The following is a 288,358-nucleotide window of genomic DNA, read 5'->3' on the forward strand; positions in this document are numbered from 1 at the left end:
ATTAAGGCAAATGGCGTTTGTGCCACCACCAGCAGGAAGAGTGACCCGCCATTGGGAAAATTGCAATGGGATTTTATGTCAGTGGGTTTCTGACTTTTTTGGCTCCCACCAGACTCACTGCATCCCATCCAGCCACCCCGCCAGCCAGCCAGCAAACACTGGTGGGGTGGGAGAATTCCACATCGTTTCCACTGTAAGTTAGTAAGTTGAGGGCACAGGAGTCAGATGAGAGATAATTATTTATACACAGCACGTCACAATGATCTGGAATGTGCTGCCAGAAAGGGAGAATGGAAGCAGGTGCAATAGTAACTTTCAAAAGGGAATTGGATGCATCTTCAAAAAAGATAAATCTGCAGTGCCATGAGGAATGAGCAAGAAGGTGGGACTAATTCAACAGTCCCTTCAAAGTGCCAGCACAGACACGAAAGGGTTGAATGGTCTCCTTCCATGGCTTCTGATTGTAAGGCATTGACTGAATTCATAACTTAAAAAAACTTGGAAGACTTTTCATTGCCCCGAACGACTGAACACAAATTAAGCTGACAACGTTACTGATAATTATCCAGTAAGTTGCTGGAGGTGGAAGACTGCCTGCAGAAAGTCTCCGTCCTGAGTGGAAGTGGCTCACAGTGATGAACCCAATTATCCTAAAGTTATAGACCTGCGTAAATCAAGAGCGGTTTCACAGCTTTTATTGGATTATTTTATTGGTTTATTTAAATGGCTTTACATTTCAGTGATTTGGCAAGAGCTCGAGTAGCGGACAGATATAACTCTGGGACAAACCTCATTACAAAGCACATGATTTGATACCTAGCATGTTAAAAATTGAAGGATGAACACAGCTACAAATGCTGCCACGTAGCACGTCCGGATTCAAGTTAAACAGATGTATTTCATTATTCATTTCATGTTAAAACAAATTGAGTGTGAAAAACGTGTAGAGCAAGATATAAAATAAATCTTTTTATTGAATGAACTTAATTTAGCGTAATGAATACTTAATGTGACACAGTATAAGTGAAGTTAGCAGAGGAAGGTCATTATAAAGCAATTTTTACAATGATTGGTTTAACCAAATTTGGCCCACAATTTTAATGTTATTCACATCTTCTCTGAGCTGCTTTTTCCATTTTAATGCATTTTTCTCCATAATTTTCAATCAATAGCATTGTTTTGCTTCTTTTCATAAAATAAATCAGCTCCAGACATAGCTCTAATTCCATTAGTGCTCAGGAACCAAGAGCAATTCAAATGATTTCACACATTCAATCAGCCATGTAGAATGGATAGTCCACACCTTGCCCAATCTCACCTTCTCAGGCTTGTAATTGCTGTCTTTGTCATAGATGATGTACTGCGTACAGAACGATTGATCGGAGCCAGGCAATGCATGATAAGCCACGGTGTTGATGCTCTGAGTCACGTCGCTGTCCGGCTTGGGCTGCCGGGCAAGGACCTGGCCCCCACCGGCCTTGACCAAGCGAACAAGCTCTTCCTTCTTGCAACTTTTGAATGGCCCCATGAAATAGAAGTGGCAGCCATCAAACAGCTTTGGCAGCTAACGGTCAGCAAAAAAAAACACAGTAAAGAGGCGATTAGAAGCATGTGATGGCATGGGACAATGATGCGTTACGATGCATTTCAACTCGTGCTAGGCGCATGCACTGGGCAACACGGTGGCACAGCGGTAAGCACTGCTGCCTCACAGCGCCAGGGACCCAGGCTTAATTCCCAGCTTGGGTCACTGTGTGCACAAAGTCTGCACATTCTCTCCGGGTGAACAAAGAAAATTACAGCATGGGACAGGCCCTTCTCCGAGCCTGCACCGACCATGTTGCCCGACTTAACTAAAACCCCCTACCCTTCCAGGGACCATATCCCTCTATTCCCATCCTATTCATGTACTTATCCAGATGTCCCTTAAAACTCACTATTGTATCTGCTTCCACTACCTCCCCCGGCAATGAGTTCCAGGCACCCACTACTCTCTGTGTGAAAAATCTGTCTCGTACATCTCTTTTAAAACTTGCCCCTCTCACCTTAAACCTATTCCCCCTAGTAATTGACTCTTCCACCCTTGGAAAAAACTTCTGACTATCCACTCTGTCCAGGCCTCTTATACTCTTGTAGACTTCTATCAGGTCACTTCCCCAACCTCTGTTGTTCCAGTGAGAACAAACCAAGTTTCTCCAACCTCTCCTCATAGCTAATGCCCTCCATAACAGGCAACATCCTGGTAAATCTTTTCTGTACGCTCTCCAAAGCCTCCACATTCTTCTGGCAGTGTGGCAACCAGAACTGAACACTAGATTCCAAGTGCAGCCTAACTAAGGTTCTAAAACTCAATACCCCGGCCGATAAAGGCAAACATGCCCTATGCTTTCCTGACTACTTTCCCCACCTGCATTGCCACCTGTACACCCAGATACCTTTGCCAATCAATACTCTTAAGGGTTCTGCCATTTACTGTATATTTCCTATCTATATTAGACCTTCCAAAATGCATTATCTCACATTTGTCCAGACTAAACTCCATCTGCCACCTCTCCGTCCAAGTCTCCAACTGATCTATATCCTGCTGTACCCTCTGATGATCCTATCTGCAAATCCATCAAACTTTGTGTTGTCCACAAACTTACCAATCAATCCAGTTACATTTTCCTCCAAATCATTCATTTATATTACAAACAGCAAAGGTCACAGCACTGATCCCTGAGGAACATCACTTGTCACAGCCCTCCATTCAGAAACATACCCTTCCACTGCTACCCTCTGTCTTCTTCGGCCGAGCCAGTTTTGTATCCACCTCTGATCCCATGCAACTTCACCTTCTACACCAGTCTGCCTTACTGAAGTCCATGTAGACAAAATCCACTGCCCTACCCTCATCAATCATCTTTGTCACTTCTGTGAAAAACTCAATCAAGTTGGAGCCACACGACCTCCCCTTCACAAAACCATGTCGTCTCTCACTAATACATCCACTTATTTCCAAGTGGAAGTAAACCCTGTCTCGAAGAATCCTCTCCAATAATTTCTCTATCACTGATGTAAGGCTCACTGGCCTGTAATTACCTGGATTATTCTTGCTACCCTTCTTAAACAAAGGAACAGTATTGGCTATTCTCCAATCCTCTGGGACCTCCCCTGTAGGCAGTGAGGATACAGGAATTTCTCTGAAGGCCCCAACTATTTCCGCTCTTGCCTCTCTCAATATTCTGGGATATATCCCACCAGGCCCTGGGGACTTGTCTACCTTAATGTTCTTCAAGAACCTCAATACCTCCTCCATTTTCATCTCAACATGACTCAAACTATCTATACACCCTATCCCAGACTCATCATCCACCAAGGTCTTCTCTTTGGTGAATACTGACCCAAAGTAGTCATTTAATACCTCACCCATTTTCTCTGGCTCCACGCATAAATTCTCTCCCTCGTCCTTGAGTGGGCCCTCTCCCTGGCTATGAAAACCTTGGGATTTTTCTTAATCCTGCTGGCCAATGCTTTTCCGTGACCCCTTTTAGCCCTCCTTACTTCTTAAGTTTCTTTCTACTTTCCTTGTATTCCATACTTGCTTCGTGTGTTCCCAGCTTCCTATCTTTGACAAACGCTTCCTTTTCCTCTTTGACTAGGCTCACAATATCTCTCGTTATCCAAGGTTCACAAGACTTGCCATATTTATCCTTCATCCTTACAGGAATGTGCTGGTCCCGAATCCCTATCAGCTTACACTTGAAAGCCTCCCACATGCCAGATGCTCTGGTTTCCTCCCCCAGTCCAAAGACATGGTGGTTAGGTGGATTGCCCATGCTAAATTCTCCCTTCGTGTACCCAAACAGGCACTGGAGTGTAATGACTAGGGGATTTTCACAGTAACTTCACTGCATTATGAATGTAAATCTACTTGTGGCACTGGTAAATAAACTTTGTACACAGTGAGGATCTGCAGCAGGTATGACCACTCTCTCAGAAATAACCTGTTAGATTATGGAATAATATCGGATACATTTACTGAAATAACACCAACATTTCCCATATTCATCATCATAGAACTACCTAACAAATCAGGAGTAAGGGGATCAGCTGTAATAATTGTAATTTCAATAAAATACTGATCCATGCAGGAGGACATAAACAATGCACACACAAAAGAATAGATTGATATTAGTTCCATGTTACTGACACAATGAGGAGGATGACAGAGGCGGGGCAGCTTTCTAGCTGACATCATATTTCAGGATTGAAGATTGAGCGAATGTGAATTTACAACACAGAAACAGCTATTCAGCCTGCACTGTGGTTACATCACTTACAAGCCTCCTCCTGCCAACTCCAACATGCCCATCTATTCCTTTCCCCCTAAAATATTTATCCAGCTTCACGCATCCCTTAAATGCATTCATGCAATTCCTGATGATAGCAAATTCCAAATTCTAACCACTCTCTGGAGGAAGATGTTTCTCCAGAATTCCTCTCTAATGACCATTTTACTGGTCTCACTCACACATGGAGCATATTCTCTGTGGAATCTTCAAGGCTTCCATCAGGCCAAGCCTAAAACATGCTCAGATCAATTTTGTCAATCTCTCTTCTGAAGAATTAGGTTTTTTCTTCTTCAATCATGGGACATGGGCGTCACTGGCTGGCCAGCATTTATTGCCCACCCCTAGTTGCCTTTGAGGTGGTGGTGGTGAGCTGCCTTCTTGAATCGCTGCAGTCCAGGTTCTGTGGGTTGATCCACAATGCCATTAGGGAGGCAATTCCAGGATTTTGACCCAGCGATTGTAAAGGAATGGCGACGTATTTCCAAGTCAGGATGGTGAGCATCTTGGAGGGGAACTTGCAAGTGGTGGTCTTCCTATGCATTTGTTGCCTTTGTTCTTCCAGATGGAAGTGGTCATGGGTTTGGAAGGCGCTGTCTAAGGGATCTTGGTGAATTGCTGCAGAGCGTCTTATAGATGATGCACACTGCTGCTACTCAGCCTTGGTGATGGGGGGGAGTGGATGTTTGTGGATGTGGTGCCAATCAAGCAGGACTGCTTTGCCCTGGATGGTGTCAAGCTTCTTGAGCATTGCTGGAGCTTCACTCATCCAGGCAAGTGGGGAGTATTCCATCACACTCCTGACTTGTGTCTTGTCGATGTAGGACAGACTTTGGGGAGTCAAGAGTTGAGATACTCGCTGCAGTTATTTACCTACCAGCTTTTAAAAAAAAAATGCATTTACTGTAACAACTATTGCTGCTCCAGGTGTACACTCAAACCAAATCAACTCGATTAAAGAAGATACTCTTCACTCTGTAATTATTCCAGTATCAATACCGTACAAGATTTCAAAATACAAAATGCTAGCCCATCCCCAGTCATCGGCCTGGTGTCAGGTTTCTGCAGATCGCTTAATTATACCCTTCTTGTTTGAGCATTTTAATTATCCACATAATTATATTCAATATCCTTACTGATTAAAACGAATGAACAGAATGGAAATTTGAGGACCAACACGCAAGTGACCGTACTGGTCATATTTGCCCAATGCGCATTACAATTTTTAAACTTGGCCTCAATTTCCATTATCCAGCAATTTATTCCACAAGCAACAATTTCCTTCTTCATCCTATTTGGTTTCCAGCTTAGCATGAATTTGCCTGTGCCAGACCTAATCAAATATAGAGCTTTGAAAGTTATTGACACTAAATATTGGCTGCCTAGCTATCATCCGCAAAATCGTGCGGACCGAATGATCAAGCATAAATCCAGCAGTGGTTCAAATGGATTATTTTTACTCCAGGATGTGTTCAAATTGCTCCAGTGACAATTCTTAGCGGAGGCAGTAGTGTGGTGGTAATATCACCAGACTAGTCATCCAGGGGCCTAGGTCACTGGGAACATTGGTTCGAATCCCACCACAGCAGCTGAAGGAAGATAAATTCAGTAAATTCATCTTCAACTGTCGATTTTCAGGAAAACCCATCTGCTTCACTAATGTCCTTTAGGGAAGGAAATCTGCCGCCCTTACAAGGTCTGTCCTACATGTGACTCCAGAGCCACAGCCATGTGGTTGACTCTCAACTGCCCTTTGAAATGGTCTAGCAAAGCAACTCGGTTCAAAGGCAACTAGATATGGGCAACAAAAAAAAAACACCCTCTGAAATGGCTCGGCAAACTACTCACTCGATTGAATCCAAGTGGGGAGCTGATGGCTTAGTGATATTACTGGTGGACAATTAATCCAGAAACTCAGCTAATGTTCTGGGGACCCAGGTTGGAATCCCACCACAGCAATTCAATAAAAAGTATCTGGAATTAAGAATCTATTGATGACCATGAAACCATTGTCAATTGTGGGAAAAACCCATCTGGTTCATTAATGTTCTTTAAGGAAGGAAATCTGCCATCCTTACCTGGTGTGGCCTACATGTGACTCCAGAACCACAGTAATGTGGTTGACCCTCGACTGCCCTCCAAGGGTAACTAGGGATGGGCAACAAACGTTGGCCAGCCAGTGACACCCATGTCCCACGAATGCATAAAAGAGAAAGGATTGAAACCAGATGTATCACCTGCCATCAACTGGAAACCGCAATGGAAAACACAGCTTGGTCAGCCTGCAGTGTTCTCCCTTAACCATCTGGGGGTTGTGGGAGCTGTTCCAAGCAACAGCCTTGACAAGTCATGGTCACAAAATCATTCCTTCCAGGCAATATCCTAGACACCACAATCACCATCTCTGGGTCTGTCCTGTCCTACTGATAGGACAGACTAACCAGAGGTGACAGCACTGTAACATCCAGCAGGATGGAGCAATCAACATGGAGTCATGAAGGCTCATGCCAAACACGAGCGAGGAAACTTCCTGATGATTACTATCTACTGCTAACGACTCAGTACTCTTCCACTGGAAGAAGCACTCTGGGTGGATGCACTCCGAGTGTGGGGGTTTCCAATATCTATCAAGAAGAATGGCTTGGTAGTACCATGACTGACTGAGTTAGCTGAGTCCTCAAGAACGTAGCTGCTGCACTGGGTCTGCAGCAGTTAGCAAGGAAAGCAAGAGGGACCAAATCCTTACCTGCATCTGCCCATGACAGCATTGGTAGGGGTGATCATACACAATCCTTGTGGAGACAAAGTCCTGTCTTCACATTAAGGACACCCTCCATTGTGTTGTGCGGTACTACCATTGTGCTAAATGGGATAGATTTTGAACAGCTCTAGCAACTCAAAACTGTGCTGTGGGCCATCAACAGCAGCAGAATTGTACTCAACCTCAATCTGTAGCCTCATGGCCCAACATATCCCCCACTCTGCCATAACGACCAAGCCAGGGAATCAATTCTGGTTCAATGAAGAGAGCAGGAGGGCATAATGGAGCAACATCAGGCGTACCTAAAAACGAAGTGATAACCTGGTGAAGCTATAACACAGAACTATTTGCATGCCATCCAGCACAAGCAGCAAGTACTAGACAGAGTTAAGCAATCCCACAACCAACAGATTAGATGAAGCTTTGCAGTCCTTCCACGTCCAGTCATGAACGGTGATGGACAATTAAACAATTCGCTGGAGGCAGCTCCACAAATATCTCATCCTCAATGATTGAGGAGCCCAGCACATCTGTGTAAAGGACAAGGATGAAGCACTCACCACAATCTTCAGCCAGAAATGTCAAGTGGATGATCCATCTTGGCCTCCAACGGAGGCCCCCAGCATCTGAGATCACGTACCAATCAAGAACAGCTTCTTCCCTGCTGCCGTCAAACTTTTGAATGGGCTTACCTCGTATTAAGTTGAGCTTTCTCTACACCTAGCTGTGACTGTAATACTACATTCTGCACCCTCTCCTTTCCTTCCCTATGTACAGAATGCTTTGTCTGCATAGTGTGTAAGAAACAATGCTTTTCACTGTACACTAATCACAAAAATCAGTCTTCAGTTAATTCAATTCACTCCACATGAAATCGTGAAATGTCTGAAGGCACTGGATACTGCAAAGGCAATAAGCCCTGACAATAGTCCTGAAGACTGGTGCTCCAGAACATGCTTAACCCCTAGCCAAGCTGTTCTAGTACAGTTACAACACTGTCATCTATGCAGCAGTGTAGAAAATTGACCAGATATGCCCTGTACACAGAAAGGACAAATCCAACCTGGCCAATTCCCACCACATCAGTCAAGTACTTTCAACAATAACCTGCTCAGTCCCAGGGCCTCACAGGAACTCATTACAGCCTTTGTCTAACATGGACAAGGGAGCTGAATTCCAGAGGTGAGGTCAGAGTTAAAGTCCTTGGCATCTTTTGACTGAGTATGGTATCAAAGAGACTTGCAAAACGGAGAATAGGGGAAACTCTTCATTGGCTCAAGTCATATCTAGCACAAAGATGGTTGAGGTTGTTGGGAGGCGTATCATCTCAACTCCAGAATAGCACTGCAGGAGTCCCTCACAGTAGTGTCCTAAGTCCAACCAGCTGCTTCATCAATGACCTTCCCTCCATCATAAGGTCAGACGCGGGGATGTTCGCTGATGACTGCAAAGGGTTCCATACCATTCACAGCTTCTCAGATACTGAAGAAATCCATGTTAGTATGCAGCAAGACCTGGACAGTATCTAGGGTTGGGCTGACAAGTGGCAAGTAATATTCACGCCACACAAATGCCAGGCAATGACCATTTCCAACAACAGAGAATCCACTGTCTCCACTTGACATTCAATGGGATTACCACTGTTGAATCTCCCACCATCAACATCCTGAGGATGAACCAGACTAGCCATACAAATACTGTAGCCGCAACAACTGATTAGATGCTAGGAATCCTTCGGCGAGTGACTCACCTCTTGACCCTCCAAAGCTTGTCTATCGTTTTCAAGGCACAGGTCAGGAGTGTGATGGAATACTCTTCATTTGCCTGAACGAATGTCTCTCCATAACCTGCTTGATTGTAATCCCATCCACCACCTTCACCATATACTCCTTCCACCACTGACAACGATGGCAGCAGTGTGCACCATCTACAAGATGCACCGCAGCATCTCACCAAGGTTCGTTTGTCAGCACTTTCAAAACCCACAACTTCTACCACCTAAGACAAGGGCAGCAGATACATGGAAATACACCACCTGCAGGCTTTTCTCCAAGCCACACATCTCTGTTCCTTCACTGTCACCTGGTCAAAATCCTGGAATTCTCTCCCTAATTCCCTCTTCTGGGCATTCCTACAACACTTGGACTGCAGCAGTCCAGGGCAGCTCATCGTCACCTTCTCAAGGGCAATAAATGCTGGCCTAGCCAGCAACACCCACATCCCGTGAAAGAACAAAAAATAAGCAGTGTAGCAGCTTCTCCTGTAAGCAGGTGACTCCTGATAATTCAAAATTGTTTTTTTTTTATTAAAAAAGTGTAATTATCCAGTCATTCAAACTGAACAGTGTAAAATTACAAAACAAAATCAAAATTGTTTACATATGCCTCTGCCAGTTTTCAGGCTCCACATGACCAGTTTCTCATTTTATTTAATCTCATTTTACCAATGCATCTGTCAGTTGTTTGCCGTTTCATCTACTTATCTAAATTTCACCTAAATGCATCCATGCATTTCATTCAGCTCAACAAAGAGTCCAGAGGGCCATTTTTTTCAGACAGAGGGTGGTGAGCGTCTGGAACAAGCTGCCAAAGGCAGCAGTAGAGGCAGGTACAAATTTTTCATTTAAAAAGCATTTAGACAGTTACGTGGGTATAGACTGATATGGGCCAAATGTGGGCAATTGGGACTAGCTTAGTGATAAAAACTGGGCGGCATGGACAAGTTGGGCCAAAGGGCCTGTTTCTACGCCGCTGTGAACCATTCCACATGGCGGAGTGTTCTTCATTATAAACATTCTGTGTCAAGAAGTTTCTCCTGAATTCCAAAGACAAAGAACAAAGAAAATTACAGCACAGGAACAGGCCTTCCAAGCCCCCACCGACCATGCTGCCCCACAACCCCCCAACCCTTCCAGGGACCATATCCCTCTATTCCCATCGTATTCACGTATTTGTCAAGACGCCCTTTAACAGTCACTATCGTACCTGCTTTCACTACCTCCCCTGGCAGCAAGTTCCAGGCACCCACCACCCTCTGTGTAAAAAAAACTTGCCTCATAAAACTCCTTGGATTTATTAGTGACCACCTTATATTTACGGCACCTAGATTTGGACTCTCCAAAAGTGGGAAAATCTTCTGTACACCTACTGCACTGAACCCCCTTCATCACTTTCAAAACCTTCACCTCTCAGTCTTCTCTTTTCTGGAGAAAAGCACGTCAGCCTGCAGTCTTTATTGATTGTTATACACTCTGTGTAACAGAAATCGGCAAGGATGATGCCAGAACTTTCTTCCGGGCCTAATCCTTTTCTAACATTGAGCGCCAGAAAAAAAAAGTGCACTGTACACAGTGTGATTTAACACAGGTCCCCTATACGATCAATCTAACTGCTCCTCTCTGAATTGTTCCTATGGAAATTGATCCCAGAGCTTTGTATGCGCTTTTTATTGTATTTGTTTTATCTTCAGATGATTCTAAACACATTTCTGTCAATTCACACACAGTCCACTAGACAGCCTCAAGTACAGTGAGGTATTGGCCTGGAATGATACTGCACCACAACTGGATGAGATGGTCTCATGGAGTGGGAATCACACCACACTGTTTGAGTACAAGTAACAGTTCAACGGAACCGTGTTGTCCAAATCCCGCTGCCATTTTCATAGAATCCCTACAGTGTAGGAAGAAGCCATTCGGCCCATCGAGTCTGCACTGACCACAATCCCACCCAGACCCCATCCCCATAACCCCATGCATTTATCATAGCTAGTCCCCCTGACACTACCAATCCACCTAACCCACACACCCTTGGAGTGTGGGAGGAAACCCATGCAGACATGGGGAGAACATGCAAACTCCACACAGACAGTGACCCAAGGTGGGAATTGAACCTGGGTCCCTGGCACTGAGAGGCAGAAGTGCTAACTACTGTGCTGCCCATAAAATCCATTGTAAAATCCAAATGACTGCATCAATATGAAACTGGTACCATGATTCCACATCGGAAACAAGAGGAACTCAAAGCAATTTCCAATGCTAGAGGGGAAAAAACAGCTCATTAAATATTTTCAATTTGTTAGGGAGTATGTATAAACACACGCTGATGCTATGGTACCCAAAATCATTGTCATAGCAAGCAGAGTTCTGATTTTTTTAAAAAACACAGTTATCAAAAAATCAACTTTACAAGAATGCTGCAAAATGTGAGTTGAAAGAAAACAAGTGTCACAATTTGACAGTTTAAAAAGCAGCATTGTAATATCCATCAGAGAAAAGCAGACTCGTGTTACCTGCTGCTCCCGGTTGAGTCGCCCACGTTTGGGACCATATACACTGCTTATCTCGTAGTTGTCTTCAGCAACTCTGTCACTGATCTCCAGGCAAGCTGTCACCCCTTGGCAATGGAGAAGAAAAGCATCGCTGTTAACGAGCATTAATGGCAAATGGAAGCAATTCTCCCTAATACTTAGCCACACAGTTGGGCTTTTCCTGTCAGTATACAAGACAAAGCAGAGCAAGTATGTGTCATGGTTAAACTATCATGACAACTATTCCGTGCAAGGAGCTTTTGTCCCCTTTATTGCTAAAAAAAGACAAGCATTTATTCCAGAGCTGTGCCTGCAAATGTGTTTTTTTTTGCCATTACCTGTTTTGAAATATTTATACATGAATATGCCACCGTTAGACAGGACATCAATCAGCAGATTATAAAGTGGCAAAGCTTGGATTATAACCAAGCCTTGCAGCAAATCACAAAATAGAGGTTGTTGAACTGGCATTATCAACATGTTATTTATCTTCATACAGTGCAAGTTGACTCAACAACCCCTCTGGTTAACATCAGGAGTTGACTGTAATTAATGGAGCCATGGACAACTCTGATATTTTCATCTTCCAAATGGGCACTTCACAGCCTTCCTGACTGAAGATTGAATTCAACAAGCTCAAAGCATGAACTTTCTCCTCCACCTTCACCCCATTTCCAATTATTCTGTTTCATTTGTTCTTTTCATCTTGTTCATCTGTTCTTATTATGCCTTATACAAATAAGGTTATTTTTATTTCTCCCACCCTTGAAATCTTGCTCTCCATCTCGACCCTTCCAAACCTCGGGACAACTGCCACATTCCTCAGGTTGTCCGTTGCCACTCTGCATCTCTGTTCCGCCATTCATTCATTCCGACTGCGTACTGGACACTTTTAGCGCCATTCTCAGCCTTTATCATCATTATTTACATTTCCTTTGACTAATTACAGCACCCCCCCCAACCTCATAGTACAAATCTTGTCTGATTTTCTTTGCCTTCAGCTCTGACGAAGGGTCACCCTGACACAAACGTTGGCTCTATTCTCTCTCCACAGATGCTGTCAGGTCTGCTGAGTTTTTCCAGCATTTTCTGATACTTTCCCATCTTTACCTCAGGGTCCTTGGGCAGTACATTATTCTAACAAGTACATACTGGGGAGGCGACGGCCTAGTAGTGATATGCTCGCTAGATTAATAACCCAGAAACTCAGCTAATTTCTGGGGACCTGGGTTCAAATCCCGCCATGGCAGATGGTGGAATTTGAATTCAATTAAAAAAAATGGAATCAAGAATCTACTGATGATCCTGAAACCATTGTTGACTGTTGGAAAAAAAAATCCATCTGGTTCATTAATATCCTTTTGGGAAGGAAATCTGCCACCATTACCTAGTCTGACCTACACATGACTCCACTGCCCCAGCAATTTGGCTGACTCTTAATTGCCTTTGGGCAACTAGGGATGGTAATAAATGCTGGCCAGCCGGTGACACCCATGTCCCACAAGTAAATAAAAAAAAGTTACTGTACAATGTCAAAAATGTGAAGATCTTGGATACAGAATTTTCGTGTGACTAAAGGGATAACTGATGGACTGTTCTGAGGAGAACATCAAACAAAGTGACAAAGTATAAAAGAGATAAAATTTCAAACTAGGCCCGTGAAAGTTACCGAAAGTCTAATATTCTTCAGTGAATGGTTGCAGAGAAAACGCTTTATATCTAAAATATAAAATCCATGTTAACAGGATTTTCATTCAATTATAAAATCGCCAATGAGCAAATTCCAAACAGTTTGTAATAAGGCAGATTCTAAATGCAATTTAAAAGAAGTTGAGAAAACTCGCCCAAAACTAAAACACATTGTTTACCTGAAGTCTGTAAAAACATAACAAATTCAAGTTAAAACCTGATTTCCTTGAGTAAAGAAAACTCGGATTGTTTTCATCTCCCCAGAGAGTGAAGCAGGATTTTTAAACCTCTCCACAGCTGTTACACACACTAAAGCTTTTCTGAAAAATAGCCATGTCAACAATGGAATTAATCAAGGCCTGGGTGAGAATAATTTGTTGCGCGAACGCACACATGGAGAGAGTCCAATTTACCTATTTGCATAAGGGAATAATGTCATGCACTGACCCATTATTAAAGATGCATTTGTCAATGAAATGCAGACTGTCGTCAATGGTTAGGTTGTAACACTTGTCAGTTTCTTAAACTGACCTCGCATCCTCCATGCAGATCAGCGTACGTTATGCCTTCACCTGCTTTTATCTAGCTGAATGGTATAAAACTCAGGTTGAGCAGAGAGCCTCACCAACATATTCCAGCTTACAGACTATATCGGATAATGACAGGTGATCTTGACTCTCTAGTCAAACGTCAACCCTCTTCAGAGAATCATACAGCACAGAGGGAGGCCACTCAGCCATGATGACTGCGTCAGCTCTTTCAAATAATAATCTAAATGATCTCTTCTCCTCTTGCGCTCCTCCCTACAGCCCTGCAAATATCACCTTTCCAATGGAGATATTTATCACATTTCTAATAAGTGTGATCACACTTATTGCAGTTGCTACTGCTGAAAGTTACTATTGAATCCTACTTTCACCATCTTTTCAGACATTACCGTCAAGATTATTGTAACACGCTACTTAAAAAAAAATTCTCCTCATCTCACCTCTGATCTACTGCTAATTAGATGAAGACTAAGAATGCAGGAAACACTTAGCAGGGTTAGGCAAGATCAATCATGATTTACAATCACTACATACATTTAGTGAATGCAAAACGGATAAAAGGACAATACTTAGTAGCAGTAGCACACTTACATTAATTACAAACTTTTATGAATCTCCTCAAACTGTCAATAACAAACCACAAAACATGAACATTCTGAACAGGAGTCATATGGACTTGGAACATTGGGCATGATCTTACCAGCCATTCATGCCAAGCTCTCGCTGCAGCAGCGTTCGAGAATTTGGCAACAAGCCACATCTCCAACTGGCCTCGCATCCTCCATGCAAATCAGCGTACGTTATGCCTTCACCTGCCCTTTACCTAACTGAATGGTGCACGACTCAGGTTGAGCAGAGAGCCTCACCAACACATCCCAGCTTACAGACTATAATCGCACGATGACAGGTGATCCTGACTCTGGTCAAACGTTGACCCTCTTTCAAAAATCATACATCATGCAGCAGGATGGGACAATCCTGCTGGCGTGAATGGACGGGAACTTCTGCCCATTAACTCTTGATTCCCTCACCACAGATGCTGCCAGACTTGCTGAGTTTTCCCAGCATTTTCTGTGTCTATGCTAAACATGTGTGCAAGACAGATCCCCTAATTAAAAAAAAGGTTTGTTTTAGTTGCCACTTATCACAGAAATTCTCAGGCAGTTAATAACCGGTGAAGTACTTTTGTAATCATTGTTTTAACATAGGAAGTCTGGCAACCAATTTGCACACAGCAATATCACACAAGCAACCAGGTAATATGTACATATAAGCAATATGAGGAATAAATATTGTCCAGGATACTGAAGAGAATTCCTCAGCTCTTCTTTGAAATAGTGCAAGGGGATCATTTACCTGAGAGAGAACACAAGGCCTTTGTTTTACGTTCCATCTTGTAGACATCACCTCTTAGCAGTGCAGCACTCCCTTAGCATTGCAGTCTCAATGAGATTTCACATATATTTTTGCAGGCTTGTACAGTACCTCTGATGGCTGGCAACCAAACATAAATCTACAACCTGTAGCTTCCAGCAGCAGAGATGTCTGCCAAAGCATCCACACAGAATCACGGCCCTGCTCATTCCTCAAGTGTGAATGGTGCCTCCAAAGGTATGGCAGTCAATCAAAGCATAGTCCTTAAAAAACAATTCACATATGATGTGTGAACTGAATGGAATGCTCTTGATCAGTTCCAAACACGCTGAGTGATCTGCAACACACATCTGCATCCAAGGGCAATGACAGCAATCAAACCATAGATACCAAGACCTTGTCTTGACACAGATCCAGACTGCAATGTGCCTTCTCTACAGCCTAAGCAACAGCGAGCAGAAACCAATTTTAATTCTGTGCAGTGTAACTGACAAGAAATAATGCAATAAATAAGCCATCATGGCCATTTTTGTTACACTAACATATGGTGCCACAAAACAGTGGAGAGACATCAGTTCAAAACAAATTATTCCCTCGACTGAAATAAGGCCAGGAATTTATCCAACTGCACTGCCCAAGAGAACCTACGGCCTTTGCTTTTATGGTGGTAGAATATCAACTGGCTCATTATTTGGCTGTGGGGAGGAAGAGAATGAGATGTTCTTGTGCACCCCAATATCTGATGCCATAAGGGCTTAATCAAGACCTCTTTAGGTGATAGGTTTAATAAGGTAGCATGAATATTCGACCTAACCACAGCATTTTGAAGCACTTGATAAGTCTTTTCAGACGTATAAAAATAGAATAGCACAATACTGAAGGAGGCTATTCAGACCATCAAGTCTGCTCTATCCGGTTAGCTCCACTCCTCCTGCTGTTTCATCCTTGCAATTTTTCTGCCTTGAATTATTTGCCCAATTCCCTTTTGAAAGTTACTGTTGAATCCGTGTCCTCTCCCTCATCAGCCAGTGCATTCCAAATCCTAACCAGCTGTCATGCAACCAGATTTAGGGTAACTTTTATTTTTAATCAAAATGAGGCAAGTCCAACATGAGGAGGGACAGTCTTGGTCTTGGTTTTGGGAATGAATCTGGCAGGGGCAAGAGGTACAAGTGGGAGAGGATCACAATTCAGTGAGATTTCACATTGTTTTGTAAAAAGACAGAAATAGAGCAGGAACAAAACTTTTACATTAGAGAAAGGCCAATTTTCTTATGGTAAGATGTGATTTGGCAAAAAGTGGACTGGAAATTGCAACTTAAAGGTACTTAAAAGTGTTAGAGCAGTGGGTCTACAGTACCCTGAATGTCAAGGACAAGGTTAAAAAAAAGGAAATTTATATTAGATATTGAGAGCTCAAGGGTGCAGCAAGCTTAAAGAAGTAAACTAAGTGCTGAGATTAAATTAAATAAAGAGATTACAAAAGCAATGAGAGGGCATGAAAATATTTTGATGATTAAAATCAAAAATGTTTTATCAATACAAAAATATCAACAATATAAAGATGTGCAGATTAGGTGGATTGGCTATGCTAAATTCTCCATTAGTGTCAGGGGACTAGCAGGGTAAACATGTGGGATCGGGGTGTCAGTACAGGCTCAATGGCTTCCTTCTGCACTATAGGGATTCTATAACTAGGGGGAAGGATAGAGCTTATTGGAGACCTTATCAAACACGTGGCTGGAGAAGTGGTGTAGGGCAGAGGGCCATCAGATTTCTGAGGCATCATGACTGGTTCTGGGGTCACTGGAACCTGTACAAGATGCACAGCATTGAGACGAATATCCTTGCAGGGAGATTTGATAGTGCTGCTGGCCAGAGATGTCCAGGGAAATGGGAACCTGAGGGGGATGGGGGTGTCGCTCAAATCAGAAGGAGCTAAAGCTGTTTCGGGAAGTAGAAAAGTAGCAAGTGAAATTAGAAGGCAGGCAAAGTAAAGGCAAGCATCAACTAAGCTTAGAATTTGGAATAATGTCAAAAGACCAAGTAAGTGGCACTCTATCCAAACACAAACAGCATGGACAATAAAGACAGAAATAGAGGTAAATGTGCAAGATTTAATTGCCATTACACAAACAAGGCTGCAAGGTGACCAAGACAGAGGACTGACTATTCAAGAACACTTGACATTTAGGAAGGATAGCCAGAAAGGAAAAAGAGAGGTGATGTCTTTACGGAGTTTGCACATCCTCTTCATGTCTGAATGGGTTTCCTCCAGGTGTTCTGGTTTCCTCTCACAGTCCAACGATGTGCAGGATAGGTTGATTGGCTATGGTAAAATTGCCCCTAATGTCAGGGAGATTAGCAGGGTAAATAAATGGGATTATGGGGACAGGGCCTGGGTGGGATTGTGGTCGGTGCAGGCTCGATTGGCCAAATGACCTCCTTCTGCACTTCAGGGATATTATGTTGCATGGAAAACAAAGGAAGGGATCAGTACATTAGTAAGTGAGGATCTCAGATTGGGTGAACAAGTATTAGAATCTATTTGGGTGGAGCTAAGAAACAGCAACAGCAGTAAACACTGGTAGTTGTTTACAGGCCACTGAACAATAGTGATAATCTAGATCTTGGTATTAATCAGGAGATTAGAGAAGCATGAAGTATGGGTCATACAGTAATTGCTTCAATTGCATATAGATTAGGTAAAGCTAATCAGCACTAAGGCAATGGAAGACGAATTTCTGGAGCGTGTGAGGGAGCATTCTAGAGCAATAAGCGAGGAACCGACTGAGAACAGGATATTTTAGATCTAGTATTATGTAACAATAAAAGGTTAATTAATAATCTTGCTGTAAAAACTTTAGGGATGAGTGATCATAATATGGTATCAAGGCTGTGTAACATATTTATACCTTTTGGATATCACCTGACATTATAAAATCCTGACACTGACAATACAGATTGCAGTTGTAATTTAACTAACTTCTTATCACACTACCAACAGGTGAAGGTCATTAATTTTGTGATTGTTACTTTCACACAACAGCATGCTAAGGAAGGATTCTAATAACTTATTTTAAAGCTTTAACTGCTGATAACTACATTTGCTTACTTCAAAACTATTAATGTTGAATCGTATTAATTGCCTCATTTCAGTCCCTCATTCTGGACCCCTGGTCAGCAATTACCTGGCCCAGGATCAGCTGCTCACCAGAAACTCAGGGGATCGTACTGGAGGTCAGTGTGTTTCAGATCTGCTACCTTGTCATTCTCTCTGCTGAAGTCCTGTTGATCTAAGCTAAGACCTGAAGCATCATTTCATTAAATTGCAAAATCGTGATCAATGTTCCTGATCATGTATTTACTGGAAGGTAAGTGTCAGTAGCAGTGAATACTGTGGTACATTCCTATTGGCTAGCATTACTGTCTGTACTGCTTGGGATACCATTAGCAAAAAAAAGAGAGATTAAATGTTAACACTGCAACAGATGCAATAACTGCTGCCACTCTCCTTTCCCACCCGTCACACTGCATTCTTGCCACCTTGCCCTGATTACTGGCCGAGTCCTCCAATATCCAAGCCTCTCCTGTGGCCAGTCACACACACCCTTTCCTTCGCGATTGATGACTGTTTTTCCCCCATTGAGGGATATGGGGATAGTGTAGTGGAAAAAGGCACTAAAGTGGATGATCAGCCATGATCATGTTGGGCCAGTGGGCTGACAAGTGGCAGTTGGAGTTTAAATTAGATAAATGCGAGGTGATGCATTTTGGTAGATTCAACCAGGGCAGGACTTACTCAGTTAATGGTAGGGCACTGCGGAGAGTTACAGAACAAAGAGATCTAGGGGTATAGGTTCATAGCTCCTTGAAAGTGGAGACAAAGGTGGACAGAGTGGTGAAGAAGGCATTCAGCAAGCTTGGTTTCATTGATCAGAACATTGAATAGAGGAGTTAGGACGTCTTGTTGAAGCTATAGGAGACAATGATAAGGCCACACTTGGAATACTGTGTACAGTTCTGGTCGCCCTATTATAGGAAGGATATTATTTAACTAAAAGAGTGCAGAAGTGATTTACTCGGATGCTACTGGGACTTAATAATTTGAATTATAAGGAAAGGCTGGATAGACCAGGGCTTTTGTCTGGAGCTTAGAAGGCTGAGGGGTGATCTTATAGAGGTTTATAAAATAACAAGGGACAAAGATCATCTAGATAGTCAATATCTTTTCTCAAAGGTAGTGGAGTCTAAAACTAGAGGGCATAGGTTTAAGGTGAGGGGGAGAGATACAAAAGTGCCCAAAGGATGTTGAGTGTCTGGAACAACCTGACAAAGGTAGTAGTAGAGGTGGGTACAATTTTATCTTTTAAAAAGTGTTTAGACAGATATATGGGTAAGATGGGTATAGAGGGATATGGGCCAAATACGGGCAATTGGGATTAGCTTAGGGGTTTAAAAAAAGGCAGCATGGACAAGTTGGGCCAAAGAGCCTGGTTCCATGTTGTAAACCTCTATGACTCTATATTGAATGGTGGGGTAGGTTCAACAGACTCCTATACAAGGAAACAAATTAAGAAAAACATAGATGGCTCAAAGATCATGAAAGGCGAAAGAAAATAAATAAATGAAAAACAATAAAGCAGAAGGTCTAGATGAAATACACACTGAACAAAGTAAACGTTTATAAGACTTTGAAATAAACAAATTAACTCACATCTTTCATAAAGTTTATGACATGGTAGAAATCCCAAAGACTCAAGTAAATCAATGCTTATTGAGCTCCCTAAAAAGTCCAGAGATAGTTAGGTAATACAAGTGGGTGCGTGGAAAATCAACACCAGTCAATTTCTTTTTTATTTGTTTGTGGGATGTGAGCATCGCTGGCTGGGCCAGCACTTATTGCCCATCCCGGAGGGCACTTAAGAATCAACCACATTGCTGTGGCTCTGGAGTCACGTGTAGGCCAGACTAGGTAAGGACAGCAGATTTCCTTTCCTAAAGGACATTAGTGGACCAGATGGGTTTTCACTGTAATTGACAATGGTTTCATGGTCATCAGTAGACTTTCAATTCCAGACTTTCGTTGAATTCAAATTTCATCATCTGCCACGGTGGGATTTGAATCCGGGTCCCTAGAGCATTACCCTGGGTCGCTGGACTACTGGTTCAATTATACTGTGATCTTCAGGTGTGATTGGCAGGGGAGTCACCCCAACCATCTCTATTCTGGTTGGGACTTACGGTATCACCATATGCAGTCTTTAAAATAACACACTTTGCTGTTGTTCAGAATTACCTGTGACTCTGTATGAAGCAAACTATGTGGCATCACTTCAGAACATTTGTAGCAAGCTGCTTCATCAATTAACATGAAAAGGCTCCTTTCCGGCCCCAAATCCAATTAATTCCCCCGCTTCACTGCCCCCCCCCCAAACTGAGCCTGGTGGAATACTGTGCATCCGAGAATTTATCATTTCTAACATCCCTGCAACAACTAAAGGAACAAACACTTGGTAAACAAACATTCACACAGCAGGTCACCAATTATTTACTCCAACTGTTAATTTGTAATGACTCTGAAGTTGTTAACTACCTCATGGAGAGGAACAGATGGGCTCCAGCACTTCCACATAATCACATAAATGGGTTTATTATCAATGGTAACTCCCTTCAGGGACCATTTATTATATATTCATGTTGAGTAATCTGCTTGTGCCCTTTGTTGCTGGTGTATGTGCTTCAGTTGTACTGCAGCTTCCACACAGAACAAAGTCCCAGAGTGTTTCACCAAGGCTGGAATTGTGGAACAAAGTGGGGTGGCTACAAGCTTGGTCAAGAGGTGAGTTTTAAGTAGGGTCTGAAGGGAAGGACAGTAAGGTGGAGAGATAAGAGGAAGGGTTGAAGCCAGGAGTTACAAAGCATGGAGCCATAGCCGCTGGAGGTATAATGCCAAAGGTGGGATGAAGGGAATGGATGGGGCACACACACATGAGGCCAGAGTCAGAGAAACAGAATTGGGCAGGAGATATAGTGCGTGTGTGCATGTGTGTGTGCGTGTGTGCGTGTGTGCATGTGTGCATGTGTGTGTGCGTGTGCATGTGTGTGTGCGTGCGTATGGACATATTTACTGAATTAGGGAGTAACAGGACCACAAATGAATTTAAAGGGGAGGCTGAGGATTTTCAATTGGCGGCACTGGGGAATGAGAAATCAATATAGATCAGAAAGGACAGGATGATGGGCAAGCGGGGCTGTGTGCAAGATAGGAATACAGATGGTGGGTAGAGGGAGTTGGGTATTTTAGATAGGGCAGATGGTGCAATGTTCAGCTAGTTATGGAGGATTTGGGGGAGGGGTCAAGATGTTGCAAAAACCATAATGTGGAGATGCCAGCACTGGACTGGGGTAAGCACAGTAAGAAGTCTCACAACACCAGGTTAAAGTCCAACAGGTTTATTTGGTAGCAAAAGCCACTAGCTCTCGGAGGTATCTGTTCCTCCCCATGAGTTATTTAACAACTTCAGAGTCATTACAAATTAACAGTTGGAGTAAATGATTGGTGACCTGCTGTGTGAATGTTTGTTTACCAAGTGTTTGTTCCTTTAGTTGTTGCAGGAATGTTAGAAATGATAAATTCCCAGGTGTAACAACCTGGTGGGCAAAAAATCATAGCTCAGGGATGGCAACAACTTACCTATAGATGGTAAACTGAGCAGTATTCAATATTAAGTGATTATTAAATAAATTGATAATCAGATCCTTAGTTGGCAAAGGCCCGAATTGACCCTCTGGATATCTGGCGTTCCAATAATAAATAATATTGCATCCAGATTTGGATGCAGATTGACAAACAGACATACCATTAGTCAAAAAGAAACAGCCTGTTTCAACCACATGGGAAATCAAAGAAAAAAACTCTGTGGAATATTTATAAAGGCCAAACCCTCAAAAATAAATAGGGTCGCTTTTGAAATTTATAGTGCAAAAAAAATTGAATCCCTTTGGTCTTCAATTTAACGACTTGAGTTTTTGGAGAATTGAATCCTTGCTCTTTATAATATAAAATAGCCAATTAAATTGGTCAACGTAATCAACTCTATCCCACCTGGCCTAGAATAGGGTGACATAGCTTCAGCTGATACTTGCTTTTCATAGAAAGCAGCCAGAATAAATCAAAGTTAAAAGATACCAAAGGAATTAGTTCTCTCCCTCTTACTTTCTGACCATTTCCTATTAATTCCTGTTGCCCTTTTCATTTCTCGCTCCAACAGTCAATGCCAACAACAGCAGAAATAGATTGGACAGGTTTTAAAACAGGGCAGCGCAAAGGAACCATTGAATAGAGTGAAGTGAACAAGGTGTAAAAATATCAAACAGGACCAACGCCAGAAATGCGGACTAAAAACAGAAAATATTGGACATGCCAATATGGAATGTTGACCTTTATCGCGAGGGGGATGGAGTATAAAAGCAGGGAGGTCTTGCTGCAATTGTACAAGGTACTGGTGAGGCTACAGCTGGAGTACTGTGTGCAGTTTTGGTCCCCTTATTTGCAAAAGGAATATTGGCTTTGGAGGGAGTGCAGAGAAGGTTCACCAGGTTGATTCCGGAGATGAAGGGGTTAGCTTATGAGGAGAGTGTTATTGGCTTGTTGGTCACTTAATTTGTCCACATCAAAATTATCAAGCCTGTACATCGAAGTGATAATAAGTCAAAATTGTTAGCTCTGGTAAAGATGTTCAGGGTCTGTGGAAGCATTGATGACTCTGGTATAAGATTACAGACTGTTCCGTGGAGGTGGTCCAAGAAATGCTAATAGATATTTGAAAAGTTTAAATGGAATGCAGGCATTTATAGCTAAAGGAATAGAATATAAAGGTAAGGAAGTATTGTTGCAACTGTACAAGGCATTAGTGAAGCCGCATCTGGAGTATTGTGCAGTTTTGGTCCCTTTTATTTGAGGAAAGATGAAGTGGCATTGAAGGCAGTTCAGAGCAGATTCACTAGATTGATTCCAGAGATAAGGGGCTTGTCGTATGAAGTGAGATTGAACAGTTTAGGCCGATACTCTCTGGAATTTAGAAGAATGAGGGGAGATCAAATTGAGATATTCAAGGTGATAAAAGGTATGGATAAAGTAGACATGGAGCAGATGCTTCCTCTTGTGGGGCATTTTAGGATGAGGGGTCACAGTCTTAGGATAAGGGGTAGCAAATTTAAAACAGAGTTGAGGAGAAACTACTTCTCCCTAAGGGTTGTGAATCTGTGGAATTTGCTACCCTAAAGTGCAGCGGATCCTGGGACAGTGAGTAAATTTAAGGAGGAGTTAGATTGATTTTTAATTGTTAATGGGTTAAAAGGTTATGAGGAAAAGGCAGGAAAATGAGGATGAAAAGCATATCAGCCATGATTGAATGGCAGAGCAGACTTGATGGGCTGAATGGCCTAATTCTGCTTCTATATCTTATGAACTTAAGTGCTGCAATAGTTTCTTATTTTGTTATGCCTTCTTGTTTTAGTCATTTTACTTGTAAAGAAAGCTGCTGACTATGAATAGTAATGTTATGTCTGTTTTCCACCTTCTGAGATGTCAGGAGAACATGATAGGCACCCATGTATATACCAATAAATTAACTCTATACTTGAAAGGTTTCCAGGAACATTGGACTTTGAGAACTCTGTTACTCAACAGGCAAGAAATATTTGAAATAATTTGCCAGGTAGTGTGGGAGTCAAAAACACCAAAGTTTTCAGAAATACCGCTGGATATTACACACAGAGTGAGAATATCAGAGCTTTAATGGCTCTTGTCTAACCTTCTCCCTCGTGAGCCATAGAGATCAGTAAGATCCCATATTCCATTAGTCATCAGCATTTACTTGTCCAAACACAGAGGAGGGAGCCTTTGGGAGAAAAGGTCAACCTTATATTAAAGTTCTGGAAAATAATGAGTACTTCCAATGTGGGCTGGAATGAACTCAGTTAAGATGGCCACCATGGTAGAACCCACTAACAATCACTATACAGGTTCATGGAAATGGCTAATGGTCTTTACCCACCATTCTATGCATTGTCTGCAGAATGATAAGAAAAAAGACAGGTTGGTCAAGTATCTTCTTTAAACTGTTAGGCCAGAACATTGCTATAGAAGGGTATCTAATGGCATCTACTCAGTAAATGTTTTCCCACAAAGTTGTTTAAAGTGCAAGCTGACAATAGTATAAGAAGGGAAGCTGGTTAACTTCTTAATCAGACTGAAGGATTAGGAAATAAACAGATAACACTGAGACAGAGGGAGGGTGCATTCAATGTGATGTCAGGTTTGGAAAAGGATATACAAAGGAAAGAGAGAACAGATTAAGAGTAAAAAGACAAAAAGGAAAAGAAAGAAAAATAATTGAAGTTTAAAAATATGTCCCTAAAAGTTTGAATCCTGAAAGAAGGAAACTCTGTAATAATTAATCTTTAGTTCCAGAGAGGGTTGATTGGTGGTAATTAAAACTTATCACATTGTTAAAAGGGATATTCTAAAATCCTGCAGTGCAGAAAGAAACCATTCAGCCCATTGAGTCTGCACCAACTACAATCCCACCTCAGCCCCATCCTCATAACCCCATGCATTTATCTTAGCTAATCCCCCGACACTAATGGGCAATTTAGCATGGCCAATCCACCTAACACGCACATCTTTGGACTTAAACTACTAATTACTTAAACCACCAAGATACCTAAACTAATTACTAGCAATAAACATAATAATTGGAATCTACAGCAATGGCACTCAATGCATTCCAAATGTTAGCCATGTCATTTTTGTAAAGCTAACTCGGACAGCACCTTTTGGAATTTAACCACCTCTCTGCTTCACACATGAAGTTACTGCACCGTCTACCCAGAAACAATACCCAGCATCATTCCATTAATTTGACTCAAGTTCTGGCCAATTAATTTGAAAGTAATTTCTTGAAAGGAACTTCTTGCTGCTCACTTGAACATTTCAGAATTCTTTTTTTAAGTATTGCGAATTCAGGAACCACTCTTCTAACTGAAGCTGTCCTCTTCACCTCTTTCTCCATTCAGCTGGTTCAGAGTGTGCTAACTTTGACCATGTGCAAAATGGCTCCTCTTGGTGAGGTATTTCACTGCATTGTTTTTATTTAGTACATGCTTGACAGCTCTTCTAAAAATCAGTGATGGACAGCACGGTGGCGCAGTGGTCAGCACTGCTGCCTCTCAGTGCCAGGAACCTGGATTCGATTCGTGGCTTGGGTCATTATTTGTGTGAAGTTTGCACATTGTCTCTGTGTCAGCGTGGGTTTCCTCCCGATGCACTGGTTTCCTTCTACAGTCCAAAGATGTGCTGGTTAGATGCACTGGCCATGATAAATTGCCCCATAGTGTAGGGGGCACTAACAGTATAAATATGTGGCCTTATGGGGATAGGGGCTGGGTGGTATTGTTGTCAGTACAGCCTCAACGGGCTGAATGGCCTCCTTCTACACTGTATAGATTCTATGATACTATTACCCAAAAAGTCAACTTAAAGGATAATCTCATCCTTTTGGGCTTTGGGAAACATCACACTTTAAATAACCTCCAAACTCAGGTAAGGCAGGGATGTTTAAAGCTTCTCTGCTTTATTCTAGGTAACAGATGAAAATTCAACTGAGTTTTTCAGCTAATCCCGTGATCTGCATTTTGAAACGGAACATTTTTGTTGGTTTTCATAGGGCTGGACAAGGCAAAGGGTAAGTGGACATACTCAGATGACATACAGTCCATTACAAAACAGTGGTCATTCTCCCCCTACCCCAGCCACTGCCTTAATTTGTTTTTGGATCAAACTCAAGATTGCCACTTCTCCATTTGAACGGCATGCAATTTACCCACAGCAGACAGCTATAAGCTGAACTAAGCACCTGGTGATGAATCTGCGTGCACTAAAACCCAGTTTCAAGAAAGCAATATGTAGTATCTCTGTGGTGAAAGCATTTCTAAATTACCATCTGAACCACGATTTTTCATAACTGATGAAATCAAATCCAATCCGAAGACCCAAGTAATTAAATATGCAAAATCTAACTGGCAAATTCTTAATTGCTTCCTGGAATTAGGCACACATGTGCTATGTATAACTACAAAAGCTTCAGGTGCTTTGACCTGTTTTGAGTTTAATGGCTTTAATTTTTTTGAGCAAAGCATATCCACAAGGGAGAAAAGACCAATGAGATTGTCAAGTTGCAAACATTCAGGTCCCCGAAGAGTGCTGTCAGCTGGAATATTGGACTTTAAGCCATGGGATATAGCTTTGAATCCAGCTTAAGATAGAAGGGCTAAAGATTGCTGATAGCTGTTAAGCATCTTAAGTGAAAGGGATTTGGTCGGCATGGATCCTTTTTCTAATAATTGAGAACATGCAGCACAGAAATTTCTCTCTGTTCTGGCAACTTCAATCGGATTCGATAAAACAGTTTTCTGTAAAAAGAAAAGGGACAAAAGAAATAGTGAACAGCAATTAGAGTCTGCAATTGGGGAGTTGGTGGCATAGTGGTATTGTCACTGGATGAGTCATCTTGAGACCCAGGATAATGCCGTGGGGATCCTGGCTTCAAATCCCACCACGGCAGCTAGTGAAATCTGAATTCAATAAAAATCTGGAATTAAAAGACTAATGGTGACCACAAAACCATTGTCGATTGTTGTAAAAATCCATCTGGCTGACTAATACCCTTAAGGGAAGGAAATTTGCCATCCTTACCTGTTCTGACTTATATGTGATTCCAGGGCCACAACAATGTGGTTGACTGTTAAATGCCCTCAGGAATGGGCAATAAATGCTGGCCCAGCCAGTGACTCCCACATCCCATAGAACACTGAACATTACAGCGCAGGACAGGCCCTTCGGCCCACGATGTTGCACCGACCAATTAAAAAGCAATGACCCTCTAACCTAAACCAATTCCTTTCCATCCATAAACCTATCCACGGATCTCTTAAACGCCCCCAAACTAGGCGCATCTACAACTGCAGCAGGCAGGGCATTCCAATCCCTCACCACCCTCTGGGTAAAGAACCTACCTCTGACATCTGTCCTATAACTACCACCCCTTAATTTAAAGCTATGCCCCCTCGTGCTAGCTTTCTCCATCCGAGGAAAAAGGCTATCCTGTCCACCCTATCTAAACCTCTAATCATCTTATATGTTTCAATAAGGTTATTAAGATAATAATAATATATTATTATTTATTGATTATTATATATTATATAATTATTATTATATATTATTAATAAATAATAATTATCATGAATGAAAAAAAAGCATTCAGATACATTATTCTGAAGGGCTTTACATCTGCAGTTGGATAAAATTGACCATGTGGCTCCTCAGTGGCTAGCAGGATTCCCGGGTCAGTTTCTTGGTTTGTGCTGAGTTAACGAATCTTGGTTGTGGTGGTTTTAGGCGTGTAATATTTCAATTCAACAGTCATGGGTTAAAATGAGGAAGGTCAAAAGGGGTCCAGAGCAATTCACATCTGCATGTGTCAGATAAGGGGTAGATGCACCATAGAAAGCATCCTTTCTGGTTGTATCACAGCTTGATATGGCTCCTGCTCTGCCCAAGACTGCAAGGAAGTACAAAAAAGGTTGTAAATATAGCCCAATAAGAACATAAGAACATAAGAAATAGGAGCAGGAGTAGGCCATCTGGCCCTTCGAGCCTGCCCCGCCATTCAATAAGATCATGGCTGATCTGTCGTGGCTCAGTTCCACTTTCCCGCCCTCTCCCCATAACCCTTAATCCCCTCTCTTATCAAAAACCCATCAACCCGCTTCTTAAAAATATTTAGCGAGGCAGCCTCCACCACTTCAACGGGCAGAGAATTCCAGAGATTCACCACCCTTTGAGTGAAGAAGTTCCTCCTCAACTCCGTTCTGAACTGCCCCCCCTTTATCTTGAGGCTGTGCCCCCTAGTCCTACTGTCTTTTTTGAGCGGGAAGAGTCTTTCCACCTCTATCCTATCCATCCCATTCATCATCTTATACGTCTCAATGAGATCTCCCCTCATTCTTCTAAACTCTAACGAGTACAAGCCTAGTTTATTCAGCCTCTCCTCATAGCTCAACCCCCTCAACTCCGGTATCAGCCTAGTAAACCTCCTCTGCACTCCCTCCAAGGCCAAAATATCCTTGCGCAGGTGCGGCGCCCAAAACTGCACACAGTACTCCAGCTGCGGCCTCACCAATGCCCTATACAGCTGCAGCAAGACCTCCCTACTTTTATATTCAATCCCCCTCGCTATGAAGGCCAGCATCCCATTCGCCTTCCTGACCACCTGCTGCACCTGCAGGCTGGGTTTTTGCGACTCATGCACAAGGACCCCGAGGTCCCTCTGCACCGTCCTCCGTCATGCAAACCAGCCTCCCATTCACTGACTCTGTCTACACTTCCTACTGCCTCGGCAGCCAGGACCCCACGCGCCCCCGACATTCTCCCGCCTTCTTTTGTCAGGAAAAAGCTGCAAAAGTCTGACGTTACGTACCAACCGACTCAAGAACAGCTTCTTCCCTGCTGCCAGACTTTTGAATGGACTTGCCTTGCATTAAGTTGATCTTTCTCTACACTGCAGCTATGACTGTAACACCACATTCTGCACTCTCTCCTTTCCTTCTCTATGAATGGTACGTTTTGTCTGTACAGCGCGCAAGAAACATTATTTTTCACCGTGTACTAATATATGTGACAATAATAAATCAAATCAAAAAGATCAAAGATGGAGTCATACAATGCAGAAAAGCCCTTTGGCCCATCGAATCTGTACCAACAAGATCCACCATTAATGGTTCTCTAATCCCATCTTCCTGCACTAGTCCAATTTCCTTGACTGTTGTGATATTTCACATGCTCATCAAAATATTTTTTTTAAAAGGCTGTAAGGATTCTGGCCTCCACTACCTTCCCAGGCAGTGCATTCCATATTCCCACCACCCTCTGAATGTAAAAGTTTTTTTTCTCAAATCCCCTCTGAATCTCGTGCCACTCAATCTAAAACTATGCCCCCGCATGATTGACCAAGGGAATAGCTGCTCCCTACTCATCTTGATCACATCCCTCATAATCTTATACACCTCAATCATGTCTCCCCTCAGCCTTCTCTGCCCTAAAGAAAACAATCCAAGCCTATCCAGTCTCAAATGCTCCATCTGGGAGAACCTCCTCTGTACCCCCTCTAGTGCTATCACATCCTTCCAATTCGATAATCTGTCAATAGCTTCTCCCCAGGCTTTCTTTGGATGATGTATGGCAGACTGTGGTATCATAATTGAGTGGCATGGTAGCACAGTGATTAACACTGCTGCCTCACAGCACGAGGGACCTGGGTTTGATTCCCGGCCTGTGTGTCTGTATATATAGTCTGCACATTCTTCCCGTGTCTGCGTGGGTTTCCTCCCACAGTCCGAAAGACATGTTGCTTTAGGTGCATTGGCCATGCCACATTCTCCCTCAGTGTACCCGAGCAGGTGCCGGAATGTGGTGACTAGGGGATTTTCACAGTAACTTCATTGCAGTGTTAACGTAAGTCTACTTGTGACACTAATAAATAAACTATAAAAAACACATCTCCACAAGCAATCAGTACCTTCAGGCAGCGAGGGGTAAATAAGTTTTAGGTGCAAGCTAAGAAAGGAAAGAGCTGGCCACATTGCATTCACTAGCATTCTTTACCTGGGCCAGTGAATGAAGAAGGTTGCATCATGTAACTGCAGGAAGCACCAGTAAAAAAATCTGGTTGGTTACCCAGAGCTGAAGCATCACAATAAAGCCATTGATTAATGGAATATCCGAATGACAGCCACATTTCATAGACATAGATCGAGATCAACAGGTGGCAAATTGGATCAGCAGCACTTTGCATGCAATTATCAGCAAGTATGACTTACAAAGTTACAAAAAAAATTCTTTGCTTGAAAACGCTACACTGAAACTTCTTCGATCAATGAAATAAAGACTTGCCTAGAGGCCATGTACATTTGAGCTGATTGGATAGATCGGAATATATCTTCAAAAATTTGAAGCACTTCACTATTTTGCTCTCCAGTTGCCTTAATTAAGGTTCCTTATTTCAATGTTCATGCACTGATTACACAGCTTACACCATCATAGCATGAACACTGCATAAGATTCTCTTTCATACAGATAATCATTATTTCCTCTTTTTCAAGGCACTGCAGGGGAAAGCATAATGGAAATGTTCGCAGATATATGGGAGAAGGTTCAATGACCTAATATTGAAATGAGAGATTTAACTCAGCCATCAGTAGGTTCAGTGAAATTCTAATGGCCAGGATGAGACAGAATGCAAAGCACAAAGAAGAGCAAGCATGTCTTTTACAACCTCTGGATGTCACAAAGCACTCTATAGTCAAATGAGTAGTTACTGAAAAAGAAATAAAACATGCTGGACATACTCAGCAGGCCAGGCAGCATCTATGGAAAGAAACAGAGTTAACACTCCAGGTCATGATGACCTTTCATCAAAACTGAAGACAGACAGAAGTCTACAGTTACTTAATTTCTCCTGTTTTCTACCCTATCATGAACCCTTTTGTTCTTCCTACCATTTCCTCTTCTTTCACTGTCTTAAACCCAATACACTTCCATCTTCCCTCAGAATGAAAGATAATCTCAACCTGAAACGTTAACTCTCTTTCTCACCACAAATGCCACCTGACATGTTGAATATTCAAGACCATAAGACGCAGGAGCAGAAGTTGGCCATTCAGCCCATCAAGTCTGCTCTGTCATTCAATGAGATCATGATTGATCCGACACGATATTCCAGCATTTTTATCTCAGATTTCCAGCATCCACAACATTTTGTTTTTGTACAAGTACTTTTTGAAGTGTAATCACATAAATGCCATGAACACTGGAGTAATCACGTAAGTGTAATGAACACTGCAGTTCATCTGCACATGATAAGGTTCCAGTAACAGTAATGAGGTAACGGCCACATAACGTGTGTCTGTGATGTTGGTTGGAGGATAAATAGTGGTTTGGATATGGGGTCAAATGTTCCTGTTCTTCAAATAGTTCTGTAGGATTTTTTGATGTTCAATTTGGAGGGCAGATGGGGCCTCAGCTCAGCATTTCATCAGTACGAGATGATGCAGTACTCCTGCTGGATCATCAGCCTAAAATTATACATCCACTGGAGGCGCCTGAACCCATTTTCTTCTGACTTAAGAGGGGAAAGCTCTACCACTCAGCCACGGCCGACACAAGGAAAAAAGACGGCAGCAGTTACGACAATAGAATTAAGGATTAAGCAAGGAATTAACTAATTAAGTGGGAACAGGGAGGCAGTGGCATCGTGGTATTGTTGCTGAACTGGTAATCCAGAGACCCAGGATAATGCTCCGGGTTTGAATCCCACCATTGCAGATGGTGAAATTTAAATTCAGTAAAAGAAAGTCTGGAATTAAAAGTCTAATGGTGACCATGAAACCATTGTCGATTGTTGTAAAAATTCACCTGCTTCACTAATGGAAATCTGTTGTCCTTAGCTGGTCTGGTCTACATGTGACTCCAGATCCACAGCAATGTGATTGACTCTTAATTTTTCTTATTCATTTGTGGGACATGGGCATCACTGGCTGGCCAGCATTTATTGCCCATCCCCAGTTGCCCGTGAGAAGGTGGTTGCAAGCTGCCTTCTTAAATCACTGATCCATAATGTCGTTATGGAGCAAATTTCAAGATTTTGACCCAGCGACTGCAAGGCAACAGTGATATATTCCCAAGTCAGGATGGTGAGTGGCTTGGAAGGGAATTTGCAGGTGGCGGTTTCCCCATTTATCTGCTGCCCCTTGTCATGGGTTTGGAAGGTGCTGTCTAAGGATGTTTCTGCAGTACATCTTACAGATAGTACACACTGTTGCTACTTGGTGTCAGTGATGGAGCGAGTGGATGTTTGTAGATGTGGTGCCAATCAAGCAGGCTGCTTTGTCCTGGACGCTGTCAAGTTCGAGTGTTGTTCGAGCTACACCCACTCAGGCAAGTGGGGAATTTTCCATCATATCCCTGACTTGTGCCTTGTAGATGGTGGACAGGCTTTCGGGGGTCAGGGAACGAGTTACTCACTGCAATATTCCTAGCCTCTGACCTGCTCTTGTAGCCACTGTGTTTATGTGGCAAGCCCAGTTGAGTTTCTGGGCAATGGTAACCCCAATGATGTCGACAGTGGGTGATTCAGTGATGGTAACACCATTGAATGTCTGTGGGCAGAAGTTAGAGTGTCTCTTATTGATGATGGCATTTGTGTGGCATGAATGTTACTTGCTACTTGTCAGCACAAGCCTAGACATTATCCAGATCTTGTTGCATTTGAACATGGGCTGCTTTAGTATCTGAGGAGTCGCAAATGGTGCTGAACATTGTGCAATCATTCACGAACATCCTCATTTCTAATCTTATGACAGAGGGAAGGTCATTGATGAAGCAGCTGAAGATGGCTGGGCCTAGGACACTATCCTGCAGAGATATCCTGGAACTGAGATGTCTGCCCTTCACAATCACAACCATCTTCCTGTGTGCCAGGTATGACTTCAACTAGCGTGGAGTTTGCCACCTGATACCCACTGATTCCAGTTTCGCCAGGGCTCCTTGATGCCACACTCGGTCGAATGCAGCCTCAATGTCAAGGGCTGTCACTCTCATCTCACCTCTGAACTGCCCTCAGGTATGGACAATAACAGCCAGCAATGCCCACATCCCATGAATGAATAAAACAAAATTGACTAAACTGTACTGCTGAACTGAGAACGGGAAATGTTAGTGGAGAACAAACCAGGATATATAAAACAAGAATGCTTCAAAAATCAAGCATGCTCACTAAAAGAAGAGGGAGCTGGTTATTTTTAAAATGAACGCAGAATGACAAAGTGAGGCAGCAGAAATCAAGGACATAGGAATAGATAGAAACATTGCCTCTCTCCCATGTGGACAATGGTCATCGGTGGCCTCCACTGCAGTCTCCATTTGCCCGTGTGATCTACCTGAACCCAGAGGTATTGTGTAATTGTCACAGCGCTAGGAACTTTGAATTCGGGCTATATAGAATGTATCTAATTCCCTTTGGCAACTGGAGGGGGACCAAAACTACTGATGCTGCAAAATTCAAAGATTCTTTTTCTCCACTGCCAAGCGTGCAGTTTCATTTGTCAAAGGCCAATGCCACTTGCGTAGAAAAAAAAAATCAAAGAGAAAATCAATAAGAAATAGTACAGCAGTTCTAAGTCTAAAAGTAGCGGAGGGATTGTTGCAAATGCATACACAATGGCCCAGATGACTGAACATCAAACACTTAATATAACCTGGCAATTTATTATTCTAATCTATTATTTCTCCTTCCACAGTCACAACAGACACAGATACTTAATCACGTCCTGCCAGTGAAACAGTAATTCCACAAAAGGGTGGGAAATTTAGGTTCATTAGCGCATGTTTTTCTGAGTGCTGAAAAGAGCACAGGCAGTGCAAGTGCCCATTTGTGGGGCAGATGCTGTGTGTGTGTGTGTGTGTGTGTGTGTGTGTGTGTGGATGCTAGTCCGTGCAGTCAATGTCCGCTGAACATATGCAGCGCATGCAGATTACGGAATCAATAACATGGATTGATTTGGTCTCAACACTTCAACTAATGCCTCTCTTAACCTTGCACATCTAACCCATGCCTTCAACAGTAGGCAGGAACAGCCAGCAGCACTATTTGAAGGGAGCTTACAATCTTCGGTAAGTGTTTGGTGCTTTCTGTATGGTTGTTTCAAGCTGCAAAAACTTAGAGAATGGCGCGACAGATGCTGAAGGACCTTTTGCTGACTTCAAGGCTTCTGCACTAAGCAGTTGCACCCAGATATGGGTGCACTCATCGGCATTCCTGTTGGAATACAGCATAGTTTAAAGAATGAATAGAGAGGACAAGTTGCTAAGAGAGGCAGGTGGAGGAAAAGTTGGAGAGTACTCGCCCAGAGTATCCGGGGAGCAATTCTTCTATCTGAACCCAGTGAGAAACAAGTGTGAGGTGTCTCTTGTTCAGTAAGGACATCCTCATTGAGATCTGTTACCTGCTGCAGCCACAACTAAAAGCTCAGAGCACACATCAAGGGCCACATAGCTGACAATTTTAAGATTAGCTTAGCTTATTTATTAGTGTCACAAGTAGGCTTACGTTAACATTGTGGTGAGGCTACTGTGAAAATCCCCTAGTTGCCACACTCCCAAGCCTGCTCAGGTACACCGAGGGAGAATTTAGCATGGGCAATGCACCTACCCAGTACATGTTTGCACAGTGGGAGATAACCGGATCACCCAGAATAAACGCATGCAGACCCAGGGGAGAACATGCAGACTCTGCACAGACAGTGACCCAAAGCCTGGAATCGAACTCAGGTCCCTGGCGTTGTGAAGCACAGTGCTAATCACTGTGCCACCATGTCACTCTGGGATGTGGTGCCACTGGCTAGGCCAAGAACTTTTACGTGCCTGGCATCTTCCAGGCTGGAGATATTTGCAATATTTTTCAGGTTACCACCCACTATTGCATAAGAATTCAAGATATAAGAGCAGGAGAATTCCTCAATTCAAGATGATGATCAAGGCTTCAACTCCACCTTCCTGCCCATTCCTCAAATCCTTTGATTTCCCAAGACACCAAAATTCTGTCTAACCCTAACTTCAATGTATTCAACAATTGAGAATCCACAGCCCTCTGAGGTAGAAGGTCCCAAAGATTCACAGTCTTTTAGATGAAGGAATTTCTCCTCATCTCAGTCCCAAGTGATTGGCCCCATATGCTGAAACTGTGATCCCCCTCCCAATCTGGATTATCAAAGCAAAGGGAAACTATGTCCCAGTATCTACCTTGTCAAGGCCCCTTCATAATTGTGAATAATTCAATGAGATCGCTTCTCCACATTCTGAACTCGCTGTAGGTCAATAGGTCAACCATTTCACTCCCAGGGCCAATTTAATGAACCTCCATTGTAAGTATATCCTTCCCACAATGTGGAGACCAAAATTGCACTGTATTCCAGCTGGGGTCTCCCCCAAGTCCCATACAATTATAGTAAGACTTGTTTATTCTTGTAGCCCAATCCCCCTGCCCCTCAATCGGTGCAGTAAAGACCAACATGCCATTAGTTTTTTTCATTGCTTGCCATACATGCACGCTATCTTCTTGTGGCCCTTGTTTGAGTCCACCCAAGTCCCTCTGGACATCATCAGTTACAAGTTTCATATCTTTTTAAAAAGTATTCTGCTTTTCTATTCTGATGACCACAATGAATAACCTCACACTTTCTTGTTTTTTATACTCCACCTGCAAACTTGCTGCCATCTCACTTAACCTGTTTATATCTTTCTGCAGCCTCTTGGTGTCCTCCTCATAGCTTGCATGCCTAGATAGCTTTATACTGTCAACAAGTTTGGATACATTACACTCTTTCTCTTAGTCCAAGTCGTTAATATAGATTGCAAATAGCTGAGGTCCCAGGGCTGGGTGGCATTCCACTTGCTAAAGCCTGCCAACTTAAAAATGCTACATTTATCCCTATTCTTCCTTCCCGACTAAATAATCCTCTGTCCATTCTCCATATCTGATATATGGCATATGTCTTCCACTTTGAAGACAGACACAAAATATTTGTTCAATGTCTCTGCTCACCTCATTCTCTATGATACTCTACTCTGGGTGGCACAGTGGTTAGCACTGTTGCCTCACAGCATCAGGGACCTAGTTCAATTTCCAGTTTGGGTCATGTCTGTGTGGAGTTTGTATGTTCTCTCCATGTCTGTGTTGGTTTCCTCCAGATGCTCCAGTTTCCTCCCAATCTGAAAGATGGTGCTGGTTAGGTGCATTGACCCGAACAAATGGCAACTAGGGGAATTTCATAGCAACTTCATTGCCATGTTAATGAAAGCCTTACTTGTGACTAATAAATAAATTTTAACTTCAATTCTAAGAGACCAATAGTTGCTTTACCCACACACATACTTATTATGCATTTATAAAAGATTATAAATTTTATATGAGAGGGCAACAAGTTTTATACTTCTGGCTTGTTTATTCTCATTCTACTTTTTCCCTTAATGTCAACTTTTTGGTAGCCCTCTGCTGGTTTGTAAACATTCCCAATCCTAAGATTAAGTACCAATTTTATGAAATTACAAATCTATTCTTTTAATCTAATACTAGCCTTTACCTCCTTGTTAAAGCACGAATGAATCTTTGTTTTTTTAATGGAATGTATATTCAGTGAATGTTTCGAATTGCTACTTTAATATTGCACACTATTTACCATAATACTTTTTCGTCTACTTATCCAATCAACCTTAGCCAGCTCTCCCCTCATAGCTGGATTTATTTAAGATTTTTATTTGTGATTGGAGGATATCATCTTCAAATTTAACATGGAATTAAATCGGAATATAATCATTTTCCAAATGATCTTTTACAATGACTTACTAATTAACCCTGCCTCATTGCACAGTACCAGATCTAAAATAGCTTTATCCCTAGTTGATTATACAACAGTGTTCCAGGAAACTGTCACAAAAGTATTCTGCAAAGGTGGCACAGTGGTTAGCACTGCTGCCTCACAACACCAGGGACCTGGGTTTAATTCCAGCCTTGTGGAGTTTGCACATTCTCTCTGTGTCTGTGTGGGTTTCCTCTGGGCGCTCTGTTTCCTCCCACAGTTAGGTGGGAGGGTGGGATAGGGCAAAGGGGAGAGTCTGGGTGGGGTACTCTTTGGGAGAGTTGGTGCAGCCTTGATAGGCTGTATGGCTTTTTTCTGTAGGGATTCTTCTATGGATTCTAAACTGATCTTCCAAACCACTGTGAGTGGTCTAATCTGTGAAGACTGAAGTCTCCCACAATATTAGTCACAAGCTCTAATAATCAATTATTTAATGCTCTGTCCAATAGTTTAACTGCTGCTGAGGGTCTAAAAAGACTCCTCCAGCATTTTCTGTTCCTATTCACAATCCATAATGATGCTGCTGCCTGAGTTGCTGAGTTAAGATCCTTTCTCGCATCTGTTCTCATGTCATCTTTTACCATCAAGGCTACTCCTTTTCCGTTCTGCATGTCTTTTCAAAATGTTGTGTAGTCTGGAGTAATTATTTCTCAAGCTTGATCACCTTCGTAACATGTCTCTGTAATGGCGATTAAATCAAAGCTATTTATCTTTATTTGTATTGTTGCCTTATTTAGATATCCCACTCATTCTCAGATGAAGTGATCTCAATTTTATTTCTGAATTAAGCTCTACTACATGGACCTAACTTTCTGATGCACTTACTGTTAAACTCTCTGTCCCTTCCTGTCCCACTCAGATATTCCTTATCCACACTGACACACTTTCCTACTGACTCAACTTTTATCTTTGGATTTCTACATCTCCTGTCACCCACACTCTCCTCCATCTGTTAAGTTTCCCAACTCTGGCTATGTTTTCTTGTGCATTCATGTTTATCTGCTCTGCTCCTTCCTGTCACATTCTGGTTACCAATACCTGCATTGCTATTGCTACTCTACTTGTCTTATCTCTTTAAACTTTCCAAATCTCCATATGAACTCAGTATCAACTTGGCACAGGGAGGTTATTTTGCTCCAGAGAATTGAATATTTTCAGTCTCTCGTGCTATGAGCAAGCCCATGACTTCAATAGGATGATAGGAATATGTGGATGGTACAGTTAGCACTGCGGCCTCACAGTGCCAGGAACCTGGGTTCGATTCCCAACTTGAGTTACTGTCTGTGCAGAGTCTGCACGTTCTCCCTGTGTCTGCATGGGTTTCCTCCCACAGCCCAAAAGACGTGCTGGTCTGGTGCATTGGCCATGCTAAATTCTCCCTGTATACCTGAACAGGTGCTGGAGTGTGGCAACTAGGGGATTTTCACAGTAACTTCATTGCAATGCTAATATAAGCCTACTTGTGACACTAATAAATAAACTTTAAACGTTAAAACTTAAATTCCCACAGTGGAGGGTGCCACTGACTACAGTTGCCTCAATATCTCTAGCATGCCAACTCTGTGCTATACCAGGAGTGAAAAGGCTCCCATTTGCTGAGCATCCAGCTGGTATGAGACTGAACGCTGTGAATCATGTAGGTCAATGCACAGCATCCAGAAGGAGTAATGATGCCAAAGGATGGTTACTGAACAACAAAGGTGCTGACTAGCGCACGGCACGTTTACAATGAAAGCCACATGAAATATGATAGCACAAACCACTGCCTTGCTGAAACAACATTGTTATGGCCCAGGAAGGCCTGCTGTATTCAGTAGAGCAAGGGTCAAGGTTCAGCATGGTCTGCTGCATGCTGCACAACCTCACCAGGAGGAGACACTCTTTGTCATCAGTCATATGGTGAGCAGCTGAGGAAGAAGAGGAAGCAACGTGGACAGCTCTTTTCTGTTGGGTTGACAATAATGAACTAACCAGTGTGACACCAGTAACTGTAATCTCAAAGCCCCATTCACCAAAAGTTTCATACTTTACCCTCCCCCTAGTATTGACCATCACTATAGCAGCCAGCTGGCTGCAATGGAAAAACCACCTCAAAATAAACACTAAACTTAACACCACAATTATGCCATATTGTATACCAAAGTCAGCTGGTCGTCTCTGTGGACCCCATAGGCCTCGTCTTTTGGGTGCCCTTCCCCCTCAGTGTTCCTATGCAGAGCTACCTTCAGTGGCTACAGCGTGGCTGGTAGAAATATACTGACTTACATGGCAGGAGGCTACATATGGCCTTGGAGGACACAGTCCAGTAGCTCTTGACCAAGGCAGCAGCAGCCTGGACTATGTGGCTGACGGACAACAACAAGGGTGCTGGTAGTGGGAGCACATATGCTGTTACCCTGAGAAAGAACAGCAGGTTCATACTCCACAGGGCTACTGCCACTTCCCTGAAGAGGCAATCCCATTAATGGGTTAGAGGACTGATTATTGGACTGCTACGAGATCCTGCAATCCTCTTTCTGCACTGAAATCCACAGCCATCGAGGCAGCACTCCCAGCTTGAATGGCAGCAGTCTGAGCTTTCGCTGCAGCATTCCGACACTGTGGCTGCTTGTGCTGCAACAGAAGCTGTGACATTGGCTACCCCAGTCTGTATCATGATTGGGTTCACAAGTATGCAACAAGTTGGCTACCATTTTCAAGCCGAAAGGATGGGCACCAAAGTCAGTGGAAATCTCTGTGCCAAGTTGGCTCTGGGCCTCTACACGTTCCCGGACATTGATGCAGGCTTTCTGGCTAGTCTCCCAATGCAGCAAGCTTTCAATTTTCTTACCCATCAGGATTCTTCTATTGGCTTCCCCAGCAAAATCTGCATGTGAATCCTCTGCAGGGAACTCCTTGCCTTCCTACATGCTGCCACCTGCTCCGCTGATTTTAATCATTTGTGCTCAGAGGTTTAACAGGTGCAGATCCCATCTCTAAGCTAAGTTTAAGTTCATTTATCAGTGTCACAAGTAGGCTTACATCAACACCGCAATGATGCTACTGTGAAAATCCCCCAGTTGCCAACTCTGGCACCTGTTCTGGTACACTGAGGGAGAATTTAGCATGGCCAATGCACCTAACCAGAGCGTCTTTCAGACTATGGGAGGAAACTGGAGCACCCAGAAGAAAGACACTGGGAGAAAGTGCAGACTCGGCTCAGGCAATGACCCAAGCTGGGAATCGAACCCTGGTCCCTGGTGCTGTGAGGCAGCAGTGCTAACCACTGTGCCACCCACTAACATCTAATGTGGCATAAATCCTAGATTTTTCACCTCCACAATTTATTTTGTATAGTTTTCCAAGGAGCAACTTGAATATAAATTTGCCTTGTGCCTCAAAGCCTGCAATGGAAAGTGTGCAGTGGTTCTTGGTCGTTTAAGAGAGTTAAGTGCATCATTAGGCCAAACGGAGCAGAAACGCTGCTCTAATTCCTCATTTGTGCTGACTTAACAAGCGCATCATTACAACTGGCACCATAATTGGCCTCAACTGCACTCGTGGGGTTAAAAAAGAAACTGTCAGAACTAGTCCATGTCGATTGCTTTCCAGCGACCCATGCCAAAAACAGAGTCTTTTCTATTGTGGATGACAGGAAGAACTATAGCCATGATGGCTTCCGCAGCCAAACAGCATATCTCGGGTCACAAACGAAGAATGGCCAACTTGAGCAAGACACTGAAGGGCTGCTAGCAGACTCAGAATCATATCCAGGAGCTTAGATGAGAAAACTGAAAATGATAAGCAAGAGTTGGTCTTTAAATAAGAAACTAGCACAAGTTCAATTCAATAAAAAAAAAGCCATTCTTTGTTATCTGCTCAGCATAGGTTCTGTCTCAAGCACAGCAGTTACAGGTGAAATAGAAGTACAGATTAGAACCTGGCCAAAGGCATCACAAAATCATGCAGATAAGTGTGAGGAATTTGGGTTATTTCACAGTGAACAACAGGCAGCAGGTAGGTGCTAAAGTAGGAAAAGCATGATTTGTTAATTCTCCTAAAGCGCAAATGATTTACTACAAGTGTTCTTAAAATTTGACCCAATATCGAAGTATCAACATATTCAAGTATCCCTGCGTAATCTCTGGCCTTGCTGTTCCAATTAATAGCTCAGTATTGATGCAAATTAAGAGTGCAATTATTTTAATCTAATGGTCTACTTACATTCAAAATCCACAAGCCAGCAGCCAGAGATGATCCCCATCAAACATTCCATGGTAGAGAGAGCGTGGTTAGCGGGAACAATAACGTGCGTCACTAAAAGCAAATAGGAAATCAAAACACTTGGTTAAAAATACTTTCAAACAGACTCTAACATAATAAATCATTATCTTGCTTTCCCAATGGACTTCAGGTTGCAGTTCAGGCTCTGATAGCTCAGATAATAGGATTTGTCCATTCATAAACGATAAAGTGAAGTAGCCATGACTACCAAGTGGAATCGCATCAAGGACATGTAGACCCTTAAAAACCTCAATACATGTTTCATTACATTACCTAATTAAATGGTGATGTGTGACTCAACTTTCTGCATTCACCTGCCAGTATTAAACTGGCAACTGAAAAGAAGAAGATCACAACTCTTGGCAGTGAATCCATAAAAACGGCAGTAATACAAGATATATGCAACTGTAAAAACTCACACAATTCAACATTGATCAGAAACCACCATCAACTTGTGAATACCTGGCAAGGTCATTGTTTGCAAGCTCTACTGGTAGCACTGCATGCATGTGCGCGTATACACACACACACACACACACACACACACGTGCACGCACACACCAGTCAAATCAGAAAATCCCATCACACAATGGTTTCTTGAAGTCCACTGCTGCTTGTTATTTCTCATCATGGAGACAGACTCAGTAGTGCCCAGAAACAAGTGGACGACTGCGTCAGTTGTGGCAAACAATCATTCACTATGCCAGATCATCCCAAACATTGGCAAAGATCCATGGAGTCTCATTTGGGAGAGCAGGAATGTCAATCTTGAAGTTTATTCACAAGTAGGCTTATATTAACACTGCAATTAAGTCACTGTGAAAATCCCCTAGTCGCCACACTCCCGCGCGTTTGGGTATACTATGGGAGAATTTAGCATGGCCAATGCACCTAGCCAGCACTTCTTTCGGACTGTAGGAGGAAACTGGAGCACCCGGAAGAAACCCAATCAGACAGGGGGAGAAAATGCAAAATCCACACAGACACCCATGCCGAGAATCGAACTCAGATTGCTGGCGCTGTGAGGCAGCAGTGCTAACCACTGTGCCACAATGCCAATGCTCAGCCTGCCCACAGACGAAAAGAGGCAGCATGGTGGTTATCACTGCTGCCTCACAGCATCAGGGACTTGGGTTTGATTCCAGTCTTGAGTGACTGGCTGTGTGGAGTTTGCATGATCTCTGCATGTCTGTATGGGTTTCTTCCACGCTCCAAAGGTGTGCAGGTTAGGTGGATTGGCCATGGTAAATTATCTTTAGTGTCCGAAGATGTAGAGGTTAGGATAATCAGAGGGGTAAATGTGTGGGGTTACGGGGATAGGTCCTGGGTAAGATGTCCGGTCAAAGTGTTGGTGCAGACTCGATGGGCCGAATGGCCTCCTTCTGCACAGTAGGGATTCTATGACAGCCTCAACCCTGGGTACTGCTGCTGCTTGTGGAGGCTGGAAGGTAAGCCAGTCTGTTTTATACAGAGCTCAGCCCCTCTGGAACTGCGACTGCAGGAGCTGGGGCTGTGATCTGTGCTAACTCTACAAGGAATCCTCAGGACACTCCCTTCAGTGCCTGTCTTCCAGTTCTCTTATCTTTCCTGAGATGACAGCGCAGTTTAGGAAAATATACAAGATCAGTACGTAATGCAAGTGCTTCAGGGATTGCAGCCTTGGCACAGACTCAGTAGCGCCCAGAAACATGTGGACAACTGCATCAGTTGTGGCAAACAACCACTTTCACGATGCCAGGTCATCCCAAACATTGGCAAAGGTCCAAGGAGTCTCATTTGGAGGAGAGGGAATGTCAATCTTAAAGTTTATTTATCAGTGTCACAAGTAGGCTTATATTAACACTGCAAGAAGTCACTGTGAAAATCTCCTAGTCACCACACTTCATACAATGGGGAGTCAAAAACGATCTGAATGAAAACCTGCCAGAGGGGATGGAAAAGAATATGTGGATCTCAAAACACAGGGAAAGGCATCGATCCCAAAGATAAAATAATGATGTTGAAACAATGAAAAGCCATTTATAGAGTGCCTGCAAAATTAATTAGCACTACATTATGAACTATAAAACGCTAATATATCATAGGTCGCTACAGCATAGATGGTCAACTGGTCCGTCACATTTGTGCCAGCTCTCTGAAGCTAATCATTCAGTTCTCCCTCATCCCACTACTTCCCTTTTTATTTTTCCTGAAATACTTACCCACTTTCTCCTTGACAGCTTACATGGATTGTGCTTCATGGTGGAAAACGTATTTGCCCATCCCTCTCCCCCCCCACCCATCAAAACAGGTCATACTCTTTCAACATCTTGACCAGATTTCCTCCTTGGCCTTCTCTGTTCAGTTGAAGAGTCCACAGTTTTTCTGCTGTCTCATCTTTTATGAATCTCTCCTGCACTCTTTTCATGATCTTGAGGTCCTTCCTAAAGCAGGCTTCACACCCTATTCAGGACACCCTATTCTGACAGCTGCCTAACCAATGATTTGTATACATTTGGGATTACCCATTTGCTTTATCCACCAAACCCATCAAGGATTCCAACACCCTCTTCTTTGGCTAGTTCACTTATTGATTACGCTTTTGTCGAAGTTCCCTGAAATGCTTTTGTGTGCTAAATATGTCACTGACATAGCAATTACTATCAAATTATTTTCCCATTTATAGAGGAACCTAAAATTCAAACTGTGTCCATTTCTTTTTCACTCACTGTTCTCTCTGCAGTACATTCCATCCAACTTCTATCTGCCCAATTCTACGGGATATGCGAATGCCCTCCTGAAGCTGCCAACTTCAGTTAACCGTGGTCTGTGTTGTGGCCCATATATTCAAGAAAAGATCATTTGGACAGACAGCAGGCAGTTTTCTTTGAGCGTAACAGCGACGAGCATTGTTTCAGAAGGTAAGAGATAAAGCAGCAGCTCAGCTTGAGTAACATCTAATCAAGGCGGCATGGTGTGGCACAAAGCTCCAGAAGACAGAATATCCTCTCCTCCTCCCTGTGCCACTAATGAGTGTAGAAGTTTGTCCCCTGGCCCATCCAAAATGTTCTTTGCTTCCTTGTGGACATTGTGTATCTTAATTGCCTCAGGCCCTCTCTGCATCTCTCTACCCTTCCTACAAAACGTTGTTAAAATTTCTCTTTGACCGAACTTTTATTCAACTGTCTTATGGAGCTCAATGTCAAATTTTGCCCAATAACACTCTTGCAATATGCCTTGGGGTGTTTTATTACGTTATAGGCACTATATAATAAAAGTTGTCACTGTACCAACTGAATTAAAGAAAAGTGAATTCAAAATTTAATACATCAAAATAAACTGCAATAATGATAATAAATCAGACTGAATTCACATCAAACCAGGACAGGGGAAAATGCATCTCTTACCATTACAGTGGGCTTTCTCACATGACTGCCAAGCCACACAAGCCAAACGTCCCAGGTTCAATCCCAATCTGGGATGAGTTTGCTGCTCCCACAGTGCAGAAATAGGATTCTATAATTGGTCTCTGATGAAAGGTCACTTGACTGAAACCGTTAGCACGGTTTCCATCCACAGATGCTGCTTGGCCTTTTGAGAACTTCTTGTTTTTTATTTCAGATTTCCAGCATCTGTCATGTTTTGTTTATGTGCTGTGTGGAATCATGGAACCCCTACAGTGCAGAAGGAGGCCAATCGGCACTTCGAGTCTGCACCAACCACAATCCCACCCTAGGTCCTATTCCTGCAACCCCCCCATATTTACCTTGCTAATCCCCTGACACTAGGGTCAATTTATCATAGCCGATCAACCTAACCGGCACATCTTTGGAGTATGGGAGGAAACCGGAGCACTCGGAGAAAACGCACGTAGACACAGCGAGAACATGCGAACGCCACACAGACAGTGACCTGAGGCTGGAATTGAACCCGGGTCTTTTTGCGCTGTGAGGCACGCCGAGTGAAAAGGGGTAAACGTGATCCAGTGATCCAGGCTGGATGCTGGATACGGACCCTGGATGAGGACACCATCAGGCTCAACTGCAATATCTCCCACAGTTAAATAACTTGACAACATACTGTTTGTGCAACAACAAAAGATCAATTGGTGCAGTAAGCGCCAAAACCTAAAGGGCTGGGGGAGGGAAGAAAACTTGCCAGAACATACTCAAGTGATTATAAATGCGAGATTTTATTAGCCAGTTACGCTAACTGTCTTCTTTAACTCAAGGCAAAATAGAGAAATGGGGAGGAGTATTTGACCTCCTCCTAGTTCTCCTTGATGGTAACCCTATGTGACTTAGAGGGCCCAGGGCAAGTCCTACTGAAACTCAAGTGACTACAATTCACGCCTGAACACAAAGGAAAGAGCAGCTGTTCTTGCTTCAGAGATCATACGGGCAGAATGTGAGTGGGAGCTCGTTCCCCAGTCAAAGAGAGGGGGAGAGATGGAGATATAAGGATACTGGAAGAATCGCCCTGGTGAGGTCAGGAGAAGGAGCCACTGGAAAAGACCATTCAGTTGGAAGTCGGCTTGGGGGTACTCAGAACATGGAGGGAAATTATTTTCTATGGACACTGTATGTAACGATCAGTGAAATAGAGAGAAGCAAGCCTGCTAGAAGCAGAGTGACTTTGGACTCGCTTTGTAAAGGCCATCATTCTGTAGAGCGCAGTATAACTTACAAGCATAATGTGAGGTTCCAGTCATGTTAGAAAGTTAAGAGGGGATTACCTTTTCTATAGTTTAGTGTATTGGTTGGCCTACTAAGTATTGTTTAATCAATGTTGATCTTCATTTGTTACAATGAAAGTCTTAAAAAGTGAAATCTTTATGTGATCCTTTGAATCTGTCACTGGGAATTGGAATTCAAATCTTAATAAAAGTTATCAGTTCTCCATAATAAATGTCACAATCGTGAGGCTAGGGGCAAAAAAAAAGCCATGTCAACTGACAAATCTCAACTTTTCCTGTTCTGTGTACAACCCGTGTTCGCTATGTCTAGTGCAATAGTTCACTTCTGGAAGGAGAAGCCAGAGGCTGTTAGTTCTGCTGCAGCATATCTGTCCATGATAATTAATTTCAAGAATAGTTTCCTTCGAGTCTGCAGATTAATGAAGCATCTAGATTGAGTTACTTTTCAGCAGTAAGCCTGCAGGAATTTGAATATCAGATACAGCCTCAAGATTTCTATTCAGAAACGTATTAAATCAAGAGATTGGAGGCATAAAATATTTAACAAAATGCCCCTAACCCTTTCATAACTCTGGTGTAAATCTATATGTTAAATTTTCCTACATCAAATATTTGGCATCCAATATAACCTACGTATAATTATCAACTTCTCATTGGAGGGAATTTTGGTATTAATAGAAGTTAGCAGGCCAAGTGTGCATTACAATGAATTAGATTTAGAAGTTTTCAAAGGTGATACTTTGTTCTTAAAAAATTAAGTTAGGCATTTTGTTAGTATAACTTAACATGGTAAATAACAACTCGTAAAAAATGTGTTCGATTTACTATTTTTACTCATCTTTCAAAATATCTCATGCTTCAACTTCTTTCCTCAATCCAGCTTGTTAGCATTCTGAATGACATTCAATACACCATTACAAAAAAAGCTTGCATTTCTATAGCTTTTCTCATGACCTTAGCTCATTCCAAAGTTACAGCCAACTCAGTACTTTTGAAGTGTGATTATTGTTCTAATGTACGAAATACTGCAGCCATTTCGCTCACAGTCTATTGGACATTGGTCCTCATAGGGCGGCACATTGGTTAGCACTGCTGCGTCACAGATCCAGGGACCCAGGTTCGATTCCCAGCTTGGGTCACTACCTGTGTGGAGTTTGCACATTCTTCCCATATCTGCGTGGGTTTCCTCTGGGTGATCCAGTTTCCTCTCAACAGTCCAAAGATGTGTGGGTTAGGAAGACTGGTCATGCTAAATTGCCCCTTACTGTTCTGGGACGCATAGGTTAAAGGAATTAGTGGGGTAAATATGTAGGATTACGCAGATAAGGCATGGGTTGGATTGTTGACGGTGCTGACATGATGGGCCAAATGGCCTCTTCCTGTACGGCAAGGTTTCTATGATTATGATTTCTATAGTCTTTGGCCCAAGGTGCCACAAACAGGGAAGTGATAAATAGAAACATAAAAGATAGGAGCAGGAGGAAGCCATTTGGCCCTTCGTGCCTGCTCCACCATTCATCATGAACATGGCTGATCGTCCAACTCAATAGCCTAATCCTGCTTTTTCCCCTTTACCTTTGATTCCATTTGCCCCAAGTACTATATCTTGCTGCCTCTTGAATACCATCAATGTTTTGGCATCAACTACTTCCTGTGGTAATGAATTTCACAGGATCACCACTCTTTGAGTGAAGAAATGTCTCCTCATCTCCGTCCTAGATGGTCTACCCCAAATCCTCAGACTATGACCCCTGATTCTGGGCTCCCCCACCATTGGGACCATCCTTATGGATATGACCAGATAATTATTTTAATTTTGTTGTTTGAGGAATAAATATTGCCCAGGATACCGGGGGAAATTTTCCTCTTCTTTGAAATCATGCTGTGATTTTTTTAAGTTTTCCTCAGAGCGCCAACAGTAAGCTCCAGTTTAACTTCTCGACTGAAAGATGGGAGCTCTCATAGTGTAGCACTCCACCAGTAGTGCACAAGAGTGTCAGCTTAGTCTTTGTGTTCAAGTCACTGGAGTGGGACTTGAACCAACGACCTTCTCACTGTATGTCCAGAATGCTACCAACTGAGCCATGGTTAATGTATGAAGTCTGCACATGAGTAGAGTTGAAGTTATTCATAGAAGGCCATTTGACCTATGGAGCCCCATGCTAACTCTCTGTAAAGCAGTCCAGTCAGGTCCGTTCCTCCCTTATCGCAGCAGCCCTGCTAGTTTATTTCCCTTAAGTGGCCATCCAATTGTCTTCAGAGCTCAATGTTTCTCCTCCCAATAACCTGGTAGGCAACGAGTTCCAGGTCATTACCACTCGCTGCTAATCCCCCTGCACCTCTTGCTGTAAACCTTAACTGTATCCCCCAGTCCTTGTACTGTTATCGAGCAAGAAAATAGCAATGTTGATTCAATTCAGCTTCAATATTTTGACTAGCAATGAAATGAACCACAGCAATGTAAGATTACATTAGTGGAGATCAGTGAATTGAAGCAACTCCATTAGGAATGTTTGTGCTATCCAGCCTAGCATTCAAGACCATGGCTTTGCAGCCTGCTTGGTTGATTCAGGGTGACATAAGAACATAAGAAATAGGAGCAGGAGTAGGCCATCTAGCCCTTCGAGCCTGCCCCGCCATTCAATAAGATCATGGCTGATCTGTCGTGGCTCAGTTCCACATTCCCGCCCTCTCCCCATAACCCTTAATCCCCTCTCTTATCAAAAACCCATCAACCCGCGTCTTAAAAATATTTAGCAAGGCAGCCTCCACCACTTCAACGGGCAGAGAATTCCAGAGATTCACCACCCTTTGAGTGAAGAAGTTCCTCCTCAACTCCGTTCTAAACCGCCCCCCCTTTATCTTGAGGCTGTGCCCCCTTGTCCTACTGTCCTTTCTGAGCGGGAAGAGTCTCTCCACCTCTATCCTATCCATCCCATTCATCATCTTACATGTCTCAATGAGATCTCCCTTCATTCTTCTAAACTCTAACGAGTACAAGCCTAATTTATTCAGCCTCTCCTCATAGCTCAACCCCCTCAACTCCGACATCAGCCTAGTAAACCTCCTCTGCACTCCCTCCAAGGCCAAAATATCTTTGCATAAGTGCGGCGCCCAAAACTGCACATAGTACTCCAGCTGCGGCCTCACCAATGCCCTATACAGCCGCAGCAAGACCTCCCTACTTTTATATTCAATCCCCCTCGCTATGAAGGTCAGCATCCCATTCGCCTTCCTGACCACCTGCTGCACCTGCAAGCTGGGTTTTTGCGACTCATGCACAAGGACCCCGAGGTCCCTCTGCACCGTCGCCTGCTGCAGTTTTTCACCACGTAAGTAATAGTCCTTCCTACCATTATTCCTACCAAAGTGGACCACCTCACACTTGCCAACATTAAATTCCATTTGCCATTTCCTGGCCCATTCGCCCAGCCTATCTAGATCCTTCTGTAGACTCTCCACACCCTCCGCACAATTTGCCGTTCCACCAATCTTGGTGTCATCAGCAAATTTCGACACCCTACACTCGGTTCCCTCCTCCAGATCATCTATATAAATGGTAAATAGCCGTACCCTTCACTGAAATCTCGGTGACTCATCAGGCTGAGACCAATTGCAATCCCAGTCTAATAACTCACAATCACCAAAGTAAAAAATTGTCCATTAAATAATTTCACCTAGTCACAGAGTCATAGAAGTTTACAGCATGGAAACAGGCCCTTCAGCCCAACTTATCCATGATGCCACTTTTTTTAACCCCTAAGCTAGTCCCAATTGCCTGCATTTGGCCCATATCCCTCTGTACCCATCTTACCCATATAACTGTCTAAATGGTTTTTAAAAGACAAAATTGTACCTGCCTCTAATACTATTTCTGGCAGCTTGTTCCAGACACTCACCACCCTCAGTGTGAAAAAAATTGCTCCTCTGGACCTTTCACATTAAACCATGTCCTCTCATTTTAAACTTCCCTATCTTTCCGAAAAGATATTGACTCTCTAGTTGATCTATGCCCCTCATTATTTTATAGACCTCTAAAAGATCACCCCTCAGCCTCCTATGCTCCAGCGAAAAAACTCCCAGTCTATCCAGCCTCTCCTTATAACTCAAAACATCAAGTCCCGGTAGCATCCTGGTAAATCTTTTCTGTATTCTTTCTAGTTTAATAATATCTTTTGTATAATAGGGTAACCAGAACTGTACAAAGAATTCCAAGTGTAGGTTGGATTCAATTGGAAGATGCATAACATTGCTATTCATAGAATCCCTACAGTGCAGGAGGAGGAGGCCATTCAGCCCATCAAGCCTGCACTGACAACAATCCCACCTAGGCCCTATCCCCATAATCTCACGTACTTCCCCTGCTAATCTCTCTGCTTTAGCATTCTGAATCTAATGTCACTGATGTGAAGAAAATCTGCAGCCATGTTTTAATTGGAGATTTTGTTTGAACTGGACATCTTGGAAAGGACTGACAATTTTGTCCTTTCAGAACTGCAAGTCAAACTGAAGTGGAGCTGTTCACCCGTTACTTGAAAACACTTCACGCTTAACAGAATGGTGATTTAACGCCATGATTTATTCACACTTCCTAACATTTATCATAATGGAACTTAGGAACCGATCTGCATTTTTATACACATTTAATCATAATCACCTTAAAATAAAATATTCATAAAGGAGGAAATTTCTTGGTGGGCTCCATCAAATTTTAAATATGGATAATGGGGAAAACCAATTTCCTTCAATTAGGTTTTGTTCAGTGGATAATTCCTACTTGGCATTAAGTTTAGAGCTTAGAAATAATTTATTCAATGCAGCCAGTCCACACTCACACGAGCCTCCCCTGCCTCATTTCATATAACCCTACCTATTCCTTTTCCCTACATGCTCACATCTATCTTCCTCCGAAATACACCTTTGCTATCTGTCTCAACTACTTCTTGTGGTAATGAATTGAAGGTTTGAATCAATCTCTGGGTAAAGATGCTTCTCCTGCATTCTTTAATGTATTTATTAATAACAGGCTTGTACTTATAGATTCTAATTTTGGACTCCATATTAAATACTAACATCTTTCCTCCGTTTTCTGTGTCAAACCCTGTTATCATCTTAAAGATCTTCCACTAGGTCGGTCTTCAGCCATCTGTTATAGAGAAGAGGCCCAGCCTGTTCAATCATTTCAGGTAAGTCTAACCTGTCAATCCTGCCCTCGTAAATTTTTTTTACTTTCTCCAACGCACAGTACGTTCCTCTCTAATTCGGAGAGCAGAACTGTGCTCAGTAACCCAAGTGTGGACTAACCAAAAACCTACCCATGTTTAACATATAATTTCTGCCTAAAAGAATATTAGAAACAGGAGGAAGAGTAGACCACGTGGCCCACTGCGCCTGCCCCATCAATGAATATGATCATGGCTGGTCTTAGGCCTCAACTCCATTTTCCCACCCACAACCCATATCCTTTAATTCCCCGAGACCCCAAAAATCTTGTCTTCTCCAGCCTTAAATATATTCAACGATGGAGAAGCCCCGACTTTCTGGGATAAAGAATTCCAAAGATTCATGACCCTTTGAACATAGAAATTTCTCATCTCAGTCTGAAATGATCTCCCCCATATCCTGAGACTGTGTCCCACCTGGCTGATGGAAATAATCTCTCAGCATCCATCCAATCAAGCCCCTTATGAATTGCGTAGGTATCAATGAGATTGCTTCTCATTCTTCTAAACCCGAGAAATTAAGCCCAATTCACTCAGCTTCTCATCACAGGACAACTCCCTTATTCCAAGGGACCAATTTACATAAGAACATAAGAAATAGGAGCAGGAGTAGGCCATCTAGCCCTTCGAGCCTGCCCCGCCATTCAATAAGATCATGGCTGATCTGTCGTGGCTCAATTCCATATTCCCGCCCTCTCCCCATAACCCTTGATCCCCTCTCTTATCAAAAACCCATCAACCCGCTTCTTAAAAATATTTAGCGAGGCAGCCTCCACCACTTCAACAGGCAGAGAATTCCAGAGATTCACCACCCTTTGAGTGAAGAAATTCTTCCTCAACTCCGTTCTAAACCGCCCCCCCTTTATCTTGAGGCTGTGCCCCCTAGTCCTACTGTCCTTTCTGAGCGGGAAGAGTCTCTCCACCTCTATCCTATCCATCCCATTCATCATCTTATATGTCTCAATGAGATCTCCCCTCACTCTTCTAAACTCTAACGAGTACAAGCCTAGTTTATTCAGCCTCTCCTCATAGCTCAACCCCTTCAACTCCGGCATCAGCTTAGTAAACCCTCCTCTGCACTTCCTCCAAGGCCAAAATATCCTTAGTGAAGCAATCACTAGTGGACCAATCCTGTACTTCCTCCAGCATAAGTACATTATTAATTAAATGTGGAGACCAAAACTGCACACAGTACTCCAGTTGTGATCTCACCAAAACCCTGTATAAGTGTAGCAAGACTGATTTATGCTTGCACTCCAATCCCCTTGCTATAAAGGCCAACCTGCCATTTGCCTGCCGAGTGCGCTGCTGCACCTGCATGCTAACTTTCTGCGTTCCTTGACTTCAGGTCCCTGGCGCTGTGAGGCAGCAGTGCTAACCACTGCTCATAGAAAAGTCATCTGGCCCAGGTTGGATGCACTCTGCACTGCTGGGGAAGACAAGGGCAGAGGTAGAGGAGACTCTCTTGGCAGCAGTTTTTTAAATTTTTCTCCTTACATTTGGGAGTGGCAGCAGAGAACCGGAAAGGTGCAGATATTACAAAAAAGGGAAGACAGTTAAGCCAGTTAATGACATGCATGCCAGTCAGCCTAATGTCAGTGATGGGCACACTTCTACAACAATAATCCAAGACAAAACTGTCAATCTGGAGAGCATGGGTTAATAAATTACAGACATTAGACATTCCATGTCTAACCAATGCTTCAATGAAATCTCAGAGGATTAACAAGAGCAATGCAGTTGAAATTACGCAAATGCTTTTTCAAAGGCATTTGATAAAGTGCCACAAAATAGCACTGAAGCTCGAGGTTAAAGGAACAGTGAAAGCATGGACTTTCCTTTTTGTTTCAACCTTTTGTCCATGCCTCACCATCATGACATACAAACCTGGTCCTGAACTACATGGAGAGAACAATTAGGCTCTTTCCAGTTTGCCATCAGTACGAAGAGGCAGGTCAGAAATGTTATTTAACCTTGCAGGTAATCCTCTTAATCCTTCAATGCTTCGCTGTTCAATCCTTTTTGTAGCCAGTGCATCTCATTTGCTACTCATTTAGTCAGGATGGCTCTGATGGGACTAACATGAAAAGAGGCACATCACTCTCAGGCACAACTTGTAACAACAGCTTTGTTTCTCCTGTTGTAATAGCCTGCTCAATATTCTTGTACTATACAATAGCCTATTTTAGTAAAGGGCCTCAACGTGTCGAGCAAGTGTCTATTTCTGGAACAAAGATATGTAGCCATTCAAGCTGAAGCAAAGGATTGCAGATTGCAAATCAACTAATCTCTGGAATGGGCTTGTACTGACAGAGTCAATGCATTAGCTTAGGATTGATTTAACATACATATTTGTAACTTCTATGGCATAATTTAAATCTCAAGTTCATTCCATTTCAGGATGCCTGCCATCATTTTACTCACAGACGCACTCTTCCTCTTTAGTTTAGGCTGGAGGGCAGGAGAGAGTAACTGACAAAATACGTCATGGAACAAAAGGCAAAGAACGTGGTAACGTTTGTAGTAAAACAAAAGATTTGTCCAGCATTGGCGTGAGCACCAAAATGGGTGGCACAGTAGCACAGTGGTTAGCAGTGCTGCTTCACAGCTCCAGAGTCCTGGGTTCGATTCCTGGCTCGGGTCACTGTCTGTGTGGAGTTTGCACATTCTCCTCGTGTCTGCGTGGGTTTCCTTTGGGTGGTCTGGTTTCCTCCCACAGTCCAAAGATGTGCAGGTTACATTGATTGGCCATGCTAAGAAATTGCCCCTTAGTGTCCAGGGATGTGTAGGTTAAGGGGATTAGTGGGTATAATATGTAGGGATATGGGGGTAGGGCCTGGGTGGGATTGTGTTCGGTGCACACTCGATGGGCCAAAGGGCCTCTTTCTGCACTGTAGGATTCTATGATGATAACCGCGTCTGAGAGTAAAGACAGGAAAAATGAGGTTAAAGATCAGCATATGCAAAAAAAAACCCTGCCCCCATAAAAACAGGCTTTGTGGTCTGAAATAGTTCCACTCAATGTCGAGTTCAGAAGGCTGTAAAGTGACAAACTGAAAGGTGAGGTGCGGTTCCTCAGGTTTGCATCGAGTTCCAATGAGGCGCTGCAGCAGAGAGCAAGCTGAGGACAGAGAAACGCCTGGTTGCAGAAAAGGAACAGAAAAAGACAACAAAAAAAAAACAAAGCAACCATCACCACTCATCAGTCTTTGTACCCTGACAGTTTCATCATCTAATCTCTCCATGACTACCTCGTCCCTCCTCCGCCTTCCCTATTCAACAGAATTAAACTCGTCGTCAGTTTTCCTTCCACCATAACACGACCACAAAATAGTGATGCAGTGGACAAACAAACCTATACAGGGCGCCACCCCCTCCCACCACTGTCACTGAAATCCATAATCCACAGGACTGAAGCACATCTTACCTGTCACCATCTTTCAGTTCGGAACGGGAATCACATCTGACGTGAAACATTAACTCTGTTTCTCTCTCCACACACACTGCCAGACCTGCTTAGTATTTCCAGCACTTTGTTTTTATTACAGAATCTTAGTAGCTATTCACACTTTTCCCTTTTAAATACTGCATTGAACTTGATCACATTATGAAAGCTATTAGATAAATGTTCACGCACTGTTAGGCTGCTAGCTAAATCTGTCCTCTTTATTAAATCCAACATTGCACGCCTCCTTGTTAGTTCGAGGATATACCCAAAGAATCTATCCCGGATGCAATTATGAAATTCATTACCTTTCTGACATGTCTGCTAGTCTCAATCTACATGAAAGTTAAAATTTCCCCACTCTGCCTTCACTACATGTTTGTTTAAGCTCGCCTCCGTTCATGCTGCTACCAGGGACCTAAAGACAACTCCAACTACTGTCACAAGTCACTTTCCATTTCTTCATTCCACCATAATGCCTGTTCACATCCAATTATATTCTGTTACTATCAAAGTGATTTCATCCTTTATTACACGATGTGGAGATGGGGGTGTTGGACTGGAATGGACAAGATGAAGGGTCACACTACAGCAGATTGTAGTCCAGCAGGTTTATTTGAAATCACTGCACCTTTGTCACTTCACCTGATGAAGGAGCAGCAGTCCGAAAGCTTGTGATTTCAAATAAACCTGGCGTTGTGTGCCCTGTCATCTTACCCTTTATTACAAAGGTTACTCCCCTCTCCTCTACCATTTGCACTATTTTTCCTCCAGACCCTATAACCTGTTGTGTTCAGTTCCCAATCCTGACCATCCTACTGCCCTGTATCATACTCTCCAAGTTTAATTTGCAACTGCAATTCATTCAATTTGTTTCTAATATTCCATGTGTCGTATGAAGCTCATTTGGACCACGTGCTTCAACCTGCTTTTTGGCTGCATGTTTCCCATTATCACTCTCCCTTCTTTTTAAATTACTTTTATCTTTTAGTTTTCCCTTTATCCATTGCATCTCAGGTGCAATTTCTGAATGCTACTCTTCTTTCTTCCACTCTGCTTGCTTCTGAGCTATTGACAATGGTATTATTAATACTACCTTTTTTTAACGATTTGTCAATCAGTTTACCTGATCGTAGAACAAAGAGAAGTACAACACAGGAACAGACCCTTCGGACCTCCTTGTTGGCAGGAGAATGCCATAAGCGAAGACTCAAACTTGGACAGGGCTGTTCCGAAGGGATCAATAAGCCCCTGCCAATTAAGATGCCCTAACTAAACTGAAAATAACCTTCTGACCTAGCCTTGGACCATATCCATCTATTCCCTCCCTATTCAAATACCCCTTAAATGTTGCAAATGCATCTGCTTCCACCACCTCCTCTGGCAGCGCATGCGAGGCACCCATCACTCTGCATGAGAAACTCCCCCCCTCACAACTCCCTTAAACATTACCCCCCATGCTAAGAATTCAGTCATTCTCACCTCTTAAGTTGCAATCTAACCTCTTTGACCCCAAATATCTCTCCCACTTCCGACCACTGTTGCCCACCTACCTAGTTAGCAACAGGGTGGGAACAACCTTATCACACAGATGACATTATGCTAGTGAAAGGGAGCATAAAAATTGGAGGTAAAATCTGTTTTCCTTCCACTACCATAATGTGACAAAATAGAGATAGATGCCAGGGGAAAACAAAGCTATACAGGCCAATCCACATATCGCACATTGCAACGCGCCCCGCCCCCCACCAACTATTGTCACCGGAATCCATAACTACAGGACTGAAACACATCATGCACATCTTGCAAGATAATAACAAGACTTGAGGTAGAGATTAAGGTTTTCAGAAATTATGGATGGCAGGAGAATGCCACAAGTGAAGACTCAAACTTGGACAGGGCTGTTGCGAAGGGATCAATAATATTAGTGGTATTGCTGATAGCCATAGGCATTGGATGTGAAAACATCAGAGATATAAAGAATGGGGAAGCAGCAAGGAATAACAAGAGCAGTAAAGCGAGCTTGGCAGAAGAAAGAGGAGAATATACTGAGACAGAACAAGTAACAAGCAAAGAATTTGAGAAAGGGGAAGTAAGGAGTTAAATTGAAAGTGAGCAGAAAGGATGAGGGAGATGAAAACGTGTGCATGATTAAATCAGAAGGCAAAGGCCATGTCCACTTCAGCAATTTATTAAATTAGGAGTTTGATAACGTTTTTACCTCAGGCCAGAAGTGAGATTGCTGAGGGAAGCACAAACAGAAAAGAGAATGATGCAAGATATAAGACAATGCGCAAACTTATAACCAAATCATGGAGTTAACGAAAGTAAGCAGGAGATCTGAACACATACACAGGGTTGATTCGACGGAGGTATTGTCTGCACACTTATGCCTAGTCTTGACTGTATTTTGTTTATCCTACTGTAACATCAAAATAAAGACAGGACAAGAAATAAGGATCAAGTCTGGCTATCATTTTACTGACTAATTTAACTTCATTTAATTCCACGCTGATGCAATATTAGAATCTCTACAGTGCAGAGGGAACCATTCGGCCCATCAAGCCTGCACTGACTCGCTCTCCAAAAGTGCATCTTACCCAGACCCACTCCCTCCACCCCCCAATCTTATCCCCATAACCCTAGGATGGCCAACCCACCTAACCTACACATCTTTGGAGACTAAGGGACAATTTCGCGTGGCCATTCCACCTAACCTGCACATCTTGACTACTAAGGAGCAATTTACTATAGCTAATCCACCTAAACTGCACATCTTTGGACACTAAGGGGCAATTTACCATAGCTAATCCACGTAACCTGTGCATCTTAGTTTCCTTGGTATGTCCAGCATGCTTTCCCTGTTGCAAATGCTGATGCAAGCTAATTATTTAGCATGCCAGCCTTTCCTTATTTTCATTTGTAAGGAGCCTGTGATGCCTTTAACTCAACCCTCTTTACTAAAATAGCTGCTTTTTGACCCTGAATTCAATCTTCCATAAATGAAAAAGCATCTACTCGATTTGTTTCCTAATCTTAAGAACATTTTAAAATGTTCTGGTTGTTTTTTAAATCAAGCACAGTTAAGATCTTTCAGTTGACTTCCAAAGTCACTAGTCTTGGCAACCTCAACGTTCGAACACAACAATGGCTCTGGTTCACTGTCAGTGTCACACTCGTGCAGAATCCTGATCGAATGATTTACCTGATCATGGAACAAAGCAAAGTACAGCACAGGAACAGACCCGTCAGCTCTCCAAGCCGTTGCCAATCAAGATGCCCAAACTAAACTAAAAAAAAACCTTGAGCCCTAACTCAGACCACATCCTTCTATTCCCTCTCTATTCATGTACACATTCAGATGCCTCTTAAATGTTGCTGACGTGTCTGTTTCCACCACCTCCAATGGTAAGAGGAGTGCGCAAATCTCAAATGGGGATAGCAGGAAATCCAAAGTTCGGTGGAAGCTTCCGCTCTGTGATTTCAGCAAAACCTCCAAAAGTAAGCTGAGAAATGTCTTGTCGCATTCCAGGCACCCTCTGTGTGAAAAACGTCTCCCGCACATCTCACTTAAAAACTTTCCCCTTCATGCTAAAAATACAGCCATTCTCATCTCCCAGGCTGCAGTCTAATCTCTTTGCCCCAGGTATCTTCTCACTGGCCTTCTAACCACTGCTACCCAGCTAACTCCTGCAGTATAGCATTGAAGATATTCCCTCCTGTCTGACACTAAACACTATATTTGCCATGATAGACTTATCAAATTCTTTGTTGCCTTTCCCTTGCTTTTGTCCTTTGCTTTTGTATCAGGAAGTAAACACTATTTGTTATCTATATTGTTAATAAATAATAATAAATGATATTCTCACTGGCATGGAAGGTTTTGTAACCCACTCTAGTCTTTCCAACAGCTTTATCGCTACAGCTATAGTCAATCATGACTCTCATTCTGCTGTCCCACAAGTACATTATCTTGATCTATCTGATTTATCCGGAGCAAACGTTATTATTGAAAAGTAGCATCTGCCACTATCTCCATAAATCCAGCAGAGTTATAATTCATAATACAAATCTGTACAGAACCTCCCTCTTCTTTCCATCATACGGGAGCTGGGTTTTTTTTTCTGGTTGCAGTAGAGATTGCCTCTCACAAAGAGACAGTTTACTGTCATCAGGCCAGTGGAATCCCCTGGACTAATTTCGATCACCCAGAAGGTTGGGGGGAGGGGTGTGTTTGCCAGAATTCTCTTTCTCTTGTGCCCCCCATCCCCAAGAATTCTCTCCCCCCACACCCCCACTACTTCATCTCTTCAAAGGACAGCACAATTTTGGCTGAGGTGGAGGGTGTACACTTTGATATGTTCATAAGTCTTATTCCCATCAACCTCATGAGATCTTACATGTTCTAAACTTCTTGGTGCTGAAGGTATCCCTCTCATCATCCTCCTATTATGCGACTCTGAACTTAACCTGGCCTTCTGCCTTTTCTTCACCCTCTCTTTACTCCTTACTCCCTTCTGCCTTCTCTTCTTCACTCTCTCTTTTACTCCCTACTCCCTTCTGTGCATCTTTCTTTCTCCTGTGAAATTTGCTCACAGATCCAGAAGCAGAGGTTCTCCAAACTCTTGCCAACCATTTCCTTCTAAAACAGCATTCCACGGAGTTGTGGAGCTATTGTTCACTTAACAATTATCACCATGGAAATTCACTTGATAGCATAGCTGGTTGGCACAACCATTCCAGTGGTGATCCTGTTGCCTCTTTTACATGTTTGTGGAACTCAAATTATTTTGCACACCATTACACAAGTACCGATCTGTATTCTTTCCAACATTTTTTCTGATTTCCAAAATCTTTTGAGGAAATTAATAGAAACTGCTCCCATTTCCATCCTTGTACATTTTTGTCCAGTTAGCTAGGGTTAACATTTGGAATGCCAATGCATGGAAACATACCTGAGGTGTTAAATTCAGCGCAGTTCCCAGCTTTCAGCAGCTTTGCCAACTTGCCAAGTTTATTCTTCTTAGCTGATAGGAGCTCACTTCCCAGCAATACTATAGGTCCATCTCTTCGCTGGCTCGCAGTTACCTACTCGTTGGAAAGACAAGGAGCAGGTTAGCCTCAAATAAGATAAACATAGAATCATACAAACCCTACAATGCAGAAGGAGGCCATTTGGCCCATTGAGCCTGCACTAACAACAATCCCACCCAAGACTCACCCCATAACTCCACGTATTTACCCTCCTAATCCCCCTGATACTAAGGGGCAATTTATCATGGCCAATCAACCTAACTCGCACATTGTGGGAGGAAACCAGAGCTGACTCAGGGAGAACGTGCAGACTCCACACAGTCACCCGAGGCTGGAACTGAACCTGGTTCCCTGGCGCTGTGAGACAGCAGTGTTAACCACTGTGTCAACGCCAGCCTATACAGAGACATGGATGCTACCGGAAATGGAGTACCGTGCACACATAACAAAAAACAGCATCAGTGATACCTGCCCCGATACAGATTTAAGCATGCTTGTACTAATTTAACTCTTCTCAAAACAAAGAATCAGCTACTCATTAGAAGATCAACTGCAGCAATTATTACTCCCTTAGCAATTGGGTCAACAATGTGTTTTAATTGTGTTTTAAATAAACTGACGAATCAGCTAGAAAATAAAACTGCCCCCAATGGCTGAATAAGTAATCCCAAAACGTAATGTAGCTTTAAGCCTAGGTCCAGCCCTTGTTTACATGGCATGATCTGATCCCAGTTATTGCGCAACACCTGGACTAGGGGCTGGGGAGGAGAGGGAAAAAAACTAAATCAGCCAGTATATCTATTAGAAACACAGAAATTATCAGCACAGAAGGTCGTCATGTGGGCCATTGTAGCCGTGGCAGTTGGAAAAGAGCTATTTTGCCTAATCCTATTTTCCTGCTCCACAGGGCAGAAGGTTACAATTCTTCAAGTGCATATCCAAGTGCTCCTTAAACGGCATTGAGAGTTTCTTCCTCTACAACAGGTTGAAGTAGGCTTTGAGAACCCCCACCACCCAGTGTTCCCTGTATGTTGCACGGCCACGCTGCCCTGTTATGTTATCGATCAAAAACTGTAACGAGGCCAGGCACTTCAACAAAGCGCAATCCAAAAAGAAAATGTGTTCCCACCACCCATTCCTATTTAGTTCATTGTTCAATACCACTGCCAAAATAAATGTGGACAACAAGAGAAGATTGAGTTTGTCTATAGCATGCATTAGGATAGAACAGTGTACAGTCACTGTTCATGTTCATACCAACACAGCCACTTGGGTGTTATGCTAGAAACCTATCACTGTACATCAGTCAATTGATGAAAATAAATTAGACAACACTAGTGCTGAAAGGAGCTAAAATTTTCATCTAAGTATCCATTAAAAGGTTTATCCCATAGAATATTGCAGTAATAAAAGATGTCTTGATCGTTAAAGATAATTAACATTAATGAATAGGTAGTTACTGGAGAGTAAAATACTTAAGCACTAAAAGGATTGCATCCCATCTCAGAATACATACTGCAAGGCAGTGCTCAGCAACTGGATCTTCATCTTTAGGGGAGTGCTGCAGAGCTGTTATCATTTCTTCAGAATTGGCATAGTCAACAGGCCGCAATCCAAAGATATTGCTGAGGAGACAATTTAACGGTGAACATTTCAGCAATTTGACACACCAAGTTTATCCCTCAAACACATGAAATGTGATTAACCACAGCTCAATTGTTCACAGGTTTGGAAAACTCACGTTCTGTGGAGTCAGAGGTTTACAGCATGGAAACAGGCCATTCGGTCCAACTTGTCCACGCTGCCCCTTTGTTTTAAATCACTAAACTAGTCCCCATTGCCCACGTTTGGCCCATATCCCTCTATGTCCATCTTACCCAAGTAACTGTCTAAATGCTTTTTAAAAGGCAAAATTGTACCCGCCTCTATAACTACCTCTGGCAGCTCGTTCTAATTCACTCATAATGAGTGAAGACTCGAAAAGACACATTCACCAACTCAGACATCGAACACAGAAAGCAAAGAATTGAGCAATTCAGCATAGTACCAATTTAACATTTAAAGGACACCAAATTTCCATAAAGTAAAACTGGACAGTTATCCACAAGCCATAATGTTAATGAAATACCTTCTCCTGTTTCTACATTCCATACCTATGCACTGATAAATATGGAACATAGAAACAGAAGAAGTTAGTTCTTAAAAGCATCCGAGATACTGCTTTGACATATTTATACAATTTTAAGACTGCCTCCTCCAATTCTTCTGCTATGCTCTAAAATTGCAAGACATACTCAAGAAATTCTTGGAGTTCCCAGTTGGCAAAATCAAAAGGCCTATGTATGCACAAGCTAAGGTGACTGAGTTATTGGATTTAACATTGAAAAGAAAAGGCAACTGAGTAAATATTGGGGCTTAAGGTAGGTAATTCTACAGGATCAAGAAGTTTCAATTCTTGCATATTAAAAGATAACAAGTTGGGAAACTATAAATGTGTTAGTTACAGTTTTCAATAGTACTGTGTCGCTGGATTGGGAAATTGTAAATGTCACTCCACGACAAGATGTAAGACTAGACTGAATTCTGACTGGTCAATGGAAATTAATTAATTGCATACATTGTAAAAGGATGTGCTTTTTGGCAGTCAGCTAAGATCGCAATACTATTCCCACATTTCCCAGTCTACTTAGGGTGGCTTCTCACAGCGAAACAATGATCCCAATGAGAATTTACAAAAGCATTTAAAACCGCTTTGGAAAAACGTATGCCCAGCACAAATAAGAAAATGTCACTACGGGGTAAAGAAATCAGCATTATCAAAAGCTAGCACAAGTACACAGTTTGGCATAAGAATAGGTTTGTGCCATTTATGAACAAGCATTTCGTACTCTAAAAATTTTAGTAACCACATTTAAAAGGAAAATCTCCACAGTGCCATTCTTTCCCCCGAAAACACATTCGCTGTTTAAAGGGTGCAAGTAACTGGAGCAATTGGTTGAAATCTAATGAAATTGAACTGCTGGAGATTGTACTCAGTGCTAACCAATGGATTCATTTAGGCAGCTTTAATTTAATTGACTCTGAAACAGAGCTAGCAGTAGGATGAAAAGAAAATCCCTAGTCAAGATCCATACTATTTATCAAAGTGTTTGATAGAGTAGACACGACAAGATGATTTCCTAAGCAATGTGTCAGAGTCATTTGGCAGAATTGCTTATCGCCAGAACTTTAAACAAGCACTCATACTTGGTTGGTGGTGAAAAGTCAGATCCTTCCTGCAGGCTCAGAGTCTCACTGTCTTTGCATGTTGCCCCAAGGCAGCTGCTGTGGGGAAGAGACTATCGTCTAACTCATTCTGGAATGCGTCTGCGCACAGGTCTGAAAAGAGCTGCAGTGGTTATGTCAAGGTTCATTCCCAGAAGCTCTGTAATGCAGGACTCAGTACTCCATGAGCTGTTCCCAGGAATGCACAACAAGATAAACTGTTGTGGGCAGTTGTCGACGGCTGGGGCAGCACAGTGGTTAGCGCTACTGTCTCACTACGTCAGGGACCCAGGTTCAGTTCCCAGCTTGGATCACTACTCGTGTGGAATTTGCACCTTCACCCCATGTCTGTGGGGGTTTACTCCGGGTGCTCTGGTTTCACCTAAAAATGTGCAGGTTAGGTGGATTGGCCATGATGAATTGCCCCAGTGTCCCAAGGTATGTAGGTGAGGGGAATTAGTGAGGTAAATGTGTGGGGTTACAGGGATAGGGTGGGGATGAGGGCCTGGGTAAGATGCTCTGTTAGAGAGTCGGTGCAGACTCAAATGGTCTCGTTCTGTATTGTAGGGATGCTGTGATTCTATGACTGCTGTTGGAGGACCACCAGCCTTGTAAAAGATGCACTTTGGCCTGCCTTAAGCTTGCTGGTCTTCCAGTGCATTAAGGAATGTCATGGATAAGATGGTTGTAGAGGGATATGTGGGCATTTGGGATTAACTTTGGAGTTTAAAAAGAAAAGAGGCAGCATGGACAAGTTTGGCTGAAGGACCTGTTTCCATGCTGTCAACTCTATGACTGGCACATTCCAAGATCCAGGGCTGCGTTCAGAGAGGCTTGGGACAGCGGTTGCAACATCTCAATGGGGCAAGGTGACTACATTGAGACCCCTGGCACTGTGTGCCACGGGACTGGAAGCCATGTGAAACCTCTTGGGCTACACGCACCAGAGAATGCTTGACATAAAATGCAAATCTGCATTGTAATATAACCTGCAACGGCAAGAATAGAGAAGCACCTAATGCGCTGTATTACTGCACTTAATGTAATGTCACATTTGAACAGTTGCAAAATGCACCTTTACAAATTCTATGAATGAAGTATACTTCAGGGGTAAAAAAAAAGTAAACAGAGAAGATGCTTCCATTTATGGGGAAAATACAATTAGGAGCCACAAATACCAGAACGTCACCAATAGGAGGCTGAAGGGTGATCTTATAGAGGTCTATAAAATAATAGAGGCACAGATCAGCTAGATAGTCAATATCTTTTCCCAAAGTTGGGGGAATCTAAAACTAGAGGGCATAGTTTAAGGTGAGAGGGGAGAGATACAAAAGTGTCCAGAGGGGCAATTTTTTCACACAGTGGGTGCTGAGTGTTTGGAATAAGCTGCCAGAGATAGCAGTAGAAGCAGGTACAATTTTGTCTTTTAAAAAGCATTATATAGTTACATGGATAAGATGGTTGTGGAGGAATACGGGTCAAATGTGGGCATTTGGGATTAGCTTGGGGGTTTTAAATAAAAAAGGGCTGCATGAACAAGTTGGGCTGAAGGGCCTGTTTCCATGCTGTCAACTCTGACTCTAATAAACCAATAGAGAATTCAGGAGAAACCTTACACAGAGTTATTAGAATATGGAATATGCTAAATATTTGAAGCAAATAACATGGATACTATTAAGTGGAATGCTAATAAGGTTGGGAGGGAAAGTGCGAGTAAAGGCTTGTGTAGAGCATAGCCGCCCAAAATGGACGGGTTGAGCCAAATGGCCAAACTTGCTGTAAAGTTGAGACATTGATCTCACATGTGTACCTAGATGGTATATACTGTTGGCATCAATACATTAAACTGGTGTACATCACACTCTTCCCAGTGACTGAAGAGGTTAAGCGCATGTATAGAAACTTCCTAAATGCAAAATGGGAGATTTTTTAAAACATGGTTTCACACTTGACTGCACTCAGTACAAGACCTCAACAATATCTCCTAAATTGGTCCCGCACCTCTTCTGTGAAGTGCGTTTTGGAATGAGATTTTCTAATTACGGAGGAATATTACAGATTTGCAATAACATACATCTGAAATCATTCTACATTGATGTAAAAACAGCAATTTAACAGCCTGATAATTTGAGAGAGATCTTACCTTTCTCCAGACACAAGAAATCCAATATATTCTATAATGAAACCTGGTCTAATTTTTGTTCTTGAACTGTTCAGTGCCTCACACGTATGAAATCTTCAATTTATGAACACTGAACACATGGAGAATAGGCAGCTTGTTTCTAACAAGTCAGTTTTGAAAGGAACCCAGTAGATGACAGAAAAATTACTAATAATGAAAGTACAGCATTACCATAGACATATAAAAACAGGAGGGTGTAAGATTGGCAATTTTTCCAAAAGTAATCTAGCTGCCAGTAAAGGTGAGTGACTTGTGGTACTGTGGGCATCAGTCATCATTAGGTTCTTCTTTAAGTGCATTCTTGAGTGTTGGGAAGTCTATGATAAGGCGGGATGACACAGCCATGTTTATAAGGTGGCGAAATCTATTCTTATCAAACAGAAATCACAAAAGTGATCAGGAAAAGGATCCCACCAGTTGAGCTCCTCTTTCCAGCCTAAAGGCCCCACGATCATTTGCAGAGCCCCAGCAGCACTGATTAGGATTGGGACCTGAATACATTTGGCACATATGGTATGGCAGCTCAACCAGAAGCCATCTAACAATTGTTTGTCCAGAAAGAAATCTGCTTTTACCTCTAATAGACCTTTGCCAATATGCATCATGTGATGAAACTGTTTCAGACAGGAAGGATGTAAGATTATTTTTACGAGCGTTTCTTTAATTTAGGATGACCTGTTCTGAGTTCTGCTGGACAAGAAACATGGATCCCTTGGTTGTTAAAGAGGACCACACGTTGTAGTACTGAGAAGGCAGCATAAGACATTCACATCTGTGGATAATGGCGAGGGCATCTGTGATGACTGTGGCTAGACTGTTTGGCTCCAGGTTTCCAAGGGAAGTGTCAGGTTTTATAAATGGTTATACTTAAAACTGCCCATTTAGTTCAAGACAAAATGGATTTAGGAGTTTAGAAGATAGTTGATCAGCATTTCTACCTGAATACAAGGTTCATGTGATTCACGGGCTTTGAGAAGGGAATAGGACATGGTAAGCCTAGTATCGATTTACAGGGTTTTCATGAGGTATGCCAGAATCTAATAGAAAGCCAGACTGCAAGGATCTGAGAGTGCAAGAGCAGACAGAGAGAGAGACAGCTGGTGTTACACCTTAAACATATGAATTAGGAACAGGAGTAGGCCACTTAGCCCCTCGAGTCTGCTCCCCCAGTTGTAACTGCAACTCCACATTCCCACCTACTCACGATAATATTTCACCCTCTTACTTATCAAGAATCTACCTGCTGCAAGATTTCATACCAGGTTCTAGAGACATAATCACGTGGCAACAAAGTACACATTAGGTTGAGAATTCAAAAAGTTTGTTAACCATTACAATATAACAAGTCAGAACTATAAAAAGCAAATGTCAATTAACAGCCATCAACTATGACAGGAGAAAACTTTAATAATTGAAAAGACCTCTCACTCCCCATCCCATGCCAAGTAATGAAATGATGACTCTGAAAAACTTCAGTAACAGCTCTCAATACCTTTCTGTAAACATTTCTCCCTATCCTTCTCACTAGCTACATCTTTCTATCAACATCTCTCTACGTCTCCCGATTCCTCTCTCAATATCTGTCTGCCTCTCTTCTGTAAGGACAGAAGTTAGACTGAACCTCAACAATTTGCTATTTTGGCAGGGTGAGGAGATGATGTTTCACTCCAGGTGCAATTCTACTGACACAATGGGAAGTTTTTATCCAAGCAAATTTTACTTAACAACAAATGAATTAGCTTAACCTTTAACAATTGAACAATACTTAAGCAAGACAAGATGCAATTCTTAATGGCTAACCTCACACAATGAGTTCCAATTCAAGCAACTCTTATAGACTTAAACCTCCTCCTTTAAAATTAGTTAGCAAAACATAGGCATACTTGCTTGTCTCAGGTTAACAGTTCTAGAGCTTTCAGAATACCCTGAAGATCTAAGATCTAAACTAACAGAAATTAATGATGATGCATAATTACATATGTTATTTCCAATTTGTTTCCCTACATCAAAATTCAGTAAGGCTTTGGATATCACACACCATAGAATACATACAGTGCAGAAGTACAGCATTCAGCCCATTGAGTCTGTACCAACCACAGTCCCACCCAGGCCCTACTGTCATTACCCCAGACATTTACCCTGCTAATCCCCCTGAGACTGGGGTCAATTTAGCATGGTCAATTAACCTAACCCGCACAACTTTGGACTGTGGGAGGAAATGGGAGCACCTGGAGGGAACCCACACAGATACAGAGACAACATGCAAACTCCATACAGACAGTCACCGAGACTGTAATTGAACCCGGGTCCTTAGTGCTGTGAGGTAACAGGGCTAACCACTGTGCCACCATGCTGTCCTGTTGAGGTTCCTTCAAGAGAAAAAAAATCTACATAGAAGTACCTGTATGTAACAGGTTTGTATGGAAACTGGATGAGGCAGAGGAATGAAATGTTTGCTTCAGGTGGCCTTTACTGTGACAAATGCTGAGCAGATTTTCATAAAATCACACAGCATGCGGAGGCCATTCGGCTCATAGTTATTTCGAAGAAGTTACACAATTTAATTAGCTCCTCTCCACTGTTCTTTCCCCTTAGCTATGCTTAACTTTCAAGCATACATTTTCTTTTTGAAAGTTATTATTGAACCCATTTCCTCCATCCTTTCAGACGATGCAAACTCCTCACGTAAAACTACTCTCCAAATGCCCCTCTGGTTCTATCATTCCTCCAATCTTTGGTTGTGCCCAGAGAAAGCACTTTGAGCTTTATATCATCATGGTGAAGAGTCAGTCGTGCAGTGAAAATAACAAGAGAAATTTGTATCACACAGATGTGCAATTTTCCAATCAGACAACACCTGGAAAGTCCCACTGCACATGTGGTGAATAGCAAAGACGCTGTTTAATGTCTTCAAGGATGGTGGTTGCGGCAGGATTTGAAACCAAGAAATTAGGACAACACATTACTTTTTGTAAAATGGTGAATTTTCATCAGGTGAAGGAGCAGCTCTGAAAGCCTGCGATTCCAAATGATCCTGTTGGGCTTTAACCTGGTGTTGTGAGACTTCTTACTGGGCCCATTCCAGTCCAACACCAGCATCTCCACATCATTTAATATACATTGCTGGAGTTTCTGAAAGGGTGGTTTGTAGGATGTGGGCAATGTTGGCAAGGCCACATTCATTGCCTATTTTTAGGCCACTTCAGAGGCAGCTTGTAATCATTCACGTGGTATCCAACTAGTTACGTGAAGGCCGGAACTGGTTCCCTTTCCTGAAGGATGTAAGTGGCTTCTTACAACAATCAAGCAACGTTCATGGTTACTCTAGCCCTCAAATTACCTGATCTGTTGAACTCAATTTCACAATTTATCATAGTGGGAATTTAGGTCACAAACTCTTGTCACAGCACAACCTAACTATCATATCACAAAGGCTAAATGTCACACTGAGCCATCCAGATCAATACTGCCCTGACTTCTGCCTCTGATCTCTCAGCAATCTGATGGGCACTGCTGGGGCAGTTGGAAAGCTCAGCTTCTTTCGTTACCAGGGTTGGACTACAAAGAGCTTTGACCACAACCTGGCAAACACTGCAGAATGGGCTATTTCATAATGGAGCTGGTTTGAATGAAGGTTAACTTTAATCAAGGTTATTTTCCGCTGCATTTCCACATTGCTCCTGCCCTGGCTTGCATTTTTTTTAAAAAGTACGCACTCATCAAATTACTTCACTACTAAAGCTGATTAGGATTACGGGTTTGATATTAATCCAGACGCAAGCCACATCATCCTGAGTTTCTGCTCCCAGATTCCTGCCACAGCCAATATCCTTGAAGACATTAAACAATATCATTGCTATTCACTATATGTGCAGTGTGACTTTTTAAGGGCTCACTAGGGACCTGTGAATTTGACCTCCACTCATCTGAGATGGAAAAGTGCTAATGGTCTAATTAACAGTAGCCTTCACTGTCATATGCTTGCACTACAGCTATAAATTGACTACAGTCAACTAAACAAGGTTAAACAGGAGGTTTTGCTTAATTAAAGCTGTAAAATATATAAAATAATACTAACATTTCATAGCTAATTTTCAATCAATTCCATTCAGGGTGAAAAAGGGTGTTTTGCAACCAAACAAAAATTTCCAAGTTTGGCTGCTTTGATAATGGAACTGTAAACAACTGGGTATTTACCATGCTGGTGCTTCTGTCTCTGGATCTGCTCAGCGTTGCAAAGTTAAGGCTCCAAAACCGCACCATTTGTGATGGGTTCAGAGAGCACTGAGGGTGGAGAAAAAAATTAGGTAGCAATTTTTTTGGAGTGCCTCATATTTAAGAAAGCATAACTTCTGTCAAACCAGCCTCCCATCCATTGACTCTGTCTACACTTCCTGCTGCCTCGGCAAAGCGGGCAGCACAATTAAGGACCCCGCACATTCTCTCTTCCACCTTCTTCTGTCAGGAAAAGGATACAAAAGTCTGAGGTCAAGTATCAAATGACTCAAGAACAGTTCCTTCCCTGGTGCCATCAGATCTTTCTCTACACCCTAGCTATGACTGTAACACAACGTTCTGCACTCGCTCCTTTCCTTCTCTATGTCAGTATGCTTTGTCTGTATAACATGCAAGGAACAATATTTTTCACTGTATACTCATACATGTGACAATAATAAATCAAATCAAACATCCCAAAGCATCTCACATGCAAGTTGCTTTGTAATCCCAGGTGAATGTGACACCTATTTTGTGCTCCGGTAAATCCCAAATACAGAAGTGTGCTGAACAGATAATGAATCTGTTTATGGAGCTGTCATAAAGAACGCTGACTAGACCACTGGCAAAACTCACTGCTTTTCACCAGATAATAAACCTTTGACATCTCATCTCTCGGGCAAAACAACAACTGATGACAAAGAACTCAATATAGCCATGGTGTGGAAGCTTGAAATCTCAAACTTTCTGAACTGCCACCACAAAGCCAGGCCGAGGATCTCTCCTCGTTATTTCCAGAAGATTGTGATTTATTTATAACATGCACTCTTAGCTCAGTGAAGCTCACTGGAAAACAGCAAAGACAAATCCTGAGAAAACAAATTCAAGTGGTGCTTTGGTTTCTCAAATAATCAAAAGCACAAACTGTCGCAGGGTGGCACGGTGGGTACACCACTGCTGCCTCACAGAATCTGGGACCTGGGTTCAATTCCGGCTTCGGGTCACTGTCTGTGTGGAGTTTACACATTCTCCTTGTGTCTGTGAGAGTTTCCTCCCATAGTCCAAAGATATGTGGGTTAGGTTGACATGCTAAATTGCTCCCAGTCTCAGGAGAATAGCAGGGTAAATATGTGGGATTACAGGAATAGGGCCTGTGTATGGAATTGTGGTCGGTGCAGACTGTATGGGCCAAGTGGCCTTCTGATTCTATGAAATGTCCAGTCGTTTGTCGTTCCATTGCTAACCCACGTTACCAACACGTTTTTACTTAATTTCAAAGTAGCCCATTAAAATTTCCTCTTTGGTAAAATTGATTGCTGCTTAACTGTGAAGTGACAATATTTTTCAAATGTATTCATGAAATCCTTACGCTCAGCTTTAAAGAAATAGGAAGGAGTGGGCTCCTTCACACTTTTTTCACACTTGTAAACAGCACACAACACATGTGGTCTGATCAGCAACAGGATTCTCAAAGGAGCTACATCTGACACCTTGTTGAACCACATCTCCTCTTGGCAGGAACTGATTATCCCCTACAGCACTGAGATCAGTTTGAGCACAGAGCTGGATAGAGATCAAGAGCAAAAATTATACAGCTACAAGGTATTCACCCATGATACTTTTTGCTCTCTCTGAATAAGCTACTTCCAGAGCTTGTCTGCACATTCAAATTTCAGAAAGGAAGGAAAATGTTGGCCTCACTATAAATAGCTACATTCCTGATGGAAATGGAAGGCAGTGAGTCATGGATCAGCTCTGCATGTTTCTTGACCTGGGCCATGAATGCTGTTGCGTTCTGTATTTTTTAACCTCCAAACTTCTGTGAAATCCTGGGTGGAATGTGCACAAAGTGAAGAAGCATTTGATTTCAAAGCTAAAGCCTGCACGTGAACTCAGGGCTGATTTTAAATTTAGCTTTAGGGCATATGGGACTGTACACAAATGATAGAAAAACACTTTCTGTTCTTAGAAGAACAAGCATAAAGGAGGCCCAACAGATTACATTATGCAAAGCATAGAAAGAAGAATGGTGTACAGTAAAATAGGCATCCGACCAATTACCCCAAAATTAGACAATATAACATTTGCATAAGTTGAACATAATGCATGAAAAGACACATAAAATAGTTACAAAAAGCACCAGCGCACCATTAGGACTGAGCATTTCCACAATGAAATCAGCATTTGTCATACCAGAGAGAGCACTGACACTTAACAGGATCTCCTGGTTCACCGATGGCAACCTCCCATTGTAGCCTCTGGCGGGCGGACCTTATCCTTCTGTGTGCACGTGCGTATATGTGCGTGTGCGTGTGTATATGTGCACGTGTGTGTGTGTCATGCGCATGTGTGTGAGCTCACGTGTGTGCACATGAGTGAGAGAACTTGAATTGATACAGAACACTTCCACAATCTCATTGCTTGAGTTGCACTCTGAAGTACTTTTTAAGTATGGTCACAGCTTTAACATTGGAATCACAATAGTCTATTAACGCACAACAAAATCCTGCAAATTGTAATGACGTAAATAAGCACATAATATCTTTTAGCAATGTTGGCTGAAGGATAAATATTGACCAGGACACAAGGAATACTTTCTAGTTCCTCTTGATTTGATTTATTGTCACACTTATTGGTATACAGTGAAAATTGGTATACAATTGGTAAATTGGTGTCATTGGTGGACAGTGTCTTAAACATATTGAACGAGGTAGCCTCCACCACTTCAATAGGCAGAGAATTCCAGAGATTCACCACCCTTTGAATGGAGGAACTTCTTCACTCAAAGGGTGGTGAATCTCTGGAATTCTCTGCCCATTGAAGTGGTGGAGGCTACCTCGTTGAATATATTTAAGTCACGGGTAGATAGATTTCTGATAGGCAAGAGAATTAAGGGTTATAAGGAAAAAGCGGGAAAGTGGATCTGATTCACTTCAGATCAGCCATGATCTTATTGAAAGGTGGGGCAGGCTCAAAGGACTAGATGGCCTACTCCTGCCCCTATTTCTTATGTTCTTATGAAAAGTATTGTTCCTGCGTGTTACACAAAGCATACCATTCATACAGTACATAGGGGAGAAGGGAAGGAGAGGATGCAGAACAAAACATTACAGTCATAGAAAGACCGGTGTCAGGGGATCCTTTAAATCCACCTGAGAAAATAGTCATGCCCTCCGCTGAACACTGCACCTGGTAGCTGGCAACTCTAACAGTGTAGCACTGCCTCAACACTGCACAGATTATCAGCTTAGTCTATGGTCTCTAAGGTAGTACACTGGACTGTGGCTTGACCCACTATCTTCTGGCTCAGAGGTGAGAAAGCTACCACTGAACTGCTGTGCTGACGATACCTAGGATGAGAATATTGCATCCATACCTGGGTTTTACACTTTCAGAATGATCATTTCTGATGACAGCATTAAACCACTAGCGTACCTTTGATCTGGATTGCAATTGGAGAAGAAAATAAATAGGCAACTAATGAAAGAGAAATGAAATAGAAAGCAATGTATTGTTTGAACTAAATTCATGATATCGCATGGCTAAACAACTCCAGAGTGAAATTCCACATAACCTCTTTCTATCATGGACTCGCACTAAATACAATAATTTGGAAGACTGCAGAAAGGTACTTGCTATTCACAGGGGAAATAAGAGAAAAGCAAGTATTGCTTCAGGATATGGCAAGAATAGCCCGAGGCAAGGTAGATTGCTGACAAAGATTTTGAAGCAATGAACGTGTTGGAAGTTACAATTGGGAATTACAAGATAGAATTGACCAACTACATCTTTAATCATGAGATAAAAGGAAGAGTCTGATCTGCCAGCACTGCTTTTTTTTTTCTCCTTCCCATACAGCTGTTAGACTGGGTCTGCGGCAGGAGGTGAGGGAACCAGCAAGAAGGGAAAACATATTTGGCCTCAACCTTACCAATGTGCGCCTGCAGAGGCATCTCTCCACGACAGTATTGCCAAGAGGGATCATCACACAGTCCTCGTGGACACAAAGTCCCACCTTCACATTGAGAAGAACCTCCATTGTGTTGTGTGGCACTATCACTGAGCTAAATGGAACAGACTTTGAACAGATTGAGCAACTCAAAACTGGGCATCGATGAGGCACCGTGGGCCATCAACAGCACTGGAATTGTACTCCAGCAGAATCTGCAACTTCATGGCCCGGCATATCCCCCACTCAACCATTACCATCAAACCAGGGAGTCCACCCTGGTTCAATACCCAGCGCAGGACGGCATCCCAGAAACAGCACCAGGCATATCCAAATATGAGGTATCAACCTGGTGAAGCTACCAAACAGGACTACTTGCATGCCAAGTGGCAAAAACAGCAAGCGATAGAGCTAAACGATCCCACAACCAACTGATCAGATCCAAGCTCTACAGTCCTTCCACATCCAGTCGTGATTGGTGGTGGACAATTAAACAACTCACTGGAAGAGGAGGCTCCACACATATCCCCACCCTCAATGATGGATGAATCCAGCACATCTGTACAAAAGATAAGGCTGAAGTATTTGCAACAATCTTCAGCCAGAAATGCCGACTGGATGACCATCTCAGCCTCCTCCAGTGGTCCCCAGTATCTCAGATGTCAGTCTCCAGCCAATCTGACTCACTCCACGTGATATCAATTAACGGTTAGAGGCACTGGATACTGCAAAGGCAATGGTCCTGATAACAATCCAGCAGTAGACTTGTGCTCCAGAACTTGCCCCCCCCCCACCTTCCCAAGCTCTTCCAGTACATTACAACAATATCATCTAACAAACAACGTGGAAATTTGCCCACATATGTCCCGTACACAAGGAAAGTACACAAGTAGCCCAATCAGTCTATCCTCGCTCGTTAGTAAAGTGATGGAAGGGGCCAACAACAGCGTTATCAAGCAGCAATTACTCAACAATAACCTGGTTAGTGATGCCCAGTTTGGGTTTTGCCAGGGTCTCTTAGCTCCTGACCTCATTACAGCCTTGGTTCAAACATGGACAGAGGAACTGAACTCCAGAGGTGAGGTGAGGGTGACAGGCCGTGGCATCAAGGCTGCAGTCGATCATGGGTGGCATCAAGTAGCTCTAGCAAAGCTAGAATCAATGGTCATCAGGGGGCAAACTCTCCACTGATTGGAGTCATACCCGCTACATAGGAAGGTGTCTGCCTGTGTGCGTGTGTGTGTAGGGGGTCAGTCATTTCAGCTCCAGGACATTACAGGGTAGTGTCCTAGGCCCAACCACCTTCAGCTGCTTCATTAATGACCTTTCCTCCATCATAAGCTCAGAAGTGGGGATGTTTGCTGATGATTACACAATGTTCAGCACCATTTGCGACTCCTCAGACACTGAAGCAGTCCACGTTCAAATTAAACAAGATCTGAGCAATATCCAAGCTTGGGCTGACAAGACGCAACTAACATTCGCACCACAGAAATGCCAGGCAATGACCACCACCAGTAAGAGACACTCTAACCACCACCCCATGACATTCAACGGTGTTACACTGACCAGAAACTCGACTTGCCACAATAACACAGCTACAACAGTGTGGAGACTAAATCACCTTCTGATTCCCCAAAGTCTGTCTATCTACAAGATACAAGTCAGGAGTATGATGGAATGGTCCCCACTTGCCTGGATGGGTGCAGTTCCAAAAACACTCAAAGCTTGACACCATCTAGGACAAAGCAGCCCATTTGATTGGTACCACATCTACAAACATCCACTCCCTCCACCACCAACGCTCAGTCGCAGCAGTGTGTACTATCTATAAAGTGCATTGCAGCAATTCACCAAAGGTCCTTAGACAGAACCTTCCAAACCCATGACTACTTCCATCTAGAAGGACAAGGGCAGCAGACATATGGGAACACCACCACCTGCAAGTTCCCTTCCAAGTCACTCACCATTCTGACTCGGAAATATATCAGAAGTCCTTGACAGTCGCTGGGTTAAAATCCTGGAATTCCCTCCCTAATGGCATCGTGAGTCAACCCACAGCACATGGACTGCAGTGATTCAAGATGGCAGCTCACCTCCACCTTCTCAAGGGCAACACAGGATGGACAATAAATGCTGGCCGACCAGCGGCGCCCATATCTCTCGAATGAATAAAAAAAGGTCCGGTTTCAAAGTTTGAAAATGCACTATTTTTATAAACTTAAAAAAAATCACCAAAATCTAGTATATACGGGGCTGATATTACCGAAACTGGGTCCCATGAAAGGGCAAGGAAATCTACTTGGAAATAATCACCAATGTTTTAACCATACCAACTGCTATCAACACTCCAAAAACAATAGAATAACGCTTGCATACATATTAGAGGCAGGACGCATGGCAACACTTTTTGACACATACTGTAAGAGCTTCTTAATGAGCTTTACACAGCTACCATGCTTCATTGATTAGATTACTAATATGCCATGGCTTGAAATTCTAACATACGCTTTTCATTCAAATTTATTGTAACAGTTAAAACTTATTAAATGACTCATGCGGTTTGCTGGCTATGATTATTATAATTAATTTAACACTGCTTCACGTAGCTGAAAGCCCCTCAACAGCTAATGAACAAAGATTTGGCAGATTACCAAATGCTTCATGCCTTCCACTCAGATTAAATGTAATTGTTTAAAGTGTAGCAAGGCATCACGGGACTTGCAGCTCATTTACTGCTGTCTCGCGACTCAGAACTCTGTGCACATCATTAATGCACTCACTCGAGGCGCTTGGAAGAAACATTTAGCAGCTCTCTCTCTCTCTCTCTCCTTGGGACGTGGCTGCTCGCTTCTTTCCTCTTCCTCGCCCTCCTGCCACCCCCTCCATCTCCAGGCCAGCAATAGCGATTAATATTTGTGGACAGCTGCCCAGCAACTGTTTACCCTGTTATACCAGCACAGAAACCACTGCTCCATTGTGATGGAAAATTGTGAAGGCTGTTAATGTGGACATATGTACATGGGCCAGATTATGCACATCACACACTCACTGCTTCACACTCACCCTGCCACCTACTCAACTCCCCTGTTTTTAGGAAACCGAGGTGCTTATTTGCTGCTTTTGTCAAAACCCATATGGTATTCTGAATTGCCAAGAAGTAAGGGGATTTGAGGTTACTGGTTGACTGTTTCCTCTAATAAAGTAGATTTTCTAACACACACCTCCTGAGAATAATACATTTGTTGACTTAATTAGCATTTACTTTTTTTTTTAAAAATGGTGAACCATTTTATGGTGTGGAGACAGATGGCTGAGCATTTGTTATTCCTGCAGCTAGGTATGAACTAAAGGGAGTTAAAACACAACTAAATACTCCACTTACCTGGGAACCAATGACCCGAATAGAATTCAATCTCCTCAAATGTTTGGGCAGCACCTGGTCCCTGATGGTTTTGTACTGGAAGGCAATGATTACACTTTGATGAATGCACTGTGCTGCACAATGGGGCAGAAAACCAGGAAGTATTTGTACTCAGGCTATTTACAATTAGTTTAAAAGGACCCATGTGAAGTGGGCATTTTTTGCTCAGTAAGAGAAAGGCCAAATCAGTAACGCTTGCACAAGTTACCGCAACTTACAGCAGCTGCTTATTTGTGCTCTCTGAATGATTTGCTGCTGTGTGGAATGAGGCAGCATTGGCCTGAAGGCCAAAACAAAGTGTAAGACTGCCTGTAGTCTATGCAGACCAGAAAAGCTGCCGGCAAATTATTGATTTAATGAAGCTTTTAAGAAAAAGAGTGAAGCAGATATCTAAATGAGAACAGAACAGCCAGCCAATAAATCCAAGCAGCATTCGCCAGATCGCTCCACATTCCTAACTGTCATCTTCAATAAAATACCACTAAAAATAATCAGCGTGACGTACAGGGTCATCAGCCTGGTGGCGATGGTGGACAGCTGAGTGTGAAATGTTACGCATATCCTCCACACAAGACTGATATCATTCTGATGGAAAAAATGCCAGCACAGACAGTAACATCTCTTCCACGGACAGAGTGGTGACATCTCAGAGGAAGTCCTCGGTCTGATTCTTTATTAGATACAAAAGGCATCTTTTGAAGCACTGTTCCTATCAATGTCTCTTTGCAGCCTACAAGGGCCCTCGACCTCATCCACTACTCCACCAATCTTGGTGTCATCAGCAGATTTACTAACCCACCCTTCAGCCCCCTCTTCCAAGTCATTGATAAAAATCACAAATAGCAGAGGACCCAGCATTGATCCCTGTGGTTCACCACTGGTAACTGGCTTCCTGTCTGAAAATTTTCCCTCCACCACCATCCTCCGTCTTCTATGATACAACCAGTTACTTATCCAATCGGCCAAATTTCCTTCTATCCCACACCTCCTTATTTTCTTCATGAGCCTACCATGGGGAACTTTATCAAACACCATACTAAAATCCATGTATATGACATCAACTGCTCTACCCTCATCTACACACTTAGTTACCTCCTCAAAGAATTCAATCAAATTTGTGAGGCAAGATTTACCCCTCACGAATCCATGCTGACTATCCTGGACTAAGCTGCATGTTTCCAAATGGTCATAAATCCTATCCCTCAGGACCTTTTCCATTAACTTACCAACCACCAAAGAAAGACTAACTGGCCTATAATTACCAGAGTTATTCCTATTTCCTTGCTTGAACAGAGGGACATTCGCCACTCTCCAGTCCTCTGGCACAATTCCCATGGACAGCGAGGACCCAAAGATCAAAGCTAAAGGCTCCGCAATCTCATCCCTTGCGTCCCAAAGTATCCTAGGATGTATGCCATCTGGCCCAGAGGACTTATCGACCCTCAGGTTTTTCAAAATTGCTAATACATCTTCCCTCAGAACATCTACCTCCTCCATCCTATCAGCTTGTATCACACTTTCATCCTCAAAAACATGGCCTCTCTCCTTAGTGAATACCGAAGAAAAGCATTCAATGCCTCACCTATCTTTTCTGACTCCATGCACAAGTTCCCACTACTATCCTTGACCGGCCCTAACCTCACCCTGGTCATTCTTTTTTTCTCACATAAGAGTAAAAAGCCTTGGGGTTTTCCTTGATCTGACCTGCCGAGGACTTCTCACGCCCCCTCCTAGCTCTCCTAAGCCCTTTCTTTAACTCGTTCCTAGCTACCTTGTAACCCTCAAGCAGAACCTTTTTTTTAATCCTTACATACGCTTCCATTTTCCTCTTGACAAAACATTCAACCTCCTTTGTGAATCACGGTTCCCTCACTTGGCCATTTCCTCCCTGCCCGACAGGGACATACCTATCAAGGACACGCAGTATTTGTTCCTTGAACAAGCTCCACTTTTTGTTTGTGCCCATACCTGACAGTTTCTATTCCCATCTTATGCTCCTTAACTCTTGCCTAATCTCATCATAATTACCCCTGCCCCAATTATAAACCTTGAACTGCTGTGTGACCCTATCCCTCTCCATTGCAATAATGAAAGACACCAAATTATGGTCACTATCTCCGAAGTGCTCTCCCATAAACAAATCTAACACTTGGCCCGGCTCATTACACAATACCAAGTCCAACGTGGCCCCACCTCTTGTCGGTTTATCCACACATTGTGTCAGGAAACCCTCCTGCACACGCTGGACAAAAAGTGCCCCATCTGAACTATTCGACCTATGAAGGTTCCAATCAATATTTGGAAAGTTAAAGTCACCCATGATAACTTCTACTAACTATTCCCGAATAAAACAAGTTTCCAATGGAATGCTGTTCGAATACATACAATTCCCACTCATTGATAAAAATAAAATTTTAGTCACTCTCTAAATTACAACAGGCTTTATCTCCTCCAGAATACTCTGGGCCTTCTCTGTTGATTCTTCTGTCTGGATCTCCTTTCCTTTTTGGTACCTTTGCTATCTATGTGGTGCTTTTGAGCTGTGAGCTGTGGCAGGTACTCACTCCTTTTTGTCCCACTGCTCTCTTCTTTTATACCTACGATGACGTATCAATATTTCCCACAATAGGATTGGTCCTAGGTTGTCAAATTTAACATTTAATAGGTTCTTGGTATCTAAGTGCCTAAATCAAACTGATTGGCTAAATTCAAAAGCCTGTTGTCTTGTTAAAAACAGCTGTTTGGCCTTCTAATATAAATATTTTAAGCTCTCTAAGCACAGAAAAAGCATAATCTTTTAAAGGGTGCATGCAATGCCTTCTCCCTAGTATTTACAAACACCAATCTATAATTACTCCATCCAACATCGCACCAACTGGAACTCAATTGTAAAAGCATTGTGGCTTTAACTTTGCCACGTGGAATGTAAGGTTTCAGAAAGGCAGCTCACCACCGTCTTCGAGAGTAATTAAGAACAGTCAATGAATGCTGGCCTGGCCAGTGCTGCCACACATCACATGAATGGATGCAAAAAAAAACTATAGGGAACCAGAAATCACTGTGAGCTCATCAGATATGACCATAGAAACCACAGAATCCCTACAGTGCAGAAAAAGATCATTTGGCCCGTCAAGTCTGCACCTACAACAATCCCACCTAGGCCCTATCCCTGTAACCCCTCATATTTACCCCACTAATCCATCTAACCTATGCATCCCAAGGGGCAATTTAGCATGGCCAATCAGCCTAACCCGCACACCTTTGGAGTGAGGGGGGAAACCGGAACACCTGGAGGATTCCCACGCCGATATGGGGACAATATGCAAAGACAATGGCCCAAGCCGGGAATCAAACCCAGGTTTCTGGAGCTGTAAGGCAGCAGTGCTAACCACTGTGCCGCCCTGACAGGATTCTGAAAGGCAAGACAGTGGCATTGACCCAGCATTACACCAAGCACTAACTAAACATATTGGCAGATTCAAAGTAGAAGAAAAAGTTGCTTTGACAACCATGAGCTACATTATATCATATATTGACTGTGAAACCATGATAATGAGAATAACTGAGCAAATTAGTATGCTAGTCATTTAATCAATTGCCCTAGATATTGCTTCGATAGCACTGGTCACAATTCTTTAGAGATTTACTTGCTAGAATGCCCAGATCTTTCCTTACACCTGTTTTAATACTTTTCCTGAAGGGTTTTTGCATGTTTAATATTTGGCTTGCTCACATCTATAATATTATAGTTTACTAAGTTAAACGTTTACCAATGACACGCTATCCAATTATTTCACTCATTCATTGACGACTTCTCGAAAACATACAATCAAAGAAGAAACAATCTCCTTCATTTGAATCTTTTTGGGTGTCCCTGAAGTAGCCTTTGCCTTGGCCACCCCTCACGAGGGTAGCATGGTGGCAGAGTGGTCAGCACTGCTGCCTCACAGCTCCAAGGACACGGGTTCGATTCCCAGCTTGAGTTACTGTCTGGATGGAGTTTGCACATTCTCCCCATGTCTGCATGGGTTTCCTCTGGGTGTTCAGGTTTCCTCCCACACTCCAAAGACGTGCAGGTTAGGTGCACTGGCCATGCTAAATTTCCCCTTAGGTGACCAGGGATGCGTAAGTTAGAGGGATTAGTGGGGTAAATATGTAGTGTTACGGGAATAGAGCCCAGTTGGGATTGTTGTTGGTGCAGACTCAATGGGCTGAATAGCCTCCTTATGCACTGCAGGGATTCTATAATTCCCTAAAGCATTTTTTTCTATTCCTATTACCTCTATCAGATACATCACCATTTATTAAAGATTGGAACTACATAAGCTTTCTTCCGGTATGAGGGCTCCAGTGAGCTATTAAAAATACGGCTCAGGTACCTGTACAACATCTGTCCCATCCATCTCCCTGTGGGTCCTCAAGTAGATACCATCCAATGAGCTGCCCTATCTATCTCAAGGTGTTGGTGCCATCTAAAACCTAAAAGGAATTAAATGAATTCTGATATCAAGCAGCAAAGACCACTAGCAAAGTACTCGTTTTGTATCTTTGCCATACCCCGCCAATACTCTTAGTTATTAACCGAAGGCTCTAGCTGCCCGCTTAGCTGAATGTGAAGGATACTTCAAGGCTTTTGGAAGAAGATGGCAGCCTCAGTGCTTTGCACCCTCAACCTGGGCAAACTCCTCCAGCGCCGCCCTATGCTTCAGAAAATTCCTTAACTGTTCTATCAAACAAAAAACTAAACCTTACAGATTCCAAAAATCTAGAAAGAAACTGGAGATGAAGTCATGTAGGCTACAATTTTCCAAAATTCTGCGGATAGTAAAACCATAAAAGGCTGGAAGGTGGCAAACATTAGGAAACTGGACAATTCCAAAACCACAAACAGAAGTGGCAGGTTTTAATAATGCTAGCCCACACTTCTGAGCCAGATTTCTGACACATATTATGCTCAATGCTGCATGACTGGACTGGGGCAGCACGGTGGCACAGTGGTTAGCACTGCTGCCTCACAGTGCCAGGAATCCAGATTCAATTCCAGCCTCGGTTAACTGTCTGTGTGGAGTTTGCATATTCCTCCCATGTCTGGGTGGGTTTCCTCCAGGTGCTCTGGTTTCCTCCCACAGTCCAAAAGGTGTGCAGGTTGGGTGCATTGGCCATGCTAAATTGACCTAGTTTCAGGGGATTAGCAGAGTAAATAGGTCGTGTCACAGGAATAGGGCCTGGATGGGATGGTGGGTGGTGCAGACTCGATGGGCCAAATGGCCTCCTTCTGCATTGTAGGGATTCTATGATTCTATGGACTGTCTGCTCAGTTAGATCGAAATAAAATCAGCAATAGGCAGATGGAGGTTTCCACCCAAAGACTGTCACTTCTCCCGCAAACTTCCCTGGAGAATGAAATTAATGATGGATATTTAAAAGTAAGCTGTTAAAGGCACTTAGAGGACTGTTCACCGGAGAATTTGCAATTGATTTTCAACTTTCAAAAACCAGAACCATTTTCATCGAGGGCATTTAAATCATTTTAATGGGCCATTTTCTACACTACTGTATATTTAGGTTAATGTATACATTTCATCAGGTCATTTAACGCAACCACATTACTGCATTACCTTCCGGGCACAAAGAGAATTTAACAATGATGCCTGTTCATCCAGCATTCTCAGCCCTCGACTGCAAAAACATTTGCACTTATATGCAGTAGCTGCTTTCCTGCCTACTCCCCTGTAAAGATGCACTTTCACACACACACACATTAATGAACACGAAAAGGTATTTATCAATAAGAATTGTGCAGCAACCTCGTGGCTAGAGCAAGCTCCCAAAACGTTTCTTTGCCTACAAGCTTCTCGAACCATGGGGGTGGTTCCTCACTTGAATCCAAATAGGTCACGCAGACCATGTGACTCTCACACTGCTGTGTTGCCCTTAAAGGGACAATCACTACATCTCTCCGCCCTTCAACTCCTTTATACAATCTTCAATAACTAATTCACTCAGTCCTAAATATTAATTAAACGTTATGTACATGAGTTGGGCAACTAGAAATCAATTATTTGAGGGGTTTTTCTGTTCCTCACAGAGAGAAGTAATGTTGTAGTCTGAGATGCTTCCACAGGATCAACGTTAACAGAAACTGCAACAACAGGTACCTCTGGCACAGGCAATTCATCACTACTTGTTTCCATGGAAACACCAGTTATGTCGGTAGCAGGTCAATCAGGTACCTCCTGTGCCGCAAAAACATTTCCTGATGGCAGCACTGACCGCTGGAGCATCTCTCTACTGAAGCGGTCAATGTGTTCACCAACGATCCATCCCTCCACCTCCACTTGGTGTGCAAGATGCCCAATCTTAAGAGACTAGGGATTCTAGGGATCCAGCTTGATCCACTGCTGAAGTTTCTCATGTACGCTGCTTCATTTACCATGAATGATCATGCTGTACTATGTGAATCATGGCTTACTTTCTGATTATTTTGGCTGGCCTCTCCTCTCCCTGGCAAATTTGAAAACACAAGGTTCAGCCTCATTCTGAGATAGTGTTTCACTAGCAGTTCTGTTGGTGGAATGTGGAGTAATACAATAGTTAAGGAGAAATTGGGAGATTTGGGTCTCCAAGGTGTCTCCTAACTGTTTCTTTAGACCAGACTTGAAAGCTTGGGGGGCGCTCTCAGCTAGTCCATTTGATGCTGGGTGGTAAGGCACAGTTCTAACATGTTTAATGCCACAAAGCAGTGAAGATTTGAAACTCAGCACTTGTGAATATGGTTCCATTGGCTGATACAATGACTTCAGATAATCCGTGCGTTGAAAAGTATCGACATAATCTTTTGATGACAGTGTTCAATGTGGGTGACTTCACTTCAGAAAAGTCCAACCATCCAAGTACTACATGTACTCCAGTACCGCAAGAAATCATCATGGAATTAAATTTTTTAGTACATTGCCAGTCTTGGCGAAGCAGATCAGGAACTGGACCAATCAAGATCCACTTCTGCTCAAAGTGAGACACAAATTACTTACAGGATGGGTAGACAAGCCAGTTTCTTAAGAAATGAAACCGTTCTTTACCCGCAAGAATGAATTGGATTTTCAGGATGGCATCATACTCTGGGGAGCAAGAACAGTCATTCCTGTACCTGGCAGAGCGCTGCTCCTAAGTGAATTACGCGGCGCTCATCCTGGCATCTCTAAGATAAAGGTACTTGGCCGGAGTTACGTGCAGTGGCCTGGCATTGATGCTGATATCGAGAAGCTAGTCGTGTACTGTCAGCAGTGCCAACCATAGTAAAGATTGCCTGCTACGCCCATTGCACCCTTGGGAATGGCTGGCTGGCCATAGATATGAAGCCTTATTGATTATGTTGGTCCATGTTTGGGCACAATGCTCTTGCTCATGATTGATGCATACACAGCCCAGCCCAGTCATATCATCAGAATTACTAAAGACTATTTATCAAATTAACGAAAAGACAAATATACACAAATAGGACAATAATACTCTAACACAATTAAATATATGAATTACTAACCACACAGAGTCCATTTAAAAATTACCTCTTGTTCTAAAATACATCTCCTCAAGACATTCACATTCCCAAACAACATCCAAATTAAATAAATCTATAAATCAAATCCAGATTATAGAAACCACACAATCAAAGGTGGAATGAACAAGTCTGGGAAACGCTGGATAGAGAAAGGGACAGAGGATAGAGTTTGAGGGAGGCTCGTGTGAAGCATAAACAGTGGCATGGGCCTGCTGGAAAGCCCCAACCTGGCACTGTAAATTCTCCACCATTAAAAACTCATGAGTGGCTTCATACAGAGAGAATAAGTGATGCAGAGGAGGGAACGATCGATGGATTCAGATGACCAACTATTGGAGGCAAACTAACTATCAAATGAAATCAGAAATTAGATTTCAATACTGAAATCACTGCAGCGTTAACTGTGTTTTAACATATACACTTACTCTCATTACATGCGTGCTTTCAATCATCCTTTGTACCCATGGAGTATGATGCTCTATCGTCAATAAATTCTGTGCGTTTTATAAGTAGCAGCATTCATAAGTGAAAGAGCCACTTAATCAAGATATGGCTTCAATTGTCTGCTGGGAAATTCTATGCCCAATTTAAATATCCAATTTGCATGTTGTTATAAGAAATACAGCTAAATACATTTACGGTAGAACAAAGAATATTAAAGGACTTTAATTAACTAGTTCATGCAAACAGTAATCTTATCAAATATTCAGTTTTAAAATTACAATATTTTAGCCATTACTTTTAACTCAAGAATTAAAGCTGCCTTTTTTTTTAGTCTAATGATTATTGCACCTTTTCTAAAGTGGAGTAAGCTTTTTAATTACAATCTACATTCTAGTCTGAAAGATAGTAGTCTGATGGGATTGGTTTATAAACCTGGCTGACAGATTATACATTCAGCTGTTCTCTGGAAGAAAATAAGGTTGTGAGAGTTGCAACAGAGGTCCTATTAATGCAGGGTTACTGCAGAAAACTTCCAACATATTGATGCCACATTTGGGATCTTCAATACAGAAATGTGGCCCACAAGTAGAAAAACGTGCAGGGCCTGGCGGAATGCTTGCTACATGTTGTGCTCAAGGCACCTCATTATACCAAATACAAATTGCAAAGCTCAATACCTACACTGCATGCAAAATGCCTCACGATGCCCCACGCTAACATTTCTAACAGCATGAATCCATCAACAGATCTTTAATTATAACATGGAGTATTTAGATCAGACTACACACAGCTAAACTTCTGAAGCAATGGAATATTCAGGGATTCTTCATTCCAGATCAGGATATGTCAATGTCAGAACCTATCCTAAACTTTATATTGCAAAGCTCAAGAGACACTTAAAGTAGCTTAGAAGACCTGGGCTTGATTCAATAGTAGCTGTCTTGGATCAGAAATCTGAACCCAACAAAAAGATCTCAGTGGAGAATTCTTTCCTGATCATTGGGCAGCACAGTGGTTAGCACTGCTGCCTCACAGCGCCAGGGATCAGTTCTGGCCTTGGGTGACCCTTTGGAGTTTGCACTTTCTCCTCATGTCTGCGTGAGTTTCCTCCGGGTGCTCTGGTTTCCTCCCACAGTCCAAAGAAGTGCAGGTTAGGTGCATTGGCCATGCTAAACTACCCCTTAATGTCCCAAAATGTGTAGAATAGATGGATCGGCCATGATCAATGAGTGGGGTTGCAGGGATAAGGCAGGGGAGAGGGATACTCTGTCAGAAAGTTAGTGCAGACACAATGGGCCAAATGGCCTCTTCTGCATTGCAGAGATCCTATGATCGATTCCATGATCAACTGGTTTTGGCAGGGAGCATATCTCGGCTCCTAATCCATAGTTTTCAGCTAACTCTAATAATGACAATGGCATTGATTTTCTAAGTTTGTTAATAAATATAATTATGTACAAGTTAGTCAACCACAGATTATCATGCAAAAGAAAAACATGTATTGCTTTCCTGCTGACTGTAAAATACTCCCCCAACTAAAATATGCACTGGCACCAATCAAGTCAATCCAATACTGTCAACTCAAACTAAGTTCATCCCAGCACTGCGTTAACACCATAGTACTTTCAAAGCTAAAGTAAAATGTCAACTGATCAACAAGATTCTCTCAACAATATATAGCAAGAGTTAAATATTCCAGAAGAAAACTGCATTGTCGAGCTATGCACTAGGAAAACTTAAAATAAATGTAACAGTGTGAAGCAAAAGACACCAACTTGGCTCCCCAGAGGAGTGTAACAAAGGTTCATAAAACCTCTTTTATTAAACACTCTCTTCAGAGGTTCATGTTGCATGATTTAGCAGGTCAATTTCAGCAATGTGGTCACTTCAGCCATTCTAATTATGCTTATACTTTCTGTCATTACAACTCACTGGTTGGAAAATTCCTCAGAGCTGCTGCTGCTTTGCTACACTACTGGAAATGTGGCAGAAACCCCAATTAAAAGCACACAAATCCTATTTTCTGCCGGATCTCCAGTGAGACAGCGCCAGTGAAGTCATAGCAGATCAGAAGAATTTCGGGGCAACTGTGCCCGGCGCCTTTCTTGTGCCCCCAGTATACTGTCCAGCTCAGAAGTCTACCCATAAGCAGGAACACCACTTGGTCAAAGTACTGGACCTGTACAATATATGATAACGAGGAATCAGTACTGTTAGGAGAGAAAAAGTGGAAGTTGACGAAGAAAATAAAGTGTCAAAGAGCCTCTGGATTTGGAGCATCTCATCTGTTAATCCATTTCAGTAACAATATTCTACCATTCTCCCAGCCATTAATATTCTGTAAGCTATATAAATTCCCAGCGAGCCTGCCTAACACTTTCTAGATTTCGTTTGCTGACTGAGAGGCTCAATTCTGAATCAAATCTCAGGAAGTTTTTTTGTGTTTGTTTGAATGAAGTATTTGAAGAAAGTAGATGCCGGCTGCAGAAGCTGCATTTCAAAGAGATCTAGTGTGAAAAAAACATATGGAGCTCAGGGATAGAAGAAAACATCCCAGATAAAATATTGAGGTGAGGAAATGGCATAGCTGTACAGTTCAATTTTAATGCTGAACTGCCTATATCAGTGGCTAGATATCAATTTACTATCTATTTGCAATATTCAGAGACTAGAAAATGCCAAATCTCAGACTTCCAATAATGACAAGTGCAGTCGGTACATGCTTGGGCAATGCAATAGCCCCCAGTACACAAAGTGGAACACTAACTGACCACCCCTCCCCACCGATTACAAAGGATTCAGTCCTCCACTAATAGGCTTTCCATTGCTTTCTTCCACCTTTTTGGTCAGTCCAGTTGACACAATGTTTTTCATTAATGTCCTGATATGAATATCTCTTAACATCTGACTTGACAACCATACCCAGCAGATTACCACTCTGAAAATTAAAATGGTGTGGGGTACAAAAGCAAGGAGGTTATCATAAAGCTGCACAAAACACTGCTAAATGCCTCCTTTTGCACATATTCAATGATACTGAAATAGTTACCATTAAATATTAACAATTCTATGGTCTAGAATTTGCCTTTCAGAAATTTAAATCATGCTCTCTTGTCCAACTACCCTGACTTGAAGTGATGTTCTATGTTCAAATTATCTATCATTTTCAAGTTTACATCAGCAACTAACTCTACCTATCTAACTTCACTAGAGACTTTGTTCCAACACTTTTGCTTTGAAGAAGTTTGCTTTTATTTAGCACTAATCATGGCTTCCCAAAGTACTTTACATCCAATGAAGTGATTCTGAAGTCTAGACACCATTGTAATTGAAAGTGACACATAAAATTCTCAAAGACAGAGAGACATCTGATTACAAACCATCTACCTAAGTCAGAGATAACAGTTAAGGATCATGACTGTATTAATTATATCAGATTTTTTTCACACAACATGCACACAAGAAACCAAGTGTACACCATGCAGCTGCATTGTTCATGTCCGCTAAAACCAAGGAACAATGGGTACAGGAGTTGATACGTCACTGGTCAAACATATTTTGATCATACTTATGTCTGGCAGTTTGTAGAAAAGTAGAAAGAAATATATGCTTGATGATATTATAATTAAATAGACATGTTCAAATTGTAATTGACTACCGTACTTACATGTTATACATCATGTAATCCCAATTATTAGTTGTGAACGGACAGATAATTTTAAAAATAAATGTACACTGCTGATTGGTAAATATGAAGTAGTTGAACCAAATTGCCATTGTATTTTGTAATTCGGGATGTCAGTGAGCCCCTAGTGGCCGGCAGACTTCCTTGCTAGAGCTTGAATTAAAAACCTGAAACATTTCACCCTGCTCTACCTATTGTCCAGTGCAGACCATCTCTTCCACAATGGGGTGAAAACAGCACCTTTCACCCAAATTTGATAACAAGATGTATTTCCACAGGCCAAAGAACAAAGTCAGCATTTTGCAGGATTTGTGAAATAATTAACAATGCATTTGGAATTAAAAATCGTTAATGCTCCATTCAAAGATGATAAAGTCATAAGAAATATGAGTAGACTAAACTGTCCCTTAAGGCTGTTCCACTGTTAAACATCATGGTTGATCTCATCATGGCTATAACTCCTACTTCTTGTCTGTCCCCCTCCACGGAACCCTCAATTCTCCTGCAGATCAAATATTTGTCTAAAGCATAGAGCACCTTGAACACTAACGAAAAACCTTCCAGCCTGAAGATTTTAGTTGTGGTTTATTTTCAGTTTTCGTTAGTGTCCTGTGCTTCCTTCCCTTATCCATGTTAACTCCACGCGCCAACAGAACAGAGTTAATGTAATAAGGTTTGTGCTGTCTGCAGACAGACATGTCACAAACCCCAGAGAGTCTCTGCAGCTCCTTGTTGACTCAGTTAGTGCTTGGAAAGCTATTAAAAGGCAATTCAAAGAGATTTACATCATTTGCTTTCTTAATTATGTAACTCTATATGTCATACAGGAAGAATTATATCTCCATAAGTTTTTTATCCATTTATTTTTTTATTCATTTATTCATTTCACAAATCCTGCGGACGTGGGGTGTTGCTGGCTGGGCCAATACTTATTGCCCATTCCTCACTGCCCTTCAATTCAGAGGGAGTTAAGAGTCAGCCACATTGCTGTGGCTCTGGAGTCACAGATTGGCCAGACCGGGTAAGGACGGCAGATTTCCTTCCTACAAGGACATTAGTGAACCAGGTGGGTTTTTCCTGACAACTGTTGCGTGGTCATCATTGGGCTTTCAATTCCAGACATTTTACTGGATTCAAATTTCACCAGCTGCTGTGGCAAGATTTGAACCAGATCATGCCCTGGTCTATGGGTTACCAGTCCAGTGACAATACCACTACGACAATACCACTACACCAACACCTCCGCAGTAAGGATCACAAAGTTAGAGAACAATGAAATCCATGATGATTGCAGCACAAAAGATCAACCCTGTCGAGTGCAGTTGGAAGGCTCGACTGAGATAAGCCAACAAATAGAAACCTCCAAATCATCATAAAGGTCAGCTGCACTCCACAAACTGGATTTTGTGTTGGCAGATCCTTTTTGTTGATCGCAGCTTTATATAGCAGAAGCACTGGCAAACAATATTTGCTCAATCTGTGCCTTTTAGGAGTTTTACATTTTTAAGAAAAACAAATGCAGGTAGGGAAAATGATGTGGTACAAAAAACAAAACAGAGAGCAAGGAACTTCCACATCAAAGAATGACAGATCCAAAATGAAGCCGAGAAATTTAATGAAATATGAATTGATCTCCTAGCAGGAATCAAAGGTCAGGCAGAGCAAGAGAGGATAGCATGGACAAGGTAGACACCATTTAATTCTGTTCACATTTTGAAGCACTTCCTTGTATTTTCTATTATAATTGCCTATGTCTGCAGTAGAATGGGAACTGACTATGTAAACTTGCGGAACTGCATCTTGACAAGTACAATACAGACAGTTTTCATTATAAATCTTTATGTCCACATTGGTAATGAAAAAGGTGAATGGAACTGCTGTTTTTCATATATTGCTGGTTGGTTTAAAAGATTGGAAAAATCAGACTGGCCCCTTTTCCAAATATGTGATCTTCCTTGCTAAGATGCCATGTGCTAAAGCTCAACAACTTAGATGTTTAAAAGGGTTACATGATTGTTTTAAGAGCCGATTGCATGATTTGATGGCGATATCATCAGGATGTTGCACAGTCTGCTGTTTTACTTTGTTTGTATAGGCAAGAGCTCTGAGAATAAATCTGTTGTTGTTAGTTTGAACCTCTGTTACACAAACCACATCTTTTCTTTCTGTGCAAAACCCACAATCCCTCACATAGTTGGGACATTACAACAACCCGCTATGCCTAGATGCTACCTACCTACTACATATTAAAACTGTTGACTGAGCCACCAAATTCACTGGTGTAACAGGTATTGAATTTTTGAAAGTGGCACTGTAATGGGTATTTCAGTTTTTAAAATGTAACATTCTAAAACACCATCTGGAGAAGTAGCAGAATAGGGGAAATAGTAATCCAGAGGCCCAGACTGATGGTCAGGGGACATGGGTTAAAACCCAAACATAGCAGCTGGTGGAATTTAAATTCAATTAATAAACCTGGAATTAAAAACTGGCCTCAGTAATGGTGACCATTGTCCTTTGTCATACAAACCAATTTGGCTCACTAATGTCCTTTAGGAAAGGAAATCTGCCATCCTTAGTGGTCTGGCCTACATGAGTCCAGATCCATAGCAAGCAGTTGATTCTTAACTGCCCTATGGAAGGGCTAAGCAAGCTGCTCAGTTGTATCAAACCTCTGCAGATTCTAACAGGAGTGAAAATGGACAGGAAAGGACAACAGCTAACCTAGCCCTGTTGATCCTGCAAATACTGCCTCACTAACACCTGGAGGGAATTTGTGCCAAAATTTACAAAACTGAACACAGACTGGTCAAGTAACACAGCCTGCCAAGTAGAATCATAACCTACAATGTTTCAGACACCACCGTCACAATCCCTGGATATGTCCTGATCTCCAGCAGGGCAGACCCAGCAGAGGTGGCAGCAGGGGCGTCCAACCAACTGAGCTAAACCGACCCTCATTTTCATTCGAACTAGATTACCAAAAGAGCCTGTGGTTCCAAAGTTCATTTAAGGTATCCATTTAAGGTAACGCAAAGTAGAATCTACTGAACTCAACTAATAAGACTTGTAAAGAAAGGAAACACATTCATTTATACAGCACCTCTTACCATCACCAAATATCTTAAAGCACTGCACAACCATGCTTTAATGTAGTCACTGTTGTAGGAAGGTGCAGAGCAAACTCCCACAAACAGCAATGTGATGATAACGCAACATCCCTAAAACAGGTACCTGGTTAAGGGATAAACATTAGGCAGAACAGTGGGGAGAGCTCTCCTGCCCTTCTTTGGAACAGTGAGATGGGATCTTTAACATTCATCCAATAACACAGGTGCAAAATCTGGCATTGGTTCATGTCTCATCCCTCAGTACTGTTATGTTAGCCTTGATTATAGTGCCTGGTGCTGAACCCACAACCTTGCAATTTGAATGGGACATTATCAAAAGCTGCCTTTACAAAATAAACATGGTGCTATTAAAGTTACTTGGTACTTTACTAACTTTTAAAATAAGTTAATGACAATATTTCTTTTTGATACACAGCACATAATCAATGAAGTATTGTTTTAAGAAAGCAATGCTTAATGGAACTTGCCAGGAAGATACAAGCTCTGATGCAATGAAATGTTCATCGTGTAAAGAAGTTTTATTTGCAATACGGTACAGAAGTTAATTGCAATGCATTTTCCCTTTGCATCTAATCCTCACCAGGCATGCTGCCTCATGTGTCTCTACATCTCAATTCCTGAGATACCACTGTAATTTGGAGATAGAGGAGAATTTACAGCAAAATCTTTTACTCAACAGTCTACTTAAACACTACAGCTAACAGTCTACAGTGTCTATGAACCACAGCAGCTCAAATTGTACTTGGGTTATTTATACCAGTGGAAAGAGCAGGAGCACGAGTACATGTGCAAAGCTTAGGCTCACCCAGAGGACCATCAATTTTATCCTTCCCTCTAACATACCTGCTCATCAACAGACATGCATAAGGGACACTTCACACATATCACAACTTGGACCAGCATTTCAATCTAGCTGTTATTCACTGAGTTCAGACTGGGATCATGTTATGTCAGGCTCCGTGACAGTGGAACGAATCTAATGCCCTCATTTGAATCTCATCACAGACATCGATGGAACCAGATTTTTGCCTTCTTGAACAATCCCAAATATCCAAAGTTAGGAATTATTTTCAAAATTATGAGTTTACCCTTCATTAAGGTTGTACGTAATAGCCATTTTAAATCATTGGGCTGAAAGCTTTTTTTAAGAATTTACTGGCAAGATGTCCTTTCAGCAAGCAAGCCCTGCCTTGTCTGTTTACTTTATGTGCCCTGCCAGAGCGACAAGGCAAAACGAGGAGTGCATCCAATCACCCATAACTAAATTAATCTTACAATGAGCGCACAGAGTGCTGTGTAAATTTGAACTGATCATCATGTAGTGCTACAACAGGCTTTAGAAATAAGGGAATTTAAAATGTCAAATATAATCTGCAACATTAGAGGAGAAAAGTGGCTGATTGATGCACATGTTGATGAACAAGACAGATTCGTCAGTAAGAAAAATGACTAGTTAACACCTGAGCTTGTATGGACGTTGCGAGTACCACAGATCAGAAACTTAGGGCCCTATTTTATCACTTTGATTCAAAGTGCTGGGTGAACTTGAAACTGAGTTTTAGACCTTTTAGACCTGTTCTCCGGCATCCCCATAGGCACTCTGCCTGAAAAAATATCAGCGATTCCGAATCGCACTGCAGAAACCTGTGGGCAGGGCTTAACACATCCAAAATCTGGCAGCTCTAATCACCTGCATTTCCATTGCGTTTCCAACAGTGTATGTGCAGAAAAATGATAGAATGCTGCTCACCTACCACATCTCTCCCAGGCCAGATAATGCCTCCTCCTGGCCCCACAGACACTGCCCCATCCCCACAACATTACTGACCTCCTTATCCCTCCCCCTTCTCCCATCCCCGGCAGAGTGGCAGCGGACCCCCTCCCCCTCACTGATCCGAGACAGAATGGCAGCTGACAACCCCCCCCATTCTCCCTCACCGATCTCAGGCAGAGTGGCAGCGAACCACCCCCCCCCCGCTTCTACCTCATTGATCACAGGCAGAGTGGTAGTGGACCACCCTCCCCTCCCCTCCTCACCGATCTCAGGCAGAGTGGCAGCGGGCTCATCCTTCCCCTTCACCAATCCGAAGCAGAGAGCTGTTGGCTGCTCGGCACCTACCTCCTCACTAACTAGAGCGCCCGAATCAGACTTCTATGGGGCAGGTCTGTTTTGCACCGATTTGGATGGGCAGATGCAGTGGTAAAGGGGAAGTACCAGTAAAGTTGGCGCACAGCCCATGAAGTCAATTTAAATGCACGCAAGCTCATTTAAATGGCCGTCGCGCCCCGTTTCAGGCACGATCCCGATCATTTTTGGGTCTTGGCAAAGAGGGGAACCGACACTATTCGCCTCACCCCCCGTAAACAGAAGCAACACGATGATAAAATCGGGCCCTAGGTTTGCACAGTGGCCTGAAACACTCAACAACGTTGAAGTACACTGAAGGGAGTTAGATGATGGCAACAAATTACAAAGATAAAAATGTGAACCATTTATGAGGACATCCAAACCCCCAAAGGGTGTTAACAGCCTCGGGCTTGCTTCTTACTGATCATTTCTCAAAGAGCATGTGTACTTGTTTGATTTTTAAAAGATCACCCAGTGGAGATTTCCAGCACTTTCATTCAATGTTGCCTTCTGTCATCATTATGGCCCCAGGTTTCCAAGTCTGATTATTTCTCATGATACTGTTTCAGAGAGGTACAATCTTTCAGCACAATGTGTTATTGCTAAGAATAGACCCATTGAAGGGCACAAGTGCCGCACAGGATTTAACAGGCTAAAAGCATAACAGCTAATATTTAAAACCACTTTTATAGTACTTCTATTTTTACTTCCATATACTTTCAATTGTTTCTGTGCACCATTATAAACATATAGTTCATAAGGCTGCCATGTCAGTTTGCTGACTGGTGGATAGACTGTTAGTCTCCAAATGTCACAGGGAGGAATGTCAAGTTTTATAAACTGTAATACTTTGAACTGTCAGTGTTATTCCAAGATATAATGGAGTTGGGGGTCAGAGGATAGCTAATTAATATTTCCATCTGGATACAAGGCCCATGTGATTCCCAGCCATGGAGGTGGGCTTTATGGGAGGAAAAGGTCCATATGAAGCCATGGTAGTATCCAGTTGCAGGGCTTCTAAGATATTCCTGATGTCTACAGCTACCTGAAAGGAAAAGAGGACACACAGGGAGCTAGTCTTTCACCTGGCACAGGTAAAATGCTGACCCAAATGATTACCAGGTAGAATACAGGTGGGAGCTCACACTCAGATTTAAGAGACCAACGCTGGGTCCATATGAAAACCAAAACTATTTTTCCCCCATTAAAAAAATGGACCTTCTGCTGCTACACGTCAGATGACTGGCCTTTAGTTTTGAGAACTTCCACTAGAAGTATAAGGACAAAGGGATTCTTCTCTCAGCCTCTGGATCTTATACCTCAATTGTACAAACCTCTTGTAGTCAACAAAAGCAAAGGAGATGCAGACAAACTTGTTCCCCAACTTGAACTACTACAAGAGAGAGAAATTGAAACAGCTTTGCACACACAAACAGTTAAGACTCTCTCATACCTGGGACTGTCCAGGTACATTTCAAATGGGGGCCATTGAGGGAACAATGGAGTTCTGACCAGAAGCACTGAAACTGATTGTTAAGCTGCAATTCTTGGGCCAAGTCACATGACCCAAACCTCTGTACTTTTGGCGTGTCTTAGCATTACATCTTTAGCTGACTGCTACTTTATCAACTGGAAAGGACTCTAGCCGCTTGGCTAAGCAAGTAGTCAGTTACCATCTCTCAACTCCTTGAAACTTGCTTGATTTTTTAGATGTTTCTGATTAACACCTGCCAAGCGGTATAAGCACAGAAAGCCCATCATGTTCCAGCTCCATTTGTTTCGAAGATTTTTAAATGGTCACCCTCAAACAGAAACACATTGGCATTGAACTCAGCCATGAAGGAAGCACACTGTGGACTTTGACTTCTTGGACTCTGAAAATCATGTGAACCAATATTCAATTCTGTGGTTCTTGTACTGTTGCTATCCATAGTTGGAAAACTCTACTTTTTGTGAGTATGAATGTGGCATGCACACGTGTTGTGGAATGGAAAATTGTGAAAACTCCTCTTGGTTATAAACATGGAACTAGCTTTGAGTTGATCATAGCATGAGTTTACTGCGAGTTGTTAGTAAATTAGATCACATTTTAAATTCCTTTATTTCCACAGCACACAAAAAAAATCAAAATACCTTCTGCTTACAGACATTTTGTGAGAGGAAATAAGTACAGTCTACTTGTCTCTCTCTTGTCCTTAACACTGAGTTTGCATAAAGGAGGCTGGAAGATTCACTGAAGTTGGGCTAGAGGGAAATAATTTCCAGAGTAACCCTCACAGTGAAACTCATTTCTGGGATGAGAAGTTACCCAGCTGGGAAAGGGAAAAGAAAGCAGCCACCTTGGGCAAAGAATACCTTGGAATCGGTTCTGGGAGAATGAACTGTCTACTTCAGGGGCAATGTAAAATTTAGCCACAGCAAAAGACCTTTAATTGTGCTGAAAGTTAAATGGGGAGTTTCCTTTCCGCAGTTTTGAGTTACCTACAAAAGAATGTTTAGTCAAAGTCGCTTTTAGTTAATTACAGTAAAAGTTTAAAAATTTGAAATCTTGTGTGATCATTTTAGTTGGTCAATGGAAATTCAAATGTCTTTAAAAGGTTATCTGCCTCTACAGAGACCATAACAACACACACTGACTGAAAGAACTAAGAAAACTGCAGACCACAGGCAACCACAAAATCACAAGTAAACAAGGTTATTTTAAACATAATCTGTAAAAATTGTTAGCAAAAAAAAGGATCATTTAAGAAGAAAAACACGCAAGTGAACAGACGCATTCAGATAAAAATGAATTGACAGAAAATCCTGCAGTTTTTGTGCTTTATTAGTGGGAATACAAATTTTTTTGCAGGTAGTTTTCAAACTTCAAAGCAAACTGTTGTGATTACCATTTAAGAACACAATGTGCAGAACTGGATAGGGGCACTGCAGTCTCAAACAACAAAAAAGATCTCTTCTACTAGCCAAAAATTGTTCTGTTTTCCAAAAAACTATCTGGCTCCCTCTTGAACCTGACAACACCATCTGCTGTTCCCCCTAGCCGCCTGGCCTGCATAACCCCCACATTTTGTGTGAAGTTAAACCCTCCAGTCACCTTTGTGCACTCATTCCCATAGCAGGCAATGGCATTGACTAGGTAATGGGAGCAGTGTGTTACTGTTAAGAGATTGATAAATTACATGGAATAAAGCAAGACATGAACAAAGCAGCTGGCCATCAATCCTGTTGCCTCTATTGACTGTGTTCAATTTGTCGTAACTAGAACTCAAACCCTTCCTGTGGACACAGTCAGTCATTTTCTTTTCTTGGTCAGTGAATACTACTGAGAAACATCACAATGGCAACAGCCAGAACTTCCACCCTAGAATGATACAGCTCAAAATGTTCACTCCTCCACAAGAAGAAATGGACTGCCTGATAAGATGGGAGAAGTATGGGATTATGGTCGGTGCAGACACGATGGGCTGAATGGCCTCCTGCTGCACTGTGGGGATTCTATGCTAAGTAGATTCAATAGTTACTTTCAAAATGGAATATGGATACATATGTGCAGGAAATATTTGCAGGGGAACGGGACAAGAGTGTGGTGGTGAAAAAAGGATAGTTCTTCCAAATTGCTGGACCAGGCCGAACGGCTGCCTCTTTGGTGTTAAATAGAATCCTACAGTGCAGGAGGAGGCCATTCGGCCCATCCACTCTGCATCAGCCACAATCCCACCCAGGCGCTTTCCCCATAACCCCATGCATTTACCCGAGCTAATCCCCCTGACACTAAGGGGCAATTTAGCATGGCCAATCTACCTAACCCGCACACCTTTGGACTGTGGGAGGAACCCGGAGTACCTGGGGGAAACCCGTAAGGACATGAGGAGGATGTGCAAACTCCAGTGACCCAAGCCAGGAGTCGAACCTGGGTCCCTGGTGCTGTGAGGCAGCAGTGTTGACCACTCTGCCATCGTGCCGTCCCTCACTGCAAAGATCAATGAAAAGTCATGACCAAATCGAAAAAAAGCAGCTAAAGCTAATAGGTATTGGGTTACATTAATAGAACTACTCAGTCTAAATTACAGGACACCATTTTAACGCAGTTCAGGTCATTGGTCAGACTGCAGAGAGATTATAAAGCACAGTTTTGGTCCTGATGTATGGTCGATGATTAGAGTGGCCTTGGAATTGGTGCAAAGGAAAGCTGCAAGAATGATTCCTAGTTTAAAGACGCACGGTTACTCAGACAGGTTCAAGGACCTTGGTCTACTAACTGAACAAAAACACTGACATAGGGGTGACCTGACAGACAAAAAATGCAGGCGTTGTTCAAGATTATAACAGATGAGAGAGCTTAACTGTGAAAGGTAACGCAAGGTCCATGTGACTCCTATTTTTTTTTAATTGTCTGAGGGAGTTAGAGGAATTTTCTTTTTCCCTCACTGGCCCTATTATTTTCTGTTTTTCTTTATCTCAAAAAAAGATTTTAATGCTGAGGGTGTGAGGGGCAGTTCAGGAAGAGGGAAGACATGTTTAGCAACAATGGTCCAGCAAACACGAGCATTAGACGGGCTTGTTGTGCCAACTGGTCTCTTCCTGCCCAGGATTTTAGAATGCTTTACTGATTCCATTACCCAGGTTTGGATGTTCAAAGCCTCCTTTTATACCATTTAATTTATTCCCATAATTCCCAGGATGGCACAGTGGTTAGCACTGCTGCCTCACAGCACCCAGGAACCCGGGTTCAACTGTAGTCTCGGGTCACTGTCTGTGTGGAGTTTGCGCATTCTCCCCGTGTCTGTGTGGGTTTCCTCTGGGTGCTCCGGTTTCCTCCCACAGTCCAAAGATGTGCAGGTTAGGTTGATTGGCCATGCTAAATTGTTCCTTAGTGTTCTGAGGTGTATAGGTTAGGGGAATTAATAACAGGTTAAATATGCGGGGTTACGGGGGCTAGGGCCTGGGTAAAGAGCTGTGTCGGAGGGTCAGTGCAGGCTTGATGGGCCGAATTGTCTCCTTCTACATGTAAGGATTCTATGATTTTAAGAAACTGCAAGCAATTCACACGCCATTGTGATAATTTTTGACATGTAGGTCTGGCAATTTCCGTGGTGAGGGAAACAGAGTTAATGTCGAGTCCAATATGACCCTTCTTTGGAACTACTTTTTCATTGAGGAAGGAGCACAAGGGATAAAAGTGGATCTTCTGCTCAGCAGAGATCATTCAGCATCAGAGACGGGAAGATCAGACAGTACAGTGTATACACAGGGAGAGATGGAGTCAGAGGGGAGGGAAGAGGAGGAAGCCTCTGGAGAGATATTGCTATCGGAAGTTGTTGAAGCTTGGGTTGATTGAGACTCAAAACACCTGGAAGGAAGTGAATGAATCTCTTGCTAATGAGATGAAGAATGAAATAAAACTAAAGACCAGGACAGCTTTGAGATAGGGGAAGTGGGTGTTGCTGGACAGAGAGAGGGGTCTAGTTTGCACATATGGCAGCTCTTAGCATTAAGTGTGGATCTCAGGATGTGAGTGGAACACTCCAAGGAATGTAAATGCATCTGAGACACCCATAATCCTGGGTGAATTTGAAACAAGGATGGAATTTCAGTTGGGTTCCACGTGGGGTTAGGTTAGAGCAGGGGAGACAGTCACCAAGGAAGGAGGTGCAGCAGTGAAAGTGAATTTTGGTGAACAGCTGATCAAACACCAGGAAGGAAAGATGAAATCATAGAATCATAGAAACCCTACAGTAAGAGGCCATTCGGCCCATCGAGTCTGCACTGACCACAATCCCACACAGGCCCTATCCCCATACATATTCTACCCTCTAACCTACACATCTCAGGACAGAAAGAAACAAAACAAGTCTTGCCAGAGTGGAGAGCAGAATTTCAAGGTCAGCACCCCTGAACGAGAAGTGACATTGAATTAAACACCAAAATAAACACTAAATTTCTAAAAATTCATTCCTGGGGCAGTGGCGTCGCTGGCTGACCAGCATTTATTATCCATTCCTAGTTGCCTGAAGACAGTTGAGAGTCAACCACGTTGCTGTGACTCCGGAGTCACATGTAGGCCAGACCGGGTAAGGACGGCAGATTTCCTTCCCTAAAGGACATGAGTGACCCAAGTGGGTTTTTCCAACAATGATTTCATGGTCATCAGTAGATTCTTAATTCCAGATGTTTTTTTATTGACTTCAAATCCCACCACCTTCCATGGTGGGATTTGAACCTGGGTCCCCAGAACATTAGCTGAATTTTTAGATTAATAATGTAATGTTGATATCACTTGGCCATTGCCTCCCCAGTACTGCATGCAGATGCTGGAAATGTGAAGTAAAACAAAGCGCTGAAAAAAATTCAGGTCTGGCAGCATCTATGGAGAGACAACAGTTAACGTTTTGAGACCTCCTCAGAACTGACTAATTGGTATATTAGGATAGTTGTTATGATCTCACTATTCTAGAATCTGTTTTCAAAACAATTCTATCGGAGTCATAAAATAACTCTCTGGAGAAAGTAAAGTGTGCACAAGAAATGATGCACCAAATTCAGAACTGAGCACTGAGTCATGCCACACTCTAGCTCCACCCCCCACATCAGCATTGCAGTTCCGATACAAGCTTTATTTAGCACATACTGCATGAAAAACCTGCTTAGACAATGAGCCCTAATGCTGTCTGATGCTTTGAATGAATTGCCTCAAATTGTTTCCACTGCTGACCACTGACTACTCTCTTCTGATGTAGACTCACCCAGGCTCGAAACATTAGCTCTGTCCTCTCTGCGACAGATGCTGACAGACCTGCAGACATTTTCCAGCATTTTCTGTTTTCGTTCCAGATTCCAGCATCCTCAGTAATTGGCTTTTAATTGAGTTAGCCACTAGCACTTCACCTCAGTACCGCTGTACCATTTAAAATATCCTGTGCAAATACTATCCCAGGTTGGAGGGACAAATTACGCTGCTGACGCTTTTCAGTTTAAATTAAATGCGAAATCTACACATAATACTGAATTGTTAGACGATCGTCCTCTACATAGAATGTTAGAGCAGAGAAAGAAGCCATTTAGCAGTACAGTGGCACTGCTGTTAGCACTGCTGCCTCACAGCATCAGGGACCCAGGTTTGATTCCCAGTTTGAGTCACTATCTGTGTGGAATCTTCCCAATCTCCCTGTGTCTGTATGGGTTTCCTCTGGGTGCTCCAGTTTCCTCCCACACTCCAAAGTTGTGCAGGTTAGCTAGGTTGGCCGTGTTAAATAGCCCCTTAGTGTCAGGGGGGCTATTTAGGGTAAATGCATGGGGTTATGGGGATAGCACTTGAGTGGGATTGTGATCAGTGCAGACGCGATGGGTCAAATGGCCTCCTTCTGCACTGTAGGATCCTATGATTTAGCCCATCAAAACTTTGCCGATATTTTTCTCCACAAATTGTCTACATCCATTGCAAATTTCTGCACAATCCGTATAATCTTAAGTATTTTTAAATTCTAATTTACTTCAAAACAAATACGTAGCTTCTTCTTCTGTAATGGTTTACAACAGATAATTCCAAATCTAATCAATAGGATGAACTCAAAGGATTGGTTTATTTATACTCAGTCAAAAACAAGAGTGGAGGGTCACAATACTGTCAGAGTGTGGAGGCAACAAAGAGATGGATAGAGAAAAGATTTAGAGTGCACAGACCACAGAGCAAGGAAATATTGTTTCACATATGTTCCAGAGTCCAGAATCAAAGTCCAAAATGAGGCATTCTTTCATGGTGGTTGGTGAGCTGAAAACTGATGCTGGATATCTGCCACTTATCTGGTGGATAAGATTGGCATGAAGAGATATCAGGCTTATCCTCAACGATGCAGAATTCTGAGCAGAATCAGGATAGAGATGGGCCAGCACTCCTCTTCTGTGAAGCTACTAGTTAGATGATCAACCACAGACTGAGATTTTGCAGTTCAGCACGGCAATATTACTGGTTCGACAAGCCAGAGGCCCATGTCACATGACTCCCAGCTGGCCATGCCGTCTTTGATAAATGATGTGCACCAGTTATCTGGGTCTGCAGAATGTTAAATGTCTCAATTGAAAGGAAGGTTGTGGGGCCTTTTATCTTCACAGACAAGCAAACAGTTGTTGGCCAGCCTGGTTTACAAAGAAAATTACTGCACAGGAACAGGCCCTTCGGCCCTCCAAGCCTGCACCGACCATGCTGCCTCTCTGAATCAAAACCCCCTACCCTTCCAGGGACCATATCCCTCTGTTCCCATCCTCTTTATGAAATGCTTTTGTATAGCTCTCTTTAAATTTGGTCTTTGGCTCTTCAGGGGTTAAGGTGTGCAAGTGTCAATGATGCAATCAGGTAGGTTCTTCAATTTGGGGTCACAGACTCAGTCATTTTAGGTGATTGTCCAGTTTGAAATACTTTGAGACAGCAATGAGCATATCTCAATCTACATTAGTAAAAAAAAGACGTGCTGAGATCTTAGCCCCTCACACTCTAAACCGAGGCCTGTTCATTCAGACAAATGCAAAAGATTGAACGCACAAGTCAAAGAGTAACAGGAAATATCCCCATTCAAGCAACACAGCCTCAGCCTCTGTAATCAGAACAAATCACACGGTTCAAAAACAGAAAATGCTGGAAAACCTCAGCTGGTCTGACAGCATCTGTGGAGAGACAATAGAGCCAATGTTTCAAGTCTGGATGCATCTTCATCAGAGTCTCTTGTTTCTGTTTCAGGCTCCAGTATCCACAATGATTTACTTTTATCAGATTATCTATTACTTATCCAACTGTAATCTTTGGAAATATGCTGTGTGTACACCTCAAAAAAAATAGCAGTGACTACATGTCAACAGTAATTCATTAATTTTGAAGTACTTTGGGATATGGTGAGGACGTAAATTAAGGTCCTTCCTTTCATTTTACTTACTTCTTACAACGTGTGCCCCAACTGTACAGAAAAGTTCAACAGCAACTTAATGTCTCGTACAAGCTCAACATCAACATGCTACAGATGCACCAATTTTATTGTTCAGTACTTTATTACTAGGAACCAAGATTCTATCAAAAGCAATATAAATCAGGTGCAAGTTCCCCCCAAAAAATGAAAGATTTATATCTACCTATTTGAATTTTAGTGTCGACACGGGGAGCTGAAACTGGCTTCTCTTGATCCAAGCTGCACAAATGGATCAGAATTTCTATTATGCTCAACTGCATAGTCCAACCTGACATTCCAAATACTGTGCGAGCAGGATTAAAAATATATACATATTAATTATTTTTTATCAAGCTATTTCCTCAAACCACTTTAAATTAAAAGAAAATAATTTTGTCTGGCACATTGGAACACCTTTCATGTGTGAAGCTGCAGTATAAAAGGCCTTGGCTGTGCCGATAATGTGTGACCCTGAATTATTTGTGGAACACAACATCCCCTAAACAGGTCAACACAAGAATGTAATGCCTCGCGCTGCAAACATGGTGTGAATACAATTTCATTGTGAACATATACCAACCAGAGACGGAATCATAGAATCCCTACAGCACAGAAGGAGACCATTCAGCCCATGGAGCCTGCACTGACAACTATACCATCCAGGCTCTATCTCCACATACTTACACTGCTAGTAAATTGCTAAGGGCAATTTAGCACAGCCAAATCAACCTAACGCGCACATCTTTGGACCGTGGGAGGAAACCGGCGCAGACATGGGGAGCAGGTCCACACAGACACTCACCCAAGGCCTGAATCGAACCTGGGGCCCTGGAACTGTGAGGCAGCCGTGCTAACCACTGTGCTGTCCGTAAGAAAGACAGAAAGATTCCCCCCCCCCCCCGGTCAGGGAATTGAACCCTGTTCTGCTACACGATAGGTGGGGATACTAACCACTACACTAATGAGGGGCTGAGATAGGAAGGTACTAAATTAGATCAAAGGAGGAAACTCATCCTAAGCAACAGCATTCTCAATTTTTAAACAGGGATAAAGGGGCTGCTGGGCACTTAGGCTAGTGCCAGCAGGAACAAGCAAGTGAATTTCAAACTGCTCAGCACCTGAGATGTGAAGCAGAGTATGAAATGTGGTCGATACTGTGTGGTTTGAGAATAATGAGCGAATTTGTTTTGAGATTAATGCCTTCTGTTGCCAGGCGGCCAATTAATAGGTCCAGTGGTCTATAACATTTCATTTGACTTTTCAATTCTTTCTCAAGGCAGCTAGATTTAAAAGAAACCAGTGAAATTCTTGAACCCTGAAGAGTGTCTACTGTAGTTGGGTGTCAATTTTGCAAAAGCAGGCCTCATCATCAGAATCCTTTTCCAAAGATTTGACGGTTATAAACAAATCACTTCTTTGCGATGTCCACCATGAAAAAAATTATACATTAGTGTGTGTTTTAACAAGAGGAATAGGACGTTGAGTGGGAGATTAAAAGGATGACGATCAAAAGCAGTCAATTCAGCTTTTAGCTTGTTTCCGAAAGAAAAGTTGGAAAACAAAAGTGGAAGTATTTAATACATTATTTTCCCCTGTTTATACTGAGTTCAAATGACATGGTTAGGAACAATGGCGTGAGAGAATTATAGCTTTGGACAGTATGAGGGAGCTGAATCATCAAGAACTATTATCAATTCAGCATGCTTCAGTTGTGTGCTTATTAAATACGCTCTCTTGCATTGTCTGAGGCTGCAAATTATTCTCAGAGAGACAGGAACATGAGTAGGACATTCAGCCCCTCAAGCCTATTCTGCCATTCAGTGGTGCCGTGGCTGATTTGTATCTTAACTCTATCTATCTGCCTTGGCTCTGTGCAACTTGGAGAGGAATTTTAATTTAGCCCGTCAGGAAATGAATATGATTTGTATGCAACGACAGTCCTGTACTCTGTTCCATCCTACTCTTCACTGAAAGGCCACTGACCTGAAACTTTGATTCATTTACTCATTCCTCAGATGCTGCTAGACCCTCTGAGCATTTGCAGTGCCCAGAGAGCCAAAGTTACAGCACAGAAGGAGGCTGTTCAGCCCATCTTGTCCATGCCAGCCCAAGGGCACCCAGGTGCCATCTTCCTGCACCATAGCTCTGTAGCTTACAGCACTTAAGGTGCAGATTACGTACATTTAAAAAGAGTTTTGGGTGTCTGCCTCCACCAGTAACTCGGGCAGTGAATTCCAGACACCCACTTCTGCATAAAAACGTTCTTCCTCATGCCCCCTCTACACCGACTGCCACTTATCTTGAATCTATGTCCCCTGGTTCTAGAATTCTCCACCAAGGGAAACGATTTTATCCTGTCCACTCTATCTCTTCCCCGCATAATTTTATATACCTCAATCAAATCGCCCTTCAGCCTTCTTTGCTCCAAGGAAAATAACACCAACCTATTGAATCTCTCCTCATAGGTAGCCCTAGCAACATTCTTGTAAATCCCCTCTGTACTTTCTCCACAGAAATTTCGTCCTCCCTGTAACATGGGGACCAGAACTACACACAATATCCCAGTGGTGGTCTCACCAGTGTTTATACAATTCCAACATTATGGGGGCGATTCGTCCAGCCCACTGCTTTAGCAGCACAGCAGACCGGGAAACTCAAATGGAGACCATTTAGGGGGTTCCCCGCAGAGCGCCACGGCCTCCATGAGTCTCTGCCTGCCGGATTTCCAGCACCATCAGTTTGGCACGACCAATCGGCGTAGAGCTGTATAATTTATTCCAATTGACATTCGAATATCATTATGGCGGGCCCAGGACTGAACTCTCCAGGCCCGCCATGAGTGTTTCACTCCAGCAGGGTTTACAAAGCTCCCTACCTGCAGACAGCTGGCGGCCCAACCCCTCAGGAGTGAAGGGGGCCATGGAGGACGCCCCTCCCCCACCTCGAGAGTTGGGGGGGCTGTCCTTGGCTTGGCAGTGCCAGCCTGGCCTCCCCAAGGGGCAAAGTGGCAATATGCCCAGGGATCATCTTGTAACCACCACCAGGCATCAGGCAGTGCCAAGGGGGTAGAGCCTTGGGGGGATGGTGGGTCCTGCTGCCAGTCTGCCCTTGCATTGGTGACAGAGGGAGGGAGGCAGGACTAGCCAGCACTTGAGTTGCCCAATGTTCAGAAGGCCAGCAGCGCAGGGCTACCATGCATGCACAGATCTCCACACTGACACATCGGTGCATGCACAGTGGCCCGCTCAGTGCTATGATGCCAATCTCTGCAGCATGAGTAGGCCCCATCCTCTTATTTTTCACATGATTCACATTCACGCATTCTGCAATGCACAGAACGAGGGAGATTCAATTTGAAGATCCCACTGGAAAAAACAGAGGGGTTTACTACAGTTTTGACACGAATTCCACACTTCAAAATTTTTGGAGAGAATCCCACTGTGCTACCGGTGGGCGACACAGTAGCACAGTGGTTAGCACTGCTGCTTCACAGCTCCAGGGTCCTGGGTTTGATTCCCGGCTTGGGTCACTGTCTGTGTGGAGTTTGCACATTCTCCCTGTGTCTGCGTGGGTTTCCTCCGGGTACTCCAGTTTCCTCCCACACTCCAAAGATGTGCGGGTTACGTTGGTGGGCCACGCTAAGAAATTGCCCTTTAGTGTCTAGGGATGCGTAGGTTAGGGGGATTAGTGGGTATAATATGTAGGGATATGGGGGTAGGGCCTGGGTAGGATTGTGTTCGGTACAGACTCGACAGGCCGAAGGGCTTCTTTCTGCACTGTAGGGTTCTATGATACGATTCTATGACCTATATCCTTTCTTTTACATTCTACACCGCTGCCAATGAAGGAGAGCATTCCATGTCCCTTCTTCACAACCTTGTCTACTTGAGGACCTGTGTACTTGTACGCCAAGATTTCTCACTTCATTTACCCCTCTTAGTATATTCCCATTTATTGTGTATTGCCTATAAAGTGTCTGACCTCCTTAAATGCATTTCCTCACATTTCTCCGTGTTAAAATCCATCTGCTAATTTACCACCCACTCCACCAACCCATCAATATTGTTTTGTAGATTATAACGATCCTCTACACTATCCACTACTCAGCCAATCTTTGTGTCGTCTATAACTTTCCCAATCGTGTCCCCCCACGTTCATGTCCAAATCATTAATATTACAACACAAACAGCTGTTTTTATTTCAGATTTCTAGCGTCCATGATTTTGCTTTTGCCTCAGTACTATACCTCGATCATCTATCATTTTCAAAACCTCTCCAGGACCCACTGTGATTATCAGACCGGTTTATTATCCACCTTGCAAGGTTGATTGCTTTGCTGGTAACAGTTTGAAGAAATCACTCCCTGGAAGAGAAGTAAATTTTCCCTAAACTGGTGCCAATATGCTTTTGGAATAAATTATAGTTCTAAAGGTTAAACCTTTAATGACTAAAACACAACATGATACCGGCACCTCAGAATCATGCAGCACAAGAATAAACGTTAATAAGAGTTGGCACTGTTTCCAGTCCTTGCTGTGATCACAATTCACTACAAACCCGTGTGCTGTGCTTCTTGCAATCTTTAAATTGAATGATCAACATCAGTTGAGGGCTTACAAACTTATTTTAATCAAATGCAGGATCATGAAATCTTTGAGGAAACTTTTTGTCTTTGAACAATCTTACTCACTTTCTTCTCCTGAAGGTTTTAACACTCAGTATGGTGCGGTATTTTATCCAGTTGTCAATCTTTATACGGAAGATATACAGAGTACAGCAGTGAGAAAGAGAATCTGGTGAATTGGTGCAGGGACAATAATCTCTCCCTCAATGTCAACAAAACAAAGGAGATTATCATCGACTTCAGGAAGTGTGAAGGAGAACATGCCCCTGTCAACATCAACGGGGATGAAGGAGAAAGGATCAAGAGCTTCAACTTTTTAGGTGTCCAGATCACCAACAACCTGTCCTGGTCTCCACACACTGACGTTATAGTTAAGAAAGCTCACCAATGCCTCTACTTTCTCAGAAGATTAAGGAAATTTGGCATGTCAGCTACAAGTCTCACCAACTTTTACAGATGCACCAGAGAAAGCATCCTTTCTGATTGTACCATAGCTTAGTATGGCTTCTGCTCTGCCCAAGACTGTTAGGAACTATAAAAGGTCATAAATGTAGCCCAAACCATCATGGAAACCAGCCTCCCATCCACTGACTCTGTCTACACTTCCTGCTGCCTTGGCAAAGCAGCTAGCATAATCAAGGACCCCAAGCACCCTGGACATTCTCTCTTCCACTTCTTCCTTTGGGAGAAAGATACAAAAGTCTGAGGTCATGCACCAACTGACTCAAGAACAGCTTCTTCCCTGCTGCTGTCAGACTTTTGAATGGACTTATCTTGCATTAAGTTGATCTTTCTCGACACCTAGCTATGACTGTAACACTACATTCTGCACTCTCTCCTTTCCTTCTCTATGAATGACATGCTCTGTCTGTATAGTGTGCAAGAAACAATACTTTTCACTGTATACTAATACATGTGACAATAATAAATCAAATCAAAATCAAAGTTAGTAGGATTTTAAACCTATGAAAAGATGGATGGGCAAACTGCAGATGTAGTTTAATTTTTCTTTCTTTAAAATCCTATCCCCTGATATAAGGAATGCTCAAACTTCATGATTAAAAACGTTAGGTCTTGTTAAAGGAATAGAATAATGTTCCCATTGTGTAGTTCAAATCTACAGATTTCCAAAAATCTTTTTGTCATAGATAGCATATTCAATAGGAAGGATATTTCACTGGATTCTACATCTGTGCTAATAAAATCATTTATCCTGGCTAATTTACACAGAAACAACACTCAATGTTTATATCGTTCCCGAGCTTACGTAATATGAATGTGAACTTAAATCATATTCTTTAACCAGATTTTAGTCTTTACTATTTAGAGAATCCAGTAACACTTTAACCAATCCACTCCACATGCTGTGATGTGCACCAAGTGTTTAATACAACACAACTGAACGAGTCATAAGGACATAAGAGCTCAGAGCAGGAGTAGGCAATCCAGCTCCTCAATATGATTATAGCTGATCTCATCTCCACTTTCCTGTCCATTCTCCATAACCCTTCAACCAATTACTAATTAAAAATCTATCCATCGCTGCCTTAAATTTATTCAATGTCCCAGCTTCCACCATGCTCCAGGGAGTGAACTTCAGATTCACAACCCTTTGAGAGAAGTAATTCTCCTCAACTCTGTTTTAATCTGCTGCTCCTTATCCTAAACCTATGACCTCTCATTGTAGATTGTCCCACAAAAGGCAATATCCTCTCTACATCTACCCTGTCAATCCTCTTCATTATCTTATATACCTCAATTAGATCCCCTCTCATTATTCTAAAATTCCTGAGAGTAAATAAAGGTCTAAACTGCTCAATCTCCCTTCATAAAACAAACCCCTCATCTCTGGAATCAATCTACTGAGCCTCCTCTGAACGGCCTCCGATGTCACTACATCCCACCTCAAGGAAGGGGGACAAAAGTTGTGTATAATACTCCAGGTCTCAGTCTCACTAATGCCTTCAACAACTGCAGCAACACTTTGCTACCTTTATACTCTATTCCTTCAGCAATAAATGCCAAGATTCCACTCGCCTTCTTTATTACCTGCTATACCTGCAAAATAGCACACTGCAAGAACACCCATTACTACACTAAAGCTTATGGTGATCAGCATACCTTCCTCTGGCTTATCCAGATCAACAACTTCCCTTTCCAAACCTTTCTTGTCACGTGTCATTTCAAAAACACCGTAATTCCGTTTCAGACAACTCACCGCAAAGTTATATTTCAAGTCATATCTGAAACACCTGTTTACCAAATACCTGTTGCCTATTAGATCTACCTAAAGCGTAAACACCTAAACCGTCTCGAAATGCTAAATCCTACATAGGATGCAGAGCTGGGCTGAAAAGTGGCAGATGGAGTTTAACCCCAAATAAGTGTGAGGTGATTCATTTTGGTAGGACAAACTTGAATGTGGATTACAGGGTCAACGGCAGGGTTCTGAGGAATGTGGAGGAACAGAGAGATCTTGGCGTTCATATCCACAGATATCTGAAGGTTGCCACTCAAGTGGATAGAGCCAATAGAGCCATGAAGAAGGCTTATAGTGTGTTAGCGTTTATTAACAGGGGGGTTGAGTTTAAGTCGTGGGGTTATGCTGCAACTATACATGACCTTGGTGAGACCACATTTGGAATGTTGTGTGTAGTTCTGGTCACTTCACTATAAGAAGGATGTGGAAACATTGGAGAGAGTGCAGAGGAGATTTACCAGGGTCCTGCCTGGTTTGGAGGGTAGGTCTTATGAGGAAAGGCTGAGGGAGCTAGGGCTTTTCTCTTTAGAGTGGAGGAGACTGAGAGGTGACTTAATAGAAGTTTATAAGATGGTGAAGGGGATAGATAGAATGGACGTTCAGAGAATATTTCCTCGGGTGAACGTAGCTGGGGGCATAACTATAACGTTCATGGTGGGAGATGCGGGAGGGATGTCCGAGGTAGATTCTTTACTCAGAGAGTGATTGGGGTGTAGAATGCACTGCCAGCTGTGATAGTGGATTCAGACACCCTAGGAACTTGCAAGCGGTTACTGGATAGGCACATGGAGCACACCAGAATGACAGGGAGTGGGATAGCTTGATCTTGGGTTCGGACATAGCTCGGCACAACAATCAAGGGCCGAAGGGCCTGTATTGTGCTGTACTGTTCTATGTTCTTTATGTGACAGCTAAATGTTCCATTGTGCCACGGAAGTAGCTGGAAATGATTGTTTCCTCAAAATTGTTTTAAAAAGCTTCAAACATCTGTTCCAAAAGCATAATCATTTCTGTGAATCTCACTCTAGTCAAGACCACGAGCCCCTCCGTGTTCAATGCTTTATCACAATCCAACAATTTGAAAAGCAAGCAAATAATTGGAGATCGCCAAACAGAATTTCTGCAGTCCAGTATATAACCTGTTAAATTCCATGATATGCTATTTGACAAAATAACAACCCACCCATCTCGAATTATCAAAGTCTGTCCATGCTTCATGTTCATCTAACAGATTAGTTTTCTGATAAATTTTGACCACAAATTTTAATAGCTTACCCATATCTTCCTCGATATACAGACAATGAGCCTGTAGCTCTGAAAAATGCATTGCACCTGATCCTGCTCCTGTTGGGAAGGGAAGTGTCAACGACATAACTTGCCTTTTCCTTAGTAACGAGGTAACCCGTGTCAAAATATCCACTTGATCCTTCCATCGGTCACAAGCTTTGGTTTCATAGAAGGGTAGAAAATTATACCCTGGTATTTTACACTTGGCTTCAACCATTCTTCTCCAATCATTCTGGTTGATGTTGGGCAATGCAGTGGTTAACACTGCTACCACACACCACCAGGGACCTGGATTCAATTCCCAGCTTGGGTCATTGTCTGTGTGGAGTCTGCACATTCTCCCCATGTCTGCATGGGTTTCCTCCCATAGTCCGAAAGACGTGCTGGTTAGGTGCATTGGCCATGGTAAATTCTCCTTCAATGTACTCAAACAGGTGCTGGAGTGTGGCGATTAGGGGATTTTCGCAGTAACTTCATTGCAGTGTTAATGTAAGCCTACTCATGACTGACAAATAATAAAATATTAAAAAATTATAGCCTATCTGAAATCAAATCTTAGTTTCCAATCTTCGTCTTTTGGCCAACCATCCTCTACTGTCAATGTTAATAGAATGGTGAAACCAAAGGCTAGGACACAGCGCTTTTCTTCACTGGGAATTTATTGACATTGTTCAGTCTCACACTTCCTGTGTCCAGGCTGTCTCCCACTTACATGTGCTCAGGTACTTCATTAAGCAATATCCTTCAGCTGTCTGTCTTATCATAAAATCCGTATGCAGAAGGCCTTTTGGCCCATTGAGTCTGCAGCAAATCTCTGATATCTTATCCAGGTATCTTAACCAGGCACTTTCCCCTGCCCTGTCCCTGTAACTCCACACATTTACCATGTCCAAACCTGCACATCTTTGGACTGTGGGAGGAAACCAGAGCACCTGGAGGAAACCCACTTAGACATGTAAACTCCATCCAGATAGCCATCCATGGATAGAATTGTCCCTGGCGCTGTGAGGCAGCAGTGCTAATGTATATAATTAATCTATTAATTATGGGGTGGGCACAGTGCCAGGGACTCGGGTTTGATTCTCAGCTTGGGTCACTGTTTGTGTGGCGTTTGCGCGTCCTCCCCATGTTTGTGTGGCGTTTGCGCGTCCTCTCCATGTTTGTGTGGCGTTTGCGCGTCCTCCCCATGTTTGTGTGGCGTTTGCGCATCCTCCCCATGTTTGTGTGGCGTTTGCGCGTCCTCCCCATGTTTGTGTGGCATTTGCACGTCTTCCCCATGTCTGCGTGGGTTTCCTCAGGGTGCTCCGGTTTCCTCCCACAGTCCAAAGATGTGCAGGTTAGGTGATTTGGCCATGCTAAATTCTCCCTCGGTGTACCTGAACAGGCATCAAGAGTGCAGCAGCTAGGGGATTTTTACAGTAACTTAATTGCCGTGTTAATGTAAGCCTATTTAAGGCTAATAAATGCTTTAGAACCCCCAGTATTCAATTTCTTGGATACTTTCACTGAAAGCCATCCCTCATTTCTCATATTTCAGACACATCAAAAACTATTGACAAGGAAGAGCAAGTAACTTACCGAGTTGCCAGTGGGACCCTAAATACTGTTCATCAGGCTCAGGCAGCGGAGGACTGACTCAAAGTCTTCCAAGATGCATTTGTTGCAGAGCAGGTAGGAGGAGAAGGGAAGTCCATGCTAGTGGATATCCCCACTGGCTCCAAGACTCCTGTACGTGTGGATGTCTCTCTGGCTTTAAGTCTCAAATACAACATAAATTCCAATTACTCCAGCTAAGCGTACATCCAGCAGCACTGCTATTTACACAACAAACTGGTTTAAAGACCTGCTCAACAGGTGTTGAGGTAACAGAGTCAGAAGTCAATACATCTTGATTCCCCTGTTGCAAAGGGTGACAAGGTATATTTTGGTGACAGGAGGTTACGTCAACAATCGCTAACATGGTGCAGCTGATCCAAGTATATAATGTGTGATAGAGGCGAAGTGTCGACTGATGACTTAAAGAGGTTCCAAGAGCATCCTTAACTTGATGCTGCTCTGATTAGCAGAGAGGTTCCAGTGCTAGCAAGACTGTTCTCAATTAATATAATAGTAGAAGCAGGACATAAATCTTGCTCTAGAAACTTTCAAGTGTGCACTTCAGTATCTCTGGCTACTCAAATTTCCTTAATGGTGACACTGAGCTTTTGGGAAATGAGCACAGGAAAATCTGACATTTGAAAGTGTTCAATGCTTTTCCCATGCTCATTAAGACAACACATAGCTCGTCTGGGCCAGAGCTTTGAAACAGATCAATAACAACGAGAAAGTTTAACAGTTATTCTGAGCTGGAGTCTCCTACTTCATTTCAGATTTTAACTGCAGACCCAACTTTGAGGGTTGAGAGATGATGTGTGGAGCTGTGAACAGCTAAAGTACACCATCTTCAAAAAAAAAGCCTCAATGACAGTGCAAAGTTTGAATCAGGGATGAGAAAGATTGGTTTTTAAAACAATCTTTTTGACTCAGAAGAGAACAAAAGTAAACCACTGAGCAATAGGCTGAAAAGCAACTTAGTGTGGAAAAGGAAGTCATTCCAAGACTTACAGAACATGAAGTTGTGTCCTGGTGATTTTTCATCGGTATTTTTAGGCAGGATGCTGACTTAGAGGCGTTCAGTCATAATCACCAGATGGTAGCTTCACACCACTGGCTCCTCAGCCAAGCACATACACCAAATGTCTGAGCCTGCGGTTCCTGTCATACTGAGCAGGATTACTATTGCAAGAACAGCACCCATGGCCTTGTGTACAATCCATTTATTGGACAATAAGGACGAGCGAGCGAGCATGGAATGTTGACTGCATCAGACAAACGTGAGGATCAAGTATCTGTAAAAATCAGGACAACCGGTCCCATTGGAAGCAATTTTGCCTTTGAATGTTGGCCTGGCATGGTGGTTAGCACTGCTGCCTCACTACACCAGGGACCTGGGTTCAATTCTGGTCTTGGGTCAGTGTGTGTGTGTGTCGAGTTGCACGTTCTCCCCATGTCTGCATGGGTTTCCTCCCACAGTCTGAAGATGTGCAGGTCAGGTGGATTGGCCGTGCTAAATTGACACTAGTGTCAGGGGATAAGCAAGGTAAATATGTGGGGTTATGGGGATAGGAGCTGGGGGAGGGGAAATAGTCCTCAGAGAGCCGATAGAGTCAATGCGCTGAATGTCCTCCTTCTGCACTGTAGGAATTCTATACATGTGATTGTCCAGTAGGAAAAATTTGTCTGATGCCCAGATTTACCCAAAAATCTGCATTAAAAATTAAAACTGTACAGCAGCCAAGCAAAAAACAATTACATAAAGGTTAATTTTATACAAAGGTTTGGAAGTTATATTAAAGATCGTACTTTTGACAAAGCTCAGAGAACTGACATCACCATGACAATTCGAACATTGCAATTTATCTATGATTAGTCGCAGGAATACATGCTCAAGGACTGCGGTGTGAGATTAACCCGTATCCACTGGCAGCGTTGCCAGCTCACTAAAACCATTGCTACATGCAGCCAGCAATATCGCTTGCTGTTCATTGCTTACATACATTTCAAGGGGGCTAATTACAGAAGTCCACAACATTACTTAAAGGCAGCCAACTTTACCTAACAGGAAGATCCTTTGTGATTGCTATAATCGTTAGAAGCTGTTTGCATCCACCTTCAACCTGACTTCGCATAGAGAATGGAGGCCAGTCTTTCCAACATGGAAGGTCTGCTCCATGGCACACCTGTAGAATTCAGCAGGATGGACCTGACAGCTTCTATCACTGCACAAACTGCTGGCCTGGAGGTTCACATGGCTGTCTTTATGGGACTGACAACCACTGTTGCTGGAGGTTATCAGGATGCCTCAGCCTTCCAGCAAACCATTGTTCTACAGATCACTAAACATGAGGAGGAACCAGCCTGGAGAGTGGCAGTGGCTCCCTGGAAGAGGAAGCTGTTAGCATCAAAGTGATGGCACAATTGTTCCCACACTTGCCACTCTGCCAATGCCCTTGCAGCTGCCTAACAGCCAGCTCAGAGCTGCTACAGCTCAAGTTAAGTTGGTGCAGTCTGAGCCCTGTGGGTCCAGAACCATTTGCGGTCACTCTCCAAGGCAATCTGCAGTTGCCTCAGTGGAACTCAACCATCCTCCATCTCCCGAGTTTCAACCACAAGGGAAGCACCTCATGGGAGCATCAGGATAGGCCAAGGAAAAGAACAGACAGCAACTGAGAGAATGGTGAGATTATGGATTTCATAACTTTGTCTCTTGATTTGGATTGAGTAGCTTTAATGTTTGCAGTCAAATTAAAGTAAAAAAGGGTTGAGTGAGGTGATAGTGTGAGGATACAGAAATCTGAGGTTACATACCAATTGACGCAAGAACAGCTTCATCTTTGCTGTCAGCAGGCTTTTGAATCCATCATACATTAAGCTGATCTCTCGCTATATTCTGTACTCTCTCCTTTCCTTCTCCCCTATGAACTCTATGAGCAGAACGTTTTGACAGTCTAGCACATAAGAAACAATACTTTTCACTGTATACTAATACATGTGACAATAAATCAAATCAAGAATGTGATGATGAATGTAAGGAGATGGGTAAGGAGCGAGGAACTGCAAATGAATGGGGACTTGGAAGTTGTGGCTCATGACTAGCCCCTCAGTCAGTTGATCTCAGAGACAGGAAGATATAGTGGGTTGCCAGAGCTAGTACGAGGACTAGTGCTATTCTCGACGCACATTATCAATCTAGACTTGGATGTGCAGGACACAATTTCAAATTTTGCAGTTGACATACAACTTGGAATTAGTGTGAAGAGTGGGGAAGGACAGTGATAGACAGGATGCTGGAATGGGCAGGTACATAATGATTAAATTTAATGCGGAGAAATATGAAGAGGTCAGAAATGGGCTCTCTTGGTTGCCTCCTCTCCTGGCCAGTCTATTGGTGCACAGGTAGCTGTAAAAGCTGGTCCCTCTCGATGGTGAAGTTGTGCAGTATGCAGTCAATGGCTGTCCAGTTCTCATCTCCCTGGGCCTAAGTGGATGAGGCTGCTCCCAAAAGATCTGTGTGGTAGAAGCATTGTCTGAGGACCCTGCACCGAAGAAATTCCTTTACAGCAGCAAGAACGTCTGATAAACTTAACCACAAGCACATGCATTTAGACCACAAGGCAAAGGAACAGAATTAGGTCACTCAGCCCATCGAGTCTGTTCTGACATTCAATCATGGCTGTTTTTTTTCATCCCCATTCTCCTTCCTTTTCCCCATAACCCCTGATGCCTTTACTAATGAAGACCCTATCTATCTCTGTCTTAAAGATACTCAATGACCTGGCCTTCACAGCCTCCTGCAGCAAAGAGTTCCACAGATTCACCACTCTCTGGCTGAAGAAATTCCTTCTCGTCTCTGTTTTAAAGGGTCGTCCCTTTAGCCTGAGGTTGGACCTCTAGTTCTAGCTTTTCCTACTAGTGGGAACATCCTATCCAGGCCTCGCAGTATCCCGTAAGTTTCAATAAGATCCCCCCTCATCCTTCTAAACTCCAACAAGTAGAGACTCAGAGTCCTCAACCGTTCCTCATACGATAAGCTCTTCATTCCATGGGTCATTCTTGTGAACCTCCTCTGAACACTCTCCAAGGCCAGCACGTCCTTTCTTAAATACAGGGCCCAAAAGCTCACAATACTCCAAATGGAGCCTGACCAGAGCCTCATTACAGCCTCAGAAGTACATCCCTGCTTGTGTTCTAGCCCTCTTGACATGAATGCAAACATTGCATTTGCCTTCCTCACTGCCTACTGAACCTGCACTTGCTGCCCACTAACCACCCTTTAACTTGGAGGCCTTGTTGGAATAAAGATGACAAGAGTGCCAATGGAGAATGAAAGAGTCCTGATTGTTATTAGGATAGCACACACAGATCTGCATGATGTGCTGCCTATGATTACAAACAGTTTCACATCAAGTGGAAATCCTTTGTATTGATGAAATTCCTTGTGTGTGCAGTAAGTGGAACCTTACACTGAATGAAGCCTGTCATGTTGATATGGTGAATATGGATCTCCAACAGCTGTTTGATGAAATGCCACATTATAGACTTGTCGCAAAGCTAAAGCCTGTGGACTAAAAGGGACAGTGGCAGCAGAGATATAAAGGTGACTGAGTGACAGAGAAGAAATTAGCAAACAGATGTTTCTCAGGATGAAGATGATAACAGTGGGCTCCCAGAGCTGATACAACGACCACTGCTATTGCTGATGCACATTATTGACTTAGACTTGGGCATACAGGACACAATTTCAAATTTTGTAGTTGACACAGAAGTTGGAATTAATGTGAAGAGTGAGGGAAGACAGTGTTAAAAATTATACAGACAGGATGGTGGAATGGGCAGACACGTAACAATTAAATTTAATGCAGAGGAGTATCATGGCGGCACAGTGATTAACACTGCTGCCTTACAGCGCCAGGGACCTGGGTTCAATTACCGGCTTGGTTCAGACTGTCTGGAGTTTGCACATTCTCCCCGTGTCTGTGTGGGTTTCCTCCAGGTGCCCTGGTTTCCTCCCACAGTCTGAAAGACGTGCTGGTAAGGTGCATTGACCCCCACAGGTGCCGGAGTGTGGCCACTAAAGGAATTTCATAGTAAGTTCATTGCAGCATTAATTACGACTAACTTACTTATGACTAATAAATAAACCTTATGAAGTGGTATATTTTGTATGAGGAGCTAGGAGAGGCAATATAAAATAAAAGGGTCAAACTAAAGGGAGTGCAGAAATGAGACCTGGGTGCACTGAACAGAGAACATTACAGCACAGTACAGGCTCTTCGGCACTCGAGCTATGTCCGAACCCAAGATCAAGCTATCCCACTCCCTATCATTCTGGTGTGCTCCATGTACCTATCCAATAACCGCTTGAAAGTTCCTAACATGTCCGACTCCACTATCACAGCAGGCAGTGCATTCCACACCCCAACCACTCTGAGTAAAGAACGAACCTCGGACATCCCTCCTATATCCCCCACCATGAACCTTATAGTTATGCCCCTTAATAACAGCTACGTCTCCCTCACCATCTTATAAACCTCTATTAAGTCGCCTCTCATCCTCCTCCGCTCTAAAGAGAAAAGCCCCAGCTCCCGCAACCTTTCCTCATAAGATCTACCCTCCAAACCAGGCAACATTCTCCTCTGCACCCTCTTCAATGCTTCCACTTCCTTCTTATAGTGAGGTGACCAGAACTGCACACAAATAGGTCCACAAATCACCTATGGTGGCAAGACTGGTTGAGAAAATGTGGATAAAAAGGCAGTGAGGTCTTGAGCGTTATGAATGGAGGCGTGGAGTACAAAAGCAAGGAAGATGTGATGAATCTCTACAAAAGCTCAAGATGAATTGGAGTACTGTGTCCATTTCAGAGCACCGCACTTTAGCTTTGCAGAAGGTGCAGGAAAGATTTACAAACATGGTTACAAGGATGAGGAATTTCAGTCATGTGGATAGATTGGAGAAGTTGGGGTTATTCTTCCTGGAGAAGCAAAGCCGAGAGGAGGTTTTATAGAGGGGTTCTAGGGCATGAGGGGCCTGAACAGCGTAGGCATAGGGGAATTACTCCTGTTGGCAGAATGATCAAGAACTGGGGGACACTGATTTAAGGAGGTTGGTAAAAGGATCAACAGTGACAAGAGGAAAATAATTTTTTTTTACAGATTGAATGGTTACAATCTGGAATATACAGCATTAAAAGTGGCAGCACCGTGCTTAGCACTGTTGCCTCACGGCACCAGGGTCCTGGGTTTGATTCCGGACTTGGGTCATTTTCTGTGCTGGGTTTGCATGTTCTCCCCATGTCTGTGTAGGTTTCCTCCGGGTGCTCCGGTTTCCTTCCACAGCCCAAATATGTGCAGGTTCAGTGGTATGACCATGATTAATGCACTGGGGCTACAGGGACAGGGCAGGGGTGTGGGCCTAGGTAGAATGCTCTTTCAGTAGGTTGGTGCAGGCTCGGTGGCCGAATGGCCTCCTTCTGCACTGTAGGGGTTCTATGGAGAGTGTGGTAGAGGCAGATTTAATTGTGATTTCCAAAGGGGAATTGGAGCAGCAGCTGGAGTGAACATATTTGCAGGGGCACAGGGAAAGGATAGGGGAATGGAATTACTGGTATTTCTCTTGCAGAGAACTGCCACAGCCACAACGAGCTGAGTGGTCATTTCTGTGCCTTAGCTCTTCAATGGGAGCAAAACTGTGCGCTCTCTCTTCTTGATTCTCTTAGTCGTTACAGAAAGGAGAGGCATATGCTTCTCTGAGTGACAGAGACTCGTGACCCCAAATCCCTATCCCGATATATAATGCTAGAACTCACCTAGAAGTTCCTTAAGGCCAGAACCTTGCTGTAAACCCTGAATGATCATTTTCGATAGTGCTGGTCAGTGGATCTTAGAATCATTGAATCCTACAGTGCAGGGGAAGGCCATTTGGTCCCCTGAGTCTGCACCAACTCTCTGAAAGATCATCTTACCCACACCCACCTCATTCCTGTAACCCCACACATTTACCCTGCTAATCCCTCTAACCTACACAGCTTTGGACACTAAGAGGCAACTTAGCATGGCCAAACCACCTATCTTGCACATGCTTGGACGGTGGGAGGAAACCAGAGCCCCCTGGGGAAACCCACACAGACACGGGGAGAATGTGCAGTCTCTGCACAGTCACTCAAGGCCAGAATTGAACCTGGATCCCTGACGCTTTGAGGCAGCAGTGCTAACCTCTGTTCCACCGTGCCGCCCATAATCATGGTTCGTGAGGTGTAAAAATAATGAGCCACATTTACTCTCCCAGTCATGAAGTTTCTCAAGTCTCCTCACATAACTGAATCCCATCGACCCTAGTTCCATTCTGATAAATTTCCTTCTAATACAAACATAGTGCAATTTTCATATATATATGCAAGATATGCAATGGAGAAGTGGCAAAATAAGTGCATTCACCTTTGCATACATCAGGTAAGATAACAGATGGGCTAAAAAAATTATAAAGAGGGGGTCTTAAAACAACTGGCTGTATTTAAAGTTGATGGACTGGAGAAATGCAAATATAATAACGTTGTTTTAAAAAAAGGGACAAAGATAAACACAGCAACTGCAGGTCACTCAGTTTAATCTGATTGGTGGAAAGCTTTGAGAAACAATAATCCAGTAACAGTTACTTGGACAAATGAGGAATAATGAATGGAAGTCATACCTGTGATAGAATCATATCATAGAATCCTACAATGCAATCGGAAGCCATTTGGCCCATCAAGTCTGCACCAACCACAATGCCATCCAGGCCCTATCCCCATAACCTCATCCTAGCCACTGACACTAAGGGGCAATTCAGCATGGCCAATCCACTTAACCGCCACATCTTTGGAATGTGGGAGGAAACCGGAGTACCTGGAGGAAACCCACGCAGACACGGGGTAAACGTGCAAACTCCACACAGACACAGACCCAAGCCGGGAATCAAAACCAGATCCCCGACACTGTGAGGCAGCAATGCTAACCACTGTGCCGCCGTGCTGCCCCTACAGTAAACTTCTAAGTAGTTTTATCTTTTTGCTTTCCTCCTGCCAGTGGCGGATTTAGTTCATTTCATTTTTGCTTCATTTCATTTTTGACCCTGGCCATGGGGCTCAAAGGCCAAGGCAATACACAAATTGATCAGTACTTGTTCACTTGTGCAAACATGTCTGTACGGATAATCCTCTTTTTTGAAGGTATTGGAGTCTCTATCAGGATCTTGCGTACTGTTTTCATTTTCAATGTAAAATTACAGGCTTGTAAACAAGTAAATAGCTTGAGACACAGAAACTTCATTCACCAACCATTTATGGGGATAATTTCCCAGATTCAGGAGAAGTCAAAGAGTCTCAATGAACCACAGGGGTTGAAAGAACTTCAACTGTATGGTGTACACCACTGAACTATACAGGCCTGAATGTCCCCACTCTGAACCGTAATTAGACTGAGCCGACCTCAGGGAAGACATCACTTGATAGACTGACTGCTATTTGTAAAATGAGTGAAGCTTTTCAGCCAATCACAGATGGTTATCACTGAGTCAGCAGGTGCTCTCTGACTCACTATTGCCTTCTAAAATGGCAAGCACATCCTGCGGATAAAGATACACCAGCACCTGGGTGATCTCTCTCTCTCCGTTACATCTTGCTGGCACGCAAAACTCTTGTGAGCGCTCTCTCCAACACAAGGGTTGAGTGAATCAGAATCATACACGTATCCATTTTGGATCCTAGACAGTCACTTTTTACCTGTGAAATGGGGGTTCTTAATACAGCTCAATTTCTAGGCCAAAGTGTTGCTGAATCCGTCATGCACTGGCAACCTTAGAAACATTTGAATAGGTGAACAATAAATGATAATGTAGAAGGTCATAACTCTATCACAGGTCTGTACGGTTTCGAACTGCTATTGTCAATTTGATAATGTGTGCTAATTAAATGCCAACTGTTCGGAATTATAATTCACTGGTGCCTTTTTTTTTACCTAAACCATGTGCACGGACACAATTACTGCTCCAATGTCAGTATTTTCCTCCACAAAAATGGCATCAACTCCTCAACAATTTAGTGCAGAATGTAATATAACAAGCTTACGATAATGCGAAGTCCCTGCGCCGGCTTTGATGCATGAGTTGGCAATGTGCACAGAATTATCATGCTAAATGCTTGAATTGGCACATTTTGAAGGATACAGAAAATAAGCTTTTGGACATTAAATCAGAAGTAGTTGGGTTTATAAATTTGCAAAAAAAAAGTTTAGCAATTTTTGAAAGTGTTCTATGTTAACAAACAGAAGTCAAAGAAATGCCAAGATCAACTTTCAAAACAATGAAATATCAAAAGCACGCTGACAATGAGACCACCTTTTGTTGAGTGTCCAAAACGTAACATCAGGAAGCAGAGTTAGCAGATAGAAGGAAGGGACGAACATTATCGTAGAATCCCTACAGTGCATAAAGGAGGGCATTTGGCTCATCAAGTCTGTACTGACCATAATCTCACCCAGGCCCTATTCCAATAACCCCACAAGCTGGCTAGCTAGGCAATTTAGCATGGCCAATCCACCTAACCCGCACATCTTTGGACAATAGGAGGAAATCGGAGCACCTGGAGGAAATTCACTAAGACACGGGGAGAACGTGCAAACTCCACACAGACAGTGACCAAGGCCAGAATTGAACCAGGATCCCTGGCACTGTGAGTCAGCAGTGCTAACGTGCTGCCATTCGGTTTGTGTCAGCAGTCTGGCAAGAACCAAACTCCTAGCCCCACCACCTGGCCTTTTCCTGAAGTTTTACAAATTTCTCTCTTCAAATAATCATCAATATCTCTTCTGAAAACCACAATCGAGTCTGCCTCCACCGCACTCAGGCACTGTATCTGAGATCTTAACCACTTGCTGTGTTTTAGCAAGTTTCTCCTCATGTCATGGTTGCTTCTCCTGACAATCACCTTAAATCAGTGTCCTCTGGTTCCTGACCCCTTCACCAATGAGAACGGTTACTCTTCATCTACTCTGTCCAGATCCCCATGATTATGAATATCTCTAACAAATCGCTCAACCTTGCCTTCCTTTTTTAATTCATTCATGGGACGTGCATGTCACTAGCTAGGCCAGCATTTAGTGACATCTCCAGTTGCCCTCGAGAAGGTGGTAGGGAGCTGCTTTCTTGAACCGCTGCAGTCCATGTGGTATAGGAACTTCCAGGTGGTGGTGTTGCCATATATCTGCTGCCTTTGTCCTTCTAGATGGTAGTGGTCAGGTGTTTGGAAAGTCACAGGAGTATTGTTACGTTCCTGTGGTGCATCTTGTAGACGGCGCACACTGCTGCTACTGAGCATCAGTAGTGGAGGAAAGTGGATCTCCTCAGCTGCTCCAACCAATTTACACAACTTAAGTTCCTCTTCCCTGGAATCATTCTCATGGCACATTTTGAAGAAAATAATCTTTTGGAAAATATAATACAGGAAATTATAAGAAATACATGATTCGCATTAATCTCTTCTGCAAGCTCTCGAGTCCATTCAAATCTTTCCAAAAGTGTGATGCCCGGAGTCCGACACAATGCTCCTGCTGAGGCTGCACCAGTGTTTTGTGCAGGTTTATCATAACTGTCTTGCATTTGTACAATAAAACCCAGCATCCTGTACGCTTTATTAACCGTCCTCTCAACCTGTCCCACTACCCTCAATGATTTGTGCACATTTACCAAGGTTCCTTTGCCCCTCTATTCAGCTCATAACTGTACCCTTTATTTCATGTTGCCTCTCCTCGTTCTTCCTACCAAAATAAGCCGCTTCCCCATCCCAACGAGACAATAAAATCAGCAGCAATTAAAATACAACCTTTGTTAGTTTGCTTGTTCCATTCCTTTCTGTATTTGCAGCAAAAATGATGCATCTAATGACATAAAGTTTAATTAAAACTGCCTAACTGTGCACCAAATGGGTACACAGATTGTATAAAAGTAGAAGTGCTGAAAATACTCAGCAAGTCTGGCAGCACCCATGGACAAAGCTTTGACAGAGGGTCAGCTGGACTCGAAACGTCAGCTCTTTTCTCTCCTTACAGATGCTGCCAGACCTGCTGCGATTTTCCAGCATTTTCTCTTTTGCTTTCAGATTCCAGCATCTGCAGTAATTTGCTTTTATCCAGAAATGTCTTATTTTGAAAATGTACAAACATAGCAGAGCTACTTAAAATAGGTGCCTTCCACCAAATTGCGAGCGATGAAAATTCCAGTTAATCCCTCTCATTACAATTAGTATTCCTTATGCCGAACTTGTATAGCTGCCAATTCCAGTAATCCCTTTCATTACAATTAGTATTCCTTATGCCAAGCTTGTATAACTGCCACATTAAGCTTTCATATGACTAATTAAAGGGCTCAAATGGGTAAAGACAATGCAATCTTACTGGGGGAATTAAAAAGCCAAGAAAGTCAGTGTTGTGAGGTGGAGAAGGGTACTGTTACATTCGCTCTTAATTAATTAATTCATTCATTCTCAGAAATGTGGGCGTCACTTATCATAGCATCATTTCCCAGTCATTCTGAGATGATCAGGATGGGCCTATTTTTGAAGCACTGTTGTATTTTCTGAAAAGGCTTTGATACAGTACAGTGGTTTGCTCAGGGCAGTTAAGAGTTAATCCACATTGGTAGGGGACTGAAATCACATACAGGCTTGCCCATATCTGGGAAATGAAGCACATTAGTGAAACAGTTGGGTGAAATAGTCAGTGACCTGCCTGATTATAATGGTGGAACTGATGTCAGAGGAAACAGCATCAAAGTCACTTATACTAAAATATATAGTAGGAAGAATACAGTAAACATCTTCATGGCCGATGATTCCAGTATAAGTTTAATAATCAATGAACCAGAAAAATGTCATGTTTTCAAATTTCTTAGATTGCATCCTGATTCAGAGTAATTTTGACTTTCCAATTTGAATTTTTTGAATAATAATAATAAAGGCAAGAGCGAAATATACTGCCTAAGGAAAAGGAGATATAGTGCCCTGCAACCAAAATGAGTAACTGTAATGATGAATGATTACAGATGCATTTTGGAATCTAGGCCTAGAAATATTATTCCAACCCAACATTAACATGTAATTTGTAGAATGCCAGGACTAATTAGTAACCCAAGAGAGACTGTAAACAAAAATCTGGTTGATTGGTTTTCTGAGATACTGTGATTGCCTGAATCTGAGGAAATTATATATCTGTGAACATATTAGAGCTATAAGTGGAAAGTGTTAAGGTGAAGGATAGGCAAGGGGATGCTTTATTTTCTATACATGCAAAATATTTTCTATCTTATTACTTTAATTCTGTGGTCACCTCTGCACTACCTGAGTCAACGTGGATCCAGATGCAATGGCCAATGCGGTGCCACTTGGTCATCTTCATGTAGTTGCAAGAACAGTTAAAATCTGGTTTCTCTCAAATTCTGCAAATGGAGTTCCTACACCTGGCTAAAGTGTACGAGGACTAGTAACCTAGCATCAGTTACGAGTTCAATTCTCATCATTTAAGTACAGAAAGCAATAAGTTCAGTCATATGTGAGCCAGCACCAGAAAAGTAACCACAAAATATCTGAAAAAAACCTGACAGTACATTAATGTTCTCAAGGAAGGGTGTCTCACTCTGACATGACCTCAACTCGAACTGACTTCAGTTTCTATTATGTGGTTGACTGTTAACTTCCTCTGGAGTAAAATGGCACCTAGGCTTCATTTCTGAGCTTATGTGCTGGATTTCCTACCTCATACTATTGTGGGAACACAACAATCACAAAGATCATGACTGTTCAAAGAGGGAACTCACCACTCTCCTGAGATGGCACAGTGGTCAACACTGCTGCCTCACAATGCCAGGGACTCGAGTTCAATTCCTGGCTTGGGTCACTGTCTGTGCAGAGCCTGCATCTTGTCCAGTGTCTGCGTGGGTTTCCTCCAGGTGATCCGGTTTCCTCTCAGTCTGAAAGACGTGCTGGTTAGGTGGATTGGCCATGCTAAATTCTCCCTCAGTGTACATGAGCAGGCGCCAGAGTGTAACAACTAGGGGATTTTCACAGTAACTTCATTGCAGTGTTAATGTAAGCCTATTTGTGACATTAATAAACAAACTTTAAAAAAACTCCACTGCCCAAATCTGAGGAAAAGCGAAACACCACATTTTATGGAAAGGATATTATTAAACTAGAACGAGTGCAGAAAAGATTTACTAGGGTGCTACAGGGACCCCATAATTTGAGTTATAAGGTGAGGCTGGATAGCTGGGGACTTCTTTCCCTGAAGTGTAGGGGGCTTAGGGGTGATCTTATAGAGGTCTATAAAATAATGAGGGACGTAGATCAGGTAGATATCTTTTCCCAAAGGTAGAGGGCATAGGTTTAAGGGGAAAGATACAAAAAGGTCCAGAGTGTCTAGAACAAGCTGCTGGAGATAGTAGTTGAGACAGCTACAATTTTATCTTTAAGCATTTAGACAGTTGCATAGCTAAGATGGGTACAGAGGAATGTGGGCCAAACATGGACAATTGGACTAACTCGGTGGTTAAAAACTGGGTGGCATGGACAAGGAACCTGTTTCCATGCTGCAAACCTCTATGACCTCTTACATATTGATGACTACACCCATTCTTTTTGGCCATTCATCAACGTCCCTGCCCTCAATATCTCCCCTCACCTCAAATGGAAAATCTCAACTCATGCGCTAAACCTGCTGGTTTCAATAAGCTCTCCAGCCCAACACACATTCTCACCTGAACAACTCAAGCTTTATAAAAAAGTCAAATGGAAATTAAAAGACTAAGCACTTGTTCTTGATTTATGTAGAAATATGTTAAAAGATTTATTAACCTTGTTACATTGCTTTCTCGGTGAAAGAAAATCCATTGTTTCTCCAATATCAGACTGCTGACCAAACTGCGACAGCCATTTGCATGCTAACAAATAATTTTAGCCCTTCTATGATTCAAATGGTTTCCATGTGATTAGAATAATTATAGATTTCAAAAAGTGAAAAGGATTTTTAATGAACGCATTCAGAGTAAATTTAGATCTGTTAGTGGAAGTGTTAGGGGGACGGAGTGCAGTGGTGGAGGAACACTAGAAATTAAGCAAATTAACTCCTTCCTTTCAGTACCTTACATGTTACCATGACTTCCTCAGGCGATGTATTTATTCCCTGTTGGATTATCAATCACAATCGACCTTTGTTCTTAATTCATGTAGGGGACATGGGTGTTGCTGGCTGTCCAGCATTTATTGCCCATTCCTAATTGCCCTTGAAACTGAGTGGTTTGCTAGGCTAGTTCAGAGGGCGCTTGACAGTCAACCACGTTGCTATGGCTCTGGAGTCACATGCAGGCCACAGCAGGTAAGGACGATAGATTTCCTTCCCTAAAGGACATCAATGAACCAGATGGGTTTTTCCAACAATTGACTATGGTTTCACGGTTATCAGATTCTTAATTCCAGATACTTTTTATTTGAATTCAAATTCCACCATCTGCCGTGGCGGGATTCAAACCCAAGACCCTAGAGCATTAGCTGAGTTTCTGGATTAATAGTCTAGTGATAATACCACATCAGTTCCTCAAATGACAATGGAGGCTCTCATTGAACCCTCCAAATCAACCTGACTAAACCTGCATTAACCAGGTCCTGTTTCTAATGGGCAAAAAAAATTGAATCAATACTGAGATTGCTTTCACATAACATCCAGTGAAACACTTTATCTACAGGCAATTCACCTTGAAGCACTAAGTCAAATTCTGCATTAAAGTAAATCTAAAATGTATTACAATAATTGATTTGCCGGGATGTATGATTTTTTCCTCCCTAATTTCAAAATCTGCACCTTTCCATTTCAAATGAGCTTCCATACAAAAACATCTGCACTTTTCCATTATAACAACGGGATTAAGGTTAAAGGAATGCAACTGAAATACCATACAGATTACAACGGTGATTGTAACTGATGGAACTATCTGCACTCACTTTTCAATGTTTCATTTCCCCGCTTCAGCTCTGCAGTTTTGTTTTGTTTTCTCTTTTTTAATATCCTCTGCACAACACCAATTTGTCTGTTGTGAATTTTTTTGTAAACCAAGAGTGCCCAAACCAGGTCTGCATTTAGATCCTATAATGGTGAATCTCCCTGAGCCACAGTAAAATACCTTTAGCAATACAAGTTAGTTATAACATATTCGGGACAGTAACACCAGACAGTATTGCATGCTATATTTACCAAGCTTGATGTTACAATTTAAGCATTTACTCAGTATATTTTGATACAAAAAGCAAGCTATCACAGACAATTCTGAGATTCCTTTCAACCAAAAGTTAATCTTGTGTTTGTTGTGTTAGCTGGTGTGCTGCAGGGTAAACAATCAATTGAATCTACTGGAGCAAGAAATAGTTCAGCCCACTAACCATGTCTTCCAGATCATTCCAATTAGCAAACAACACCCTGAGACACAATGTAGCTCAGCCTAAAAGCTGCAGTGTTTACTACACCATAGAACATTACAGCACAGAAACAGGCCTTTTGGGCCTTCTTGGCTGTGCTGAACCATTTTTCTGCCTCATCCCACTGACCTGCACTTGGACCATATCCCTCCACACCCCTCTTCATCCACGTACCTGTCCAAGTTTCCTCTTAAATGTTAAAAGTGAGCCCGCTTTCGCCACTTCATCTGGCAGCTCATTCCACACTCCCACCACTCTGTGTGAAGAAGCCCCACCTAATATTCCCTTTAAACTTTTTCCCCCTTCACCCTTAACCCATGTCCTCTAGTTTTTTTCTCCCCTAGCCTCAGTGGAAAAAGCCTGCTTGCATTCACTCTATCTATACCCATCATAATTTTATACACCTCTATCAAATCTCCCCTCATTCTTCTACGCTCCAGGGAATAACATCCTAACCTATTCAACCTTTCTCTGTAACTCAGTTTCTCAAGTCCCGGCAACATCCTTGTAAACCTTCTCTGCACTCTTTCAACCTTATTAATATCCTTCCTGTAATTAAGTGACTAAAACTGCACATAATACTCTAAATTTGGCCTCACCAATGTCTTGTACAACCTCACCATAACATTCCAACTCTTATACTCAATATTTTGATTTATAAAGGCCAATGTACCAAAAGAATTCTTTACGACCCTATCTACCTGTGACGCCACTTTTAGGGAATTACATATTTGTATTCCCAGATCCCTCTGTTCTACAACACTCTTCAGTGTCCTACCATTTACCTTGTATGTTATACCTTGGTTTGTCCTTCCAAAGTGCAATATCTCGCACTTGTCTGCATTAAACTCCATCTGCCATTTTTCAGCCCATTTTTCTAGCTGGTCCAAATCCCTCTGCAAGCTTTGAAAACCTTCCTCACTGTCCACTACACCTCCAATCTTTGTATCATCAGCAAATTTGCTGATCCAATTTGCCACATTATCATCCAGATCATTGATATAGATGACAAAAAATAATGGACCCAGCACTGATCGCTGTGGCACACCACTAGTCACAGGCCTCCACTCAGAGAACCAATCCTCCACTACCACTCGCTGGCTTCTTCCATTGAGCCAATGTCTAATCCAATTTACTACCACTCCATGTATACCTAGCGACTGAACCTTCCTAACTAACCTCCCATGCAGCACCTTGTCAAAAGCCTTACTGAAGTCCATCTTACTGAAGACAACATCCACTACCTTCCCTTCATCCACTTTCCTGGTAACCTCCTCAAAAAACGCTAACAGATTGGTTAAACATGACCTACCACACACAAAACCATGTTGATTCTCCCTAATGAGTCCCTGTCCATCCAAGTATTTGTAGATCCTATCTCTTAGTACTCCTTCCAATAATTTACCTACTGCTGACGTCAAACTTTCCAGCCTATAATTTCCTGGATTACTTTTTGAGCCTTTGTTAAACAACGGAACAACATGAGCTATCCTCCAATCATCCGGCACCTCACCCATGGATACCGACATTTTAAATATATCTGCCAGAACCCCTGCAATTTCAACACTAGTCTTCTTCGAGGTCCGAGGGAAAACCCTGTCCAGTCCTGGGGATTTATCTACTCTGATTTGCCTCAAGACAGCAAGCACCTCCTCCCCTTTAATCTGTGTCGGTTCCATGACCTCCCTACTTGTTTGCCTTATTTCCGTAGACTCCATACTGAAGTACACGCAAAATTATGCAGAAGCAAACTGCACATCAGTTTAAAAAAAAAACAGTCCTTGATTCTTTACTAATATTTTCAAACTCTAGAGAGCAGAATCCTCGTTGCTCATCCCCTTGCGGCTGAAATTATTTACCATACACGATCACTTAGGCTGTAGAGATAACAGCTCAGGAACTGAGTGATTGAATTATGTAAACAAATGCATTGGTCAACAGCTTCCATAACAGATTTTGTGTCATCTCGAAAGACGCAACTGTCGATCACGGCTTACTTCCCGAGACCAAAGGTTGGTGCTCATAACTGATTTTCAGCAGATACTCATAGCCTCAGAACAAATCAAAACTGTATCATTAAGAGTCTTGCAAAAGAAAGACAGCTACCTTTTATCTAATTACCCAGTGAAACAATCTGGAATGCTTCTGCAGAGAGAAATCCAAATACATTGTTTGAGAAAGCAATCAAATCAATTTTACCCTGACAAGTACATGTCTATGAGGAATCAATACAAGGGTAGGCTAACTCTCCTGAATATCAATGATCGTGCCAGGCTGTCGGAGGTAAATTTGTTTAACCATCCCTCCCCACTCTTCATAAAACATTAAAGAATTCTCACTGCCACTAGCAGAAGCTCAATTATAAACTGGAAAACTAAAATCAAAACGGAGAATGAAAAGGTATTAAAAGTTGAGTAGATTTTACATTCAAATACAAATGGCATTATGAATTCCATTCGGTAGATCACTGAAAAGGAACTAAAGGAGCAAAATAGTTGATGAAAAGTACGGTCATTATCCTGAGGACAAGGTCTTGCCAGCACTGCTTTCTGACAAAGTGCTTACATAGCAACCTCAATTCTCCTTCCTCAGATGAAGGGGTTAGCCCTATATCACTGCAAGCTCTGTAGGGAAACAGGGATACCCAATTTGTTAAAAGGAACACAAAACCTACTGTTGCAGTGTATGAAACATGGCAACCAAACCACACACAGCCAGGCCCCACAAATAACAATCAGATCAAATCTGTTCTGGTGGCATGAGTTGAGAGATAGATACCTGCCAGGACACTTGGGAGGGCTCCTCTGCTCTTAACTGAGTAGTGGCACGAGGTTTATTTGTCCACCTGAGAGGAGGGATGGGTTCTGAGTTTAACATATCACAGAGACAGTAGTTCCAGCAATGCAGCCTTCCATCAGTACTGCACTGATCTGTCAGCTGAACATCTGCACTGAAGGATCTGGAATGGAATTTGAATCCAACCCCTGATACAGAGGTGGCGGCCAAGGTTAACACCAGAATGTGGGAAATTACACACAAATTGCACGTAGAAGGGCTGATTGAAGCCATGGCAAATGCATCTAAGTCTGAATGTTAAAGTGTCAAGGTGCAAGCACCTGGAAGGTACAGTGGTGGAAGAACAAGCAAGTATATTTCAAACAGAAGAGTTGTCTTTTAAGAACATAACAACTAGGAGCAGGAATAGGCCATCTAGCCCCTCAAGCCTGCCCCGCCATTCAATAAGATCATGGCTGATCTGTCGTGGCTCAGTTCCACATTCCCGCCCTCTCCCCATAACCCTTAATCCCCTTGCCTATCAAAAACCTATCAACCCGCGTCTTAAAAATATTGAGCAAGGCAGCCTCCACCACTTCAACGGGCAGAGAATTCCAGAGATTCACCACCCTTTGAGTGAAGAAGTTCCTCCTCAACTCTGTTCTAAACCACCCCCCCTTTATCTTGAGGCTGTGCCCTCGAGTCCTACTGTCCTTTCTGAGCGGGAAGAGCCTCTCCACCTCTATCCTATCCATCCCATTCAACATCTTATACGTCTCAATGAGATCTCCCCTCATTCTTCTAAACTCTAACGAGTACAAGCCTAGTTTATTCAGCCTCTCCTCATAGCTCAACCCCCTCAACTCCGGCATCAGCCTAGTAAACCTCCTCTGCACTCCCTCCAAGGCCAAAATATCCTTGTGTAAGTACGGCGCCCAAAACTGCACACAGTACTCCAACTGCGGCCTCACCAGTGCCCTATACAGCTGCAGCAAGACCTCCCTACTTTTATATTCAATCCCCCTCGCTATGAAGGCCAGCATCCCATTCGCCTTCCTGACCACCTGCTGCACCTGCAGGCTGGGTTTTTGCGACTCATGCACAAGGACCCCGAGGTCCCTCTGCACCGTCCCCTGCTGCAGTTTTTCGCCACCTAAGTAATAGTCCTTCCTACCATTATTCCTACCAAAGTGGACAACTTCACACCTGCCAACATTAAATTCTATTTGCCAGTTCCTGGCCCATTCGCCCAGCCTATCTAGATCCTTCTGCAGACTCTCCACACCCTCCGCACAATTTGCCGTTCCACCAATCTTGGTGTCATCAGCAAATTTCGACACCATACACTCGGTTCCCTCCTCCAGATCATCTATATAAATGGTGAATAGCTGAGGTCCCAGCACCGGCCCCTGGGGCACTCCACTAGTCACCAACCGCCAATCCGAACAGCACCCATTGACCCCCACTCTCTGCCTCCTATTTGACAGCCAATCCTCTATCCACGCTAACACCCTACCCCCAACTCCATGCCTCGACCTTCTGCAATAACCTCTTGTGAGGCACCTTGTCAAATGCCTTCTGAAAATCAAGAAAGACCACATCCACCGGCTCTCCTCTATCCACCGCCCTAGACACATCCTCATAGAACTCCAATAAATTCGTCGGACACGACTTCCCCTTAACAAAACCATGCTGCGTCTGCTCTACCAAACAATTCTCCTCAAGATGCCTCGCTATTTTCTCCTTGATCACGGATTCTAACATTTTTCCTACAACAGACGTTAAACTAACCGGCCTATAATTCCCCACCTTTTGCCTGGCACCCTTCTTAAACAACGGCGTAACATTAATCGTTTTCCAATCTTCCGGCACTTCCCCGGAATCCAGCGACGTTTAGAGAATAATCACCAAGGCATCCACTATCACCTCCGCCATTTCCTTCAGAACTCTTGGATGCATCCCATCCAGTCCTGGGGACTTGTCCACAATCAGTCCCTCCAGTCTATCGAGCACCGCCTCTCTAGTAACAATAATGTCATTCAGGCCCTCCACTCCTACCATCTTTCCATCGCTAACACCCCGCAAATTACTCACATCCTCCTCCGTGAAGACCGAAACAAAAAAGTTATTCAGGGCCTCAGCCATTTCCCCATCCCCTACCACTAAGTCCCCCCTCTCATCCTCTAAGGGTCCAACGTTCAACTTAGCCAGCCTCTTCCTTTTTATGTATTTATAAAAACTCTTGCTATCCTTTTTTATATTAAGCACTAGCCCAGCTTCATAGTTTATCCTACCCTTCTTTATCAATTTCTTCGAACATTTTTCTGTATTCTGTAATTTGAGACAATTTCTTAGAACAGCACATACTAAAGTCAACCAGAGAATAGGCTATTTTAGATCTGTTAACGTGCAACGAGACAGGATTAATTAAATACCACAAAGTAAAGGCCTAGGTAATAGTGATCATAACATTTCACATTCAATTTGAGGGAGAGAAGAGTGGGCTTAAGACTAGGTTTTGGAACTTAAATAAGGGCAATTACAAAGTTAGGAAGACAGGGTTGGCTAAAGTCAACTGGAGAATTAGGTTAAAGGATAAGTCAGTAGAGATGCAGTGGTGGACATTTCATAACACTTAGCCAAGATATTTCATAACACTCAGCAAACATACATTTCAGTGAGAATATAAGATTCCAGGGGAAGGAGGTACCATCCGTGGCTAATTAAGAAAGTTAAAGATAGTACTAATTTGAAAAAAAATGCAGAGAACAATTAGTGGCAGGTCAGAAGGTTGGGCAGAATATAAAAACCAGCAAAGAATGGCCAAATTAAAATGAGGAAGAAAATAGAACACAAGAGAAAGCTAGCTAGAAATATAAAAAAATTCTAAGAGTTTCTACAGATATTTATACAGGAAAAAAGAAAGTGAACGTTAGTCCTCTCAAGATGAATCTGGGGAATTAATAGTGGAAAATAAGGAAGTGGATGATGAATTGAACAGATATTGTGCACCAGTCTGAAGTGTAGAGGGTACAAATAACATCCTAGAAATAAACTGTGTTATCAAGAGGTGAAAGGGAAGGATCTTAAATTGATTACAATCACAAGGGAAAAGAATACTCAGAAAATTATTAGAACTAAAAACAAGTTCTCAGGTCCTGATGGAGTTCGTCTTAAGTTCTTGGAAGAAACAGCTGCTGAGATGGTTGATGCATTTGTTTTAATTTTCCAAATTTCCCCAGATTTTGGAAAACTCTCATCAGATAAAAAAAAGTTCCATTAGGTAAATAGCAAATATAATTCCACTATTCAAGATAGGAGGAAGGCAGAGAGCACGAGAATACAGGCCAATTATCTTAACATCTGTCATCAGAAAACTCCTGGAAATATTGCCTTTGAAGTCCTTTGCTTTAATCTCTTCCCTACCTCCTTAAAATATGCTTTCAGAATGTATTTCCGTCAATGTCATTGGCACCAATGTTGACTACAAGGGGCAACACAGTGGTTACCACTGCCACCTTACAGCGCCAGGGACCTGGTTTCGATTCCCGGCTTGAGTCACTGTCTGTGCAGAGTTTGCATGTTCTCCCTGTGTCTGCATGGGTTTCCTCCGGGTGCTCTGGTTTCCTCCCACAATCCAAAAATGTGCAGGTTAGGTGAACTGGCCATGCTAAATTGCCTCTTACTGTCAGGGGGACTAGCTAGAGCAAGTTCCTAGGAATATGGGGATAGGACCTGGGTGGAATTGTGGTTGGTGTATACTTGATGGGCTGAATGGCCTTCTGCACTGTAGAATTCTATGATTCTCACTGCAGAACCTCTCAGTGTTCAGGCTCCCCCAGAAGAATGTTCTGTGGCTGCTCAGTAACATCCATAGCTCGGCCACCTTGGAGTCATGTCTACAGCTGCAGAAACAGCTGTCTGTTCCCCTAACTACTGAATTCTCCACCACTTTTTGCTTTTCCACTCTTCTTTCTCCCTTCCTGTGCAGCTGAGCCACCCATGGTGCCATGGAGTTGGCTTAAGCTGCACACCTCTGACAAACCATCACTCTCACTAGAATAGAACACAGGACGTTACAGCGCAGTGCAGGCCCTTCGGCCCTTGATATTGCGCCAACCTGTGAAACCAATCTAAAGCCCATCTAACCTACACTATTCCAATATCATCCATATGTTTATCCAATGACCATTCAAATGCCCTTAATGTTGGTGAGTCCACTACTGTTGCAGGCAGGGCATTCCACGCCCTTACTACTCTGAGTATCCAAAATGGAAAACCAGTTACTGAACAAGAAATGGGGGGGTGCGGGGCAGGGCAGGTATTGTGCTCTCTGCTTCCACTCTCAAACTACGATGTGATCACCTTCCTAAATATGCTATCCACATAGTTGTCGGTCTCGCGGATGCACACAGTGACTCCAGCTGTCGCTCGAGTTCCAAAACTCTGAGCAGAAGCTGCTGTGGCTGAGGATACTTGCGGCGCCGTGGTCATCAAGGCCACAGGAAGCATCCACGACTTGCTGGATAGGCATGCCACTAAGCCGAGCTGTACTGAAGTGCCTACTTATTACAAACTACATACAAGAAACCTTGAGCCTGCTGCTCCTATTAAGGTTTACTAACAGTAGTAAACCTTAGTGCTAGTAATAAAACCTCACAGTCATTAGTAAATAATCCTGAATTGAAAGATAAATGAGCAAAACACTCTTCAACGACTTTCCCGTTTCCCTGGAGTGAAACATTTAGAATTTTTCTCAGAATGCAATAGGTCCTCAAACTGAGCCCCCTAACTCTTTTAAACTTTGCATTTAAAAGAGTGCAGAGAATAGCAAACCCAAAGTAGCCCAAAGTGGCTACTTATGTGAACAGCAGTACCTCCCCGCTCTCACCAAATTCCCAAGCTCACACTTTGTGGCTAGCTGCACTCAGTGACGAGCTGCCGTCTTCACAAGTGCTGATTTCACACACGAGCAAGCTGCTTACTGGCTTATCACTCGGAGGGTGGCACATTGCTGCAGTGTGACCCAGTCCGCAGAGCTGCTGTGAGCGGGTACGCCAAGAAAGCAGCTGTTAAAGGGAAGGGTAAGATGGGAGCTAAAGATGCGCTGTGAGGTCCCGAGGTCTGTAAGGACCTTGTCAGTTTGACCATGTTAACTGCCACAGCATACATGTACAAGCAAGGCAAAGATCCAGAACTGCAGCCAGACAGCAAATACCCTGAGTGGTTGTTTACACTGAACCTTGAACACCGCCCCCCCTCCCACCACCAAAAAAAGTTGAGTCAAACTGGACCCAGAATCTTGGGAATATTGGAAAAGGATAAGAAAACAACAAATATGGCAATGCAACCAAGTTTGCAAAGTAGGCAGTTCCAGGAGAATCATCTGGATAACATGGTCCAAATATCCATTTTACTAAAATGAGGATTGCAGCCTGAGGACAGAACTTGAGCCGCAGCTACACAGTGCTAGTTAACTAACATACAATACGCGAGGCAGTCCTGAGAAGGGATTGAGCCTGGGTTACTCAGCTGCATGTGACGTGACTCAGACAATGTTACCCAGGGAAAGCAAGTCCAACATTCTGATTTGCTGATGAATGATGCAGAATAAAAGTAGCAAGGCCACCTCTATTTATACTAACTGAAATTCTACACAGAATACTCGGTGCTGTTGGGGGGAGAATCTATTTCAAACTAGCCTCCTAATTAACTAACTTCAACTGTCTTTCTTGTACTGAGCTTGTTTATCCCTGAGACGGAAAGAAACTTTAACAGTAAATCATACTTAAATTCAAAACACAAACTAGACCAGATTTTAGAAAGAGATTAACCCTTAAAATTTCCTCACTCAACAAATTCCTAAGCTCACTCTCTGCGACTAGCTGCACCAGTTGCAGTCTTTGTGCTTCCTTACTTCCTCGGCTCAAAGATCATCCCTGAGTATGCTGGAGATGGAGCGGAAATGAAAATAAATGGCAAGAGGAGGATTAGTGCCTTAGAACTTTAATTGTTGAGGTGTTTAAGTTTTAAGTTTATTTATTATTGTCACAAGTAAGGCTTACATTAACACTGCAATGAAGTTACTGTGAAAATCCCCCAAGTCGCCACATTCCAGCAGCTGTTCGGATACACCAAGGGAGAATTTAGCACAGCCTAACCCTAACCAGCACATCTTTCAGACTGAGGGGGGAAACCGGAACACCTGGGGGAAAACGCACCCAGACACAGGGAGAAAGCGCAGACTCCACATAGGCAGTGACCCAAGTCTGCAATGGAACTGGGGCCCCTGACGCTGTGAGGCAGCAGTCCCACCCCGTCCTCCCGACTGTGGGTTTGAGAATTAAGGTTGAAAATAAGCGATAGGAAGACTCAAGATGGTTTGGTGTTTGAAATTAGGGTCTCAAGAGAGTAAGAATTAGTCGCCCAACATTTAACTTGGCATGGTTCTTCCCACCACATATTTCTATATAATGTTGAGCTTCTTGCGCGAGGCTACAAATTCACCTGTCAAAATGCAAATTAATGAAGCGAGACTGAATCTATCACACATTAAACAACATCACAGACAATGCAATGGCCAACTATTACCATCCCCGTTTGTTGTAGCTGCCACTGACAATGTAATTAGAATAAGTGAATTCAAACTCTCGCCAGGGCAAGGGTAATGCAACAATTTATTTTTCGACGACCAGAAAGTGAAAGTTATGTCTAAAAGCATTACGTAAACTAATAGACATTAGAGAGACAATTTAACATTGTAATTCATGTGTCAGGACTCTGCTGAAAGCATTCAAAACTGCTCTGCAGGTTTACGAGGGCAACAATAGAGCTCCTCAAATGAATTACAATCGCAAAACACCCAAAATCCCACCTTTATTCATTTTGCACAATGATGCAACTCTGAACGCAAGAAATATTCTGGAATTAGAATATTATTACTGTAAATTCATCACCAAACCTCTTAGAATAAGGTGGTTTAGTCTTTAGGACAATTTCCTTTGCGAATCTTTCAGTTGATTATGAAGTATATTCCTTATTACAGATTCTGCAATTTCCTTTAACAGCATTACTTAATCAAGACGAAATATTTTCTTTGGCAATACTGAGCTAGATATAACCCGTGGCTGCTGATTGGACCGAGTGTTGATTACTCACATCACATCCTGAGAGGCTCGGTGCAAGACCAGCAGCTTGACAACATCCACATGTCCATTCCTGACAGCATCGTGCAGGGGAGAATCGTTCTGGTATCCCGGCGTGTTCAACAGAACGCCAAACTTCAGCAACAGCGCTACAATCTCCATGTGTCCATGGTTACAGGCTTCATGCTGCAAACACATAGCCCATTCATTATGCACATCTTTCTTCAAGCTTTTAAAGATCACAATGTCAACATTGGAAGGTTCCCAAACATTCGAGAGAAAAGCACTACTTATGTTCAACTAGAACACGTTGGAGCTACAAAGTACATAAATTTTGTTAACATTCACAAAATGCAGGGATACGTAGCAAATTAAATTTTCTAACACTAAACACAGGGGCAGCAAGTTGGATCAGAGCTCCACTGGGTCATGGGGCAACATGTGCAATCCACGCATACATTCAAATGAAGTACGGTAATCAAGAGTTATTAAGAAGGGCAGCAAAGTGGACGTGAAGAATGTCTGATCAGATTTATTTATTTATTAGTGTCACAAGTAGGCTTACATTAACACTGCAACGAAGTTACTGTGAAAATCCCTTAGTCGCCACACTCCAGTGCCTGTTCAGGTATGCTGAGGGAGAATTTAGCATGGCCAATCCGCCTAACCAGCACATCTTTGGAGTGTCGGAGAAAACCATAACACCCGGAGGAAACCCACGCAGATATGGGAGCATGTGCAGACTCCGCACAGACAGTGACCTGAGCTGGGAATTGAACCTGGGTTTCTGACACTGCGAGACAGCAGTGCTAAATCACTGTGCCACTCTGACCCTACTGAATGGTGGAGCAGACTCAAGGGGCCGAATGGCCTACTCCTGCTCTTGTATTTTTATGAGCTTAATTGCTGCTTGCCATCATCTCGGTAGGAAGATTATAGGATAAAAACCTGGGCATTTTCACAGACATGGTTGGTTGGCGTGCAACAGAGGGACTAACGTTGCCACACTTCAGTGTACAATCTGTAATAGTTAAATGAACTTCTTTAACCAAAACGCTAGATAAGTACAAGGAAGAAAGGAACAGAAGGATATGCTGTGAAAGGCTAGGTAAAAGACATTTTGGAGGACCTTATGTGGAGCATCAACACCAGTATAAGTCAGCTGGACTGAATGATTCTTTACCATGCTATACATTCTGCTTAAATTATACTATAATGTACAGAGGAAACACCACAGGCCTGCCGGAGGCAGACTCATTCTGTGCATTGTAGAACAGCAATTGGCAAAAATGATTCTTAAGCACCATCCAGCTTTCAAGTGGCTTGAATGATGTAAAACAGTATTACACAAATATTTTTTTGTTATCAGCTTTTGATCAGGTTGGTCTCTCACGTGATTCTGTTGCAATGGAAATGTTCTGAGGATTAAAAGAAATCTGAATGTAGCTTGCTCGCCCAGAGTGCTCTCAATAAGCTAATCACCTATATCGAGATAGACATAAAACTCATTTAGATGCAGCCGTTGCTGTTAGGCATGCAGTAAAGTGTGGGAACCAAGCTGAGCCTCGATAACAAACCCCTTGTTCTCATATGTTCCCACCATCTGGATTGAAAGGAGTTCTATCTTCCTTTGACAGTCGTGTGTGAAATAAATCTTTTATTTTAATGACATCCAGACATTGATGAACAAGCTGAATGATGTTGAAGTGATTACGTTTTGCTGCAGCTCGTGCAATTTAACAAATTTTTTTTGGGACTATATTGTAATTTTCCTTATATTTCAAGGCTTTGCTACTTTTCACACTTCATGGGGACCTGGGTTCGATTCCTGGCTTGGGTCACTGTCTGTGTGGAGCTTGCACATTCTCCTCATGTCTACGTTGGTTTCCTCCGGGTGCTCTGGTTTCCTCCCACAGTCCAAAAATGTGTGGGTTAGGTGGATTAGCTGTGCTAAAAATTGCCCCTTAGAGTCATGAGATGCGTAGGTTAGAAGGATTAGCAGGTAAATATGTAGGGATAGGGGGGTAGGGCCTGGGTGGAAGTGTGATCAGTGCAGACTCGATGGGCCGAATGATGAGCTTCTGCACTGTAGGGTTTCTATGATTTCTATTGGATACGGATCACGGCTTTTCCGTGAAAATCAATGGAAATGCAAAATATGATGTAATACCATATGTAACATCATATGCGGCATGGTGGCACAGTGGTTAGCACTGCTGCCTCACAGCACCAGAGACCTGGGTTCGATTCCCAGCTTGATTCACTGTGTGGAGTTTGCACATTCTCCCTGTGTCTGCATGGGTTTCCTCCAGGTTCTCCGGTTTCCTCCCAGTCTGAAAGACATGCTGGTTAGGTGCAGTGACCCGAATAGGCGCCGGAGTGTGGCGAGTAAGAGAATTTCACAGTAACTTCACTGCAGTGTTAATGCAAGCCTTACTTGTGACACTAATAAATAAACTATAACTTTACTTGGATTTCTGATGAATCATAAAATCTCATGATCTGTTGCTTCATTCCGTGCAATTTATGATCTGCTGCCAATTCCTACTCAACGCTCCAGGCACAGCTGTCCACTACACTGCACTGCAAGAAGAACAGGAATATTGCGGCTTCTCTCCCCCTGGAGAACCTGTCGACACACGCCTGTTCACACGTTACTCTGAATGCAACTGTCCCAATTTTGTAAACTTGCTACGTGAAAGAAAAATGAGAGCTCAGAAGATGAATTAGGGGCCAAATAATATCTGACTGGCGTTAACAGAAGAGCTTCAGGAACGCTAAGTAGTTCCCAGCTAAACGTTAATGCATTTGTTATTTAACAGCAAGGTTTCCATTGCAATAATTTGTGTAATTAAAAGTACAATCTTTGAAAAGTTCTGCAAATTACTGTATTTTGAGGCAGTCAAATGCAAATGAATTGTAAAAGCTAATTCATCAAATTGTGAAGGACACAATTTAACCTGTGCAAAAAAGGGCACAGTAATTTACCCAGTGCAACATGCATTTTCAAGCACTGATTAAACCCAGATCTACAAAGAGCAGAATCTAATGCAGCAAAAAAAAAGTTTGCCTTGCTTGGCTACCACCAGCTAGTGACCTGTCATGGCACATCACTCTCTAGCTCTTTGACGAACAGCAACCACAACACTGAATTCATCCCTTAGTTCGAGCAATTGTTGGTGTTGCATTCGTACACTTTCCTCATTTAACAAAAGCTGCAACAGTGCCTGCAGACTCAAACTCCATTAGAAACGAGGAGAGCATTGCTCAAGGGAGGCAGGGAATCTGGACTTTGTTCCTAGTTTTAAAGTTCATTTTTAGCGTCAGAAGTAGGCTTATGTTAACACTGCAATGAAGTTACTGTGAAAATCCCCTAGTTGCCACACTCCGATGCATGTTCGGGTAACTCTGATGAAGAATTTAGCATGGCCAATGCACTAAGCACTACATCTTTCAGACTGTGGACAGAGACTGGAGCACCCAGAGGAAACCCATGAAGACACAGGGAGAATGTGCAGACTCCGCACAGTGACCCGAGTCCCTGGCATCGAACCCAAGTCCCTGGCATTGCAAGGCAGCAGTGCTAACCACTGTGCCAGCATGCCGCCCATTTGAAAGTGGAAGCAGTCTTGTTGAGTTAAAATGATAAGCCTCAGGTTAACCCATTATTAAAGGTTTGAAGCTATGTGTCAGATATCACAATCCAGGGAAACTTGCTACCGCTTCCACCCGAGAAAGGTAGTGAGACTGAAACAGAATCATCATGGCTTGCACTGAGACATATGCATCTCCCTTAAAACAGCAGATAGGTAATTCACAGGCATCTAAGCCGTAAGTTATAGCAATTTTGATGAGAAAAGATACTTATCTATCTGACTGGCAACTCACAGTTCACATTTAGTTGACAAGTTGTTTGAACTAGTTTATATTTTTAAATCAGATGCAGAAAACACAAAAATATATTTTTGCGAATATGAATAAATACATACCAATGGTGTCCACCCTGCATTGTCTTTGATGTTTGGATTAGCTCCATTCTCCAATAGCTGCTCCACTGCCTTAATGTCACCCTAAAAGACAGTAAAATGGCTGGATCAGCTTAAAAAGTTTAAAGTTGATTAATTAATGCCTAGGGCTTACATTAACACTGCCGTGAAACTACCTGAAAATCCCCTAGTATTACACTGGTTCAATAATACAGCACACTCGTTTATGTACATAATCTGTTTGTACACAGATGCATTTTTAATACTTCACATTTGGTAAGGTGATATACAGTGAATAATTTAGCAAACTGTAACGTTATAAAAAGATTTTATATTAAACAAAATCCACCTGTTGTTTTTGGCTCTCAAAGATCCATGCAGCTTTTTAATCCTTACCGTAAAATCCCTACAGTTCAGAAGGAGGCCATTCAGCCCACTATGCTTGCACTAACAATCCTACCCAGGTCCTGTCCCCATAGTCCCATCCCCATGTATTTACCCTGTTGGTCTCTGACACTGAGCAGCAATTTAGCATGGCAATCAACATAACGTACACATATCTTTCAATGTGGGAGGAAACCAGAGCACCTGGAGGAAACCCACACAGATATGTGAAGAATGTGCAACTCCACACAGACAGTGACCCAAGCCAGGCATTGAACCTGGGTCCCTAGGGCTCTGAGGCAGCAGTGCTAACCATGTGCCACCATGCTGCCCACATGAGAAATAGAACAGGAGACAACTTCATGGCCCCTCGCTCCTGCTCCAATACCAGGGTGCTAACAGTTGTGCTGTATGCTGTCCCAATAACTTCCAAGGTAAAAGGGAGTCAGGGTCGAGAATGATCAGCAGTTATAACTGGATGCAAGGTGAACGTGTTTCACATTGCCATGGGGAAGAGGAAGCCATCTTTGAGGTCAAGTAACAGGCTTCCCGACAAATCAAGGAGCAACACAAAGACAGCAGAGATTCTGTAAAGGGAAAAGGCCGCTTGACTTAGCGAGCTACGTCAGGCAGTCTCCAGTCAGGGAAACACATCTTGGAGCCTAGGAGGAAGAATCATCATCAGAACAGGTTTCACTGTTGGTGGCGGATTTAAGAAACTTTCTAAAAACTGAGGAAATTGCCTGGAGGCAGACACTTGAAGTTACCAGTCTCTATGGAGATTGTAACTATGCAAACAATTTAAGGATACCCAGAGCCTTACAAATTTCAGCATTTCAGATCACTCCTCTTGAGAAATAATACAACCGACTGATCCACAAGCAGTGAAATATGGCTCAGAATGTTCTGAGATCAGATCTGCACTATCCAAAGTACCCAGAAAGCAGCCAGAGACTGTGCAACAGCAGGAATTTCCACAATTATCAATGACAATGTGAGCTGCTAGTTCTAAGGGTGTTCATGGCAATCTCGCATACTTAGTCACGAGAGGGCCCACAGAAAACAACTAAATCACGGACAGTTGGGAAATACTCGAATGATGAGTCTACCCATGAAACATGAGGTGCTAACCTGGTGAAACTACAACATAGAACTACTTTTGCATGCTGAGCAGGATGAGAATACTAAGTGATTACACAACCAACGATTCGATCAAAGCTCTGCAGTCCTCCCACATCCAGACATGAGCGGTGAAGGAAAACTGAGCAATTAATAGAAGGTTCTATGAATATACTCAGGCTCAGCAATGGCAGAGCCCAGCACATCAGTGCAAAAACAAGCCTACAGTTTTAGCAATCACCTTGAGCCAGTGAGAAGTGAATGATCCATCTTGGCTTCTTTCTGATCCCCATCATCACAGATGCAAGATTTCAGCCAATTCAAACCCTGTGGTATCAAGCATGGATACACCAGAGGTAGCAAAGACTATGGACCCCAACATCACATTTGCACTGCTCAAAGCTTGCTCTCCAGAAACTGTCACAACTCTTAACCAAGCTGTTCCATTGCGACTACAAAACTGGCAGCTACCTGACAAGGTGGAAAATTACCCCAGTATTTCCTGCCCGTAAAAACAGGACAAACACAATCCACCCACCGGCCATCTTATTAGTCTACTCTCAATCATCAGCAAAATGACAGAAAGTGTCATCGAGTGGCACTTACACAGCAGTACTCTCCTAAATCCAAGTCCAGTTTAGATTTCACCAGCATTACTCACCTCCAGACCTCATTATAATCTAAGTCTATACATGAACTCAATGCATTCTATGCCCATTTTGAGCAAAAGGTTAGCGAGAGCACGCCCTCCACCCCGGAAGAACCTGTATCTAAGGTCACCACTGTAGGCGTCAATCGCAGCAGCTTTCTCGAAGCGACTGGCCCGGACTATACTTCTTATACACCCGTGACTGTGTGGCTGCATTCCCCTCCAAATCGATTTTCAAGTTTGCTGATGACACCACTCCAGTGGTTCAGATCTCAATCAATGACGAGACAGGGCAGGAAAGAGAGACAATCTGGTGAACTGGTGCGACAATAATAACCTGTCCCTCAACTCAACAACATGAAGGAGAAAATAATTGACTTCGGGAAGCGTAGTGGAGTACGTGCCCCTGTCTAGGGGATTAAGTAGAAATGGTAGAATGTTTAGGTGTCCAGATCACCAGCAACCTGTCTTGTTCCTTCCATGCCAACACTACTGTTACAAATGCCCACCAACACCTTTATTTTCTCAGAAGATTAAGGAAATTTACTATGTCTCACCAAATTTTGCAGATGCACCATGGAAAGCATTCTTTCTGGTTTTATCACAGTTGGTATGGCTCGCGTTCTACTACTAAGGGCCGTGAATGTAGCCCAATCCATCACGCAAACCAGCCTCCCATCCATTGACACTGAGTCACTTTCCAATGCCTCAGAAAAGCAGCCAGCATAATTAAGAACCCCATGCACTCTGGACATTCTTTCTTCCACCTTCCTCCGTCAGGAAAAAGATACAAAATTCTGAGGACACATACCAATTGACTCAAGAACAGCTTCTTCCCTGTTATCAAACTTTTGAATGGACCTATCATATTAAGTTGATCTCTCTCTATACCCTAGCTATGACTGTAACACTACATTTTGCACTCTCTCATTTCCTTCTCTATGAATGGCATGCTTTGTCTGTACACTGCACAAGAAACAATGCTTTTCACTATATACTAACACAAGTCAAATCAAATCAAACAGTCAGAAGAGCTGAAATTGAGTGCAGGGAAGAGTGCGAGGGCTCTTGGCACAAGGCAGCAAGCATCTGACCAAGTTTAAAACAATTGGAATTGGGGGAACTTATTCACTGACTGGGGTCCGATGCAGTGCAAAAACCTCAGGAAGTTGCTGAGTTCTTCAGGGAAATATTCCAGTCCCAAACATCTTCAACTGCTTTATCAATGAGCTCTCCTGCATCAAAGGTCAGACAATTCAATATGGTTGCAAAGTTTTCAGTTCATTTGCAACAATGCAAAGATTGTGCTCTCACCCAAGGCCTGGATGATATACATGCTTAAAAGTGGCAAATAACATTTATGCCATACAAGAGCCAGCAATGACCATTTCCTACGAGGGGCTGTCAAACCATCTCACTTCATGATCACTAACATTACCATTGTGCATTTTACTATGGCTAATCAACTAGCCAGCACATCTTTGGACTTCAGGCAGCACGTTGGCACAGTGGTTAGCATTGCTGCCTCACAGCTCAAGGGATCCAGGTTCAATTCCTGTCTGTGTGGAGTTTATACATTCTCCCCGGGTTTCCTCTGGGTGCATCGGTTTCCTCCCACAGTCCAAAAAAGATGCGCTGGTTAGATGCATTGGCCAAGCTAAGTTCTCTCTCAGTGTACCTGAACAGGCACCAGAGCATGGTGGCTACGGGATTTCCACAGTAACTTCATTGCAATGTTAACATAAACCTACTTGTGATAATAAATAAACTTTAAACTTTGTTGGAGGAAACCGGAATGCCCAGAGGAAATCCACACTGACATGGGGAGAACATACAAACTCCGCACAGACAGTGACCCAAGGCCAGAACTGAACTCAAGTTGTTGGTGCTGTGAGGCAGCAGTGCTAAATACCATGCCGCCTGTCAGATAAACATTGTGGCCATAGCAGCAAGTTAGAGGTTGGATATTCCATAACTAATGACTTAACTTTTAATCTCTCAAAGCCGCTCCACCACCTGCAGGGCACAAGTCAGGAATGTGTTGGGATACTTGCCTGTTTGAATACAACTCCAAAAACATTGAAGAAACCCAACACTATCCAAAACAAAACAGCCTATTTGAATGGCACACCATCTGCCACCTTAAATATTGATTCCCTGCAAAAGACAGCTTCAGCATACATAAATCTACAAGATGCACAGTGGTAACCTGCCAAAACTCCTTTGTCAGTCCCTTCCAAACCTACAATCTCTAGCACCTGGAAAGACCAGGGCAGCGGAAACGCCATCTCCAAGTCACCCACCATCCTGACTTGGAAATATATTGCCTTTTCTTCAGTGTTGCCGGGTGAAAATCCAGGAACACCCGACTATCATCACTGCAGGTCAGCAGCTTCATCATACAGACTGCAGCAATTCAAATAGGCAGCTCACCACCACTTCTGAGGGAATTAGAAATGGGCACTGAATGCTGACCTTGCCAATCATACCCACACCCCATGAATAAATGAATAACAATAAACTGAATGACTAGCATAACTTCTCAAAGATTCTAATTGTCTTCAGATAATTTGGAATAAGGTTACTTAGATCATAGAACCCTATAGTGCAGAGAGAGGCCCTTCGAGTCTGCACCGAACACAATCCCACCCAGGCCCCACTCCCATAACCCTACATATTTTACCCACTAATCCCTCTAACCTATGCATCCCAGGACACTAAGGGGCAATTTTCTAGCAAGGCCAATCAACCAAACCCATACATCTTTGGACTGTGGGAGGAAACCAGAGTACCTGGAGGAAACCAACACAGACATGAGGAGAATGTGCAAACTCCACACAGACAGTGACCCACGCCGGGAATCGAACCCAGGCCCCTGGAGCTGTGAAGCAGCAGTGCTAACCACTGTGCTACCGTATTTTGTGTGCACATCAGCTTCCCAGGCAACTGAAGGGGGGGGGGTGTCATTTTCATCCCCCCTCCCCCATGTAGGCAGTTCAGGAATTTGCTGACATTTCACGAAATGTCATTCAGTGATTTCACAATTTTACAATTCCCCGCTCGTCTGTCACCAAGCTCAGGATGAGGTTACGTTACCGGGCAACTCTACGTGACCTAATCGCTGTTGACCAACAGACCAGACCTGCCGCAAACCTTAAATGCACAGCCCAGTGCTATCTTACTCCAGCGGCATCCTGAAGGAGTTTTGCTTTGTCAGGGAGGATGGTAACTTTTGGATGAGACTTTAAAACCGAGACACTGGCCCTGATTTTACCAGCACGCCCACTCCGAAACTGGGGCAGGCAAGGCTCGCAGAACGGCATTCTCCATTCGCCTCGGGCTTGACTTTATGAGCCTCAGGTGGGTATGCCAGTAAAATTCCAGCAACTGTTATCCCTCGGGTGAAAGTTAATGATCTCATGCTACCTTTTCGAAGGACGGGGCATTCACAACTGGGTGCTGGCCAATTCCTAAAGCAATACGGAGAACAAATTATCTGGTTGTTTAGAGACTTGTTTGTGGAATTATGCTGTGCGTGTGGTTGTCTCGTTTTCCACATAACAACAGTGACTATACATTAAGTAGCTATATAGCACAATGGGTGGGCAGTCTTGAAAGGTGCTACTGAAAATTAGACTGCAGCAATTCAAGAAGGCAGCTTACCACCACCTTCTCAACGGCAGCTAGGGATGGGCAATAAATGCTGGCCTCGCCAGTGATACCCACGTCCCACGAATAAATAAAAACAATACAAGTCTTTCTCGTACTGTCGCATTTCCAAAGTGGAAGCTGCTTCAACACACTAGTCACAAAGACAGTGACAAAGCACAGCGACCTAAAGCTGTAATATTCCATTTTAAATTATCTACACTACCTTTCAGCCACACACCCGTGGCATACATCAAATTAACCAAATTTTCTTCATCCATCTGTAAATATATGACTACTGTCAAATTTAAACAAATTGCAAATTTAAATTGTCAATTCACAGAAATTGGATAAAATCCTAATGAAAGGTACTGCCCGATGGCCAAACAGATATCAATATATTTAAAAGGAAAAGCCCAATGCTGTGGATGCTAGAAATCTGAAATAAAAATGGAAAGTGCTGGAGGCACTTAGCAAATTGGGCAAGTCATCTGTGCAGAGACAAATAGTTAACATTTCAGGTCTAGTGTCCTAATATGGGAACTGGATGATGTTAGACATTAAAGTAGAGAGTATTTTCTAATGATGCATAGTCAGCAGGGTGGTCTGAACCCTGGGGTCTAATCACCTCCCTTCCCACGTTTCCAGGCCATGGTGGTCCTCCCCTCACTTCTGACTTTTCTATGCCCTCTGTAATTCAGCAGAGAGACAGGCTATCTGAACCAACTGGTTCACGCCAGAGCGACATGGTGGCACAGTGGTTAGTGCTGCTGCCTCACAGCGCCAGGGACACAGGTTCAATTCCGGCCTTGGGTCAGTGTCTGTGCGGAGTTTGCACATTCTCCCCGTGACTGCATGGGCTTCCTCCCACAATCCAAAGATGTGCGGGTTAGGTTGATTGGTCATGCTAAATTGCCCCTTTGTGTCAGGGAGATTAGGATTACAGGGATAGGACTTGGGTGGGATTGTTGTTGGTGCTGGCTCGATGGGCTGAATGGCCTCCTTCTGCACTGTAGATTCTATGCCAGTGTTCAGAGTTTGAGCAGAAACCTATAGATGATCTGGAATGACGCACTGACAATCTGCTATGGGAAGCTCAGAACAGAAGTAAAATGAAAGCAATTCTAAAATGAATGCTTTTGCCAAGTGTCAGCTTTTAGTGGTGTACTGTACCTTTATGGCAGCAATGTGAAGTGGAGTTTCACCCTTGTGATTTCTCTTCATCGTGGGAGTAACAGGAGAGATCGGAGTCATTGCACAACTTCCAGGCGGCAGGTTTTTAAACGTAGGTAGTGGCGTTCGAGGAGTTCGAGGAGATTTCTGTTTTGCACATTGCTTTCTTTGACTATTGTGTCCGCTGGATGGTGTACTACAACTGTTTTCTGAAGAGAAGGCTTGCGTCCCATTAATATTCTCAGTCAAGTCTGATCTAAGCTCTGGAGTAGCTGGAAATCTCTGTTGTGTGAATTTAGCAGGCTCACGTACATTCGCACTATGACTTGCGAGTGGTTTTTCAAAGCAAGAAGAACTCTGAACTTCTTTTCTGCTCCTTTTTGAAGGAGTTTTGCTGCTTGAATCTGACGATTTCCTTGATCTCTTAGCATTGAAGATGGTTGTTGGCACAGGAATGAGAGAAAAAGTGTCTTCTTTCTTCTTGACAGTTTGATCCAACTGTTCAAGGGAATCATCCTTGCGAGTGGGATCCTTCACAGTGGGAGATGCTTCAGGAGGATCATTAATCATATTTTTCTTTGAAGACTCTGCACTGGTGCCAATCAGACTGTCAGCTGGACTTGTTTGTCCCTGACTGCTGAAGACCACTGGCTGGTTGTAAAATGAGACAACTCGATCACCATCTATTTCTCCAGGGCTGTCATTTTCCCGCCCCATTTTCTGGCTTCTTTTCTTTCCAAAGCCCCAACCTTTATTGGCATCAGCCAATCTTTTCCGCACTGCCTGTTTTGACTTGGCCGGAGGTTTCCTCTTTGGAGAGTCATGTGGAGGGGAAGGCGAAGACAAGAATTCAAACACAGAAGGTGATGCCCCGTTGAAATTGGAGCTTGGATTTGCTTTCGGATCCTTCTTCGTAACATTCATATCCAGCACATACCTCATTTTTTTACTGCGTGGACTGAACCACGTCCTCATTTGCCATTTTTTATCTTCAGGCCTAATTTCTGGTCCAGCTGGATCACATTTAGCAACTAAAATTAAGAAGGAAATTAGAAAATGATTAAAAAAAAACAAATACTTTGCACGTAATTTTCAATAAGTGGTATATCCAAAATAAAATCTACTTTCAGACACAAAACTCCAAGTTTCCTGCATCTTGCATTAAGGAATCCCCTTTTCCCCTGAAGCAAGGTTAGGACAAAAGGAATCATTACCTCAAGGGTTCTATCTCACTCCTCTCTTTGCAATGCCAGAGAGTCCAGATTTCCAGTCAGTCCAATTTTAGCCTTCTCCACTGCAGTACTTAATGGTGTAATCGTGTCGATTACCTGGGCCATTTACAGTAGGCCTAAACACAAGGCCAGAGAAAACTGCTGCACTGAGGGGGAAAAAAAGGTTTCTTCTCAATCTGTATTCCTACATTACAAAGGCGAGTTTACATCAAAAGTATTTGTTTGGCTGTAAAGCTCTTTGAGACATGCTGAGGTTGTGAAAAGTGTTACAAGAACATAAGAAATAAGAGCAAGTGTAGACTATTCTGCTCCTCGAGCTTGCTCTGCCACTTAGTACGATCTTGGCCAATCTCCTGCCTCAATTTGTGCCCGCTTCCCATGCCTTTTGATGCCCTAAGAGATCAAAAAATCTCAACACTTTAGGGTCAACAATTTCAGAAGATTCACAACCACTTGAGTGAAGGAGTTTCTCATCTCACTTTTAAATGATTGGCCCCTTATCCTGAGGATGTGGGGGACAGGGCTTTGCATTGGTACACCCTTGGTCTTACCTAGCTTTGTACCAGTAGCGAACTCTTGGTCCCTTTCTGTAATAGCTGAGGCCTCAGGAGTGACCCTTGCCTTACTACAGACTAACATGAAAATGCTTCACTTATCCCTACTCTATCCTGCCTATTAACTAATCCTCCATCTATGCTATTACCTCCAATTCCATCTCATCATGCTTATTAACCTTTTATAGCACCTGAACAAATGTCTTTTGAAAATCCAAGAACATTACATCCATGCTTGCCCTTTACCAACCTTCCTAGTTATACCCTCAAAATTCTTAATAAACCTAGCAAACATGATTTTTGCTCTCATAAAGCCATGTTGCCTTTGTCTGATCATATTAGTATTTTTTAAATGAATTGTTAATAATTCCTTAACAATAAATTCCACGTTTTCCTGACAACTGGCCCAGGTTAACTGGCCCTGTAGTTCCCTGCTTTCTCTCTCCCTCCATTCCTGAATAGTGGTGTTACATTCACTAATTTCAAATCTGCTGGGACCATTCTTAGGTCCAAAGAATTTTGAAAACTCAAAAATCAGTGAGGTTAAAAAATACCAAGTTTTTTTTCTTTGCATCGACCCAGCCACTTGATCATTTAACTGTCTTTATGTTGATCTAAGCCAATATTCATAGAATCCTACAATGCAGAAAGAGGCTGTTCAGCCCACTGAGTCTGCACTGGCCATAATCCCACATAAACCCATGCATTTACCCTGGCTAGTGTCCCATGACACTAAGGGGCAATTTAGAATGGCCAGTTCAACTAACCTGCATATTTTTGGACTGTGGGAGAAACCAGAGTACCTGGAGGAACCCCACGCAGACATGGGGAGAACATGCAGACTCTGCACAGACGGTGACCCAAGCCAGGAATTGAACCTGGGTTCCTGGGGCTGTGAGGCAGCAGTGCTAACCACTGTGCCAGCCGAAGAATATTGAAGCTTTAAATTCACCAGGTAAGGGATGAGGGGAGGAGGATTAAAAACAATTTTTGACGAAGTGGAGAGGACAAAAATGCAAAACGCTAGTGTGTTGTTTTACTTTTTATTGACAGTAAGTGAACCTATTAAGAGTGGTATCATAGCATCATATGAACAAGAACCACAGGTCTATAAATCTAGTCTATCCACTGTATATTTCTGCTGAATGTTTTAATAAGCATGAATTCTACATGTTGGCAAGAATCCATCTCGTTGCTTCTTGAAACTAATTAAGCTTTCTTGTCCACCGCACATGCCACAGGCATGTTCAATATATTTACCACATTTTAGTTAAATAGTTCCTCCTGCCATACCTATTTCATGCTGAACTTAATCCATAAATCAAGTCCACATGTTTAAAACAGGATTTTAAAAATTCAAATTAGGGACTGTATACTCCTTACCACATTTAAGAATAATAAGTGAGTGTTCCATTATTTAAAATAGTGAAATTATATCTCTCAATTACTTTTGGCTGCAAGACTCAGCTGAAAAGCAATCTGAAGGCTATGATTATACCCAGTAATTAGCCGTCAACACAATCTGCACTATTCCACAATGCACCAACAGGACAGTGGAGTCAAATTATCTTTTAAAAAGCGTTTAGATAGTTACGTGGGTATGATGGATATAGAGGGATATGGGCCAAATGTGGGCAATTGGGATTAGTTTAGGCATTTTAAAAATAAAGGTGGCATGGACAAGTTGGGCTGAAGGGCCTGTTACCATGCTGTAAACCTCTATGGCTCTATAAATTCTGTGTGATCCAAATGTAGTCTTAGAGAGAGTGATTGCTAATTTTCCCAGTATCTATGTAAAACAGAATATTTAGCATTTGCCTCACAATTTGTGAGCTTTGATCAGGTGGCATAGTGGTTAGCGCTGCTGCCCCACAGCGCCAGGTTCAATTCTTGGCTGGGGTTACTGTCTGTGCGGGCTCTACATGCATTGGAAGTTTATTTATTAGTCACAAGTTGGCTTACGTTAATACTGCAATGAAGTTACTGTGAAAATCCCTCAGTCGCCACACTCTGGCACCTGTTTGGGTACACTGAGGGTGAATTTAACATGGCCAATGCACCCTAGCCAGCATGGCTTTTGGACAGTGGGAGGAAACCTACCGTGCCACCTGTGTCTGCCTGGGTTTCCTCCCACACTCCAAAGATGTGCTGGTTAGGGTGCACTGGCCATGCTAAATTCTCCCTCAGTGTACCCGAACAGGCACCAGAGTGTGGCAACTAGGGAATTTTCACAGTAACTTCATTACAGTGTTAATGTAAACTTACTTGTGACATTAATAAGTAGACAATAAATTTTATTTGCTAACTGTTTCAATAAACAGCCCAGGTTCACTCTAAACTCTCTCCAGAGTTGGTCACTATATTTTGGTTGGAGCCTTACTCCTCACTCAGTCTTTCCTTTTTTTCTAAGTGGGTGGTGCGTGAAATTTTGCAACATGGTAGGGCAAATAACCCTCTTTACTGCCATTTATTTTAGTCTTTTTTTTAAGGAAGTTTGTTTGTATTTTGTTTTGTCTGTGTCAAACCTTGCCCCCTTTTTCTCTCCTTGGCTTGCTTGACCCTCCCCATTGTGTTCTTTCCTATTCTAGATGGCTTCAACAGTAGAAAACTTTCACCAGCTTAAGAGTTTGCCTCACAAGTAGAACAGACAATAGAAAATAGCACTTGAAGTATCAACTCATCCCAACTGAAAGGTATAAAAAATTATTCTCTCTCCATCACATTTGTGCGAGCTTTTATTCTCTCACACCCTTGCATAAGGAGGCCACATACAGCCTTTTGGCGGGTGGGGGGGGAGGGGAAATGCCTAAATGGGGTAAAGCAGCAAAGGATTTTAAGGAGTGCACAATCACAGATCAATGAAATAACAATGCAACTTAACAAAAGTATCACAAAAGGAACATCAAGAAGAAGAATGGGGCAATTACTGCACCATCCCTTAGAAATGTCGTACATACCCTCGTCCAGTAAACCATGGAGAAGTGCTGCCAATGCGCTACAACCATAATAACTTGCACACACATAAGAAAAACACTCAAATTGGAAAGACTGCAACCTTTCATTTTCAAAACTGATAATTATGTCCCAGAATTACTGCACTCGAAGGCTTTATGTGAGGGAGAATGGAGAATGAACTGTTCACGTTACAACCATCCCTAAAATTCTGCTGCTATCAAAGTAAAGAAAACGAACATTCAATACATTGAAGTAATCTCATTTGTCTCTCAATTTCAAAAAGTAAGGAGGCAAAAATATGAAGCAGGCTAGCAGAAAGATTTACTGAATTCAATTCTCTTCCAACAAATGACATCTTACACCAAACAAAGGGGGTTCAACTACACACTGAAAGCCCAATCTTGAAAGGCTGGCTTTAAATTGGCAACTTGTATCATCATTGTCCCAGGCACTAAATGCTTGGCTTTGAGCAGACAAATCCTTTAATTACTTAGAATAATTACAGTAATTCTGCACATTAAATAATAACGCACAAATAAAAGATCTTTTCAAAAATATGAACTGCTTAGCCTCTCAAGCAGACGAAGATGAGATCAGCACAGCTGAAGTGAATCGCTTTTTCTTTTAACCAATTAAAACGAGATACAGGTCATTTCTCACAATGGGGTTTGAAAGGAGATCAGTTGCTGGGCGACTCGTGCCTACAAGGAAAGGAGTCCAATTAAATCAACACCTGTATTAAAGCAACACTTCTCTGTCCAACTACAACCCGACAAAGTTATCCTTTCCACTCAATCAGGGAGCTACCACAATGGAAGCAGTGAACTGAATGCAGAAGGCAGGGCCTTCAACTCAATTCATTGTTCTGGCACACGAATATAATAGAAATTATGGCATGGGTACACAGATGCCTAAGCTTGGTGCTGCTGCATAAATAGCTCACTCTGGTCATTCTGAGCTAGCTCATTCCAGCTGCTGCGCTTCCACAGCTAGGAAATCTAACTGGGATCTGTACAGACCCCTTTTTGCTGCAGCAGTTTCAGGTGACAAAAAACAGCAGCTGTCAGCAAGCTGCCGTTTGCAATCAACTAAGAAAGCAAAGCGGAGGCGTTTTGTTTTATTTTGCACTGCATTTAGCAGCAACTTACAATCAAACTAGGAAGACAGGAACAGGAGTCGGCCATTAACCCACTCAGGCCAGTTCCCATTGTTCAATGAGATTGTGGATAACCTGCAGCCGAACTTCATGGTCTTGTATTCCTCAATACCTTTGGTTAATACAAATTTATCCATTTCAGGTTTAAAATGATCAACAACTGATCTCACATCAATTGCCATTCGCTGAAGGGAGTTTCAAACTTCTGCCAACCTTTGCGCGTAGAAATGTTTCGCCAATCCACTCCCGAGGGTCTGCCTCTAATGTCTTGACTGTGTGCGCCCCCCCTCCCACAGTCCCAACAAGTAGAAATAGTTTCTATCAACCCTATGTGTTCCTGATATCGGACCAAATCAACCCTTAACCTTCCAAATGTTAGATTCAGCTGTTAGCTGAGCTTTCATTAAACCACCCACTATGAGAGAAACTCAAATGAGGGTAGCGTTAATATTATTTACAGTTCAAATTCATTTCCTTCCCGTTTTCTCTCCTCTGGGCAAGCATGCTTGCCCGGGGGAATTGTGCTCACATGCCCTAAATCCTCTTGGACATTGCCTCATACCCGAGCTAATCACAAATTTACACACAGTGTTCAAACACAAGATGCATCACAGCAATTGGTGCTTAACTGCCATCTCGAACAAACTGCTTAATCAATCACAATCAGATCCAACCACTCTCCCAATGTCCCTAACTGGGCAGTAATCAGTGATTGTGCCAAGATGCAGGAAACCCTTTTGGAATATCCATCTTTCTCTTTGCACAATTTACCCCTGCAACATTTCAATTTGAAAAGGCAATAAACGCAATTATTCCATAGAAGGGAACAAAGAACTCGCATTTCTAAGGCACCTTTCACAACTGTATTGCACACTCAAAAAAAAAAAGTTACAACCCGATCTTCACTAGTGGTTAGGATTTGGTGCTCTCACCACCACGGCCCAGGTTTGATTTCCTGGCCAGGAAATGAAAATTTATTAAGGGCGGCACGGTGGCACAGCGATTAGCACTGCTGCCTCACAGTGCCAGGGACCCGAGTTCAATTCCCTGCTCGGATCACTGTCTGTATAGAGTCTGCACGCTCTACCTGTGCCTGCATGGGTTTCCTCTGGGCGCTCCGGTTTCCTCCCACACACCAAAGATGTGTGGGTTAGGTGGATTGGCCATGCCAAATTACCTCTTAGCATCAGGGGGACTAGGTCGGGTAACTGCATGGGGTTATGGGGATAGGGCCTGGGTTGGATTGTGGTCGGTGCAGATTTGATGGGCCAAATGGCTTCCTTCTGCACTGTAGGATTTTATGATTGCAGTGTTAATGTAAGCCTACTTATGACACTAATAAATAAGCTTACTGTTGAGGTGTAGACACTGTTGTAATGTGAATGTTGTCAATCTGCACACAGCAAACGTCCCACAAATAGCAGAGATAACTGTCCACATACTGTTTTTTTTAAAGTAGCATTGGTTTCAGGGCCAGATATTGGTCTGTGCAACTAGAAGAACTCTTTGCTCTTCTTTTAAACAGGATCTTTTTTGCCCATTTGAAACAGATGAGGCTTCAGTTTAACGTCACACTCAAAAAATAATTTCGCAAATTGCTTCTTTACCTTTTACCATCACATTTTCAACAGCCAGCGCAAGATACCAACATAAAAAGCATCGAGAACACACAAGACTTGGAGTAAGCCGTCCCTGGAGCCTGCATGTCAGAAGGCCATGATTGAATAAATCATGGTCTCAACACTGCTTTGCTGTCTACCCCCATAAACCCTGACTCTCTCAATCAAAAATCTAAATCGGCCTCATTTTCAAGTTTGCTGATGACACCACTGTGGTAGGTCAGATCTCAAACAATATCGAGACAGAGCACAGGAATAATGTAGAGAATCTAGTGAACTAGTGCAGCAACAATAATCTTCCCTCAACGTCAACAAAACAAAGGAGATTGTCATCAACTTCAGAAAGCATAGGAGAGAACATGTCCCTTCATACATCAATAGGGACGAAGTGGAAATGGTTGAGAACTTCAAGTTTTTAGGTGTCCCGATTACCAACATGTCCTGGACCCCCCCCCCATGCCGAGACTACAGTTAAGAAAGCCCACCAATGCCTCTACTTTTTCAGAAAACTAAGGAAATTTGACATGTCTGCTACGACTCTCACCAAATTTTACAGATGCACCATAGAAAGCATTTTTTCTGGATGTATCACAGTTGGTGTGTACCAACCCACTTAAGAACAGCTTCTTCCCTGCTGCCATTAGACTTTTGGATGGTCCTACCTTGCAGTAAGTTGATCTTTCTCTATACCCGAGCCATGACTGTAACACTACATTCTCCCCCTTCCTTCTCTGTGAACAGTATGCTCTGTCTGTATAGCGTGCAAGAAACAATACTTTACACCGTGTGCTAATACATGTGACAACAATAAATCAAATCAAAATAATATTCAAACACCAGGCCTCCAGTGCCCCCTGGGGAAGAGAATTCCACAGACCAACAACCGCCTGAGAAAAATATTCGCATCTCCAACTTAAAGAGCAGACCCTGTGTTATTAAACCATGTCCGTAAGTTCTAATGCCTCCCGTAAGGGGGAACATTCTCTCAGCCTCCACCCTGTCAAGTTTCCTCAGGGTCAGCACTCGTTCTTCTCAACTCCAGTGGATACAGAGCCGACATGTCCTTTTCATCCCAGAAAGCAGTCACGTGAATCTTTCTCTGAACTGCTTGTAATGTATATATTCTTAAGGAGACCAAAACGGTACACAGTACTCCAGGTGTGATCTCACAAAGGTTCTAAACAAGTATAGCACCAAACGCATGCGTCACAATAGCTATACATTCCTTTCTGGCACAAAAACACAGAGAAAAGTGGTTCGGCCTTGGTGAATGAAATAATTGAGGGATAGTATTAGATCGTAAGAAGAGTCTAATATAAAGTTTCTAGAAAAGGTAGCAAGCCCGATGGTTGGGAGGAGCACAGGATTCAGCAAAGGAGGACCAAGAAATTAAGATGGAAAACATGAAGTATGAGAATAAAGTTGCAAATAACATAAAAGAGGACTGTACAAGCTTCCTTAAGTCTATAAAAAAAAGATTAGTTAAGACAAATGTAGGTCTCTTACAGTCCAAAATGGGCTGTAAGATTTTATAATAGAGAACAAGGAAACGGCAGAGCCATTAAACAATTATACTGGTTCTGTCTTCGTGGAGGAAGACACAAATAACTTTCCAGAAAAGCTAAGGAACCAGGGGTCCAGTCAGAAAAGAGAATTGAGGAGAATTAGCATCACTTGAAAAAAAAGCTGGAGAAATTAATGGGGCTGAAAGCCAATAAATCCCCAGCATCTGATAATCTACATCCCAGGGAACTACAGGTGGTGGTCATGGAAATAGTGGACATGTTATCATCTTCCAAAAGTCTATAGATTCTAGATTCAACTCGCAGATGGAGTGTAGCAAATTTAACTCTGCTGTTTGGCAAAAGAGAGTGCGAGAAAGCAGGGAATTATAGGCCGGTTTGCCTAATATCACCAGTAGGGAAAATGCTAGTCTATTGTAAAGGAAGTGATTAACAGGGCACTGAGAAAATATCAACAGAATCAGACAAAGTCAACAGGGATTTATGAAATGGGAAATCACGTTTGATTTCCAGGAAATCAAAGGGAGCCTACTGGAACTTTTTGAGTGTCACTTGCAGAACAGTTAAGGGTGAACCACTGGATTTGGTGTATTTTGATTTTCAGAAAGCTTTTGATAAAGTCCCATATAAGAGGTTAGTGTGCAAAATTAAAGTACATGGGATTGGGGGTAATATATTGGCATGGAATGAGAATTGAGAAGCAGACAGGAAACAGAGAATAGAAAGAAATGGGTATTAAGTGACAGGCAGTGACTAGTGGGGTCCTGCAGGGATCAGTGCTTGGGCCCCAGCTATTCACAATATACATCAATAATTTGGATGATGGAATATTTCCAAGTTTGTTGACGACACAAAACGAGGTACGAATGTGAGTGGTGAAGAGGCTATTAAGAGGCTTCAAAGTGACTTATACAAGTTGATTAAGTGGGCAAATGCATGACAGTAAAATGTGGATTAGTGTGAAGTTACCCACTTGCAACAGAGAAAAAGAATCGCAGAGTATTATTTAAATGATTGTAAATTGGGAAATGTTGACATACAAAAGACCTTGGGTGCTTTGTTTACCAGTCACTGAAAGCAATCATGCAAGTGCAGCCATCAGTTCAGAAGGCAAATGGAATGGTAAATTTGACGACACAAAGATAGGTCGCAGAGCAAGTTGTGGAGAGGAAATTAAACATCTGTAGAAGATCTTAGCATGCAGAGGAATTTGGCACGTCGGCTATGACTATCACTAACTTATACAGATGCACCACAGAAACCATCCTATCTGGATGTATCACAGATTGGTATGGCTCCTGATCAGACCAAGACCACGTGAAACCGCAAAGGGTTATGAACGAAGCCCAGGCCATCATGCAAATCAGTCTCCCATCCATTGATTCTGTCTACACTTCCTGCTGCCTTGGCAAAGCAGCCAGCATAATCAAGAACCTCATCTACCCCACACATTCTCTCTTCCACCTCCTCCTGCCAGGAAAAAGATACAAAATTCTGAGGACAACCGACTCAAAAATAGCTTCTTCCCTGCTGCCATCAGACTTTTGAATGGATCTACCTTATATTAAGTGGATCTTTCTCTACACCCTAGGTATAACTGTAAAAACTACATTCTACAGCCTCTCCTTTCCTTCTCTGTGATCAATATGCTTTGTCTGTGCAGTGCAAGAAACAATATTTTTCACTGTATACTGATACATGTGACAGTAAATCAAATGAGATTCCATGGTAGCATGGCATGTTGGAACCCCCAAGTTTAAAGCAATGAATAAAATCAAGATTTTGGCATTTCAATGAGATGTCAATATTGTGGCTTTTTATTTTCATCTTTTGAGAGTCTGCAGCGCCATGGGACTAAAAAAGAATTGACTGTCAAAATGGAGCTTAGAGTACATCAATTGTTCAAACTTAAATTACTTTGCTCAAACCCATCATAATTTGTTTCCTTCACCGAAAAAGTGCACAAAGTCAGCAACAACAAGAGAAAAGAATAGCAGAGTAACAATGAAAATCACCTTGATAACTAGACAAGTTATCACTAATGACATACTTGTTCCCTCTGTAACTCTGTAAAGAGATGCAAAAGATTTGTGCAGCGTCTGTTCTGAACAATAAGTGGAGTGGGACACATTTGCATTTCACTGTCACAATGCAATTGGCTGTGGAAAACTACTGCGTGTTCCTCAGGTGAGCGCGGTGTGTGAAAAGGAATAGGGTGAAAAATCAAATCTTAGCCTGCAATCAAGTTCTGGCAAAGACCCAATCCTGTGGTGTGCAATTTCTGCTAGTTCAAAAGCATCAAAATGGGATCAAATGAAAATGACAGAAGCCGAGTTCCACATGTAGAAAAGGTCTGTGGCAAACTCGTTAAAAATAAAATGATAAACTGTTCTGCGGCTGTACCATTGATTCTGTGCAATTGCTCAGTGACTAAGTGACAATGCGAATTATCTTGATTCACGCCGCTACCCGAGAGCTTCCCTGGAGTATTATAAGCCAGACCAGCTTTTATTTTAGCTCAAATTTGTTTTCCTGACAAAGCAGCACTCCGCTGCCCCAACCCCCAGCAACCTGAGAAAGATTTGCAATATTCACAGGGCTCTTAGCTTCCACCATTCTTCAGCTGTAGAAAATGACAAGACTGCAAGAAACTACAAAGGGCTGTGAACACAGCCCAATCCATCACACAAACCAGCTTCCTATCCATTGACTCTGTCTACACTTGGCACTGTCTCGGCAAAGCAGCCAGCATAACTAAGGGCCCCACACATACTCTTCCACCTTCTTCCATCGGGAAGATACAAAAGTCTGAGGTCACGTACCAACTGACTCAAGAACAGCCTTTCCCCTGCTGCTGTCAGACTTTTGAATAGACCTACCTTGCACTGAGTTGATCTTTCTCTACACCCGAGCTATAACCATAACACTACATTCTGCACTCTCTCCTTTCCTTCTCTATGAATGGTACACTTTGTCTGTATGGCACGCAAGAAACAATACAAGGACAAGAAACTAACAAAATGCCTGCCACAAGGAGAAAAGAAATACCTTCAGCTGAAGGGGCAGGAGAGATTAAATTTAACTCTTTCTAAACACATCCACTTACATAATGGAGCCCAATGTGTCTGACATAACCAAACCAATCAGATGACTGAGGGCAACACATCGAAGCAGCAGAAGAAACACAAGGAAGACACTCAAATGGTATCTACCGACTTACCACACCTACCAACACACTGTTCCACAAGTGCTTCAGGCCCTTTACAAAATTAGACTTGGTTTCTTACTCACTCTGCGCAGACTTAATAACTAACCCCTGATCAGAGTAAAATATCTGGTAAAGAATATATGGGATCACCACCACAATCAAAATTATCACCAGGCTAACAAGAGCAGGTTAGAAACTATGAAATCAGATTTATTTACAGGCAAAAGGAAAAAACAGCATGGAGATGGTACAAGATAATGGTACAATAATCAAACTCTTAATACATGTGCCGATTAAAATAAAGCAAACTATCCAAACTTCCTGAAGCTCTTTGCAGCATTAGTTATAATTGTGGGGTGGCACAGTGATTAGCCTCACAGTGTCAGGGACCCAGGTTCAATTCCAGCTTTAGGTCACTGTCTGTGTGGAGTCTGCATGTTCTCCCCATGTCTGCGTGGGTTTCCTCCGGGTGCTCCGGTTTTCTCCCACAGTCCAAAGATGTGCAGATTAGGTGGATTGGCCATGGTAAGTTGCCCCTAGTATCAGGGGGATTATCAGGGTAAATATGTGGAGTTGCAGGAATGGGACCTGGGAGGGATTGTGGTTGTGCAGACTCGCTGGGCCAAGTGGCCTCCTTCTGCGCTGTTGGGATTCTATGATGCTCTCAGGGCCTTGTTCTACCAGACAGAAACCATATTTTTGCAGATTATACACATCATTGGGGCATTTTCGGAAAAAAAAGTTAAATTGAAACAGATAGAAAGGACACCATTCCCATGAAAAGATACTGCACACTTCGGTCAGTTATCAGAGCACATGAATTCACATGATCTTCAAATGTCATTTAGATATTCATTTGTGCTTTCTGGGACTAGCTCAGCACTCAACTCACAATATTATGTTTGGCTGTTTGCACTCTCGGAATAAACTGACAAAGCATAAAAGGAACCTGTGAACCATCAAGAGCTGAAAAAGCAGCTGCTAGAGACATCTAAGGAAGTTGTCAATGCAGCAGCTATGTAAAGACAGGGGTCAAGCAGTAAGGCCATAAGGATTTTGAATCTCGAACACTACTGAGAGTTCGATATTACTCTACATCGTAATCAATGGGAGGAACACTTTTCATAAAAGAAAGTGGCATTAGCCAGGACTTTAAAAGTAGCAATTCCACCTCTGATTCAAGCCGAGGCTTCAAAGCCAAAGACACGCACGTGCTCATCTAGACTGACACCCCAGGGCAGTACTGGAGTGCTGGCAGCAAATTTGGGATCAATAGTACCACTGGAATTGGCACTACAGGAGCCCACAGTCTCAAAACTGGTGATTGATGGGTCGCTCCAGGAGTGTGCCACATCTGGAAAGGCTAGAGTGTTGACAAGCTATGCCCATGTCTGAAGCAAAACGGGCAAATCATAAGCATAACACTGATTTGATGCCCCACTTGCCATTTTGGATCTTGTAGGTGCTGTTATCTTCCTCCTAAACATACACAGTGAACACAAGAGATCTCCCCTCACCAGCTCTGTTTAACAGCATGGTTGTGGAACTTACAGGTGACCTGCATTCGTCTTTCTTTTGTTCCCGCATTGCTGAAAGAGCTCTCAAAAGTTGAAGTTGGAGGGATTGGTGCTACACTTTTTTTTTGAGGAGGCCAGTGGCGTTTGTAGGCCTGCGAGTTTCTGCTTTGTACGCTGAAAGGAATACTTTACGTGGGAGTCAGTGGCACAGTGGTATTGTTGCTAGACTAGTAATCCAGAAACTGAGGATAATGCTCTGGGAGACCTGGGTTTGAATCCCACCATTGCAGATTTGATGGAAAATCTGAAATTAAAAGTCTAATGATGACCATGAAACCATTGTGAACTGTTGTTAAAAACCCATCTGGTTCACTAATAGCACTTGCCTGGTCTGGCCTACATGCAACTCCAGACATGTGACTCTTAAAACGCCCTCTGAAAGGCCTAGCAAGTTGTATCCAACTGCTACAAAGTAAACATCGATAACCTCCATTGCATTGCGTGGTACTAGCACTGTGTTAAAAAGGCCAGAATTTGAATAGATGTAGCAGTCAAAACTTGGGCATCCATGAAGCACAGTGGGCCATCAATCTGGCCTGACACATCTCCTACTCTACCATAACCACCAAGGCCGAGTGTCAACCTGATGAAGCTACAACACATGACTAATTGTGTAAACAGCAACAAATAACAGATTTAAGCAATTCCACAACCAACAGATCAGATCCAAGCTCTGCAACCCTGCCACATCCAGTTGCGAGTGATGGTGGGCAATTAAACAACTCAGAGGGAAGGAGGCTCCACAAATATTGCCATCCTCAATGATGGAGGAGCCCAGCACATCAGTGCAGAAGATAAGGTTGATGCATTCTCAATAATCTTCAGCCAGCAGTGCCAAGTGAATAATCCATCTTGGCCTCCTCCAGAGGACCCCAGTGTTAGAAATGTCACGTCTTCAGCCAATTTGATTCACTCCACGTGATATCAAGAAACGGCTGGAGGTGCTAGATACTGCAAAGGCTACTGGCCCTGAAAACATTTCGGCAATGGTACTGAATACTCGTGCTCCAGACTGAGTCCTTATCTAGGCTGTTCCAGTACAGCTAAAACACTAATGTCTACATTGTGGAAAATTGCCCAGGTGCGTTCTGCACACAAGAAAAAGGAAAAATTCAACCCAGCCAATTATCGCCCAATCAGTCTACTCTCAATCACCCATAAAGTGATGCAAGAGGTTATCAACAGTGCTATCAAGCAGCACTTGCTTAGCCCAATCTACTCACTGATGCCTTACCACGGTTCAGCCAGGGTTACCCAGCTCTGGCCATCATTACAGCCTTGGTTCAAACACGTACAAAGGAGCTGATCACCAGAGAGTGACTGCCCTTGACACGAAGGCAGTATTTCACCAAGCTTAGCATCAAGGAACCCTAGTAAAACTGGAACTGGTGGGAAGCAGAGGGTAAAACCCTTTGCTTGTTGGAGTCATACATGGCACAAAGGAGGTCAATCATCTCAGCTCCAGGGCATCACTACAAGAGTTTCTCAGGGTAGTATCCTTGACCCACTCACTTTCAGCTGCTCATCAATGATCATCCTAAGTCAGAAGTGGGGATGTTTGCTGATGATAGAAGTGTTCAATACTACTTGTAACTCCTCAAATACTGTAGCAACCTACAACAAGACCTGGAAACATCCAGGCTTGGGCTGACATGTAGTAACATTCACACCATATGGACTGCAGCAGTTCAAGGAGGCAGCTCACCACCACTTTCTCAAGGGCAACTAGGGATAGAGAATAAATGCTGGCCCAGCCAGCGTTAGCCACACCCTTTGAATGAATTCTAAAAAGGAACTTTCAGCCTGCTTTTAATAATGGGGACTATTGCTGCAGTCCCTCCTGAGCTACAGCAGGGCAGGAGGACGTGACCAGAAAGACTGAGAGGGCGTCCAGCAAAAAAAGGGGATGAGGAGAGAAGGGAGGACTGCAAACCTCTAGCAGGGCTGTCTGCTAGCTACTGATTTGACTTCAGTTCTTCCAGAAACATGCCCATATCTTCACAATACCCCCTCTCTTTTTATCCATCACATTCTCTTAGCCAGGGCAGCACAGTGGCACAATGGCTAGCACTGGTGCCTCGCAGCGCCAGGGACCCAGGTTCAATTCTGGCCTCGGGTGACTGTCTGTGTGGAGTTTGCACATTCTCCCCGTGTCTGTGTGGGTTTCCTCTGGGTGCTCCGATTTCCTCCCACAATACAAAGATGTGTGGATTGGCCATGCTAAATTGCCCTTTAGTGTCGGGGGGGACAAGCAGGTTAAATATGTGGGGTTACAGACAGGACCTAGGTGGGACTGTTTTCAGTGCAGGCTCGATGGGCCAAATGGTCTCTATGATGCTATGAAAATCCTGAAATGAAAGACACCTCCAAAAAGCCACCCCAACAAAACTTTATCCAACATTTACAAAACTGAATTCCACAATGCCTGTCGTGCAGGGCCTTTATCTGCTCTCTTACTGTAAGGAAACTGAACTAAATTGTTTTTATCTGAAATGTGAAGCTGGAAGTCAGGAACTCCAGTTCCCATCAACCCTCATGCCTTTTGTGCATGTGGTGCAGGCTGGGAAATGGCGACATATGCACAGTTCTGGATTCTTAGGTCTTCAGGCCAGGTACTGCCCCTGCCTGCCTGCACAGTAGAAAAGAAGTAAAATGGCTCAAAATGCAGCTCTGGTCTCCTGGTCCAGAGCACCATTAAACAGAAAAAAATCTCAGGCAGGAACAGAGACAGAACTCAGAAAGAGGTCCCCGAAGTCAGGCTGAAAGAAAGGAACAGAGAGTAGGCCTTGTGTTGAAGAGTGAGCTTCAAGGAGCAAACCTGAAGAGAAGTGGGCTTGAGAAAAACCCTGAAGATCCAAAGAGGCAATTGAAGGCTGGTGAGCCCTGACTGCTGGCCTTTTACAGCCGTGTTGTTCTGCTTGACTAGCCCAAGATTAGTGCTTGAAAGGTGAAGCTCGAGTGTACTTGGACCCTGGGAGTGGATGCTTGTTAAAGCCATCCATGTTTATCAACATCTGGAGAGAATTCCAAGGCAGGACCTCCAAACGTGGAGAATTGGAAACCTTTGTAAAAACGACAAGGTTTTAGAGAGACTGGTTGGCTCACGACGACCAATATCTAGGTGCTGAAAAATCCACAGAATCTGCTTTGGTCACATCTGTCATTTCCTTTGCAGTGTGTGCACCTGACCGCAGATTGCCCAAATCACATACATCTCATATTTACTACTATATAAGACCAGAAGGGGTAAGGAATTCAACCTGCTCCGGCATTCAATACAATCAAGGTTGACCTCATCCCAGCCTCATTCTCCATCTTCCTGCCCACTTTCCTAACCCCTCATCCTGCTACTAATTAAAAACCTATCACTTCTTCAAATTTATTTAGTGTTCCGGTGCAGTACTCCAAATATGCTCTCACCAATGCCCTAGTTGCAACAGCACTTCCCTACTTTTATACTCTATTCCATTAGCAGCAAATGCCAAAATTCAATTTGCCTTCCTTATTACCTGCTGTACCTACACATTAATTATCTTTGATTCATGCACAAGAACACCCAGATCCCTCTGCACTGAAGCATTTTGAAATTTTTCTCCATTTAGACAAGTTGCGTTTTCATCCCACCAGAAAAAATGGATAATCTCACACTTATCCATATTAAATTCCATCTGCCAAATTTTGGCCCACTCACATATCCATATCCATTTATAAATTTCCTATTTCCTCATTGCAACTTGCTTTCCCACCTATTTTAGTGTCATCTGCAAACTTGGCTATAGTACCTCTATTCTTGCATCCAAGTAATTAATGTAGATTATAAATAATTGGGGCCTGAGTCAACCCTGTGGTAGAAAAGGTTAAGGCGCATGGGATACGGGGTCAGGTAGCTAGGTGGATTGAGAACTGGCTGGGCAATAGGAGACAGAGGGTAGTTGTGGAGGGGAATTTGTCCAGCTGGAGGCCAGTGACCAGTGGTGTGCCGCAGGGCTCGGTACTGGGACCTCTCCTCTTTGTAGTCTACATAAATGACTTGGAAGAGAGCGTAAGTGGTGTGATCAGCAAGTTTGCTGATGACACCAAGATGGCAGGGTTGGCGGGTACTGAAGTGGATTGTCAGGTGATACAACAGGATATAGATAGGTTGGTGCATTGGGCAGATAGGTGGCAGATGGAATTTAATCCTGACAAATGCGAGGTGATGCATTTTGGAAGGAATAATGTAGAGAGGAGCTATGTGATTAAAGGTAGACAAATTAGGAGTATAGAAACACAGAGGGACCTGGGAGTGCAGGTTCACAAATCCATGAAGGTTGTGACACAAGTGGAGAAAGTTGTCAGGAAGGCTTATGGAATGCTAGCCTTTATAGGAAGAGGTATAGAGTTTAAAAGCTGCCGTCTAATGCTTCAGTTGTATAGAACGTTGGTTAGACCGCATTTGGAGTACTGCGTCCAGTTCTGGTCACCTTACTACCGGAAGGACGTGGAGGCTCTGGAAAGGGTGCAGAGGAGGTTTACCAGGATGTTGCCTGGCATGGAGGGGTTGGGTTACGAGGAAAGGTTGGACAAACTGGGACTGTTCTCTTTGGAAAGACGGAGATTGAGGGGTGACATGATAGAGGTATATAAGATACTGAAGGGAATAGACAGGGTCAATAGTGAGAGACTGCTCCCTAGATTGGTTATGAATACAAGAGGACATGATTTAAGGGTGAGGGGGGAGAGGTATAATTTGGATATGAGAGTAAGGTTCTTTACGCAGAGAGTAGTGGGGGTATGGAATGCGCTACCAAGTGGGGTGGTGGAGGCGGGAACGTTGGACTCGTTTAAGGTTCAGTTAGATAGGCACATGAGTGAAACGAGGATGGAGGGTTATGGTAGGGGTTATTGAATAAGGGTTAGAACCTCGGGAGACACCGGAAAGGCAGGCTTGTGATTAACATTTTTGTCTTTTCACTCCGCAGGTGGAGGTCCACCTCGTTGTCAAACGAGGGGCATGCACACGGTGGGTTGTGCGTGGGCTGCTCCTGGAGGTTCCGGGAGTAGCCTAGTACTTCGTGTCGGTGTGTGTGCTTGATCCTGGACCGGTAGACGGGCGCCGCAACAGCTCGGTGACTAGCACTGCTAGCTGTGCAGATACATGGATTTGGGCCTGTGTCTGTGGGAGTTTGTGCATTCTCCCTGTGGTTGTGTGGGTTTCCTCCGGGCGCTCCGGTTTCCTCCCACACCCCAAAGATGTGCTCTCAGGCTGATTGGTTTTACCAGATTGACACTATTCTCCCCTGAATCTGGCTAAGTCAGGGGTTCTATTTGTAGATACGCAGGGTAGAATAGGTGTAGGGTGATGCGGCGGCGCGGGCTTGTTGGGCCGAAGGGCCTGTTTCCCGTGCTGGGTTGTTCTTTGTACTACTAGTTACATCTTGCTAACCAGAAAAAGACCCATTTATCACCACTCTCTGCTTTCTTTGGTTAGCTATCTCCAATTCTTTATCCAAACGAATACATTAACACTCAACCCCCTGAATCCTACACTGTATATTAACCTGTTGTGGCACCTTATCAAATGCCTTCTGGAAGTCCAGATACATTACATCTAAAGGATGCCCATCTCCTTTACTTGTTACATCATCAAAGAATACCTTGAATATTAGAGGATAAAACAGATATTGTAAATTGTTGTATCTTTCTGAATGCATGTGCCTGTAAGGTATTGCTGCAGTGAAGGAAGTGAATATCTGAATGATCATCTGTGTTTGTATTGAGATTTTTTACAACTTTTGTCTAGTCTTAAATTGCTCATTTCTTTTTGTTAAATAAATATTTTCTTTGTTGAGTTAGAAGTCCATCAGCAGACTCCTGTGAACTTGTTCAGTAACTTCCCTCCAGTTTCTGAAAAAAAAAGGAAGGCTTTATCAAGCCAGGTTTCATTCTGGCATCTGACTTGACCTGTCCAGTGTTAACATTAGCTGAGAGTGTAACACGACACAGTGCTACTCCTATGGCTACAGCGTACCTGTTGGAAGGCTGCTGAGTTTCACTTGGGGTAGGGTGAATGCACACAGCCTTGCAGGATGACAGTGAGCTGCTCTGGACCTTGATGGACTAGACTCGGACTGCAGTGTCAGTGTTAGAAATTCAGGTCCCTTTGGTAAACCAGGTTCACACTTCAGAGTGAGTTGAGAGCGTGTGATACCACTGAAACCTGTATTTAAGAGCTGGGATTTTTCTCAGTAGAGAGCTGCTCCTGAAGAGGGAGAGGGTCGAAAAGGGAAGAGTAGAACCTGATAGTTGTACAGGACTACAGTATCACAATAAATCAGTTACAAATCAGAATGTCGTCCACTGTAATTCAATAACTGGCTATTCACCCATAAAACACACACCACCTCAGCATGGACTGACACTGTCTGGGCTGGCTTACAGAGACATCAGCAGGTGCACTGGCAAAATGGCAGTGGTGGGAGCACAAATGCTGTCATCCTGAGAGCGCACAGGAGGTTATTGCTCCACAGAGACCCTGCAGAAGTGCCTCTCAGTAACCCTAATAACCTGTTAAGAGGACAGATTGATGGACTGCTCTGCAAACACCCTTCAGCACTAGGATCCGCAGCCAAGGTGTAAGCGATCTGAGCCTGTAAGACACTAAGTTGGACAGGATGGCACAAGGCCTCAGTCTGAGCTTCCAGTACAGCATTGAGAAGCCAGACATCCTCTGCTTGAACTGCAACGAAAGCAAATAAATCAGCCACCAGACAGTGCATCATGGCTGGGTCCACAAGGCATCTCAGAGTTAGTCACCACTTCTACACTGGAAAGAATGAGCTCAGAGCGCCGCATAAAGCCTCATGTCAAGTCTCTTCTATTCTTTCATGGGATGACAGCATTGCTGGCAAAGGCCAAGCATTTGCTGCTCATAGAAACATAGAAATAAAGAAATGAGAAGCAAGGGTAGCCCATCTTTCCCTTTGAGCCAGCTCCACCATTCATTTTGAACATGGCTAATCATCGAATTCAATACCTTGATCCCTCCTCACCCCCCCCCCCCCGCCCCCGCCATATCCCTTTGATCCCTTAGTCCCCAGAGGTATATCTAAATTCCTTCGTGAAATCAGACAACATTTTGCCCTCAGCTACATTCTGTGGTAGTGAATTCTACACATTCACCACCCTCTGGGTGAAGAAATTTCTCCTCGCCTCAGTTCTAAAAGGTTTACCCTTCATCCTCAAACTATGACTCCCACACCATTGGAAACATTCTTTCTGAATTACACTGTCTAACCCAGTTAGAATTTTATAAGTTTCTATGGCGTCCCCTCTCATTCTTCTAAACTCCAGTGAATATAATCCTAACCAACTTAGTCTTTCCTCATATGACAGACCTTACATCCTAGGAATCAGCCTTGTAAACCTTCACTGTACTCCCTCGCTAGCAAAGGCATCCTTTCTCAGATAAGGGCACCAAAATTGCACATTATACTCCAGTTGTGGCCTTACCAACACCCTATACAATTGCAGCAAAACATCCCTATCCCTATACGCAAAGCCTTTCGCTATGAAGGACTACATACCGTTTGCCTTCTTTATTGTCTGCTATACCTGCACACTTACTTTCAGCAACTGATGCACAAGTACTCCAAGGTCTCTGAGTATCCACCTCTCAATTTACACCCATTCAAGTAGTAATCCATCTTCCTATGATTGCTACCAAAGTGGATAACTTCACATTTATCCACATTATACTGCATCCGCCATGCAGATGCCCACACGTACACAGTCTATCCAAATCACGCTAAAGCATCTCTGCATCCTCCTCAAAGCGCACCCTCCCACCCAACTTTCTATCATCTGCAAATTTGGAGATAATACATTCAATTCCTTCGTCCAAATCATTAATATATAATGTGAACAGTTGAGGTCCCAACACAGATCCCGGTGGAACCCCACTAGTCACTGACTGCCAATCCCCAGTTCTCCTGGAGAAGGTGGGTTTGAGTAAATTTACAGCTTCCATTTCATTTTAAATGGCAGCGTATGGGATTTGAGAAGGTGCATAAGGCAGGAACATATCAAAGTATGGATGTGTTCATCACTTCCAATGACCTGTCATTATCAGCTCAATAATTTGCCTGCCACCGCCCCGCCCCCTGCCATGGACCACCACCTTATCCTACAAGAGAATGGGAAAAGCTTCAGCAGTCTGTGTTGAAATGTGCTTGTAGCTGGATTTTTGTGAAAGCTGAGAGATGTGTTAGTGAGGCCAGCAACATTGACAAGTTTGCAAGGGAGAGATGAAGCATTCTGAATGTTCAGCACAAGTTCTGGATGCTAGATATTGCTGATGGGAGGCTGATATATTGAGCCGTGTGTGAAGTTGGTGGTGCAGTGGATAGGAAATGGCAACTGAAGATGGATTCACTGACCTTGACCATCTCTGTGACGTCAGCAAACATTTTGCTGCACTGCAGCCAGGTTCTTGAGTCTAAACGCCGTGAACTGACCTTCAGCTACCTGCTCCCATTTCCTTTTCTGTCTGCCTCACAGATCGCCGGGACTTCTGCAGACACGAGCTCTCTCCTTATTTCCACCTGCTGTATTAAGGTCTCTAATGCCATATCAGAGAAGCTCTTTATCTGGACCGCTAGTCCACCCACTATTTCACCTCCAGTTATTGAATTAAGACAGCAGAAAACATTGATTCACAACTATTTTATTCTGATACTGCAGTCCTCTACAAATATCAGTTTCCACTCTTCTCTTCTGGATCCTCTCCCTCTCCAGAAGCAGCTCTCTAGTGGGGAAAAACCCAGCTCTTAAATACAGGTTCCCACAAGCATTCTGATTTGATTTGTCACATGTATTGGGATAGTGAAAAATGTTGTTTCTGATGTACTATACAGACAAAGCATACCGAACATAGAGAGGGAAAGGAGAGAGTGCAGAATGTAGTGTTACAGTCATAGCTAAGGTGTAAAGAAAGATCAACTTAGTGCGAGGTCGGTCCATTCAAGAGTCTGATGGCAGCAGGGAAGAAGCTGTTCTTGAATCCTTGGTCTTTTGTATCTTTTTCTCAATGGAAGAAAGTATGTCCAAGGTGCGTGTGGTCCTTAATTCTGCTGGCTGCTTTTCCGAGGCAGCGGGTAGTGTAGACAGATCATGGACGGGAGGCTGGTTTGAGTGCTGGACTGGGTTTCATTCACGATCCTTTGTAGTTTCTTGCAGTCTTAGGGCAGGAGCCATACCAAGATACAAACAACCCGAAAGAATGCTTTGTACGGTGCATCTATAAAAATTGCTGAGAGTCGTAGTGGCCATACCAAATTTCCTTAGTCTCCTGAGAAAGTAGAGGCACTAGTGGGCTTTCTTAACTCTGAAGGGTGAACTGGTTTACTCTTAAAGGGACCTGAATTTCTAATATTGTCACTGTGGTCCAAGGTTGGTGCATCAAGATCCAGACTTGCTCGATGTCATCCTGCAAATCCATTTGCATTCTCCCCAGAAGTGAAACTCAACAGCCTTTTAACATGTTGCCTTCTATTTTTCCCCGAAATATTTTTAGGTAATTCAAGCAGCTACTGCAGCATGAGTGCACCACCTCTTCTAGAGGGGCAGACTGTTTTTTTACACCGTGCAGGCTGGAAGACACATGCTAGCTACTCCCACACATGCAACCAGCCAGTTGCATGTTGAGCACTGGGCTGCATGCCGCAATCATGCAGCATGATGTTTTCTGCCTCCATCACCCCAAACAAACACGCAATAATCAAGCTTTGCAATCCCCACACCTGAAAAACAGAACTGTCAAATTTTTAATCGGATAAGCCCCGTCTAGCTTCTCGGATGTATGCCCAAGATCCCACAGAGCTGTGTCCTGGTCAACGTTTATCCCTTAACCAACATCACTGAAAGAGATTATCTGGTCATTATCTCACTGCGGATTGGGGAACATTGCTCTCATGTTTCCTGCATTGCAATAGTTGATAACATTTCAAACATACTTCATTGGTTTTAAGCACTTAAAGTAATCCTGAGATCACAGAATCAGAGGAGGCCATTTAGCCCATGAAGTCTGCACCTACTCCTAGGCCTAACTCCGTAATCCCACATATTTACCTCATTAATGCCCCTAGCCTACGTACGCTCGGACACTAAGGGCAATTTAGCATAGCCAATTATTCATATTTGTATTAGCCAGTTATTCGAACCTGCACATCTTTTTATGGGAGGAAACCGGAGCATCCGGAGGAAACCCATGCAGATACGGGGAGAACATGCAAACTCCATACAGGCAGTCACCCAAGGCTGGAATTGAACCCAGGTCCCTGCTGCTGTGAGGCAGCAGTGTTAACCACTGCGCCACCATGTTGCCCAGTGCAAGATACCGTAGAGATTAAGTTCTTTTTTTCAAACAATGTTATCCTATAACTCCGGGATATTTGGTACACAGAACAAAACATCTCAGTAATTACAGCTCCACTTCACGTTGTCAAACTCCCAAATGGCCTTGTGAGAGTGTGCAAGCCTGTGTGTGCTGCAGTGCTTAGCCATGTCTGCAGCAACTGTATTACCATTTCTGCAGATGTACACGAAATGTCAGTTCAATAGAAAATACTCAGGAGGGAAGAGCCATTCAAGGAGAGCTCCATCGTGATGTGTTAACTAAAACTCACACCACTGCTAGCCAACTAAATTTACCAGCCCTCATCACACTGAAACTCCCCCTCGGTCATCTGCTATTCAACATACAATACCATATGTTTCCTGAATTCAAAACTTTGTGACAAAATGCTATCACATTTTGTAGAAGCTACTAAAACGATGGCATCATTTAATCCTCTTGCTACAGTATAGTTCCTACCCCTCTTTGAGGGTAAAGCATTTGTTCACATTTGTGTGATGATCCAGCAGCTCTCTGGTAATTGAATTATGCTAAAGTGTTCAAATTGGGTGATAAAAGGTCTTGTACCTGCTTGGGAAAAACTCATTCTGATCAGTGTGGGTAGTTAGAACGCATTCAAAAATTGCTGACCATATTGTGGCAGAACTGAACCACAGACCCATGGAAGAAAAACAGAAAATGCTAGAAAATCTCAGCAGGTCTGAGAGCACTGGGCAACACAGTGGTTAGTACTGCTGTCTTGCAGTGCCAGGGACCTGGGTTCGATTCCTGGCTTGGGTCACTGTCTGTGTGGAGTCTGCACATTCTCCCTATGTCTTTGTGCATTTCCTCTGGCTTCCTCCCACATTCCAAAGGTAGGCAGGTTAGGTGGATTGGCCAAGGTAAAATGCCCCTTAATGTCAGGGGGCGGGGTAGCTAGAGTAAATGCATGGGATTATGGGGCTTGGATGGGATTGTGGTCAGTGCAGACCTGAAGGGCCAAATGGCCCCTTTCTGCACTGTAGGGATTCTATAATCATCTGTGGAAACATCATCAGTGGGGAGACTTTTGGAGGCCAGTGCGCTTAAAGAGTAATCCATTTAAATGCGCACTGGTACACGACAAACAGCAATAATTTTCTCCGTGCGACACTGAGGTGCAGCCGTGGTAACGAAACAAAAATGTTACTGCCCGTGCCTCAAAAACATGTCACACAACCTGAGCCTCTACACTCTTTAGCAGTGACACATCATTGCTCACTAGTGCTTCTATAACTGAGGTGGGCGCTGAAGAAATGATTTGAATGTACATGACAAATCCAACTGGCAGCATTGAGATGCAAAAGCATTTGGTTCTGCAGACACACAACGGAAAAAGTAAACAATAAAATATAATTTAGCTCCTATTTGCCTCCCACCTAAAAAAAGTTAGTCTCACTTAGTCTTGTTGCCTGCAAAATTAATAACATTTTGAATAAAAAGAAACTGAAGAATTTAAATTCAGTTTTTTTTTAATACCTCACAGTTCCACGCTTCGCTGCATCTTATAATAGAAAATATCCAATTACAAAACAAATGGGAACAAATTGGCTGATGTGAAAATTACATTTAATGCTGGGCTGTGTGGAAATTCCAGGTACAAGCCACGTTAAAACACATCGCAACTGACCTTCTTCCAGGAAAGGTTTAATAATCTAGTTTTCAGAAATAGATTTTGAAGAAGATCGAATTGAACTTTGCAAGATTGAGGGAGGCAGGCCAATACTGATCCAGGCAAGTTCTTCACTATAACAGAACAGTCAAATAGTGGTGCTCACAAGTAAAAGATTTGGGTATTGGAGCAACAAATTAAGCAGAGCGGAACTTCCCACCCGAAGTATAATAAACCGGCAAGAATAAGTTACCAGATGAAGGATTTTAGACTTTTGAAAGTAAAAGTAAAAGACAGTTTAATGGAAACTCAAAGAATTAAAGTTAAAAAGCTTTAAAAGTTTTTTTAAAAGTTTATTAGTCACAAGTAAGGCTTACGTTAACACTGCAATGAAGTTACTGTGAAATTCCTGTAGTCGCCACAATCTGGCACCTGTTCGGGTTAATGCAACTAATCAGCACATCTTTCGGACTGTAGGAGGAAACCCCACGTGCAGACATGGGGAGAATGTGCAGACTCCGCACAGACAGTGACCCAAGCTGGGAACTGAACCCGTGTCCATGGCGCTGAGAGACAGCAGTGCTAACTACTGCGCCACCTTGTTGCCCTGTGCAAGATATTGTAGGAATTAAGTTATCATTTTTTACAAGCTATCCCGTGACTCTGGGATATCTGGTACGTAGAACATAAAACATTTCGGTAATTACAGCTCCACTTCACATTGCCAAACTCCCAATTGGCCTTGTGAGAGTGTGCAAGCCTGTGTGTGCTGCAGTGCTTAGCTATGTCTACTGAAACCGTATTACCTTCTCTGCAGATGTAGACAGTGACCCAAACTGGGAATCGAACCTGGGTCTCTGGTGCTGTGGGGCAGCAGTTAGGAATCCAAATTAATTACCCGCCAAAGCAGCTAGGGTTTGGGTCAAAACATACGTGGCAGCACGGTAGCACAGTGATTAGCACTGCTGCTTCACAGCTCCAGGGTCCTGAGTTCGATTCCCAGCTCGAGTCACTGTCTGTGTGGAGTTTGCACATTCTCCTCGTGTCTGTGTGGGTTTCCTCCAGGTACTTGGTTTCCTCCCACAGTCCAAAGATGTGCTGGTTAGGTTGATTGGCCAGGCTAAGAAATTGCCCCTTAGTGTCAAGGGATGCATAGGTTAGAGGGATTAGTGGTATAATATGTAGGCATATGGGGGTAGGGACTGTGTGGGATCGTGTTCGGTGCAGACTCGATGGGCCGAAGGGCCTCTTTCTGTACTGTCGGGTTCTATGATTCTATTAATTTGACAAAGGAACTGTTAAAGGTACTGTTCAAGGAAACATGCTGTGAAGGTTCATAGAATCACTAAGTGCAGAAAGAGGCCATTCGGCCCACCAATAACAATCCCACCCAAGCCCTATCTCGTATCCCAATGTATTTTCTCTGCTAATCTCCCTGACACTAAGGGGGAATTTAACATGGCCAATCCACCTAACCTGCACCTCTCTGGAATGACTGGCCATTCCAATGGAAAAGGATGGAGACCATAGCTGGTGAACAGAGTTAGATTCCAGGGCTGCATTTCTGTTCATTCAAAAAAAAGCTGCAAGTGTTTTGTTTCCTAGGGTTAGGTTGGGTGGCTAGCCTTCTACATTTAGTCACAGAGCATAAGAGAGTTGATCTTTCTCTGTACTCTAGCTATGACTGTAACATTACATTTTGCACTCTCCTTTCCTTCTCTATGAATGGTATGCTTTGTCTGTATAGCACACATGAAACAATATTTTTCACCATGTACTAACACATGTAACAGCAATAAACCAAATCAAATCAACAACTCCAGTATCTTGTGAGACCTTCCCAAAACTCCCTTCCCACCACTGTCTTGGAAGCCATGCATTTGTCAGCTGCTGGCAACCTCTCTGCATCATCCTCACCTCACACCACCCCACCCCCATCACCCTACCTACCCAATGCAACAACCCCACACCACCCCACCCTTTATACCTCAAGGTGGATTTAAACTCCAGTCAGAGACAAGCTTGATTCAACATCATTTTAGTTGATATATCAGTCTTGTCAGGACAGGAATCAGCTGTTTTTGAACAAATGCAGACTGCGATATGTTCAGGTACACACGTGCCTGCCAATTTTTTTTTAATGCAATCAATAGCTACTCAAAATATGCATGGAATACCAGCAATTGCTTTTGTTTCTCGGGATATTTTGAAGAAAGGCTGTGACTGGAGTTGGGCTACGTGAAATTGAGTGTTTCGTATTCTCCAGAAAATTGTTTAAACAAGGTAAGAAACATATTTTTAATTACATGAATATATGTAAAAGGATTCCAAAGAATAGAATTAGCATTAGAACTCAACCATTTAAATCTTGGATTGTTATAAATAAATGTATATTAGTTACTCACTTGTACAGTCCAAAAGACGTTAGGTGTATTGGCCGCGTTAAATTCTCCCTCAATACACCCAAACAGGGACTGGAGTGTGGTGACCAGGGGATTTTCACAGTAAATGTAAATCTACTTGTGACTAATAAATAAACTTTGTGTCCTCTGCACAGATCAAACTTTAAACAAAAACAGCCTACCGCTGTGCTATTCTCTGCCATTCTCGGAAGGATGAAAAAGCCTTTGGTGGCATGCTACAGTATCAGCAGCTTAGAGTATAGTTCCAGGAGATAAAAGGGAATTCACAGAAAAGTTGTTCTATTTGTTATCTTGAGTGTCACTGAACGCCTACCCAAACGGCGAGGCTGGTGAGCCCACAGGGGAAATTGGAGGGTGCTTCCAAGTGCTGAACAATCTAAAGCAGGGAGGCAGAAGGGAACGGAGACACAAACATGCAGCTTCAACAAGTATACTCCAAAGGCAAAGTTAAAAATTCAACTGAAATGCAACAGTATACAATCAAATTCTTCAGGTGAAGGAACATAGAGCTGGGAGATCTGAGTTTGGGGAAAGAGGTGCAGAGGGACCTCGGGGTCCTTGTGCATGAGTCGCAAAAACCCAGCTTGCAGTTGCAGCAGGTGGTCAGGAAGGCGAATGGGATGCTGGCCTTCATAGCGAGGGGGATTGAATATAAAAGTAGGGAGGTCTTGCTGCAGCTGTATAGGGCATTGGTGAGGCCGCAGCTGGAGTACTGTGTGCAGTTTTGGGCGCCGCACCTGCGCAAAGATATTTTGGCCTTGGAGGGAGTGCAGAGGAGGTTTACTAGGCTGATACTGGAGTTGAGGGGGTTGAGCTATGAGGAGAGGCTGAATAAACTAGGCTTGTACTCATTAGAGTTTAGAAGAATGAGGGGAGATCTCATTGAGACGTATAAGATGATGAATGGGATGGATAGGATAGAGGTGGAGAGACTCTTCCCGCTCAAAAAAGACAGTAGGACTAGGGGGCACAGCCTCAAGATAAAGGGGGGGGGCGGTTTAGAACGGAGTTGAGGAGGAACTTCTTCACTCAAAGGGTGGTGAATCTCTGGAATTCTCTGCCCGTTGAAGTGGTGGAGGCTGCCTCGCTAAATATTTTTAAGACGCGGGTTGATGGGTTTTTGATAAGAGAGGGGATTAAGGGTTATGGGGAGAGGGCGGGAAAGTGGTACTGAGCCACGACAGATCAGCTATGATCTTATTGAATGGCGGGGCAGGCTCGAAGGGCTAGATGGCCTACTCCTGCTCCTATTTCTTATGTTCTTATGAAAGACATCAAAGTACGAGGTACAGTAAATAAGAAAAGGAAATAGAGTAAGTGTGTGAACAAAGCTGTGATTTCCGAACAGTAAAATATTGGGATGGTCAGAGACTGGGAACTGTGCGAGAACAAAGAGTTTTCAGTGTCTGTACACATTTAGAGTGAGTGCACCAGTGTAAAAAGTAATAAAAAAGGCTAAAGAAATGTTGGTCTTCCTCTCAAAAGGGGGACGTCAATTCATAAGTGAGATTTTAGCTGTGTGCATTTTGTTCAGTCCTATTGTGAACACTGCAAACAGTTCTGGGTAATGACGGTAGCATGGAGGCACATTGGTTTGCACCGCTGCCACACAGCTCCATGGACCTGGGTTCAATTCCTGGCCTCGGGTCACTGTCTGTGTGGAGTTTGCACGTTTTCCACGTGTCTGCATGGGTTTCCTCTGGGTGCTCCGGTTACCTCCCACAGTCCACAGATGTGCGGGTTAGGTGCATTGGCCATGCTAAATTGTCCCCTTAGTGTCCCAGGATGCATAGGTTAGAGGGATTAGCAGGGTAAATATGTGGGATTACGGGTACAGGGCCTGGGTGGAATTGTGATCGGTGCAGACTCAATGGGCCTTCTGCACAGTAAAATTTCTATGAATCTCAGAAAACATATAGTGGCCTTGGAAGCAGTATAGCACAGTTTATTCACCTGTGTGGTACCATGACTGAAAGGGTTATGTTACGAGGATGGGTTGCATAGACACGACATGTATTCCTTTGTACTTATAAGGTGAGGGATGATCGAATCAAGGCGTTTAAGATGATAAAAAGGATCCAATAGGGCTGATAGAAAGAAACTATTCCTGGAGTGCAGAACAAGAGAGCACAATCTTAAAATTAGCCTTGGTCTATTCAGGCATGAAATCATGAAGTGTTTTCTCATATAAAGGGCAGCAGAAATCTGAAAACTCATTCACCAAAACACTGTGGATGCTGGGTCAATCAAAATTTTCAAGCCTGAAATTGATCATTTTAAAAAGTTATGGATAACTATGGGCTATGGAACAAAGGTACAAACTAACAATTATGCAAATGAATAGCAGAACAAGTTCAAAGGTCTATTCTTGTTGTTTGCAATGCCATGAATACTGGAATTTACAAGGCGTTCATATTTTAAAATGTCCCTTTTAAACACCTGAATTCAGTGGAATGTCTATGTGACCCCGTTACCATAGAGGAAGAAACTGAAATATAAGCCCACTGAAGTGAGGCGACAGTTTTAGTATCTGATTCCCACAGGAAATGGGCAGCTGCAGTCTGAGACGCAAAAACAATCAAGCTGAAGTTGCAGAAAAAGAGGGGAACTGCTTCGTGTTAACGGCCATGCAGGATGCTTGTGAGAGTTTGGTTTCTGTTCACGAGAAAGGGAACAAAACAGGCAGAATTCTTTAAGATTTAGGAAGTGAGGAGTTGTTGAGATATGCTTTGCCGGTCATACCCTTGAAAACTTGGGCGGAGCAGAGCGACTGACAAAGGACAGTGGGAGTTTCAACCTGGGAGAAATTAACTTTTGCTGGAGAACTGAAATGATTGTGGGACTGTTCCAGTAATGTTACACATCTGTCAGAATGGCACAGGGTAAAAGTATAATTTGGTTGGTTGGTTAGTTAACACAAAATTAGTTTTCCTTTAGTTTGGTTTATTAAATTACCTTTGTAAGATTGATCTATGTCGATTTTAGTTAGTCTGTTACAATAAAAGTCTTAAAAGATGAAATCTTATCTTTCAGTTCTTTTTATCATTCATTTGGAAATTGATCTCATTTTAAAAAATTACCAATTTCTATAGGGATTAGAACAATGCGCCAAGCAATACTGTTCATTTCTCTCATTCCACAAAGATGCTAATATCAGATGTGGGCTTTGGGAAGGAAAGGGAACAAAAATTGAATGTTCTTTCCCATGAGGGAAGAAGAAAATGATCAGGGAAGAATAATGCCTGAAGTGCTATCTATGTTATTAAAAGATGATTGTAGTTTCTGGTTGCCATGGTGGAATACATTAAAAACAAATCTATATTCCATGTACAACAATTACTCCAAATAGTCAGTTCTGAATTATTCAAGGCTACAAGCTGGTAATAAAATCTAATGAAGAACAACATTGTTTAGAGGTTCCACAACATATAAACTTTAAATCATTGACAGTGCTCAGCTCCAATGTTCTGCCTTCCATTCTTTGCTTTGCTTAAACAGAGCTGAGTTTTAGTTTTCTATAGCAGTTGTGGCCAATCATTGGTGGGAAAAGGAACAATGATATGATCCATCTTCCGTCACAATAGTCAGTGCCGATACTTGAAACTTAAATTGGGTGGCAGAATGTATCACGAGAGAAAAACCGTGCTCCAGAGGAGGTAGAGAACTGATTGCGATGTGGATTGCTGACAGCCCTGCCTACAGTAGGGCACTCAACACAGAAACATAAGACTTAACCTTAACAACTCTCACCCAGCAAAAGTGATGCAAAGGAGGCATTGAGTCAAAACTGCCTGAGGTCACTCTCAGTGTCAAAGAACAAAGAACAGGACAGCACAATAACAGGCCCTTCGACCCACCAAACCTGCTCAGACACACAATGCCCTTCTGAGCTAAAGACCTGCTGCCTCTACATGATCCATAGCCCTCTGTTCCCCATCCTATTCATGTATCTGTCACAATGTCTCTTAAACATTGCTACTGTATCTGCTATCACCAGCTCCTCTGGCAGTGCATTCCAGCCATTTATCATTTTCTGTATAGAAAAATTGCCTTTCACATCTCCTTTAAAAACTTACCCCCTTTTATCTTAAACTGATGTCCTCTAGTAATTGACATTTCTACCTTGTCATCTTATCTTTGCAGAGTTTCAAGTCAAGCAATACTCCCACTTAACATTCAAAAGTAGCAGCCCAATGATGTCATCAGTGCCTTGACATGACCTTAACTGAACGATAGAGGGAGATTTGTACTGTCTGCAACCTGGCAGCTGAGCTTTAGTAAGTTTCAAAAATATACTTACATCTGAACTCCTTGCAGACAGGAGCAAGAGTGCTCCCCAGGTGTCCACAGACTTCCACAGCCCCAATCTCCCCTGACCCTATCACTATTGAATCTACAGTAGGGCCTGTCCACTTTCCCCCACCCCAAACATATCTGCACCCATCCAGATCACTTCCAGTTTCTGGACTGCCAAGGACAATCTCCCCCAGATCCCCAACTGCAGCCTCCAACTGCACAAGTCCTATCCCTGCCAGCTGGCCTGGGTTACAATTCAGTCAGGTGTCAAGAGAGGGAGTCCAGAAGCTGGCAATTAAATGAAGCGCTGACGTTAAGATCACCCCTTTGGGGCTCATCACCATCATTCCAGAATCCTTTATAAAATCAAACGCAACTGTGATAACCGTCTTCATGTACAACATTCCCTGACTGGAAGGAACAGGGACACAGGAAATGTTTGCTCATTTACAGGAAATGTACATAATCCATACACAGACTTGGGGTCATTTCATTTCTTGTAACATGCAATGAAATGAAACCTCATGTCACATCATTTCACACAATCACCCATCAGCTCTGGACACGTAATTAGACGATGGCAGTCCACCATTCATCACTGTCCAGCGTGATACTCATAACCAGCTAAACACTGAAAATAAAGCAAACGCCACAATGCCAAATAGACCAGTCCCCACTGGAACAGGGAGGTTGGAATGTTCTCACACAACACATCCATAAGCTAAGGTAACTGGGATGAATAATTCAAGCATCAATCTCAGTTAGCTGTCTAACCGCAAACCCCCTGCCTCCACCAACATGTTTCTAATAGATAATGCCTTGCAGTTGCAGTGAAGAATAGAACAAAAGGGTTTAAATAATTCTGAGGGAATCTTGTCCCTCTGGAATATGGGGCAAATGGTGAGATTATGCCAAAGTGAGAACATGGGGCAAATGGTGAGATTATGCCAAAGTGAGACACGGACATAGTGAGTAGCTGGGAATTAGGTCCAGCTGGAATTCGATGCACGTGGCCAAAGAGGTGGTCCGTTTCCTACTTTCCTTCAGCCTTCAATAGCTGGTGAAAGAGAGAGAGGGGTAACACTGCACAGTGAGGGGGGGGTTGCAGGAGCTGAGGGAGGGGGCAGCCGTGTGCGGAGGGAGGGGCGAGTGCGTGCAGGGATGGGGTACTGGTGTGCGCGGGGAGACGGGACGAACAAGAGATTTTCAACACAAAGTACTGGGAAAAAAACCTACCAACATCGTTGGACTGAGAAACAGAGTTAACACTGAGTCCAGTGTGACAATTCTTTGGAAATGGAAGGAGTCATAGTTGACTGAAAAAATAAACTTTCTCCACAAATGCTGCTAAACCTTTCCAGCACTTTCTTTTATTTCAGTAATAAGTCAGTGGCAACCTGTCAGACACACTGTCAATGGCAAAACACCATTCTTGAGTTCTAGCCTCACCTGGAGAGCCTCTGTCATCCAGTAGAGCTCGAAGTTGGCTGCACAAGTTGGCCATGCTGTGTAGTTGTCTGTTTGGCTGCAGATCTTTCACCCAGGCTGGAGTCTGACATTCTGGACAGCCCTTCCCAAAAGAATCAGCAACACAAACTCTGTAAAAGAAAACAGACTTCAGTTCAGGCCCATTCACATAAAATATTCAATAGAAAAACATTGCCGATGCTGGAAATCTTTAAAAAAAAACAGAAATTACAAGAAATACTCGGCAAGTCAGTCAGTGGGAGGACAGAAGCATTAGCCTTCGCTGTGTGGACAGTATTTGTAGTAGTAAGTGGACTGGTATAGCATCACAATTTGAAGGAAAAGCAGGAGGCAAATATATATTCGTGTGCGTTTGACACAAGTGAGGGAGAGATAGATGGACAAGGAGGAAAATAAAGGAATCCCCAATGGAACTATCAAGGTTAAATGAAGTAATAGGCTTTTTAAAACTGTCTTTCTGGTTTTGAGGAACTTACTTAGGGCAGAATAAACAATCCTAACTCTGTCATCGGAGTACACACATGTCTACACAGGCAGCAAATCTGATCTAAAAGATAAATAAACACATTCCTGTAAGGATGAAGGATAGGCATGGCAAGTTTTGGGAACCTTGGATAATGAGAGATATTGTGAGCCTAGTCAAAGTGAAAAAGGAAGTATTTGTCAAAGCTAGGGAGCTGGGAACACATGAGGTAGATGTGGAATACAAGAACAGTAGAAGGAACTTAAGCAAAGAGTAAGAAGGGCTAAAATGGGTCATGAAAAAGCATTGGCAAGCAGGATTAAGGAAAATCGCAAGGCTTTTTATACACATGTAAAGAGCAAGAGGGTAGTCAGGGAGAGGGTTGACCCACTCAAGGACAAGGAAGGGTTCTATGCGTGGAGCCAGAGGAAATGGGTAAGGTATGAAATGAGTACTTTGTGTCAGTATTCACCAAAGAGAAGAACTTGGTGGATGATCTGGGAAAGGATGTGTAGATAGTTTGAGTCATGTTGAAATCAAAAAGGTGGCGGTATTGGGGTTCTTGAAAAACATTAAGGTAGACAAGTCCCCAGGGCCTGATGCGATATACCGCAGTATACTGAGAGAGGCAAGGGAGGAAATTGCTGGGGCCTTGAGAGAAATCTTTGTATCCTCACTGGCTACAGGGGAGGTCCCAGAGGATTGGAGAATAGTCAATGATGTTCCTTTATTTAAGAAGGATAGCAAGAATAATCCAGGTAATTGCAGGCCAGTGACCCTTACATCAGTGGTAGAGAAATTATTGGAGAGGATTCTTTGAGACAGGATTTGTTCCCACTTGGAAATAAGTGGATGTATTAGTGAGAGGCAACATGGTTTTGTGAAGGGAAGGTCGTGTCTCATGAACTTGATTGAGTTTTTCAAGGAAGTGACGAAGGTGATTGATGAGGGTAGGGCAGTAGATGTTGTCTACATGGACTTCAGTAAGGCATTTGACAAGGTCCCTCATGGCAGACTGGTGCAGAAGGTGAAGTCGCATGGGATCAGAGGTGAGCTGGCAAGGTGGATACAAAACTGGCTCAGTCAAAGAAGACAGAGGGTAGCATTGGAAGGGTTCATTTCCGAATGGGGGGTTGTGACAAGTGGTGTTCCTCAGGCGTCAGTGCTGGACCTTTGCTGTTTGTAATATACATAAATGATTTGGAGGAAAATGTAATTGGATTGATTAGTAAGTTTGCAGACAACACAAAGGTTAGTGGATTTGCGGATAGCGATGAGGACCATCAGAGGATACAGATCAGTTGGAGACTTGGACGGAGAGATGGCAGATGGAGTTTAATTCAGATAAATGTGAGGTAATGCGTTTTGGGAGGTCTAATAAAAATAGGAAATATACAGTATATACACTTCAGAGTATCGACAGGCAAAGGGATCTGGGTGTACAGGTACATGGGTCACTGAAAGCAGCAATGTGGGTAGAGAAGGTAGTCAAGAAGGCATAAGGCATGCTTGCCTTCATTGGCCAGGGTATTGAGTTTAAAAATTGGCAAGTCATGTTGCAGCTTTATAGAACTTTAGTTAGGCCACACGTGGAATGTAGTGTTCAATTCTGGTCGCCACACTACCAGAAGGATGTAGAGACTTTGCAGAGGGTACAGGAAAGATTCACCAGGATGTTGCCTGGAATGAAGAGCATTAACTATGAGGAGAGGTTGAAAAAACTTGGTTTGTTCTCACTGGAGCGACAGAGGTTGAAGGGTGAGACCTGATTGAACTCTACAAGATTATGAGAGGCTGGACAGAATGGATAGTCAGAAGTTTTATCCCAGGGTCGAAGTGTCAATTATTGGGGGGCATAGATTTAAGGTGTGAGGGGCAAGGTTTAAAGGAGATGTACGAGGCAGATTTTTTTTTTTAACACAGAGGGTAGTGGGTGCCTGGAACTTGTTGCCGGGGGAGGTAGTGGAAGCGAATACGGTAGTGACTTTTAAGGGGTGTCTTGACAAGTACATGACTAGAATGGGAAGAGGGATATGTTCCCTGGAAGGATAGGGGATTTTCATTAAGTCAGGCTGCATGGTCAGTGCAAGCTTGGAGGGCCAAAGGGCCTGTCCCTGTGATGTAATTTTCTTTGTTATAATTAAACATGGTTTAGAACAAAGAACAATGATAAGACAGGCTTGCATTTGTAGAGCACCTTATCAAGTCTCAGAAGCATCTCAAAGATTTTCATATCAGAGGGTGACTGTATGGAAAAGTAATGACTGCCTTCTACGCAATCAGATCATTCCTTTTTGTTTGCGGAACGTTGGAGAGAGCACCAAACCAACGTCCTTGTTACAGAACCATGTGGTTTTGCTGGGCAACACACCATGGTACAATTGAAGTGGCAACATCAAACTGACCCGGTATGGCACAGTAATTTATAATGTTTCACTTTAAGGTCAGTCAGCTGAATGAGGAGTAGCTTGCTTTCACAATTCTGATGGTCACATTTTTAAGATTATAAGCAAGATATCTCTTGGAATCAGCGTCATTGGACACTCCACCTCAGGGCTCCTGCAAATCAAAAGGCACATTTCTCTCACCATCTCAGTAAGTAATAACAATACACAAGGAGCATGGCTCTAAACACCAGCTATACAATTAACCTCTCTTCTACAGCAGACAGAATTATCATTCCTATCGAGTACCCAGCCTTCAAAACAACTGTTTTCATTTATACCAAACAGATGAGCAGGAAACAGTGAAATATCCATTACTTTATTCTCTCTGAAACGTGAAACAACCAAATCACCAGCATGCAACATGAGCCCAGCCTCACTCGCTGTGACTGAACCTTCATGCGATAATAATTACCGCTTTGTCACTGTTGTCTATATCCTCAGAGCAAACAAATAAAATCAAGAATCAACTGGCCACTGCCACATGGGATTTTTCAGGTTATTATGGATGGATAGATAAAGAGGCATTGAATATCTTTCTGTAGCTACCATTATCGTGACTGTCAAAGAAGATTCCATCCAATCAAAGATACGTCCCCTTCATAAAAGGTCCAAGACAGAGCTGCTAATCAATCCCGCTATCCCCAGGCTTACAGTATTCCAGCTCCTCCCACCCCGGTAATGCTGAAATAAAAGCAATAAATGGCTACGGTTCAGATAGTTCCATAAAATCAAAGCCATTTATCAATATCAATACATTTCAACAGTACAAATGACTGCACATCAAAAACACTTAATTGGCTGTAAAGATCTTTACAAGACTCTGAAGCCATGAAAGGTACTATGGAAGTGCATGTCCATCTACTTTTCAAATATAGAAACTTTGGCAATGGCAAAGATGTCTGCAGTTTTACAATACTTTAAATAACCGTGATACATCTCTTGATTTGCCAGCACATTTCCTCTATTGGCAATATAGGCCTTTGGAGATGAGAAACGGCCTTTCAGGTACCTATTCCCATCCTTGGCAAAAGAGGTCTTCACCGCCCAAGGTTTACGTCTCGCAGCTGCTAAGTTAAAGTCATCTGTCTTTGAGCATTAGATGTGTGTGCGGATCATGGCAAGGGGTCACATTTGCATCAATACTGATCGAGATTTTCCACACAGAAAAGTTTGAAGATTCCTGGCTTAGTACAAATCGAGGTAATATGTATTCTATTCCTTGCAGATCCCCAAAGCAGCATGCCAGTTTCAAGAATCAGAGATAACACGGGTGATTAGGCAAAGGATTGAGGCAGACTGTTGTGAAAATACATTTCGCAAGTTGAAAACTGCAAGTATTCATAAATTCACAGAAAAATAAATCTATTTCACTAGTTGACATGTCCCTTAAGAAGGCAGCAGGAACTATATAGACTCTGGCACAATGATTAGCACTGCTGTCTCACAGCGGCTGCGACCCAGGTTCAATTCTGGCCTTCGGAGACAGTCTCTATGGAGTTTGCACATTCACCCTGTGTCTGCGTGGCTTTCCTCCAGATGCTCCGGTTTCTACCCAAAGATGTATAGTTTAGATGGATAAGCCATGATAAGTGTGTGGGGTTACAGGGATAGGACAGAGAAGGGGGACTAGATAAGATACTGGGTCAGAGAGTCAGTGTGAACTCTGGGGCCGAATGGCCTCTTCTGCACTGTACGCACTCTATGATTCTATAACATATTCAAAGTATTTCAATACATTTTTTAACATCAACCACACCAAGCCACCTAACCCCTCAGGATGTCCTGCTGCAATGTTCTGGGACTGAGAAGATTGGTGTCCATTTTGCTTTGCCCTGAGTACAACTCCAGCCACTTAAGAAATTTCCCCCTCATTTCCACTGATTTAATTTTACTAGTACTTCTTAGTGCCACACTTGGGAGTAATGCTGTCTTAACATCAGGAGCAGTCAGTCTCACTTCTGGTCCAGAGATGAGTAATCCTTAGAAAATAACCTTAACTGAGCACTGAGGACAATGTAATTGCTGAGATAAATGCTGTTTGATGACAACTTCCACAACTTTTTTGATAAGCGGGAGCAGACTTCCTGGGTGTTAATCGGCCGGATTGCATTTACTCAGCATCTTGTGGACAGCAGGTACACAGGACTGAGCACCTTTTCGAATTGTCGGAAAGCCATAAACTGGAACAACTTGCGCCAAGATAAACAGCATGGGCAAAGATCCAGCTAGTTCGGGAATATGATTCTTCAACACGACAGCCAGATATTATCAGCCTTTGCATTCTCTGCACTCAGTTGTCATGTGGAATGAAATGAATTGTCTGAATCTATGATCCTGGGGCCTCAGCCCGTTGAGAAGGATCATCCACTCAGCATTTCTGGCTGAAGGTGGCTGCAAATATTTCAGCCTTTCCTTTTGCTGGGCTCTGCAGTCACGAAAGATGGCGCATGTTCACCGAGCCCCTCCTTCTGTTAGTTACTGGCGTGTCCAGTACACCGTGTGTGACTGGACACGCCAGCGTTATAGAGCTTTGTCCTGATCCGTCGTTTGTGGGATCACATATCTCACCGTCATTGCTAATAGCAGCTCCTAAAATTTATTTTATTAGTGTTACAAGCAGGCCTACACTAACACTGCAATGAAGTTACTGTGAAAATCCTGTAGTCACCACACACCAGTGCCTGTTTCAATACACTGAGGGAGGATTTAGCATGGCCAACACATCTAACCAGCATGTCTTTTGGACTGTGGGAGGAAACCAGAGCGCCCAGAGGAAACCCATGCAGACACGGGGAGAATGTGCAGACTCCACACAGACAGCGACCCAAGCAGGGAAATCGAATCCAAGTCCCTGGTGCTTTGAGGCAGCAGTGTTAATCACTGTGCCACCGTGCTGTCCTACTCGGTGGCCAGAATTTTACTGGCACGCCCGCCCCAATTCCAGGGGCCGGCGAGGCACAGTGAACTGCATTGCCCGATGGCCTCAGGTGAGATCGTACGAACCTCGGGTGGTTGTGCCAGTAAAATTCCACCCAGTGTTACAAAATAACGTGAAAAAGACAACAGCATCCTTTGTAGCAATTTTATTCGACAGAAGTCAGATTTTGACAACCCCCCCCACACTAACGCTCTTACCGGCAAAATATATGCTCACAGCCTCCAAGACAGACAGGTTCCTGCAGGAGTTTGCAACTGAAAGACAGAAACACTCCTCAATAATCAAGACACATGCTGTAAAATAAATGACATATTTGTGGCTCTCCATGTGCAAGACTCAAACAGCTATCAGAAGCAGAAAATACACCACAGGAAACACATATAAAAATCTAACAATAAATTATGCTTTGGGTTTTTTTTTAAATATTTGTTGGGAGGGGAAATTAAACCATGCAGAGAAGCTACAGGACTTGCAGCAAGCTCCAGAACACAGAAAGGAATGAGATCAAATGGGTTCTTTGTTCTGGCCGTGGTAATTTAACACAAGGATTTGTACAAGAAATGGGTGGCACAGTGGTTAGCACGGCTGCCTCACAGCACCAGGGACTCAGGTTCAATTCTAGCCTCGGGTCACTATCTGTGTGGAGTCTGCACGTTCTCTCCGTGTCTGCATGGTTTTCCTCTGGGTGCTCCAGTTTCCTCTTACAGTCCAAAGATGTGCGGGTTAGGTGGATCAGCCGTGCTAAATTGCCCCTTAGTGTCCAAAGATGTGTACGTTGGGGGGGTGTGGGGACTAGCCATGGTCAATGCACAGGGCTAGGGTAGAAAGGAGGGGCTAGGTAAGATGCACTTTCAGAGAGTTGGTGCAGACCTGATGGCCTGAAGGGCCTCCTTCTGCATAGGCCACACAATCCTACGAGTCTGCACCACCATTCAGTAAGATCATGCCTCAACTCTTGCATTAACTTGACTTTAGCATCCTATCTCCATATCTCTCGTTTCCCTTGGTGCCCAAACATCAATTGATGTCTGGCTCAAATATACTCAATCCCTGCGTATTCTTGGCTCTCTGGTGTAGAAAATGTTAAAGTCTCTTGAATAACAACTTTCACCTCAGCTCTGTCCTAATTAGTCAATTCCTTACCCTGCGACTGTGACCTCCCCCCAACTTTAGACTCTTCAGCCAAGGGACACAAGTATCTCACATCTACCCTGCCAAGCCCCGGAGAACTTAATATCTTCAATGAGATCACCTCTCATTCTTCTAAACCCAACAGTATGCAGATCCACCACTACTCCATCCTTCCCCGTAGGACAGCCTTCTCATCCAATGAATCAATTGAGTGAACCTTCATGCTGCCCCCTCTAAAGCAAGTATATTTTTTCTTACCTAAGCAGACTAAAACATGCACACTGTGCCAGGTGTGGAATCATCAAACGCTTATCAAAATTGAACAAAACTTGCTGATAATTATATTGCAACCCATTTTGTAATAAAACCTGGTGCACAATTTGTCTTCCTAATTTCTTGCTGTACCTGCATGTTAACTTTGTGGCTCATAAGAGGATGCCCAAACTGCTCCCCATATTAATATTATTCATCTCCTACCTTTTAAAAATACTCAGCTTTCCCAATTTTCTACCAAAGTAGGTATTTTCACACCTTATACTCCATCTGTCACCTCCTTGCTCACTCATTTAACCTGTCCGTATTCCTCTGCAACCTCTGTGTGTACTCCTCCCATCTTACTTTGCTAAGCCACATACTGTCAGCAAGCCTGGAGTCCTTACAACAACTCACCAATGACATGCTGCCACCCTGAATATGATCCATTTATTTCTACTGTATTTTCAGTCTGTTAAACAATGTTCTATCCATGCCAAATTGCCCTCAATCCCATGAGCTGCAATCCTGTGTAACAAAGCTACTGTATGGCACTTTATCAAATGTCTTTGGATAATCCAAATATACTGTATCAAGTTGATTTCCCCCTATCTATTCCTCAAAAAAAATTCCTCTATCCGCAATAAAAATTGCCAAACTCAATTTACCTTTCATAAACCCGCGTTGGCTCTAATTATATGACTGTCTAAGTGCCTTATTATCACTTACTTAAGAGGTTCAAGCATTTCCTTCCTCGATGTTGCAGTTTACTATTTTTCCCTCCCTCTTTTCTTGAACATATATTTGCTATCTTCCAATCCATGAGACTTAGTGCATAGAAACATACATAGAAATTAAAAGTAGGCCGTTCACCCCTTCAAACCTGCCCCACCATTCACTTTGATCATGGCTCATCATCAAATTCAATACCTTGATCCCACCTTCCCCCTACTTTGATCCCTTTAGCCCAAAGAGCTTTACCTAATTCCTTCTTGAAATCACACAACCTTTTGACCTCAACTACTTTCTGCAGTAGTGAATTCCACACATTCACCACCATCTGGGTGATGAAATTTCTCATTACCTCAGCTCTAAAAGGATTATCCCTCATCATCAAACTATGACACTGAGTTCTGGAATCCTTCGCCATTGGAAACATTCTTTCTGAATCTGTCCTTGTCTAACCCTTTCACAATTTTATAAGTTTCTATGAGGTCTCCTCTCACCCATTGAAACTCAAATGAATACAATCCTAACTGACTTAGTCTCTCCTCATATGACTGACCTGCCATCCCAGGAATCAGCCTGGTAAACTTTTGCTGTACTCCCTCTATAGCAAGGGCATCCTTTCTCAGATAAAGGCGCCAAAAGTGCACACAATATTCCAGGTGTGGCCTCGCCAATACCTTACACACTTGCAGTAAAGCATCCCATCCCTACGCTCAAATCCTCTCACTATGAAAGCCAACATACCATTTGCCCTCTTTACTGTCTGCTATACCTGTGCTCTTACTTTCAGCGAGTGACGCAGGAGGACACCAAGTATCCACCTCTCTCAAATTACACCCATTCAAATGTCTGCCGCAGGAGGACACCAAGTATCCACCTCTCTCAAATTACACCCATTCAAATGTCTGCCTTTCTATGTCTGTTACTAAAGCAGATGGCCTCATTTACCCACATCATACTGCATCTGTCATGTATATGCCCACACACACAGCATGTCCAAATCACACTGAAGCATCTCTGCATCATTCTCACATTTCACCCTCCCACCAACTTTGTATCATTTGCAAATTTAGAAATAATACATTTCGTACCCTCATCCACATCATTAATATATAATGTGAACAGTTGGGGTCTTAGCACAGATCCCTGTGTACCCCACTAGTCACTGCCAATCAGAAAAAGATTAGTTTCTTCCAACTCTTTGCTTCCTATCTGCTAACCAGCTTTCTTTCTATCCATCTCAAGACACTGCCCTCAATCTCAGGCACTTTAACTTTACATAGTGAGACCTTGTCAAAAGCGTTCTGAAAGTCTAAATGGACCACATCCACTGTTTCTCCTTAATCAACTCTACTATGACATCCTCAAAGAATTCCAATAGAATTGGCAAGCATGATTTCCCTTCTGTAAATCAAATGTTGACTCTGTTTGCTTATACCACTGCTTTCCAAATGCTATAAAATCCTTGATAATGGACTCTAGCAACTTCCTGACCACAGACATCACGCTCACTGCTCTATAATTCCCTATTTTCTCTCAACCTCTCTTTTTGAAGTGAGCTTACGTTAGCTACCCTCCAAATCTAGCAACCATCCCAGTGTCCAAAGGATTGAGGAAATTGACCACCAATGGAGCTACTACTTCTAGGGCCACTTCCTTAAGTACTCTGGGATGAAGATTATCGGGACCTGGAGATTTATCCACCTCTGATTTCATCAATTTCCCCAAAACCATTTCTCTACTAATACTGATTTCCTTCAGCTCCTCACCAAAAGTGGTGTTTCTCAAAACTTCTGGCACATTATTCATGTCATCCTTTGTGAAGACAGAAGCAAAAGATGGATTTAACTCCTCAGCCATTTCTTTATTCCTCATTATGAATTCTCCCCTTCATTTGTTTTTGTCATGCTTATTCTCTTTATATACCTATAGAAACTTTTACAGTTAGTATTTATGTTCTGCACTAGCTTATTTGCCCCTTCTTAATCAATACCTTGATGTAAAACCCCTTTCCTGAATTTTAAACTGCTTCCAATCCTCAGGTCTATTGTTTTTTTCTTGCCAATTTGCATGGTTCATCATTCAATCTAATACTATCTCTAATTTCCCTTGTGAGACATGGTTTGGTCACAGTTCCCTTTCCACTCTGGAGCTCATTCCTTGAATGCCTGTCATTGCCTGTCTACTGTCCTTCCCTTCAGCACCGTTTCAGTAGATTGTTAGACTGTTTCCCAGTCTAACATGGCCAATTCATGCCTCAAACCATCAGTCACCTTCATTGAAATTCAGGACCCTGGTCTCAGAATCACTATTCATTTTGATAAAGCATTCTATCATTTCTGTTCACTCATCCCCAACACACCCCTGCCAGCCCACTCCGCCCTCCCCCCAGCACGCACACCCTGCCCCCTCCACCCTCCCCCAGCGTGCAACCCCTGCCTCCTCCACTCTCCCCCAGCGCACAACCTCTGCCCCCTCCACCCTCCCCCAGCGTGCAACCCCTACCCCCTCCGCTCTCCCCCAGCACGCAACCCCTGACCCCTCCACCAGCGTGCACCCCCTGCCCCCTCCCCCAGCACGCGCACCGCCCGCCCCCTCCGCCCTCCCCCAGCGCGCGCACCCCCCGCCCCCTCCGTCCACCCCCAGCACGCACTCCCTGCCCCCTCCCCAGGCACGCAAGCCCCGCTCCCTCCCAGCGCGCACCCGTCTCCTCCACCCTCCCCCAGCATGCACCCCCTGCCCCCAGCATGCACCCCCTGCCCCCTCCGCCCTCCCCCAACCCTTCCACCCTAGGCAGTGTGCACCCCATCTCCTCCACCCTCCCCCAGCATGCACCCCCTGCCACAGCTGCCCTCCCCCAGCGCGCACCCCCTGCGCTCCCCCCACCCCACCCCGTCCCCTATGTCCCCCCCCACCCCACCCCACCCCGTCCCCTATGTCCCCCCCCCACCCCACCCCGTCCCCTATGTCCCCCCCACCCCACCCCGTCCCCTATGTCCCTCCCCCCCTACCCCACCCCGTCCCCTATGTCCCTCCCCCTCCACCCCACCCCGTCCCCTATGTCCCCCCCCCACCCCGCCCCGTCCCCTGTCCCCTATGTCCCCCCCCACCCCGCCCCGTCCCCCGTCCCCTATGTCCCCCCCCACCCCGCCCCGTCCCCTATGTCCCCCCCCACCCCGCCCCGTCCCCCGTCCCCTATGTCCCCCCCCACCCCGCCCCGTCCCCTATGTCCCCCCCCACCCCGCCCCGTCCCCTATGTCCCCCCCCACCCCGCCCCGTCCCCTATGTCCCCCCCCACCCCGCCCCGTCCCCTATGTCCCCCCCCACCCCACCCCGTCCCCTATGTCCCCCCCCACCCCACCCCGTCCCCTATGTCCCCCCCCACCCCACCCCGTCCCCTATGTCCCCCCCCACCCCACCCCGTCCCCTGTCCCCTATGACCCCCCCACCCCACCCTCCGTCCCCTATGTGCCCCCCACCCCCCGCGTACCCCCTACCCCACCCCGCACCCCCCACCCCGTACCCCCCACCCGACCCCCCACCCCACCCCGTCCCCCCCACCCCACCCCATCCCCCATGTCCCCCCCCCGTCCCCCATGTCCCCCCCCCGTCCCCGTCCCCCATGTCCCCCCCCGTCCCCGTCCCCCATGTCCCCCCCCGTCCCCCATGTCCCCCCCCGTCCCCGTCCCCCATGTCCCCCCCCGTCCCCGTCCCCCATGTCCCCCCCCGTCCCCCATGTCCCCCTCCGTCCCCGTCCCCCATGTCCCCCCCCGTCCCCCATGTCCCCCCCCGTCCCCGTCCCCCATGTCCCCCCCCCGTCCCCCATGTCCCCCCCCGTCCCCGTCCCCCATGTCCCCCCCGTCCCCCCCCCGTCCCCGTCCCCCATGTCCCCCCGTCCCCCCCCCGTCCCCGTCCCCCATGTCCCCCCCGTCCCCGTCCCCCATGTCCCCCCCGTCCCCGTCCCCCATGTCCCCCCCGTCCCCGTCCCCTATGTCCCCCCCACCCCATCCCATCCCCTGTCCCCTATGTCCCCCCGACCCCAACTCATCCCCTCCCCCCCATGTCTTCCCAGATCAACCCCCCCCCCGTCTCCTATGCCCACTCTTCCCCTAAAGCCACCCCTGACCCCTCCCATGTCCCCTTCAACTCCCCTTCCCCATATTCCCACTGTATCTCCCAGCCGCCGCTCGGAGTTATGCAGTTACCAGGCTGAGCATTGCAGCATCGCCTCCAACGCGGCCAGAGCCCCGGCGGTACGACTCCAGCCCTCACCCGGACCCTGCGGCTCCGCCATCCCGGTTCCCTGCCCCAGGCCGCCAGCACTCCCGCCAAAACATCAAAGTGGGGGGCGGGGGGAGGGGCCAGGGTGAGTGACAGCCCAGGGGCGGGGACAGTGTCCGTGACAGCCCAGGGGCGGGGCCAGTGTCCGTGACAGCCCAGGGGCGGGGACAGGTTGTGAGTGACAGCTCGAGGCCGGGGCGGGGCCAGTGTCAGTGACAGCCCAGGGGCGGGGACAGGTTGTGAGTGACAGCTCGAGGCCGGGGCGGAGCCAGTGTCAGTGACAGCCGGGGGCGGGGACAGGGCGTGAGTGACATCTCGGGGGCGGGGACGGGGCCAGGGCGTTAGTGACAGCCCGGGGCGGGGACAGGGTGTGAGTGACAGCCAGGGGGCGGGGCCACGTGATGAGTGACAGTCTTAGGGGGCGGGGTTTCTGTGTAAGTGACCGGCAGCGGCGACGGGGGCCGGTGCCGTGACCTCAAGATGATTGACAGCGAGGCACGGGCGTTGCGGAGGCAGATGGCTCCACACTGCCCCATAGAGGCAGGAAGAGGCATTGCCCCAGGATGTGCTTTGGCCAGGCAGCAGTTTGTGAGAGGCTGATGTTGGCATGTCCATGAATGATTTCCAACATGTTAGAAACACACTTTACTTGGCCAACAGCTCCTAGGTTGGCACTTGTAGCTGGAGCCTCTGGCTCAGAAGCAGGGGTGCTACCCACTATTCTTGTGGTTATCACCGCTGCCTCACAGCGCCAGGGACCCGGGTTCAATTCCAGTCTCGGATCACTGTCTGTGTGGAGTTTGCACGTTCACCCTGTATCTGCGGGATTTCCTCAGGTTTTGTCCCAAAGATGTGCGGGTTAGATGAATTGGCCATGTTAAATTGATCCTCGAGTCGGGGGTTTTAGCAGGGTAAATATATGGGGTTATGGGAATAGGGCCTGGGTGGGATTGCTGTTTGGTGCAGGTTCGATGGGCTGAATGGCTTCCTTCTGCACTGTAGGTATTCTATGATACCCACCTGTAATAATCTCTGGGATGCTCTGGGGGAGGTTTCTTGCCCTGGGGTGCGGTTCCTGCTCCGGGGTGGGGTCCCTGCTCCGGGGTGGACTCTCTGCTCTGGGGTGGGGTCCCTGCTCTGGGGTGGACTCTCTGCTCTGGGGTGGACTCTCTGCTCTGGGATGGGGTCCCTGCTCCGTGGTGGGGTCCCTGCTCCGTGGTGGACTCTCTGCTCCGGGGTGGACTCTCTGCTCTGGGGTGGACTCTCTGCTCTGGGATGGGGTCCCTGCTCCGTGGTGGGGTCCCTGCTCCGGGGTGGACTCTCTGCTCCGGGGTGGACTCTCTGCTCTGGGATGGGGTCCCTGCTCCGGGGTGGACTCTCTGCTCCGGGGTGGACTCTCTGCTCTGGGGTGGGGTCCCTGCTCCAGGGTGGGGTCCCTGCTCCAGGGTGGGGTCCCTGCTCCGGGGTGGACTCTCTGCTCCGGGGTGGGGTCCTTGCTCCGGGGTGGACTCTCTGCTCTGGGGTGGGGTCCCTGCTCTGGGGTGGGGTCCCTGCTCCGGGGTGGGGGCCCTGCTCCAGGGTGGACTCTCTGCTCCGGGGTGGGGTCTCTGCTCTGGGGTGGGGTCCCTGCTCCGGGGTGGACTCTCTGCTCTGGGGTGGACTCCCTGCTCTGGGGTGGGGGCCCTGCTCCGGGGTGGGGGCCCTGCTCCGGGGTGGGGTCCCTGCTCCAGGGTGGGGGCCCTGCTCCGGGGTGGGGTCCCTGCTCCGGGGTGGGGGCCCTGCTCCGGGGTGGGGGCCCTGCTCCGGGGTGGGGTCCCTGCTCCGGGATGGAGTCCCTGCTCCGGGGTGGGGTCCCTGCTCCGGGGTGGGGTCCCTGCTCCGGGGTGGGGTCCCTGCTCCGGGGTGGACACCCTGCTCCGGGGTGGGGTCCCTGCTCCGGGGTGGGGTCCCTGCTCTGGGGTGGGGTCCCTGCTCCGTGGTGGACTCCCTGCTCCGGGGTGGGGTCCCTGCTCCGGGGTGGGGTCCCTGGTCTGGGGTGGACTCCCTGGTCTGGGGTGGGGTCCCTGCTCCGGGATGGGGTCCCTGCTCCGGGGTGGGGTCCCTGCTCTTCGATGGGGTCCCTGCTCTGGGGTGGGTCCGTGCTCCAGGGTGGGGTCCCTGCTCCGGGGTGGGGTCCCTGCTCTGGGGTGGGGGCCCTGCTGTGAGGTGGGGGCCCTGCTCTGGGGTGGGGTCCCTGCTCCGGGGTGGGGTCCCTGCTCTGGGGTGGGGGCCCTGCTGTGAGGTGGGGGCCCTGCTCTGGGGTGGAGTCCCTGCTCCGGGGTGGGGTCCCTGCTCCGGGGTGGGGTCCCTGCTCTGGGGTGGGGTCCCTGCTCCGGGGTGGGGTCCGTGCTCCGGGGTGGGGTCCCTGCTCCGGGGTGGGGTCCCTGCTCCGGGGTGGGGGCCCTGCTCCGGGTTGGACTCCCTGCTCCGGGGTGGGGTCCCTGCTCTGGGGTGGGGTCCCTGCTCCGGGGTGGGGTCCCTGCTCCGGGGTGGGGTCCCTGCTCCGGGGTGGACTCCCTGCTCCGGGGTGGACTCCCTGCTCCGGGGTGGGGTCCCTGCTCTGGGGTGGGGTCCCTGCTCCGGGGTGGGGTCCCTGCTCTGGGGTGGGGTCCCTGCTCCGGGGTGGGGTCCCTGCTCTGGGGTGGGGGCCCTGCTGTGAGGTGGGGGCCCTGCTCTGGGGTGGGGTCCCTGCTCCGGGGTGGGGTCCCTGCTCTGGGGTGGGGTCCCTGCTCCGGGGTGGGGTCCGTGCTCCGGGGTGGGGGCCCTGCTCCGGGTTGGACTCCCTGCTCCGGGGTGGGGTCCCTGCTCCGGGGTGGGGTCCCTGCTCCGGGTTGGACTCCCTGCTCCGGGGTGGGGTCCCTGCTCTGGGGTGGGGTCCCTGCTCCGGGGTGGGGGCCCTGCTCCGGGTTGGACTCCCTGCTCCGGGGTGGGGTCCCTGCTCTGGGGTGGGGTCCCTGCTCCGGGGTGGGGTCCCTGCTCCGGGTTGGACTCCCTGCTCCGGGGTGGGGTCCCTGCTCCGGGGTGGGGTCCCTGCTCCGGGGTGGGGTCCCTGCTCTGGGGTGGGGTCCCTGCTCCGGGGTGGGGTCCGTGCTCCGGGGTGGGGTCCCTGCTCCGGGGTGGGGGCCCTGCTCCGGGTTGGACTCCCTGCTCCGGGGTGGGGTCCCTGCTCTGGGGTGGGGTCCCTGCTCTGGGGTGGGGGCCCTGCTCTGGGGTGGGGTCCCTGCTCCGGGGTGGGGTCCCTGCTCCTAATGTGAACCAGGTGTTTCTTTACAGCCTTACCCTGGATCTGCATCCTGTGGGAGACTGGCCCCATTTTCTCCATGAAGATGCCAGGGATCCATCTGGCACCAACCCCAAAGTTGCTGTCATAAACTTACTCACCCACTCTGCGTGTCCTCTCATGTTCTTGCGGAGTTGTGATTTATTTTCTGCTCCTTATGTCTGGATTGCACTCTCCCTGCCAGCTTTGGGAGTTGCTCTGGAGCCCACCCCAGTGCAGACTAAGCCAGTTGACTTAGTCTCGTACGAAGCCAACATCTCAGTAACAGTTCTGCTGGAGCCATTCCTTTTATTGTACGTGAGATGGTTCTAGAGTATATAAAAACCTGCCAGTTTGGTATCTGTGGCTGCCACAGGCTGTTTTATCATGCCCATTTTAAATGTTTGCACTGCCTGTTCCGCCAGTCCCTTTAATGACTGGTGGTAAGGTTTTAATATGTTTGATGCCATTGGAAAGCATGAAATTTTGAAACTGGTTACTGGTGAAGGCAGCTCCATTATCAGACACCAGGACGCCTGGTATCCTGACGACAGATTTCCTTCCCTAAAGGACATCAGTGAACCATACAATTGGCAATGGTTTCATGGTCATCAGTAGATTCTTCATCGCAGAGATTCCTTTAATGATGTTGGTTTAGGGACTTCAATATTTGCCCCATGTTTCTTCAAACATGCTGCAAAGCCAGTCGATGGGCTAGAACAAAGAGCAAAGAAAATTATAGCCACAGGAACAGGCCCTTTGGCCCTCCAAGCCTGCACCGACCATGCTGCCCACGTGAACTAGAACCCCCTATCCTTCCAGGGACCATATCCCTCTATTCCCATCCTGTTCATGTATTTGTATAGATGGCCCTTAAAAGTCACTATCATATCTGCTTCCACTAACTCCCCCAGCAGTGGGTTCCAGGCACCCACCACCCTCTGTGTAAAAAAACTTGTCCCGTGCATCTCCTTTAAACTTTGCCCCTCGCACCTTAAACCTATGCCCCTGACAATTGACTCTTCCACCCAAGAACAAGCTTCTGACTATCCACTCTGTCCATGTGCCTCATAATCTTGTAGACTTCTATCTCCATTGTTCCAGTGAGAACGAACCAAGCCTCTCCAACCTCTCCTCATAGATAATGCCCTTCATACCAGGTAACATCCTGATAAATCTTTTCTGTAACTTCTCCAAAGCCTCCACATCCTTCTGGTAGCGTGGCAACCAGAATTGAACACTAGATTCCAAGTGTGGCCTAACTAAGATTCTATAAAGCTGCAACATGACTTGCCAATTTTTAAACTCAGTGCCCCAGCCAATGAAGGCAAGCATGCCGTCTGCCTTCTTGACTACCTTTTCCACCTGCATTGCCACTTTCAGTGACCTGTGTACCTGTACACCCAGATCCTTCTATCAATACTCTTAAGGGTTCTGTCATTTACTGTATATTTCCTATCTATATTAGACCTTCCAAAATGCATTACCTCACATTTGTCCGGATTAAACTCCATCTGCCATCTCTCCACCCAAGTCTCCAACCAGTCTATACCCTGCTGTATCCTCTGTGATCCTCATCGCCAACTGCAAATCCACCAACTTTTGTGTTGTCTGCAAACTTACTAACCAATCCAGTTACATTTTCCTCGAAATCATTTATATATATAACAAACTGTAACCATGATTATAGTGCATTGCCTTAAAATCCTCTGGCTTTTTTTTAATTAAAGGGTCTCGCAAGATCAGGCAGTGTTTTTTTCACGAGATTAGTGGAAGAATTTAGGGTTTCTCCCTCTGTCCATCCGGTTTATTATGAGGAGAAATTGGCACCGCCAAAAAAATGAGTGATGAAGTCATTAGGTGGTGAAAGAGCAGCGCTCCGAAAGCTTGTGCTACCAAATAAACCTGTTGGACTTTAACGTGATGTTGTGAGACTTCTTACTGTGCCCACCCCAGTCCAACACTGGTATCTCCACATGTGGGAGGAAAGGATGCATTCCAGTACAAAATGATATCCCAGGTGAGCAGAAGACAAGAGAAGCAGGAATCAAAGAAAGTGAAGGAGCGGGCTGTGGAAAATTGAATTTGTAAGTATATTAATAATAGATGACCACAGTGTACATGATTCAATATTATACCTGTTTCCTCCCACAGAGACAGGATAGATTCCCTCTAATGCTGACCCATGCTATGTGAGGGAGCAGAACATCATAAAATATTTACCCATGGAAGGAAAAACTTCAAAAAAACCATTGACTAAAATGTCAAAAATTCTAATATTATGATGGGTGCACCCTAGTTTGATAAACTGACGGTCTTCCTCAAAGCCCATGGCTGGGGGAGGGGTCATTCAGAAAGAAACATCTCACAATATGACTGGAATGTTAAGCAGACTGACATTCACCGATCCATTTGATTGGTCTCTTTGAACTACATCCCCTTCTGCTGGTGTCTCACTCAACTTTGAATCACTTGAAAATATTGGGAGGGATTTTCTGGCTATCCCTCCCCCCCATTCCCCTTCCCCAGGACAGGACTACAGCAATGAAGTGGGGAATGGAAATGAGTGAATTGCTTGACAGAGAGCCAGCATGGACTCAACAGACTGAGTGGTCTCCTTCTGTGCTGCAATGACTGTATGACCGTGACTTTATGACCAGACTAGGTTCAAGGCAGGGCCACTGCATTCAGAACTGAATCTCTGGCTATCGAACCCCAGTACCGTAAGACAGATTGAGGAAAGTTCACCACCCTGACTCTCAGCAAGTTCCATATGCATGCTGACCTCCTGGTCTGCAACGCTGAGAATTTCAAACTCTCTTTCTTTTATTCAAACTCCCTCCACGGGTGTCGCCCTCTGTCATCCCCTTCTGCTCTCCAACCATGCAAGACCAGGCTTCCAATTCTGCTCCCTGGTGCATATTTGATTTTCTTTGTCCCATGATTGAAACTGTGTCTCCAGAAGCCTAGGCACTAAGCTCTTTGGCCCTGCCCCTCTCCTCCTCTCTTTACTTCTTTGAAAACTGCTTCTTAGATCAAACATTCTGATCATCTGCCCTCAGTATTTCCTTCTGTGGTCCAGCACCAATATTTTTTTGGCAGCATGGTGGCACAATGGTTAGCACTGCTGCCTCACAACACCAGGGACCTGAGTTTGATTCCTGGCTTGGGTCACTGTTTGTGCGGATTCTGCACATTCTCCCCGTGTCTGCGGGAGTTTCCTTCCACACGCTGAGAGATGTGCTGGTTAGTTGCATTAACCTGAACAGGGACTGGACTGTGGCGACTAGAGGAATTTCACAGTAACTTCATCGCAGTGTTAATGTAAATTATGTGACTAATAAATAAATTTCTTTTAAAATTCTACTTTAATCCTTTGAGTTTCCATAAAACTGTTTTTCACTTTTACTTTCAAAAGTCTAAAATCCTTCACCTGGTAACTTATTGTTGACGGTTTATTACACTTCGGATGGGAAGTTAATTTGTTGCTCCAATACCCAAATCCTAGCTGCTTTGGCAGGTAATTACTTTAGATTCCTAACTGCTGCCTCACAGCACCTTGGGACCCAGGTTCGATTCCCGGCTCGGGTCACTGTCTGTGTGGAGACTGCACGTTCTCCCCGTGTCTGCGTGGGTTTCCTCCGGGTGCTCTGGTTTCCTCTCACAGTCCTAAGATGTGCGGGTTAGGCGCATCGGCCATGCTAAATGACCCTTAGTGTCAGGGCATTAGCAGGGCAAATGCATGGGGTTATGGGGACAGGGACTGGGTGGGATTGTGATCAGTGCAGACTCGATGGGCTGAATGGCCTCCTTCTGCACTGTAGGATTCTATGAAATCTCCTGTGAAGCGCCTTGGCATGTTTTACCATGTGGAGTATAAATGCAAATTGTTGTTGAGAATAAACTGTTGGATTGCCACCCTGTGAACTCACCAATTTAGATCTTTAATGTGAAATTATAAGCAGTAATGAGGAGGCTATAATCCAAAATTTGTCTTGGAACCAGTTTAAATGTTCACTCCTTGGCAGTGACAATATTATCCAATTATAAACACATCTCAACATTAAGCCTCTAGTGTCAATGTGGCTAATTTGGATGTGTTTCCTGTCTCAATTTCCTAAATCGCAAGTTAAAAAAGAACATTAAAATCTGAAGCAAAGACTGCTTTCTGCCTAGTTAGAATCAGCAATAAAAGAGCAGTGTTCTCAATTGTTTACAGAGATGGATTCTCCAAACCAGAAGACCCACATTCCACCCGGAACAGGTGATGATTTGTTTAGTAATGTTGTCCCTTTTTACCATCAAATGGGGCAAATTAGGCAAGGCAGAGATCACAAAATACAAAATAAAATGTCAACAAAGACTTGCTGCTTACATTTTAACTCCTCAGGGCTGGTGTCCCCTCACCAGATTCCCTTTATTTACAAACTTATTTCCACCCCTAAGAGCGCTTTAGGTCCAGAGTCTCAGGTACACAGGCCAGACTCCCTGATTGGGCAGGCAATCGTTACCTCCAGCAGGGAGTTCATACTCCAAGAGGTGCACCTCATGGACCACGTCGAGGTAATTAAACCCCTCCCTCCCCCATGTCCAAGGAACCTTGGCGGTTCTTGTGCCTTGTACGTCTCTTGCGATGTTTCAGCGCCGGATCTGATTCGTTCCACTCAGCATCCGACGTGGATGGGCTGTATCAAACAGGTGCTTGTCTACTCCGACGTGAGTGCCAGAGTTCCGCTTCGCTCCATTCCTCAGGAACCAAAGGACTAGCCGTTCGCAGTGTCCATTTCAGACTCCAAAGTCATAACTAGGAGCTACGGAGAGCCGGGTAGGCCAATCCAAGAGGTCACTCTTTGGTTTTTGGTCCACTGGGCATAGTTGGTTCTTGGATGAACTATAATTTCAAGGCCCTGCTCTGCCTGCCGCACACTCTGTTTTAACCCTTATACAGTGGACAAAGAATTGCAAGTTGACTTCTTGATAGTACAACAATATTCATTTAAACACACAATCAATAATCACTCACCCAACCAACAATAAGTCATCTTACAGAAAATACTAAAGTTCAAGTCCAATACTAGACCTTGGTTTAACTTTGCGTGAGTGGCAAGTACCCGGGCAGATATTGGCCTTTGTGCATTGGTCTTGGTCATCCTCTGCGTAGTCTGGTCTGACACTCTGGCTCTGATCTTCCTTCCTTCTTGAGTGGGGTGGCTTTCCTTGTGCTGGTCATTGCTGGCGATGGTCACCGTTATTCACGGGGTCAGGGAGAGCGAGAGAGATTCTTGGTTATACCCCGTTGGGGTTCTTGCCCCTTTTGGCCATTGCCAATCAATCGATCAGGACTTGATCACCCTGATCGATAAAGTTCAATCGGGTGCTGCCACACCAATCTCTGGGTGTGTCTCCAATGGCCATGTCTGTAGGACACACATCTCCCTCCCAATTAAGGGATTACAGCACCTCTATGTCTGGTGAACAACCCAGTTTGACCAGAAAGTCCCTTTTGTCCTGGAGATGGCCCATATTCTGTGTATTCAGTCATCTGAGCTGCAGCCTGTTTATCTCTGTCTTTTAGACTGCAGCCTGCTGTTTTAGCTCTTGCCCAGTTGTCCCAGAGTGCTTTATAAATCGCCGTTTTAGGTGGCCCATTTGGCCACAGCCTGCACCTGGTCCAGATGGTTTTTCTGGACTGTCGCCCCATGTATTTTGTAGGATACCGGCCCTGTCGTAGAGTCTGGTAGCCAAGCAGGACTCATGGCGTAATTCTTTACCCGTACTTTTTCACCAGCCTCCAATTGTCTCTCCCAGCTCCTCTTGCCATGGCCTCTGCACTGGGCTTCTTGTTGCCTTTCCATCCCTCCCCTCCCCCACCCCCCCAGGTTTGGGAAGATCAATCTCAATCTAGTGCAGAGTCATCTGCTCATGAAGATTTCTGCAGATGCTGCTCCTGAAGTGGCATAGGGTGTTCTCCTATCATCAAAAAACCAGTGGATGAGTTTAGTGTCCATTGGGATTGTTTCTTTCAACCAGCTTTGAAAGCCCAGACCACTCTCCACGAGGCTATTCACCTTTACATGTTGCCAAGCCTCATGAGCCACTGATCATCACGTTGGTGATCGCCACCTTCCTCTGTCATTACTATTAATGGCCTGGTGACACAGCGGTTAGCTCTGTTGCTTCACAGCGGCAGGGACCCAGGTTCGATTCCGGCCCCAGGTCACTGTCTGTGTGGAGCTTGCATGTTCTCCCCGTGTCTGCGTGGGTTTCCTCCAGGTGCTCCGGTTTCTTCCCACCGTCTGAACCCTCCCAATATGAAGTTACGCGGCAAATTTCCACCGTTAGTGCTTGCCTGCTCAGCATTGTGAAGCAACCTGGGACATGTTGCTACTTTTGAAGCTGCTATCTAAATGCAGGCGCTGTTGTTTTTGACAATGCGGGTTGGGATGAAATTCCATCCCGGGATACAAGTCTAATTAAACACAGTGATTACAAAAGAGTGACTTAATTCCTGGACATGATGTAACACTGCGGCAGGTTGCACTGTGAACGAACTCATTCAGAGGAGCAAATACACAAAGCATCAGGTTTTTTTGTGCTGATCTGGCATTTGCCTGAAGATGAGTGGCTGAAACCTCTGACATGCCCCATAAGTAGCAGGCGAATGGAACGCGAATGGAATCTCAATTCTGCAGAACCTGTAGTTCAGCAAATTTCATCTTGTTTTATTGAATAGTTGACTGCACAACCTCAGGCAAAAGGAAGCAGTGTAAAGGTTACACGGCGAGTAGGAAATATTGTGAACTTAACACAATTAATTTATATTCATCAGGAATTGGTCCTTGATGTTACAGCCTGCAACTGTAGAGCACTTTCAACGTGGCAAAACGTTGGGAGCAGACACCAGTGGAATTTGACACAGAAGAGGTGACCCAAAGCGCAATCAGAAAGATAGGCTTTAAGGGTCATCTTAAAGGAACAGAGAAGCAAAGTTGTGTATAAAAGGAGGTTTAGTTTTCATAGAAACAGAGTTACATAGAAACTAGATGCAGGAGTAGGCCATTTGGCCCTTTGAGCCTGCTCCTCCATTCATTTTAATCATGGCTATCCATCAAATTCAATATCCTGATTCCCCCTTCCTCCTATATCCCCTTGATCCATTTAGCCCCAAGAGCTATATCTATCTAATTCCTTCTTGAAATCAGACATCGTTTTGGCCTCAACTACATTCTGTGGTAGTGAATTCCACACATTCACCACCCTCTGGGTGAAGAAATTTCTCCTCACTCCAGTTCTAAAAGGTTTACCCCTTATCCTCAAACTATGGCCCCTAGTTCTGGACTTGCCCACCATTGGAAACATTCTTTCTGAATACATCCTGTCTAACCCTGTTAGAATTTTATAAGTTTCTATGAGATTCCTTCTCATTCTTCTAAACTCTTTCTCTACACCCTAGCTATACTGTAATACTACATTCTGCACCCTCTCCTTTTCTTCTCTATGAATGGTATGCTTTGTCAGTATAGCACGCAAGAAACAATACTTTTCACTGCATACTCGTACACGTGACAATAATAAAACAAATCAAATCAATGAATATAATCCTAACCGACTTAGTCTCTCTTACTATGACAGACCTGCCATCCCAGGAATCAACCTGGTAAACCTTCGCTGTAGTCCCTCTATAGCAAGTGTTTGGCCCATATCCCTCTATACCCACCTTACCCATGGAACTGTTTAAATGCTTTTTAAAAGACAAAATTGTACCTGCCTCTACTACTACCTCTGGCAGCTTGTTCCAGACATTCACCACCCGCTATGTGAAAAAATTGCCCCTCTGGACCCTTTTGTATCTCTCCCCTCTCACCTTAAACCTATGTCCTCTAGTTTTAGACTTCCCCTTTTGGGAAAAGATGTTGACTATCTAGCCGATCTATACCCCTCATTATTTTGTGGACCTCTAAGATCACCTCTAAGCCTCCTACCCTCCAGAGAAAAAGGTCCCAGTCTATCCATCCTCTCCTTATAACTCAATCCATCAAGTCCCGGTAGCATCCTAGTAAATCTGTTCTGCACTTGTTCTGGTTTAATAATATCCTTTCTATAATAGGGTGACCAGAATTGTACACAGTGTAGTCTTACCAATGTCTTATACAACTTCAACAAGATCCCCTAACTCCTGTATTTAGTGTTCTGACCAATGAAACCAAGCATGCTGAATGCCTTCTTCACCACTCTGTCCACCTGTGACTCCACTTTCAAAGAGCTATGAACCTGTATCCCTAGATCTCTTTGTTCTGTAACTCTCCCCAGTGCCCTACCATTAACTGAGTAAGTCCTGCCCTGGTTCAATCTACCAAAATGCATCACCTTGCATTTAACTAAATTAAACTCCATCTGCCATTTATCAGCCCAATTGATCAAAATCCCGATGCAATCCTCGATAACCTTCCTCACTGAACCACCAATCTTGGAGTCATCTGCAAAGTTATCAACCATGCCTCCTAAATTCTCATCCAAATCATTAATATAAATGACAAATAACAGTGGACCCAGCACGGTTCCCTGAGGCACACCACTGGTCACAGGCCTCCAGTTTGAAAAGCAATTCTCTACAACCACTCTCTTCTTCTGCCATCAAACCAGTTCTGGATCCAGAGTCGGAGGAGGAGAGGAAGTTGAGGGAGGTGCAGAGTTGGAGGGAGGAGAGGTAGTCGAGGGAGGTGCAAGGAGGTTGAGGGGGGCGAGGAGGTTGAGGGGGGCGAGGAGGTTGAGGGGGGCGAGGAGGTTGAGGGGGGCGAGGAGGTTGAGGGGGGCGAGGAGGTTGAGGGGGGGTAGCGAGGCGAGGACTCAGCTGGCCCCTGCCTAAATGCTGGGCCTCTGAGATCACTCCTCCCCCAGCTGCTGGAGATGCAGTGACAGACCCTAGGAATACAGGAGGGGCTGACGGCCACACTGGACCAACTGAGAGGCTGATGGGAGGAGTCTTGCGTAGTTCCCAAGCCAACACAGCAAGGATGGTATCTGCGATGGAAAGCCTGGGGCACGGGATTCTCACCATGAGTGGCAGGTTCCAAGCGATGGCCCAGTCACAGCAGGCCACGGAGGGACTCAAGATTCTGTGGCCCATGGCTGAGAGGCTCGAGAGCTTGCAGGAGACCCAGCGGGATGGCACTGAAACACAGGGAGCTACAGCCCTTGAGAACATGGCCCACTCACAGAGGGTCATGGCTGAGGGGCTGCAGAGCGTCGCCCAGTCTCAGAGGGTACTTGCTGGAACCCATGTGCAGTAACATAGGCCTCTTGTTGTTAAACTGGATGTTGATCAAGGCCTCTCTAGCTGCCCTCGCATGTCTAATCATTGCTGCCACCAGCCCTCCAGCACCTGGGTGGGGTTGGTGGACGTCATTCTCTTCCTCCTCCTCTATCTCCTCTTGGGCGGCCTCCTCTCCAGCGATGTCCGGTTGATCAGTCTCCATCTCCTCCTCCTCGCTGCTGGGCCAGGTTGTGTAGGGCACAGCATACCACCACAATGCAGGGTGATATCAGGGGGCTGTATTGGAGGGTCCCACTAGAGTGCTCCAGGCACCTGAGCCACATTTTGAGGAGTCCTCCACTATGGGAGGGCAACGTGGACCTCATTACATCGGGTTTTTGCCTCCACACAGGCACCATCAGCCAAGTCCAAAGCAGGTACGCCATGTCCCCCCAGAGCCATCCCTGCACCCTGAGCTCCTCCTTGAAGACCTCCAGGACATCTGAGCTCCCGATATAAAGGTGTCATGTATGCTGCCAGGGTGTCTTACACAGACGTGCAGTTGATGGTCACACACTGATGGAATGTGAGCCATTTCTATTCATGAATTTTGCCGGATTTTTCACCAAGGCCTTGAGGACGATGTGGGCGCAATCTATAGCCTCCTGCACATTTGGCCTCAAATCCTGCAGCCCGGCTTCCTGTTGGGTCAAATTTACAGGGCACCTGTGATCTCCTTCACACAGTTGTGGACGGATGATTGTGAGATGCCGCAAAGATCACTACTGGTAGCCTGGAAGGACCTGGTGACATCAAACCTTAAGGTGGCTGTCACTTTTACAGCTACCAGGAGTGGGTGCCCCCTGTGCCCCGTGCTGCCAGGTCTTGTGGCAAATGGCACAGGTGTCGCACTGTCTCCTTTTGGATCCGGAACCATCGGCAGCACGTGAAGTGCGACGTTGCTCAAAGACCACTTGTGTGCAGAATTACGGGGGTCTCCAGTCCCGCCTTCTCTTGTGCCCCTCCCCCCTCTGCCACCCACCCCCCCCTTGGGGCAATTGGTGGCCACATCCTGCCTCCGGCGGCCGTCTCCCTTTCCTCCTGTGAGTGATAAGGCCTGTGACTCCTCTGTCCACAATTTGTCCTCTTGCTCCTCCTCCTCAGCTCCAGCAGCAACCAAAAGGACAGCAAGGCCAATGGGTTCCAGTGCAGAAGCCATCTGGTCAATCTGGAGAAGGGGTGGGGCAAGGGGAGAGACAGATAGAAAAGGTGTTAAACTAACTAGCTGCTTTTTGTCTCTCTCTCTCTCTCCCTATTTGAATAGTGGAGTCACATTTGCTATCTTCTAACCTAATATGACCTTCCAAAGATCCCTAAATTCAGGGAAGGTCAAACGTTCAAAGCTATTTTTAAAGAAGTTACCACAGCTTGGTCTGGCTCCTGCTCTGCCCAAGACCGCAAGGAACTACAAAAGGTTGTGAATGTAGCCCAATCCATCACTGAAACCAGCCTCCCATCCATTGACACTGTCTACACCTCCCGCTGCCTCAGCAAAACAGCCAGCATAATTAAAGACCCCACACACCCCGGAGATTCTCTCCTCCACCTTCTCCCTTCTGGAAAAAGATACAAAAGTCTGAGGTCACGTACCAACTAACTCAAGAACAGTTTCTTCTCTAGCCAAACAGGCCATCTAAAATGGCGTTTTGTAAAGCACTCTGGGATAACTGGGCAAGAAACTAAACTAACAGGCTGCAGTTTAAAGACAGACAAACAGGCTGCAACCCTGATGAGTGAATACACAGGATATGGGCCATCTCCAGGATGAAAGAGACTTTCTGATCACACTGGGTTGTGTGCCAGACGTAAAGGCACCGTGAATCCTTATTTAGGAGGAAGGTATGTGACCTATGTGCCTACAACACCGACAGGCATGGCCACCGGGGACACACCCAGAGATCGGTGTGGTAGCACCTGATTGGACTCTTATCGATCAGGGTGATCAAGTCCTGATCGATTGATTGGCAATGGCCAAAAAAAAAGGCGTGAAGCCAAATGGGGTATAAAGGATGCTGCACAACCAGGAATCTCTCTCTCTCTCTCTGATCCCACGAACGAGCTACAACAATGGTGAACATCGCCAGCAAGAGGAGAGCCACCACACCCGAGAGGAAAGAAAGAAGATCAGAGCCAGGGTACCACACCAGACTAAAGGACCAGACTACGCAGACAACTACCAAGACCAGCACACAGATAAAGGCCAGTATCTGTTTGGGTATTTGTCAGTCACACACAGTTAAGTCAAGGTCTTGTATTGTACTTGAATTCTAGCATTTCTGTAAGATAACTTATTGTTGGTCGGGTGGGTGATTATTGATTGTGTGGGTTTAAATAAATATTGTTTGTACTAATAAGACGTCTACTCAAAGTTATTTGTCCACCGTATAAGGGTTAAAACAGGCTGATTTTTACAACACTTCCCTGCTGCTGTCAGACTTTTGAATGGACCTACCTTGCATCAAGCTGATCTTTCTCTACACTCCAGCTATGACTGTATCACAACATTCTGCAATCTCTTGTTTCCTTCTCTATGAATGGTATGCCTTGTCTGTATCGCACACAAGAAACAATACTTTTCTCTGTATGTTAATACATGTGACAATAATAAATGAAATCAAATCAAAAAGATCCTGAGGGGCCTTGACAGGGTGGATGTGGAGAGGATGTTTCCACATGTGGAAGGTTCTAGAATTAAGGGTCACTGTTTAAAAATAAGGGGTTGTCCATTTAAAATGGAGATGGAGTGAAACTTTTTCTCTGAGAATTGCGAGTCTGTGGAACTCCGTTCTGAGAAGGGGTGGAAGCAGACTCTCTGAATATTTTTAAGGCAGAGGTGGATAGATTCTTAGTAAGCAAGGGGGTGATAGGTTATCAAGAGGTGGGCAGAATGCAGATCTGAGGTTCCGATCAGATCAGCCATGATCTTATTAAATGACGCTGCAGTCTCAAGGGGCTGAATGGCCTTTTCCTGCTCTTTGTTTGTATGTTCATATAATCTCCCACTTCCAAGATTTGAGCATGTTTTCTGGGTTAACACACCCAGTACAATACTGAGGGGGTGCTGCATTGTCAGAGGTGCCTATTTTGGATGAGTTTTTTATTAAAAGATCGTCAGAGGAGAGGTGGAGCTGGTTAGGAGATCTGTCAGTGGAGACAGGAGTCAGGGCTGAGGTATTAAGGAAGCAGTTTGTGCCTGTGTTAATGGAGGAAGCAGACACGTCAACCCTTGTGAACCGACGGCCAGAGATGCAACTTCTGGGTAAAATTACACCCGCCATCCTCTGGGCCCACTAACCCCCGAACAGAATCGGGCTAGCCCAGAGAATCAGGGGTCAGCCAGAAAAGGGGCTTTGCACCATGGGCCAAATGTCTTCTGATGCTCCAGGTCCACCACACCGACCTGTAAGAACATAAGAAATAGGAGCAAGAGTAGGCCATCTAGCCCCTCGAGCCTGTCCCGCCATTTAATAAGATCATGGCCGATCTGATAGTGGGTTCAGTTCCACTTTCCCGCCTGCTCTCCATAACCCTTAATTCCCTTGTCTATCAGAAACCTATCTACCCGTGACTTAAATATATTCAGCGAGGTAGCCTCCACCAGTTCAATGGGCAGAGAATTCCAGAGATTCACCACCCTTTGAGTGAAGAAGTTCCTCCTCAACTCCGATCTAAACTGCTCCCCCCCCCCCTTTATTTTGAGGCTGTGCCCTCTAGTCCTGCTATCCTTTCTAAACGGGAAGAATCTCTCTACCTCTACCCTATCTAGCCCCTTCATTATCTTGTAAGTCTCTAATAAGATCCCCCCCTCAGCCTTCTAAACTCTAACAAGTACAGACCCATTCTATTCAATCTCTCTTCATAAGCTAACCCCCTCATCTCCGATATCAGCCTGGTGAACCTTCTCTGTACTCTCTCCAAGGCCAATATATCCTTTCGTTATATGCAGGGTTATATGCAATATAACCCTGACCGAGTTCCCGGCCAGAGCAGGCAGGAACCAGATAAATATCCTAATGCACTCTTTACCATCTGGTTTGGGCCCGATTCAGTTCCTTTCCCCCGTTCATGCATCTCCCCAAAGCCCTGGGCAGGCTTTGATACCAATCCTGATTGGTGCAGCGGGCGTGTTGAACCCGGACGGTCCAGAGGAGCACCCCAATCCTTCAGCAAAGAAGGGCATCCTGCAACCCAACACTCAAATAACACATCATCACCCACTTCCCTCCTCCCACCCACACCATACAGGCATGAGGCTGACCCAACCTGATTCCCCTCACCCCGCTCCTACCTCAGACCCCCACCCAGTTCTCCCCTCAGACCCCCACTCAGGCCCCATTCCCTCCTCAGACTCCCAATCAGTTCCTTCCCCTCCCCCTCAGACTCCTAATCAGTTCCCACCTCAGACCCCCACTCAGTTCTTCTCCCCCTCCAGACACCCAGTCGTGCCCCGTTCCCTCCTCAGATACCCCCCCCCCCTTCAGGCCACATGCCTTGGCAGTGCCAGTGATGCACTGCCCCTGGCACTCTGGTACTGAGAACCTGAGCTGGCACCTTGGGGTCTCAGGTCTGTCGAGGAGGTAGGCCCAGTGGCCGTTTGGCCCTCTGCCCTGGTGCCAAGCTGCACAGGGAGGGTCCTTCATGGGTCCTGGGTGTTGGATGGACTCAGGCTGAGGCAAGGGGTTGACCGTGCCACTCTCTGGCGGTGGAGGTGTCATGGTAGGACTGTCCCTGCTAGCCCCGACAGACCTGAAGATCACCCTGGCACAGTGATTTCAGGCAGCCCTGTGATCAACATCTGCCTTCCTGCCTGTCAGCTGTTAAAACGCTGAAGTAGCCAGGTCTATTTAATCTCCATCCCCCCAGTGCAGCACTCCATTCTGCAGCAGAGATTTCCTTTTCAGAAGCTGCAGGTGTGAGCAGTCCCCTATGAAGTCCTCTGACAGAGAGGAGATGTCAATTTCACCTGGGGCGGGGTTCCATTCTGCACAGCTATGTACTCGGCCTTAATGTACGCACATAACTTTTATCTGAAGTTTCTGAGCCTTCCTAGCAAGCTGAAACCTTTGAAACCCTCTCTATTCCATTGAAAAATTATGATCTACATCAATTTCATAGTGCAGTGCTTTGAAATAGGCTTGCATTGACAGCTTAATGGATTTCCACTCAGCCTGCAGTGTTCATTTACCTTTCTCTTCACGCTTGAATGCGTCTCAAGTATGATCATTGTTCCTAACTGCAATGCTTACATAAACTCTAAGCCTGATCAACAGCTTGTAGTTTCTTCAAAGGGAATAAGCTATCTGCAAAAGATGAAGTGAACCTAATTATTTTCTTGGTGGCCTGATCACAGAAAAGCCAGTCTGACCAGTGACTTGATTAGGGTGCCTGAATTTGCATCCACTGGTTGGGAGAATCCCACTGACAGATGCTCCCAGTGCCAGCAGAAAACACTGTGGTGTTTCTGCTGGTATGGATACTCAGTCCCAATTCGGGAGGATAGTGGCCGATTACAATTCTGGTCGCCACACTACCAGAAGGATGTGGAGGCTTTGGAGACGGTACAGAAGGGGTTTACCAGGATGTTACCTGGCCTGGAGGGTATTAGCTAAGAGGAGAGGTTGGATAAACTTGATTTGTTCTCACTGGAACGACGGAGGTCGAGGGGTGACCTGATAAAGGTTTATAAGGTTATGAGTGGCACGGACAGAGTGGATAGTCAGATGCTCTTTCCCAGTGTAGAAAAGTCAAGTACTCGGGGACATAGGTGCTTGGGGAAAAGTTTAGAGAAGTTTTTTTTACACAGAGGGTGGTGAACGTCTGGAACATGCTGCCTGGGGTAAGTGCATGTGGTTTTAGTTCAGGCAGGCAGCATGGTCGGTGCAGGCTTGGAGGGCCGAAGGGCCTGTTCCTGTGCTGTATACTTTTCTTTCTTCTTTGTAATTCCTTCTTTGATGTCTCACTTACGATCTTGTGAGAACCTCAGGATTTTGCAGCATCTTGGTGATCAAGGTGAAGCCACATACGAGAGCTGGAGAATGAGGATAGCTGGGGGGGAGGATGAGTGAGTGTAGACTGTTGCCAGCAGTGTGGAAAGACTTTGTGCAGTGTGCTGGGTGGGTGGGGCTGCTCCAAAGATCACAGCTTCGGTACCTGTTGCGCTGTGTGGAGAAGATGTCAGATTAATAATAGTGGTGCTGGCCTCACAGAAAGCACAAGATTACAGCTCAGGCAATCAGCAGTCACGCCCGGCCATTGTAAAGTGGACACCCACTCTGCCAAAGGTGCAAACAGGCAAAGGAGCTAATTAAAGACCAGACGGGAGAAATGTTTACCCCAGTCACCAGCTTAACAGAGGCAGATATTTCCTTCAGCACTTTCTGTGATCAAGTTATGGCCTTGCCTATGCTGAGTGCAAGCAACAGCTGCTCACAGTGAAACCCAGCCATTTGGTTGTCAAAAGCCCACTTTTGAATTGAAATCAGTCCAAACAGAATAATTACCAGAAATGCTATGATTAAATCTGCCTCACTGGCCCCCACTATCAAAATTGTGCCACTGATAATTTCCTGAGCGAGGACTGGCTGCCAACCTTGCATTTTTCCAATACAACCTGAGTGGGACACTAATGCACCCCCTCACCCCCACCACCAACCATATTCGTTTATGCCATTGCCAGCAGCTGGGTGGCACAGTGGTTAGCACTGCTGCCTCTCAGCGCGAGGGACCCGGGTTCAATTCCAGGCTTGGTCACTGTCCGTGAAGAGTCTGTACCTTCTCCCAAGTAGGTTTCCTCTGGTTTCCTCCTACAGTCCGAAAGACATGCTGGTTAAGGTGTATTGGCTGTGCTAAATTCTCCCTCAGTGCACCCGAACAGGCGCCAGAGTGTGGCGACTTGGTGATTTTCACAGTAACTTCACTGCAGTGTTAATGTAAGCCTACCTGTAACAATAATAAATAAACTTAGCTGATTTGCCCAGGACTGCCCAAGGGTTACCCCCAGCTTGCCCTCAGTCTCTCCGGGGTCGGGGGGGGGTGGGGAGGTTTCAATGGCCTCCAGTTCCATCGGTGAGGCCAACACGAATGTTCCCCATTAATGGGGAGCGGGTGTTTTCCTCACCAGAGAACCTCTCCCTGCGAGGCCATAAAGGCAAGTGAGTCCGGACGATTGAGTGCCGGGCTTGCTGAACGCATGGAAATCAAACACAGAAATTTTGATAAATTAACCTGCCTCTCGCCATTTCCAGCGAGACTGACTGCACCGGAAATGCGGGTGTCACAAAATCACGTCGGTCGCCAAAACCAGTGCCACTCACGCCAGCTGCTTTACGGCTGATTTTACGGCACTTTCCCACCACCAAATGGGCATAAAGAGACAGTAGAGTCCTGTCCGTTGTATCACACAACAAACTTTAATTATTATAGTTCAATCTTCATCTGTCATTCTGAACAATTGATGATGTGTAATATATCCTCTGACCCTACTTGCTGGCTAATTGAAGGACATGTCAACTTGTGGGCCGAAGGGCCTGTTTGTGCTATAGTTTTTTTTATGTTCTATATGAGTGGGTAGCTCTCTCACCTCTGAGTCATGGTTCGGAATTCTCCCACCTCGCCTGCTGCTGGGATTCTCCAGTCCCGCTGCAGTGAATGACAATTTGGCTGAGTGTCAAATTCTCCATTCTCACTGGCAGCAGTGATGGAGGCATCCGAGATCGGAGAATCCCAGCCGGGACCTCAAGCACCAGTCCAGAAACTTGTGTGTAAAATCGCAGCTGACATTGCAATGTAGTACCGTGGGAGATGAGTGTGAGGTAATCTGCTTCAGACATTAAACTAAGACCTCTGTGCTGCCCCGTGCACATGCCTGAAAATCCTCCAACACGATTTCTAGGGACAGGAGGGAAGTTCTCCTCTGGCTAGTGGCCAATGGGTATCCCTCACCACCACCTCGAGAAACAGATGGCCTGACCTTTGTCAATGGGCTGATTGTGGGAACCTTAATGCGTACAAACTGCCGGTCACACTTTCTGCTTTACAACAGTGACTATGCTTCAGATAATACTTTCTTGGCTGTAAAGTGGTTCTGAAAGGAGCCACAGAAAGAACAAAGAACTGGGCAAAATACAGCACAGGAACAGGCCCTCCAAGCCTATGCCGACCATGATGCCTGCTTAAGCTAAAACCATATGCACTTCGAGTCCGTATCCTTCCATTTCCATCCTATTCATGTATTCGTTTAGTTGCTCCTTAACTGCTGCTATAGTACCTGCTGCCACCACCTCCCTGGGCAGCACGTTCCAGACATTCACCACCCTCGGGGTAAAAAAAAAACTTGCCTCGCCCATTTCTTCTAAACTTTTCCCCACGCACCTTAAACCTGTGCCCCCAGTATTTGACTTTTCTACCCTAGGAAAGAGCATCTGACTATCCACTCTGTCCATGCCACTCATAATGTTATAAACCTCTGTCAGGTCACCCCTCAACCTCCGTCATTCCAGTGAGAAGAAATTGAGTTTATCCAACCTCTCCTCATAGCTAATACCCTCCAGACCAGGCAACATCCTGGTAAACCGTGCTGTACCCTCTCCAAAGCATCCACATCCTTCTGGTAGTGTGTTGACCAGAATTGTACACAATATTCTAAATGAGGCCCAACAAAGGTTCTGTACAGCTGCCACATGACTCACCAATTTTTATACTCAATGCCCTGACTGATGAAGGTAAGCATGGCGTATGATTTGACTACCTTCTCCACTTGCGTTGCCACTTTCAGTGACTGGTGGGCGGATCTCTCTGCCTGTCAATACTCCTAAGGATTCTGCCATTCACTGTGTAATTCCTCCGTGCATTAGACCTTCCAAAATGCATTATCTCATTAACCTGGATTAAACTCCATCTGCCATTCCTCTGCCCATGTCGCCAACCGGTCTATATCTTGCAACGCATGCCTTTTTTTCTTTTTTTAGTCTTTAATCATTTAGGATTCAACACCCACTGGAAACAATTTATTCCATATTACAGCAACGATTCGCAGGCAAAAGAATAACTACTTAACTCATGCTTTAGCATCCAGGACAGGATGTGTTAAATCCAGAGAATGATGTGCAATAAAGGGATCCCAGTTGTCAAGGAGTAACAGATTATCTCCTTATTTCATGGTCAGGAGATCTGCAACATATACAATAAAAATGATTTCAACGTTAGACTGGAGCTTCTCACTGAAGAGGCCGACTGGTTCTGGCATTCATCAATTTTAGCTCAGTGCTGACATTTCACTAACCATTATCTTTGGCGCAGCAACAGGGAATGCGTGAAAGTTCAAGTTCACGGGTTGTAGTTTTTATGACATGACTTTTTTTTTTAAAATCGCGTTAAAGAAATCCTGTTTTATGCAATGCAATTACTGGAGCACATCAAGTGGTTATGGCAGGAAATTTATCATCCTGGTGAGAAGTCACTCTCACTTGTGTATAAAAGATGTACCGGATATTCCAAAGACAATTTATCGCTGGGTAACTGTTACTTTATATTTACGATGCCCAGGGAATTAATTTGAATTTCACCGTAAACCCTGAAGATATTTTTGATTAAAGAGGTACCAACTTTGTGCAAAGTGTTTATCAATTCCTTCTCCATGTGCCCCAGATCCAAGCGTTTAAAACAGCAACGATGGATGCTACTCTTTCAGCTTGGTCACTCTTTGGGCTGAAAGATACACTCCCAAAAACAGGACGGATTTCTGCATCTGGACTCAAAGCTGATGCTGACAGGCAGTCAGGTAACACGGTATACCGACGGGTTTAAAAGCCGGGTTCTCAGCCATGCTTTGGTCATTTCAATTCATAAAATCTGCAGTGCAGAAGGAGGCCATTCGGCCCAATCGAGGCTGCACTGACTCTCTGACTGAGCATTTTACCCAGACTCATCCTGGCCTTATCCCCATAATGCATTTCTCATGGCTAATCCACTTAACCTGCAAGTTTTTGGACACTAAGGGGCAATTTAGCATGGCCAATCCACCTAACCTACATATCTTTGGACACTAAGGGACAATTTAGTGTGGCTAATCCTCCTAATCTACACATCTTGAGGCACCAAATACAATTTAACATGGCCAATCCACCTAACCTGCACATCTTTGGACACCAAGGGGCAATTTAGCATGGCCAATCCACCTACCTAGCATGTCTTTCAGACTGTGGGAGGAAACCAGAGTACCCTGAGGAAACCCATGCTGATGTGGGGAGAAGGTGAAAATGCCACACAGACAAGTGACTCAAGGCCAGAATGGAACCCGGGTCCCTGTGAGGCAGCAGTGCTACTGAGCCATTAAAGATGTAATAGAGACCACTAACAACCTGTTTGATGGCCAAAATATGCTCTGAAGGCATTAATACACCTTTTGAGTCAGGATCACCCCCATGTGGGAATCCGTTTTGTCACGTGCCCACTTGTCAGGATGGGTTTAAAAGCTACAGCTGATCAGAGTCTCTGTTTAGCAGTTGGTGTATCAACAACTGCAGGAATGCTCATTTGAATGAGCAGACTAAGCATGCTGAAAGCATTTAAAGTGGGGCCTTTCCTTGGTTGAGGATTGGTCTCCTGAGCGCTAGCTTTTATACTGCCCATCTCACAGGGTTGTAAAGTATCTGTGGCATTGTGGTCTCCGTGGGAGACATGACCTCCAGCAAGGAGGGAGAGGAGGATGAGGAGGAGGTGGAGAGTGACAGAAAGGCAGACAGAGCGGGAGCTCCAGATGTCCTGGTGACGCATGAAGGGGACAGAGCAGCACCAGAGCCCCAAGGGACAGGAGCCACTCAGATACACTCAGTTGAGAAGCAGAAGTCTCATGTAACCCCTAAGGTTTACAGGCAGAGATTGAGCTATTTGTAATAGTCAGACAGTTAATGAAGGAGATTCAGGCTGTCAGGAGCCACAGTCACATCACTCTGTGACAGGATCCCTGCTTACAGGAGAATCTCCTCCAGCTGCTCCGGGGGCCAGGCCATACCTGTGACTTTCAGGGTTATACCGTCTTTGTGACAGGCTCCTTCCAGAGAGCCTGTGGAAACTTTGGAGCATCAATGCTTCACTGACACAATGTTCCAAAGGGCAAAGGATTACATCTGCTTCCTACTGGGTGTCCCAGACATAGCGAGATTGAGAATGAGGACTTGCAGCAATTGCAGGGTTCCCCGTGGCTCAGAGAAACATTGAATGTACGCACGTCACCATACCGCATCTTCAACAGGAAGGGCTTCCACTCGCTAAGGTGGTCTGTGATTATCAGTGGGGCGGATCACATCGGTGTGAGCTGGTTATCCAGGCAGAAGATACGGTTCCTTCATTGCTCGGCATTCACAGGCACCTGACCTCCTCAATGACTCTGATTCCTTGGATGGATGGCTATTGTTGACAAGGGACACCCATTGAAGAGATGGCTAGGGAGATCTGTGAGGATGCCAGGACGGAAATGGAAAGGAGCTGCAATGAGTGTCATGGAAGCACCCAGGCCATAATAGAACAGACCATCGGCCGACTGAAGGTGGCATTCAAATCTCTGGACAAATCTTGAGGAGGGTTGCCGTACTTCCCCCTCATGTGTGTCCCTCATACTCAACTGTGCCCGCCATGGTATCCAAAGAGGAAATGCCCTTGAGGATAAGGACATGCCAGATAGAGGCCAATCCCTGGAGGGGGAGGGGGAGGATGGCATTTTCTGGCCAAGCCAATGCTGTTGACTTCTCGGCCATATCCTTCCATGCTGCATATTCCTGGCTCAGCTTTCTCCTCTTGTCAGAGCTGGGCATTAGCTGTTCATGCCAGGAGGTCTCTGAGGGAGTCACCATTGAATCTAGTGGCTGGTTTAGCCTTTAACACCCCAGCTGTCTTCTAGACATCTCTGTAGGGAAACAGGTAACAACTGTACAACCCCTCCATGCAAAGACATGGGGGACTTGCTGAGGTTTAAAAAAATTGCCACCTCTGAACAGTAACGACAGAACGCCACATAATACCTACTTCCCTGGGACGGCTACAAACCACTTCATGACACTTTTCCCAGAGGCATCTGCTGGGAGCCCTAACACTGTCCTGTAGCAGAAACCCCATCTAAATACTGACTGTGACCTGCTTCCGGATCACAGCCTATGACCTCGGAGGCAGGACATCCCGAACTCATCGAGCAAGATAAAGGCCTCAAATCCACCCTTCAGTTTGATTCTCAGAAAGAAAAAGGACATTTGGCATTTCAGCTACAACTCTCACAACTTTTATAGATGCACCATGGAAAGCATCCTATCTGGATGTATCACAGCTTAGTATAGCTCCTGCTCCGACCAAGAAGGCAAGAAACTACAAAGGGTTGTGAACGTAGCCCAGTCCATCACGCAAACCAGCCTCCCATTCATAGATTCTGTCTACACTTCCCACTGCCTTGGAAAAGCAGCCAGCGTAATCAAGGACTCCACACAGCCTGGACATTCTCTCTTCCACCTTCTTCCTTCGAGAAATAGATACAAAAGTCTGGGTTCACGTATCAACTGACTCGAGAACAGCTTTTTCCCTGCTGCTGTTGAATGGACCTACCTCGCAGTAAGTTGATCTTTCTCTACACCCTTTCTCTATGACTGTAACACTATATTCTGCACTCTCTCCTTTCCCTCTCTATGAACAGTATGCTTTGTCTGTATAGCGCACAAGAAACAATACTTTTCACTGTATACTAATACATATGACGATTATAAATCAAATTAGACCCAATCAATGTGTTATTGGGTGTGGAGGCAGTGGGATGATAACGGTATGGAAGGGCTGCCATATCAGGAAAGATTCAACAGGTTGGGTCTCTACTCCTTGGAGTTCAGAAGAATGAGAAGTGACATGATTAGAAGATTTTGAGAGGGTTAGACAGGGGAAATGTTGGGAGGATGTTTCCACTCTTGGGGAAGTGTAGGATCAGCAGGCATGGTAACAGAACAGGGGTGCTCATTTAAGACAGGTTTGAGGAAGAATTTCTTCTCTCACAAAGTGGTAAATCTTTGGAATTCTTTACCCCAGGAAGCAGTGAAGGTTGAGTCCTAGAACATTTTCAAGACTGAAGTTGATAGGTTTTTAATGAATAGGGGAATTAAGGGTTAAAAGAGAGAAGGCAGGATAATGGACTGAGTGAGTGTTAGATCAGCCATGATCTGATTAAATGGTGGAGCAGGCTCGAAGAAGGGCTGAATGGCCTACTCATGTTCCTATTTCTTATGGTCTTAGGAGAGATAGTGGAATGACGGGTAAACAGAATCCCCACCTACCTTCTGTCCAATATCTCCCTGGCCCCGAAAACTTCAATCCCAACCTCTGCATGGACGGATGAGGCATTACATTGATTAGCAAGTTTACAGATCTACAGGATATATTATGCTACCAACAGTAGCATAACATATCCTGTGGGGGAGGCAATGGCCTAGTGGCTTTATCACCAGATTATTAACTCAGCTAATGTTCTGGGGACCCGGATTCGAATCCTGCCACAGCAGATGGTGGAATTTTAATTCAATAAAAAAAAATCTGGAATTAAGTATCTACTGATGACCATGAAACCATTGTTGATTGTTGGAAAAACCCATCTGGTTCACTAATGTCATTTAGGAAAGGAAATCTGCCATCCTTACCTGGCCTGGCCTACGTGTGACTCCAGAGCCACAGCAATGTGGTTGACTCTCAACTGTCTTCGGGCAATTAGGAATGGGCAATAAATGTTGGCCTAGCCAGCAATGCTCATGTCCCATGACTGAATGAAAAAAAAAACAATAAATGCATAGAAGATTAAAAGTCTAGCACGTTTGGAGAATTGTAAAGTTAAATCAAATGGTTTAATCTCTCCTGTGAAAATGTATGGTGCAACATTAGCCTGTAACCCCATTTCAGTGGGTGGCAAAGGCTTCATCACTATGGCAACGAGAAGGCCGGGTTTCAGATATGTTCACGGGTAAGTCTTTTTATTAGACTAAAAACTTGTCCGAGCAAAAACAGAAGTTTGTTTTGCACCTGCCTGCGAGATGTAAAGTGATTTTCATTTGCACTTCATGGCAAGGTGCCCATTCTTTGCCTCATTTATGCGAGAGATAACTTTCCTGTCTGTATCTGACAGGCAGACATTCATTCTGCTGATCCCAATTCTCTTCAGTATGTTAACAGCTGCGATGAGGCAAACAGCGACACGGGGGGATAGGCAGTCCGATCAGTACCTTCCTGATGTTTGCCAATAAATATTAAAATTAAAACTAGTTTAAATTGCATACTGTGGTGAGAATATTCACACAGCCAATGTTTAATGCAAAGCAAACATGCAGGCAGACACTCAATATCTTTCCAGATATAAACTCAAATGAAAGAGTAAAGAAAAGTTAAAGTTCAGCATAAATTTCTTATCCTTTTTATTAATCATCTGTGTTGTGATCTGTTTTATTTCCCTGTGTCTAGAATACATTAACGAATGGCTGTTATTTATCATATCTTTGTCTGTATTTCCACAATACACATGCACCATTGGATCACTAGATACTGAAGTTCCTAATCCACAGACCACAAACAGTGAGGATAGGCAACAACACCTCCTCCACGATCATCCTCAACACCAGTGCCCCAAAAGGCAGTGTTCTCAGCCCCCTACGATAATCCTTATATATCTATGACTCTATGGCCAAATTCCCCTCCAATTCGATTTTCAAGTTTGCTGATGGCACCACCGTAGTGGGTCAGATCTCAAGCAATGATGAGACAGAGTACAGGAAAGAGATAGAGAATCTGGTGAACAGGTGCGATGGCAGTAATCTCTCTCTCAATATCAACAAAAGGAAGGAGATATTCATTGACTTCAGGAAGAATGGTGGAGAGCATGCCCCTGTATCAATGATGTAGAAACGATTGAGAGTTTCAGATTTTTAGGTGCCCAGATCACCAACAACCTGTCCAGGTCCCCCCCCAAGCCAACGTTATGGTTAAGAAAGCCTACCAATATCTTGACTTTCTCAGAAGACTAAGGAAATTTGGCATGCTTGCTACGACTCTCACCAACTTTTACAGATGCACCATAGCAAGCATTCTTTCTGGTTTTATTACAGCTCGGTATGGCTCCTGCTCTGTCCAAGACCACAAGAAACTACAAAGGGTTGTGAACAAAGCCCAGTCCATCATGCATACCAACCTCCCATCCACTGACTCCGTCTACATTTCCCGCTGCCTTGGGAAAGCAGCCAGCATAATCAAGGACCCCAGACATTCTCTCTTCCACCTCCTTCCACCAGGAAAAAGATACAAAAGTCTAAGGACACGTACCAATCGACTCAAGAACTGCTGCCATCAGACTTTTGAATTGACCTAACTCATATTAAGTTGATCTTTCTCTACACGCTAACTATGAAGTAACACTATATTCTGCACCCATTCCCTTCCTTCTCCCCTATGTACTCTATGTTTTGCCTGTAAAGTGTGCAAGAAAGAATACTTTGCAATGTATCCCAATACATAAATTAACTCAGATCAAACTTCCCCGTCTGCCCCACCTCCCCCCTCTCCTCTCCCCACTGGACAGTGCAGAGGAGGAAACTGGGGGTGCCCACAACTCAGAATCGCAGGGGCTCTGCGCTCTGCTGGGCAGGAGGGAGATTACAGAGACACTAAACTTCCATGAGAATAGCTGAAGGCTGGACACTTAGAGCAAGGCAATAGGATGTTGACGAGATTCAGGCAACATCAATAATAGTGAGAGCAAAGCTCCAGTGATTCATATAACCATCTCAACCTCCTGCATCATTTTTCACCATCTATTCCAGTCTCACCTCAATAACTTCCCAGAGGTGTTTGCTTCGTGAGGCCTCGATTATCAACAGCAATCTTCACCGTAATGTTGGCAGAGTTCCCATGCAGCTCTGCATCATGACAGGAAGAAAGATTTGCTCATTATGTTATAACATTACACAATACCTGCAGTTCTGTTAGCTGATTGTTACAGGGAAGGCAATTAAACGGTTCCTTTTGCACCTAGAATCATAGGATACCTACATTTTGGAAGGAGGCCATTCAGCCCATCGAGTGTGTACCGACTACAATCCCACCCAGGCCCTATCCCCATAACCCACACATTTACCCCGCTAATTCCCTTGACACTAGGGGCAATTTAGCACGGCCAATCAACCTAATCCGCACATCTTTGGACTGTGGGGGGAAACCGGAGCACCCGGAGGAAACCCACACAGACACGGGGAGAACGTACAGACTCTGCACAGGCAGTGACCTGGAATTGAACCTGGAACCGAGGGGCATCAATGCCAATTACTGTGCCACTGTCCGTAACTCCACACAAAAACACTTAGCTCCTGCAGACATTTGGGGTGGTACGGTGGGCATAGTGGTTAGAAACCTAGAAACATAGAAAATAAGTGCAGGAGTAGGCCATTCAGCCCTTCCAGCCTCCACCACCATTCAATATGATCATTATTGATCATGCACTTTCTGTATCCCACTCCCACTTCCTCTCCACACCCTCTTGATCCCTTTAGCCACAAGGCCCGCGTCCAGCTCCCTCTTGAACATATCTAATGAACTGACCCCAACATCTTTCTGTGGGAGAGAATTCCACAGGCTCACAACTCTGAGTGAAGAGCTTCTTCCTCACCTCAGTCCTGAATGGTTTACCCTTTATTCTTAGACTGTGACCCCTAGTTCTGCACTTTCCCAACATCGGAACATTCTTCCTGCATCTACCTTGTCCAGTCCCATCAGGATTTTAAATGTTTCTATGAGATCCCCTCTCATTCTCCTGAATTCCAGTCAGTACAAGCCCAGTCGATCCAGCCTCACTTCATACGTCAGTCCTGCCATTCCGGGAATCAGCCTGGTGAACCTTCGCTGGACCCCCTCAATAGCAAGAATGTCCTTCCTCGGACGAGGAGACTAAAACTGCACACAGTACTCAAGGTGTGGCCTCACCAAGGCCCTGTATAACTGCAGCAAGTGGGATGGGGAGGGGCGGGGAGGTGGGTGATTGGGGGTGGGGTGGGGTGGGGGATGGTTGGGAGAGGGGTGGGGAGGGGGGTGGTTGCAGGTGGGGTGGGAAGGGGGCTGTTGAGAGTGGTGTGGGGAGAGGGGTGGTTGCAGGTGGTGTGGGGAGGTTGGTAATTGGGGGTGGAGTGGGGGAGGGGATGGTTGAGGGTGGGGTGGGGAGGAGGGTAATTGGGGGTGGGGAGGAGGGTGATTGTGGGATGGAGGGGGGTAGTTGGTGGTGGGGTGGGGAGGGGGGTAGTTGGTGGTGGAGTGGGGAGGGGGGTGGTTGGTGGTGGGGTGGGGAGGGGGTGGTGTGGGGAGGTTGGTAATTGGGGGTGGAGTGGGGAAGGGGATGGTTGAGGGTGGGGTGGGGAGGGGGGTGATTGGGGGTGGGGTGGGGAGGGGGGTGATTGAGGGTGGGGTGGGGAGGGGGGTGATTGGGGGTGGGGTGGGGAGGGGGGTGATTGGGGGTGGGGTGGGGAGGGGGGTGATTGGGGGTGGGGCGGGGAAGGGGATGGTTGAGGGTGGGGTGGGGAGGGGGGTGATTGGGGGTGGGGTGGGGAAGGGGATGGTTGGGGTGGGGTGGGGAGGGGGGTGATTGGGGGTGGGGTGGGGAAGGGGATGGTTGAGGGTGGGGTGGGGAGGGGGGTGATTGGGGGTGGGGTGGGGAAGGGGATGGTTGAGGGTGGGGTGGGGAGGGGGGTGATTGGGGGTGGGGTGGGGTGGGGAGGTGGGTGATTGGGGGTGGGGTGGGGAGGTGGGTGATTGGGGGTGGGGTGGGGAGGTGGGTGATTGGGGGTGGGGTGGGGTGGGGAGGTGGGTGATTGGGGGTGGGGTGGGGAGGTGGGTGATTGGGGGTGGGGAGCTGAAGGAGATATCTCTGGCATCCTGGCCTCTAGTTAACCCTCACCATCACCGAAACAGATTCTCTGCTCAGTTATCACAATGCTGTTTGTGGGGCTTTAGTGTTTGTGTATTGGCTGCCATGGTAACCATACTCTCTGAAAGAGCTCTGAGACAGCCAGTGGTAGTGGGAGGTACTCTATCAATGTAAGCTGCTTTTTTTCCCTCCTGGATTTCTTTATTTCAATTTCTGAAGCTAAAGGTTATTATTCACACTAAGTGGCGATTTGGTTGAGTACTTTAACGGGCAGCACAGTGGTTAGCACAGCTGCCTCACAGCATCAGGGACCCAGGTTCGATTCCCGGCTTGGGTCACTGTCTGTTGTGGAGTTTGCACATTCTCCCCATGTCTGCATGGGTTTCCTCTGGGTGCTCCAGTTTCCTCCCACAGACCGAAAGATGTGTTGGTTAGTTGCATCGGCCATGCTAAATTCTCCCTCGGTGTACGGCGCTGGAGCGTGGCAACTGGGGGATTTTCACAGTAACTTCATTGCAGTGTTAATGTAAGCCAGCTTGTGACATTAATAAATAAACTTTAGGTAATCCCAGTCTAAGAGGCTGGAAGGACAACTGACCCAGGGAAACGGAAAGAGTCATATTATGGAAGTTAAGGCAAGGCAGGACATTGGGGCAGCGTTAAGAGAATTCCAAGATCAAAGCAAAGTACTGCGGATGCTCTGAGGAAGGGCCATCCAGACTGCTGCCTGACCTGCTGAGATTTTCCATCATTCTCTGTGTTTCTGTTTGAGAGAATTTGCTTTTGCTAAACTACTTTCATGTGGATAGAGAGAAGCATTAAAAAGGGGCAGTGCGCCAGCATGGACAAGATCCCATTCCCTAATACACAGAGCAAACCCAAATCCATTCATAGTTCCAGAATTTCTGGAACATCTGCTGGATATAAGAAGCCAGAAAAATTGAGAGACTAATGTTAGCTGCAAAGCGTATATGGGTTAGCTCAGGGGATTCGTTAATAAGTGTAGAACGGAAAATTTCACCTTGTCGATAAATTTGACCTGTGAAATAAACAGGACACCCCATTACCATTTTAGGGGTTGAGTTAAGCAGAGCGATTGTGCACCTCACTCCAAGTAAGGTCGTTCAAAATTATTTCAGTGGAACCTAAGGCGGCAGGAGTGCTGCTTGGGGACCCCACCCCACTGCAAGTACTGGGTGGAATTTACTGCCCCCTGACCGCCCCCACACACCCACACAACATGCTCTGAGGTGGCAGATGGCCAATTGCCGGATCACGCGGGAGATTGTGCCAGTTGGAATGGCCGATAACCCGCCCATTACCTTGGCAGCTATCCGCACAGGCCCTGCCCCTTTTGTTTTAATATTTTAAGGAGGTGAGTGTCGCTGGCTAGGTCAGGGTTTCTTGTCAATCACAGTTAGCCCTGAGAAGGTGAGCCGCCTTCTTGCACCGCTGCAGTGTGTGGGGTGCAGGTACACCCACAGTGCTGTTAGGGAGGGTATTCCAGGATTTGGACCCTGTGACAGTGAAGGAACAGTGATGTATTTCCAATTCAGAATGGGTGGGACTCAGGGGGGGAACTTCCAGGTAGCAATGTCCCAGTGCGCTTGCTGCCCTTGTCCCTTCAGATGCTCATGGTTGTGGGTGTGCAAAGCGCATTTGAAGGAACCTCAGGGAAAATCTCCTCCCATCGGCACTCCACCACCTTTTTATAGAGGTTTGTGAGGGTGTGGAATTCACGTCCAGGGTTAATGGCTGAGGTGGGATCCGTGTCAACATTCTAGATGGGATCAAATGGGTGAACGAAGAGAAAGGGGTTAAAAAGAGATGGGAACAGTGTGAGTAAATGAGATTAAGATGATTTGTTTACTAATTGGTTGGACGATAGGCACAGCACTGTCTATGTATTTCTATGTAGAAAGATTAGGATAACGAAAAGGAGAAAAATAGGATGGCTTTGTCCGATTGGCAACTTTGGTTAGGCTACACTTAAGAATATGACGTTCAATTCTGGCTGCCACATTGCAGGAAGGGTGTGGAGGCTTTGGGGAAGCAGGCACTTAAAGGTGAGAGGGGAAACTTCAAAGGAGATGTGAGGGGCAAGTTTTGTTTTACACAGAGAATGGTAGGTGTGTGGAACGCCCTGCCAGAAGACAGAGAGTGGGGATAAAGGAGTCTTTTTCAGAGTGGCAGCTGGTGACTAATGGTGTGCCTCAGGGGTCAGTGCTGGGACCACAATTTTTCACAATATACATTAACGATTTGGAGGAAGGAACTGTTGCAGAGGTTTACCAGCATGCTGGATAAAAGCAGATTACTGCAGTTGCTGGAATTTCAAACCAAAAGAGAAAACACTGGGAAATCTCAGCGGGTCCAGCAGCATCTGTAAGGAGAGAAAAGAGCTGACGTTTCAAGTCCAGGTGACCCTTTGTCAAAGTTTTCTCCTTACGGATGCTGTCAGACCTGCGGAGATTTCCCAGCATTTTCTCTTTTGGTTTACCACGATGCAGCCTGGGTTAGAGGCTATGGGCCATAGAGAGAGGCTGGACAAACCAGGGCTGTTTTCTCTGAAGCAACGGAGGCTGAGGGGAGACCTGGTAGAAAATGGTGAGAGGCATAGATAGAGTGGACAGTCAGAATCTTTTTCCCAAAGCTGAAATGTTTAATTCTATGGAGGGGACTTCAAAGGAGATGTAAGGAGCAAGTTTTTTTACACAGCAAATGGTAGGTATCTGGAACGTGCTGCCAGAAGACAGAGTGGGGATAAAGGGGTCTTTTTTAGGATGGTAGCTGGTGAGTAGTGATGTATCTCAGAGGTCAGTGCTGGGACCACAACTTTTCACAATATACATTAATGATTTGGAGGAAGAAACTGAAGGCACTGTTACTAAGTTTGCAGACGGTACAAAGATATGTAGAGGGACCGATAGTATTGAGGATGCAGGAGGACTGCAGAGGGACTTGGACAGGTTGGGACAGTGGGCAAAGAAGTGGCAGATGGAATACAATGTAGAAAAGTGTGAGGTTATGCACTTTGGAAGGAGGAATGGAGGCATAGACTATTTTCTAAATGGGGAAATACTTAGGAGATCAGAAACACAAAGAGAGTTGGGAGTCATTGTTTAAGATTCTCTTAAGGTTAACGTGCAGGTTCAGTTGGTAGTTAGGAAGGCAAATACAAATGTTAGCATTCATGTTGAGAGGGCTAGAATACAAGAGCAGGGATGTACTTCTGAGGCTGTATAAGGCTCTAACCAGACCCCATTTGGAGTATTGTGAGCAGTTTTAGGCCTTGTATCTAAGGAAGGATGTGCTGGCCTTGGGAAGGGTCCAGAGGAGGCTCACAAGAATGATCCTTGGAATGAAGAGCTTGTCATATGAAGAGCAGTTGAGGACTCTGGGTCTGTACTCATTGGAATTTAGAAGGATGAGCAGGGAATGTTATTGAAACTGACAGGATACTGCGAAGCCTGGACAGAGTGGATGTTTCCACTAGTAGGAAAAACTAGAACCAGAGGGCACAACCTCAGGCTGAAGGGACGATTGTTTAAAATAGAGGTGAGGGGGAATTCTCTCAGCCAGAGAGTGGTGAATCTGTGGAACTCTTTACTGCAGAAGCCTGTGGGGGCCAGGTCATTGAGACAGAGATAGATAGGTTCTTGATTAATAAGGGGATCAGGGGTTTTGGGGAAAAGGCAGGAGAATGGGGATGAGAAAAATATCAGCCATGATTGAATGGCAAAGCAGAATCAATGGGCCAAGTGGCCTAATTCTGCTCCTATGGCTTATGGTCTTATGTCAGGGGTGGTGGTGGAGGCAGATAGAATAGGGGTGTTTAAGAGGCTTTTAGATGAGCACATGAATTTGCAAGGAAGAGAGAGACATGGACCAAAGGCAGGCAGAAAGGATTAGTTTAAATTGGCGTCATGTTTGGCACAACATTGTGGGCTGAAGGGCCTGTTCCTGCACTGTACTGTTCTATGTTTGAACTGGGAGCTTGGTAGTTCTAGTCAACATATATTTGATGCCAAACTATCCTAGCTGGGTTGTATATCTGTACTTGAACAGGTGGGGTTGTAATCTTTGGTATAAGTGATGACCCTGCACTGCACTAAATTAACCAATTCAATTGCCATCATGTTGTTGACACAAAATCGAGTGGACAAGTAAATAGACTTATTGTCGCTTGGTGTACTGTCCTGCAAAGGCAAGGCGCTAATCCCACACTGTTAATGGCTCCTTGTACATAAAAATGGAACAGCTCATAACTCACTGACTGCTCATACGTAACTGCTGCCCAGTTTTCATGGCTCATCTCCTCTTTGGTGAAATTAGTGAATAACAGCAGTAAAAAAATGTGGAAAACTAAATCACAGTAACGACCAGGATTAAATTAATCTTCCATTCCGAGATAAAATGCATAAATTGCAAACGCGTCCCTCTATAAAAGCAGACTTGCATCGAGATCGCACTATCACCTCAGGACATGTAGTTTTACTGTCTATAACGTACTGTCTTTCTGAAGTCTTGTGGTGATATGTTGCAATGTTGGAAATGTGGCAGCCAATTTGCAAATACGGCTCCAACAAACATGTAATAATGAGGAAGTAATGTACTTCACTGATATTGGCTGAAGGATAGATCTTGGCCAGGATCCAATTCTTCTTTGAGACAAATGGCATGGCGTCTCTTGAATTCACCTGAGAGCAGCACCCTCACCACTGCTGGGGGTCGGGATGCGGCCCAGGTTTAATGCTACAATGGACACTCTTGTTATCGAAGGCTATTTTCTTCCAGTTCCATTTCCCAGCTTTTTACAACTCCTCCAAGCTCTGCCGTTAATTCTTTTGGCATCATGGTGGCACAGCGGTTAGCACTGCTGCCTCACGGTGCCAGGAACCCGGGTCCGATTCCTGTCTTGAGTCACTGTCTGTGTTGAGTATGCATGTTCTCCCTGTGTCTGTGTGGGTTTCCTCCGGGTGCTCCGGTTTCCTCCCACAGTCCGAAAGACGTGCTGGTTAGGTGCGTTGGCCATGCTAAGTTCTCCCTTGGTGTACCCGAACAGGCACCAGAGCATGGCGACTAGGGGATTTTCACAATAACTTCACTGCGGTGTTAACGTAAGCCTACTTGTGACACTAATAAATAAACCTTAACATATTCGTGCCTCATTTATGAGATAAAAAATAAAATATTGTTAAACCAATCAGCCGCAGGGTTGTTGGGACTGGAGCTATCACCATCTCCAGTGCCCTTGTCACAGCTGCAATGTGTGTACAGGAAGCTGGTCCGTAACCGGAAAAATGCAGACATAAAGTATGTAAAGAGACCTGTGTGTAAACCAGTTGGGGATTCTCTTTATGTTCTGCCAATAAATGATATTCCTTCTTGTTCAGGCTTCCTGAGTTATTACACAGAGATAAAGTATTGCTTTAGGGACGGCCTGAAGCCATTGGAGGTGCTATGCCTCAGGCTAAGGCTAGAGAAAATAACTCAAATGGTTTCAGAAGAAAGCTGGATGAGTACCAAAGAGAAAGAAGAATAGAAAGATCCCAGAAGGAAAAAAAGCAATTGGACCAGTATTTTCATTTCCATTTTAAAGTATACAAGACCAGTTGGAACCAGTACCCAGTGATTCACCCATCGTGACCTGTAACTTTTCTGGTGGGTCGGGCTGGGAGATGCACGTCGCTGGCATTGAACCAGGATTAGTGCACGTGCGTCTCCCAGAGCTGGCGCACAGTCACTGGTTATGACCACGCTGGAAACCGGTGGGAAAGCAGGTAAGTAATTTGAATCTTTATAAATGTATTTAAAATGTGTTTTAAATTTAATTATCAGGAATTTCCGGATCCCGATTGAATCTCCCACCCTGCCAGGAGTATTTCATTCCAGAGGGGTTTATACTAGCCCCCTGTGTTTGGGGAACTAGCGGGAGACCCCACTGGAATGAAGGAGGGGGCAAGCAGGGGTCCCCCAGGGGGCCAGTCTGCGAGAAGTGGTGCCACCTGGGCATGGACACCCTGGCAGTGCCAGCCTGTGCCCCTGGCACTGCCCACTGGGCATCCGGCAGTACCAAGGGGGTGGGGCCTATTGTGGGTGAGTTCCAGAACTGTCAAACTCAGGCACGAATAGCAACCCCCCACCACGCCCCCCACAGCCCCCCGCCCCCGCCCTGAGCAGGGACCCAGGCTCGGTTCCGGCCTCGGGTGACTGCATGAAGTTTGCACCTTCTCCCTGTGGGTTTCCTCCCACAGTCCGAAGATGTGTAGGTTAGGTGGGCAAATATGCAGAGTTACAGGGATAAGGTGCCTGGCTAAGGTGCTGTCTTGCCGGAGAGTCGGTGCAGACTCGATGGGCCGAATGGCCTCTTCCTGCACTGAAGGGATTCTATGAATTTGTCGGTGAAAATGTGTGGAGGCAGACAGTGCTGGAATCTGGGTGAAAATGATGAGTGTAGTGCACGGAGGTATGAAATTGCTGGTCCTTGTTTATTATTTACGGTGTGAGACACACAAAGTGTTCCAGATCTGGGGCATCTGCGTGGGAGTTCGGGCCTGTGCGATCCAATGGAAAATCAGGGGCATCGTCTCATTATTTACATCCCTGCGCCATGAGAAATTTATAGAAGCACAAACAATGTAAAATTAGAAACATAAAAAAAAAGCTTCTTTTTAACGCACCTCTGGCAGCCATTAAACTTGCATTCCATTCCGCAATGGTTCCCATGACAACCTCCCAGCCACGAGGGGTATATTTCATTCCATAAGCCTGGTCCAGCAGTAATTAATGTGCAATTTCTTTCGCTATTTGCTGATTGTTTTTCAGTATCTGGCCATTTGATATGAATTTTGTGTGCGTTGTTTCGTCTGCCTTCAATTAACTGTCAGCAGGGAATCCTCAGGATCGTTTGATTCCAGTAAATATCTGTAATGAGCATCCAGTACAGCGGGAGAGAGAGAGGGGGGGGGGCCCTTGGGTCCTCCTCCATCTTGGCTCTCAGCTTTACCCTCCAGTCATTAGATGCCAATAACTCTTAAAGGGCCAACACTCACCCTTAAAGAGGTGACCCTGACCCCTTCTGGAGGGCTACAAATGGCAGACTCTGAGGTGAGGTTTGGCAGTGGGGTAGGCGGGGGCTATTGGTGAAAAGGAAGAATCACTCCAGCTGAGTTAGTCTGATGCATTCCTCTAGGCCAACTGCCTGCCCCGGGCAAGGCTGAGATCAGTTCAGTGCAGCGCAGTCCATCGAGTCCACCCAGGCCCTATTCCCGTGACCCCCCCCCACCTCTGCTAAAGCTCCTGACACTAGGATCAATTTAGCATGGCCAATCAACCTCACTCACACACCTTTGGAGTGTGGGAGGAAACCCACGTGGACACTGGGAGAAGTTGCAGACGCCACACAGACAGTGACCCGAGGGTGGAATTGAACCGGGTCTCTGGCACGGTGAGGCAGCAGTGCTAACCACTGTGCCACCCTGTTCCTCATACAGTTTGGGTCAAGTCTTGCTGTTGGTTAAGTAATAAATATACCTAAGCAATACATTCTCTGATTAGGGTAAAATTTAGATGTTTTTGCACATTATTTTCCAGCAGGAAATGGCCCATTTATTACGGTGAGTGATATATTTGCCTACATGAGTCTGTACACTGAGAATCAGCTGTGGCTCAGTTTCCAGTTGGGAGGCAGTGGGCAGAATCTTCCTGCCCTGCCCACCACGGGAATCGTAGCAGGCGGGTAGGGGTGAGACAGAACAGACCATACAAAAGGTCATAGAATCATACAGTGCAGAAGGCGGCCATTTGGCCCATCGAGTCTGCACAATCCCACCCAAGCCTTGTTCCCATAACCCCGCACATTTACCCTAACTACTCCCCCTATACTACGTTACAGGGCAATTCAGCATGGCCAATCCAGCTAAGGCGCACATCTTTGGACTGTGGGAGGAAACCAGAGCACCGGAGGAAACCCGCACAGACATGGGGAGAACATGCAGATTCTGCACAGACAGACAATGACCCGAGACTGGAATTGAACCTGGGTCCCTGGCACTGTGAGGCAGCAGTGCTAACCACTGTGCCATCCATCGGGAGGGGATTTTCCAGTTTTGGGGTGAGCATGGCTGTAAAATTCCACCCTGGATGTCCAAGTCCCCCTGCAGCACTTATTCCAGGCAGGCACTGCTGTACAGTGGAGATGGGGGGAGATTTCACGCTTCCCATCATTACAAGCCAAGTACTCCAGCAGGAAGGCTTCTGGGTTTATTTTAAGGTTTAATTAAGAATTTTCCCTGGGCCGTGCATTTTGTTTCTCCCTCTTCTTTTTGCCAGCACTCAGTAGCAGATTCCACCGTCTCTGTGTCTGCTTGATGTGATTAGCAGCAGAGTCCATGAATCAAAACTGATGGAGGGTTGCAAGCCAGTGTACAAATATCTGTCAAGGAAGGCTGCCTTCAGGAGGTTGTTACCTGACTGTAACTGTGAGGAAAGCTTTTATGTTCCAGGTTCCAGATTTGATATGCAGATTTGCAAATTTCATTGTGTGTACAGTTTAAATTGGTTTATCCTGATGCTGACATTGGGTAAATCACTTTGGAGTACACCGTGTCCACTACACATCCGGGGTTTCAGCTTTGTTTTGGCGCTCTTAGCTTTGAGTCAGGGGACCTTGAGGGTGCAAGTAGAGATTCAAGCACCAAATCTGGGTTCGCACTCCACTGCGGCACCGAGAGAGTGCTGCACAGTCAGAGGTGTCGGGTGAGATTCTCTGGCCTCTCAGCTGTGTGTTTCCCGTGGGCGGGAGGTGGCGTGTCATTCGCTAGTGGCGGGAACCAATGGGAATTCCCATTGACACCACTCCAGGTCAGTGGGAAAGCGGCGAGTGGGGGGTGCATTGCCGACAGGACTGGAAAATCCTGCCGGTGTGACCAGCTGCTATCTTTTAGATGGGACGATAAGCCGGCATTACTGAAAGAGAAACAGGGGCAGACTTCTCCCCCTGCTCCCCCACCTCCACCCCTCCCCGTCCTGGTGTCTTATCCAATGTCTATCTCTCAACTAACACCATTGGTACGGATGACCTGATTCTGGCTATGATCACGTTGCTGTTTGTGGGCGATTACTGAGTACAAATTAACTGCTGTGTCTCTCACATTCCAATCATATTTCCTTCATTGTAAAATGCCGAGGGATATCACAAGGTTCTGACCGACATTTAAGCCGGAATTTTCCCATCCTGCCCGCCACTGGAATTTTAGCGGGCGGGTTGCGGAGAATGTGAAACGCCATTGATGGTCGGGTGAGAATTTCTGGCCTTTAGACCAGCACGTCCAAGAGAATTCAGCCCTTACAATCATAGAATCCCCACAAGTGCAGAAGGAGGCCATTCGACCCATCGAGCCTGTACTGACCACAATCTCACCCTATTCCTATAACCCTACACATTTACCCTGCCCATCCCCCTGACACTGGCATCAATTTATCAATCTACCTAACCTGCACATCTTTGCACTGTGGGAGGAAACCCATACAAACACTGGGAGAATGGGCAAACTTTACACAGACAATGACGCAAGCCAGGAATTGAACTCCGGTCCCTGGTGCTGTGAGACAGCAGTGCTAACCACTGTGCCAACATTCTGTCCGAAATGCCAATTGCATGCCAATTCTGAAAAGTCTTAGGCTGCGACCTTACCTTCTCGGCCAGACAGACAGACAGAGAGCCGGTAAGATTATGAGAGAGCTGAGAAATTGATCTCGCCTCTCCTGATCTTACTGACACCGGATATCTGGCATGATTAGCCTCGCACCGAAAAGGGGGAGTGGGTCTGATTATAATATTTAACGTATTTAAAAACAACTTTAAATGGAACTAGTGAACGTGGGACAGAACTTGCCTCTGTGGCCTCGCTGGGGGAGGCTCTCTCCGGCGAGAATCACATATGGTTCCCCAGCAATGGTGACCAGACGTGATGACCTCGCTGGTGGAATCTGAGGTCATTGAGGCCTCCCAGGAAGTTGGGTGGCACTTGTGTGTCCCTTGGGCAGTGCCAGCCTGACACTACCAGCTGGCACTGGGCAGTGCCAAAGGGGTGAGGTCTGAGGGGTGGTGGTGCCAAATGAGGGGTGGGGGGGGGGAGGGGAAGGAACCAGCACACACTCTGCAATGGCAATCAGTCGGTGGTGGATGGGGGTGACTGCTGCCATGCTGCAATGGCGATCGATGGAGGGGAGCAAGTGGTTTCGGCTACGATCGGCTCAGGCCGGGATGGTCGTGATCATTCTGGGTGGGTGGGGGGGGTGGGTGTTTGCAATCGTTCTGGCCGAGGGCGATTCATGATTGGCCATGGGGCCTGTGGTAGCGGGTGGGTGTCAGGTTTAGGCCTTGGAGGCCAGCCGATGGCAGCAGTGGCAGTGACAGGTCTCAGAGCAGAGGAACCTGCGCATGTACAATTGTGCCCTCTGCTACTGGCAGCCGGCTTTCAGGTGAGCTAGATCCCGCCCACTGCCCTCAAGTTTGTCAAGATTTTTTTCACAGAGTGCAGCAAGATTCAAATTTTAAGTCATACAAAAAAATACAAATTTCTCCAGTTTTCACACTCATTTGGAGCTTAGAATTTTTTTGTAAGACCACCCCAGACAGTAATTTCTAAGAGTGTTCCAAGTATGTTCTAGCATAAGCTAGAAGGCCATACGAAAGAATGAAACAATTAAATCAGCTAGACCCTAATGTATACAGGAATAAATTTAACAACATTAGTGAGAGAATTCAAAGCAACACATTATAATGGCAATGTCCATGCATCGATACCATCTGCTTACTGACCTACTCTGGCTGACGGCCATTCAACACTATGATTTTAAACTTGTTCCCCTTGTGTTCAAACCACTGAACAGCCCCTTGACCTCAGTGACCTCCTACAGACCTACAACCCTCTGAGATCTCATCCAGCTCTGGCCTTTTGCGCATCTTGCTCATTCCATCATTGGTGGGCATGTCTCTTTGTCCCAAATTCTGGAATTCTCTCCCTAAACCTCTCCACCTCCCTCTGTTCTTTCAACCATTCCTCTGTTACTGAGATTCTGGTCTTACGTGGTTTGTTGGTAAATAACCACAGAATCATAGAATCCTACAGTGCAGAAGGAGGCCATTTGGCCCATTGAGTCTGCACCAACTACAGTCTGACTCAGGTCCTACTCCCATAACTTCATGTACTTATCCTGCTAATTCCCCTGATGTTAAGGCACAATTTAGCGTGGCCAATCCACCTAACCTAAACGGTGCATAGTGATTAGCACTGCTGCCTCACATAGCCAGGGACCTGGGTTCAATTCCAGCCTTGGGTGACTGTGTGTGGAATCTGCACATTCTCCCCATGTCTGCATGGGTTTCCTCCAGGTGCTGCAGTTTCCTCCCACAGCTCAAAGATGTGTGGATTAGGTTGTTGGCCAAGCTATATTGACCCTAGTGTCAGGGGGGATTAGTAGGGTAAATATGTGGGGTTACAGGGATAGGGCTTGGGTGGGATTGTAATCAGTGCAGGCTTGATGGGCTGAATGGTCTCCTTCTGCACTGTGTGGATTCTGTGATTTTTGGACTGAGAGAGGAGATAATGTCTGACAAGGCTCCCGAGGCACATCTCGTGATATTTTAATTTGTTATAAAGCTGTATTAACACAAACTGTTGTTCTTGAGACAGACTGGAAAAACTCTGCATCCATCAGCCCCATAACCCTCTCCTAATACATCTGACAGAAAGGTAGTAAATGTGGGGTTAAAATTGCTCTGTGTGCTATTAGGAAGGAATGCCTTTACTAACACAACACCTTTCGTCTCCTGTCTGTCGATTTAACAGTCAGACACTCAGACAATCTGTTTCTGGAGTGCATTCAAACCCACCTGTCAAAACTGACATTCTTACACAGCTCCAGCTGTCCATCAACATGCGTGTAAATTTGTGGCTCCCTTGTGGCATTGCTCATGGTAAATTACATGAAGCTCAGTTCCCAGGAGGATGGGACCATTCCACCATCATGCACAATGCTGACACAGATGGGAGGCTGTGCTTACAACCCCCTCCCCTCTTCAGGCAGCAGAGTACAGCTGCTGGTAATTCCAGTCTATTAACCTGCTGGCAAAGGGGAAGATGACGGCCTAATGGTATTATCGCTAGACTATTGACCCAGAAACTCAGTTTTGGGGACTCGGATTCGAATTCGAATCCCGCCATGGCGGATTTGAGTTCAATTAAACAAAAATCTGGAATTAAGAGTCTGCTAATGACCATGAAACCATTGTCGGGAAAACCCATCTGGTTCACTAATGTCCTTTAGGGAAGGAAATCTGCTGTCCTTACCTGGTCTGGCCTACATGTGACTCCGCAGCAATGTGGTTTACTCTCAACTCCCCTCAAATGGCTGAGCAAGCATCTCAGTTCAGGGGCATTTAAGGGTGGGCAATAATTCTGGCTCAGCCAACAATGTCCACGTTCCACGAATGAATAAAGAAAAAGTCTCCAGGTTGGCAGGTGTTTGTAAATTTGGGATCAAAGTTAGCAGAAACCACTGCAAAATTAATGCCTTTTTCCCTCTGCTTTTGTCATAGAACCATCAAATCCCTATATTCGGCCCATTGAGTCCACACCAACCACAATCCCACCCAGGCCCTATCCCCATTACCCCACATATTAATCCCACTAATCCTCTGATACTAGGGTCAATTTAACATGGCCAATCAACCGAACCCGGGGAGGAAATCGGAGCACCCAGAGGAAACCCACGCAGACACGGAGAGAACGTGCAAACTCCACACGGTCAGTGATCCAAGCCGGGAATTGAACCTGGGTTCTTGGTGCTGTGAGGCAGCAGTGCTGACCGCTGTGCCACCGTGCCGCCCATGGTGAGAGATGGTGTCTGGAGTATGAAGCACGTACACGAGACGTACAATCATGTTATAGACAATATGAAAAGGTGTCCCTCTGGAAAGGTCTCTGCAACTCCACTATTTTTCTGCAGGGATGCTAACCCACTGAACCACAAGACCTCCACTTGCAAAATAAAACAGCGCCACAACTCCAGGAGAGAACAATGAAGCTTGTCCATGACTATTTCCAAACAAGCTTTGAAGCTCCCTCTCTGAATGTCCATGTAGCCCCTGTTCACCTCAGGATGTGAAGGTAGAGCTCCCACCTGTTAATCCCCAGCCTCCTCCAATAATATGGATCCCATCATTGTCACAGTGGACATTCTTACCCTCATTTTGAGCCCATCACAACTGAACTGCTTGTGTCCCATGTGGACCTCTGATACTTCCTATCGAACTTCACCTCGTGAAATTAACCATAGAAAGAGGCCAAACAGCCCACTGAGTCTCTGAAAGAGCCTGGTACCCAGGCCCTCACCCCCGCCCTATAATTGTAACCCCATGCATTTAGCATGACTAATCCATCTAACCTGCACATCTTTGGACACCAAGGGGCAATTTATCATGGCCAATCCACTTAAGCTGCAATTCTTTGGAGTGGGAGGAAACTGGAGCACCTGGAGGAAACCCACACAGACATGGGGAGAACATGCAAACTCCGCACAGACAGCCACCCAAAGCCAGAATTGAACTCGAGTCCCTGGTGCTGTGAGGCAGCAGTGCAAACCACTGGGCCATGAAGCACCTATCTATTCTAATCCCATTTTCCAGCACTTGGTCTGTAATCTTGTACGCTATGGTGTTTCAAATGCTCATCTAAATACTTCTTAAACGTTGAGACATTTTCCTCTGCTATCATCCTAAAAGACAGCGGGTTCCAGATTCCCAGCACCCCCGGATGAAAAAGCTTTTCCTCAAATCCCCTCGAAATCTCCTGCTCCTCACCTTAAACCATGCTTCCTGGTTATTGACCCCTCTGCTAAGGAGAAAGTTTTCTTCCCGTCCACTCTGTTTATGCCCCTTATTATTTTACACATCTCGATCAGGTCCCTCCTGCTGCCTTCTCTGCTCCAGGGAAAACCACCCCAGCCTCTCTCCATGGCTGAAACGCTCCAGCCCAGGCAACACCCTGGATAATCTCTTCTACACCCTCTCCACATCCTTCCTGTAGTGTGGTGACCAGAACTGTGCACAGTACACTGGCCATGGCCAAACCAGTGTTTCATACAGCTCCATCATAACCTCCCTGTCTATTCAATACCTCGCTCAATAAAGGCAAGTATCCTATGTGCCTTCCTTTATCTACCTGTTCAGCTGTCTTCAGCGATCGATCGATATGCACATCAAGGTCTTTCTGATCCTCTCTACTTCTGAAATCTGGAACTCTCCCCCCTCCCGCAATGGAAACTCAGGATCGATTTTGGAGCTGACGTTTATGTGAAGTAAGGAGATTAAAGTATATGAAACCAGAACTGGTGAACGGAGTAAAGATACATGTCAACTGATTGAATGGCAGAAGGGACTCAAGGGGCTGAATCATAGAATGGGATCTCTATAGTGCAGAAGGAGAATATTCAGCCCATCAGGTCTGCACCAACACATCTCCATAGCCCCACACATTTACCTCATTAATCCCTCTAACCTACGCACTCCTGGTCAATTTAGCATGGCCAACACACCAAACCCACACATCTTTGGACTGTGGATAGAAACCAGAGCACCCGGAGGAAACCCACACAGACATGGAGAGAACATGCAGGCTCCGCACAGACAGTGACCCAAGCCGGGAATCAAACCCAGATCTCTGGCGCTGCACGGCAGCAGTGCTAACCACCGTGCCTCTTTTTATTCCTACCTTCCTGAAAGGACCACGGAAAGAGTGACGTGGCGGGGAGAGGGAGTTGGGGAGGGAGAGGGTGTATCGGGGAGAGGGGGTCGGGGAGAGAGCAGATGAGAGCGCGAGAGGGAAGGCCCAAAGGAGATGAAAATCGGAGAAAGTCAGGCTTGAAACCCTCAACTCCTTGAGCCGAGTTTGTAAATCCACAGCGGAGTGAATGAATATAAGTGTACACTGAACATGGAGGCTGAGATGTCACTGACAATCTGAAAACATGACTTCAAGACACCTGAGGGAGCAACACTATAATTTTTTAATACACGCCACTTGAATAATATGGAACTTTGTGAAAGGGAAATTGGTGTCACACTGACTGACTCTGAATCTCATTACAATAAGTAAAATTACAATAGATAACTTTTATATTCTGCTCCCACAAATGACAAACTGTGACAAGTTTGAATATATCGACTGTGGTTAAAGGTGCCCGCTCTGCTAAATTATATCTAATGCCTCTTTTTCGAGTTGTTTGGATAAGTTACTGTCAGAATTGGTTAAAGAATGACTTTCCCAGTCTAGAGCACCCCCTGTTGTACTGGTGTGATTTTATTTCCATTTCCATATGAAACATACACTATATCAGAACTGGGAGCAGGCCAATCAGCCCCTCAGGCCTGGGCTACCATTCACCCAGGCAACCACAAAATGAACATGATCACACGCCCGCTTGTGTCCACATTATCTCCCTGCAAGAACAACTTGGCTATTCCCACTTCCACCACCCCTTCCCCCACAGCCTTGCCATTTCTTAGACCCATAGAAGAGTTACGGCACAGAGGGAGGCCATTCGGCCCATCTTGTCTATGCCAGCCCAAGGATACCCAGATGTCCTTTCTACTCTTGCCTCGCTGCACCCGGCCTGTAGCCCTATAGTTTACACTCTCACTAATATCTTCACATTCTTCCTAAAATGCCCAGAATGAGACACAATACATTGCCAATTGAATGTGTCCAAGAGGGGGCTAGATGTGCACTTGGGGCGAACGGGGTCAAAGGTTATGGGGAGAAAGCAGGATGAGGCTATTGAGTTGGATGATCCGCCATGATGGTGATGAATGGCGGAGCAGGCTTGAAGGACTGAATGGCCTCCTCCTCCTGCTCCAGTCTTCTTTGTTAAGGTGCAGATCCAGGTACCTTTTCTCTGCCTCCACCACCAACTCGGGCAGAGAATTCCAGGCCCTCACCTGTGTAAAAACACTCTTCCCCTTGTCCCCTCTATACCGACTGCCACTTATCTTGAATTTATGTCCCCTGGTTCTAGAATTCTCCAAGGGGAGAATCCTGCCCACTCTTTCTCTTGCCCTCATAATTTTGTACACCTCTATCAAATCACCCCTCAGCCTTCTTTCATAGAATCCCTACAGTGCAGAAGGCCATTTGGCACCAATGATCCCACCCAGGCTCTCTCCCTGCAACCCCACATATTTACCCTGCTAATGCCCCTGCCACTAATGGACAATTTAGCATGGCCAATCAACCTTACTCGCAAATCTTTGGACTGTGGAAGGAAACCGGAGCACCTGGAGGAAACCCACGCAGATATGGGGAGAATGCACAAATTCCAGACAGACAGTGACCCAAGCTGGTAGATTGGTAGTCTAACTATGTACAGATCCCAGTTACTGCCATGCATGGTGCTACTCCCACACAGGTTGGTTCCTTCACATCTGTTCTCCAAGTCTATTACCATGTGACTCTATGCAGCATACCATGGATAGAGCTATTCTCCAGTCCCATGTTAACCCTTGCCCTGCCAAACACTTTTACATTGCAAAAGCATGTAGACACACGCAACACCATGAATTATAAAATTCTGATACGAATGTTACAATTCTTCCATAGTCTCACCCCTCCATGTGTCTGTGACCTCCTGCAGTCCTGCCAATTTTGCATTGTTTCAATTCTGGCCTTTTGCACACCTCTAACTTCTTCTGTTCCAAGGTCGATGGCTGTGAATCGAGCTGCGTAGGCCAAAAGCTCTCAACTCTTTCCTTAAATCTCTCTCTGTTTCCCTGACTCCATCGCCTTCTCCCTTTAACATAAAGATAAAAAGGACTTGCATTGATATAGCACCTTTCAGCACCCAGGGTATCCCAAAGTGCTTTGCTGCAATGAAGTCACTGATGGAATGTAGAAAATCTGGCTGCAAATTTGTACACAGCAAGATCCCACAAAAAGCAATGTGATCGTGACCAGACATTGGGTCAAATCTTTTGGCTTCACGAGTGGCAGTTCCCTGAACCTCAGTTGCTCGTATGTACAGGAACCCTGAGGAAATCCGGGCACAGACACATTCTCTGCAATCGTTCGGGAAGTTTGAACTAGTGTGTGTACTGCTGGGACTCTCAGTAAATGTCTTACATTACTCTCAAAGCATTGGAGACTTGGGCTAGGTACGTACTAATCCGTTCAAATCTGGTGTGATCCAACTTACCATTGCCGTAGTAGCGTTAACCGCACCCCAGCCCAAACCCCCACCACCATCTAATCCCAAGCTGATTACCCACTCCCACTTGACCCAACTACACCATCGAGCTGACTATCCATCGCCCCAACAACCCCCTGGCCCGACTAACCCAACCCCGACTCTGTCTTACAACAAGATAATAACTGGAGGAATATGCTTCTCAAGACACAAGGCATCATCGCTCAAAGGGTTGTGTAAGCAGATTGTGGCTTCATTAACTGAGACCAGGCACATGTGAACAGCCTTACTTTTTCCAGAGATTCTCTATAGTGCAGAAAGAGGCCTTTTGACCCATCAAGGCTGCACCGACAACAATCCCTCCCAGGCCTATCCCTGTAACCCCACATATTTATCCCGTTAATCTCCCTGACACAATATAACATGGTCAATGCACCTAACCTGCATATCTTTGGAGTGTGGGAGGAAACCAGAGCACCCAGAGGAAGCCCACACAGACACGGGGAGAACGTGCAAACTGCACACAGAGTGACCCATGCCGGGAATTAAACCTGGGTCCTTGGCACTATGAGGCAGCAGTGCTAAACACTGTACCACCCAAAGTTTGGTTGTTGTAGTGAGTGTGGCAACAACTGGGGTTCTACTTAGGAGTGCAAGCTTTGTCACCCTCTGGTGCTATAATATTTTGGGCCTGTCTGGAAGATATTACTGGAATGCTTCCATGGGAGCAGAGCGATCACCAATTCAACTATTCAGCTGCTAGATCTATGTTTGAAAGATTACAGTGCATAGCCTTTCTCTGCACCTGCTGCCAGAGTGGTCAATGGATTCTGTGGCTGTTGTTGTAAACGAGATGAACTCTAGTCAATGAATGTAGAATCCCCACATTGCACAAGGAGGCCATTTGGCCCATCGAGTCTGCACCAACAATAATCCCATCCAGGCCCTATGCTTGCAACCCCACAGAATTCCCTTGACAATAAGGGGCAATCCCACCCAGACCTATTCCCTGTAATCCCAAGTATTTACCCCTTTAATTCACCTAACTTACACATCTTGGGACACTAAGGGCAATTTAGCATGGCCAATCCACCTAATCTCTACATGTTTGGACTGTGTGAGGAAACCAGAGTACCTGGAAGAAACCCACACAGACACAGGGAGAACATGCAAACTCTACACTGACCCAAGGCAGGAATCAAACCTGGGACCCTGGTGCTATGAGATAGCAGTGCTAACCACTGTGCTGCCCCAATATGGAAGTTTAATCTGATTCTGAACCAGTTTTTCTGCGTAGTCCTTTATCGTTTTGGTGATCCTGTTAATGCTGCTAAGGCTCAGCCTGTGTAGACCTTCATTCCCAGTTGTTTGGTGAATTTTTACAGCTTGCTTGTCTGAATCAAGAAACAGTAGTTCTGAATGTTGTTAAAACAACTGGAATTCGGATAGCAGGTTAGTGACATTACAGACATGTTGGGGAATTTTGTGCACTTTGTGACAACGTCCCTTTGACATTGCTTCTTCTGTAGAATCTGAGGTATCACTGTATCCACTACCCGGCACCTTTCTGAACTCCACCCACCCACCGAGATGAGTTGTGGCAGTTACACACCACCGAGTGATAGCATTACTGCTTTTTATTCAATTTCTTGCTCAGTAAACCCGAAGCCACTCATTATCATGGAATCCCTACAGTGCAGAAAGAGGCCATTCAGTCCATTGAGAGTGCACCAACCACAATCCCACCCAGACCCTATTCCCACAACCTCACAAATTTACCCTGCTAGTCCCCCGACACGAAGGAGTAATTTATCATGGCCAATCCACCTAACCCACATGTCTTTGGAAAGTGGGAGGAAGCTGGAGCACCCGGAGGAAACCCACGCTGACATGGGGAGAATGTGCAAACTCCACACAGTCACCCAAGGTCGGGAATCAAACCAGGATCCCTGGCACTGTGAGGCAGCAGTGTTAACCACTGGGCCACCATGGTTTAATTGCAGATTTCTCTGGCCTGATTTTAACAGCATTCTTTTTATTTGATTCTCTTCGTTGCCTGCTATCGATCCAGCACACACCCTGCTCACTTGCCTTTCCCGACTGGTGCTGCTCCTCTTTATGCACCGTCCCACTCAGGGAGCTGACAGTCTATTCGTTACGATCTTACTCTGAGGGATCTGTCTGCTTGCCAGCTCTCTAACTGAGCACTCACCTGATGCTGTGTTGTTAAAACTTTACCTCACTGTCACAATGCTGCATTTCCAACACTCTCAGACACTAAGTTTTTACAGTCTGACCAAAACATCACGTCACGCCATTTAGCATGACCTAAGACTGTTCACTATCCAGTACCTGTGTGTCATCTTACTGACACCTGTCTCACTGCCACTGATCCCCATGTGATATGATCATAATAATGTAATACCTTGGGCTTGTTTACAACTCAAGACACCAATCACTCAAAGGATTTGGTAAACAACGTTTTTGGGTTCATTTATTAAGACTAGGCACATTGTCTTAATAGTTGCGTAGCTTGGAGACATGAGCTGTGCGCCTGTGCTCTGCTCAAAGGAAAAGTGGAACTAAGACTGGGTCACATGACACATTTCCCTTCTCATAATGATATGCTAATATCCCCTAAGCTATAGGCTTGACTACCCTCCCTGGCCTAACTATCTTCCCCCCTCACTCACCTTACCTGACAAAGGGGCAAAACCCCGAAAGCTAGTGGCTTGTGTTACCAAATAAACCTGTTGGACTTTAACCTGGTGTTCTGAGATTTCTTACTGTGTTTACTCCAGTCCAACGCTGGCATCTCCACATCATTGCTGTGATTGTGCAGAGTTTCTTCCCTAAAGGGACATTAGTGAGTCAGATGGGTTTCTAACAACAATCAATGATAATTTCACATTTCCGAGACTGGTGTTCAATTTCAGATTTCTATTAATAAAGTTAATTAATTGAAATTAGTTTCTCCGAGCCACTGTGGTGGGATTTGAACCCACTTAGTGGCCTGAGCCTCTGGATAACCAGTCTACTGATATCGCTGTCCCTCGACATCTCGTACTGGATTGCCAGCCTCTGTGTTCAAGCTTTGGAATCCGGAACCTTCTGATTCAGGCAAGCGTGCTGCTTAAGGTTCACCTCTTTGTCCAAGCAGTCAGATGTCCTTCAGTTTCTTGTCCATTTTAGTCTGGCAAAAACACTCGTGAAGTGCCTCAGGACATTTTACCACCAATGCCTCTATTTTCTCAGCAGGCTAAGGAAATTTAACATGTCAGCTATGACTCACCCCAACTTTTACAGATGCGCCATAGAAAGCATTCTTTCTGGTTGTATCACAGTTTGGTCTGGCTCCTGCTCTGCCCAAGACCGCAAGAAACTACAAAGAGTTGTGAACAAAGCCCAGTCCATCAGGCAAACCAGCCTCCCATCCATTGACTGTGTCCACACATCCCACTGCCTCGGGAGTTAACACGTGGCTAAAGGAATGGTGCAGGAAAGGGGGGTTCCATTTCATTGGAAGCGGCATCAGTACTATAGAGACAGTCTTCACCTGATCCGATCGGGGACCAGTGTTCAAGTGAAAAGAGTAAATAGGGAGGTCACAAGGACTTTAAAATAACACGTTGGTGTGAAGGGAAGAGTAAAAAAGTGTGCAAAGTGTAATGGTTAGTAGAAAGTAAAGCAACAGGATAACAAATAGGGAGAAAGTCAACTGCATCAAAAATCAGGAAAAAAGTTAAAAAGGAGAATTCATGAGATGCTATTAATGGAGGTGTTAGAATTCAAAAAGAAGAAGGTACAAAAACTAGCATTAGGGCACTTTATCTGAATGCTTGTAGCATTTAGAACAAGATAAATGAGTTGACGGCCAAATCATCGTGAATGAGTATGATTTGGTCGCCATTACCGAGACATGGGCCGCGATTCTCCCAAAAATGCTGAATTGGCAGAAAAGCTGTCCTAAATCCCGACTGTTTTGTCAGTTCAGCTTCTCACCCGAATCTCTGCATTCTGTGCGCTGCAGAGGTCCCAATCGTGAATCTGATTAAAAGCCCAGTGGGGATGGGGCCTATTCGTGCTCTGGAGCTCTGCCCAAGCACAGTAGCCCCGATCTGGCAGTCTCCCCATTTGCTGCCTGTCTGATCACTGGCCAGTCCGGGATCCCCGCAGCGCTGCCCTTCCAGCACCCAGCATGCCCCCCACCCCCCTGCCCCAATCGCGGCCCCCACAACAATTCCCAAGCCAGCCCTGACCCCTCCCACCCGTCCCAGACTGCCTCAATGTTCAGCCCACCCTCCTCCAGCAGTGGCAACCCCTCACCCCTGGCAGACCACCCACCTCCCCCCCCACCCTCAGTCCACCCCAATTGCTGCCCTCCATCCAACCCAAACCGATCCTGTTTACAGAATGGCAGCAGGACCCCCCCCCACCAATTGCCCAAGGCCCTGCCCTCTTGGGCTCAGTGGGCAGTGTTAAGGTGCCCCCGGGTATGGCTTCTTTACCCCTTGGGCACTGCCAGGGCACAGGCTGGCACTGCCAGGGTGCCTATGCCCAGGGAACACCCCCCCCCCCGCCCCCCAACCCTCGGGGGAGGGGGGGGGGCCTGATTGCCCCCCCCCTTTCGTTCCGGTTGGGTCTCCTGCTACTTCACCAAATATTGGGAGCTACCCTGCCGGAATGAAATACTCCTAGCGGGTTGGGAGATTCAATCGGGACTGGCAAGTTCCCGATAATTGGGTTTAAAAGACATTTAAAACATATTTTTTAAACATTTTAAATTACTAACCTGTCTTCCCGCCGGTTTCCAGCATGTTCTGGCCTGTGACTGTTCTCCGGCTCTGGGAGATACGCGTGTGTTCCCAGCGCATGTGCAAATCCCGGAACAAGGCCAGCAACGCGCATCTCTCATCCTGGCTCGCCAGAAAAAACAGATAGCAAAAATATTTCTACAAATATATAATACAGAGTGGCTAAAGCAAACATTGGTCCTTTAGAGGATGAGAAGGGGGATGTAATAACAGGAAATGAGAAAATGGCTGAGGCAATGAACAGGTATTTTGTGTTGATCTTCACAGTGGAAGACACAAATAACATGCCAAAAATTGATGACAGGAAGGCTATGGTAGGTGAGAACCTAGAAACTATCATCATGAAAGAGGTAGTGTTGGGCAAGTTAATGGGGCTAAAGGTAGACAAGTCTGATCCTGATGGAATGCATCCCAGGGTACTAACAGAGATGGCGGGAGAAATAGCAAATGCACTAGTGGTAATTTACCAAAATTTGCTGGACTCTGGGGTGGTTCCCACAGATTGGAAAACAGCAAATGTGATGCCACTGTTTAAAAAAGGAGGTAGACAAAAGGTGGGTAACTATAGACCAGTCAGCTTAACTTCTAGAGTAGGGAAAATGCTTGAATCTATCATCAAGGAAGAAATAGCGAGACATCTGAATAGAAATTGTCCCACTGGGAAGATGCAGCATGCGTTCATGAAGGGCAAGTCATGTTCAACTAATTTGGTGGAATTCTTTGAGAACGTTACATGTGCAGTGAACAATGGGGAACTTGTGGGTGTGGTGTATCTGGATTTCCAGAAGGCATTTCACTAGGCGCATTACCAAAGGGTGCTACGTAAGATAAATTTACATAAAGTTATGGGTAATGTATCAGCATGAATACAGGATTGGTTAATTAACAGAAAGCAAAGAGTGGAATAAATGGGTGTTTTTCTGGTTGGCAGTGACGAGTGGTGTGTCTCAGGATTCAGTGTTGGACTCCAACTGTTTACAATTTACATAGATGATTTGGAGTTGGGGACAAAGTGTAGTGTGTCAAAATTCACAGATGACACTAAGATGAGCGGCAGGGCAAACTGTGCAGAGGACGCTGAAAGTCTGCAAAGGGATATAGATATTGAACTGAGTGGGCAAGGATCTCCAGACAGAGTACAATGTTGGTACAAATAACACCAAAATGGACTATTATTTAAATGGTAAAAAATTGCAGCATGCTGCAGTGCAGAGGGATTTGGGTGTTCTTGTGCAGGAATCACAAAGTTGGTTTGCAGGTGCAGCAGATAACTAAGAAGGCAAATGGAATTTTGTCCTTCATCACTGGAAGGATGGAGTTTAAAAACAGGGAGGTTACACTGTAGCTGTATAAGGTGCTGGTGAGACCACACCTGGAGCATTGTGTACGGTTTTAGTCTCCTTATTTGAGAAAGGATATACTGGCACTAGAGGGGGTGCAGAGGAGATTCACTGGGTTGATTCCAGAGTTGAGAGGGTTGGCTTATGAGGAGAGGCTGAGTAGACTGGGGCGATACTCATGAAGGGAATAGATAAGATAGAAGCAGAGAAGTTGTTTCCACTGGCAGGTGAAACTAGAAGTGTGATTGTGGCCTCTGCATTGCACAGAGTGTGGGAGATTCGAGTCTGAACTCCCACTGAAAAACCGATCGCAATTTACACCAGTTTTCCTACACGTTCAGTACTTAGAACTTTTTTGGGAGAATTGCCTCCAATACCTTTCACTGTATTCCAATGCATATGAGAATAATAAATCCAATCACATCAAATATTGGTGTCCAGGGTGTACAGACCACATGCTCTCCAATATGTGGGGAGCAACAGGATTCAACATAACTGCATCCTTAAGAATCTATGGCAATGACATAGTATAGAGTCTCCCTCTGATTTGTAGTCTTGAGACATGTCCTGGTGAGTACAAAGGAAAACCTTGACAAAATATCTCTTTTTTTTCAGCAACACAAGTTCTGTATGACCAAACGACTGTTCGTATTAGGCAATTTCAGATGTCAAATTGATTTATTTTTCCTGTTAATCCCCACAACCGAGTTCAGAGATGACAGAGAAACACAGAAGCCATTGTGTGTTATGCCTGGGTACCAAGCGTTGTCCCATTTTTGGACTGTAACCTGTTTCTCTTTTATTTTTCACTGATTCCCATTCCTTTATTTTATTCATTTGTGGGACATGGGTGTTGCTAGTTGGCCAGCATTTATTGCCCGTCCCTAGTTGCCTTTGGAAAGTGAGAGTCACATGTAGGCTGGCTCAGGTAAGGAAGGCAGAATTTTTTCCCTAGAGTGGATCAGATGGGTTTTTTCTGACAATCGATAATAGTTTCATGGTCATCAGTAGATTCTTAATTCCAGATAGCTTTTATTGAGTTCAAATTCCACCATTTGCCATGGTGGGATTTGAACCTGGGTCTCCGGAACATTAGCTGAATTAATAGTCTAGCGATAATACCACCAGGCCATTGCCTCCTCTTACTGAAGGGAAGCCTCTGTGAAGGATGGGAAGTGTTGGTTTGATTCCGGCAATGGTGTAATGCTGTGAGGTGTATCTGAGAGCCCACCACAACTAACGCCGTGCAAAGCTACGTATTCCAGTAGCAACCAGGAACCATGGCAACTGAGGGATCGCAGACAGCAGCAGGTCTATTGAACCGTTCTCTATACGTGCAGAACCGTGACGCTGCATAACAGATTGCTACGTCAAAATCAAAAGTGAGGCTCCTGAACACTGGGGGAGTCTGGGCCTCCTTTCCTTGAACTTTAATTTTTCTTCACACAAAAGTGCTAAACTGAGACTATGATAAGCATCTGCAGATAAGAGAGCAAGAGCTCAGTCCAATTCAGAACAAGCTCAACTGTAACACACAGCAAACATTTTTCACAGCTTCAGAACATCCCACTTGACCCTCAATGAGATACGGAATCCCTATAATGCAGCCAGGCCATTGAGACTGCACCAACTCTCTGACAGAGTATCTTACCCAAGCCCTCCTCCCTGTCCTAGCTCTGTAACCCTGTAACACATTTCCATTGGCTAATACATCTATGGGACACTAAGGGTGGGATTGGCCCAAGATTGGAAAGTCCCGCCCGAGGTCAAGGAAACTTTGCATGGTCCTGTCCCACCCGCTACCATTTCTGTAAGGGTGAGGGTGGGGGGGGGCGGTGGGATGGGAACAATTTAGCGTGGCCAATCTCCCTAACCCACACAGCTTTGGAGTGTGGGCGGAAACTGGGGTACCTGGAGGAAACCCACGCTGACACTGGGAAAACAGCACGGTTCGCACTGCTGCCTCACAGTGCCAGGGACCTAGATTTGATTCCCTGCTTGGGTCACTGTCTGTGCAGAGATTACATTTTCTCCCCGTGTCTGCATGGGTTTCCTCCCACAGTCCAAAAAGACATCCTGGTTGGATGCATTGGCTGTGCTAAATTCTCCCTCAGTGTACCCAAACAGGCACCGGAACGTGGTAACTATGGGGTTTTTACAGTAACTTCATTGCAATGTTAAAGTAAGCCTACTTGTGACTAATAAATAAACTTTAAACTTAACCCCTGAGACATGGCTGACAACAAGAATTTAATCTCAAACCTGCCATGACAAATGGACTGGTTCAGGTGGGCAGCGCAGTGACAAATGGAATTCAACCTATGAAAGTGAGAGATAAAGCATTTGGGGAGAGGCAAAGGATTACACTCTAAACAGTGGGACCTGACACGGTGAAGATCAGAGGGAACTTGGAGCGCATATCCACAGATCCCTGAAGGTGACAGGACAGGTACATAGGGGGCTGAGTAGGCATATGGGATACTTGCCTTTATTAGCCAAGGCACAGAATATAAAAGCAGAGAGGCCATGCTGGAACTGTATTAAACACTGGCGAGGCCACAGCTGCAGTACTGTGTGCAGTTCTGGTCACCACATTATAGGAAGGACATGATTTCACCGGAGAGGGTGCAGAGGAGATCCACCAGGATGCTGGAGGGTCTGAGCCATGAGGAAAGACTGGGTAGGCAGGGGCTGTTTACCTTGGAACAGCGAAGGTTGTGCGGGGACCTGCTGGAGGTGGATAAGATTATGAAGGCGTGGATAGGGGGGTACATTTTCCCATTAGTGGAGGGATTAATAACCAGGAGGTAGAAGGCTAAGGGTGAATCTGAGGAGCAATATTTTCAATCAGAGGGTGTAGGGAGCCTGGAACACTCTGCCTGAAAGCGTAGCTAATTCACATAACATTTAAGAAGTATTTAAATATTCACTTGGTCCAGGGCTACGGACCAAGCACTGGAAAATACGATGAATGTAGTCAGATCTTTGGTGACCAGCATGGGCAAGGTGGGCTGAATGGTCACCTTCTGCGCTGTAACTGTCAATGAATGTTCTAAATGTTTGCGTGCCACGTGTAGGATTCTTTATTGCGAGACTTACTTGCAGCCCCCCCGGAAAGTGGATTAAAAAAAAATGTAAAATAATCTAAAACATTTAAAAACTGCTGTCCTGGCCAGCAGCGATGTGGACAAAGGGTCCCTTCAGAGGGAGCTGCTCCCATCCACCGCCCCCCCCTCAAATTCAGGGCAAACAGCCCAGGGCAACCTGCATACCCCCAAGCCTTGCTTTAGCTAACCTTCTCATGTCTCCCACACCACCCCAGCCCCCCCCGTGCCCACCCCATTCCCCAAAGTGATTTGCAACAGTTGGAGACATTCACACACAAGGCAGGGAAACACAATGACCCTCATCTGACCCAGTATTATCAGAGGGCCTGCGAATTACTCTACATGTGGCACCACACTCACGCAATAATGATATTAATTTCATTCCATCTGTTTGCTTACTCCCGCTAATTAAAACCATTAAATATTTAAGAAACAATATTTTTGCTAATAAATTTGGGTTTGATGCAGGCTACGGTGAACGGGTTTCTGTTGGGAGCGTATGGTTTGACAGTGGACCATATGGTAGTAAGTGTTTAGAATGAAACAGCAACGCTTAGCAAAAGACTCTTAAGAAGCAATTAAAACGTTCCAAATGAACGGGACTCATTTTTCAAGGCGTGCAGCAGGTTGCAAACTTCCTTGTGTTGCTGCCTCGGAACAAATGCCTACAATTTCCAGCAAATTAGTATTTTCAATTCTAGCTTTTCTCCCAGGAGTTGCAGTGTAAGAGCCAGTGCACAGTTACATTGAGGCGTGAGACCTGCTTTTAAATTCATCCCCCTGCTGCCACGCACCCCCCCCCCCACCACCCCCCACCCCCCACCCCCCAGACCTTCTTTAATCACTATCCCTGTTCTGTTTGTGAGCTCTAATCATTTTTTTTTATACACACACCAAGCCTTGTCTCCATTGGTACAAAGGAAACATCCTGCGGGACTGTGCGGAGAGAGCACCCAGATCCCTCTGTATGTGTCACGTGTGCACCTGCCTGTGACTCCAGTATCTTGTACATGGCCAGCACAATCACTGACCTTAACACTCGAAAGGATGGCTCCTGGTGTTAGTGAGGCAAGTGAACCACACACTGCCCAACCCCCACCGAGGGAGGACAATTTAGCTTTCAGTTTATTTATTAGAGTCACAAGTAGCCTTACATTAACGCTGCAACGAAGTTGATGTGAAAAGCCCCAGTCACCACACTCCGGTGCCTGTTCGGGTGCAACTGAGGGAGAATTTAGCACGGCCAATGCACCTAACCAGCACGTCTTTCAGACGGTGGAGCACCCGGAGGAAACCCACGCAGACACGGGGAGAATGTGCAAACTTCACACAGACAGTGGCCCGAGCCGGGAATCGAACCCGGGTCCCTGGCGCTGTGAGGCAGCAGTGCTGACTGTTGTGCTATCCCAAAGCTCATTCCCCATCGTCTGACCGAGTGACGGAAGGTTGATGTGGGTGTGGAGAGAGGCAGGAGGGTTCACAGTCAGTTCACATGCTCAGAATGATGTGAAAACCTACAGAAAGACACAAGCTACTTGAGCTGTTGCTTCATCACGAGTCATCGATTTCATGCAGATTTGCAGCAAGAGGACTGACAGTTGACCCAACTCATTCTGCTGCAAGTAGTTTGGACATTGAGTGGGTTGCAGTTTACCTCACACTCACACTGTGCATCCAAATAACAAACCCCACAATCCTGAACAAACACCGATCTATATTACTCTGTAATACTTCGACCAACATGTCGTCACTCCTGCTCCGTGCCTTAGTCATGTCAATGATCTTCTCTGCTCTGTACTTACCTCTGCCTTTTGACAATAATTCAACATCAAGCGAATCAACCTACCTCTAATCACTATCCCACACTGCATGTAATCTCTGCTTCCCTCACAGTTCAGTGGTGGAATCATACAGTCATCAGGGTTTACAGCATGGAAACAGGCCCTTCGGCCCAACTTGTCCATGCTGCCCCCTTATTTTTTTAAAACCACTAAGCTCGTTCCAATTGCTTGCATTTGGCCCGTATCCCTCTATATCCATCTTACCCACGTAACTGTTTAAATGGAGGTGATAGTGGATGCCTTGGTGGTTATTTTCCAGACGTCGCTGGATTCCGGGGAAGTGCCGGAAGATTGGAAAACGGCTAATGTTACGCCGTTGTTTAAGAAGGGTGCCAGGCAAAAGGCGGGGAATTATAGGCCGGTTAGTTTAACGTCTGTGGTAGGTAAAATGTTAGAATCTGTCATTAAGGAGGAAATTGCGAGGCATCTTGAAGGGAATTGCTTGATAGAGCAGACGCAGCACGGTTTCATTAAAGGGAAGTCATGTCTGACAAATTTACTGGAGTTCTATGAGGATGTGTCTAGGGCAGTGGATAGAGGAGAGCCGGTGGATGTGGTCTTTCTAGATTTTCAGAAGGCGTTTGACAAAATACCTCACAAGAGGTTATTGCAGAAGGTCGAGGGACATGGAGTTGGGGGTAGGGTGTTAGCGTGGATAGAGGATTGGTTGTCAAATAGGAGGCAGAGAGTGGGGGTCAACGGGTGCTATTCGGATTGGCGGATGGTGACTAGTGGAGTGCCCCAGGGGTCGGTGCTGGGGCCTCAGCTTTTTACCATTTATATAGATGATCTGGAGGAGGGAACCCAGTGTAGGGTGTCGAAATTTGCTGATGACACCAAGATTGGGGGAACGGCAAATTGTGCGGAGGGTGTGGAGAGTCTGCAGAAGGATCTAGATAGGCTGGGCGAATGGGCCAGGAAATGGCAAATGGAATTTAATGTTGGCAAGTGTGAGGTGGTCCACTTTGGTAGGAAGAATGGTAGGAAGGACTATTACTTACGGGGCGAAAAACTGCAGCAGGCGACGGTGCAGAGGGACCTCGGGGTCCTTGTGCATGAGTCGCAAAAACCCAGCTTGCAGGTGCAGCAGGTGGTCAGGAAGGCGAATGGGATGCTGGCCTTCATAGCGAGGGGGATTGAATATAAAAGTAGGGAGGTCTTGCTGCAGCTGTATAGGGCATTGGTGAGGCCGCAGCTGGAGTACTGTGTGCAGTTTTGGGCGCCGCACCTACGCACAGATATTTTGGCCTTGGAGGGAGTGCAGAGGAGGTTTACTAGGCTGATACCGGAGTTGAGGGGGTTGAGCTATGAGGAGAGGCTGAATAAACTAGGCTTGTACTCGTTAGAGTTTAGAAGAATGAGGGGCGATCTCATTGAGACGTATAAGATGATGAATGGGATGGATAGGATAGAGGTGGAGAGACTCCTCCCGCTCAAAAAAGACAGTAGGACTAGGGGGCACAGCCTCAGGATAAAGGGGGGGGCGGTTTAGAACGGAGTTGAGGAGGAACTTCTTCACTCAAAGGGTGGTGAATCTCTGGAATTCTCTGCCCGTTGAAGTGGTGGAGGCTGCCTCACTAAATATTTTTAAGACGCAGGTTGATGGGTTTTTGATAAGAGGGGGGATTAAGGGTTATGGGGAGAGGGCGGGAAAGTGGAACTGATCCACGACAGATCAGCCATGATCTTATTGAATGGCGGGGCAGGCTCGAAGGGCTAGATGGCCTACTCCTGCTCCTATTTCTTATGTTCTTATGTTCTTTTTAAAAGACAAAATTGTACCCACCTCTACCACTACTTCTGGCAGCTCATTCCAGACACTCACCACCCTCTGTGAAAAAATTGCCCCTGTGGACCCTTTTGCATCTCTCCCCTCTCACCTTAAACCTCTGCCCTCTAATTTTAGACTCCCCATCTTTGGGAAAAGACTATCAATCTGATCTACGCCCCTCATTATTTTATAGACCTCTATAAGATCATCCCTAAGCCTCCCATCATTGCATCTTAATGGTCTTGAGTCAGGGTTACAAGTGGGGGTGGGGGGGGGGGGGTTGATTTTGGAATTCTCAGCCTATAAAAAACTTACCTTGCCTGTTGATAAGAACTTTTAGCTATTTCTTCAAACTGATTTTCACAAAAATAACACCTCATAGGATTGTGGCCATTAAGTTAGCACCCAGCTGCCTCAACTCAAACCTCAAAGGAACACCCATCATAAAACAATAAAATAATTCTGTTTCTTCACAACTGCCTGTTCTCCTGTTTCCCAGCTACCTCGACTGTTAATTCAATTTGGTCCTTTTCAAAAGTGGTTAAGGGAGGCGATGGCCTAGTGGTATTAATCCAGAAACCTAGCAAACGTTTCGGATCCCCTCACCGATGGAATTTGAATTCAATACAAAAAACCCGGATTTCAAAGTCTAATGCTGATCATGAAACCATTGCTGATTATCACAAAAACCCCTCTGTCACTAATGTCCTTTAGGGAAGGAAATCTGCTGTGCTTACTTGATCTGGCCTACATGTGAGTCCAGAGTCACAACAATGCGGTTGACTCTCTGAAATGGCTGAGGAAGCCACTTAGTTAGGGTTGAGGCAAGAAAAGCTGGCCAGCCAGTGATGTCCACAAATGAATATGATAGTACCCACAATATAATTCATAGCGAGGGGAATTGAATATAAAAGTAGGGAGGTCTTGCTGCAACTGTACAGGGCACTGGTGAGGCCGCAGCTGGAGTACTGTGTGCAGTTTTGGTTGCCGCACTTACGCAAGGATATTTTGGCCTTGGAGGGAGTGCAGAGGAGGTTTACTAGGCTGATACCGGAGTTGAGGGGGTTGAACTATGAGGAGAAGCTGAATAAACTAGGCTTGTACTCATTTGAGTTTAGAAGAATGAGGGGAGATCTCATTGAGACATATAAGATGATGAATGGGATGGATAGGATAGAGGTGGAGAGGCTCTTCCTGCTCAGAAAGGACAGTAGGACTAGAGGGCACAGCCTCAAGATAAAGGGGGGGGGCAGCGGTTTAGAACGGAGTTGAGGAGGAACTTCTTCACTCAAAGGGTGGTGAATCTCTGGAATTCTCTGCCCGTTGAAGTGGTGGAGGCTGCCTCGCTAAATATATTTAAGAAGCGGGTTGATAGGTTTTTGATAAGAGAGGGGATTAAGGGTTATGGGGAGAGGGCGGGAATGTGGAACTGAGCCATGACAGATCAGCCATGATCTTATTGAATGGCGGGGCAGGCTCGAAGGGCTAGATGGCCTACTCCTGCTCCTATTTCTTATGTTCTTATGTTCTTATAGTTCATTTTAGCGAAAAGCAATTTGCTGCGAAGCATCATGGTAAAAGGCATAAGGGTGAAGTCATATTCCAGGAGAATGTTCAGACTGTGGGGATATGCAAGATTTATCAGTTGAGTTTCAGATGGAAAGGACATCTAGGACACTTAATCATATTTCATGGAGAGTTTATTCACTGTCCAGACAAGATGGACGTATGTTAATCTGGTTTGGCAGCAACCTTCTACGGAATCCATGGGAATGTTCATTTGAACTTTGAGCTAGCGTTTGAGGTTACTAGGCAACACAGAAAGTGGGGTTGGCCATGACAGGAGTTAGCTTCTGGATTCTATAGACTAATAAAATGCCATTAAGCCAGAGGGTAAGATGCAGATGGCTAAGATACATGACAGGTATTATTATTGATTTGTGTACATTGAAGAGGATTTATTTTAAGCTAATGAAAGGTGGGAATAATTGATGAGAAAACCTATAATTTATCTGTTTGGAATTGTATACATCAGATTTTATCGGAGAGGTCTAGCTGCTCAGAGCTGTCCTGACCCTTTGATGGTCTCTCAGCTGGTTAAATAATGTTCTGTTTTGAATACGGAGACACTGGCTTCATGAGGCAGGAACCTATAATCTTTTCTGATCTGTGAAAAGGGAGTCTTGCTCTCTTGAAATGATGATGCAAAGCTTATTCAGTCACAGAGCTCCTGATGAATAGATTGGATTGTGATAGAGTGCCTTTACTGATAGTCTCCGTGGGCTTGTGCTGAGCAAGAACGGGTCATTTACCATGTCAAGGAGTTAGTTGGCCAGGAGAGTGTTGCTCCAATTCCCGAAATGCGTGGAAATCATTTTGATTCTGTCTGCCGCTCCATCACTACATCAATCATGAAGCTGAAAGTCCTGATGAGGCTGGCTGGGAATGTGCTGGGAGAGCTCAGAGTGAAGGGACTGCACTCTCACCTCGAATGGACAGGGGAAAAATCCGGCAGATAGTCAAGTGCAATGAGGAGAGAAAAATAAATCTTTTATTTAACAGGACTCTAGCTCTTTGATTTAGAGTGTGCTTTACCACTCACACATCTATTGGCAGTAAAGATGAGACAGTTTATTGAAAACACACAGTGTGTTTTATATAGTTGTAGCTGATTTTCCAGGACAAATTGGTTGAGTTTGTTTGTTGAGCCGGTTTTCCAGCTTGCACTCCAACGTTGGAGCACTTGCTACATTCTGGGGACCCGGGTTCGAATCCTGCCACGGCAGATGGTGGTATTTGAATTCAATGAAAAGAATCTGGAATTAAGAATCTACTGATGACCATGAAACCATTGTCGATTGTTGGAAAAGCTCATTTGGTTCACTAACGTCCTTTAGGGAAGGAAATCTGCCATCCTTACCCGTCTGGCCTACCAGAGCCACAACAATTATGGTTCCCTCTCAACTGCCCTCCAAGGACAACTAGGGATGGGCAATAAATGCTGGCCAGCCAACGACACTCACGTCCCACAAATGAATTTTTAAAAAGTTACAATGGAATCTCTTTTTTAAATACTTTGACAGGATATGGGCATTGCTAACCAGTCCAGCATTTAACACCTCTCCCTAAACATTGCCAAAGCCCCTGTCATTTGTTGTACCCAGTGTCGACATCAGTAAAAGGTTTAAACACTTGGCAAAGCTCTCTCCCACTCACAGTCCCTCCAGTGCCCCGCAAGGCTGTGCCCTCAGTGCGTTACTATATTTATATACTTATGATTGCATGGCCAAATTCCCCTCCAACTCCATTTTCAAGTTTGCCGATGACACCACTGTAGCGGATCGGATCTCAAACAATGATGAGATGGAGTACAGGGAAGAGATAGAGAACGTGGCGGACTGGTGCAATGATAATAATCTCTCCTTCAATGTCAACAAAACAACAGACATTGCCATCCACTTCAGGAAGCATAGTGGAGAACATGCCCCTGTCTACATCAATGGTAACGAAGTGGAAATCGTTGAGAGCTTCAAGTTTCCAGTTGTCTAGATCACCAACAACCTGTCCTGGTCCCTCCATGCTGACACTATAGTTAAGAAAGCCCACCACTGCCTCTACTTTCTCAGGAGGCTAAGGAAATTTGGCATGTCCGTCATAACTCTCACCAAATTTTACAGATGCACCATAGAAACCATCCTATCTAGATATATCACAGCTTGGTATGGCCCCTGCTCCAACCAAGGCCACAAAAATCTACAAAGGGTTGTGAACGAAGCCCAATCCATCAGGCAAACCAGCCTCCCATCCATTGACTCTGTCTACACTTCCCACTGCCTCGGCAAAGCAGCCAGCATAATCAAAGACCTCATGCACTCCAATCTCTCTTCCCTTGGGAAAAAGATACAAAAAGTCTGAGATCACATACCAACTGACTCAGGAACAGCTTCTTCCCTGCTGCTATCGGACTTTTGAATGGACCTACCTTATATCAAACTGATCTTTCTCTACACCCTAGCTATGACTGTAACACTATATCCTGCACCCTCTCCTTTCCTTCTCCCCAGGTACTCTATGTACAGCATGCTTTGTCTGTACAGTGTGCAAGAAACAATACTTCTAACTGTAAACTAATATACGCAATAATAATAAATCAGATCAAATCAGCCCTCTACTTTCAAACATCTGGAAATGTCCCCCCTCCCAACACTGTACCAGAATTACATTTCACATCATCTGCACCCTGGACCTTACCGGATAAGTGCTGGAATTTTACCAACTTGCCCACCCGAAACCAACGGAGAATGTCATTCTGTGAGCCTCACCCGCTCCAATTCTGGGTCAGGCGAGGCAGTGAAATTCTGGCCAAGAGTCCAGCTTTACTTCTGAAATAAAGTTTGATTTTAGAATTGGAACTGGGGTGGGAATCCCTGAGTCATTCACTTAGAAACTTTCCACCATGATTGAGGCAAGACTATCACCTCAGCTCAACCAGCTCTGGTTGGGCAGGTTCCTGGAGGTATCATCACGTGACCACCCTAGTGCCCCACCCCCACACTCTCCCCATTGGGAGAATCGGAACTGGGGTGGGAATCCCTGAGTCATTCACTTAGAAACTTTCCACTATGATTGAGGCAAGACTATCACCTCAGCTCAACCAGCTCTGGTTGGGCAGGTTCCTGGAGGTATCATCATGTGACCACCCTAGTGCCCCACCCCCCACACTCACCCCATTGGTTATCTGACATGCCCCCTCCTCTCTGTGACAATTGGAAAATGAACACACCCCTCCTTGCCTGATTGGCTGATTCAATCAGACTTTTCCTCTGGTTTGACCAAAGTGTTGAAAGGAATTGCAAGAAAAGCTCAATTTAGTTTAATACCCCTATGAATCCTCTCCTAGCTTGCTGTTTGTAGTCTCCTGGAGATTTGTCTTTAAGTCCTACTGATTCCAGGACAGTCCAAGATGGTTGGTAACACCTCTGTTATCTCATTAGTTTGGCGCAGAAATTAAAACTCCTGGTCCAGAATTGAAAGGACAACGCACTAACACAGTGCAGGCACTCAATCCTAGTACAACGTTCTTCATTCAATCATCTTGGACTTGCAGTGCAGGTGAATAGGGTAGTGAAAAAGACATGGGATACTTGTTTTTATCAGTCATGGTATAGAGTATAAGAGCAGGGAGGTTATGTTGGAGTTGTACAGAGCTTTGGTTAGGCCACAGCTGGAGCACTGTGTGCAGTTCTGCTCACCCCACTATAGGAAGGAAGTGATCGCAGTAGAGGGGTACAGAGGAAGTTCTTCAGGATGCTGCCTGGGATCGAGTGTTTGAGATACAAGGAGAGACTGGATAGGCTTGGATTGTTTCCTCTAGAGCAGAGGCGGCTGAAGGGACATGATTGAGGTATATAAGATTAAGAGGAGTGTGGACAGGGTGAGAAGGGAGCAGCTGTCCCCTTGATCGAGGGGGTCAATCACAAGGGGGCATAGTTTTAGGGTGAGGGGCAGGAGATTCAAAGGGGATTTGAGAAAAAGAGTTCACTTAGAGTGTGGGAATCTGGAATCCAGGTCTGGGAAGGTGGTGGAGGCTGGAAACCTCACAACCTTTAAAAGATATCTGAATGAGTACTTGAAATATCACAACATTCAAGGATATGGGATAAGTGCAGAAAAATGGGATTAGCGTGACTTTAGTGGTAGATATTGTCAATGCAGACTCGATGGGCCAAAGGGCCTTTTCTGCACTGTATAACTCAATGGTAGGTCACCATGTCAGGAGAGAAGGTGGACAATCATAAGATTGGAAGCAGAGGAATAGAGCAATGGTGAAGCAATGGAACTTTCTAAAGTAGCAGAAATGAGAAGACAATACAAGTTACAGACCAATCAAAGGAACAAGGAGCCCCACCAGCATGGAATAACAATACAATGCAAGGCTGGGAACAGTGATATAAGAAAGGGAAAGGGGCTATTGAAGAAAATGGACAAATTCGAACTAACTGCAATGAAAATTGAATGTTAGCAGGTATTGGCAGCAGTTTTTGCCTTGCCCTTCCCTCCCTTTCCTCCCTCTGACACAGGCCATCAGAAGATCACCCAAATTGACCCTGCTTCACCTGACCAGACCAGGACTTGCGGGTTCAGGTCTAGACCCTAGCCTTGACTCTCGTGGCAGAGCTCCTGGCCTCCCAGGAAAGGCCTGAGACGCAGTCTGGTTGCTACCTAACATCGCTGGGCAGAAGGCCTTTAGTCTGCTGGGCTGCCTTAGCTGTAAGGTGGAATTAGAAGGGGCCTGGGAGACACACAAGAGGAGGACCATCAACATGAAGATGAGCCTGAATCTCAGGCCCCAACTACACCTCCAAACACAGTGGCACAGACGCTGCATCTCACCCAGCTACAGCAAGGGAGCAGGCATCAATCTGCCCAAGCACAGCTCTCTGAGGGACAGGAGCACCCAAAGGGATATAATGTTGTGAAAAAGGCCAAACCGAGGTGACATATCCACACTGTGGGGAAGGTCAGCCTCAATTCCCACAGCAATAACGGCAGATCGCACACAGAAAGAAACACTGGGTGAATGAAAGGAGTGAACAGTCTTTCTGAAAGGAACCAGGTAGGCCAGTGACTCTTGAGCAGACCCGAAGGGAAAATAATGGGAAGCGGTTCAACTCCAAGGAGTGCAAAAAGAGAAATCGACAAAGTTAAGCACCAGAAAGCCGAGGTACAACACCACGGTAGCACAGTGGTTAGCACTGCTGCTTCACAGCTCCAGGGACCCGGGTTCGACTCCCGGCTCAGGTTACTGTCTGTGTGGAGATTGCACATTCTCCTCATTCTGCGTGGGTTTTCTCCGGGTGCTCCGGTTTCCTCCCACAGTCCAAAGATGTGCGGGTTAGGTTGATTAGCCGTGCTAAAATTGCCCGTTAGTGTCCTGAGATGTGTAGGTTAGAGGGATTAGTGGGTAAATTGTGTAGGAATATGGGGGTGGGGCTGGGTGGGATTGTGGTCAGTGCAGACTTGATGGGCCGAATGGCCTCTTTCTGTGCTGTAGGTATTCTATTCTATTCTTAATATAAGCCTACTGGTGACACTAATAAATAAACTTGAAACGCCTCCAAATCAACATTTGCCAAAATCAAGAGAGCCTATCAGTCCTCCAAATGTAATCAGAACAATGTAGGGAGGACTGTTAAGCCTTTAACATCAGAGAGCCGGGCTACGGGGAGAGAGAAGGGATAGCATAACGGTAATGTAAATATCTTGGGCAAAGACTTGAGGGGCGGGTGTAGTGTACGGCATTTGGCATAGCATGGGTTAGTGTGGGACTGGGTACGATATTGTTATGTAAAGAGACAGGTGATGTCAGACTAGAGAGAATTGTGAGCAGACAGAGACCTGTGTAGAAGCAAGTATGGAGTTAGCTGATAGCTCAGATGAAACTATTTACGTATACACAGAGTAATGTATGATCCATAAACATTTGGTATTGAACCATACAAGAGTCAGAACCACTTCACGACAAATCTACAACATAAACAATAATGATAGTGTGATGCAACTTGGGATGTTTGAGTAGATTAAAGATGCCATATAAATGCAAATTGGATTAACATTAAAACTAGGTCAGTGAAGCTCTTCCCTGGCAGTCAGAAGCGGGCAGTAAAACACGCAGTATAACTTAGATCTCAGCCCATTACATGCATGAACTATATCATTAGTTAAGCAATGTTGCACTTTGGTTAGGCTGCAGAGTTGAAGTGTTTAACAATGATCTCTATATTCTGCTACTTCATCGTTTTCAGTTTAATCTGTAATAACTGAAAGTCATCACATGGTGGTGGACTGTCTGTGTACCATACAGCAGCTGTATATACAGCACAAAGTCACCAGCCTACTGCTCGATTTTATAGAGCCCCTACAATACAGAAAGAGTCTGCACTGACCACAGTCCCTATTCCCATATCCTCACACATCTACCCTGCTAATCCTCGGACACTAAGGGGCGATTTAGCATAGTCAATTCATCTAACCTGCACATCTTTGTGGGAGGAAACTGGAGCACCTGAAGGAAACCCATGCAGACACGGGGAGAATGTGCAAACTCCGCACAGACAGTGACTGGGTCCCTGGTGCTGTGAGGCAGCAGTGCTAACCACTGTGCTGCCCAGTAGTACACAGTTATACACAGGTAATGTCTGTCTAAGGAACATCACATAATGTAGGCCATTCAGCCCATTGAGCCTGCCCCAACATGGCTGATCGGACACTTCAATGTCTTTTATCCACACTATCCTCTTATCCCAATGGGTGGATCAGAAATCTATCAATCTTTACCTTGAACAGACTCGGTTTAAGCATTGTGGCTACCAAAGGCTGTGTGGCATTGCTGATCATGTTGGACTGTCTATGGGTAGCACTCTAATCTGCTGATTCAGAAGGTCATGGGTTCAAGACCTGTCTGAGGACGAGAACACAAACTCTGGGACACGTGTGGTGGTGCTGAAGGAGTGTTGCACCACCTGGATGGGCTATAGAACTGAGGCCTCATCCCAGGACCTCAGAGTGAACGCAAAAGGCTCTATGGTACTGAATCCTTATCCAAGAGCTTCACAGCACAAGAGACCCTTCAGCCCATTGTGTCTGTGCTGGCCATCAAGCAGCTGTCTATTCTAAAATAAAGTTTATCCATTAGTCACAAATAGGCTTACATTAACATTGCAGTGAAGTTACTGTGAAAATACCTTCGTCGCCACAGGCTGGCACCTGTTCGGGTACACCGAGACAGAATTTATTATGGCCAATGCACCCTAACCAGCACGTCTTTTGGAGTGTGGGACCAGAACACCTGGAGGAAACCCATGCAGACACAGGAAGAACGTGCAAACTCCACCCAGACAGTGACCCTGGCCGGGAATTGAACCTGGGTCCCTGGCGCTGTGAGGTAGCAGTGCTAACCACTGTGCCACCGTGCTGCCCTTGGGATAATTTCATCTCCCAGCACTCAGCGCATAGCCTGGAAGATGGAATTTGGGCAGTGGTGTGAGATGAAAGCATCAAAACACTCCAATTCTCTTGTCGGTTCTTGGTTTTAATTGTTGCACCATTGGTGGCCGTGCTTCAGTTGTGTAGGCCGCAAACTCTGGAATCACCTCTCCACAATGCCTTCCTCCTTTAAGAAATTTCTTTAAGCCTTTGACCAAGTTTTGGACCTGCTATCGCCTTATCTACAGGGGTGTTATATTTTAGTTTATAATGTGAGGCACCTAGGGACACTTTGTAACCTTAAAGGTGTTTTATATATATAAGTAGTTGTGATGGAGTGACACAGATTGTTCAGTCACTTCTGGCAATCTTTAACTTCTGGAATATCTCCTCCTCGCCCCATAATATTGACTTCAAGAAGCGTAGTGGAGAACATGCCCCTGTCTACATCAATGGGATGAAGTAGAAATGGTCGAGAGCTTCATTTTTTTAGGTGTCCAGATCAACAGAAACCCATGTACCCCATGCCAACGCTATAGATAAGAAAGCCCACCAATGCCTCTGCTTTCTCAGAAGACAAAAGAAATTTGGCATATCCGCTACGACTCTCACCAACTTTTACACATGCACCATAGAAAGCATCGTATCCAAACGTATCACAGCTTGGTCTGGCTCCTGCTCTGCCCAAGACCGCAAGGAACTACAAAAGGTTGTGAATGTAGCCCAATCCATCACATAAACCTGCCTCCCATCCATTGACACTGTCTACAATTCCCACTGCCTCGGCAAAGCAGTCAGCATAATTAAGGACCCCACGTTCCCCGGACGTTCTCTCTTCCACCTTCAGGAAAATGATACAAAAGTCTGAGGTCACATACCAACCAATTCAAGAACAGCTTCTTCCCTACTGCCGTCAGACTTCTGAATGGACCTACTTTGCAATAAGTTGATCTTTCTCTACACCCTAGCTATGATAGTAACACTACATTCTGCACTCTCTCATTTCCTTTTCTATGAAGGGTATGCTTTGTTAGTGCAGAAACAATACTTTTCACTGTATGTTAATACATGTGACAAAAATAAATCAAATTGAAAAGCCACTGAATGAGGTGCACAGGAATAAAATGCAAGTGTCCTTAAACTGGTCATTACCTTGGCGGGGTGAGCTGGTCCATTTGGAATGAACTCAGTGAGAAATGGCAGGCTCATGATGAATCACTGTCAAACTATCAATCTTCATGTCCACTTCTAATGACTAAACCTTTGCTAAATTAAAGCTGCAACAAACCTGAAAGTTGGCGAGTGAAGTGCGCATAACGATTTTTCTTTTGAAGTAATTTAGAGCTCGTTGATTTACTTCACTGGGAAGAAGCAGTGGAATGATTGTGAAGCACTTCAATATGTCTGGGAGAGTTACAATGCACTGATTGCACAGTCGGATGGATCCGTCCCCCTGACTGGGTGTCAGCTGATTAATTGCGAGGCCTCACACTCCAACAAGGCTGTCACAGGTAATAACTTGTCCTGTCAGCAGTCCCGGTTAGGTGCTGGGGAGAAATAGATGAGAATCAGACTTTAAATGTGAGCTAGAATCATTTCCCTGAGAAACCAGCACATACTTGTTGCATGTTAAAGCGCTTGGCCTTCTCTGGTAGAAGGGCTGTACCAGAAATGAAGAGGAATTTAGATCAGAGCAAGAATACACAGCCATGAGTTGGAGATGCCGGCATTGGACTGGAATAGTCACAGTAAAATGTCTCACAACACCCAGTTAAAGTCCAACAGGTTTATTTGGAATCACGAGCTTTCGGAACGCTGCTCCTTCATCAGGTGAGTGGAAAGGTCGGTTTCACAAACGCGGCATATATAGACAGAGACACAATTGCAAGGTAATGGTTGGAATGCGAGTCTTTACAGGAAATCAAGTGTTTATAGGTACAGACATTGCGAGTGGAGAGAGGGATAATCTCAGGTTAAAGAGATGTGAATTGTCTCAAAGATAAACAGAGGAGACATTGGCAGAGTGGTATTATCATTGGATTAGTAATGCAGAGACCCAGGGCAAGATTTGAGGGACCCAGGTTCGAATCCCGCCACAGCGAATGGTGACATTTGAATTCAATAAAAAAATCTGGAATTAAAATTCTAACTATGATAGTCATTAAAAAAAAAATCTGGTTCACTAAAGTCCTTTAGGGAAGGAAATCTGCCGTCCTTACCTGGTCTGGCCTACATGTGACTCCAGAGCCACAGCAATGTGGTTGACTATTAAATGCCCTCTGAAATAGAGGGCAGTTAGGGATGGGCAATAAATGCTGGCCAGCGATGCCCACATCCAGGAAATGAATAAGAAAAAAGTAAAGAGCTGTGTAAGTAGCAGTCTCACCTTTGTGCCATGATATCTTGGCTTGAAACCACCTAATGTGATGTTACGTCAAAGCGAGAAGTTTTAGGGAACCTCTTAAAGGGGCAGAGAGGCGGAGAGGTGTGTGGAGGAAATTCCAGAGCTTGGGACTGAGGCATCTTAAGGCAATGTTTAAAGTTTATTTTATTAGCGTCACAAGTAAGGCTTACATTAACATTGCAATGAAGTTACTGTGGTCGTCACACTCCGGCACCTGTTTGGGTACACTGCGGGAGAATTTAGCATGGCCAATGCACCTAACCAGCACGTCTTTCAGACTGTGGGAGGAAGCCAGCGCATCCGGAGAAAACCCACACAGACACAGAGAGAAGGTGCAGGCTGTGCACAGACAGTGACCCAAGCCAGGAATCGAACCCGGGTCCCTGGTGCTGTGAGGCAGCAGTGCTAACCACTGTACCACCGTGCCACCCTGACCATCATGCTGCCTTGCCAATGGCAGAGCGATTTAAATTTGAGAATTTTAAAGAGGACAGAATTGGAGGGGTACAAATATCTTGGATGGCTGTGGGGCTGGAGGTGATTACAGGAATGGGAAAAGGGAGAGCCCATGGATGGATCTGAAATTCCTGGTCCATGGATAAGGTACCCAGAAGGATAGGGGGTTTTAGTTCAGGTGGGCAGCGTGGTCGATGCAGGCTTGGAGGGCCTGTTCCTGTGCTGTAATTTTCTTTGATCTTTGAAATTAAAGATGGGAATTTTACACCAAAATGGTTCTGTTCTGGGAGCTCATGTTGATCAGTGAGCACACTGGAGTGACGGGGGATTGGAGGTTGGTTCGAGTTAAATCACGGACAGCAGAGTTCTGGGTGGCCTTAAGCTTCTGGAGGGTAGTGTGTGGGACAGCAGCCAAGGGTGCATTGGAACAGTCAAGTCTACAGGTAACACAGGCAGAGATGAGGGTTTCAGCAGCTGATCAGCTGAGACAGAAGTGAAGTCAGGTGATCTTACTGAGATGCAAGTAGATGGTCCTAATGATGCAGCAGGAAGGAGCTGGGCAGCTCAATCCAGGGTCAAAGGTGACACTAATGTGGTGAACAGACTGGATTAATCTCTGACCGTTCACAAGGAGGGAGACGGAGTCAGTCACTTGGAATGGAGTTTGACAGAAAACAATAGCCTCAGTCTTCCCAATATTTAATTTGAGGAGATTCCTGCTCATCCGGGTAAGCAGAGTGCTAAATTATCAGGAATGCATACTGTGACCAATCTAGGCAGTGGCAGGCCCCTCTGGTAAACTTGTGGTCAACTCTCTTCCTTTGGATAAGAAGAGCTAATCTTTAAACAATTAATATTTAGCCAAGCCTCTGCTGTTTTCTGAAGAGCAGTCAGATTAGACTTTCCTTATCATGAGATCACCCCTCAACCTTCTAAACTCAAGGCTGAGTTCATGCAAGAACTGGTAACTTTAACTCTTTATACCCTGGGACATTGTGATGAACCATCATTGCATTCCCCTCAAGGCCAGTAAACACTGGCTGAGCTTGTCCTCTACAACTGAAGGATGAATTCCAACACTACTTTTTCTGGTCTTCTGGAGATAAAGGTCAACATTCAGACAGGTCACGACAGGTGGAGAGAGCAGGTAACAAAGCAGATAGCATTGCGGGTTTTTTAATAGTGTACAAGAACATAAGAACATAAGAAATAGGAGCAGGAGTAGGCCATCTAGCCCTTCGAGCCTGCCCCGCCATTCAATAAGATCATGGCTGATCTGTCGTGGCTCAGTTCCACTTTCCCGCCCTCTCCCCATAACCCTTAATCCCCTCGCTTATCAAAAACCCATCAACCCGCGTCTTAAAAATATTTAGCGAGGCAGCCTCCACCACTTCAACGGGCAGAGAATTCCAGAGATTCACCACCCTTTGGGTGGTTATACAAGGAGGTTATGCTGAACTTACACAAGGTCTCAGCTGGAATATTGAGTACATTTGAGTGCCATGCAATAGGAAGAATGTGAATGCACTGGAGAGGTGCCGGAGTGTGGCAACTAGGGGATTTTCACAGTAACTTCATTGCAGTGTTAATGTAAGCCTACTTGTGACTAATAAATAAACCTTCACTTTTAATGTTGCTACAGCTGTACAGGACCTTGGTGACAGCACATCTGGAAATACAGGGGAGGATTTTCCTGTCCCGTTTTCATTGGTGACAGGACTGGAAAATCCCTGGAGACTCCCAAATCATGTTCCATGCTGATGTAAAGGTGTAACGCGATTAGTGGTTAGCACTGCTGCCGCACAGCGACTGGCACCCAGGTTCGATTCCGGCCTTGGGTCACTGTCTGCATGGAGTCTGCACATTCTCCCCGTGTCTGTGTGGGTTTCCTCCGGGTGTTCCGGTTTCCTCCTACAGTCCAAGGATGTGCAGGTTAGGTTGATTGGCCATTCTAAATTGTCCATTAGTGTCAGGGGGACTAGCTAGGGTAAATGCTTGGGGTTATGGGGATAGGTCCTGGATGGGATTGTGGTTGGTGCAGACTCGATGGGCCAAATGGCCTCTGTCTACATTGTAGGGATTCTACGATTGTAAGTTTGGATGTTCTCCTTGGAGAGAAGAAGAGAGATTGAACAATTTAGGCCTATACCCTCTGGAATTTAGAAAAATGAGGGGAGATCAAATTGAGCCAAATAAGGTGATAAAAGGTATGGATAAAATAGATGTGGAGCGGATGCCTTCTCTTGTGGGGCATTCTAGGACAAGAAGTCAAAGTCTTAGGATTAGGGGCAACAAATTTAAAACACAGTTGAGGAGAAACTACTCCTAAAGGGTTGTGAATCTGTGGAATTCGCTGCCCCAAAGTGCGGTGAATACTGGGACAATGAGTAAATTTAAGGAGGAGTTAGACAGATTTTTAATTAGGAATGGGTTAAAAGGTTTTGGGGAGAAGACAGGAAAATGAAAATGAGGAGCACATCAGCCATGGTCGAATGGTGGAGCGGGCTTGATGGACCAAATGGCCTAATTCTGTCCCTTTATCTTATGAATCTATAAGATCATAGATCATAGAAGATCAAAGAACCCTACTGTGCAGAAAGAGGCCCTTCAGCCCATTGAGTCTGCACTGAACACAATCCCACCCAGGCCCTACCCCCATGTCCCTACATATTTTACCCACTAATCCCTCTAACCTACACATCTCAGGCCACTAAGGGGCAATTTTCTAGCATGCACCATGTGGTCGGAGCAGACTCAATAAGCCAAATGGCCTCTTTCTGTGCTGTAGGATTTCTATGATAAGGTTGAGAGGAGATTTGATAGAGATGCACCAAATTATGAGGGGGCTGGACAGACTAGATAGATAGAAATGACTCCCCATCGCAAAAGGATCAAGAATGAGAGGGCACAGACTTAAACTGATGGGCAAAAGAAGCAGATGTGATGTGAGGAAAAGCTTCTACACACAGCGAGTGGTTGGGGATCTGGAATGCACTATGTGGACGTGTGGTGGAGGCAGGTTCCATCAAGGCATTCTATGAGATAATTATTTAAATAGAAACAATATGCAGGGTAAAGGCAAGAGAACGGCACTAAGTTATGAAGCTCATTTACAGAGCCAGTGCAGATGCAATGGGCCGAATGGCCTCTTCCTGCGCTGTAACACTTCAGTAATTCCAGCAGCCTTGCTGGTTGTTTTCCTGTACCTGTGCACTATCTTATAGTAATGTGTATATCTGGACACCCTTTGTAGTTCCATTGTTCCCGACATGGGGAGTGTGTCTATATCCTGTAAACATTCGGAATGTCAAACAGTACAGATATCAATTCCCACATGCTTCAACATCCACATGGAACATTAAACATACCTTACCCTGTCTGATGTATGAGTCGCCAGAGACTATTGCCTAGAATTAGCTTTGGATCACCTGAGTACACCCTGCAGTCAACCCTGAGTCAATCTTTAGCTTTCCTGTTAATAACTATCTGAAATCAACAGTGTGGCAGAATAAGTGATCATAAGTCTATAGAGCAGGTTAGTTTGGATACTTCTGAAAATCCCCAAACTGAGTGGCACAGTGGTTAGCACTGCAGCCTCACAGTGCCAGGGACCCGGGTTCAATTCCCAACTTGGGTCACTGTTTGTGCAGAGTCTGCATATGTTTCCCCCCGGATGCTCCAGTTTCCTCCCAAAAATTAGGACAGGTCAGGTGGATTGTCCGTGCTAAATTGCCCCTTAGTGCCATGGGGGACTAGTAGGATACATAGGTGCGGTTACGGGAATGGGGCCTGGGAGGGATTGTTGTCAGTGCAGGCTCAATGGGCTGAATGGCCTCCTTCTGTACTGCCGGAATTCTATGATTATTCTATGCTAAATTGCCCCTTAGTGTCAGATCTCAGACCCCGGGGCCTCAGCAATGTTCTGTGGTGCCCACTCCCTGCTCATATCTCCCTCCACAGGCAGCTTGCCTAACAGAAGCCTTTGAGGTTGGGTCACTTGCCTCACAGGCTGTATCCTTGGATAGGACTCGGGGCTGGAGGACCAGAATGAGATACGATGGTGGGGGAGGGTACATGTGTAACTGTTGTGGAGTGGGTGGGTCATTTCTCTTCTCTGCACTTTGCTGGGGGGGTTTAACACTGAGTGAAACAGTGTCTGCGTGCTGGCCATCTCCAACTAATCCCTCAAACAGGGATCCTTCAATGGAGGTTAGGCCTCAGACTGACATATCGAGGGGGCCTCATAGATGGTTGTGCCTGAAAAAAAAATAGAGCCTCTTGAATTCATCAATACAAGCTTGCAGAGATCGGGTACAGGCTGTGATATACAATCACCAGGAATGAATGGGACCCACCAGAGCAAGCTCAGGTGAGCTCACATTATTGTGGAGCACAGGGAAAAGGCAGGGGGATGGCACTAAGTCACAATGCTCATTTGGAGAGGCAATGCAGATATGATGGGCCAAGTGGCCTCCATTGGCACCATTCCTGCCTTATCCCCATAACCTTTGATTCCTTTAATAATCTGTCTACCTTGGTTTTGAATATACTTCACAACCCAGCCTCTACCGCCATCTGCTTCCACAGATTCACTCCCCTCTGAGAGAAGAAATTCCTCCTCATCTCTGTCTTAAATGGATGACCCTTTACCCTGAGATGATGAGGTCCTGGACTCTCCCACAAGGGGAAACAGCCTCTCAGCATCGACACTGTCAATGCCCCTGAGAATCCTATAAGGTCGCCTCTCACTCTTCTAAAACCCCAATGAGAACAGAACCAACCTACTCGGCTTCTCCTCCACCTTAGTGAACCTTCTCTGTACTGCCTCCAGAGCCAGTGTATCTTAATTCTGAGGGAGGGGCGCAGGCTGCCCTCATAAGAGCCTGACTGTGCTTAAATAGTTTGGGGGGCCCCTCGGAGATGTGGCAGCGGCCCTCCTCACCACTGGGGTAAGCCTGTGTGACCCACAGCCCCATTGTACCTGTTTGTACCTAAACAGAAATGGACTCAATACACACCAACCCCTGCCACCTCTGGTGTGGCCAATCACATTGACAGAAAGCTCACGAGAAGCCACCCAATGAAGGAGAAGAATTACATTTGGAATTAATTAAAATTCAGCAAAACCTGGGGTAGAAAGCAGTCAAATTATATCTTCTTTACCATTTCTATCTTTATTAGCCGTTACCATTCAAATTACTGTTTCCACATTACCCGATGGCTCCTGGCAACAAGGCAGGCACTAATTTACTCCAGTTAAATCAAAGCAGGGTGGGAGGCGGGAGAAAGGATGTTGACTTGACTTAATTAAAACGTAGCCTATTATTAAACAATTGCTGATGGAGAACCAATTCTGAGGGGAATTGGAAGATGAGGGTTACCTTTGTTTGCAACAGGAGTGTAATTAACTTCTAATTGACAAAAATAAAATGCTTAAGTGAACATTTGATTGCCAGATCCCACCACCCAGCTCCTGGAGAAATCTGGACATGTTAAAGTCACGTATCTCGGTTCCTGCGAGCGGATCCATAAATAATGCATGGGTTCCCGAAGCAGAACCAGGCAAGGCCTTGCATTTATATTATCCACTAGAGAAGAAACAGAGAACAGAAGCTCACTGTCAGAGAGAGACGGGGCAACGATGGTAAATTTTATTAACGTAGCACTTTTTAGCATAATGAAACATCCCAGGTGGCATGGTGGCACAGTGTTTAGCACTGCCGCTTCACAGTGCCAGGGACCAGGGTGCGATTCCCAGCTTGGGTCAGTATCCTTGTCAGAAGCCCTGCAGAAGTCAATACTTCTGTCACTGGGCACAAAATGTTCGTATCTGAGCCTGTGGCAGCCTCCCTCCTCCCTCTACTGTGAGCAGAATGGTGGCGCAATGGTTAGCACTGTTGCCTCTCAGCGCTAGGGACCCGGGTTCGATTCCCGGCTCCAGTCACTGTCTGTGTGCAGTTTGCATGTTCTCCCTGTCTCTGTGTGGGTTTCCTCCCACAGTCTGAAAGTTTGATTTGATTTATTACTGTCACTTATAGTAACATGCTGTGAAAGGTATTGTTTCTTGCGCACTATACAGGCAAAACATACCAATCATAGAGAAAGAAATGAGAGAATGCAGAATGCAGTGTTACAATCATATCTAGGTTGTAGAGAAAGATCAACTTAATGCAAGGTAGGTTCATTAAAAAGTCTGACAGCAGCAGAGGAGAAGCTGTTCTTGAGTCAGTTGGTTTGTGACCTCAGACTTCTGTATCTTTTTCCCGACAGAAGAAGGTAGAAGAGAGAATTTTCGGGATGCGTGGAGTCCCGAGACAGCGGGAAGTGTAGACAGAATCAATGGATGGGAGGCTGGTTTGCCTGATGGATTGGGCTACATTCACAACCTTTTGTAGTTCCTTGTGGTCTTGGGCAGAGCAGGAGCCAGACCAAGCTAAACAACCAGAAAGAATGCTTTCTATGGTGCATCTGTAAATGCTGGTGAGAGTCATAGCTGACATGCCAAATTTCCTGAGTCTTCTGAGAAAATAGGGGCGTTGGTGGGCTTTTTTTTAAACTATAGTGTCAGCATGGAGGGACCAGGACAGGTTTGGACACCTAAAAACTTGAAGCTCTCAATCCTTTCTACTTTGTCCCTGTTGATGTAGACAGGGGCATGTCCTCTTTTACGCTTCCTGAAGTTGATGACAATCTCCTTCATTTTGTTGTCGTTGAGGGAGAGATTATTGTCGCTGCGCCAGTTCACCAGATTCTCTATCTCATTCCTGTACTCTGTCTCATCATTGTTTGAGATCTGACCCACTATGGTGGTGTTGTCAGCAAACTTGAAAATTGAATTGGAGGGAATTTGGCCACACAGTCATAGATGTATAAGGAGTATAATAGGGGGATGAGAACACAGTCTTGTGGGGCACTGGTGTTGAGGATGACTGTGGAGGAGGTGTTGTTGCCTATCCTTACTGATTGGGGTCTGTGAGTTAGGAAGATCAGGATCCAGTCACAGAGGGAGGTGTCAAAGCTCAGGCCACGGAGTTTGGGGATGAGTTTTATGGGAATAATGGTGTTGAAGGCTGAGCTGTAGTCAATAAACAGGAGTCTGACATAGGTGTCTTTGTTATCTAGGGTTCCAGGGATGAGTGCAGGGCCAAGGAAATGGTGTCTGCTATGGACCTGTTGTGGCGGTAGGCAAACTGTAGTCCGAGAGGCTGAAATTGATTCGTGCCATGACTAACCTTTTGAAGCACTTCATAATGATGAATATCAGAGCCAGCGGCCGATATGTAAGCTTACTTGTGACTAATAAACAAAGGTTACTTTTACTTAAACATTGGTGGGCAACATCCAGTCTGAGGGCCACATGTGGCCTATCTGGGTTCTGAGTGTGACCCATGAGATATTTTGTTGACCGTTGGCCATGCGTAAGCTTAGCCACATTTCACTGGTTTCTATCCAGTGTGGCTGAAGTGATTCGCACATAAAGCGAGAGCAGTGGTGAGGTGTGTGCTAATTACTCACAACATTAATTGTGAGAGCTGTGCGCTCCCTCTGTGTCCAAAGTGTCAATATTTCTATTTAAGTTGATAATTCTCTGAATATATCAATTTTCTATAACTTATTTTGAAATATTCAGCATGTATTACATATATTTAATCTTAAAGTTTAATGTTTACTTATTAGTATCACAAGTAGGCTTACATTAACACTGCAATGAAGCTACTGTGAAAATCCTCTAGTCACCACACACTGGCGCCCTTTCGGGTACATAAGAACTAGGAGCAGGAGTAGACCATCTGGCCCATCGAGCCTGCTCCGCCATTCAATAAGATCATGGCTGATCTTTTTGTGGACTCAGCTTCACTTACCCACCCGCTCACCATAACCCTTAATTCCTTTACTGTTTGAAATTTTATCTATCCTCGCCTCAAAAGCATTCGATGAGGTAGGCTCAACTGCTTCACTGGCCATCTGTGGAATTCCACAGATGCACAACCCTTTGAGTGAAAAAGTTCCTCCCCAACTCAGTCCTAAATCTGTTCCCCCTTATTTTGAGGCTATGTCCCCCAGTAAGAGTCGTAGTGGACATGCCAAATTTCCTTAGTCTTCTGAGAAAGTAGAGGCATTGGTGAGCTTTCTTAACTATAGTGTCGGCATGTGGGGACAGGTTGTTGGTGATCTGGATACCCAGAAACCTGAAGTTGTCCACCATTTCAACTTTGTTGATGTAGACAGGGGCATGTTGTCCACTACACTTCCTGAAGTCGATAACAATCTCCTTTGTTTTGTTGACATTGAGGGAGAGATTATCTATCTTTTATATCCTCGGTCAGAACAACTTGCTGTGAAACATAAAAACATCTCTTCCTGTCTTTGATCACTCTCCGTGACTTTTAATTCATTTTAGTTCACTTAATGTTTCAAGCAGGTGGTTGTGAAACTGCAAGTACAAAGGCTCTTAATCTTTTTTTATTGTGACTGCCTTGTCTGCAAACACAACACTAACACTGGTTTGTGATCCTGGGATAGATCAAACAGAGAGTTGTTGTAACTAAGCCATTATGTTGAGTACAGTACACATTGAAAGTCAACAGTGGGTGTTTGGAATTATTTGTGTCACTGGCAATGAATTGTAATGCTTCCTCGGGCATATGGAAACTCCTGAGTGATATATGAAGTGCCACCAGCTTGTCACCTCTATTTAATTAAGCTATCTCAGCGGGGGAACGATTCAAAACATTGAGGAGAAAGGATAGCAGTGCGAGAAGATTTCCAAGTATCAGAAACATTGGCTGGAATCCTTCTGTTCTGGAGTTTATGTTTGATTAGCAGCTGCAGAAGTGAGATTGATTTCCGTCAGGGAGCTGGGTGGCTGATCGAGGAATACAAAATATTAAAAAGGGGTTGATAGATAAATGGAAACCAAATGTTTCCTTTTGTGGGGCAATCTAGAACAAGAGGTTACAGGTATAGGTTGAGAGGTGGTAGATTTGATTTATTATCACATGTATTTGTATACAGTAAAAAGTATTGTCTCTTGCACGCTGTACAGAAAAAGCATACCGTTCATAGAGAAGGAAAGGAGCAAGTGCAGAATGTAATATTACAGTCATAGTTAGGGTGCTGAGAAAGATCAACTTAGTGCGAGGTAGGCCCATTCAAAATTCTAACAGCAGCAGGGAAGAAGCTGTTCTTGAGTCAGTTGGTACGTGACCTCAGACATTTGTATCTTTTTCCCCAAAAGGAGAAGGTGGAAGAGAGGAGGTCTGGGTGCATGGAATCCTTGATTATGCTGGCTGCTTTGCCGAGGCAGCGGGAAGTGTAGACAGTGTCAATGGATGGGGGGCTGGTTTGTGTGATGGATTGGGCGACATTCACATGTAGTTTCTTGCAGTCTTGGGCAGAGCAGGAGCTATACCAAGTTGTGATACAACCAGAAATAATGCTTTCTATGGTGCATCTGTAAACATTGGTGAGAGTCGTAGCTGACATGCCAAATTTCCTTAACCACCTGAGAAAAGAGAACAGATTTGAAACTGAGATGAACATAGAGCATAGAACAGTATAGCACAGCATGGGAACAGGCCCATGATGTTGTGCCAAACATGATGCCAAATTAAACTAACCTATAGAACGTAAAACATAAAGAACCACTTCTCGCAGAAGGTGGTGAATTTGTGGAACTTGCTGCCCCATAGTGCAGTGGAGTCTGAATTGTTGAATAATTTCAAAAAGGTGGTGGATACACTTCTGATTTGAAAAACAGGTTGAAGGGAAATGGGAAGGTGGGGAGGTGGATTTGAGACCAGGAGAGATCAGCCATGATCTGACTGAAGGGAGGAGCAGGCTTGAAGGGCTGAGTGGCCTTCTTCTGCTCCTATTTCCCATGTTCCTAACCATCCATGATCCAGCTTGTAAAATCTAAGAGCAGCTTACTGATTCCTGTGGCTGAGGGAAAAGCAGGAAGTGGCCATTCCCACCGTTATCTCAAGGTGGTCGAAGGTCATATGTAAAGAGCATCCGGCCAGTCTGCACTATCACATCCCCTTCTAGACACTGCCCCAGTATTCCCTGCTAATTCCTTCTTCTTGTCACTGGTCATCTTCCTTGTAACTCATATGCCACTACCTCAATCTCTAGCATAGACTGGCACTTACAGTCACTCCTCAAAAGAGAGCACACTGTTAATCATGGACAAACACTACCTGGCTAGGTGCACGCCACCTGTTTCTAGTCAAATAAGCGAATGTTCTAATTTCCCCGCTGGCAGGAGACTTCATTTGGGAAGAGAACTGAACTGCAGCAAGATGTCTTTTTAATAACATACCAACATGTGCAAAATAGTCTTCCCAACATTGTTTGTCAAGAAGCTGGACCTGCTTTTTAAAGTCAGAATTCCCAATGTTCATCCCACCCTTGGAAACTTATTTCCTGCCACATTAAATTCCACTGCCCGCCAATCACTCCTGCTGCTAGTGGGTCTGGAAGATTCTGCCCAGGAAGCTGAATTTTCCCAGGTGCCATGAAGGTGGGTTTGGAGGCAGGATGCAGACCAGGCGACTAGGACAGCACACATGTGGGGATGAGTCCCTGTCATCTTCCTGTTGCCAGGGAGATTTTCCTGGGACAGGCAGGGACCTCCATTGGCAGCTCCAACATGAAGAAGGGCAGCCAAATAACCTGATTGTAAATCCAATTGTGAGTAATTTTGTGGATGTGCTGACATTGACATTGACATCCCCATCCCCAGCTACGTACAGAGACTTTAGTTGTAAGATATCATACATAGTTTGGGAGATCCCATGAAGACGTTTTGAATCTTGTAGAGTTCAATAGTGTTTATTAGCCATGAGAAACTACTTACACGTACCCAGAATAAGCTTTGACCTGCCTCTATGCTTGTCTCTACACACATCTCTGGCCATTGTTAGAATAGAACCAGTGACAACTTTATATTGGATGTAATGTGACCAATGGTAACAAGCTTTAAGGGTCAGCTGACTCAGTAAACCATGGAACCAATTCCAGAATGATGTGATGGTCAGCTGACTCACTATAAATAAGTTGTTGGGAATTGTGGGATTGGCCCAGGGTGAGGCCCCAAGTTTTAAATAATGAAGTTTCTTTATTAAACCCTTTCTTTGATTTCTAAGTTGGAGTAAGTTTTGTTATACTTTTATTGCTTGCATTTGAAGGGTTCCTTCTGAAGAAACATCCATTACAAGGCTGCCCACTAGATTGGGGTCATGTGTTCCTTTATCTCACCTTTTCTATGTCAGGCCTTTATATTAAACCACCGCCCTGAGTCAAGAGAGGTGTGGATGGGGGCAATTGGACAGAGACTTCCACCACTTGATCCAGTTCCTCAGTGTGGGTGTCACTGAAATGTCGGACTCACAGATATAGGAGCGATTGCTACCACTGTGGGAAGGAGTGAGAGTGATAGGGGAAGCCATGCTCAGTCCTCACTCCATACTCAATCCTTAGATGTTGCTTGGTCACTCCACGTAGCTGGAAACAACATCCACATCCTGTGACGACCTCACTGACCCATTCAGGGACTGCACCTCTGGCCAGTTTTTGTCCGATGGATCAATAAATTGAGACATAAACAAAGCCTGCTTTTTATGTTCCTGTCCAGCATCATCACAGTCGCTAGCAATTCAATTCAGTGGTAATAAAGTACAGAAGTGAAGAACAAACACAGGCTTGCCAACAGTCTGGAATCTCCACACCCTGCCTAATCACCAAGCCAGCAATAAAACTGAACATTCCTGTGGACAGCGAGTTTAGCCGGAATGATGTGGCCACAGCTTCCCATAGCAACCAGCAGGAAAAGGGCAGCTTAAAGGTACCAGAGTACATCTACCTCCGACACTCCGTAGAGAATCAGGGCTGGGTTTCACCAATGGGAGAGAGAATACAAAGGGCCTGGTAAACCTTCCCAAAGACATTAATTGATGCTTATTGAGCCTACACCCCTCCCCTTCAAATAGACGGGAGACCTGCAACACTCAATCAGTGTGTGTGTCTGTGTGTCTGTGTGTGTGTGTGCGCTCCAACAATGCAAAGGAAATGTCCACTCATGATCATCTCCTGCATCCAATCCCGAAAAAAATGACAAAATTCCCCGTTTGGGAATGCCAGATGGACAACATCACATCACGTGGGCAGGAATACTCGGCCAACATGGATTCAGAATGGAAAACACAAATGTAAATCTCCGTTCTGTGACCAGCCTGACCCTGCTATAACCAATTGCATGTTTGGCCTGAGAGGTAGTGACAAGGCAAGCAGGCAACCCCCATGATCTGAGTACTGGCGTCTCCTTGACTAAGGACATGGACCTCTGCAATAGCAAGCACTGGCCCTGGCCACGGGTGTATCACCGGCGGCGCCCTTCTCCAGAGGTGAGTAAGAGGCGAGGTGCCCTCATATGTCCTCAGGTGTGGTTGCTCACATCTGCCAGCTTCTCCAGTACAAGCTGCAAGCGCTCTGGAGGAACAATGCAGAGTTGCTGATCTACAGTGAATGAATGTGTCTGGTGTCATTTAAATATGGCGCTAGGACCTTTGACCTCCCCATGATGGTGGGGTAAATGTCCATTCGTCCACAAGATTCTGTGGGCAGCATGGTGGCACAGTGTTGGCACTGCTACCTCACAGTGCCAGGGACCCAGGTTCGACTCCCGGCTTGGGTCAATGTCTGTGCAGAGTTTGCACATTCTCCCCATGTCTGCGTGGGATTTCTCCAGGAGCTCCGGTTTCTTCCCACAGTTCAAAGATGTGCAGGTTAGGTGGATTGGCCAAAATAAAATTACCCCTTAGTGTCAGGGAGATTAGCAGGATAAATTTCTGGGGTTACAGGGAAAGGATCACACAATAAGACAGCCATACTGGGCGGCACGGTGGCATCAGGAGATTGGAGATTAGGAGGGTGGATTTCAAGTGGAGCAAGTTGGAGCACATGACCCGGTCTACAACAGAGGTTAGCACCTCTGCCTCACAGTGGCAGGGACCCGGGTTCGATTCCCTGCTTGGGTCACTGTCTGTGTGGAGTCTGCATGTTCTCCCCGTGTCTGCGTGGGTTTCCTCTGGGTGCTCCGGTTTCCTCCCACAGTCCGGAAGATGCACTGGTTAGGTGCATTGACTGTGCTAAATTCCCCCTCAGTGTACCCGAAGAGGCGCCGGAGTGTGAAACGGGATTTTCACATTAACTTCATTGCAGCGTTAATGTAAGCCTACTTGTCACTCTAAGAAATAAACTTCAAAAACTTCAAGATTCAACAAGCTCCTGTCTGATGCATAATGAATGAGCTCAAAATTGAAAAATGGTGTGAGCGTCATCTGGCACGGCGTCCAATGGGAATCATGCCAAAATTCTCGCCCGCCACCACACTTACTCTCCTGAATGGAAAATTCCACTGGAAATCTCTCCCAGCTTGGACATATTCAGAGAGAGTGAGGAGTTCAGCTCTGTCCTACACTAAATACTGACTTCGTTTGCTGTCATCTACAGTCATTGTTGCTCAGAAGTTGTCTCTGTTTTGCAGGATCATTGTTAAGGGTTAAATTTAGTAAATTATTCTTACCTTGTAAGGAATGCTCATATCCCATGAATGCATTAAACATTATATAGAACATAGAACATAGAACATAGAACATTACAGCGCAGAACAGGCCCTTCGGCCCACGATGTTGCGCCGACCAGTTACAAAAACAATGACCCACTAGCCTATACCAATCCCTTTTCGTCCATAAACCTATCCAGAGATCTCTTAAACGCCCCCAAACTAGACGCATCTACAACTGCAGCAGGCATTCCAATCCCTCACCACCCGCTGGGTAAAGAACCTACCCCTGACATCCGTCCTGTAGCTACCCCCCCTTAATTTAAAGTCATGCCCCCTCGTGCTAGCTTTCTCCATCCGAGGAAAAAGGCTATCACTATCCACCCTATCTAAACCTCTAATCATCTTATATGTTTCAATAAGATCCCCTCTTAGCCGCCTTCTTCCCAACGAAAACAACCCTAGATCCCTCAGTCTCTACCGACCTTTCCTGAACGGGCTTAGCTAAAGCCGCAAGAAGGAAATTTGTGAAGCTGACATTATTGCTCATGTTGATAACTCTTCATGTCCGGTGGTGTCCGCCTCTCCCGAAGGCCTTGAATCCATTGCTGTGTACTGCCTCTCCAGCACAGACTGGCTGTGGAGAAGACTGCAGGTGAAAGCCAGGCAGCCAGTGTGACCAACCCCCTCCCTAATCCTAAGCTTCACACCCAACCCAGGCCTGTAGAAGGTCACGGGACAGTAGCACAAATGGTTAGCACTGCTGCTTCACAGCACCAGGGATCCAGGTTCAATTCCAGCCTTGGGTGATTGTCTATGTGGAGTTTGCACATCCCCCCCGAGTCCGTGTGGGTTGCCTCTGATTTCCTCCTACACTCCAAAGATGTGTAGGTTAGGGGGATTGACAATGCTAAATTGCCCCTTAGTGTTCAAAGATGTGTAGGTTAGGGGGAATTGGCCAGGCTAAATTGCCCCTTAGTGTGCAAAAGTGTGTAGGTTAGGGGGATTAGCCATGCTAAATTGCTCCTTAGTGCCCAAAGATGTGTAGGTTAAGGGGTTGTGAGAATAGAGCAGTGGATGGGCCTGGCAGAGATCCTCTGTTGAAGAGTTTTATAGAATCCCTACAGTGCAGAAAGAAGCCATTTGGCCCATCGAGTCTGCACCAACCACAATCCCACCCAGGTTCTATCCCCGTATCACTATATATTTACCCACTAATCTCTCTAACCTATGCATCTCAGGACTCTAAGGGGCAATTTTAGCATGGCCAATCAACCAAACCCGCACATCTTTGGACTGTGGGAGGAAACAGGGGCAGACTGGATGCGCGGAATGGCCTCCTTCTGCACTGTAGGAATTTGATGAAGGCCAACTTGACCAAGCCCAGAAACAGAGCAGCAGAAGGTCTTTTGACATACCAGTCCTCACCTCTCCCTCAGGAGATTGGAGATTAGGAGGGTGGATTTCAAGTGGAGCAAGTCGGAGCACATGACCCAGTCTATGAGAGAGGCCCAGAGAAGATCAATGACATGAAGGCCAGCCAGGAACTGGGCCTCCTTTGTCATGGGTCACAGCCATGTGAATCCAATTTGGTATTGATAGAAACAAGGCTGTGTACGAGAAATCAGATGATGACCCTCGCTGATTTGAAGCTAATTTTAACCATTCATGATCACGGGAGGGGTGATTAGCAGGATGCACGCAGACTCGCAGTCTGAATACACAAAGGGCACAGCTGATATTTTGTGCTATTCCTTGACTATCTGGGGCAAGTTAAATTCTGTATTAAAGGAGAAAGGTAGGTTCACTGCCCGGCCAATTACTGTCCCATCAGTCTACTCTCAATCAGCAGTAAAGCGATGTAAGGGCTAACGGGTTCAAGGGGAGAATGGGGGGAATCAGGATATTGAATTTGATGATCAGCCATGATCATAATGAATGGTGGAACAGGGCCCACTCCTGTCTCTAGTTTCTGTGTTAATAACCTGCTCAGTAACACTCAGCTTGGGTTTCACCAGGGTCACTCACCTCCTGACCTCATTGGTTCAAACATGGACAAAAGAGCAGAATTTCAGAGGTGAGGTGAGAGTGACAGCCCTTGGCATCAAGGCCACATTCGACAGAGAGTGGCATCAAGGAGCCCTAACTGGAATCAATGTTTATCAGGGGACAAATTCTCCTGGTACACAGGAAGATGGCTGTGGTTGTAGAGGGTCAGTCATCTCAGCTCCAGGATATCTCTGCTGAAATTCCTCAGGATAGTGTCCTAGGCCCAACCATCTTCAGCTGTTTCATCAATGACCTTCCCTCCATTATAAGGTCAGAAGTGGGGATGTTCACTGATGAGTGCACCATGTTCAGCACCATCCGCGACTCCTCAGATACTAAAGTGGCCCATGTTCAAATGCAACAAGATCTAGACAATATCCTTGCTTGAGTTGACAAGTGGCAAATAATATTTGTGCCACACAAGTGCCAGGCAATGACCATCCTGAACAAGAGAGATTTTAACTATCACCCCTTGACATCCAATGGTGTTACCATCACTGTAGGTTAGAAGTGGGGATGTCCGCCAATGATTGCATAATATTCAGCCTCATTTGTGACTCCTCAGATACTGAAGCAGTCCATGTTCAAATGCAAAAAGATCTGGACAATATCCAGGCTTGGGCTGATAAGTTGCAAATAACATTTGTGCCACACAAATGCCAGGAGAGACATGCTAACCACTGCCCCTTAACATTCAATGGTGTTAGCATCACTGAGCATCCTTGGGTTTACCATTAACCAGAAATTGAATTGGACTAAGCATATAAATACTGTGGTGACCAAAGCAGATCGGAGGTTAGGAGGAGTTCCACAGTGAGTCACTCACCTCCAGACTCCCCAAAGCCTGTCCACCATCGACAAGGCACAAGTCTGGAGTGTGATGGAATACTCCCCACTAGCCTGGGTGAGTGCAGCTCCAACAACATTCAAGAAGCTTGACACCATCCAGAGCGTACTACCAAATTACCAACAAGCCTCCTGTTCCACCAGAGGTCCAAACATCCTAGACCACTGCTGTACAAATATCAAATATGGCTCCCGCTCTATTGCCTCAGCCCCTGCCCCCACCCCCACACTTTGGCAGATCAGACAACATGGCTGCTCCCAGCTTATTGCTTGCAGTCAGTGGACTGGTCAATATTTAAAATTCTGCGACCAGCCTGAACAAGTATGCCATGACAATAACTGACTTCATTAGTAAGTGTGTAAAAGTCTGTGTGCCAAAGAAGCAAATCCGTGTGTTCCCCTCCCGGAAACCATGGATGAACAGGGATATCCACTGCTTGCTGAAGAACAGGTCTGAGACATTCAAGTCAGGCGGCCCTGACCTATACAAGAAAGCCAGATACGATTTAAGGAGATCCATCAAAGATGCCAAAAGACAGTACCGGACCAAGCTAGAGTCCCAGGCTAGCCACACACCGACCCCCGCCGACGATGGCAAGGTCTGCAAGACGTAACAGGCTACAAGACGAAGGCATGTAAAATCGTTGGCTCCAACACACCCCTCCCTGATGAGCTCAAAGCATTTTACGCTCGTTTTGAGCAAGAGGTCAGCAAGAGCATGCCCTCCACCCTGGAAGCTCTGGATGAACCTGTATCTGGGGTCACCATTGTAGAGTGAGAGCAGTTTCTCGAAGGTCAACCCACAGAAAGCGACTGGCCTGGATGGGGGTACCTGGACGAGCACTCAGATCCTGTATGGATCAGCTGGCAGGAGTATTCACTGACATCTTCAACCTCCCTTTACAACGATCTGAGGTCCCTATCTGCTTCAAGAAGATGACCATCATCCCATCCTAAGAAAAACAAAGCCTTAATGGCTATCGGCCGCTGGCTTTGACATCCATCATTATAAAGTGCTTTGAAAGGTTAGTCATGGCACAAATCAATTCCAGCCTCCTGGATCCCCTACAGTTTCCTAACCCACAGACCATAATCAGTAAGAATAGGCAACAACACCTCCTCCACGATCATCCTCAACACTGGTGCCCCACAAGGCTGTGTTCTCAGCCCCTTACTACACTCCTTGTACACTATGACTGTGTGGCCAAATTCCTCTCCAATTCAATTTTAAAGTTTGCTTACAATACTACCATAGTGAGTCGGATTTCAAACAATGATGAGACAGAATGAGATAGAGAATCTGGTGAATTGATGTGACAACGATAATCTCTACCTCAATGTCAACAAAATGAAGGAGATAGTCATCGACTTCAGGAAGTGTAAAGGAGAACATGCTCTTGTCTACATCAATGGGGACGAAGTAGAAAGGGTCGAGAGCTTCAAGTTTTTAGGTGTCCAGACTACTACACTCCTTGTACACTCCTTGGACATTCTCTCTTCTACCTTCTTCCTCTGGGAAAAAGATACAAGTCTGAGGTAACAACCCAACTGACTCAGGAACGGCTTCTTCCCTGGTGCTGTCAGACTTTTGAATGGATTTACCTTGCATTAAGTTGATTTTTCTCTACGCCCTAGCTATGACTGTAATACTACATTCTGCACTCTCTCCTTTCCTTCTCTATGAGCAGTATGCTTTGTCTGTATAGTGCACAAGGGACAATACTTTTCACTGTGTGCTAATACATGTGACAATAAAAAATGAAATGAAATCACAATCAACCATCCTGGACAAATCAGTCCACTTGACTGCAGTCCCTTCAGTAAAAAGTCTGACAACACCAGGTTTTAGTCCAACCTATATATTATCAAATAAATAGGTTGGACTAAAACCTGGTGTTGTCAGACTTTTTACTGTGTTTACGCCAGTCCAACGCCGGCATACCCACATGCAGTCCCTTCCACAGACATTCATTCCCTCCACCACTGACACACAGAGGCAGCCTTGTGTACTATCTACAAGATGCACTGCAGAAACTCACCAAGGTTACTTAGACAGCAAATTCCTACCTTCTAGAAAGACAAGGGCAACAGATACATGAGAACAGCACCACCTGCAAGTCTCCCTTCAAGTCACTCACCATCCTGACTTGGAAATATATTGCTGTTCCTTCACTGTCACCATGTCAAACTCCCTCCCTAACTGCACTGTGGGTGTACCTACACTTCAGAACTGCAGCGGTTCAAGTGGGCAGCTCACCATCACCTTTTCAAGGGGATGGGCAATATAAATGCTGGTGTGGATTGTCCCAGGAATGGATAAAAAGGTGTTGTGTGTGGGTAAAAAAAAGTTGGACTTAAATCTGGTGTTGTGAGACTTCTTGCTGTGATCTTGCTGTGCCCAGAGCAGCTGCTGCTCTGCCTCCCCATTGGAGCAGTGAGTGCAAAGTTTCCTCCCACAGAACTCCTGGCTTGGGTGACTGTTGAGTTCTCCCTATGACTGTGGGGGTTTCCTCCCACAGTCTGAAAGATGCGCTGGTTAGGTGCTTTGGCCTTGTTGAATTCTCCCTCAGTGTACATGAACAGGCACAGGAGTGTGGCGACTAGAGGATTTCCACAGTTAATGTCATTGCAGTGTGAATGTAAGCCTACTTGTGACACTAATAAATAAACTTTCAACTGAAGCAGCTGCTGTCACGGACGTTGAACTGAATGTGGGTGTCTGCCTCAGGGTCGAAGGAGTTGAGGCAGACAGTCCAGAGGATCAGATAGACACTATAGAGGATCAGACAGACAGTCTAGAGGATTGGAAAGGTAGTGTGGAGCAGTCTAGAAGATCAGACAGACAGTGTGGATCAGACAGACAGTTTGGGGGATCAGACAGACAGTGTGGATCAGACAGACAGTCTGGGGGATCAGACAGACAGTGTGGATCAGACAGTCTGGGGGATCAGACAGACAGTGTGGATCAGACAGACAGTCTGGGGACCCACCTGCTCAGTCAGCTTTGATCTCTGAAACACCTTGAGGACAGGGGGCGGGGTCAGCGGCTTTTCAGTTCTCGCGCCGCTACCGCAGCCCCGCCCCTTTCTGAGCGGGGAGCCGCGTGGCCGAATGGAGCCGGGGACGGAGGAGAGCCCGGCGGGAATGGAACTGGGTACCGGGGGACAGGGGGGGAGCGGGGGGACCCGTCCGGTCTGGGACCGGGGAGCGGGGAGAACATGGCGGAGCGGGAGCTGGGAACCCGGGGGAGAGGCAGAGAGGGGAAGAACATAGGGAGAGAAGTTTGCCGGGAAGAGGGTGGGCCCAGTGTGCCTGTGTGGGGGGGGGGTTTGCCCGTGTGCCCGGGTGGGGGGGGGGGTTTGCCCGTGTGCCCGGGTGGGGGGGGGGGGGGGTTTGCCCGTGTGCCCGGGGGGGGGGGGGGGGGTTTGCCCGTGTGCCCGGGTGGGGGGGGGGGGGTTTGCCCGTGTGCCCGGGTGGGGGGGGGGGGGGGTTTGCCCGTGTGCCCGGGTGGGGGGGGGGGGGTTTGCCCGTGTGCCCGGGTGGGGGGGGGGTTTGCCCGTGTGCCCGGGTGGGGGGGGGGGTTTGCCCGTGTGCCCGGGTGGGGGGGGGGGGTTTGCCCGTGTGCCCGGGTGGGGGGGGTTTGCCCGGGTGGGGGGGGGGTTTGCCCGGGTGGGGGGGGGTTTGCCCGTGTGCCCGGGTGGGGGGGGGGTTTGCCCGGGTGGGGGGGGTTTGCCCGTGTGCCCGGGTGGGGGGGGGGTTTGCCCAGGTGGGGGGGGGTTTGCCCGTGTGCCCGGGTGGGGGGGGGTTTGCCCGTGTGCCCGGGTGGGGGGGGGGGTTTGCCCGGGTGGGGGGGGTTTGCCCGTGTGCCCGGGTGGGGGGGGGGGTTTGCCCGTGTGCCCGGGTGGGGGGGGGTTTGCCCGGGTGGGGGGGGTTTGCCCATGTGCCTTTTTGGGGGGGGGGGTGGCCGTGTGCCCGGGTGGGGGGGGGTTGCCCGTGTGCCCGGGTGGGGGGGGGTTTGCCCGTGTGCCCGGGGTTGGTGTGCGGGGGGGGGGGGGTTTGCCCGTGTGCCTGGGTGGGGGGGGGGGGTTTGCCCGGGTGGGGGGGGGTTTGCCCGTGTGCCCGGGTGGGGGGGGGTTTGCCCGTGTGCCCGGGTGGGGGGGGGTTTGCCCGGGTGGGGGGGGGTTTGCCCGTGTGCCCGGGTGGGGGGGGGTTTGCCCGGGTGGGGGGGGGTTTGCCCGTGTGCCCGGGTGGGGGGGGGGTTTGCCCGGGTGGGGGGGGGGTTTGCCCGTGTGCCCGGGTGGGGGGGGTTTGCCCGGGTTGGGGGGGGGGTTTGCCCGTGTGCCTGGGTGGGGGGGGTTTGCCCATGTGGGGGGGTGTGCCCGTGTGGGGAGGTTTGCCTGGGTGCCCCGGTGGAGTGGGTTTGCCCGGGTGGGGGGGGGGGGTTTGCCTGTGTGCCCAGGTGGAGGGGGTTTGCCCGTGTGGGGGGGTGTGCCTGGGTGGGGGGTTTGCCCGTGTGCCTGGGTGGGGGGTTTGCCCGTGTGCCTGGGTGGGGGGGTTTGCCCGTGTGCCTGGGTGGGGGGGTTGCCTGTGTGCCCGGGTGGGGGGGGGGGTGTGTCCGGGTGGGGGTGGGGTTTGCCTGTGTGTCCGGGTGGGGGTGGGTTTGCCCAGGTGGGGGTGTTTGCCCGGGTGGTGGGGGGGTTTGCCCTGTTTGCCCCGGAAGGGGGATTTGTCCTATTTCCCCAGCAGGGAGGGGTTGGTTTGTCCTATTTCCCAAGGAGTGGGGGTGGGGGGAGGTGGGTGGCGCGCGGTGGCTGAGGTTACAAGCTTTCCTGGGAAAGGGGGTGTCAGTCCTGTCAATACTCCTCCCAA

The 288,358-nt window shown here is 44.9% G+C and overlaps 2 protein-coding genes across 3 annotated transcripts in view; one reads left to right on the top strand and one right to left on the bottom strand.

The window, feature by feature from the left end:
• Positions 1-345: 345 nt before the first annotated feature.
• LOC145349912 (BRCA1-associated RING domain protein 1-like) lies at positions 346-194,568 on the bottom strand. Of its 2 annotated transcripts, XM_080198578.1 has the most exons (11): positions 194,462-194,568; positions 188,342-188,398; positions 182,258-182,406; positions 148,243-149,273; positions 141,273-141,353; positions 137,297-137,469; positions 60,704-60,812; positions 59,109-59,241; positions 40,752-40,844; positions 11,383-11,486; positions 346-1,564 (listed from the first exon to the last, which is right to left on the bottom strand). In XM_080198578.1, exons 1-11 carry the CDS (start codon positions 194,548-194,550, stop codon positions 1,229-1,231), a joined length of 2,355 nt encoding a protein of 784 aa, XP_080054704.1. In that variant the 5' UTR covers positions 194,551-194,568; the 3' UTR covers positions 346-1,228. The 2 variants fall into 2 exon arrangements, with proteins under 2 accessions (XP_080054704.1, XP_080054705.1); XM_080198579.1 differs by lacking the exon at positions 188,342-188,398 and having other exon boundaries at positions 194,462-194,534.
• A 92,040-nt stretch (positions 194,569-286,608) lies between these two features.
• atic (5-aminoimidazole-4-carboxamide ribonucleotide formyltransferase/IMP cyclohydrolase) overlaps positions 286,609-288,358 on the top strand; it is a 34,039-nt gene continuing 32,289 nt past the window's right edge. Inside the window, exon 1 of the mRNA XM_080198580.1 lies at positions 286,609-286,643. Coding sequence (XP_080054706.1) covers positions 286,634-286,643 — 10 coding nt within the window. The 5' untranslated portion in view covers positions 286,609-286,633. The remainder of the gene's footprint in view (positions 286,644-288,358) is intronic.

Source organism: Carcharhinus amblyrhynchos, chromosome 11 (genome assembly GCF_965287045.1).
Source record: "Carcharhinus amblyrhynchos chromosome 11, sCarAmb.v2.hapA, whole genome shotgun sequence".
Taxonomy (NCBI): Eukaryota; Metazoa; Chordata; class Chondrichthyes; order Carcharhiniformes; family Carcharhinidae; genus Carcharhinus; species Carcharhinus amblyrhynchos.

What these genes read in the sequence shown, in the direction of transcription:
- LOC145349912 (XM_080198578.1), bottom strand. Translation starts at nt 194,550, where the DNA reads ATGGCGGAGCCGCAGGGTCCGGGTGAGGGCTGGAGTCGTACCGCCGGG. An exon ending in ATGCTGCAATGCTCAGCCTG is followed by an intron (nt 188,399 to 194,461) that starts GTAACTGCATAA and finishes TCTGTCTTTCAG; the next exon opens with TTGCAAACTCCTGCAGGAAC. An exon ending in GGATGACAGAGGCTCTCCAG is followed by an intron (nt 149,274 to 182,257) that starts GTGAGGCTAGAA and finishes TCTTAATTTTAG; the next exon opens with TTGCTAAATGTGATCCAGCT.